We start from the raw sequence: 256,202 nt of genomic DNA, 5'->3' as shown, positions 1-256,202 counted from the left end.
AAACAATGGCCAGTGCAAGCACCAGGAAGTGAGCCACTTTGTAGGGTAATGTCTAGAAAAGTTCACCACTGCAGTGCATTTTGTCAAGATATCTACTGCTGCAGATGCAAATCATTCCCACTCCCACTTCCAATCTCCACCCAAAGCTGAGTCATCACACGCTAGCTTTTGGATTTCTATATAGCACAGTCAGCAAATTTACAGATGAGAAAGTTTTTTTGCTCTTCCAGATCTTGTTGCGGCTCCCACAGTATCTCTTAACCACCATTTCTCAATCACATTGCCAACAGCAGAAACTGCAAACTGGAAGCTCTTTGACTTCTAATTATAGCTTCCCTTCCTCTGCGGACATTACTGAGCTTCATTTTAGATCCTCAGTCTGCTTGCATACACTGTTTTGAAAGTCTGAGAAAATGTGTCTAACACGATACACTATGTTGCCAAAAGTATTTGCTTGGCTGCCTTCACATATGAACTTGAGTGACATCCCATTCTTAATCCATAGGGTTTAATATGATGTTTGCCCACCCTTTGCAGCTACAGTATAACAGCTCCAATTCTTCTGGGAAAGCTTTCTACAAGGTTTAGGAGTGTTTATGGGAATTTGTGAGATCAGACACCGATGTTGATAAGAAGGAAACCCCCTTTTGTCTGATCATTTACTAATAACATTTGTATTTACTTTAATAAATTACACAACAGTGGGGAATAAATTGTCTGTAACTAAATTTAAGGATGTCATTCCTCCGTTATTATCCTTTTCAATGGCATGTGCCAAAACAGTGCAGAGCAGCTACTAAAGTCTGTGCCAAAAGAGGCCGATTAGCTCGTCATTATCTTTACATCCTCACTTTGTATGAGTGGATACTGTGTCTCCTCTGAAAAAGAAAGCTTCGAATCAGAAGAACCTGACTCTGTGGCATGACTCACAACTGCACAGCTTAAAGCAGATAATCTAAAAGCTGGGGAGGAAATGGTATCTCACTAATTTAGAAGATGCTCATTTAGCCTGAAAAAAAGTTGCTATATAAAAAAAAGCCCTCCGTAAAGCTAGGACATCTTATTATTCATCACTGATTGAAGAAAATAAGAACTCTTTGTCAGCACTGTAGCCATGCTGATAAAGAGTCAGAGCTCTGTTGAGCCAAGTATAACCAGTAACGACTTCATGAATTTCTTCATAAATAAAATTTTAACCATTAGAGATAAAATTATTTATAACCATCTCACATCTTTGTATACAGCTGCTTTCAGTACTGCTAATATTTATTTAGACTCTCTCTCTCCAGTTGATCTTTCGGTGTCAAGTTCAGTTGTTACTTCCTCCAAACCATCAACCACCATCTGTTAGATGCCATTCCTATAAGACTGCTCAAAGAAGTCCCACCATTAATTAATGCTTCAATGTGATCAGTCTATCTTTATTAATTGGCTATGTGCCACAGACTTTTAAGGTGGCAATAATCAACCCATTACTTAAAAAGCTAGCACTTGACCCAGCTGCCAATCTCCAACCTTCCTTTTCTCTCAAAGATTCTTGAAAGAGTAGTTGTAAAACAGCTCACTGATCATCTACAGAGGAACGGTTTGTTTGAAGAGTTTCAGTCAGGTTTCAGAATTCATCACAATACAGAAACAGCATTATTAAAAGTTACAAATGATCTTCTTATGGCCTCTGACAGTGGACTCATCTCTGTGTTTGCTTTGCTAGACCTCAGTGCAGCTTTTGATACTGCTGACTATAATATTTTATTACAGAGATTAGAGCATGCCATAGGTATTAAAAGGTTTGGATCATATCTAATAGGCTCCAATTTGTTCATATAAATGGGGAGTCTTCTTCAGACACTAAGGTTAATTATGGAGTTCCACAGCATTCTGTGCTAGGACCAATTCTATTTACATTATACATGCTTCCCTTAGGCAGTATTATTAGAAGGCATAGCATACATTTTCATTGCTATGCAGATGAGACCCAGCTTTTATCTATCCATGAAGACAGATGACTCACATTAATTAAACTGCAGGAATGTCTTAAACACAAAGACCTGGATGACCTCTAATTTCTTGCTTCTAAATTCAGATAAAAATGAGGTTATTGTACTTTTCCCTTAGAAACAAACCTTAGAACCTAACCTAACATTAGGAACATGGTGTCTAAACAGATACTTACTTTGGATGGCATTACCTTGGCTTCCAGTAACACTATGAGAAATCTTGGAGTAATTTTTGCACACATTAAGCAAATATATAGGACTGGGTTCTTTTTGCATTTGTGCAATATTTCTAAAATTAGAAACATCCTGTCTAGGTGTGTTGTTCATTATGATCAAATTGTCTTAAAAGCTCCCTGAAGAGCCTTCAGCTAATCCAAAATGCTGCAGTGAAAGTACTGACAGGAACTAGAAAGAGAGAGCACATTTCACCCATAATGGCTTCATTGGCTCCCTGTTACATCCAGAATTGATTGAATTACATACAAAGCCTTGAATAATCAAGCCCCACTTTATCTTAAAGGCCACTTAGTACCACATCATAACAAGGGGCAGGGGTTGTCACACTACCAGTAGTGACACTGACCCTAGCCAAATGCAAAACTAGAGAAAAAAGTCAGAAAAGTTGAGGAGGGAAAAATGTCAGTGACTTCCAACCTGTAAAACCATTCCTGTTTTGGGGTTGTCTCACTGTTGCCCCTCTAGTGCACCCGCTGTTTATTTCATGAACACCAAAGCAGCTGAAACTGATTAACAATCCCTCTGCTACGTAACTGACCAGCTCAATATCCCAGAAGTTTAACTGACTTGATGCTATACTCTAATTAAAAAGTGACTGCAGGCTTACTTAAAGTTTCTAAAAGTGGAACGGGAGGCAGAGCTTCCAGCTATCAGGCTCTTCTGTGGAACCAGCTCCCAGTCTGGATTCAGGAGACAGACTCCCTCTTTATAATTAAGATTAGGATTCAAACTTTCTTTTTGATAAAGCTTACAGTTATGACTGAATATAGGGCTTAGGATGCTGGGGGACTTCCGATGATGCACTGAGCATTTCTTCTCCACTCACCTCTTGTGTCTCCTTTATATGGCACTGCTGCATGTCATTTACTTTTGCCTTCTACGCATAGTTTGTGTTTTTTCTGGCTCTGTGGGATGTGTCTACCTGTTAAGATCCCCTTGGCATCATAGGAGATCCCCTGATTGTTGGGGCTACTGAAAGTTTGTAAGTTCATTCAAAGTGAAACAGAAACAGTAACAATTATTTTCAGTTTTATTTTGAACATAGCAACACTGTTTTACTTCTGGACTTGAGCAGGTTTACAGCATTTTGGCATTCAGACAGAAAAAATTAAAAACACACTGTACTGACAATTTAACATTCAAAGTCACTCTCCACAGTTCTGCAGAAAGATATAACTGGTAATAAATCACAACAAATGGAAATCAAAGATTTCAGTTATTCACATGTAATGTGTCATGGTAACTACTCCGTATTTACGCAAAACCATCATCAATAGCAATATCTAACATTGCACTTATTGTAATTCGTGCAATTAGTGTAATTAGGTAAACAGGTTTGTTTGAGGAGCTGCACCAAGATCCAGGACAAGCTGAATATAGATCGTTTTGAACTGTGAATCATGCAGAGTTTCTACAGTAGAGTCTAAGATCAAAAATACGGAACAGGAAGTCAGCAGAATAGGTCTACTTTAACTTTTGTGTTCTCGTTATACAATCAGTTGATATGAATTATTATTACATAAGACAGTAAACCACAGTGAATAAAAAGTACAAACTTGCTTTAAACGTAATGACACATTCTGAAACATCAAAACCTCAGTTGAGGATTGCTGTGTGCGTTTCAGTGGTTTCCATCTTGGCTACACAGTGAAAAATGACTGACAACTCACCCATTTTCAGTGGCGCTGTGTGTTGTGGTATTGTTTGGCATTTGTGCATATTAGATTTCTTGTCTTTATGGTAGATGATTTTAGTATTATGTGTGATCAGAGCCTTGAAAAGGCCTGAAAAGGGATGTTCTAATCTATTGGCTGTTTTGCTGTCCAGGAACTGATGACACTGCGGCTTGAAATGTTGCACCACAAATACATGGGTTAAAATAAACATTTGGTAAATTGTGTACTGGCTGATGTTCATATTAGACATGGCCAAAGTTTCAAATATTAGGGTCAGTGATGTACAAGTAATCCCTGAGCCAAAGGCTCAGGCTTCAGACTGCTCTAAATGCTCCAGTTCAGACTATTTTTTCTACTCTTGAATCTTTATTATGTCATTGAGAAAGGATATCCTATGCTCTGGCTGTGAGTACTGAAGCCCCGCCCACCTGCAGTGATTTACATGACTTTGTGTTTGAGAGGGGAACCCAATCAGAGGAAAGTTGCCTCTTAGGATGAGGAACTAAAACAAGCTGTTTCAGAAAGAGAATGGACTGCGGCACTGGACCAGCGCTTTCACAGCCCTGACTGAAAACACTAATGGCTTCAGTGGGTCTATGCACCCACCAAAAAAACAAATGAATTAATAAAATTCAGAATATTGTCTCAGAACTCACAGTAACCACCATCAAAATGTTTGCTTTACACAGCAGCCCAAATGAATGAGGAACCATGAAGTGATAAATATAATGAAAGTAATGACCTCAAGCTGAGATTGATAAATATAGTTTTGCTTTTTTTACTTTTTAGTAAATAAAAAGTGCAGCATATTTCTCTGAACTGTAGTGGGATTTTTTTTTAAATAAGACTGGAAATAGTGATAAGTGATAATACTTCCAATGAGACAGTATAAAGTATAACGTGTCCATGTAAAAGGGGAACTTGTAACATTAAGGATTTGCTCAACAGAACTTGAACATTACAAGCAGTGACCTCTTTGCGGTCTCCCTTACACCATTGTTACACTTTCTACGTCATCAATTTTACCAGCCAGGCTCTCTCAAGACAGCAACTCATCCTCCAATCTGTGTCTCCATACCAACTAGCAAGTGGTATAAAGACACAAGTACATGTGTCTAGCTGTCCATGTGCACATCAACAGGGGAGTGTTTATTCAGATGTGGCCAACAATGTAACTTACCAATCACAGCAGAGCGGCCCTCAAGTTTATCACCAAACATTAGGTGTACCTGTAAGCCAGGGACTCCTAATCTACGAATGTAGCACCTCCCTTCAGTATAATACAGTCATCACTAATACTGCCACGACAGGAGGATATCTGCTGTCAAAACCATCTACAGTGTACATCAATGGCACATTCATAGATCGAGCACTTTGAATTATGCACACCACGTTAGACAGAAACTGGAATATGAGCTGAAATGTCTGCTATGAAGAAAACATAAATGTTTGTTATTCATCATGTAAAAAAATGTTTATGATATACATTCATCATATGATTGATGCACATATGAAAAAGCTTATTATAGTCACTGTTAAGAGTACACACATCTATGTGTGCAGATTGCTCTCAAAGAGGAGAAATCCCTTTATTATTGGACGGAAGAGAGGGTAACACTGTACTTGAAGTTCACTGTAACATAAAATAAAACACTGTGTAGGACTGTACAGATCAGAGCTCATCATGGCAGGAAGTAGCAAGGCACAGAACTGTCCCAAAAAGTGGCTCTGTGATTTATCAAGTATTATGCTGAAAGTCTGTAGTGCAGTTTGTGTTTACAATCTTTAACTTTTGAAAATTGGTGTTGTAATTACATCCATAGCCCCTGTTTACTGTCAGGGTTAAGCGTGATGATAAAAATTGTTTTTTGTTTGTTTTTTTTTCCCTCTAAATGTACTAATTTATCATTAAAACGAGTATGCTGCTAAATGGTGTGAGTCTAACTTTAAAGGTGCTCTCAGACAGTTGCATTCTGCAGAAGTGGAAAATGTTGAGGCTGGCATCAGCCTGTGGTGGACAGGCTCATGGGATCAGTGGGAAAGGCCACAACCGCAACTTCTTGCTGTCTGTAAGTAGCATCATTAGTGTCCTGCTGAAGTGTTCAGTGAGCGTGGTACCTGGCTGCTCACTGGGCCAGAGCCAACACTGCACTGAAGCAGCACACCTGACAGGAAGTCACAGCCCTGTACTTTGCAGGGGGTTCTTTACCCGGCGCCGAACTCTGACTGGAATTTCTTCGTCCTGTTTTTAAAAAAAGAAATAAAAACTTAAACTTTTCATTTTCATCATCATTTTTAATTGTTTGGGGTGCCCAAATAAGCTGGCATATGACAGAGCTTGGTTTAATACACACAGTTTCAGCAGTATCTGCTGTCTCCTCTTCCTCCTCCTCTGTGTGTTCACTGCCAGGGGTGAAGGCCTCATAGTCAGACAGTGCACTTTCCACCGCGTCTTCATCGTAGTCTGTCTGGTACTCATCAGACAGTTCCTCTGGAAGCAGACCAAACCAGAGACAGCATGAGCACCTTTCATTTATCAAACAGCCTTTTACATGAACAGTAGAAAATGATAAGTTAGGTGATGAACTCTTGAAAAAGACCTTTTCATTTTTTTTTTCTCAAATGAGAGTAGCTACTATGGCTATTAATACAAAAGCAAACCGCAATAATCAGATTTCTGCAGTACTGTCAACTAACCATCGATTACAGCATTCTTGATGGGTTCAATTCTCGACACAATCTCTGCCAGGTCAGTGAAGGAGGCGTTTGGGCATGTGACCACCTGAAAGACAGAGCTTATCATTCCAGCTAAGATCAGTTTCACTGGATTCATAATCTCTGCAGTGCTGGACAACCCGACAATAACGACAACAAAATTAGAACCAACTTCAAATCAATTACAAATCAAATACACTGAAAATATGTCAATGTAACTATGAGTAATTTAAAAATAAATCCATAAATAAAATAATACAGAAATTCAAAAATAATATAGTGTATTCAAAATCTGACTTCCTTAAATATATTTGTGTCACTCACTGAAGAACATTAGCAACAAAGACTCGACTTCTAACTTGAAGCAAGAATTTCTAAATACACCGATTTGCCACAAACGTCACTTTTTCTTAAAGCATGCATCAGCAATCCAAAGATATGCAAACCCAAGACCGAACTGCTGATGTGCTCTGCAGGTTAACTGGTGAGTCACTGGCTGATGATGTGAACGTAAGTATGAATGGTTGTCTGTCTCTCGGTGTTAACCCTATGATGGACTATGAAGGGAAATTTGCATGTGTGCTTAGATTAGTGGTAGATTTTCAAATAAGGATGTATAAGTTGTATGATTATGTTATATATAGTAATGTGTAAGTAGATGATAGTTTGCTCACACGCAAGACTTTAACAACAGGACAAAGTGTAGAAGTGCGTGTTGTCTGTTGTTTTGTTCTCTGTTTGTTTACGACTCAAAGCAGAGACACAGGAAACAGGCAGCTGAAGGGGGTTTGGATAAACACAACGCTGGAATGTGACCAGAGGATGGAAACAGAGATAATCCAGCTATTTGTAATTATTTGTGATGGTTAGAAGTGCAGCCAGAAAACGAAAAGGTATTCCTACTTTATAGAACAGGGCCATGGTTAGGTTACAGAGCAAGTTACCTTTGTAGCTGGCCCAGTGAAAACTTGATTACAGCTGAACAATCTAAAATAATAAACTACAAGAAAGTCTTTTTGATATTTGTACTCACATGACCGATTTTCGTCTTATGAAACTCCTCCTGATGTCGGTCCTTAAGCATGCTGTCCACCACACCGCTGCGCTGCCACACATCAAACAGTGTCTTCCCATGCTGGTACCCCACCTCCTACAGCCAGAGAGGCTCACTGTGAGATTGTGGGCCAGCAGATTAAATAAAATAGAATAAAGCATGTAGGAAGAGAGGAGAAGCTCACAGCAATCTCATCAAACTTTCCAAAGTCTAGTGTGCCATAGCGATCGATAGGCGGCCGGATGTACTCGCAGTAGTCACTGTTTTTGACCAGCTCAAGTTGCCGCTCACAGCAGACGTAAGCGAGTCGTGTTTGGATCTCTGCCATGTTCAGGACCTGGAGGGGGTAGCATGTTCATTTTGACAGGGCTGTGATGGTACATCATTTCTCCAAGAAGCGTTTAGCTGGTGACATTTTGCCTACAGTCTACAAGGGCTTCAGCTAAATGGATGCAAACAGTGAGGAGCTTAGTGGTTAAAAGCACCTTGACTTTCTCAGCTAGTGGATTTAACCGCTTCCACAGCAGCCACCAGCCGTTGAGATAATCACCATAGTTGGTCAGATTGGTCTCATCCCGGCTTCCAACATCGATTGCGATCACAACCTTGGCACCCATGGAGCGAGCCACGTCAGCTGCATACCATGACAGAGTGAGAGAAGTACATGCTGTTAACTTGTTTCCTCTTTCAGCTGATAAATATAACCAAAAATATTTTCTCATTTCCATTTCTATTCTTGTTTGTGTATCTGCCAATCACATACACCCACACAGATTCTGATGACAGAATATTAACCAGTGAAAGTCCCCAACGCCAACTCTGCTTTGAGTCATAAATGTCTAACGATGCAGAAAGAATACTTCAAATAAACCTTTTTCCATTTTTCTGACGTAACTACTAGAGTAGCTTTGCATGATTCACAGTTCAAAAGAATCCTTATTTATTCTTATTCATGCACTTGATGCAGCCCCAAAGTGCATCATCTGAAACAGGGATGGGCATTTCAAGCAAAAACACTGTTTAATATTCTGTGGGAAATATCTGACTATTCTTCACTCACCCCACTCTGATCTCATCTTACTGCATAGTTGTGACAGAACTGTAAGATGCTAGCTGATGTGCTAAATGCCTGGTGAAGTTTGCACTGGATCTTATTTTCATTCCTTTGGTTTCGGATCTCTCTCCTGTTTGCACAGTAAGATCGGATCTCACTGCACCACACCCTTTGTCTTCTTATTTTCAGCTCTGCTGATCCGAAGAAAAAGTTGAGCTATTGTCACAGTTTTGATGTTGACGGCGTCTGCTTGACAAAAACTTTAACACTGGCTATAACTAAAGAACCACGTGATCTATAATATTCAAATTCACAACATAGATGCATCTACTAAAAAACTTGGATGAGTTTGAATTTCGGCAACCTTGACCTCAAGCTAAAGATCAGAGGTCAAGTTTTGCATGTAGAGCAGCCTGATGCCTGAGCTTTTAGCTCACAGAGATTACCTGTACATATGCTGACCTCATTAGAAAGCTTGGCTATGCTTAATATGAATATAAATGAAAACACCCAGCATGTTGCTTCCACTACCCTCTCAGTGTGTCTCACCAGGAAGGTTGTTGATGTACCCTCCATCCATGAGCAAGTGTCCGTCTTTGGGATCACAAAGAGGTGGCAGGTAACCTGACAGAGACATGCTGGCCCGGACGTACCGCCACAATGATCCTGAACATGCAGGACAATCATACAGTCACAGGTACACAAAAAAATTGCAATAAATGCAATAAAGAGTGTGAATTGTCTAACACTATACAGAAATTAGTGGTTAGATTAAGTACTGCATCTAAGCTTCACAATATAAAATCTGTGATGGGATTTTAAGACTGGTGCAGGTTAAAAAAAACAAAATAAAGACAAATCTCACAAAGAAATGTCTTTATAATTTTTTATGACTATTTATTTAGTTTTTTCTGTGACTATCTCTCCTCTTTTCCTTTCTCCTTGCATTCTTCTTTGTTTGTTTTCTATCAAATTAGTCAGAATTTAGCAGAATGCTTCTAATATTAACAAAAGAGGAAAAAGAAGGTTTCACACACCGTCAGTATGAACTCTCATAGAGGAAGCTGTGATATCTGTTGTAATGTTGAAATACGGTAACCACAGGTCCTAGCAGTGGAGGGGTGAGAAGCAGCCAAAAAAACCTCATTAGCACAGAAAGGCACATGAGCTGTTGCATTTTAAGAACTGTGCTATGTGCATATGATGCAAGCTGGACATATTTTAACTCACGCACATGTGCAACACATTATTATTAGATTCGATGATGCTCCTGTTTTCAAAACACCCCACAGCTTACCTCTATCTGTTTGTTCTTGAAGACGGAGCTAATGCTGGAGTTAAAGGAGGCTCCAGAGAACATGGAGGTAACTGGGTATGTCAGATCCATGATCTTCTTAAAGTATGAAGTCATATCCTGAAGTTTTAAAAAGGAAGTGAAGAAAAACATGCACCGATTAGTGAGGAACAATTCAGCGTTTCTCTTGGGTCTAAAAAAAATCTGGAAGTGAAACTAGTTTCGGGAGCTGAAACACAAGAAAACACTTTAAAAATATGAGAGCAGGTGTCAGAAGTGTATATGCAAAAGACTGTATCTTCATTTTTTACAGCATAACATCCACACACCATTGCCCACTCATGAGCCCGGACCCTCATTCGACTGATACTCTTCTCCTCAGCGTACAGCGCTCCCATGAAGGAGCCGATGGAGGTGCCGCCCACCATGTCCACAGGGATCCCCACCTCATTCAGCGCCCGCAGGATGCCCACCTGAGAGCAGCCTCTGAAACACATTCATTTACATGATTTCTTTGACTTTTTACAAGTCTCACAGTATTTGCAGGAGTTCTTTAAATGGATAACCCAGCTGCTGCACACAGTGACATGAATGCATGTTTCCAATGAAACTGTGATATAATGTTACAGCAACACATTATTGCTTGTGAGAAAGAGCCTGAAGAAATAGTGCAGCCTTAAGCAATCATATTACATGATGGATAACAATTTAACTGGTGCTGATGAAGACTTGAGGCAGGCTATTTTATGTGTCACTGCAAAATGAAAGTTAAAACCAATGTGGATTTTTTTCAATTTTTTAAATTTGACTTACTGGTTTTACACGTATCTGCTATCACAGCTTTATTATTACATTTTTAAAATCATAGTCTGTATATAAAAGATGGACACAGCGTGAAGTCTGGTTGGGAAGCCCTGTCACTGTTTCACCTTAGTTTTTTTAAAGTGAGGGGTACTGCAAGTTTAATGGCCAACAACTTGTGATTGATTGGTCATAAGCTAATGAGCCAACGCTGGCCTACCTTATTTTGTCATTGAATAAAGACCATAATATATGAGATATATTTCATGTTTTATTCAGTAAGATGTGAGACTAGCAACTGACACCATTAAATAGTACGAAAACAACCAAACAACCGGGTGTCTTTTTGCAGTCAATGAAGTCGCCGCCTACTGGCCACTAGAAAGAATGCAGCTGTGAGGCACTTAAATATCAGCTTCACTTTTCAGAGCCGTCTATGATTAAAATGCTATTAGCTTCTTCTTAGCTAACCTAAACAAGCCATTGGGAAACACAATCAGCCAAACAAATGTATGATATGATAATAGTTTACTCAAATAGATAGTTTTATTTATTTTTATATTTAAAAATAGACTATATGAAGAATATGCACACTAATACTAGCAAAATATCTAGCTTTAGCTAACAGCAGAAACTGCCGACATTATTGATGTTGGTGAAGCTCACAAATGGGATTCTCTGATAATTTGATGTGCATATTTCGCTGATACAAAAATATCAGCATTTAAATATTACTTTCAGATGGTTTTAAATGGAGCCAGAAAGACAGCAATGCTGTCTGGTTTTGGGTGGTAGCAACTTGGATAGCTTAAATATAAAGCTCTAGTAGCAGAGTTGAGTAACCGTATAAATGAATTGGTACACAAGTAATTAAAATTTATATGCATCCTTGCACAGGCCTTTTTTTTTTTTTATCTTGCATCAGTAGCAAGACTGTGTGATTACATTACAAATGTTGTCCCAGAGGTATCTTATAAATGTTCTCACAAAAATCGCCACTTGGCAAAATCAGTTAGCACGTCCTGACTATAGTCAATTAATTTCAACATACAATGTATTTTTTGTCAGGGTGGCAGGAATACACTGCTGTAATAATGTGCAAATCAGTCAGGAAGAAATATTATTTGAAGAAAAATTGTGACAACGGTTCAGTTTAGTTGCCAATATTGACAGATTGGAGGAAAAGTAGCAAATATAACCACAGGTGCTTACATGGATGAAAACAGGAAGGCAGACAGCTAAGGCTCAGACTGCAGCCACAGATTCAATAATAGCTCACATGTAAAAGCATTACTGCTGCAGTCACATGACCATCAAGCGTCTCAGGTCATATCTCAGAGGAATACAGTCCCTACCTTGCCAGAGCTCCAGGATAAGCCAGAGCAGTGAGAAAAGAAACAGATTCATCAAGAAAGAAACAGTTATTATAGGTAATGCACACAACAACAAAAAAAAACAGAAAGAAATTGTGTTGTTTATACAATATAGTCTAATTTTACTGGCATAACGCGTTCAATAAGAGTAACTCTGGTGTAGGATATATTCAGATTCTAATGTAGCAGCAGAAGGCCTAACTAAGGCTCAGACGCCTCCCAAGGCTCATAAGGTAATAGTGCTGGGACAAAATACCGATATGGTAAAATATCCTCCTGTAAGAACGTATCGATACACTACTCACCAAATGTCTATATTTTAAAAAAAAAAGATTATTATGGGACTGGGTGAGCAGGAACCCATCCACTCTGGTTGAGACCAGCGGCTGGCATTAATTTAGACACATTAATTTTTACAAGTTTGTACATAACAAATGTGGCAAAAGTGCAAAATTTCCAGTTAGCTGAACAAAGACTTTTTAGGTGGTTTATCAACACCAGAACAGGAACTTCAACCCAACCAACACAGATTCCTTATATTTGTTATGTTACGTCCATTCGCTTTAATAACTGCACTTAATAATTACACAAAAATATACTGTAAGTTGTATGCTCAAGTACCACAGTTGATTACAGGTGTTGGTCACAGAGGTGTTGTGTGAGTGAATATGTTCTCAAGCAGCAGTCGTACCTCGCGCCCCCTCCCCCTAACACCAGGGCAATGCTGTTTCCAGTCAGGATCCTGGCCAGGCGGGAGAAATCAGAATGACGATCTGGACATTTTTCAAACACACGCTGGTATAACTCCCTCTAAAAAACATCCACAAACACAGAAATTAAATCAGGCATTTGCTAACTGGGTCAGTAGTTAGCAAAGACTCAGTAGTCTGTACCAGCTTGGGTAAACTCCTCCTGGAGAACACTCTGCGGGGGCAACACAGGTGATGGTGTCTGGAGATCCAGCTCCGCATGTTGAGCCACTCTGCAGTGCCTCTGGGTGGTGGACCGTCCTCTCTGTGAAGCAACACGAGTTGCTTCTGAGCTCGGACTGCACTGCCCTCCAACATTCGCTCCAACTACACATGAGAAGAGGAGCAGAGAGCTTTCACTCAGGTTGTTATGGATGTAATTAATCCCATCAGGTCAGACTTCTATCTAAATGTCACCAACAGATGTGGTTTCTACAACTTTAGAAGCGACTGTCTGCTTATCTATGGCAGCTAACATAAATCAGTAAATTAGACAAAACTATGTAACTACTATGTTGATAAAACCTGCCTCCTTGGGATATTTATACACTGCTCAGAATTTCCCTCTCAGTTCTCCTGAAATTCAACACAAACACGCGTCCCGCTTACATCATTAAGTTCATATGCTTGATTTATAACACAAGACAAAAACAGAGCTTCAGAGCAATATTGAGAGAGTTTAGTCACACTCTGTGTAAATGAAAGTGACATCATAAATTTGGCCATATTATTCATACCAGAATCAGATTAAGGTATCAATGTTATTGGAATTGGCTGCGGTGTGGGATACTAATGTCTCCTGCAGCTATAACTCGCATTATTATCAGACTCTAAAAATTGAGCTGGAAGATGCGTGAGTGAATTTGCACTGACCTCACCCACTGTGGGCTCCTGCTCACCCAGTCCCACAATGATGATGCAGTCAGCCTGGCGGATGCAGCGCTGGGTCCAAGGTGTGAGGCTGGGATCAGACTGGTATAGGACAATGCGATGGATGTCTTCCTGCTGGCCAAGCCAACTGGACAGACGGTACTCATGGACGCTTTGAGAGATGAGGTACAAACATGTCACTGAATCAAAGTTAGATCAACCAAAGAAAATATGACTGAAATTATTTTCAACTACAGCCCTATTTATTTCAATTATCTACTTGTCCAGAGCAGCAGAACCCAGTCGCTGCTTTATGATGTCACTGGTCAAGAGTAGAGTGGGACCTGTAGAAAACAGAAAGCAAGTAATGAAAAGATGTTTTAGAAAGCACATGTAAAATTGCTCTTAATGACAGTGTTGAACAAACTGTTCATGTATAGTTCTAGACGGGTATAGGTGCTTCCAAACGAGAAGCCTTTTCTTCACACAAACATTGTTAGTCAGTGCACTGTTTGGACCACTTTGCACCAAGAACAGCCCTCAGGACCTGCCTCAAGTTGTTGAGACTTAACAGTGTGGCCACTATTTTACAGCTTCAAGCTCTCTGGGATATTCAGAATAATCCATACAGTGTATAAGTAATATTGGGATAATGACTGTTATTCCCTTTATCTGTTTTAATGATGTGGCTTATCTGTGTTTATTACTGCTTTAATACTCAAATATTACTACATTTTCACAAAAATCAGTATGACATTTAATTATGATTTTTTTTTAACAAATATAATAAGGTAGTAAATTGTTTTATGCAACCTGTTCAAGAACTGTGTGTGTGTGTGTGTGTGTATACCAACGCCGCAGAGTGCATGCTGTAGCTCCAGAGTAAATGCAGTGAGTGGAACCTCCTCCGACACAGGCAGGATGGCCACAGTGGACAGGTTGGAGGCTGGATTCCCAGCATCCCACTTACTTGTAGGCGTGTGGAGCCCCAAACTATGAGCTGAAAAGTTTCTGCCATTAGATATTTTACATATGCAATTTAGTCTTCTTTATATTGTTTATGGTGTTTCAGTTTCCAGTTGCCAGCTCTCATGCTTCTGGCATGTGACATGAGTTTCTCAGACACACACACACTCCCCAAAATGATGCCAAAGCAAAAAAAAAGCCCAGTTTTCCCTCAGACTTACATACAATTACACACACTTTTAGACTGGAAGTCTTTGCAAATGGGCAAGTCCCCTTCTCCTGAACATTAAAAAGAATGCAGGTGTAAGGAACTTGTGTGCAGGCTTCACTTTTCAGACCTGAAAGCCATCGGAATCTTTTCAATAGTCTATGGTTTACATTTCTAATCCAACTGACAAATTACAGGTAATATCGTGGGTCTTTGGCCACCATATGCTGTCAGAAGAGCTTCAGTTCACCTCTAGAAGTCTCTGGAATGTTTCTCCATCAGTGATCTTTCCCTCATCACAATCAGTCAGGCAGAATAGATCAATTCAGTTCCATCCCAACACACAAAATATATACAAACAAAATAAATAAAAATAAAAGATTACCAGCCAGGGGTCCGGTGACCTGCTGCATGTTTCCGAGGATCTTCTGTCCCAGCAGATGAATCAGCCTAGTGACAACCTGAGGATACCTCCTCTTGATGGAGTTCAGAGCTCCTTCAGGGAGCTTGGCCAGCTCTGAGTCTCTAACAGCATGGACCGTGGTGGCTCGGTTCATGTGCGTCAGGGCCTCAACCTTGTAAAGCCATGAAAGAAATGCTATGGTACAAAATACTTTTCCATGTCTTTTCCTTTTTTTCCTAAAACATTTTCCCAAACTTATACAGGAAGTCATATTTTCAACAACTCACCACACCAATTAGATCCCCACGGCCATATTCCCCAGCGAGCTCCTTTTTTCCATCATCCTTTGCAATGACAGAGCGCAGACGGCCACTGAGGACGATGAAAGTGCTGTCTGACTTGTCTCCCTGTCTAAAAGCAACCAGTAAATCATAAAAGGAAAAAAGAAGTCTTTTAATATAAATCATAAGGATATGTTTTATTCATACATTTATAAGGTCTGATCATAAAGTTCCCACTTCAAAGTCACCACAACTGCTTTTAGTTGCTGTTCTTGGAAGCCCTGTTATGACAACTCGCAGTATTGATATATATCTGTGATTACATCATGGATAATCATGTTCTTCCTCAAAACAAAATTCAGTTCAGTGGTTGCTCTGATTGCAGTGGAGGACATCCAGTGCAAACTGCAGATGGACAAGTTCAGTTCAGTTCAGTTCAGTTCAATTCAGTTCAGTTCAGTTCAGTTCAATTCTATTAATATAGCGCCAAATCACAAACAACAGTCAACTCAATAATATTGTAAGGTAAAGACCCTACAGTAAATTAGTAAGTCTCATATGACCTATAGTATTGCTCTCACTTTACATGCACGATCATGACAGTATGACATGATAGATGTCTTTATGTTCTTTGATCTTCATTCTAGTTCCTCTAACGCCATCACAGTTAACTAAGCTCAAACGTTTTTCCATGGATTAATAAAGTTTACTGAGTGTAACTGTAGTTTATGCTGCTCGCACATCAACTGTTTTAGTAAAAATACCTGTAGACAGCACGGCCAGCCTCCACAGCCATCCAGTCCAGGGCAAAGTCGATCTGCCTAACAAATGGCGACATCCTCTTCACCACAGTGTGAGCTACATTTAGCACCACCCTGGGCTCTTCACGCATAATCCTGCAAAGTTTAAAAAAAACCTCAGGTTTATTCGTATCCTAGTGGTTAAGCTGAGAGAAGCGCAAACAAAATGACTGCTTTTTGCATGTGCTCTGTCATACTCGTAGAAGTGAGCCTTGGATATGGAGAGGTAGGTGCAGTCTCGGTGCGCTCGCACTGTGAAGATGAGGGGCTCCCCTGTGAGGACAGCCAGGTGACCTACCAACTCCCCGGGGTGGGTGACAAAAAGCAGGCTCTCCTCCTCACGATCTATCATACGCTGATAGACATGGAGTACCCCCGAGATGACAAATGCCACGCTAACATCCTGGAAATGAGGTGCAGAAGAAAAAGGAAGACGGTTAATGTAATGGAAACAAACTGAGGATGTTCCACTCATGAGATCATGAGCAATGGTGTGGATCATAACACTTATCATAAAAAAAAAAAGGAGGGGAGAGAACATTCAGTTTAATCAGCTTTGGTTACACTGTCATAATCATAGATAGTATAAAAGTTTCAATTTTAAGATTTGTTATACTGTCTGCTGTCATTAATTACCCACCTTGAATTTTCATTTGAAGCTGGAATCCTAATCTAAATCTAATTAACCTGACAAGGACAAAATGTTGATCACAGTAGATGTTTCACAGGTACTGGCTGACAGATGCATTTTTGTCCACAGATCCACAACTCAGATTTTATTCTGAGCTGATAATAAATCTGCAATATAATCCTTACTCATTATAAAAGTCCTCATGTTACGTACAAGTGGACTTAGTGGTTAATTAGGACTATACAATTTCACTGTATAGTCCGAATTAACACAAGTGACTAAGAAAACAAAATGGTAAAAAAAAAAAAAAAAAAAGTTGTGCAGCAACACTGACATTAACTCCAGGGAGAACTGGAGCCCACCACCAACCATGACCCACATCAACATGCTGGAGCTTCTGCCAGACCACGCCCTTTATGTATCTCGCCAGTTGTGAGGCTGGTTAACAAAATTTGGCCAAAGACAATTTACGAAAGAGCACCGCCACAGCGCACCTTTAAAACCTAAATTTAGTTTAATAAACTTTGGTTACTTCCCTTGAGTCTCACACAAAAACAGTCAAATTTAGGAATGTTACTTTTTTAAAATTACCTTAAAGAGCCTTAAAGAGCTACATAAGAAGAAGAAGGTTTCTTGTCAGTAACATGTTAAACTGACCTGGTCTCCCTGGTGGCCAACAACACATCCAGCTTTGGCCTGGCGAAGATTCACCCTCCCATCCAGCAGATTGGGGTCCTGTGGAAGAACACACAGAGATGACAGTTCACCTTCTAAGTAGTCAAGACTCAAAATTACAAAAACTGTGGGATTTATAAAATGTATCTTTGAATTGCACTATTGCCTAAAAATCAGATCTCTTTATTTGTTTTCAGTTAATGTAGAAATGTATCTTCTTCACTGTAAGCTACCTGTAACTGGATGACCTGCAGCAGGTCCTTTTTAGCAGCTTGGAAAATGGCATTGACTTTATTATGGTAGACACTTCCTCCTCCTGCATCACTGTAATGGTACACAGCAGACGGAGTTTGCTGCACTGTCACACTCTTCTTCAGAATAGACTGAGGAGATAAAGACACAAAACCACACAGCACAATACGTGTGAGAGACACACTCATTCTAATAACCATGTGTGTGCATATATGGTATGATGCATGCGCAGTTGGATGTCCTGTATGCCTGATGTTAAACACACAGATTCAAACCAGCAATTCCCTGAAAGTGTAACAAAGAGAATTCCTATCCAGAGACCTTGACAGGACTATGAGACACCGTCTCCTCTTTGGCAGCTGGAACATATGCACTGCTGAAGTCAGCTGACATTTCCCCTGCAAAAAAAAAAAAAAAAATCAGAGTTATTATTCATTAGGGGTTAGTATCACACCTAAAACATGCTCATAAATGCTACAACATTAGCCAGTAGTTTCTCATTGAACGCAGACTGGTTTAAACCAACTGTGGTTCAGCTACAAGCCAATAGCCTGATAAGATGGATTCTTGTGTGAATAAGATTCCTGGTTCTGCCCTTGTGCCTTCTCCTGGTGGGACATGCCTGAAACACCTCACCTGGGAGGGTTCCAGGAGGCATTCTGGTCAGATGCCCAAACCCCCTCAACTGGCTCCTTTTGATATCCAGTAGTAGTGGCTCTACTCTAAGACCCTCCTGAATTACCAAGCTTCTCACCCTGTCTCTCTCTCTTTCCCACAACAGACCAGATCTACACACCACTGCAGACACAGTGCCAATCTCTCTGCAATCTTCTGCTCCACTGTCCACTCACTTGTGAACAAGAACAAGTTACTAAACCTCCTTCACTTGGGTCAGGACCATGGTCTGTGACCTGGAGGTGCTGATTCTCAGCCCGGCCACTTCACACTCAGTTGTAAACTGCCCTAGTGCGTGCTCGAGGTAACCGCCTGATGAGGCCAGAAGAACCACATCGTATTTATTTGTATTTATATGTGTACAATGATATTGCATGTGCATATACCTGTAACAGTAGATGGGTTGGAGAGAGAGCGAGATCTCTTGGATTTTGATGCAGACATGGACGCGAGGCTGCACTTTTCCACTAAAGCACATCAAAAAACAGACCGCATTACTGGACATTACTGGAAACACATGACTTAAACCTCGTAATGAACATGTGGAGAAAAAGCTGTTATTTCTAACCTGCGTCAGCTTTTTCAGATCCCAGATCATCAGAATGAGACTGCTGCCTACGGAAGCCTTTGTGTGGATGAGTCTCACACAGAACGTTTGCCACAGACACTAAGGAGATAGCCTGGCTCTCCTGTTACACACAGATAAATCAACAAAGTCACCTTTTTATATATAAATATTCTTTAACCTTCTGAGGTTTAAGTCTTCATTGATGATGACAACTAACCTTAAACTTTGCAGCAAAACAAAAATGACTTATTTAGGAAAAGGAAATTAATTGATTTTTATTTAAAAAATATTGTAGTTTGTGATGTGTGTCCGAATGTTGTTTTTTTCCCTCTGATTTTCAAGACACATGAGAACAACTTTTAAAAGCCAAAACCCACATATTTTAATAGGACAGGCTACCTGGAGGGTTCTGTATCTGACCTGCTCTAACCTTAACACCAACCCTGTCTACTCCCAAAATCTAAACCCTTGTAAGACCTCAGAGGGTTCCCTAGGTAACCCTAACCACAACTATATGTTTTGGTGAAAAATAAAGGGTTTCCCTAGATTTGGGAGAACAATGTTCATATTCTGACAGCATGAAGGCTGGGTTAGGGTACTTGTCACCATCAATGATGACTTTTACCTCATGGAATAACACGTGGATCTGAAGAAAACCCTCAAAAACTTAAAAACAATGGCAGAAACAAAGGTAGGGCTCAAAAACAAAAAGTTAACCACTTTCTGAGCTACAAAGTTTCCAGACGGCAACATGACACGAGACACCTGTGAGAGATTATCCAATCAAAAACATTTCTGCACTATTCATGTCACAGATTACAGCCTGGAGCAGTGGCTAGTAAAAGAACAGTACCGGGTTGAAGAGCTCAGTGGTAAGGCCAAGGTAGTTGTGTAAGGCAAGAAAGGTGACTCTCTGGAGCCGCACCATTATGATCTACAGACAGGAAGGAAACATGACAGAGAAAATTCAGTTTTTATGCAATGCAGTGAGGATACATTTTCAACAGCTGGCTGTGCTTTGCTGCATGCTATTCACTGGTGGAGGTCACACATGTAGTGTCTGCAGCCCCGTTAATGAATGAAATGCTTCTTTTTTCCTGTGGACACTTTACCTGAATGACGCGAACCAGAGTTTCTGGATACTTCTCAAACACTGACTGAAATGCCACAGCTGGAAGGCGCAGGACAGTTGAGGGAACTGCAGCTCTCGCAGACACTGTCTTATAAGGTGCTGGGTAGCCCTGAAAAATAGATAATACAGAGCAGTGGGGGTGTTAAATGCTTTATAAAAGTAAGAAAATGCTCATTTAGAAAATGCAAATGCAAAATAATTTTAAAAAAATCCTTAATTAGAGGTATATGATATATGAAGCTGAAGAAGAGGAGGAACTGCACACATACAGTGATGATGTCTAGGATGCTGAGCAAGCTGTGAACACTGTCTCCAGGCAGCACCTCCTTCACTACAGCATCCGTGCCATCCTGCAGTAATAAACACAATCAGAACAACATGAGCAGAAAAACAGCCAAAACAGCAACAACCACTCCAGCATGTGTATTTCCATTCTCAGCTCTGGCAATCAATATTAAAGTGTTGGACATTCTGTGTGCAAATAAATACGACTGCAGCCATAAAGGTAACAATGAGGCTTTGAAATGCAGAGTCAACAAACCATGGTCCCAGTGTGTCTGTCCATTTTATATAGTTTATATCAATAATATACATTCACTGGCCTCTGTGTTAGGAACATCTGTTCAACTGCTTGTTAGATGGCCTGGTCTGAGTATTTCAGAAACCGCTGAACTGCTGGGATTTTCCAGCACAACCATCTCTAGGCTTTACAGGGAACAGTCCAAAAAAAGAGAAAATATCCTGTAACATCGTTCAGCATAACTGGAGGGATGCACAGACCTCTAAGGCAACAGGCTAGGCAACAGAAATCCTTGGACCCATTGTCAGACCCTACGCTGGTGCCATGGTCCAGATCTGGGAGGAGAACCCCTGGGACACCACCCATCGCTGTTCCAATGTTGTCAGGCATGCATACAAGCACACGGGGGCCATACAAACTACCATTACAAGTTGCTACAATGAAATTTCAGCAAAATGAACTAGCCCGCTACATCATTTTTTCACTTTGATTTTTGGGGTGTCTTTGAATTCAGCCCTCTGTAGGTTACTTTTCCTTTCCATTAAACAATGTGGCATCCTTTCATTCCTAAAACATTACCCAGTCCATATCAGTATGGATATCCAGCACGATCTTTTTCTCATTAAGATCTGATTTGTTTGCAAAGTATTCCTTTAATTTTTTTCGAGCCGTGTACAACTGGATCATTCAAGGAAAAATAAATCAGCTTTTTTTTTTTTTTTTGTGGAGTAACTTTTTTACATTTTACCTTATGAACATAATTTTGACTTAAAGGCCCTTCAAACACAGAGGGGTAGGTCAAAATGTTGTACTTTTTAATATTTCAAAATTTAAAATATCTTCTTAAATTTGCCTGATTCTGCAACCAAATCAATTTCATACCCACTCCAAGCGTCACAACACAGGTTTACTGCCAAAAACTAGTTTTCGTTCAGCTATAACTGACTTTGTGCATCAGCATCATGGGATATGTCACAGTTTCAACAACAAAACTGCACCTATTTAATGTGAACAATGTAGAATTAAAAAAAACTGCAGTGGTACTCCTCATCTTGAGGTTTCAAAATGAGACTTCACACCCTCAAAAAGTGCGTTTTGGCTCAACTTTCATGGTCATATCACTACGTGGGATAGGTGGGTGGTCAAAACAAGCTACACAACTGAAAACAATTTAGTAATATAGTTATCTTTTAACACTTCCAAATGCAGCTTATGGCTGTGAAATGTGACATATGAACAACGCCGGTGTTTAAATGTTCTGTGTAATAGTTTGGACTTATCACACTGACCAAACAACTTTATGATCTAAAGAAATTTATTTTAAAATCCTTGAAATTTGAAGGTTCTGGAAGACAGAGAACCTGCTGATGAGTTTAAGTACAAAGTTTTAGAAAATGAAGTGTCTTTGAAATCTTTGGTTTTTTTGGTGTAACAAAATCTTTAATTTTTTTCAGCTCTCAGAGGGCTCCACGACGGCTCTTAGAATTACTAGTCAGTGTCATCCCCTACAAGAATGTGGCAGCCTTACACGCTGGTAAATGATTAAAAAAAACAGTAATATTAGATCAAATTTTAAAAAAGAGTCCAGTAAAAGCCCAGTAAGTCTAGAGTTTGAGGTGTAAACCAATACATGTTCAGTACATCCTGATCCAACTACGTGCACACAACAGCAAACAAAAGAGAGTACCAGTACAACAAAAATGTTTTGATGATTTTTGTGAAGCTGTGAGGGTTCTTACACTCTCGTGGATGCACAGCTCCAGTCGGCCGTCTTGAACCACATAAATGCTGTCATCAGTGTCACCGGGTCGGAAGAGTCCCTCGCCCTGGTGCAGTTGGATCAGCACCATGTGACGACACAGCTCCAAGAAGAGAGGTTTCTCAAAGTGTCCGAGGACCCTGCATGTACACGGCATAGTTACTGCTAGCTGGGATAACCATGCTACATAGTCGGTGTTGAATAGGTGTGATTCTGATTGTGACAGCACAGATGAATCATTACAGTGATCTATCCTTTCTTTCCAGGTTCTCTTTAAGGTTTCCCATAATGCTAGATTTGGTAACACCTGTAATTACTGGTAACAGCAAGTTGGATTTAAAGGTCCAATTATATAGTGTAGAATTGAATTCAATAGAGTAGAATTCACACTCAGAAAGTTCCATGAGGAGCTCAGACATCAGTTCAGAGTGCTTAAAATTCTGCCTTTGCCACCTGAACCCGCAGATCCAGAAAACATGCATGTGTGGGCCCACAGTGGGCAGGTGTGAATGAGCTGTGGGGCTGTGTGGGCAAGGCAAACTCACAGCTTTTCCCAAGCGGGTGTGCCCACACAGACCACCCCAACAGGTGATAAGTGTATTCTGTATAAGTGTTCTGTTATGTACAAAATGAAGGTACCATATGTTATCACATTACTTTTAATGATTTCCATTCAACTTTTTTTTCATTTCTAAGAGATAATATGGTGAATGATGGCTTATAAGACATTTCACATAGAATAAAGAAAAGATGACAAAAATAGGACATTTTTAGCTCTACAAATTACATTACTCTGTGAGTTTGATGCTGCATGAGGAAAGTTATGTTTCGACTGACCTGACATTTTTCAACATGTACAGCACTTCAGAGGGTAAATGGGAGCTCTGCACATCAAACTCAGTGAGGTCAGCCTCCAGCAGGCAGGGAGGAGGCTCCTTGGGCTGCAGGGTGGGGGGCTCCCTACGAATGCGCAGGATCCTAAACCAGACAGACACGTGCATCCAAACCACATTCATCATACAGTTTTTGTTTTGTTTTTGTGTTTCATACTTCAGGTTTTTTTCTTCTACACAGGGACTCACTTGCGAGCTATAGAAAGAACCTTGGTCCTCTTCCTCACTCGCTGCCGCGTGGCTGGGTTTGAGTTAGAAGCAGGAACCGAGGACAGCGTCTGAACCTGCAACAGCAAGAAAGAGAAACATGATGCTTTACAGAAGGCAAACTAAGGCTTTCTGACAATAATATGAATACTAATATAGACAGATACATATGAGCATATCCTGGATAATCCTGGAGGTTATTATATATCCTGGAGGATTATCCAGGATACGCTCATTGGCTATCGACATGTGATGGACAAGTCATTCCCCAATGATTGTGCAGTTCCCTACACAGATCTGCCACCACTCATTCACATTCACTTCTAGGTTTCACATTGGCTACACCTATCTTTTGCACAGTCTATGGTCAGTCCCCATAGACTCCCACGTTAAAATGGCCTAGCTGCTAGCTGAGTCTGAGTCACTGAACTGAACCTCTTGACTGTGTTTGTGCTGCTGGTGCCTTCTGGATTTATCTGGCACATAATATGCCTTGTTGTAAGATACAGGCCTACATCATCATCAGCAAGTTTGTACTTCAGTTTTGGTGGGTGAAATTTAGAAATTTTTGGACTTACAAATGCAACTTGGTAAAAATTCTTGCTAGCATTAGTTGATAACTCAGCACTCTGCAGTCTTGTATAAATACGGTTACTTCTGGTTCCAAAAACTAACACTGCGGTGGCCAAAACTCTAATGGTGAGGCCTCGAAATTTGGAGTCATGAATTGGGTGATGCATGTTTGTCTGCAGGGGCGGCTGTGGCTCAGGAGGCACAGCAAGTCATCTACTAATCGAAAGGTTGGTGGTTCGATCCCAGGCTGCTCCAGTCTGCATACTAAAGTATCTTTGGGGTAGATACTGAACCCCTGAGTTGGTCCTGATGTATTCATTGTTAGACAGAAAGCACTAAGATGTAGTGCTGCCGGGAGACATGGGCCCCTCAAAAGGTGCATCAAGAAGGGACTGACCTTTCTCATTATCTTTCGGCCGTAAAACATCACTTTGTCTCTCTTCCTGAAGCGGTAGTGGGGGACGCCGGCCTCCTCTGAAACAACCACATAGCCTCTGTAAGATCTGTCTGCTATCAGCACAGAGCTGAAAAACTGACTCTGAAATGTAACTATTTATAAAACACTGCTACATCAATAGGAACTAGTCTCAGGGCATCTACAAAATGTCTGCTTACTGTGCCATTTCTGCTGCAGCGCTGTTCTAATTCTGTCTTTTTACCCTTTTTGTTTTAATCAGGGCTGAAGACATTTCTGTTTATCATTACCTTTAATTAAATTAACTTCTGGACAGTTTGTCCAGCACCCTAATTCAAATAAGTCTGTCTCTTGTGTGCACATGGATACACAAAAAGACAAAAAGTACAAATAGTATCTGAGTATATTCATAAAGTTTTAATAAGCTATTATGCAAATATGCATGAATTTGATGTCATCTCTGAAACAAGGACAAATCATTAAAACTACCTGCAGTAATACTTTAACAACAATCATCAGCTGAAACAGTCAAATCAGTTGTAGGCTAGCTAACACTATCACTGTGGGTGCATTTTTGAATTACTTGTTGAACACTGAATATTTTTAGATAGAACGAAGCAGCACGAGCTGCAGAGAGTGCAGAACACTGACTTGACAGTTTGTATCTTCTGTAAAGGAGGAAAACGACAACTCCAATGACAGACACGACCACCACAGCTCCGATCAGCACAGCCGTCCACTGGAAGAAAAACAGCCATCTTCAGTTAAGGAAATGACAGCATACACTCCCCTCTAAAAGTATTGGAACAGTGAAGCCAATTCCTTTATCTGTAGACTGGAAACATTTGGGTTTGACATTAAAAAAATGAATATGAGACAAAAGATCAACAGCTCAGCTTTTATTTCCAGATATTTACATCTGGATTTGATAGACAGTTCAGAAGATAGCACCTTTTGTCTGAAGCCATTATTTTTTCTTGTGAGCAAAAGTATTGGAACATGAGACTGACAGGTGTGTTTTGCTGCCCAGGTGTGTCCTGTTACATTGATTATTCAAACAATAAATAGCGCTGAATGGCTACGCTCAGTTTCAGATTTGTTTTGCCTGTGTAGACTCTGGATTTTCAGTTAGAGGAGTGACCAACATGAACAAAAGCACGGAGGCTTCACCAGAAGATGCAAATCACTAATTAGCGGGAAGAACAGGAAGGCCAGGCTGGAATTTGCCAAGAAATATAGAGACAAGTCTCAGAAATTCTGGGAAAATGTTTTATGGACTGATGAGACAAAGATGAACCTTTACCAAAGTGACGGAAAGGCTAAGGTTTGGAGAAAACAAGGATCTGCTCATGAGCCCAAACATACAAGCTCATATGTTTGCATGGCTTCTTCTGGGATGGGCTCATTAATCTTCAGTGATGATGTCATGCATGATGGCAGCAGTATGATGAAGTCCGAAATCTACAGAAACATTTTGTCTCAGTCTACAGCAGACATAAATGGATTGGCCTCACTGTTCCAATACCTTTGGAGGGGAGTGTAACTAATACAAAAACACTTTCATTTCTAAAAAAGTTAAACCTAAACACATTTTAAAGGTACTCATTGTAAATTGATAAGTTTACAACATTACACCTATAATGTATGTGTTATGTAGAATATATAAGCTTAACTTATAGCACCAAACAATACTTTCAATATTAATTTTTATACACATGATGGAGTAGCAAGGACATATAGCATCCACTCTGCCCTGAGTCTAAGCAGAGAGAAAGAGGAATGACAGCAAGGCAGATGCATCAAAGTCAAATTTATTGTCAACTCTGCAATATGCACAGGACATACACAGAATCTAAATGTCACTTGCCCCTAATCCACCCACCTCCTGGTGTCCAACAAGAATGAATAAAAATAAAATCAAATAGAGAGCTCTAAAAATAAGAGATAGAGATATGATAGCAATTGTGAGGTATTGCAAGATGTGTTAAACCTATATATAATTATTGCTGTGTATAAATATATATATGAGGTGTACAAGCATTCTTGAAGCTGTATTTGGATTTGATGTGGTGTATGAATAGCTTTTCAAAGCACTTCATGATGATTGGGGGGGGGGGGGGGGGTGTCAGTGAAACAGGATGGGGATGCCTACTTTGGTACTGGTATAATGTGGTGGCTCTGAAGCACCACATTATCTGAAGACATCTTTGAGTTCCTCTGCACAGTCTTTCCATGCACGACCAGGTATGTTGTCTGGATCAGCTGCTTTGCAAGTGTTGATCCTGGAGAGAGATTTCTTCACTCTGGCTGGTGACAGGCACAGGACCTGGTGTGGGTGGAGTCTTCTGTACGGGTGTGGTGTTTTTGTCTATTAGCTGAGAGATCTGACACAGGCATGCGACAACGACAGGAAGTGTGTTTGTAGTCAGTGATGGTCTGAATCCCCTGTCACAGACTCCTTGTGTCTCTACTGTCCCTGAAACATGTGATTATCATTCTGGTGACCTGGTGTTTGGCTTTTCTAATACCGTGTGACAGGCTAACCCTGACTACTCCCACACTGGCTGCATCACCAGATTTGAAAGCAGCATTCCCGGACCCAAGTAGCCTGAAAACTTCCCCTGTCAGCCATGGCTTCTGGTTCGCCCATATGGTGATGTCCTGGTGTCTGTCATATTATCAGTACATTTGGAGAAGTAGGCAGTGACGGTCTCTGTGTATTCTTGTAAGCGCCTGCCTGTTTAAACGTGTTCCAGGCTATTGTGTCAAAGCAGTCCTAAGTGTTGTGGTGCCCCCCTCTGGCCATGCATGAACCTTCTTGAGAACAGTTTTGGTGGCTTTCACTTGAGGTCTGTATGCTGGCATTAGCATGACAGTGATGTGGTCAGAGAGGTTAAGGTGAAACTTTGTAGGGTTGTGTAGACCCGGTCCTGTGTATTGTTTCCCCTTGTTGGAAAATCAACATGTTGATGTGTTTTTGGAATCGCAGTCTTAAGGTCTGCATGGCTGAAGTGGAACTGTGGAAGGTATTCTAGTGAATGGGACAGTAAAGTGGGACTGAAGCACCACCAGCTCCAACTTCCAGACAGAAATCATACCCAGTTACAATGAAAAGAAATGATAAAAACAAGAACAATACAAGAGTTGCTTTCCACCTCTGAAGAAGAAGTAAAGGAATCAATGATGTGGCTGAATTTCTAAACTGGTAAAATCAGAGCTGTTTGGCTAATGTTTGCCATGTAGTTGGCTAATGTTAGCTTATAAAGAGGACTAACAGCATAGGGTTTCTGCCAGAACAGGTGGTGGATATCTATACAAAACAATGCCTCATCATTTGATGGAAATTAAAATTATCAACCTACAGAGGGCTTAATTCAAACACACCCCAAAACTCAGTGAAAAAAAATGATGCAGCAGGCTAGTCCACTTTGATGAAAATTCAGTGCAGCAACTCAAAATGGTACTCAGTAATTTGGAAAGCACCCTTGTATCCATGTCTGACAATGCTGGGGCATGCTCCTAATGAGATGATGGATGGTGTCCTGGAGGATCTCCTCCCAGATCTGGACCAGGGCATCACTGAGCTCCTGGAGAGCCTGAGGTGCAATCTGGTGTCATTGGATGGACCAAAACAAGGTGTTCTATGGGATTTAGGTCAGGCTCATTTAGGTGGGGCCCAGTCAGTCAGTCAATTCCTTCATCTTCCTGGAAATGTCTGCATACTCTCACCACATGAGGCCGGGCATTGTTGTGCACCAGGAAGAACCCAGTACCCACTACATCGGTGTAGGATCTGACAATGGGACCAAGGATTTTAACTCGATACCTGATCAGTCAGTCAGCATGCCGTTGCCTAGCCTGTAGAAGAACCTGCATCCCTCCACGGATATGACCATCACTGACGCACCACCAAACCGGTCAAGCTGAACGATGTTAAAGGAAGCAAATCATTCTCCACGGCTTCTCCAGATCCTTTCACGTCTGTCACATGTGCTCAGGGTGAACCTGCTCTCATCTGTGAAAAGCACAGTGCAGCAGTGATTGACCTGCCAATTCTGGTATTCTATGGCAAATGGCAATCAGGCTCCATGGTCCAGGCAGTATGTACAGAACCCACTAGAGGACATCGGGTCCTCAGGCCACACGCACAAAGTCTGGCCTGCTGGAGGTCATTTTGCAGGGCTCTGGCACTGCTCATCCTGTTCCTCCTTGCACATAGGAGCAGATACCGGTCCTGCTGATGGGTTAAGAGCCTTCAACGGCCCTGTCCAGCTCTCCTAGAGTAACTGCCTGCCTCCTGGAATCTCTTCCATGCCCTTGAGACTGTGCTGGGAGACACAGCATACATTCTGGCAATAGCATCTGTTGATGTGCCATCCTGTGCAACCTCTGTATGGTCCAGGTATAACCACATGCTACCAGTAGTGACACTGACCCTAGCCAAATGCAAAACTAGTGAAAAAAAAAAACTGTCAGAAAAGATGAGCAGAGAAATATGTCAGTGGCCTCCACCTTTAAAACCATTCCTGTTTTGGGGGTTGTCTCATTGTTGCCCCTCTAGTGCACCTGTTGCTAATTTCATTAAAAACAAAGCAGTTTGTAGCTTTTGTCTGTTAAAGACTATATTTGTCAGGCCAAAAACTACATTTTCTTATTTCTTTTACTTATTGGAAAACTAATGTTCTGGAAAAAACTTTAGTTAAACTTCTGAACACAATTCTGAATACAATGAGTACCTTTAAAGACAAACAGATATACAAATAACATTATTTTGTTCTGGTGTATTTAAATATACAGTCATAAAGTATTCAGGCACTGTCACTGTTTGCATGCATTTACTATTTCTGAGGTATGCTGTGGTATTTAGAAGCACACATCATTTACATTAGGAACCAGCTTCCAGTGTTTACCATATTGATTTCTGTCCTGTCCTCCACAAACTGCTCCATTGTGGCCTTAAGCCTCTCCAGTGGAACCAGCTTCTGTAACATTAGAGACAATACAAAGGAGATGAGATGCCTCACAGGTGAATGTGAGACAGGCTGTGCTCTCACAGCAGTCATACATAATGGATGTAGCTAGAAAAGTACAGAGTGTGAAGTTTTTTTAAATCAAAATTAACACTGAAACTATCTAATTATTACAACTCGCCCTTCAAGATAGCAATACAAAATATTTTTTAAACATACCTCAAAGAATATAATACTGGGCACACGCAACATCCTGCATGCAGCCTGTGGCAGCTACTCCTATTTATTTATTTTATTCTTGATGTTTTTTTCTCTATTTTATTTTGTTTCCCCCCATTCTTATCTTTTAAGTCTTGCTCTGACCCAAACATGCATTTCCAGGTACTTTTTTCACTGCAGTTCTTGAACAGAGCGGTGAGAGAATAATGATCATCAATATTCAGGACTCACAGTTGTGAGAATACATGGAGAGAGATTGCCAAACTATCTGAGCAGATGTGAGGGTTAAGTGTATAAATAAGTTTAAAATTTTGAGGGATGAATACAGTAAATATCAAAACTGACCATAAAGAGTGGGAACCCAGGAAGGAAAAAAAAGTCACCGCATTTTATTTTTTCTGTTGTAGCATAAAGCACTCAGGCACGACCCCAAGTTACAGCGCCATCAAAAAGTATTTGCCCCCTTCCTGATTTCTTAGGGTTTTAAATATTTGTCATACTTACATGTTTCAGATCAAACAAATTTTAATGTTAGACAATTGGAAAGCAATTCAATTTCACTAGCCACACCCAGGCCTGCAAAAAAACTAAGAAATCTGGAAAGAGGTAAATGCTTTTTCACAGCGCTGTAATTAACACCACACAAGCACGAATGCTGCCAACTGTGCTGGCCACTTACGTAGGCTATGCCATAAGCTATACAAAGATTGCCCGCAGCAGTCTAAATCAGCTGTGAGGGTAGCTGTCGGGTTATAAATGTTAAGGAATTAGCAGAATTTCTTCAGGTCAAAAAGATGTATATTCAGATTAGGGCCAAACACTTGGGGGGAGGGGGGGGGACAGAATTTGATTCAAGCTGTTTATTGAATAACAAGTTCAACAAACACACTAAAGAAAGCAAAAAGGGTGTACACTGTAAGGCCACCAGAGACTGTGGCCTCGCTTCTCCTCCTTTTGTTATATAACTTTCCAAATCTTAGTTTTATATTGTGTCTAACTTTAGACACCAATTGTTTCCCAGTTTGTATTCATATATGTTTTTTTTTTTTTTTTAAAGTTACACAGTTTAAATGTGCTTATTGATGGTTTAACGTTGATCAACGTGTCAGTTTGCAAGATTTTGCTTCCCTGTTACAAAACTTGACACTCGAGTTACATCATTTCTTGGCAGCTTTCTTAGTTCTTTTGGCAGCTCCATAACCTCGCACCATTCATCATCAGCACACTCCTGTTGACAGATCTGCACCTGGCGGCAATTAATAATGCTGCCAGGTGCAACCTAGGGCAGTTTGTGCTGTCAAAATCAGCCGTAAATCTCACTAATTAGGAGGTGTATGTGGTATAAACCCTTTAAATTCTACAAATGACAGGCCACAGAACTGCCAGAGCTTAACCATTAACACAAATGATAAGGTAATAAAATAAAAGGTGCACAGGCACAAAGTATATATAGTGTAGAGTACAATATAAAAGTAGACGAAGTAGTGTAAAGTACAGGGCTCCAGCCCTAAAGTGTTATCTTGAGTATATAAATCAAAATAATGCATCTCAGACTATATGAATCAAATAGTGTGCACTATATTGCTGAAAGTATTTACTCAGCCCCCCAAATAATTTAATTCAGGTGTTCCAATCCCTTCCATGGCCACAGGTGTATAAAATCAAGCACCTAGGCATGCAGACTGCTTATATGAACATTTGTGAAAGAATGGATCGCTCTCAGGAGCTCAGCGAATTCCAGCGTAGTACCATGATAGGATGCCACCTGTGCAACAAGTCCAGTTGTGAAATTTCCTCACTTCTAAATATTCCACAGTCAACTGTCAGTGGGATTATAACAAAGTGGAAGCAATTGGGAACAACAGCAACTCAGCTATGGAGTGGCAAACCATGTAAAATGGCAAAGCGGGGTCAGCAGATGCTGAGGAGTGTAGTGCGCAGAGGTCACCAACTTTCTGCAGAGTCAATCGCTACAGACCTCCAAACTTCACGTGGCCTTCAGAGTAGCTCAAGAACAGCTTCATGGAATAGGTTTCCATGGCCGAGCATCTGCATCCAAGCCTTACATCACCAAGTGCAATGCAAAGCGTCAAATGCAGTGGTGTAAAGCACACTGCTACAGGACTGTAGAGCAGTGGAGACGTGTTCTCTGGAGTGACGAATCACACTTCTCCATTTTAACAATCCAATGGACAAGTTTGACGGTTGCCAGGAGAACAGTACTTGTCTGCCTGCATTGAACCAAGTGTAAAGTTTGGTGGAGGGGGGGGATTATGGTGCGGGGTTGTTTTTCAGGAGTTGGGCTCTGCCTGTTAGTTCCAGTGAAAGGAACTCTTAATGCTTCAGCATATCAAGACATTTTGGACAATTTCATGCTCTCAACTTTGTGGGAACAGTTTGGGGATGGCCCCTTCCTGTTCCAACAGGACTGTGCACAAAACAAGATCCATAAAAATTCCCATAAACACACTCCTAAACCTTGTGGAAAGTCTTCCCAGAAGAGTTGAAGCTGTTCTAGCTGCAAAGGGTGAGCTAACATCATATTAAACCCTCTGGACTAAGAATGGGATGTCACTCAATTTCATGCATGTGAAGCCAAATGAGTGAATACTTTTTGATATAGTTTATATCATTCCAAAAAAAAACAAAAAAACAAAAAAAAAACAAGAAACACAGCAACAACAGAGCAGTAAAATGAACTGGTTCTTCTATAGCACTTTTCTACCTGAGCAATCAAAGCGCTTGTCTTCATTTACCCATCCCCACAAGCACTTTTCGTTACATCTACTGTAGGTGCTTTCTATCCAACATTCACACTGTGATTAACGCATCAGGAGCAACTCTGGGTTCAGTATCTTGCCTAAGGATACTTTAGCGCGCAGACTGGAGCAGCCAGGGACTGAACCACCAACCTTCCAATTAGCAGATGACCTGCTCTACCTCCTGAGCCACAGCCACCCAACTCAAACTAATGAACAAGACCAGTAATATTGTGTGTGTGGAGCTTGACTCTCTGACAGAGGTTTCAGAAAAGAGTGATGTGTCCAACTTAGGCTCAATATTTTTGCACCCTCTCTATCTCATGCTGGAGAGCCACAGGAGCAGGTTCAGCAAAAGACGCCTGCCACCAGGATACACCACAGAACGCCACAGGGAATCCTTCCTACCTGTGGCCATCAAACTTTCTGTGGGTCCATCTGTGGTTTAATCATTACAGCTCCTCCTTATGATACGTGGACTATTTTCACTTGTAATATTTTGTTTATACTGTACATTGTATCGTTTAACTTTGGAATATTTAATTTAATGCTGCAATCTGAGGGCCTTTTTTTTTTTCTTATTTTTTATAGAGAGAAATTACATCTTCTACACCAAACTACAGTAAATCTTTTTGCTCAGGTGCTGCCACCTTGTAGTGAAATTTTTCATTAAAGTAGCAGAGGGATTTCTGCTACTTTAAGGACAAACGACTGTTGTTCAGACACTGAAGCGCAACAAAGGACTTACAGGGTATATACTGCAGAGCTCCTCTTCGTCATTGTCTTCCATGCCTGTTAAAAGAAATCATAGTGCTACACTAAAACAAGGTTCGAAAATTATGCAAAGTCACACATTTCATGTGACTCTTTAATCATTAGTGCTTTGCTCTGACAGCTGATAGAAACGAGGACACAGTGTAGAAATCTGGGTTAAAGGTCAGCTCCTCCTCTCAGTGAGTGTTTGTAAGCAGACACTCTGCACACCTACCGGACTTATATCTATATTTTAAGAAGTCCAAAGCTCGGCCCTGGGGAAAGATAACATTTTCACGCTGTTTACTTAACTTGCTTCTCGCTTATTTACTCGCCATAATGTAAAGGTGAGACACAACACTCTGCAAAACGAGACTGTTTCTAAACGTAAAGTTACAATTCTCATTTTGCATGTCTATGTATAGCTCTGATCCACTATACAAGAAGACAATGGAGTGCAAAAGAAACGCTAAACTAGGTCTGTACTGACAGATTCCCAGGAAAAATGAATAAACACGTCTCCAGCTTACCTTTTTCGACTGAAGTCAAGCAAACAATGTTCCCACACGCCTTTCTTATGTCAAAGTTTTTCCGTTTAACATGCTCCAGTTCTTTGGGAGAAGCGATCTCTAAATGTCCTGTCAGACCTAACAAAATAAAACCTTTCTTAACAAAAAGGTACAGCAGCACCGAAGTGAAACAGACATCTAAAAAAAAATAAATAAAGATGTAGGGTGAAAATCAATAGCTTTTATGATAGAAAGCGTATTCTTAGTTAATCTGGACGCTGACAGAGAAGGTTTAGCTTTTCACATGCTAACTTAACTTTGAAATCTTTATTTTGAAGGGTTAGTCTTTCCTCTAATCATTGGTGTTGTGCCAAAAAATGACCGCCTGCCAAAAAGTGATTTCCGGTTTTTTATTTATTTTTTTATTTATCAGGGTAAAAACTGTCACGGACATTAAAAATGTCTCTTTAAAGACAGCTCTGGCCAAGACGGCTGCTGAAATTACAACACATAAAATCACAGTTCTATAAAGATATCTGAAGCGGCCAAAAAGGACTGGATTGATTATAATGTAGATACAATAACACGGAGTCATAAAGATACATGCAAAACGGGTCATTTCTTTATTTTATATATAAGTCCTTCATAAATCCTGTTGACTACTGTCTGTTTACCCATACAAGCAAAGATACTACACATCAAACACGCATAGAAACATCGGAAATCATCGGAAATCACTTTCCGATGATCACTATTTTTGGCAGAACACCGGCTCTGCGCAGTTTGACGTACCTCCAATCACCGGCAGCAAAACAAGCATCTCGTATTTTGATTGGTAGATGTCGTCCAATCGCTGAGCTTTTTATTGGATAGTGAAGCCGCTTGTTAGCATTGGACCAAACGGTGTGGTCAAGGTGAGGGAAGTCGAGTATTTTATATATGAATTAATATGAATCTAATGATTTCTAAATCTGCGGGTCATCTAAAATTCAAATGATATCTATAATTTTAGTTGAAATCTCATCAGCTCACGAGCAGAATTAAAGGTAGCTGTAACTTAAGTTATCGTCTGCTAGTTAGAAGCTAATCAGTAAAGCAGTTACAGAAACAGCGCTGTAGTTTTCTGAGTGAAGCACATTTACTCTCTGGACAGTTTTACTACATGTGGAACCGCTGAAGAGAAAATGAGAAATGAACGTAATGTTTGTGTATTGATGGATTCGGTGGTACTCATTACTGTGATACACATTATAAGGTTGCTTCGGCTATTTTCTGGGATGTTGAGTATGTAATCTTTATTAAAGTCGACTGACGCGATGTTTGTTTTTCCCCATCTCTTCTCGGTCCTGGATGAAGGCGCTGCAGCAGCATGGGTGTGTTATCCACGTTGATAAGGGGTCTGGTGCGAGGCGCCGACAGGATGTCTGAGTTCACTAGCAAGCGTGGATCAAGGACTCATAACAAAGGTCGGGGCGCCAGGCCCGCTGGACTGAAGCTCCCCAGCACAAAGTTTCTGGCCATTCGGGCCATGATTCCTGAGCTTGTCGTGCCTCCTTTGGACGGATTCAAACTCAGACCTTATGTCTCATACCGTGCCCCGAAAGGATCAGAACCTCCACTCACGGCACAGAGTCTGTTTGATGAGGTGGTAGCTCCTCAGATCAAGAAGGACTTTGAAGCAGGAACTTTCAGCAAAGACCAGCTGGAGAAGTATGGATTTGAGCCCACACAGGAGGGGAAGCTCTTCAAGCTCTATCCAAAGAACTATGTACGTTAATGATGGATTTGCAAAGACTTGCTGACTAATTGGGAACTGAAAGCTGCAAACCAACTGATGTGACCGCCTCCAGGAAAAATCAACTGTTTAGAAAAAGTAATTTTGTCATTTGATGATCTGGATAATAAAACTTAAAGCAAACTCATACTGCAGAACTGTGCATTAATCACTGGAGCCTGACTATTACTGCTAATTCTGATATTGGCTAAATTTCATTAGAATATGGATGTATGTCGCTTTCATGACACCGTCAAGATGTAGCTCAATTCCACCAGGCATTTACCTGTGGAGAGTGCATACAGCTACATGTGCTGTAGACTAATTTGTAACATCATTTAAAATGCCCCCCAATTAAGTTTTTGTAATTGGCTGCATCAAAGTTGATACTCTCATGTTTGCCTAATAAGTTAATTTTAATTCTAATCAAGATCACAAGAAAAGTTTAGGCTGATTATCACACCTCAAAATCACTAACCAAGGTTTTGGTATCTTCACCACTGAGGACCTGCAGCACATCACTGTTGGTTAGGCGTCACCTCTGCTAGCTGGAGTCACTGTACTACCAATCCAAGGAAAACCCCTTTACTGATAGGAATGTGAAGAAACTCAGCGTACCTTTGAATACCAACCAGCTCAGGCACACTGTGTTTAAATAAATGATCATCTTTAAACAAGGTGTGTATATCTTATTCTAACAATTATCCTTACAGTACAATTACTTTTAAAAAAAGAACCAGAATAAAGACTTTGTGTAGGTGAATAGTTGTATTGCTCTTGTAGCTATAGGACATGAGTATGAGGATTATAAACAATTTTTGCTTAAATACAAGTTTATAAAAAAATTGTGTCATTATGAAAATAGAGGGTTTTGCTAATTGCATATAACATGATAAGTCATTCCAAAGTATAGGAATCTTCATGATAAAAACAGTGAATGGAAAAACAGCATAACATGCCCTTGCTGTTGTCAGGCTACACATTTTGATTTCAGTAGTGTCAACATTGCTGTGATTCCTGTAGAGCCTTGTCTGGGGTCCAGTCCCAGCGCCACACATGGAGCATGTGGTCATAGAATGAGCAGCTTGCCAGCAGACAGGACAGTGAGGGAGTGTCCTCATCTGGGTTGAGGGCAGGACCTGGAGTAGGGGTGGTCTGAGGTGCTGTAATTCCCTCTGGGATGTATCGGCCAGCATCGTCCTCCAGGGAAGTGTCAAAGCTGGCAGTGGGAGATTCATACTGAATCCTTAAGTGTCCTCGGCTCTCTGCAGCGCTCTCCTTTGGTTCTGTGGTGGGCGGGGAACAGGGAGCAGGGTCCTCCAGGGACAGCCTGGACCAGTCTGCTCCATATGCCAAGGAGCTGTGGAGGATGTAGGAGGCTGCAAGGGGGCACGCTCCTGCACTGCCCTCTGCACAATGACAAGTAAACAATGAGGGTTATTAAGAAACTCAATTACTCCTGATACAAATGACTATTTGTGCAATATGTCAGGTCTAATGATGTCTCATGTAACATGCAGGACTGTAATGTTAAACTGATTTTGAGAGGGAGCAAGCCTGTGCTTAATTACTCCTTTAAATTGCCAGAGTAATAAGAACCATATTTGTCATGCTTATCGTGCTGTTTACTGAATTTGTATTTAGAACATGTCAGGGTAAGAAAAAGGATGAAAAGCACAAAAGCAAGAGCGCAAAAATATTTCTGCACAAACAAAAGCACTGCACAATCACGCTAAAAAACAAAAACAAAACAAACAGGATATGCCCAAAACATAGAACTGGGCAAAATGTGACTCCTACAAAAGAAAAGAACATTTTTATTGTTCAAAATGAAAGTTAAATTGTGCACCTGGTTGGCAATAATTGTACAGTACAGTGTTTGTGTAATCCACATGCATGACATAAAAGTGCAGTGTATTCAGGATACTAAAGACAAATATGGTAAATCTGGGTAAGTACCACAATTGAGAGGTCTTACTGTAAGGCAGAATGCATGCGAGTAAAAAAAAAATGTGGTAAAGAAACAAAAAAGTTATGCTCAATGTTAAAGTTTTAGTAGAATTTCAAAGTCAAAACAGGCAGATCAATAAGTAAAAATGCATGACAGCATTATGGACCTTGGTCAGCATGTAGCCCTTGTGATAGTGAAGAAGTGTGTGAAGTTTGAATGTCATAGAAGTTATGGCCAAAGTAAAGTTTTTGTGGAACAGATGCTGCTGATGTCATGGCTACGGCAACAGCTTGACTTTTCCCTTGAAAGAGCCGAACTAAAAATTAAACACTGGCCTCTTTTTGCATTTGCTAAGCCTCGTGATTTGGGCCTTCAGGTTCAATCCTGGGTTTTCAGTATTATAAAGGATACTCATTTCTTGCTGGGTTACATCATCGTGGTGAGACCCTAAAATGAGCCCAGTTCTTGGCCCATATGTGGTCCTCACTGCAACCTTATTGCTGGCTTTTTTCCCCTCCCATGTTGGCTGCAAGCAATTTAAAAGCAACTTTATTGCTGATTGCTGATATCCTAAAAAAGAACCAAACCTAAGCCTTGCTACTTCTTGACTATATGTAACATTTGCAGGAGCTGCCAACAGAATAAGACCATGTAAATGTGTTCCACACTACAGGAGGACCTTCACCTCAGCAAAGCATTCATTCATAGTTTAATGTGTAAGTTGTAAAACATAATAATACACAATTATAATTCTGTTCAGATCATCTTGAGCCTAATGGGGACTGTAATTTACAAAATGAATATCATGTTGTACTTAAGATTCAAAAGTAATGACTGACTGACATCTTTTTTAAAGAAAAACAGGCTATGAAAAAGCAAAAAGGTAACCGCTTTGTTGTTTAATTTCTTAAAACAAATGATGAATCAAGGGGTGTATAAAATATCTGGAAATAGTAATGATGGGGTTCATTAAAACCTCACAGAGCTAAGTGAAGCTAAAAGTTGCCAATGATAATTAGACAAGTACTGTCAAAAACAAAGCTGAAACAAGACAGTTCTCTGGAGCTTATCCCAGCTGAAGTGAGCAAGAGGCTGAATGCACCCTGCACAGGTTGCCAGTTCAAAGGGATAACAGAGAGACAATCACCACTGAAACTAACATGCATGTATTTGCAGGCCTAAAGTTAGTTCTTAGTAACCAGGTTAAGTGACCTTTAATAAATGGATGTTAAGAATTCAGATGGAGCATTTCATAGCCTATCACTTATTCAAACCCACCTAAAGCCTGCTGACAGTGAAGGATGTGGAAGTCATTATGCATGCAGGCTGCCAGCAGCAGGTGCTCATGGGTGGGATGCCACTTCAGTCTCCACACTCCACCACCCACTGGAGTCTCACTGAGGGGCTGTCGCATGTTTCGGCCATCCCAGAGCAAAATCTGCTCATCGTAACTGAGGAAGGAGGAGAGAGTGAGAAGACCAACAAATACAACTCTCACACGACACCAGCAGCTAAACATCAAGATATTTACCTGCCTGTAGCCAGAATGTGCTCCCGATGAGGGTTGCTGTGAATACTGCACACGCCCATTGAGTGCCTTTGAAAGAAAATATAACTTTGTTTCTGCACTTTGCCAAAATGGACCATCCACATGAAAGCTGACACAGTATCTGCATTACCTTTTACTGGTGAAAGTAGGGCTGGAGGGACCGATCCTTAGATCCCAGCCTTTCAGTTTGCAGTCATCACCGCCTGGTGAGAAAAAACAACACACACGCGCACACACACACACACACACACACACACACACACACACACACACACACACACACACACACACACACACACACACACACACACACACATACGAACATTTAGATTCATACAGAGGCATCCATACAGGATCAATGTGAGCTCACAAACCAATCATGGAAGACAGAGGCACTGATAGCACATATGGATGTATGATTTATAGTCATGGTAAAAATACATTTGAGACAGCTAAGCTCGGGGCCAAACTGTGTCTTACAAAAGGACAATGAATTCATGGTTCCATCAATTACAGCAAGTTGTCTGGATCCTGAAGCAGCAAAGCAGCCTCAGACCATCACCACCACCACCAGGTTTGTATGATGTTCTTTTTATGTGTTGTGTTAATGGCACTCAACCCTTCAAAAAAGTTCAACTTTTTTCTCATCAGTCTATGAGAATATTATCCCAAAAGTCTTGGGGATGATCAATAAGTTTTTTTGACAAATGTCACCTGTGTTTACACTGATATTCAATCTCTCACTGAAACTGTGTGTGATTCCCACCTGCTTTAAAAAGTCCATCATAGTCCCTGTCCCAAAGAAACCACACCCCAGCAGCCCCAATGACTTCAGGCCCATAGCGCTCACCTCTGTGGTGATGAAGTGTTTTGAGAGACTCATCAAGACATTCATCACCTCCTCACTGCCCACCACCCTCGACCCACTACAGTTTGCATACCGGCCAGACAGATCCACAGATGACGCCATATCCTTCCTCCTCCACAAGACCCTTTCACACATAGACACTGGTAAGGGGAACTATGTGAGAGTGCTGTTTGTAGATTACAGCTCAGCATTCAACACCATAGTTCCCTCCAGGCTGGTCTCTAAGCTGCTGGACCTGGGCCTGGGCCCATCCCTGTGCAGGTGGGTTCACAGCTTCCTGACCAGCAGACCACAGGTGGTACGAGTGGGTCACCTCACCTCATCCTCCCTCACCCTCAACACTGGATCCCCCCAAGGCTGTGTGCTCAGCCCTCTGCTGTACTCACTGTACACCCATGACTGCGAGGCCACATCAGAGTCCAACATCATCATCAAGTTTGCTGACGACACTGCTGTTGTGGGACTAATCTCTCACAATGAGGAGACAGCCTACAGGAGAGAGGTCTCCCGCCTGGAGAACTGGTGCCAGGAGAACCACCTCCTGCTCAACGTCAGCAAAACAAAGGAACTGATCGTGGACTTCAGCAGGAAGCAGCAGAGGGACTACCATCCACTTGTCATCAGTGGTGCTGAGGTGGAAAGAGTGGACACCTTCAAATACCTGGGAGTGACCATCTCACAGGACCTGTCCTGGACTCATCACATTAACATCACTGTGAAGAAGGCCAGACAGCGTCTCTACCTCCTCAGGCGGCTGAGAGACTTCAAGCTCCCACTCAAGGTGCTCAGGAACTTTTACACCTGCACCATCGAGAGCATCATGCGTGGGAGCATCACCACCTGGATGGGAAACTGCACCAAGCAGGACTTCATGGCCCTAAAAAGGGTGGTTCGTTCAGCTGAACGGACCATCAGAACCACCCTCCCCAACCTGCAGGACATTTACACCAAGCAGTGCAGGCTGAGGGCCATGAAGATCCTAAAACAGCCCAGCCACCCCGGACACTCTCTCTTCTCCCTGCTCCCATCAGGCCGGCGTTACCGCTGCCTGAGGGCTAAGACTGAAAGGTTGAAGAAGAGTTTTTACCCACAAGCCATCCGTCTGCTCAACTCTGAGCCCTAACTGGACCATTATTGCACAATGTAAATATTATAATTTATGATCTATAATTCCACGTAAAAGTGTGTATAGTGTATAGTATATAGAGTATAGTGTATAGTGTGAATTACTTTTTTTATTTTTATTCTTCTTATTTATATGTGTGTGTATATATGGTTGCAGGTACAAAATACATTTCACTGTGCATTGTACTGTGTATAACTGTGCATGTGACAAATAAACACTATCTTAAATCTTAAATTTAATAAGGGGACGGGGGCAATTACTTTTTTACATGGGGCAGGTTTGGATAAATTTTCCCCACATGTGCAGAAAACTAAGAAATCAAGAAGGTGAAAAAAGTTTTTCACAGCACTGTAATGTCATGTGCCACGTGTGAGTTTCCTGTTCATACTGCAAACTAATTGCTAATCACAGGATTTTGCAGATATTGTGATTTAATTATTTACAGGGTTCATACACCTTTTCCAGGGTCAAATTCAAGCACTTTAAGCACTTTTAAGGCCCCTTTTCAAGGTTTTCCAGCACATTAACACTGGGATATATATATATTTATGTTATGCTATAAGTCACTTGACAGAAAACAATAACTACTGATAGTTAATTCTGGAAATTTTATTCTCCACATTGTGAGCAAATCCGGTTTAAAACAGCTCTTATGTTGCTGCCTGCCGGGCGCGTAAAGTTTCCTCAGTAGAGCGTGAACCTGCTTTGTTTTTTTCTTGCGTGTGACTTTTGACCTAAATATAATTCCATTCTCGTCTTATCCATAATTGGAATTTAATTAATAATTAATTCCAATTTGCAACCAACACTCATTAAAATGGCGACTCTCTGTCTTCAGGGGAGGGGCGGGGTCACAGACAGACTGACAGGTCGCGTGCAGGCCAGGCCCAGGCCGAGAAAATTTCATTTTAGACTTTCCAACTCATTTTCTTTCTCCATCTCATAAGCAAACTATTCAATCAGATTTTTTTTTTTTAATTAAATTAAAAATAAAACTAAGTTACAATTTCAAGCACTATATCCAAAATTCAAGCACTTTTTTAAACCTTGAAAACACAACATTAAAATCCAAGCATTTTCAAGCACCATACGAACCCTGTATTTAATTTAAGATTCCAGGCACTGATTTCTTCTGTTTACAAGACTTCTACAAAGATGAAAATGTTCATTTTTAAGAGTAACAGGATGAAGTATGAAGTCATATTACCAGAGTACACCAGCTGTGTGTCCCAGTAAGAGAAGGCTGAGATCCAGGCCTCAAAGTCGTGGGCCTTCCACTGCGACAGGGCCGTTAAAGCGCCTTCAGCCAGGGAGAGCACGCTGATGCAGCCTGCAGAGTCACTGCACACCACCCGTACATCACTGCTGCTGACACGACATGGTGAGATCTTAACATGAGCAATACTTATGCAATATGTGACATTAGCTGTTTTATGGAGGTAATAGGGTCTCTAGTAGCTAACCTGTCCATTCTCCCAGTCGACCAGTCTAACGACAGAGCCAGCCGCTCTGCTCCAACCTCCAGACTACACAGAGACTGCAGACTGTGGCTGCCCTCCTACTGGATACACACATTCATGAGTGCACACCACAACATCGACACAATAAATGAATGCATAGTGACAGCTCAAGAACAACAACAACAGTCCTCCTGTAGTGAGATAGGAACTTTCCAGTGAAATATGTATTAAATAAGATAGTTTGGCAAAATACAATTTAAATTTTAAGTACAAGCATAAATATACTGATATCAAAACATTTAATACCACAAAAAGCAGAGCTCAATTAAAGCACTGTCTATACCATATGAAGATGGTGAGGTACAGTCATGTGGTACCTTTACCATCATTTGGCAACTAGTTTATTAAATAGATTTATGACAATCCCCAGATACCATGACTTATACAACCAGCAGCTAAGCTTTTAAGTCAGCAGGTCATTAAATAATGTCATATATAAAGTAGATGCAGGCCAAACAACAAGAAGCCCAAGCCTAAAGGTACTTTCATTTTACAGGTTGACCATATATCCTGTCATGCTTACTCTGAACACTGGACTGAATCTTCAGTTAGCACCTTAAGCTCGTTTTATGCTTGAGCGCAAAGGCAGTCTGTGGGGGGTCACGGACTGCTCGTCTACCTGTAGAGTGTATTTGTTGTCACATGGAAGCAGTGTCAAAAAATGTGATGCAACCGGTCCGTAGGCTATGCTTGCGTGTGCTGTTGTTGGTCCACCAGCCAGCCACGGAGAAAAGCAAAGTTAAGACATACATACAAAGAGCTGGAGGGACACAGTGTTAAAACAATAGCATGTTTCCACTGTAGCTGCTGTCTGTGCTTTTCATGCTGTATTTTTTAATCTTTCTAAATGAGCTGAAACCCGTACACAGATGAACACGTTTGAGGGACCATAAATTATGTTTTAAATCATTCACTAATCCCTACTCTCCCATGCAGGGAGTTATAAGAAGAGTATATACTGAGCAAAATGGAAAACACTTTCAGACAGCCATTTTCTCAAATTCACTGACACAAATATCCTGTAGTTGTTTTTGTTGTGATGCACAGCTCTCTTTCCTTGTTTGTTTTTCCTTCTTTGCATGCTAATGTGCAGAACATGGTGACCATCTGAGGGGTGTACTACAAAATGAATGGCTTAGCGAGCTGTGTTCTGCGCCACAAAAGTGGCTCTTTTTAGCTGGCTAAATCACTGTGGTAACTTATGCTGACCACAGCAGGTTATGTTCCGAGTTTTGGATTAAAATAGTCTAGAAGCACCATGTTTTTGTTTTATTTTCCAGAATGGGGTTAGGTTAATTGGTGATTCTATTTACAGCACATTTTAAGTGTAATATAGACTGGGATTTTAGTTTCTCTCAAGCCACCGAAGGCAAAGAAAGCCTGGCTGTGTTGAACTTAATTCTTAGTACACCCCTGAGTTATACAAACTGACAGACCAAGACTGGGAAACCCTGGGTTGACTTATTGAGTTAAGAACCATCCTTGTGTGACTGCTACACTGAAGTACTGATGTTAGGCTAAGTGATGCCAGAAAAGGCAAAGATATCCTGGGAATACTGGCCTTGGTTCCTAGTACTGGGCACAGATATGTGGCAACAGCATCAGTTACATGTTACTGATTAAGTCACATTCACTGACTTAAGTAGAAGCCTAGTACTGCCATATTTGTTCCACAAACAATGAGCATACACTTCATGTTCAGTGTAGGACAGCTGATTGACTAATTTAAACAGTTACATTAAGCCATACATCTAGAAATATCTAACAAGCAGATAAAACGCTAATGTTGTTCACCAAAAACACAGACAGGGATGCAATTAATGACTACATAAATGGGTTTTATAATTTCTGCATATGCGTGTTTGCTAGGGTCCACGTGAAGTAAATTTCATCCTCAGACTGTGAGCACGAGCTTCCGTGTGGATTTCTGCATGCCTGCCAGTTTTCTGTGACCGTGCGGACTCGTCTGCAGAGGCTTTACAATGCAACAACTATGCATGTGCCCCAAGCAGTGAACCTCAATTAAGTATAACAGGAATAACTACTTGGCTGTGGTGACTCCAGCTGTTTGTGTCTGTTACAGAGTATAATCAAGGCCTTAGTGTGCAGGTTATTGTGCAAAGGGCAGTAATCACTGAATGCAGGCATTAAATTAAACACTGAAATTCATAGACTGTATTTAAAGTAGAACCCTACGATACATCTGTGGGACAAATATATCAGCTGATATTAGCCATTTGTCAATATTGTTGTATGTGCATTTATAACTGTCAATACATCAAAATAAAAAAAAATTAATAAGCATTATAGTTTATTCTTCCTTTGTAAATCAGCTGTTAAACTGCGGCACACTAGTCAAATGGCCAGATGTTGCCAATGGAAACTCTTTTTATGTGAATGTGCTCATACCTAAATCAAAAAACCTTGGGCTAACTTAGCGAGCTGATAACCAGCTTTGTGTGACTGCCAACGTTGGAGTAAGTGAACCCGGATAACGGAAAGATACCCGTGGTATTTGAACTCGCTTCGCGGTACAGGACCCAGATTGTCACAGTCTGAGATTCTTCTGATGCCACATTTCTTACCTGATTGTGAGACAGCGTGTACAGCTGCAGCTCCCCGGTAGCTGCTGCCATTCCCAGCACTGCCCTGTCTGATACAGGCACGTGGCACCTATGAACACGCAGAACAATAAACAAGAGGGAAGTGACAACAGAAGCCACACTGGCCAAATCTGCTTTCTTACCATTTCAAATCTAAAATGGCTGCCGTGTCCATGCGCTGCAGCTCAGTAAGAGGCGGGCACATCAGTCCCTCACGCCGAAATTCAAAAAGGTAGAGACGACCGATCCTGCTCGGGGTGGCATCTTCTTCCCCTCCCTGCAGCATGAGAGCGCAAGTGACACACAGAAGACAACGTGATAACGTGGTCAGCACTCCGGGGCAGCAGTGACAAGGCAGCAATAGTTTTAAAAGATTAGCTGACAAAAATGCAATCAAAACTTATTTCCAGTGTGTTGAAATGAGCTACTGTTGACACCCTGGAATGCTGTGGAGAGAGACTGATTGGTGTGATCTGGTCAGTGTGCCTGTATGGCAAAGTTACATGTGTTTGCTGAAAATGCTATATTCTACACGTTGCTAGCAGCTGTAAACAAACTGAGCACCTCGTTAGTGTCTTATTTAATTACTGGCCAGCATTCTGGCAAAACAAAGCTGATTTAAAAAAAAAAAAAAAAAGCTATCAGGCAGAAAGCCTTGTACTGGATGTATTGAATTTTTTCTCCTTCCATACAAATCTTTGAATAATCAGACCCTGTAATATCTTAAATACCTAAGCTATCAGGCCCCTGTCCAGTGGAACCAGCTCATAGTTTGGATTCAGGAGACAGACACCCTCTCTACTTTTAAGATTAACCTTAAACTTTCATTTTTGATAAAGCTTATACTTATCACAAAAAGTAAGGAAATTTGTATTTGTTCAATTATTTCTTTGTTGTAGCAATGCTTCTTGGCAATAAATCTTATTTCCCCTTAAATGGTGCCACATTTGTAAGGAAAACACATTTGTGGGTTGAGCAGCAGAGTATGTGGGTTGCGCCCATGAAAAACTTGCCAAATCTTCTCTGCCAATGGCAAACAGCTCATTCTGTGACCAACTCAACCACATTGGCTGATTTGTGACAAATGCTTCTGCAGCACGATGGCGTGGCAGTTAGCACTGTTACCTCACAGCTAGAAGGTCTGGGTTCAAATCCACCTTAGCCCGGGCCCTTTCTGGGTGCTCCAGTTTCCTCCCACAGTCCAAAGACATGCAGTTACTGGGGTTAGGTTAATTGTGATTCTAAATTGCCAGTGTGACACCTGGATGAGCATCCACCACTGGAAGAGGGAGCAGTTTAGGTCCAACACATATAAACAAGGTGTGAGCAATATGGAAGTGAACAGCTGCAACCTGTGCCCAGATAGGGGGTACCTGTTAAATCCACTTCGCCACAGACTGTGTTTCAAAATATTACAGCCCCGAGTGTTATGTAGTCATTATTTGACTTACATAGGATTTTGCACCAACTAGGATAAACACAGCATAAAACACTTAAGTTATCCATATTGCACAGTCATTGATAATTAATTAACGCCGGCTGTCAGTAAGCTTTAATTGCACATAACCGATAACGAGCTAACAATCACATTTTCACAAACCAAATAACATAGGGTCACCTGCAGATTCCTGGATTTCGTTCTCTGGTAATCCGGTCTTGTCGCCATCGCTGGAGGTTTTAAGTATTTATGCCACATACTTATTTTATTTCTTACAATCCAAACAGCGCCAAAAACGGATGGACAATGTACACGACACCAAATGGTGCTAACTTTAAATTAAGCAAGGATGTAAACACACGTATATTTGGTAGTAATTAGTATGCAATTAGTATTCTTTTCCTATAGCAGGCTATAGGATGTATTCTCACCCTTTTCTGTATCTGATAGGTTCCGCAGACCAGGATGCTGTGACTGGGTGAAACGGGACACCACTCCACTGTGTCGGCGCTCAGCTCCGTGTCAAACACCTGTAGACTGCGAGTCTTCGACTTCCAAGCCATGACCCACTGCTGTGCATGCCGTTACCCCTCCGGTCCAACTACTACAAATTCAAGAATATATCCTATTACAACTCAGCTGCCAAAACACCAGTAAACTAATGCGTTACACCTTACGCATATTTAGCTAAATTTCATTAACCTAACAAACTGTTTTGGTCGCTAGCTAGCAAGCTATAAATAACTGAATGCAGTCTCACGCAAGGCGAAATTTCACCAGTGAGACGCTTTTAACAGCATACAAGTACTCGTGCTATGTACATAAATGTTTAAAGTCACTTGTACTTTTATTCAATGGTGAATAACCGTAGAATAACTCGTAACCAACAAAACTCACATGTGTGCCAGCCTTGGTACTCGGTGCTTCTCACGTCCTTACGTCATCGCAGAGCGTCACGGTGCGTTCAGGTACCAAAGCAGAAGAATGGTATGGAAAATTCCCTGTATCTGTCCTTTACAGAAAAGTGTGGAACAGGGGCAAGCAAATTAATGACAGAGTCTGAGGAAGTCGGGCACATCGCATTGTTGTGCGGGTTAAGCCTTAGTTTGTAAGATTACAGATGTAGGTTCGGGGGTAGCACGTAGTTCTGTTCCTCGGTTCAGCGTCATTTTTGCTGCATTGGGAACAGTTAAAACGGTGACATCTGCTGGTAAAACGGCGCTATGTTCAGTTTCTATATTAAACGAAATTGACTGAAATTTAAGATCTGAATGTGCTCACATCCAAATAAAGTAACTGTTCCTGTCTTTTACATTTTGTTGAATTACAAAAAGTCACATTGCTTTGACGCAATTCTACTATGGGTCTGCTTTTCGTATTTCCGTAAAATGATGCGTATGACGTAATATGACCAGGTCACGTGACTTTTGGTGTGTGCCGTAACATCTAGCAGATGGTGTTGGGGTGCTCTGCTTCCAGTGTAATAATATCATAATCAGACGAAATGGATTTCAGCGTGAAGAAATTAGCCTCCGGAGCCGGGCTGTTTCTGACGCGAGCCGTCCAGGTAATAAAGTAGCGCCCGAGCTGAAAGTGTTGTAGGGTCGACTGTCGCGTCCTTTCACTTTGGCAGTCAGCTGTTATCAGCGTTACTTATAATTTGGTACAGTCATCTGACTTTGCAGTAAAGCGCTGTGTCGAGCGGAATGCTGTATATTAATAAAATACTCAACTATGCTCTTCTCCTAGTTTAGGCCAGTAGCGCAATTAAACATGGGACCGTCCTAGTGCTGTCTCTGGCAAGCGAACGTAGCTAATATTAATTATTTATAAGGTAAAAGAGGCACGAATATAGCAGAAACGTAAACGTTTGTTCATTTTGTTAAGGGTGACGGGGGAGATGGGACCGGCAGTGATGATCAGGTCGTTAACCGGACTCCTTCATGGCGTCACATTACTTAATGTTACGTATTTACGTGTGTCTTTGCATGTATGGAAAAACTGACTGAGCAGACAGGTGAAGATGTGTTCACATGTGAGAGTGTGTGTTGTGTGTGCCTCAGTTCACAGAGGAGAAGTTGGGCCAGGCAGAGAAGACCGAGTTAGACGCTCACTTTGAGAACCTGATGAGCCGTGCAGACTGCACCAAACTCTGGACTGAGAAAATCTTCAGGCAGACTGAGGTCCTGCTACAGCCCAATCCAAGTATGACATCAACATAGCTATCCTGTTATTACAGGTGGAAAGGATAGTCATGTCTACATACCATTTATCATCAAGCATAACTAGATTGATTCTTTTCTAAAGGTAAAAGGGACATAAGGGGATTATTCAATCCACCTATACACTCACTGTCCACTTTATTAGGTACATATGTAACTGAACATGACAGTTCTGTCATAAATTCTGTGGCCACCGAATGTACAATATACACTCAGAATGGAGCCATATTAATTGCTATGTAGAAAAATTAAATTAGTTCATGTTGCCTAAATAAACAAAAAATGAAGCCAGTAAAACATAGCATGACTTGGCACACTGAAAAATTTAACATCTTTTTGGCATCAGCGATGGCCAGTTTTTCATTGAGTGGCCAAACACAAGCCTCAAGAAGGCCACAGCTTCTGCCAGCAGTTATTTAGACTGTAAGCTGTCACAAGCATCAACATTTGGATTTCCTAACCATTTTAAAAATGAGAAAAACATAAGGTGAGACTCAGCTAATGTAACTTAACACCTGTTATGAAGTTACACTCACAAGAGCCTTAAAAAGGCCTGCAGTATGACTGCAGGTTTTATGTGCTGTTACTGCCATTTTTAAGATTCCAGTCAGACATTGCATATTTTTTAGCTGTGAGTGGCCTTTATTGCACTGTATAATTAGACAGTAATATGCTATATGATAGCATAGGAGTAGTAATACAATCATAGCATGTTTTAACTTTGCGGCAATAGTGTTAGTTTATGACTGCATTCTAAAGCATCCAATAGTGTGTTATTATTATTATTATAGTACATGCAGTGTGTGTCACCCAAATGCACTGTAAGTAAGCAGTTTATTCATGTAGCACTTTTCAGGTTGGTGCCACTCAGCAGAACAAAGTCTTGCATTTCTGCACGTGGATTGTAATGTAAAGCATAAAGAAAATGGGCACCAACAATGGGATGGCTTTCTGCTCAGAAAAGTTAGCTTTGGCTGCTAATGTGGATGAATTGCAGCTTTCCTGCAAAACAGTATCTTAAATAAATAACATCAGTTTTGTCATCCAGTCTTGGGACTGGTTTGACTGATAAATTGCTAGTTTCATGTTAGCTGACATTAAGAAATAACTAACACCGGGCTCATGCAGTGTACATAACTTACAGCCAGCTGGCTGATCTTAGCTCGCTAACTTGATTTATGTGCAGGCAGCTCTGAGCGTTTACTTTCTTTGGGAGAAAAATGATTTTTGGCCATGTTAAAAATGCTTTGAAGTGGAATGTGTCTGCAGCGTTCGTATAGCCATATTACACTTAAAGGGACTGTTGGCTTCATGCTGAGCCAAACCCTTAACTTAGCTCTAATCACAACATATCATTGCCTGTCCTGAGCTATTTGATTAATATTTGAGAACAGGGGGCTCTAACTTGTGACTGTTTGATTCTGCATGCCACAGTTGATCATACTGGTGAGTATTTCGCCGGCCTGCTCTAGAGTACAGAAACCTTTCATGTCTCTGAATTATTAGTATAAAACAGATTAATATTAACAGTAGCAACAGTAGAGACAGTGAGTCAGTGTTTCACAGGATATGAGCAGATTGTCCTGACAAGTGAAGTCACTTTTAAATGCAAAATCTAAGGTTTTTGTATGATTTATATTGATCACCAGCTTTTACAGTGTATTCAAATATATTCAATCATCCACTCTGCACTGTATGTAGATGCATGTCTACATATAGCCTAACAACAAGCAACATATGAGTCTTTACACAAATCATCAAAACCTTGTTAGAGTTGGAGAGTTAAATGCTAACAGTATTTCCTGTTATCAGTATTTCCTCTGTTAAATCACTTCTCTAATAGAAGAGTTTATAATTTACATACAGAGAGTGACAATAGGAACTTCACAGGTGTTGGCCATTGAAGGCTTGTGGAGCTATTTCTAAACTTAGAGATGAGATTGAAATAACGGGAGCATTTGACTCCCCTTATTCTTTCTCATTGGCACCCAGTTCTCCCTATAGTAGCTGTCCATATACTATATTCCTCAAGTCATCTCTTACCAGTTAACAGTTACCTTCATTTCTCCAGCTTTAACAATATTTCATAGTGTGTAGTGATGTGTGTGTTTGTGGGCTATATAAAGTCAAATTTTCTCCACATATGTTGCAGAATGCAGTTTTCTTGATTTACAGTTTTCCACCAGTTAAAAAAAATCAGCTCATAAGCAATGTGCTATTCAAGAAAGCCATGATCAATAACAAGTATTTGAATGTGAATTGATCTGCCGCATCTGTAACAAAGCACATAACCCCCCTCAACCCCCCCAACGAACAGCACCTGAAAGAGAAGAACACACGAACAAACAACAAACACACACTCTTGTTCTGTTGCATGTGCATGCATGTGTGTGTGTGCGCGCGTGCGTGCGTGCGTGCGTGCGTGCGTGCGTGTGTGTGTGTGTGTGTGTGTGTGTAATGAAACCTACTCGAGGGGTCGAATGAAGGTGAGAGTCTGCAACAACAACCCAGAGACGGACAGAGAAAAACTCAGGAAACCCAGGTTGTCCACAGACCCCCAAGAGCACTAAAGACTAGAGACCCCACATACTGATAACTGTGTGCCCACCCCTGAAGGAGGGAGGTCCCAGCTGGAGTTCCTGTGGCCAAAGGGCAACTAGAACTAGAGATAATGGGAGCCGGCTCCGTCAGAGGCTAGTCATCCCAGCACAAGCTGAGGGCGGGACCCCCAGAGCCCCAGGCACCAGATAACCCCTATCCAGAACCACAACCCTTAAGGGAGTGGGCCAACAACCATGGCACAACACCCAGCCATGCACCCTGGAACCACCAAGTGCCCACATCCGGGTGGCCAACAATGACCAGTGGGGAGTAAGCATGTCCCACAGCACAGCCAGACCCATGACCAGCCATAATGCACACATGCACACATGCACACACACACAAGCCAAGCACCCGACTTCAACAGTGTTCAGCCACCCCACCCCCCCCACCCCATGTCTAAGGTGAAGATGAAATTAAGGGGCAGTGAAGAAGTGAGTGGGGCCACCTCAGTAGTCCCACTGCCCAGCTTCTGGGGAACATTGAGTTCAATTCAGTGTCATTCATATAGCACCAATTCACAACAGTAGTTGCCTCAATGTGTTTTATATTGTAAGGTAAAGATCGTACAATGTTAGAAAGAAACCCCAACAATCACACAATCCCCTATGAGCAAAGGCTTGGCGACAGTGTGAAGGAAAAACTCCCTTTTAACAGGAAGAAACCTCCAGCAGAACCAGGTTCAGGGATAGGGGTGAGGGGCAAAGAGAGGGGGGCAGCGAAAGACAGGACAAAAGGCAGACTAAAAGAGAGACAGCCTGAGTTTAATCATTGCTAATGATTAAATACACTAGTGGTGGATAAACACACAGGGAGTGAAAACAGATGAGTGAAGAAGAAGCGCTCAGTGTATTATGGAAAAGCTCCAAGAAGGCTAAGCCTATTGCAGCATTACTAAGGCAGTGTTCGGGCTCACACGATCCAGCCCTGACTCCAAGCTTTATCAAAAAGGAAAGTTTGAAGTATAATCTTAACAGTAGAGAGAGAGAGTGTCTGCCTCTTGAATCCAAACTTGGAGCTAGTTCCGTAGTGGAGGGGGCCTGACATTTGTCAAACCGGACTTTTAATCAAGCCTTCAAATAGACAGCCTCCAGTCGTGCTTATGTGTTTTTTTCAGGTGTACATGCTGTAACAGTGGTCTCTGACTCACTTGTAAATGTTATAATTCATGAGGAAATGACAAGTGGATTTCAATGTTGAAAGAGTGAGTCAGTGAGCATGCAGTACTGTGTAAAAGTCTTGTGCCACCCCTCATTTCTTTTTATTTTGCAAGGAAAATGGGTGTGGAAATTTATTCAAACATGTGCAAACATACATGAAAATACAGTATATAAGGGAAAAGCAGAGTTTCTACAATCTTGAAAGTCAATATTTTGTAAACCACCCTTATTCCACAACACAGTCTAAAGTCTCTCAGCCAAACCTTTTTCCATCAGTTTTCACCAAGCTGTGACAAAGCCTCCACTGTGTTTTACAGATGGCTGTAGACACTTACTGTTGTACCTCTCTCCTGACCTCCTCCATACATATTGATGACAATTTTCTGTCCAGTTGTTGTGATTTGGATTTTTTTTTTTTTTTTTAGCCTTTTGTCCCTGTTTCCCATCCTTAACAATGATTTCTTGACAGATGCATCTCTCAGGCTCAGGACATGGCTTTCAGATACTGTTCACCTCCTGTAGATAGTTTTTGTAGGCCTGACACTTCTTCTTGTGTCCTTCACTTGTCCAGTGTCCTCAAGAGTTTTAAGGACACAGTGCACGCCATGCTGAATTATGCCATATTTTTGGCTAATAGCTCTTTGCAACAACACAGTGATTCCCAAAAATAATATATTATGTCTGTCAAACTCTGTTATTGTTGGTATTTTTGTAGATTCAACTAAGTAAATAGAAACAAATGTGTTTATGCAAGAGGCTGCTAGTCATAAAGTGCCTAAAGATATAATTTAAAATCAGTTCTTTGCTAAGTTGTTTATGTGTAGACACAACACAGTTCATCCCTTGAGTTAGGTGCATTTTTTTATGCTTGAATGATTCATAAATAAGTCACCAGGTTTCTCAGTCAGAACACTTGTCTGGTTTCAAAACACCACAATGGTGAGGGCCAACATGCTCATCTTGTGGTTTCACAATGGGACCTCACTTTTTAATTGATGACGGCACAGTTGCTGTGTCCATTTCTGATGTACAGTCTGTGTGCACAACCCCGTCTGCTGTTAAAGCTTCTTGTTTGCTGTTTGGCTCTGGTCATGTAGAGTTCAGCAGCCTGGGCGTTTCATTTGAGTGAGATGACTGTGTGCACGAGTTTCTGAAAATGACTCACCCAAAGCAGATTGTTATTGTGCTGTAAGAAGAAAACAACAATCGGCTTTGGGTCATCACTATGACTGAGCTCTTGCACATTTAATCAGCAGTTTTTTTTTCAGTATCTAGAGATTCAAGGTGACAACCCAAGTCTAATAGATTACATACAGGTAATTTATGTCTTAATGTTTCTGCTGAGGAGCTTCTAATGTTGGGCTTGTGTCAAACATTTTCATCTATGAAGTTATATTGTGTAAATTTTTCGTACTGACTACATTACAAATAGAGGACAAAATAACAGAAAATTCTTAAAATTCATTGTTAATTCAGTGGCCTGTTTTTTTTTTCTTTTTCATTTCAGTGAAAATGTTACCACTGTCACAAGCAGCATTCATTCACATTGTGCTACCTGTAGCACCTCATGGGGAAAATTTTCTTTGCATTCCCTTGTGGAGATTGCATAATTTACTAAGAAATGCATTCCTAGAGTGCATCCTACACAATGCCAATGCACTATTCCACACTTTTGAAGAAAACGGTCCATATTGACACCAAAATTCTGTAGGCTTTTCCTTCACACATGCACAGCCTCTACCAGGTTTCACGATATTCAACCGGGTAGTTTTTGCATTATCTTGAACATATACAGCAGCACTTGCTTTGGCTAAGGAAATGTACTACATATATGGGTGAATACATCTTGAAGTTAGTTTTTTTTTTCCTTTTTCTTTTTCTTTCATTGGCTACTAAATACATTTACTTAAGTAATTTGCTGAAATAAAGTTATGAGGGTTTTTTTACTCTTTACATTTCATGCAGTTTTAAACTTTTACTTCACCACACTTCAAATTGAATTTGTTTAGCCACAAGGGGAGGCTGAAAAGTGTGAAAATGGACATCTACCATGGGTTACAGGTTATTAAAGATGAATCGTAGTGACTGTTTATCTTGTGAAAGCTCTTCTACAAATTACAAAGTGGACACACTTTGTAATTCTGTCTGTCTGTTCATTATGTGCAGTCTGCAGGGGTTGAAAACACAGGTCATTATTTCTGGGTATAGCTTTAATTTAATTAGCATGAGGTGTAACATTTTCAACTGCTTCTTTGTTTTCCAGCTGTGCCATGAAATAAACTCTTCTTTATTTTTCTCTGCAGGTGCCAGAATTGAGGAGTTTGTCTATGAAAAGCTTGACTGGAAGGTGCCGTCCAGGGTTACTAATGTGGAGCTGCTGGGTCAGTATATGCAGGATGCCTCAAGGGAATTTGGTCCTGAAACTCCATATGGTGAGTATGAATATCCCTAAAAACAAGTTAGTTAAAAATAGAGTGAGGCTATTATTGATTTAATTCTGTATCAGAATCAAACCTGTTTGCTCAGGTTAACAAATGCATTCATACATACATTACTGAAGCAATTACTAAAGCAATGTGAATTAAAATATGCTAGATGTACATATCACTTTTCCCCCATCCTGGTTTCTCTTCATTGACTCCCTGTTAAATCCAGAATTGAATTTAAAATCCTTCTTCTCACATACAAGGCCTTGAAAACTTAGGTCCCATTGTATCTTAAAGATGTAATAGTGCCACACAATCCCAACAGAGCAGTTTGATTTTCTAAAAGTAGAATGAGAGGCAGAGCTTTCAGCATGATACAAGCATGATGTAACTAAATGAAGTCTGTCCTGAGGGAGCAAGAATATACCGCTCTGGAGGAAAGTGAAACCAATAAGGAGAACGTTTTCTCTGTTCTCTCATTGACAAGTATCGATTAATTGCTAGAAGAAAAGGTTTCTCTTCCAGTAGAGATAGTAATAATTATTCTCTGGGTTGTATTTCTCTGTATTTCCTCCATGTAGAACGAAAGAAACTTGTTTATTAAGCATTATTACATAGCTTTCTGTTCTGTGTCACCACGTAGTTCACGTGAAAGCATAATACAGGCACATGTGTCAGGCCAGTAAATCAAATCAAGTCCCTCTGTGGAAATGTGAAGATCAATATTGCTTTGAACAAACTAATCAGCGCTCTGCATTCTGTTGCTGCACCAGTTGTCAGGGACAAGTGCAACAAATGTCACAGGAAATCCAGGTCTCAATAAATCAATATGAGAATCTGATTTATGCAGGAGCATGGCAATCCTGCACCTAACCTGTCATTTAGATGTCCTCCCCAGAGTTTTATAGCATCCTAGAAGGTGTATTGATGTTGCTGTCTGCTGACAGAGATGCTGTCCTCACAGCATCTTTTCCTGAGCTTTGCTGAGTCCTCGCTGTCTTCTTTGGGGTCTGGCAGATGTTTTGTGGTTGGTGATCCAAAGCAATAATTATATTCAGGCCCATGACCTCAAGCATGAGCATTGTGGTGATGTGTCATCCAAAGTGTTTGCTCATTCCTGGAAATAAATAGCTCCCCAGTCCATTTGCATGAGGGGATGGTAATGCCAATGCAGTCGCTCTGGAAGTGTGTGTGGGCTGGGGGAGGTTGGTTGATGTTGAAGCTTGTTTTTCATGGTCAAAGTTGGGTGGAGGTGGAATGCTTTAGCCAAATCTGGCCCTGGATATTGGTCTGATGATGTTGGTCTGTTGTTTTGCTCTGGCTTCTGTGCGCTGGGAGCAGATTGATCCAGGTTTGGGTCTACCTGCTTTGGACACATTGAGACATTTGATTAGAATAATTTTTTTGTCCCTGCCTGTTTCTCTCCACACTTTCTCTCCCTGATTCTTGCCATCTCTAGATTCAGCCCAGTAAGTTGTCACTTACGTAACCCACAATGCTGTTACCTGTACCTGCGTCTGCTGGTGGTGATCAGCCCAAATCAGCGGTGTTTATGGAACTGTTCTCTGAACGGTGGACCCGCTTACCAAACACAGAACAATATCAAGTTTCTATCAAATTATTTGTCCTTAAAAATCTACAACGCAATCAGAAATTCAAATTGTGTCACCTGCCCTCCACTCAGGGTTCTTTATCAATACCCTCATTTATCTGTCTGCTCTCAGTTGTCAGGCACTCATTTCCTCAGTAATTTGCTCAGAGGGAACCACTTGTATATTTTACTTGGATCATATCACACACTTTTTAATATAGAACACTGAGTGTACTTGATACAGTTGCATATCATAATATAGTGTTGGATTTATCATAGTCAGGACTTTTGAACAAAGTGTGTGCGTTTTTTTTCTTTTTGGGAGGATTTCTACTGCACTATAAGCCATAATCATCAAAATTAAAAACAAAATAGGCTTGACCTATTTCACTTTATTTGGAATGAATATAGAATATATGAAAGTTTACATTTTAATATTAAATTACCAAAAAATGAACATTTTTGGATTTTTTTAGATTCAGTGTCATTCAAAACTGAGTTGGTGGCAGCTGCACAAAGCTGCTCAAAATGAGAAAAACAAATACCTCTTCCAGATTCAGTTGAAAGCTTCACATTTCAGTCCTAAACCACAGCTGAAACCTTTTCAAATGTGCTGCCTCACTTCCACACATAGCACATAGTTTTGCAGTTGCTACTTGTTACATTTTTACACATACTAATCTCTCTGTTAGCGTAATCTCAGACAGAACAGGCTGGGGAAAAAAGTAAGTGAACTCTTTATTTAATAGCCTCTAACAACCTCCCTTAGCAGCAGTAACCGCTATCATATGTTTCCTGTAGCTATCTAAGAGACAGGTGCGCTTTGAGCTTATTTTCTTTTATCAGGCAGCTGTTGAAGATCTGAAGCACTGGCCTGACTCATGGTTGACTAAATCCAAGCTCCTGCAATGCTGCTTATTAGTAGCTTATTGTACATATAGACATATAGCATTTTACTGTCTTCTGCTTAAGTTATGAGGTTCACCTTAAATTTTAAACTTAAAAGACTGTGAAACAATAATAAACACTGCAGGAAAGACACAATGAGGTAATATAAATGGCATCACTGTAAACTGTGTTTTGGAGTCAAGTACAAGCCGTTTATTTTTGGCCGATGGCAAAAGTACTAAAGGTGAAACATAATGAACAAAAAACTTTTTGAAATCCAAAGTCGAGGGCTTGGAAACATTCGACCTGGGAAACACAGGATGAAGATTAACACTCTGACAAAGGACAAGGAGGGACAACAACTGTTTATAAACATAGAGTATGACAACTGGGGAGCGGAGACAGCTGGGGAGAATGAGACATAGGTGAACACTGAAGACAAGACACAGGAAGCAAAACTAGAGGCTACACACAAGAAACATTAAATCTCAAGAGGGTGGAACACTGAGGGAGAAAAATACAAAAAGCTATAAACACTAAGCAAAACCTGGAATCTCAGAATATTTAATATAACTAGAAAGCCCAATAAAAACAAATAAAAAAATCCCTCAAACACTGGATAAACTGATCCAGGACCATAACAATCACATTTTGAGCTGGAACTGTAATTGAGGAAATCATATAATTTTGCTAAAACTTGACCTAAACTACAGTTTTAGAGTTGAATCCATTTTATTCTGCTGCCGCCAGATGAAGCTGACGGTGTACATTAACATGTACACATATCACACATCCTGGTCATTAATTATCAATAAATAGTTGTCAAGTTCAAATTTCAAATCTCTCTTCTTCACCAGTGCTATGCTGTGCTTTCAGCATGTTCTGAGTATCTGTGGTGAATGGATCTCATGTGTTTTTTTCAGGGAGCACTTTGATGAAGGTAGGAGAGTGTGAGAAAAGATTAGGAGCAGTAGAGAGGGAGTTCCTCCAGACGTCAGCCCTCAGCTTTCTTACACCTCTCAGGAACTTTCTGGAAGGAGACTGGAGGACCATTTCAGTGAGTCTGGAACACCGCTTCCATTTTATTGCTGTTTGAATCAGATTATCCTTGCAGATAATGCAAGGTCTGAAATGTGAAATATTAAAGTAGCATATTTTTAGTAGTGGGTATCTGAACACCATTGGTTATTATTTACACTAAAAAGAATAGGTATGTTTAGTGGTTACTGTAGGAGTCATAATAACAATATTGATATGATGCAAAGTGCTGGTCCACAATAACCTCTGTATCACAACATAGTGATTCTGTAATACCCAGTATATTGTGAAACAATCATCTATGATGCATCTCAATATCAGTGTCACTAAAGAAGAAAACGTTCTATGAAAAAGAGGGAATTATGAATTTAGTCAAAGTATTGGTATACCTGTGTGTGCATGCATCTGTGTGTGTGTGTGTGTTTTTGTGTCTATCAACTTTATTGTTCAATTTATTAGCGCTTTAATGTATTAGTTCTTTAATATACTTTCCATGCTGTCCGCTCTGTCCGCTTTGTTCACTCCAACATGGCTTAGGGTTAGGGTTTTGTACAGTAAATTGTGGTCCTGGTGGAGAATTTGCATAAGGAAATGTTATATTTTCCAGATGAGTTGGTGAAAGCCTGTTTATTTTTATGATTACTCTTCACAAGCACCACCTCAGAAGTGCAACTGTAAATCCACGCTGTGGGTTATAAAGATGTCGTGTGGGATCTGCAAGCTGGGGTTGGTTGCACTTTCTCTGACTGATATAGTTTACAGAATCATTACAACACATTAGCATTTCCTGACTCAAAATGTAGGATTTCTTACCACTGCCTGTAAACAGCTGCATATGATTTTAAAAAGATGGCAAAAACAGGATGAATGTTTAATGAGCTTCCTGAGATAAAATCACCACTCCTCACCAGTGACTTGTTGGAATGCTGCTGTACATCAGAGCTGTGAGATACTATAAAGCTTGGGCTGCTTGCATTTTTTCCGACTAATGAACTTTAAAAAACAGCCAGCCAATATGTTTAAATACAATTTTTCACTCTTTAAAAACCTCCAGTGAGCAATCAAGTGTTTTCCTTTGAGATGTGACCAGCAGAGGTCAGTATTGTCGTTCTGCTGTTGTTGGACGACAGCGTGTTTTCCTCAGAGGCCAGTGGCCTTGTGTCAGTGATTGAACTATAAGCTTTATCTTTTTTGATTAAAGGATATCAAGAAGGATTTCTGCGCCACTATTGCATATCATTAACTTTTGTCTCGTGTGTTGCTTAGTTTGTGTTTTGTCCTTTTTCATGGTTTCTGTAATCATCTTTTCCGTCTACTCTTTAAGATGAAGGGTGAAGTTTACTTCATGTGAAAGTGTGATTTTCCTTCCTGACCTTGCCTAATGCTTGCTCATAGGGGATCTTCTGATTGTTTGGTTCTCTACTATTGTAGGGTTGTCATGAAAGTTATTAAGTTAGTAATATTGTAAAGTTGCAATGAACTAAAGAGCTCACTGATTGTGTCATTGTATAGAAAGAACGCCGTCTTTTGGAGAATCTTCGCCTGGACCTTGATGCCTGTAAAGCACGAGTGAAGAAGGCAAAAGTGGCTGAAGCAAAGGCCACGGTGAGTTTATAAGTGGCTCACAATCATGTCCCCACATCATTTCCTACAATGATTCTGATGATTAATCTTTGGCAGTGCTGACATTAACCATAATTGTCTATATATTCTTTGCAGTGCGAGGGTGAAGTGAGTATTGAGAACATTTTTAAAGATTTCAGATGCACGCCTTGGGTTGTTTTTCTTGTCATACCTGCTTTGGCTCAATTTAATTTTGTGACATTATTGCAGGCAAAAAACTATTAATAATTAATAATTGGACAAAATAATGCAAAGCAGGGGACTGGAAAAATAACTTTCACCTCAAGTTAAGTTGATACAGAGAAGGCTTGACTATTATACGGTGTGGTGGAAAGTCAAGACGAGTCATGGAACAAATTTTTACAATAGATTGAACTGTCACTAATGATAGTATATATTCTACCAGCTGCCTCTGTAAGAAAGGCAAACTGTGTTTACTGAAAGTACCTCACACAGTGTGATGTACCATTTGGCATCTCAGCTCGGGGCCCATTCTCTTCACGAATTCTATATGTGTAGCTATGATTTGGCTGGATTTTTAATCTTTTGGGTTCTTCACAACAGATGTTGGATTGGCTGTCACAGCAACCTTATCAGGCTGTCCTAAAAGCTCCCTTAAAAGCTTTCAGCTGATCCAAAATGCTGCAGCGAGAGAACTGACAGGGACTAGAAAGAGAGAGAGCATCAACCTTATAGTTAGGGCTGTATCAGGTGACTCTGAACCCTCCCTTAGTTATGCTGCATATACACTAACCAGTTGTCAGCAGGCTGCTGGGGGGGGTTCCCATGATGCACTGAGTATTTCTTTTTAATTCACCTCTTTTTACTCTGTTTATACACCCATCTGCATTTAATCATTAGTTATTATTAATCTTTAGCTCTCTTCCACAGTGTGTCTGTTTGTTCTGTCTCCCTCCCCCCACCCCCAACTGGTCACGGCAGATGGCTGAGCCTCCTTGTGGTTTCAGAATGGTTTTCCGTGACAGTGAGTGCATACACTTGTATTCACTGTCAGAGGAAACAATTCTGATACAGGAAACCACAATCATCAACTCTGTGGTTTGAGGAATGCCAAGTGGGAGGCAGGAAAGTTTCATTCGTAGTTTCAGATAATTGAATCTAATTCTCTTGTGGCTTTGAAGACCCAAACGAACTTGAATCAGACCTAACAGATCCTGGATCATCAGTTGATGCAAAGTATGGAGAATGGGTCCCTGGTTAATGTCTCAGTCAAAAACAAGCAGAATTGAAACGTGAGACTTTTCTTCACAAATTTCTTAACTTAGTGCTCTGTCACTGAAGACCGAGAATACTTTTCAGTGGATGGATATCAATACACAGTATCTGAATCTTGGTTTTGTCCCTATATTCTCTGTTACTGTGCTCCATCTCCTAGAAAAGCATCCATACATATATACAGGGAGATGCAGCATCTGTGCTGTTAGCATGCGTCTCTGTTGCTGCCATCTTGCTCAGGGCATCTGCTTATGTAATTCTGAAGCTCAGGGGGTCTGACCCATTTCTGTATCACACTTTTGTGCTGCTTTTTCATGTGCTAATGACAGAAATGCCAAAAATGAGAGAAGTTGTTCTATGATGTGTTTAACTATAGGTAATCCTTGTTTTAAGCTCGTTTGATGATAGGTGACTTATATAAGGTTAAGATAAAAGGAATAACATTTTAATTAAAGTAATCTATCAGAAAGATTATGACAACTGTATTTGTATCAGCAGACTTGTAATATTCATATTCAAAATTTAATTATAGAACGCTTATAGTTACTATCGATATACACATCTTTAATATGAAAACCAGCACTTTAAGCTTAATTGTCTCATAAACTCAACTGTAGCATTTGGAACAATGCAAACAGCCTTAGATTCACTTGAAAAGTTTAGTAGGTTATGATACTCTTTAAATATGTATAGATCTATGAAGCTATAAACATGTGTGCCTTAGGATGCCCAGCTCTCTCTGAACAATATGGCAGCCACAGTTGATGTATCGTTCAAATGAACAGCACTGACCAGTACAGCATCTGCGTATTATCTGTGACTAGGCATCAGTAAAATGTACCTGCATATTCATAAAGTCTTTATTACAAATATGTGCTCATAATAAGCTGACAACTATACATTGCTGTGAATTCAGACATCTTAAATGTTGCAGCTATAGTGAAAAGGCATTTTGCTGGAAAACTATAAACTCTGGTGCACACAGCCACATTCACAGAGCCTTACTGCAATGGGAGACAGGTCCAGATGCCTCACTGAACACCACGACCATTCTAATTAATGAAATGAAACAAGTAAAAAACATCCTCTGCTATTTTTCCTTTCATTTTATTCCATCATGTGCCTTGATAGCCATTCTTCAATCTTGATTTTGTTTCTCTTTTAAACTGGATAAAATAACTTGTACTTTTATCCTTTGTTTTCAGTCTGGTGATGAACACGTTTGGCAGTATGCATGTTAGCATGTCTAGGAAAAAAAAAAACTAAAATAAATATGATAAAATAAATAAATATAAAACAAATATAAAATATAAATATATGAGAATATGAGTGTCCTATTTACACTGGGATTAGTCAGATCAGTGACTTGAACACATTAGTCACCAGTTTCAGTGGTGGTTGTTTACATTCAGCTTTGTTGCATCACCGCTTTGCACCTTTCTTTTATGACCTCAGACACACCTCAGGTGAAAGTATGTTGACAGATGTTAATCACCAGCCACTTGTACCACCTCTGCAAGTGGCACAAGTTCCCTTTCAAATGAAAACAAATGGCACTACCTTTACTCAACAAGTGGAAGGCAAAGAAATTTAATTTGAAGCTTCAGACTGAGCCCTTTAAAAGTGAACTGAATGAAATGCATTAATTCTGTATAAATTTAAAGTCTATTCATATTTTGGAAAGGCTCAGTAATCAGCCAGTAATAACTGATCTATTCTGTCTTGTCAATAAAAATGTAACTCATGACAATGATGGTTTATTTTTGCTGTGCTTTTTGTTCTTTTTTCTTTAAAAGGACATTAAATGAGCATCAGTTACTCTCTGTTATTTTAAATAACAGACCAGCTGATTTATTTGGTTTGTTTTTAACTGTGTTTTTCATGGCATGGAATTTTTTTTTTTGAGTAGGAGTGCTTTGTTTAAACAACATAAAAAATGAAGTAATTGTACTGTTTCTGTAGACAGCTCCAGATTTTCAGGAAACCAGACCTCGCAACTATGTACTTTCTGCCAGTGCTTCTGCGGTAAGAAGACAATTCTGCTTTACTGAATATGGACAATAAAAATAACACTGACTTGTTCTGCCCATGTTATAACTCAGTACTACATCATTTCCAAGTTCTCATTCCTAGCATTCGTTTCGATGTCTCACTATGGGATGCGCCTCCCTGCGTATTCCTCAGAAGCATTTATCTCATTACGCCAATCCTGATTGGCTGGTGATCGCGATGACCATGTCAGGCGGAGCCACCCACCTTTAAGTAGCTTGCGCTACAACATAGTCATTATTCAAAAACCTCTTCTCGCTTCGGAGCATATCTCAGGAGCAAATAGGCTAGCTAGTTGAACTGTCCACAGACAGGAGTGTCAGCTAACTTCTCCGTCGCCGGGCGCTAGCTGCCTTCTTTTGCTCACCTCTCCCCGTGAGTCTTCACCATAGACCAGGGCGTTTTACCACCTACCCTCCGGTAAGGTGGTTAATTACGGTTTGGCACGCCAGCCAACACCGTTCTCTCTTTTGCTGTCATCATAGTTGGCACCCCAGCTAACGAAGATGAACCCGGCATTCCCTCACACCAGAGGAAGCGGAGACTCCGGGGCTCGACTCTGCGTTTGCGGCAACAAAATCTCGAGCAAAGACACACACCAGGTCTGCTCTTGCTGCCTCGGGCTGGAACATGCCCAGCTTGCGCTCGAAGCCCCCGGTTCATGCGTGCACTGTGCCCGGTTCACCATGAAGAGTCTCCGTCGACGGCTAGCGCGCCAAGCTAGCCTGTCGGGAGCAGATCCTTTCTTGCCCACAGCCGGGACCGCGGCAGATGGTGGTGACAAGGAAGAAATTGCGGAAGCCGAACCGCGCGCTGGCACCAGCTGGGGCTCACAGCTGGACCTAGCCGCGACGGCTCCGCCGTTGGAAGACGTGCTAGAGTTGGATTATGAGGATGATGATGAGGACACCTCAGAGCTCCTCGTATCCGACGATGAGGTGGACGAAGATGAAATTTTCGTTCCCTCCCCTCAGGCTGTCAAGCCTAACACTGCAGCCACCTCCCGGGGCGAGGACAGCGCATCAGCTTCCCCCGCTCCCAGCATGGATTTGCAGAATGTGTGCAAACGCGCTGCTTCCAGGCTGAACATTCCGTGGCCCGACGTCGTAATGGAGACCACCAGATCACGTTACGAGGGGAAGAAATTGCCCCAGGCCACCAGGGCGGCGAAGCAGTTACTCCCAGTCTTCCCGGAGCTGTTGGAAGAGATAGCGGTCTCGTGGAAGGACCGCCCGTTCAGCAGCAGAAGCCCAATACAAGGGGCTTCTTCCTTGGATTTTGAGGGCATGGAGAAGCGCGGCTTACTCCGCATGCCCCCTATGGAACCGTTAGTTGCAGCCCACCTCCATCCGCGGCGAGCAGCGGCATCCTCCAGGAACCCCACACTCCCGTCAAAGGTGGACCGTTTTCAGTCCGTCATGACTGAAAGGGCCTACAAGGCGGCGGCCTTGGCTGCTAGGGCGCTGAATGTCTCCTCCATGCTCGCTGCTTATCAAGCAGAGCTGTGCGAGGATATGACGACTAGGCCCGACCCGAGTGTGTGGGAAGAGATCACTGTGATTACGGACATTTGCCTCCGCGTGCAGCGCTGTGCAGTCCAAGCCACAGGGAAATCTATGGGAATGATGGTGTTGCAGGAACGCGCCAGATGGCTCAACCTGACAGACCTATCAGAGAGGGAAAAGGAGGACATCCTTGACATGCCGATCGTGCCTGACGGCATTTTCGGAACTGCTCTGGCTTCCATGCAGCAGAGATGTGAGGCAAAGAAGAGGGAGGACGAAGCTCTTAAACTTTGCCTCCCTCGGAAAACCGAGCCGATGCCTCCTCCGGCCCCGCGACAGACCTTTGCACAGGCTGTTCCTCGGCCACCCCCTCAGTTCAGAATCCCAAAACGTACGAAGCCCCAGCCGCCCTCCGTACCCCCACCGAGGCAGCAGACGGGGGCAGGCTGGCCACGGAATGGCCCGACAGCGGCTCCGCCAGGACGACCAGCGCAGCCCCTCGATCCTCAGGCCAGGAAGAAGAAGAAGGCAGCCTGACAGGCTGCTCACTTCCCACAGGTGAAGAAGCTGGAAGTTCCCTGTTCACCAGCCCCACCTGCTATGTTCCAGAGTGTGTCGCAGGGGTACCCCCGCCCCATCGACCCCTCGTCGCTGCGCGTTATGCCCCCTCAGAGCGCACACGCACAGGCCACGAGGAAAGGAGACTTTGTTTCGGGAGCAGCAGACCCTGCCCCTCTCCTGAGTCGCAGAAACACACACTCTTGTTATTTAATAAAGCATGTTCCACTGCAGCATCCAGACTTACTGTCGAGGGCGCAGTCAAAACAAGAAAACAGCACAATGGCATTGCTGCCTCGGGAGGGGGCTGCACTTCCCCTCAGGAAGAGTGCCATAACCGACGCTGTGAAAAGTTTAACACCCCGCGCATGCGCAGTGTTAACCTATTGTCACCACGGTACCCCACCGCAAGATGGGCTCCTAACACAAGTTTTAGGGGCCCCCCAAGCGGACGAAACACAAGAAGTTGCCACTTCTCTATCTCGGAGGAGAGAGAGATGGGCGGAGCTCACAACTTCATCCTGGGTACTGAAAACAGTATCACGGGGCTACAGGCTTCAGTTTGCCGTTACTCCCCCTCGTTTCTTGGGCATAATACATTCCCAAGCACGGGGAGAGTCTGCTCGCATTCTACAGGAGGAAATACACTCGCTGTTAGAAAAGAGAGCGATATGTATAGTGCCCCCCGATCAGAGTCGAAGCGGTTTTTACTCCAGGTATTTCCTGGTCCCCAAGCGGGGAGGGCGCGGACTTCGCCCTATCCTGGATTTGCGGGCTCTGAACGAATTTCTCAGAAAATACAAGTTCAGGATGCTGACTCATGCATCTCTGGTACGTTTGGTGCGCCAGGGCGACTGGTTCACTTCTGTCGACCTAAAGGACGCATATTTTCACATTCCCATTTACCCTCCACACAGGAGGTATCTGAGGTTTGCTTTTCGGGGCATCAGTTACGAGTACAGAGTGCTGCCCTTCGGCCTGTCCCTGAGCCCCCGGGTGTTTGTACGCTGCACCGAAGCAGCGAAAGCGCCGCTCAGGCAGCAGGGCATTCGTCTGGCTACATATCTAGACGACTGGCTCCTTCTAGCGCGATCGGAGCAGGAAGCTGCGACACAGACGTGTGTCGTCGTGAAGCATCTAACCGATCTGGGTTTCATAATAAACACAGAAAAGAGTGTGTTGTCTCCGGCACAACATATAATATTTCTGGGTTTATCTCTGGACTCGATCTCCTTCACAGCCAGCCTGTCAGCCGAGAGAGTGAAGGCGTTCAGAGCGTGCCTCGCTCTTTTTCGTCTACACAAACTGGTCCGCTTCAGGTTGTGCCTTCGCCTACTGGGACTGATGGCTTCAGCCATCCTTGTAGTGCGACTCGGCCGGCTGCATATGAGGGATTTTCAGCGCTGGGTAGCTTCACTCAGACTGAGCCCCGTGCGTCATGGCGCGCGGAGAGTTACAGTAACAGTGGATTGCGCAATGGCTTTACGCCGTTGGCGACATCCGGATTTTCTGACTCAGGGGGTACCCATGGGCACTGTTCAGTGTCGGAAAGTGGTCACCACGGACGCGAGCCTGTCCGGTTGGGGCGGTGTCCACGAAGGGCGATCTGTGAGAGGTCTCTGGAGCGGCACTCTCCAACGATCCCACATAAATTGTCTGGAGCTTCTGGCGGTGTTTCTCACCCTCAGGCGCTTTCTCCCGTTCCTACAGGGACATCACGTCCTTGTAAGGACCGACAATACAACGACGGTCGCTTATATCAACCGTCAAGGGGGACTGCATTCACGCCAGTTGCACATACTGGCACGCAGACTGATCCTGTGGAGCAGCAAACGTCTCCTGTCTCTGAGGGCCACGCACATCGCAGGCTCTCTAAATCTGGGAGCGGATCTGCTATCCAGAGGCGCTCCGCTATACGGCGACTGGGCCCTGCATCCGGCCATTGTAGAACAGCTGTGGCTGCGCTACGGCCAGGCTTCAGTGGATCTTTTTGCTTCAGAAGAAAACGCGCAGTGTCCGCGTTTTTTCTCCTTGCGCGATTAGAGCGCGCCTCTCGGTGTGGACGCGCTCGCGCATGTTTGGCCACCCGTGCTCCTGTATGCTTTTCCTCCTCTGGCGTTAATACCTCCCACTCTGTCCAGAGTGAGGGAACATCGCCACACAATGATTCTGATAGCTCCGCTCTGGCCGACAATGCACTGGCTAGCGGAGATATATCAGCTTCTGTGCGGGCAGCCGTGGCAACTCCCGTTGCGCAGGGATATGCTGTCCCAGGCACGGGGGTCGATTTTCCACCCACATCCAGAGCGCCTGGCACTTTGGGCCTGGCCCGTGAGTGGGTTAATCTAAGCATGGCGAATCTTCCCCAGGGGGTGATTAACACTATTCAGAATGCTAGGGCATCCTCCACCAGGTCTCTGTACAACAGTAAGTGGAGGGTGTTTGAGGACTGGTGCCACGAGAAGGGTCACATTCCCTTTCAGTGTCCAGTTGGCCTGATTCTGTCATTCCTACAAGACTTGATTGACAAGCAAAAAGCCTTTTCCACAGTTAAAGTGTACTTGGCTGCCATTGCTGCCTTCCACATGGGGTTTGGTGATAAAACAGTTAGCCAACACCCTTTGGTTTGCCGTTTTATGAAGGGGGCCCGCAGGTTACTCCCTGTCTCCAGGCCACTGGCACCCCCTTGGGATTTGGCGGTGGTTTTGGATGGGCTCTGTTGCCCCCCATTTGAGCCTCTACAGGAGACCGATTTAAAGCATCTGTCCCTGAAGACTGTGTTGCTGCTTGCTTTAGCCTCGGCTAAGCGTGTCAGTGACATTCATGCCCTTTCAGCACACCCTTCTTGCACTCAGTTTGCCCAGGGGCAGGCTAGGGTACTGCTGAAGCCCAACCCGGCATATGTGCCTAAGGTGGTTGGGTCATATGTGCCAATTACCTTGACAGCATTCTCCCCGCCTCCTTTTTCTTCTGATGAAGAACAAAGGTTGCACATGCTGTGTCCTGTTTGTGCTTTGCGTGCTTATTTGGACAGGACTAAGGGTTTCCGAGGAAGTGACCAGCTTTTCATTTCATGGGCAGGTCCTCACAGAGGCAAACCTATCACTAAGCAATGGCTCTCACACTGGATTGTGGAGGCGATTGCGCTGGGGTATTCGAGTCAGGGGCTGCAGGCTCCAGAGGGCCTGCGGGCTCACTCTACTCGTGGTCTGGCGGCATCCTGGGCCCTGTTTAAAGGGGTGTCAATCCAGGACATCTGTGCAGCCGCAAGCTGGTCTTCACCTCTCACTTTCGTCCGGTTCTACAGACTGGATGTCTCTGCTCCAAGTGTAGCCCAAGCAGTACTGAGCTCTGGCTCCTCACTTGGATAGGTGGACTACTTGCTATTTAGCTGGCGGTTGCTTGAGATAAGCTCGTCTGGCAATACGGGAGTCTCCTTTTCCCATAGTGAGACATCGAAACGAATGCTAGGAATGAGAACTTTAGGTTACTTGCGTAACCCCGGTTCTCAGAGTAGCATGAGTGAGATGTCTCACCAGACAGCCCTTCTTGCTGGGGCGAAGCGAGAAGAGGTGCTTATCTTGAATAATGACTATGTTGTAGCGCAAGCTACTTAAAGGTGGGTGGCTCCGCCTGACATGGTCATCGCGATCACCAGCCAATCAGGATTGGCGTAATGAGATAAATGCTTCTGAGGAATACGCAGGGAGGCGCATCCCATAGTGAGACATCTCACTCATGCTACTCTGAGAACCGGGGTTACGCAAGTAACCTAAAGTTTCACTCCTATGACCAATGCATAGGTCACTAACTATTGACCCCCTGGGTGCAGGCAAAAGCATGACTTTCTATTATGACTCTTATTTAGACTTGATGTAATTCGGAAATGTATAAGGTGTATCATTCTGGCCATTTAGTGCAGGTTGTTGTGACGCTGTGCTTTGTTAAAGTTTGATGGGAGGTGTGTCAGTCTGGTAAGATTCTAGTAATCATTATTGTTGGAGACAAAGTTTGCATACCAGACTTCTGAGTCATATCACCATATTATATATTGTTGATGATTGTTGTCATGTCATTGATAAACTTCCCACAGCCCAGAATGATATTGTTCATTACTTCGGTTTAATTCTAGCAGTGAGCTGCACCAAACCACACCTGCTGGGTTTGACTAAAAATCTACAGTATAATGTTGCACCATACCAAACAGTAGTGTCAAAAGACTCTACATCAACAAAGCATTGCTAAGTTAACTCTTGATTGCATATCCAGTTCAGGTTCATGGGGATACTGGAGCCTATCCCAGCTGTCACAGGGCTGGAGACACATTGTGCATCATTCTTGGTGGGGGGTGGGTGGGGGCTCTTTTAGGGATATTACTGTTATATTATAACATAGGGGTCCTGACAGTATCAGAAAAATAATCTAATAGATGTGTTTTTAGTAACAGTTGAACAACTGAATAGAGATACTGACTGGTTTGATTTAGAAATGACCTCAGACACTGGTTCTAGATTACACTGGTGAAGGCACTCTAGGATTTTCTTGTTATAACTTTCATTTTTCTTCTCTTCTTATGTTGCATGTTTTGGCCTATCAGCTCTGGAGTGAGGAAGTGGAGAAAGTAAGTATTAAAATGTTACTTTGCCCATCTGTCTGTCTGGTCTGTAGATTAGAATCTACATGCCTTCAACGAACTAGATCATACCATGTGTTTTCGACAGGCCACACTTGAGAGTGACTCAGAAATAGGTTGGGTGATTAACAGACAATCCGGCCAAAGCTTTGTTTAAAGCAGTGCTTCCTAAAGTCAAGAGTGCTGCGACCCACCTAAAAACCAGAAATTTTCATGGAACTCTCCACCCTGGTTGTCTGCATATAAAATTTTCGTGGCTGGAAGCCTGTCTTCACTCTCATCAAAATACAAGAAAAAGTGATGGATTTCCTTGAAAATTTTATTCAAAAAAACATAAACAACACAGGCTGTTTGCTATAAATTTTTAATTCCGCCTAGTCATATGTAAAGTGATAATGCCAATATGTGACCCAGTTGCCACTGTGACCCAGTTGCCACTGGGACACAAACTTAAGTACAAGAGCAGTAAAATTAAGTCAGAGTAATGAGTAATATCACAATTTAACCACCTCCTGTTACCAGTTTTAATTAGGTTTTATATAAATAAATACATTAATATAGATATGCAACTATGCATACTTGTGAGTACTTTCAAACTGAATTATTAATTAATAACAACAACAACAACAACAATAATAATAATTTATTATTATTATTAACAACAACAACAATAACAACAATAATAATAATAATAATATTATAATATTATTATTATGGCCCACGTGCAGTACCTTTGCAGGCCACAATTTGGGAACCACTGGTTTAGAGCTTATTAAGGCCCTCCTACCACAGACCTCCTGCCTGCGTTTACTCTTTCTTATGCACAAATTATCATACAGTGTACATTCCAGTGATGCAAAAGAACTAACATCACTTTATTCATGAATGCTTATTTGTATAAATGAAGTTGGAGCTTTTGTCTTCTGAGGATTGTAGGATATGAAAATGTTTAAAACTCTTGATTTATGCAACAAATGACAGCCTGTCACATTATTCCTCTAGCATTGTTAAGCTTTTATATCTGTTTCTTCATCTTTTAGTATGCCTATAGATTAAAGTATAAACTTTAGATGGGACCAAGGGTGATGAAGGAAATTTGTCAGTAATGTTGTTCTTATTGTTTCAGGCTGAACATGAACTCCGAGTAGCCCAGACAGAGTTTGATCGCCAAGCAGAGGTCACACGATTGCTTTTGGAGGGGATCAGTAGTACACATGTATGTCAGTCACATCCACAACCACCACTTCTATAAGCATCAGTCACATACAACTATTGAGCCTATAAAAGAAAAGCATGTAGTTCACATGTTGATTTTAATAATCTACAGCACAGTAAGAGAAATCACTCTTCCAAACTTTGTTTATTAGATTTTAAACAAGTTGTACAGCCATATAACTCTCATTACATTGTACACGCAAAGCAGACTGCACAACAGTACTGTCTTTATAACATGAAGGCATAAACAAGACAAGACGAGACGCCTCCACTCACAACAGGATCGCAGAAAAAAATAAATAAGTAAATAAGATAAAATAACCACCACTTCTACAAAACAAGCATGTCAGTATTACCATTTCCATTGCATTATTTCTGTATATATGTGTGTAAAGAAGAAAGAGAAACAAAAAGGGAAGCAGAAGGGACCTCCAGGGGAGAATAAAATTAAGAGAGAAAAAAAGAGTAAATAAATAAATAATAATAACAATGGGAGCTAATCTGGTACAGAGGGAACATTAGTCTGTCTAGCCAGCACTTGCAGTGGGTGCCAAATGAGTGTAAATTGTTCCGAAGAGCCACGCAGTGTCATCCTAATTTTCTCAAGTATAAGAAAATAAAGAATTTCCCTAAGCCAGTTTAAAAAAGAGGAGGGGTTGAGCTGTCTTAGTATTGTAGTATTGTTCTCCTAGCAATAACAGTCATGAAGGCCAGGGAATTTCCCTGAGATATAGTTAAGGGGGCTTTCCAGAAAAGACTCCAAACAAGGCACTTACGGGTCAGCCTTCCTCCCAACCACTCTAGATATGGCAGAAAATATCTCTATCCAAAAGGAATTAAGCTGGGGGCATAGCCAAAACATATGGATAAGGTTTGCAGGGGACTGTTGACATCTGTCACATGTTGAAGAGACAGAACTATAAATTTTAGATAGACGGGATTTGGTATAATAGACACGATGAACCAATTTGCATTGAATAAGACAGTGGCTAGCACAAATTGAGGATTTATGTACTTGTGTCAAAATACTTGACCAGAGCTCATCTGATATATTCTCCCCAATATCCTGTTCCCAAAGGTTCTTAATCAGGTTTAGAGATTTCAGACGTACCGAAGCAATTAAATTATAAAGAATCGAGATAGAACCTTTTAGCCTAGTAGTGGACACGAACAAGGAGTCCAGGTCAGAGTCTACAGGTAGATAAGAAAAAGTGGGGAAATTACTGCAAGTGAAACTGCGAATTTGAAGATATCTAAAAAAGTGGTGTGATGGAATAGCGAATCTGTCTGACATTTGTGCAAAGGTGGCAAAGACATTATCAATGAATAAGTCTTTAAAGGTCCATATGCCTAAATTAGACCAAATCATGAAGGTTTTGTCAACAAGAGAGGGGGAAAAGATATGATTCGCTGTGATCGGTGCATGAGGGGATAGAAGCAGTAGGCCAAAATGGCGCCGGAATTGGGTCCAGATCTTAAGAGACATTTGAACTATTTTGTTTTTTGTATATGCAACATTGGAAGATTGAACTGGTGAATACAACAGGGCCATGAGAGATACTGGTTTAGCAGAATTTGTCTCCATGACTAACTAGGCGGGGGGAGGAGAGGCTTCACAATCAAGCCAAGTTTTAAAAACTCTAATATTGGAGGCCCAATAATAGTACCTAAAATTAGGCAGGGCCATTCCCCCAAGTGATTTAGGACCTTGCAAGTATTGCCTAGACAGCCTTGGAGTCTTCCCTTTCCAAAGAAAGTCAGAAATAAGAGCATCTAACTGCTTAAAGAAAGAATTGATAAGAAAGATTGGGATACACTGAAATAAATACAAAAAACATGGAAGGACATTCATTTTAATGCAGTTGATGCGGGCTACCAAAGACAACCCAAGCAATTACCAACATTCAAAATCTTCTTTTATTTTCAATAGCAGGGGAGAAAAGTTAGCCTCGAAAAGATCTTCAATTTTATGTGTAATTTGAATTCCAAGGTATGTAAGGCTATCATTAGTCCTTTTAAAAGGGAAGACGTGCAGGGGAAGGGATTTGGCTGCTAAACTGATAGGAAACAGCTCACTTTTGCCTAAATTTAGCTTATATCCAGATAACCGGCCAAAGTCTGAGAGCAAGCCCAGAACGATAGGAACAGATGTTTGGAGATCTGAAACATACAAAAGTAAATCATCCGCATAAAGTGAGACTTTACCTTCTCGACCATATCTTTGTATGCCTGCAATGTTTGGATTTGAATGGAGAGCAATAGCAAGTGGTTCAATGGCCATCGCGAATAGAAGAGGACTCAACGGGCACCCCTGTCTTGTTGAGCGAGAGAGGGCAAAATATTTTGACGAGTGTTGTTGGTCCTGACTGATGCCTGTGGGTTAGAATAAAGTAGTTTAATCCTTGATAAAAAAATTGTCACCCAAACCAAATTTTTTAACTACATAAAATAAATATGTCCATTCAACCCGGTCAAATGCCTTTTCAGCTTCGAGAGAGATGAAGGCTTCTTGAGTACTAGTAGATGATGATGAATTATAAATAATATTTAAAAGTCACCTGATATTAAAGAAGGAGTGTCTATTTTGGATGAATCCAGTCTGGTCTGGGAGGATTATAATGGGTAAGACGGCTTCAAGATGTGTAGCAAGAACCTTGGACAGCAGTTTAAAATCTAAAAGGCTTATGGGACGGTAGGATGAGCAAGAAAGAGGATCTTTATCTTTTTTCAAAAGAAGAGAGATAGTGGTGACAGGTAATCAGGTTGTTTATGAAGGAAGACACCTGAAACACTTTAATTAAAAAAGTAAGACATTTAATATATTAAAAAATCAGAAAATTTACACACATGCTTATGTGGGGACTCGGAGGAGACAGCAGGCCTGTGTGTGCGCTCTCTCTCTCTGAGCCCGTGTTCCTGTCTAACCATAACATTTTTATACTGACTGCCGCTTATCTAAACATAAACAATCTCTGGGCACTACAAGTTGACCTTCATCACTCAGTCTTGTTCAAGCTGGTTTTCATGACTCAAATTCCTCAGACTCCTGTATGTCTTCTCTCCTGATGCTTTAATTGTACGTCCTTGTGGCCGAGCCTCAAGATAAGATGCACCGAAGCAGAGAAGTTAGTCTAGTACTTTCTGATCAGTTGCTCTCTTTCTAATGCATTATTTAATTGTTTATTATTTGGTTGATCCACTGTTTATTAATTAATTTACTGGAGTTCACCTTTAAACATTTGTCATTTATTCACTGAGTAAAAAATAATCCCTAACAGTGGCCTGACTAAGAGTCTGGGGCAGAACTCCCCGGGCAAAGGCTTCATTATACATATTTCATAATAATGGTGAAAGTTTATCCCACTCTGAAGGGTATCCATCAGGGCCTGGGCACTTACCTCCCTGGAGAGACTGCATTGCTGCAATAAGTTCCAGTGGCGTAATAGGTTTCCCCAGGTTAGTGGCAGTGGGCTGTTCAATCTTAGGAATCCAAATTAGCAAAGAAATTGTCGAGGTCTGCAATTGAGGGTGAAAATTTGAATGAGTAAAGTGATTTATAGAATTCCTCGAAGGCGAGGGTGATCTGAAGTGGATCTGATGCCATGCCTGTCTGTTTGAATCTGGGGAATTTGTCGTGAAGCCGATGTCCGTCTAAGTTGATGTTCCAGCAATTTGCTGGCTTTATCGCCATGTTCAAAAAATTGTGCATTCGATTGCAGCATGGCTTCCGTAATATGGTGGGTCATGAGTAAATCAAATTCAGACTGCAAAGCTAGGCGTTCCTTATAAATCTTCGGAAAGCTGGAGGTTGCGTACATATTATCAAGCTGTGAAATTTGCTGCCTAAGTTTAAGCAATTTCTCATTCTTGATTTTTTTCTCATAATGAGCATAAGAGATTATTTCTCCCCTGACAAAAGCTTTGAGTGATTCCCAAAGAAGAGCAGCAGAGACCTCTGGGGTTCTGTTAATGGACAGAAAAAAAATCTATCTGCTTTGAAATGTTGTTAATGAAGCTACTCTGTGAGAGAAGATGTGTGTTTAACTGCCATGGAGGCCGTTCAGGCAGTAGCTTGTTTAGATTAATATCCGTTAGAAGAGGAGCGTGATCAGCGATAGCCTTACTCTGGCCTTACTGGAGAAAGAAGAATGGAAGACATGGCCCACCCAGCCCCTCTTCAGTTTTAAGTGCTCCAAATTTCTGAGATGAGTTTCCTGTAAAAAGAAAACTTTTGCTCCTAGTTGATGAAGGTAATGTAGTACCTTGCCACGTTTGACAGGGTTGTTGAGCCCTTTACAGTTGAAACTGGCAAATTGGAGGTCCCCTCCTATTAAAGATGAAGACATAGCACAATGTTAGATAAATTAGAAGTATACCAAGCAATCTGAAAATTTGGCTGACAAATGAGGTGGGTGAAAGAAAAAGCAGAAAAAGGTTGGAGGCACTCTAACACAAAAAACACAACAAACAAAAAGAACGTAGATAACACACTGAACAAATCGCAAAAGCATCTCCCGAAATGGGATGCGCTGGGTAGAAGAGGCCGAACTTGATGCCTGGGCAGAAATGGAGCACTTTAGTATATATTATACAGCAGAGGAGGAGCAGACGACCCAGCCTTTCACAGGATTTCCTTACGTTGCTGGAACATATTGACTGATGACAAAGGGACGGGGAGGTTCCCCGTCTGCAGGTCTGGCACGGAGGGTCCGATGGGCTCGGTCCAGCATCGGTTTGCTGTCCAGGCAAAGCAAGTTCTGCAGAAGAGTAGCCATGAAATCCATCGGGCAGGTGCCTTCAGACCCCTCGGGGATACCGATCACACATACATTGTTCAGTCTAGAGCGCCCTTCTAGATCCTCACATTTTTTTGACAAACTGTCCACCATATCCGTGAGTGAGGAGATCTTCATTTCCAAGGTAATTAACTTGTCACTCTGGTCACTAGCTGAATGCTCAAGGGCCGCAATAGTTTGGTCATGCACCGTGATTTTGGCTTCTAGCGGGGCGAGAGCAGTCATAATTTCTCTCTTCACTGCTTCAGATACTATTTCGTCAAATTTACTCGAACGTATGCCCTCCAGTATAGCCTCCATGCGCTCCAACAGCTGGTCATTAGCATCAGGTTCAGGAGTAGCTTCAGGTTCTGGCGACTGGCGTGATTTACTGCGGCCTACCTTGGAGGGGTCGGATTTTCCCCGGTGCGCCATGGTTCAGAGGGCTTATAAAACTGAGTTGGTAACAGGTGTCCTGTGAAAGTTAACAGTACCTGTCGGTGTCGAAAATTTTTCCAAAAAAATTATGCAAAAAAAAGGATTAAACTGTCACACTCCAGAGGAGCTCATGCAGACACGTCTTACATGCTGACGCTCCTCCCCTTTCCTCAGAGAAATCACTGAATAAAAGTAGATGACAAAAATCCATTGAAATACTTTTCTATACACATTAAACACAAAGTAAACAGTACAGCTGTTTTCACTCATCTACAGATGTTCATAAATTAGATTTGCTCAGACTGCAGACCATCACTGACTCACCACAAAACTAGTCATGCTGATAATAGTGATAATAACGTTCTCCATGGCTTCTACAGACCCTTTCGCATCTGTCACATGTGCTCAGGGTGAACCTGCTCAGGCACAGGGCACCAGTGGTGGACCTGTCAATTCTGGTATTCCATAGCAAATGCCAGCTGGGCTCCACGGTGTTGGGCAGTGAGCACAAGGCATGCACTGATGTGCCATCCTGGAGGAGTTGGACTACCTGTGCAACCTCTGTAGGGTCCAAGTATCATCTCATGCCACCAGTAGTGACACTGACCCTAGCCAAATGCAAAACTAGTGAAAACACACTCAAAAAAGATATGGAGGAAAAAATGTCACCGGCCTCCACCTGTAAAACCATTCCTGTTTTGAGGGTTGTCTAATTTTTGTCCTTCTAGTGCACCTGCTGTTCATTTCATTAACACCAAAGCAGCTGAAACTGATTACCAACCCCCTACTTAACTGTCCAGAACAATATCCCTGAAGTTTAATTCTCCTTTAATTTCCCTTTAATAGCATATATACACTTGTAGTCAGACCTTTATGGGCATGAATGTCATGATAATTTGGGGCTTTCTTTAAACTGTTCCTTTACAGGGTGGAATGATTGTACAACATACATGTTTAATAACTTTAAAAAAGTAATTGGGTGTTTTATTTATTTTGGATTTTCTTTGATCCACACAGGGTCTAAAGCATACATAATGACTCAAATATATACACACACACTTATATCTTTTAATAAGTGGTGCTGAAGGTTCTACAATGTCTTTTAACTTGACAAGGCCAAAGCCTAAATTCTTATTAAGGATCGCGATTGACTACAGCTGGTATTTTCTCTCTGCCATCACAAAATTGATTTATATGACAGCACTCATTGGATTGACCAATACTCAGAACAATAGGAAAGTCCAAGGAACTCAACAGCTGGCTCTAAGGAGGAGAATTGTACAAGTTGTGAAAGTCTCTTGGAGCATTAGTTCTAACATAAGTAAAAGTTATTCTGATGTGTCACCACTTTGCTAAAGTGTGAAAGAAGACCCAAACTGTCACCCTCAGATGAGAGGAAATTGGTTAGGATGTTCAAGATAAACCCAGGAACCACCAAGGCTCAAGCCTGCCATGAAGTGGAAACTGCTGGAGCACCACCATTACTGTCCACAGTGTAGCAAGTTTGACATCACCATGTAGTGAGAGGGTGCCGACAAAAAAAGAAGCCCCTGCTCCAAAATAGACACCTTCAAGCTCGACTGAAATTTGCAGCTGCCCGAATGGACAAACCAAATGCCTTCTGAAGAAAAGTTTTGCGGTCAGACGAAACAAAGATTGAGCTTTTTGACCACAATGACAAGAGGAGTAAAGGGGAGTCAAAACCTAAGAATACTGTATAAGTTGTTAAGGTGGGGGTGGTGGTGGTGCTCTGGGGCTGCTTTGCTGCTTGTGGTACTGGTACATTGCACAAAGTGGATGGAATAATGAAGAAAGAGGACTAACACCCAGTTCTTCACCTCCAACTGAAATCAACAGCAAGACGGTTGAAACTTGGGAACAATTGGGCTTTCCAACAAGAAATTAGTAAAAGCCCAGAATTACCATGACATTCATGCACGTGTCAAGGATATGTAAACTTGTCATCACAACTTCCCACAGTACTTGAAAGCCACTATTATGTAAAATGTCAAAATAACTACTTTTGATCTTTTAGGTACATTTTGCTTTTGTACTTTTAAATAAGTAAACTTTAAAAAAAATTATTTTTTACCCCTTTAAAAAAATCCAGTCATGTTTTTACTGAACTGAACTGAATCAGTGTGCACTCCTTAATGACTGACTGCTTATTCTTATCTTCAGGTGAATCACTTGCGCTGCCTGCATGAATTTGTGGAGGCCCAAGCAGCTTATTATAAGCAGTGTCACCTCCACATGCAGGAACTACAGAAAGAGCTGGGAAGGTGAGAGTCCAGTGGGAGGTGATGTGGGTGGATGGTTTGATTCATTCAGCTTCATGCTCGGTGAGAATTGATAGCCTGTGTCTTTTATTAACCAAACAGGAGGTCATAATTCCAAACACTTCCGTGTACTCATGATAACAATATCGATTATAAAATATACTATCTACGCCTACAGTAAAACAGTTTGTGCAAGTCACGGGGACTTTTGTCTGCATCCTGATGTCTAAGATAAGCAGCTGCGCACAATAACCTTTATCAAGCCATAAAGCTGGCACAGCTCAGGCACCTTAAAGCATTAGTTTGAATTTTTAAAACAAATAAGAGGATTTCCTTTGGACTAAATTTACTTACCTCTTTGCAACATCAGTATGATTTCATATTTTTTTATGTCATTCTGCGCATCTGTTTTGGCAGAAGTTGTACAAAAAGCTAGTCCTTTGGCACTGCTGAGTGTATATTCACAAAAACATAATGGTCTGCACTTTATGCTTGCATAACTAAAAAATAATTTACATTTTTAACATGCATGCAAATAATTTTTTCACTTTGCAGTGTCATATAGTGTATTGCATGTGTTAAATCCAGTTACAGCTGTGTAGGTTTACAAAAAAGAACAGCCAATGTATCACTTGATTTCCAGTTGTTGATACAGCTTTGGGCCATTTTTGTGTTATTTTAGTATGTTTGTGTTCTACATGTTCTGTATATTCAGGCTGTCATTTTTGCCTGTTCCCCCTCAGGCTTCCTAATGCTTTTGCACTGAACTCCACAAACTCCATCACTGCTCCCAGTTTGGTGACAGAAGACAGCAGCAGCCCGGTGGAGACTGACACCCTGAAGATCGAGGAAGTTCAGGCACCAGCTACAGGAACCCGCAAAGCCAGAGTCCTTTATGATTATGATGCAGCTGATTCTAGTGAGCTCTCCATTCTGGCTGATGAGGTGAGGATTCATCATCGGCCTGCAACCAGTAAATGGCTATTGGCCTCTAGTCTCTAATCTCTCAATCTACATTACAGTGGTATGGAAAAGTTGGGCACCCCTGATAATTTTCATGATTTTCCTTTAGAAATCATTTGTTGTTCGGATCAGCAATTTCAGTTAAATATATCATATAGCAGATGAACACAGTGATATTTGAGAAGTGAAATGAAGTTTATAGGATTTACAGAAAGTGTGCAATAATTATTTAAACAAAATTAGGCAGGTGCATGAGTTTGGGCACCTCAACAGAAAAATGACATCAATATTTAGTAGATCCTCCTTTTGCAGAAATAACAGCCTCTAAACGCTTCCTATAGCTTCTAATGAGAGTCTGGATTCTGGTTGAAGATATTTTGGACCATTCTTCTTTACAAAATATCTCCAGTTCAGTCAGTTGATGGACAGCCCGCTTTAAATCACACCACAGATTTTCAATAATATTCAGGTCTGGGGACTGAGATGGCCGTTCCAGAACGTTGTACTTGTTCCTCTGCATGAATGCTTTAGTATATTCTGAGCAGTGTTTAGGTTCGTTGTCTTGTTGAAGTATCCAGCCCCAGCACAACTTCAACTTTGTCACTGATTCTTGAACATTGTTCTCAAGAATCTGCTGATATTGACTGGAATCCATGCAACCCTCAACTTTAATGAGATTCCCAGTACCTGCACTGGCCCCACAGCCCCACAGCATGATGGAACCACCACCAAATTTTACTGTGGGTAGCAAGTGTTTGTCTTGGAATGCTGTGTTCTTTTTCCACCATGCATACCGCCCCTTGTTATGTCCAAATAACTCAGTTTTAGTTTCATCAGTCCACAGCACCTTATTCCAAAATGAAGCTGGCTTTCCAAATGTGCTTTAGCATACCTCAAGCGACTCTGTTTATTGGTGTGCGCAGAAAAGGCTTCTTCTGCATTAATCTCCCATACAGCCTCTCCTTGTGCAAAGTGCGCTGAATAGTTGAACAATGCACAGTGACACCATCTGCAGCAAGATGATGTTGTAGGTCTTTGGAGCTGCTCTGTGGGTTGACTATGACTGTTCTCACCATCCTTCGCCTCTGCCTATCTGAGATTTTTCTTGGCCTGCCACTTTGGGCCTTAACTAGAACTGTTCCTGTGGTCTTCCATTTCCTCACTATGTTCCTCACAGTGGAAACTGACAGCTGAGAGAGCTTTTTTGGATCCTTCCCCTAAACTATGATGTTGAACGATCTTTGTTTTCAGCTCATTTGAGAGTTGTTTTGGGGCTCCCATGTTGCCACTCTTCAAAGAAGATGCAAAAAGGAGAAACAATTGCAACTGGCCACCTTAACCCTTTCTCATAATTGGATTCACCTGTGTATGTAGGTCAAAGGTCAATGAGCTTACAAAACAAATTTTGTGTTCCAATAATTAGTGCTAATGGTATTCAAATCAATAAAACAACAAGAGTACCCAAACTTATGCACCTGCCTAATTTTGTTTGAATACTTATTGCACACTTTCTGTAAATCCTATAAACTTCATTTCACTTCTCAAATATCACTGTGTTCGTCTGCTATATGATATATTTAACTGAAATTACTGATTCGAACAACCAATGATTTCTAAAGGAAAATCATCAAAATTATCAGGGGTGCCCAAAATTTGCATACCACTGTATGAGGCATGAAACTGTATGTTAAAATATATATATACTTATATATAAGTATATACGTTCAAATCCACATACAGTACCAGTCAAAAGTTTGGACACACTTCCCTTTGTCCAAAATTTTGACTGGTACTGTACACATATATGCACATACATTCCCCCACACATGGAAAGTTATAAAAAAAAAAACAAAACATAAAATAAAAATCAACATTCCACAGTAACATCACAACATTCAAAAGCAGAAGCATCCATTATATAAAATATCACCCAACCGAAGCTTGAACTGTTCTAGGATGAATGACTGCAGTTTCTTCCAATTATTCATAAGTGAAATGTCAAAGGTAATTAATTCTTTTGAACAGTTTATGTAATCTATATTACTTTTGTCTTTTAAGTCTTAAAAATGATGATAAATAACACGGTAGTTGATTAAGACTGGCTTTGGAAATAAAACACACACATGATTCATTGGTAAGTAATGGCCACCCTGCCTTCTTGTAGAGGCTACAGTGAGTAGGGGCTTAAGGTTATTGGCAGCTGCATTTATCTGCATTACATCTACATATTCAGGGACAACTAAAAGTGTGTACCGTACAATCTGCAACCTACTGCTACAAGACAGTCACTGCTTATTTCTAAAGGAAAGAAATTACCCTAATTTTCTGCTTCCTCATCAGTTTTAAAAGTTCATTTTTGATCTACCCAGAAAGACTGGAACTTTAAGCACCTCACATACTTCTGTGCCACTCCTGACTTCCTCATACAGGACTACAGTTCCTCTCTTGGCACCTTATCACATGCTTTTCTATTCAAAGACACAGTGCAGCTCCTTCTGACCATCTCTGTAAATCTCCTTCAGCACTCTCACAGCAACTCATGTAATTGGGAAATTACATGAGTTCAGGTGTAGCATCTCCCTTTCAGCTTGGCATAATTTAACAGTTTTTTAATTTATGGGATATATCACAATCTCTGTTGATTTAATCAGTTTTGCAGTAAAATATTTTTTACACAAGAAGTTCAAATATTAGAGAACATTGCTGTGCTTTGTATTTTGAAAATTTTGGGAGGATTTCCACTCACTGTACAGTATTTATTGTTTCACTGTCAACCTGGAACACTGCCTGCTGCCCCCAAAACCTAGCCTGTGTTCACTGTACACCACATTAACATTAACCTTAACAACAGCAAGACAAGAAGAAGAACCCACTTGACATTCATCATGATATGCAAAGATCTGGGTATCAGGTGGAGGACAGAGGAGACGAGGAGGCACAAACTAGAGAAAAAGCCTTAGATATCCTGTGTTTTAGGTCTTGGAGTAAATATATAAAAAATACACAGGAGAGCATCATGAGCAGAAGTAAGTGGCTCACTGTCCTCAAGACAACTCTGGAATTCCATCCATCCATCAATCCATTCGCTTCCGCTTATCCTATTCAGGGTTGCGGGGGGCGCTGGAGCCTATCCCAGCTGTCATAGGGTGAGAGCCTTCATTTCTGGATGCAATTAGGAGTTAAGCCCCTTGTGCATATGAAGGGAGCTGGGAATTGAATCCGGCACTGGTGTGACAGGAACTATGAAAACTAGTTCAAAGAGTCACTAAGTAAAACTGAATGGAACTTCCGGAGCAAATGGAGTAGACGGGTGCGTTAGAGCCTCTCTCCCACCTTAACTTCAAAATATTCCGTTCAAAACTCGTTAATCCGCTCACGGTTTCGATAAAATAATTTATGAACGGGAGGGGAAACATGTCGAGCCATAAAAAATCGACAAAAATGCCTAAAGCTCAGGATAAAAGTGCCCTAGTAGCTAAGGCTACCATGTGCCTGAAACAAGCTAACGACAACGTGGCTAGCTCAGACGCTGAAAGCACTGGAACGAACATGGACTCGGAAGGAATTCTTAAGGCTATCGACGATTTGAAGACTGCCTTAAAGGGGGATAATGCAAAGCTACAACAAAATATCGACCATCTGGGACATGAGATCAACGGTAAGCTGGACAATATCGCCACTGAAGTACAGGGCCTGGCAGAGCGTGTTGATGAGGCGGAGGCCCGCGTTCATCAAGTAGAGACCTGGGCAAAGGAGGCAACGGAGGCGCTGTGCTTCTGCATCGAACAACAGAGGAAAACACAGCTTAAAGTGCTTGATTTAGAGTCCCGTTCCAGAAGAAGCAACGTTCGTGTATTTGGGGTGCCAGAAGGTCAGGAGGGGAACTCCACTACACAGTATATCGAAACGCTTTTGAGAAGCCAGCTACAACTACCGGAGGACCTGGACTTGAAAATACAGCGCGCACATCGCACTCTGACAAGTAAACCCCCACCCGAATCACCACCGAGGGCTATTATTGTCAACTTTCTGGAATTTTCCACAAAGGAAAAGATCTTAAGAGAAGTGTGGAAAAAAGGCAAGATCCAGGTGGGCTCTTCAATTATTCACTTCGACCACGATTATGCACCCGAGATAGTGAAGAAGCGCAGAGAATATAACTCTATCAAGAAAGCGCTCAAAGTGAAAGGCATCCGCTTTCAAACACCGTTTACCAACATAAGGATCCACTGGGAATCAGGAACTCGCACATATTCCAGCGCCCGGGAAGCCTACAACGAGCTGAAGAGACGCGGAATCCAGGCGGAGGAACCGGCGATAGCTGACGGTGTTTCCAGAGCGGAGTGGAAGCTTCGGGAGCTGCTGGGCTGGCAGCCGGTGGATAACAGCGGCGCTGCGGTGGCGCTGAGAGCCAAGAACAAACTACAGGATTTCCAGCGGAGCATGATCGAATGAAAATAGGCAGAACAACATGACATAATGCAGTATTATTTTGACTAGGCTCTGATTTACTACTTCGTGGGAGAGGTCACTGTTTATCTTTTTTCTACGTTGGACTAATAGGATGGACGTGTTTTTTCCCAAAGGCGCTTCTACCGTCCTTTTTGGGCCCTCTCAGTTTGAGAGGTTTAACCCTCGACTTGCCAACGGGGTCAAGAGCGAGAAGAAGGAGCTTCTCCTCACCTTGGAAGTCAGTTTGTTACTGTTTTGTTTTGTTACTGTTCGTGTTTTGGATTCAGGGGCCAAATCAGTCAAGGTATTTATGTACAATACTGTCATATAATTTAAAAATTGCTTCCTTGAATGTAAACGGTTTGAATAGTCCAGTGAAAAGAAAAAGGGTCTTAGCCAAATTGAAGAAAGATGGGATACAAATTGCTCTTTTACAAGAGACACATATGTCTAAACAAGAACATGACAAATTTAAGTCACTTGGTTACTTAAACACGTTTTATAGCTCTTGTAGAAACAGTAGAAAGAGGGGGGTAATCACCCTGATTTCTAATTCACTGAACTTTGAATTGATATCTGAGAAGGGAGATAAAGAGGGCAGATTTGTTATTATAAAGGGGAGAATTGATAATGTTGTGGTCACGATAGTTAATGTATATGTACCGCCAGAGAGCGACAGGACTTTCTTAAAAACGTTCTTTGACATCATTATCTCACTTAGCGAAGGAGTTCTTATTTGTGCTGGAGACTGGAACACAATCCCTAATTTTGCTCTAGATACGACAAGCCATAAGAAACAAAAAACTGGTAGGTCAAAAGACCTAAATATCCTGATCAGGGAGATGGGCCTGTTTGATGTCTGGAGGGGTCTCCATATTAAAGAAAGAGAATTTACCCATTTCTCTTCTACCCACAAAGTCCACTCCAGGATTGACCTGTTTCTGATGAACACCATTGATAGATCTAAAGTGAAGGAATGCTTAATTGGAACATCTGATATTTCAGACCACAATATTATCTATTTGTCCATCTGTCTGACTAGTAGGCCTAAAACAACATTATGGCGCTTAAATATAGGTATTCTTAATAATGAATCCACAACAAAGGAGATTAGAAAAGAAATAACGGAATGTGTAAAAGACAATAATAATGGGCAGGTAAATCCCACCTTAGTTTGGGACACGGTCAAGGCAGTAATGAGAGGGAGACTAATTTCTAGAACTGCTTACCTCAAAAAAATAAAGAGGTTAAAATACGATGAACTGGAAAAAACTCTGAGGAACTTAGAACTAAAACAGCAAATGACTAACAATGGAGAATTTTTAGAACAAATAACAAAAACTAAAAACAAAATAAACGATATGATATTCGAGGAACTTGAGGAAAAATTAAGATTCTGCAAACAAACATTCTACGAATCAGGCCCAAAAGCTACCCGGATCTTAGCCAGACAACTTCGTAAACACCATTTGAAGCATTCGATTACCAAAATTAGAGAACCCTCTGATGGTAATTTAACCTATGACATGGATAAAATACATAAGACCTTTGAAAATTATTTTAAAACGCTATATTCTGCCCCAAGATCAGTTAACATAACTGATATTGATAATTATTTGGCATCTTTGGATCTACCTTCACTAGGTCTAACCCAAAACAAAACTCTAACTGCCCCCATCACACAGGAAGAATTAGATACAGTTATTGGACATTTGAAAAGTAATAAGTGCCCAGGTAGCGATGGGTTCCCAAATGAATGGTACAAGACGTTCAGGAAGGAGCTATCTCCTGTCCTGCTTGAATCTTTGAACTGGACATTGAGCAGAGCTGAGATCCCACCATCTTGGAGAGAGGCTGTAATATCGGTCCTCCCTAAAGAAGGGAAAAATGTTGAATACTGCGAATCATATCGCCCAATCTCAATTCTGAATGTCGACTATAAAATTTTTACATCAATAATTTCTCGGAGAATGGAGTATTATTTGTTAGACCTAATACATGAAGACCAGACGGGATTCATCAAAGGCCGACAAACCCATGACAGCATAAGACGAACATTGCATATATTAGACCAAGCTAAAAAGCAGGGCCTCAGTGCCGCATTAATTAGTTTAGATGCAGAAAAAGCCTTTGATAGGGTCAACTGGACTTTTTTATATAAGGTACTAGAGCGCCTGGGCTTTAATAACCAGTTTATTAGGTGCTTGCGATCACTTTATGATGAACCACGGGCCAGGGTAAAAATCAATGGGCACCTAACAAACAGCTTCCAACTACACAGAGGAACCCGTCAGGGATGTTGTCTAAGCCCATCGCTTTTTGCAATATTCATTGAACCCTTGGCACAGGCCATTAGAGAGGATGATGGGATAAAGGGAGTTAGTTTTGCAAATATAGAACACAAGATTGCCCTCTTTGCAGATGATGTAATCACATACCTCCAAAATCCAGATACAACGCTCCCCAGAGTTATGTCAGCATTAACTGAGTTTGGTCAACTGTCGGGCTACAGTCTAAACATCACAAAAACACAGGTTCTGACAATTAACTACTCACCTAGTAAATTTATAAGAAAGACATATGGACTTAGGTGGGATGCCAAAAAGCTAAAATATTTAGGAGTATTCATTTCTCGAGACTTGGATGAGTTATTTAGTTTGAACTTTGATAATCTTACTGAAAACATACAAAAAGATTTGACAGCCTGGGCAAGGTTATTGTTGGACTTCACAGCTAGAATGGAAATAGTGAGGATGAATCTACTTCCTCGATTTTTATATCTTTTCATGTCATTGCCTACTAGAATATCTAGCGCACAGTTTCATGCCTGGGACAGATTGATCTCCAGATTTATTTGGTCCGGGACCAGACCAAGAGTAAAATTTAAAACACTCCAAATTAATAGGGACCAGGGGGGTCTGGCTCTTCCAAATTTGAGAGAATACTATTACGCATCTCAGATGAGATTCATGGTCTGCTGGTGCTCCTTGGAAATGGAGACTAGATGGAAACAGATTGAACTTAGCCAGGGTGGGGCCCAACCTCAGACACGTCTGGGAGGTAAAATAGTTACAGACAAAAATGGGAATGGTATAGTTGAAGATACGTTGTTAATCTGGAAAGAAGTGGTTGATAGGTACAGATTGGCAGATGTCACTGGACTTCTGATGTGGCCCTCCTGTAACTCAAATTTCCGACCAGGAGAATTAGATTCTTCTTTTTTAGATTGGAAAGATAGAGGGCTTGTGGCTTTGTGCCAGTTTGTAGAAGGTAACACTTTTAAAACATTTGAGCAACTGAAAAGGGATTACAACCTTGAGAATAGAGATTTATTTAAATATTTCCAGGTCAGGCACTTTTACAATTCAAAAATTAAAAAAGGTGTTCCTCCAGAAGGTAATACTATTGTGAACATTTTTGCAAATGCTTATACGCACCTCCCATGCAAAACTGTTTCCAAACTATATAAGGGGTTGCAGAAACATAATGGAAATAACACCTTGAATATTAAGTCTAAATGGGAAAGGGAATTGGGAGTAAAAATTACAGAGGATGCTTGGCTTTCTATGTGTGTGGCACAACAGACGTCTACCAGTTCTAAAAGATGGAGGGAATTTGGATGGAAGTGTTTAATTAGATACTTTATTACACCGCAAATTACTAGTAGATATAGAGGGGAAGAACAGCAATGTTGGAGACAATGTGGATATCGGAACGCCAATCATTCTCATGTATTTTGGTCCTGCCCAAAGTTGGCAGCTTACTGGGATGGAATCTGTCAGACTACTGGGATAATTTTGGGGTATGTCATCCCCAAAGATCCTAGAATTTTTCTGTTGGGGCTGATATCTGGAGAATTGTTTCAAAAAGAGGATGAGTACCTTTTAAAATTCTATCAATTGCTAGCAAAAAAGCAATTACACGATCTTGGCTAAAGACACTCCCCCCCCAGCTGGACCACTGGAGGGACGTCGTGGAGGAGATTCATTCTATGGAAAAACTGACATTTCTTTTACGTATGAAAGGACATTCTTACAATAAACGTTGGTCTAAATGGTTAACATACAAGAGCAAGGAAGCATAACTAGGTGTAATATCTTGTAATGTATATATATACTTAACTAAGAATCAGTGCCCCAAGTTCAGTGTGTGTTGTATGTTTTATTGTAATGAAAAATGTTAAATAAAGAGTATAAAAAAAAAAAAAAAAAAAACTGAATGAATGGCTGTTGCTGAAAAAAAAATGGCAAAATGTTTCCCCCCGTGCCTGTGTGGGTTTTCTTTGGGTACGACAGCTTCCTCCCACACGCTAACCAGCCGCAGCCCTCCTACATCCCTGAATTTGATAAGTGGTTAAGAAAATATTTGGAATTTTTTTTTATTTGCCTCACACTGTGTTAAAAAATATTTGAACATTATAATCAGCTCATCCTACAGATGAACTCCAACTCCAACATCCTGTGCTGTGCATGGAGAAGACAACAGTCCTTCTTATTGACTCGTGGCAGAGGGGGAGGACTATCATGACAAGTTGCAGTTAAAGACAGTGGCGTTAGGGTTCATGTGTAACATCTGAATAAGAGCCTTCTTGGGGAATCAGCTAAATTATTTTGAGGACTGAAATGTCTGAACAGTGAGCCAGCTCAACACTGGAAGGGCCTAGGCTAGATTGTTTTAGCAGCAACTGAACTTTTAAAATACAAACATGGGGATTGTCCAATGCTCCGTGATGCCACTCTGTTACATGTGCTGCAGACAGAATGACGTAAACTCTGTCTGCGTAACAAACTACACGATGATACTGTTTATTAATTAGCCTAATCTTTTCCTTTTTTCTGCATGTGCATAGTGTGCAACATGCAGGTGCTGGTCATAAAATTAGAATTCATGAAAAAGTTGATTTATTTCAGTAATTCCACTCAAAAAGTGAAACTTGTATATTATATTCATTCATTACACACAGACTGATATATTTCAAATGTTTATTTCTTTTAATTTTGATATTAAAACTGACAACTAATGAAAACCCCAATTCAGTATCTCAGAAAGTTAGAATATTACTTAAGACAATACAAAAGAAGGATTTTTAGTTGGCCAACTGAAAGTATGAACATGAAAACTATGAGCATGTACAGCATTCAGTACTTAGTTGGGGCTCCTTTTCCCTGGATTACTGCAGTAATGCAGTGTGGCATGGAGTCAATCAGTCTGTGGCACTGCTCAGGTGTTATGAGAGCCCAGGTTGCTCTGATAGTGGCCTTCAGCTCTTCTGAAATGTTGGGTCTGGCGTATCACAGCTTCCTCTTCACAATAGTCCATAGATTTTCTATGAGGTTAAAGTCAGGCGAGTTTGCTGGCCAGTTAAGAACAGGGATACCATGGTCCTTAAACCAGGTACTGGTAGCTTTGGTGCTGTGTGCAGATGCCACGTCCTGCTGGAAAATGAAATCTGCATCTTCATAAAGTTGGTCAGCAGCAGGAAGCATGAAGTGCTGTAAAACGGCCTGGTAGACGGCTGCGTTGACCTTGGACCTCAGAAAACACAGTGGACCAACACCAGCAGAAGACATGGCACCCCAAACCATCACTGACTGTGGAAACTTTACACTGGACCTCAAGTAATGTGGATTCTGTGCCTCTCCTCTCTTCCTCCAGACTCTGGGACCTTGATATCCAAAGGAAATACAAAATGTACTTTGATCAGAGAACATAACTTTGGAGCACTCAGCAGCAGTCCAGTCCTTTTTGTCTTTAGTCCCGGCGAGACGCTTCTGACGCCGTCTCTTGTTCAAGCGTGACTTGACACAAGGAATGCGACAGCTGAAACCCATGTCTGCATACGTCTGTGCGTGGTGGTTCTTGAAGCACTGACTCCAGCTGCAGTCCACTCTTTGTGAATCTCCCCCACATTTTTGAATGGGTTTTGTTTTACAATCCTCTCCAGGGTGCGGTTATCCCTATTGCTTGTACACTTTTTTCTACCACATCTTTTCCTTCCCTTCGCCTCTTTATTAATGTGCTTGGACACAGAGCTCTGTGAACAGCCAGCCTCTTTAGCAATGACCTTTTGTGTCTTGCTCTCCTTGTGCAAGGTGTCAATGGCCATCTTTTGGACAACTGCCAAGTCAGCAGTCTTCCCCATGATTGTGTAGCCTACAGAACTAGACTGAGAGACCATTTAAAGGCATTTGCAGGTGTTTGGAGTTAATTAGCTGATTAGAGTGTTGCACCAGGTGTCTTCAATATTGAACTTTTCTCCATTTTCTGAGATACTGAATTTGGGGTTTTCATTAGTTGTCAGTTATAATCATAAAAATTAAAAGAAACAAATATTTGAAATATATCACTCTCAGGGCTTTCAAATTATGCCAGCGGCAGGCGCATTTTCCACCTACTCCACCACTCTGCAAGTCTAGTTTTTAATTTTCCTAAAAAAAAATTTTTGTGCCGTCCGCCGTCTCCATTTCCAGCGCCATGTGGACGCATGTTGCAACATTTATGTTCTTTCAATCTGAGCCATTTTATTGGTTCACGACTGCCATGTGACTGCCATGTAACTGCCTTGTAACTATTCATATTGTCTGCTGCTGTCATGGCTTCGGTCTCGGTCATAAGGTGCCTGCTCCTTTGGCATGCCCCCCTGCTACTCCAATACAATTTGAAAGCCCTGAGTCTGTGTGTAATGAATGAATATATATACAAGTTTCATTTTTTGAATGTAATTACTGAAATAAGTCAACTTTTTCATGATATTCAAATTTTATGACAAGCACCTGTATAGATATTAACCTATTAAATGGTGAATATTGGCCAGTACAGTCAGATCTGTCCATTTTGACTTCTGTGTTACAGCTAATCACAGTTTACACAGTGCCTGGAATGGACTCCGACTGGCTGATTGGAGAGAAAGGAAACCAGAAAGGAAAAGTGCCTGTCACATACCTGGAGCTACTCAGTTAGACAACATACACATGTGTGCATGTGCATGTGTGTGACTGGACACACAATGAAGCCACAAAGAATTTCTCACTCTTAACACTAACCTGTAACCGTCAACCCTGAATGCTTCTCAGACAGCAGTGAAAATGGAGACATTGTTACAGTGAATCCAGGAAAATCCTCATTGGGGATGGTAAACATTCCTTTTATTTCTCTTTTTATGATTTTTTTTTTTTTTCTTTTCTTCTGTTGTGCATCCCAAAGATTGAAGCAGGCGTTTCCATGCCTGGATTAAATTATATTGATCTGTTTGATGTATTTATTATATATATTTTAAAAGCGCTTTCATGAATTCACTGCTAAGCTGTGATGCAGAATCAAGTTGTAAAAGTCTAAAATATTGTCTCATGGAGGTTATAGTTGTAAGCTTGCACTGATGAAACAGTTCCATGTCCTTAATTCTTCTTGCTAATGTGTTGATGTGACGTGACTGAAGAAGAAGTGAAATCAAACGGGACTTCCTTACGTTGGATTATTTTTTCGCATCTGTGGGGAGGAGGGAAACCATTCAGACCACTTTTTGGTTTATTTGAAAGCTACAAATGAGAATGAAAGATGTGACTGTTTCCTACTTTTATTGCAGATGTGTTTTGTTCTTCTCTTTTTTTCCCCCCCTCACAGTGGTTACTGTTATTATTTTATTAATAATATAATTTATTGATGGAAGCATTGAATATAATAGTTTACAGTGGTTTACAGTTCTCTCTGGACAGCTGTAAACCACTAAAGTGTTTCAGAGGCTTGTTCGGGAAGACTATTTGCCTTAACTGCTAGTTGAAGTGAATGTAATACCTGTGTTATTTAAAGCAACAATAATTTTGTTGACGCTGGAAGGCAACTTCTGATTATTTGCATTTCCCATATGGGCTGATTTTTTTTGTTTGTTTTTGTTTATTTGTTTGTTATTTGCTTCCTATATCTTTCCACACCACCGCAGCTGCCCCTTTGAACAATATGAACACCTGTTGTGTAAATAAAGGTGAAATTACCACTCCCTTTCTAACTGCCTTAAGCGGATGGGCGGGGACTGCTGAGACCATCTGCTGCACTCCAGAGAATGTGCTCTTCAAGCATCACACAAATGTGTACAGACCTCAAGTTTACCACAGCCAGCACGCAACACTCACTCCCTCACAACTGCCCTTTAGTGTTTTTGTTTTTGGATTTTCAGTGTTTGTCATTAAATGAAATCATTTTCTGTCTTAGTGCTGCACGTGCTACAGCTGGTAGCCCGTCCTGCTGGACATGTATGTGTGTATGTGGATGTAATCAAGTCTAATGTGCCCTTCCACCCTTTCACCCTGCATGCGCACATGCATGCACTGCCTTTGTTTTGTTTTGTTTGTTTTTTTTAAACCCAGCCTGCTGATAAGTTCATATGAAATGAGTGTATTTTACTTGCAGGTCATGTGACACAGATGGAGTTGGTGCCCAAATGTGTGTGTCCTGCTTTCTTCTCTTCTGCTTACTTCACAAGTTTGAGATAACGTTCTGTTCAAAAATGCGTTTTGTTAACTTGTTGGAATTCTGTTGTACTTAATTTTCTTGTTTTCTCTGAATATCTTATTGTCTGTTGAATGAACGAAATGTGTGGATTAATAAAACAGATTGATTTAAATTCCTCTTTTGTAGATACTTTACAGTCAGACCCATAAGACCAACAATGGCACTTCTTCTTTTTTTTGTATTTTAACCTTTGATTTAAAGTGGTGCTCAATGAGTCACACAATTGAAGTGCAGACTTTCAGCTTTAATTCAAGGGATTTTACTTAAGTATTATCTGTCTGGGAATTATAGCCACTTTATACATTTTCAGATGCTCTAAAGTATTAGGGTGTATTTTTAATATTTAGATGAAAATCTTTTGCAGTTATTGACTGCCTGAAGAGTAGAACCCATGGACATTATCAAATACTATGTTGCCTGTCCTGAGATGCTCATGAGTCGCTTTGCAGTATGCTTTGGGTCATTATCCTGCACTGTGAAGCACTGTCTCAGTGTTTTGGGCTAAATTATTTATTTAGCTATACTTTATTTTAATGAAGGTAACAAATTATCTCTCTGATCAGTGTGAGTTTTTCACTACTACTACTACTACTACTACTACTTTATTTATAAAGCACTTTAAAACAACAGCAATTGCAACAAAGTGCTGTACAGATAGAAGTCAAATAAACTAATACACATAACAATGACAACAACGACAATAAGCACCAACACAATAAAACAAATAATAGGAATTAAAAGGAGTCTCAGCATGTATTAAAAGCCAGGGAATAAAAATGTGTCTTAAGAGCAGTTTTAAAAGTCACCAATAAAGGAGCGCTCCTAATATGCAACGGCAAGTTGTTCCATAGTTTAGGAGCAGCAACACTAAAAGCTCTGTCACCCCTGAGCTTCAACTTCGACCTTGGTACCTCTAGGAGCAGGTGATCAGCCGACCTGAGGCAACGAGCTGGGAGATATGGGTTTAATAGCTCACAGAGATAAGATGGGGCAAGACCATGTAAACATTTAAAAACAAATAAGAGAATCTTAAAATGAACTCTAAAATGTACTGGCAACCAGTGTAGTGAAGCCAGAATAGGAGTGATATGCTCTCTCCTTCTGGCCCCCATCAGAAGCCGCGCAGCAGCATTCTGGACGAGCTGAAGGCGCTTAAAGGAGGAGTGACTAATTCCAAGGTAAAGAGCATTACAGTAGTCAAGCCGAGATGTAATGAAGGCATGGATCACTGTTTCAAAATGTGGTTTTGAAAGGATCGGTTTAATCTTTGCCAGTTACCTAAGATGGTAAAAACAGGACTTAACCACTGCCCTGACCTGGGAATCCATTTTAAAGTCGCTATCAATTTTTACACCTAATGATAGTGTACTAACTTGCATCAGCATGTCTTTAGACTTCATATTGAGTGTTCAAATGAAAAGCTATCAAGTGCTCAACACTTGAAATCAACTCAGATCTTTTATGTGCTTAATTTGTCATGGAATAATAAGGAAACAGACCCCACCTGTCCATGAAACTGCCTTTCAGTCAGTTGGCCAGTTATTTTATGAATCTCTGAAAATGGGGCCATTCGGCCTACACTTTATGACTAAAGCAAGGTTAGGATTGTGTATGGGGTCACTGGGGTCAAGGTCATATGGTTAAATCTATTGTTTTTGTTAGATTTCTTCATGCCCACTTCACATCTAGCGAATGGTTTGAAGGATTTAGATAATACCTTGTATGATTATTTTCCATATCAAGACATTATACAGAGATCAGGATTAAAGTGTGATGGGCATATTTTACCACTCTTGTTTTAATTAAAATTTGCTGTAGTGGTGCAAAGACACAAAAGATCTTATTATTGTCCAAATATTTAAAGACTACCTACTTCTTGGAAACCATAATCATGAAAAGTGTGGTGGATCCTGAAACTAATGCAGGACTGTCATTTGGTGCAGTTCCTTTTAATGGCAAGAAATGAAACTATAAAGGAATGAAATTAATCATTGATCCCACAAAAATCATCATGGTCTTACAAAATAATACGGTGATGCTGTAATTCCAGCTCCAGACAGAATTTCTGCCCACTTTTTAAAAATTTTGGCTTTGCGTCTAACATTAAAGCAATGGTGAAGATCTGACTTAAAATTTTAAGCCATATTTGTGACTTTCATACTGTGGCGTATGACTTCATCTTGCCAGGGCTGCAGTGGAAAAAAAGGCTTGGGGGGGCACTGATGGCATTGGAGCAGTTAATGTAGGGACATACTGTTCATCTGTTTTAGGTGCCGTTTACACGAAGCCGTTTTCACTGGAAACGGTGTCGTTTTGATGCGTTTCAGCCTTTCGTTTACACGATGGCGTTTCAGAAACGATCCGCGTTTACACGAGGACATGTGAAACGATGAAAACGATGTAGTTCCCATGCCAGGCCACAAGTTGGCGTTGGTTTTCTCTTTGCAGTTTGTTTACGCAAGACGCGCATGCGTGGAGTGACACAGTAGGTAGTGCGGCAAATTGTTCATTACTTACAAAACGGCCAATGTGAGAGGTTTTGTGTGGACCGATGATGAGGGTGGATCGCTGCTGCACACAACGCTGAATTACAAAACGGTAAAAACACAGGAAAAGCATAAGAAGCACTCGTGAATCCGCGAGTACTGTTTATCAGTTTGCGCGTGCGCGAAAAACTGGCCGTCGCAACCATAGTGCGCATGTGCGAGTCGAGCGTTTTCAAATCACCCCGGTTTCAAGTGTTTACACGAAAACGCAAGCCGGTGCGTTTCTGAAACGCTCCACTCTGGACCCCGTTTCTGAAACACATCGTTTTCACTCTGTTGTCGTGTAAACAGAAGGGCGAAACGCATCAAAACGACACCGTTGTCGTGTAAACGCAAGGCCGAAACGCATCAAAACGACACCGTTTCAAAATGAAAACGGTCTCGTGTAAACGGCACCTCAGAAACGGGGTCCAGAGTGGAGCGTTTCAGAAACGCACCGGCTTGCGTTTTCGTGTAAACACTTGAAACCGGGGTGATTTGAAAACGCTCGAGTCGCACATGCGCACTATGGTTGCGACGGCCAGTTTTTCGCGCACGCGCAAACTGATAAACAGTACTCGCGGATTCACGAGTGCTTCTTATGCTTTTCCTGTGTTTTTACCGTTTTGTAATTCAGCATTGTGTGCAGCAGCGATCCAACCTCATCATCGGTCCACACAAAACCTCTCACATTGGCCGTTTTGTAAGTAATGAACAATTTGCCGCACTACCTACTGTGTCACTCCACGCATGCGCGTCTTGCGTAAACAAACTGCAAAGAGAAAACCAACGCCAACTTGTGGCCTGGCATGGGAACTACATCGTTTTCATCGTTTCACATGTCCTCGTGTAAACGCGGATCGTTTCTGAAACGCCATCGTGTAAACGAAAGGCTGAAACGCATCAAAACGACACCGTTTCCAGTGAAAACGGCTTCGTGTAAACGGCACCTAAAACACATCGTTTTCACTCTGTTGTCATGTAAACAGAAGGGCGAAACGCATCAAAACGACACCGTTGTTGTGTAAACGCAAGGCCGAAACGCATCAAAACGACACCGTTTCAAAATGAAAACGGTCTCGTGTAAACGGCACCTTAGATTTTTTGCCCTGTCCCTTCTTCTTTTGTCCTCCACTTGTCCAGGTACCTCAAATTTTTCTGGACACGATGTCAGGTCATGTTTGTAAATGAGAACTAGTTCTCCAACATTTTACCTGGTAAAATAAAGGTTTTTTTTTTGTTTTGTTTTAAAGTTTTGACTAGTAGTGCTCTCAGAATCACCCTTTTGCAAAAGTACTATTTTATACCTGTCATACTATGTTATCTTTGGCATTTTTGGTAGATTCAACTTGAGAAATGGTAATGAATTTTGCATTTTTGCAACAGGCTGCTAGTATTAAAGTCCCTAAAGACACAATTTAAAATTGGTTCTTTGCTAAGTTGTCTGTTATGTGTAGCCACAACATGGGTTCCATCAACAGGAGTAAACTGCAAACTGCCTCCAGGACAGAAACAACTACATGGCTAACACAACTTTGGCGCTTCGCAAGCATCTGCACAGACAGCATGGTAACGCAAAGCTAGCCAAGAACCCAGAGTGATGTTAAAGCTGAGCAAATATGGATTTGTGTTGATGTGTGCGACTGTAGCCTAAGGTTTATATTGCTAACTGGTAATAATGTGACCGTGTGTTGCTGTGAGAAATACAGAACAGTGGTTTCTGTAGGGTAATAACTCATAAGAGCTGCAACAACAGACCTTAAAATGACAGTTGTCACTTACTGGACTTAGAAAGTCAAAACATGAGATCAACCGGGCTCTCATATGCTAATTCAGCAACATGACTGTTTCATTTCCCTTAGTGTGGACTGTGTCTCATGTACTGTGATGTAATGGTGTACTGAAGTGTATTGAAAGTCTCTTTTTTACACAAGCATTTGAGACCAAAAGCGCAAATCATGATTTTACAGAAATGTTATTTAGGCTTTGACTTCATGATTTTACCATCAGTTTCATGTAGTTCTTTATTCATTTTCTACTCAGGATAGTGACAGTGCTTTTGAATTTTCTTCAGATGTATACAGTTTGCCTGACTATGGTTTGGCGGAGTTCTTCAACTCTTCAGAGATGGTTCTGTAACCTGCTCAACTTTATGAGCATCAAATATAACATGTAAATTTGGATCAGTTTTCTATGTTAAAAAAAATAAAACATCTAATATTTTTGTTTTCATTTTTTGGTTCTCTTTTTCTACTTTTAACATTTGATTATGTTTGAGGGCATTTAGGGAGAAATATAGAAAATTCTATAGGAATCCTAAACTTTCAAGTACCTGTGTGAACTCTTTGGAAAGGGCTGGGCAGATGACTGGATAACTCATCTATCACCATCTAACATGGGCAAGCATTGACCAATCAGCTATCAATAAACCATAAACCACATCAAAGCCCTCAATGAGTAAGAGTTGATTCAAAAGATACCAGAATGCAAGATTGCTACATGGATCATGTAGACTTAGGATAGTTCTGGAAATGCTTACTAGGTAGCTGAAATATATCAGAACTGGGGTTTTCTACAATAAATGTATTGATCTACAATAGTTTTTATACCACAGTGAAGTGCCCCCCCCCCCCCCCCCCCCCCAAGAAAGAACACTCCTGGTAGCAACTATCACAATCACAGCAGGCAGAATACATTTTTTTCAGTGTCCTTTAAAATTCCAACCTTATTTTTCACATGTTGTTCTCCAAACCACACCAAATATAACGCACAGAACACACTTTTACAAATATGTGTACAAATTCCTATAAATAACTCAGTATCAGTTACACATATTAGAAATACCTTGACCAGACTCCCCTACTCTGTCACTTTGGTTTGCCCCAGGCCTCTTAAGCAGGTGATTTTTTGTCATTTTGGTGAAGAATAATCATCTGTTTGGTAATTTGTATTATACTTTGGTCCACACAAGAATGATTTAATGTTTGAACTATTTTTTTTATTTTTAACTTTAAAAATTTGAAAACATTTTGAAAAAAATGCACAAAAGCAGCAACAGAAAAACATAAACACACATAAACACCCAGTTTATGTGTGTGCAAAATGGATGTTGACTGGATGGCATTACCTTGGCCTCCAGTAACACTGTGAGGAATCTTGGAGTTATGTTTGACCAGGATAAATTTGTCATATTAACAAATATGTAAGACTGTATTTTTGCATTTGCGCAATATTTCTAAAATTAGAAACATCCTTTCTCAGAGTGATGCTGAGAACCTAATTCATGCATTTATTACTTCTAGGCTGGACTACTGTAATTCATTATTATCAGGCTGTCCTAAAAGCTCCCTGAAAAGCCTTCAGCTGATCCAAAATGCTGCAGCTAGAGTACTGACAGGGACTAGAAAGAGAGAGCAGATTTCTCCCATATTGGCTTCTCTTCATTGGCTCCCTGTTAACTCAGGAATTGAATTTAAAATCCTTCTCCTCACATACAAGGTCTTAAATAATCAGGCCCCATCTTAAAGACCTTATAGTACCATATCACCCCAATAGGACACTTCGCTCTCAGACTGCTGACTTACTTGTGGTTGCAGAATGGGAGGCAGAGCCTTCAGCTTTCAGGCCCCTCTACAGTGGAACCAGCCCCCAGCTTGGATTTGGGAGACAGACACCCTCTCTATTTTTAAGATTAGGCTTAAAACTTTCCTTCCTTTTTTTTGCATTTCTGGCCACAGCAGCTTTTAATTGATAGTAGAGAGAGACAGGAAACAGGGGAGATACAGGGAAGAGATGCAGGTAAACTGGCAACAGGCCAGGACTCGAACCTGCGCTGCTCGCACTGCGATATATGCGATATATATATATATATATATATATATATATATATATTTATATATATGAACTACCTGGGCACCCAAAACTTTCCTTTTTGATCAAGCTTATAGTTTAGGGCTGGATCAGGTGACCCTGAACCATCCCTTAGTTATGCCGCTATAGGCCTAGGCTGCTGGGGGGTTCGCATAATGCACTGTTTCTTTTTATTCACCTTATTTACTTTGTTTATACTCCACTCTGCATTTAATCATTAATTGTTATTAATCTCTGCCTCTCTTCCACAGCATGTCTTTTGTCCTGTCTCTCTCCCCTCAGCCCAACCGGGCGCGGCAGATGACTGCCCCTCCCTGAGCCTGGTTCTGCTGGAGGTTTCTTCCTGTTTAAAGGGAGTTTTTCCTTTCCACTGTCGCCAAGTGCTTGTTCACAGGGGGTTGTTTTGACTGTTGGGTTTTCTCTGTATTATTGTGGCATCTTTGCCCACAGTACAAAGCACCTTGAGGCGACTGTTTGTTGGGATTTGGGCTATATAAATAAAATTGAATTGAATTGAATCAATGTTCTTCTCCATTCTGATGCTACGTTAGAACTTCAGAAGGTCATTTTGACCAGGTCTGCATACCTAACTACCTAACCAGGTCTGCCATGTGATTGGATGTCAGTGAAGATGATGTAAGAACATCTAGCATATACTTCCTATGAATCTCTATAACTGTGCATTTTGGCTGATTCCAGTACAATTCGATTACTCAGCTTCAAGCATTGCCACCATAAGACACTAGATTGCAATCTGTCTTCTTGAAAATACAGGTACCCCTAAATATATAAATTATATGGCAAAGGATACAATTTTAGTTTGAACATGTTTAGAAAATTCATCTGTTATTGTTACATTATTATTTACCCAAACATTGTTTATAATTATTAAAAGTAAATTACTTTCCTCTTGTTGTAGATGACCTGACTGACCTCTGCCACTATTGTGGGAACCACAATGGTGACACTCACTGGGTCAGTGCTTAAGTTTTATGTGTCCTTTTCAGGTTCTGTTTAAAAGATATGATCATTAAACAAAAAATTAAATATAAAGTGAAAAATGTGACAGAACATGTAAATGCTGAAAATGACTTATTGCTGTTGAAAGGCATGATGGCCTTTTGCAACCATTACTAATTTGTACAGCCATTTTACCATAATATTTGTGTGTCCGTGTTTGTCTAATTCAGATTGGCTATGACACCTGCCCACGGTGGGACCGCAGGAGTTGTGCAAAGAAGCCCCGCAGGAGCAAAAGCAAAAAAATTTGTCATATCAGTAAATGGTTTAGGGTTCCTGGGTTTTCTTCCAGCATTTTTAATTGCTTTTTGCTTTGGATCCTTATATATTTATTTAGAATTTATGTAGTTAGTTACTTATGTTTTTTGATTCTGAATGGGTTTCATTATTGCTCCAAGCTTTTCAGTTAAGCTTTGTTTGATGTTTGCTTGTATGATGAGAAACTGGGACTGTTGTGGAGGGGCAGCTTACATCAGTCCTGCACCAATAAGAAGAAGAAGAAGAAGAAACAGCCTTTATTGTCCCACAGAGGGGAAATTTGGGTGTAACAGCAGCCGCAGTTATTATAAATATAAATAAAGATATAATAATTCACACTATTAAGAAAAGAATATATATAAAATCAACAAACAATATTAACCTTAATACTACTAATAATAATAACACTATATACAATGTGCATGATGTGCCGGACTATTTACAGTATATTATATATTATCCTACATTGTGTAGGCTATTGTGGTTTTTGTTGGGAGCAGTGATGGTTATAAAGTCTTACAGCTGCTGGGAGGAAGGATCTACGGTAACGCTCCTTTGTGCATTTAGGATGCAGCAGTCTGTCACTGAAGGAGCTCTCCAGCTCAGCAACAGTTTCATGCATGGGATGGGAGACCTTGTCCATCAGTGATGTTATTTTGGTCAGAGTCCTTCTGTCTCCCACCACCTGCACTGAGTCGAGAGGACATCCTAGGACAGAGCTGGCTTTCCTGATGAGCTTGTCTATCCTCTTCCTCTCAGCTGTAGACAAGCTGCTGCTCCAACATACTGCTGCATAGAAGATGGCTGATGCCACCACAGAGTCATAGAAGGTCTTCAGGAGTGTCCCCTGCACTCCAAAAGACCTCAGCCTTCTCAGCAGGTAGAGTCTGCTCTGACCCTTCCTGTAGAGCGCATCAGTGTTATGAGTCCAGTCCAGTTTATTGTTTAGGTGAACACCCAGGTACTTATAAGAGTCCACTATCTCAATGTCCACTCCCTGGATGTTCACCGGTGTCCGTGTGGTGGGTCTGCGCCTGCGGAAATCCACCACCAGCTCCTTGGTTTTAGCGGCGTTGATCAGGAGGTGGTTCCGCTGGCACCAGTCCACAAAGTCCTGAGTCCACTGTCTGTACTCTGAGTCATCCTCACCTGTGATGAGGCCAACTATGGCAGAGTCGTCAGAGAACTTCTGCAGATGGCAGCGTGGGGAGTTGATGGAGAAGTCTGCAGTGTAGAGGGTGAAGAGGAACGGTGCCAGCACAGTTCCCTGTGGGGCCCCCGTACTGCAGACCAGCCTGTCAGAGACACAGCCCTGTGTCCTCACGTACTGTGGGCGGTCAGTGAGGTAGTCCAGTATCCACTCGGAGATGTGGTGGTCCACTCCTGACAGTTCCAGCTTGTCTCTCAGAAGTCCTGGCTGGATGGTGTTAAAAGCACTGGAGAAATCAAAGAACATGATCCTCACAGTGCTTCCAGGCTTCTCCAGGTGGGTCAGAGCTCGGTGCAGGAGGTAGATGATGGCGTCATCCACCCCGATGCCAGGCCGGTAGGCGAACTGCAGCGGGTCCAAGCTGAAATTAATTGGCTTTTGGGATAAATCTCTGATCTATGGAGGCACTCAGACATCACAAATAACTGGACCATATCTACTAGCTCAGCAATGCAATATTTTACAACTATTTCACTTTCCTTTTCATGCTCCACTTTTATGAATGAGAATTATGATGTAATGGTGATCTTTTCCAAGCTTAAGAAAAAAATACTGTACAAAATATAGTGGAGTAAAAGCAGGCTACACGAGACGGAACATCAGGAAAGAGGAAGGAGAACACGGGACTATATATAAAAACAGTGGACAAATTACTCAACTGGAAAATGGTGTAATCAGGGTGGGCCCGAGACTGCCAAAGGAGACACAGATAAAGTAAAACTAGACCAAGACACAATAGACATTCTGACATTCAAAGTAAAATAGAGTCAAGAAGACAATAGAAGCAGAGGAATAGGCATTAACAGACAAATAAGACAATGGGAGGAACAGAAGGGAAACACTAAGGGAACTAAAAACACAAGAAGAGGAACTGAAACTAAAACAAAAATCAAAAAATTAAACACTAGGACAGTAAAGCAAACCATCCATCCATCCATCCATTCACTTCCACTTATCCTGTTCAGGGTCGCGGGGACTGGAGCCTATCCCATTCACACCTATGCGCAATTTAGAGTAGCCAATTAACCTAACCCCAGTAAGTGCATGTCTTTGGACTGTGGGAGGAAACCGGAGTACCCGGAGGAAACCCACGCAGACACGGGGAGAACATGCAAACTCCACACAGAGAGACCCAACAACCAAAAAACACCAAGAAGACTAAGAAAAAGAATTCAAATAAGATAATAAGAGCTAAATATCAAAATTAGAATTTCAGTAAATTAAAAACAAGAAATCAAAACCCAACAAAATAAAAACTTTAAGCACTAGAACAGTAATAAAATCCATAGCAAAAACAAAACTCCATCTTGAACAAGAATCCCAAAGTCAAAAACACCAAAGACCTGTGATTATGACACAAATACATGGAGTTAAAACCAAGACATGCAAGGAAAACCAGAAAATTTGTGCCTTGAGGCGACTGTTTGATTTAGCGCTGTATAAATAAACTTGAACTGAATTGCGTAGAGACAAATGTAGACAGGGAGGCACAGAGGACAATGGAAAAACACTGAGTAACACAAGAAGGGAACAAAAGAAAAAAAAACATGAACACCGGCAATCTTGAACTTAAGACACTATGTCAAACTATGGTAATTGTGTAGATCTGAGTTGCCAGTTTAAAGATGTATGTAAAGAATCCACATTTTGGAATTTGCAGCTCCTGTACTGTACATCAACAATTCAGAGTGAGCAATGCACACTCTCACAATGCAGCCTGTCTGTCAGTAATCCATGACATGGTCGACATGTTTACTAGCATTTCCTGTAGATTCCCAGTAACAGTGTGGGGGTGGTGTGGTGAGGCGTGGTGATCAATCACAAGATGTTACCAAATGTGACCCCTGTTTTTCCTTCTTCTTTCTGACTCGAATTGGAACCATGATCTAAAAAAAACTTCTATTGAGTAAAGCGGGAAACTCATCAAGTGATTGTTTACAGAGGCCACAGCAGGGAAGCCATAAAACTGTAGTCTCTCTGCAACCAGAGCCAAGCCAATTTTATTTATAAAGCACTTTAAAAACAGCAAGCACTGCCCAAAGTGCTGAACAAAGAAAACAAGACAACAGTACACAAGGGAAGTGTACATAGGATAAAAGCAACAATAACATACATAGTTTATCATGAATCAAATAATGAAACAGTATAAAATAACTAGGTAAAATTAAATAAAAAATAAATACACAACAACTGAACTTAGTCCTCGGCACATCCAACAGCAGTTTATCAGCTGATCTGAGCGAGCGGGAAGGGGAGTGTAGGTGGAGTTACTCAGAGAGGTACGATGGAGCAGACTTAATTTATCATTAAAGACTTAAAAACAAGTAAAAGAATTTTAAAATGAACTCTAAAATAAACAGGCAACCAGTGCAATGAAGATAAAACAGTAATAATGTGCTCCCTTTTACGTGTTCCGGTCAAAAGCTGTGCGGCGGCATGCCAGAGGAGCCAAACCCCTGCCAGCCATTAGATATAATGCAGGGTTAAACTGCTTCTGGACGGATTTCCCTTTTAAGAGCCAGAAACATTAATCTTTTAGAAAGAGACTAGGGTTTGAGTGCACCTTTGAAAAACAATGTTTAGTTAATTTTATAACCTCCATGGGGTTTTGAATTTGTCAAGTCTTTACTAATTGTTTAATCGCTTTACTGAAGAAGAAACTGCCTGCATTGCTCAGCTGCTCTGTGCTGTTAGACAACTAACTGACAAATATGATGAAGCTTTATGATGCTACAGCAGTCTCCTTCTTATTCTGTGTTGTACACTTCTGTTTCAGGTTTGTTTCTTTTGAATTTATTTTAAAAAATCCTTACCTGTGATTGACAGTGTAAAAAGCACACTCCTAATACTTAGATACTTAGCAATGTTTGGCTCAAATTAGCAATGGCTGCAGACCTGTTTATCTGAACAAGCTTTTGACAAGTGGAGCAACATTTCAAACAACAGTTCTAAAAGATCTTACTTCTTGTACAAGTAATAAACAATGGCTCTGCCTCTCGTTTGTTTCTACATGCACATATGACAGATTTACAGTCTGCTCCCGGAAATATGGCAATTTAATTTTTTACAAGAACTCTTAACATTTAAACTTACACAACACTATACTGTGTATTTTGAGTTGTTGCATATTTCTACATCAACATTAACGTAACAATAATTGCAACACTGAATTCAGTTGCTGACTGCAAAAAAATTACAACAAAAATGTATCTCTTACCCTGATTTCCACAGGAATTAGGAGGGTAAGTAGCAGGTGCCAGGTGCTGCCAACCTAATGAACTTGATTGACTGTCTATAGACAGTTTTTTCTTTACCGATAAAATACTGGAAAGGCAAATTTGTAAAAATAAATGAGAACTTTTTTATGTAGTTGTAGAATAATAACACATGATTTTCACTTGGCACACTTGGATTTGCCTCAAGCCACACCATGGTTACTTAACACGCTGTTTGGGAAAGTAGAGCTGTTTATATATCTTGATCGTGCAGCTATTTGTGAATGAGAGTTTACCACATTCCATTTTAGTTTTGGTCCAAATATGTCAGTGAAGAAAAAAAAGGAATTTGAAAGTAACTGAAGCTGTACATCATGACATTTATTTCCTGAATAACCTGAACACATGCCATGTACATTCCAGACATTGCATTAAATAATTACATTATCCAAACAGGTCTTCCAAAGAACATTTAGCAGGTAACAGAAACCCAGGTACAGGTTTGGAGTCTGTCTATTCATCCTGTACTTAAGAAGAACCCTGGAAATAATAAGGAAGGCATGACTCATGTCAGAATAACTTAAATTATTGTTTAAGTTGTTAAAGACTAAGTGCTGACAAACAAAAAAGGTGATAAGGGTGATTACATCATGCTGTAACCTCCCTGTTAAACAAATACCACAGATACAATATAGATGGCAGTGAAAGTAGCAACAAACATCAGAGAAGATCCTTAGCATTGCATCATGAAAGAGGAGTGCAACAGAATATTTTTGGAGGCGACAGAAACTCTGACTCCCTTCCGGTTTCATTTTTGGTTCGAGTTTTGATGAGACGAGCCGGTTGCAGAACCTGTATTTAAGCTTTGTCAGGACATTGTAAGGAAATCATGACTTATAAAGACAACTTAATTTATCATTTAAATCTTTCATATAAACTTGGAAATAAGCATACAGCTTAAAGATCTAGGAAACGTTCTTCCATGTAAAATGAAGAAGAAAGATTTCAAAGCCTGCTTGGACATTAAAGAAATTATGTAGTCGATTTACTGAAGTCAGCAACTGAAGTCAGTGTTGCAATTATTATCTAAATAACGTATATAAATATGTGAATAGAATTAAATTGCATACATACTACTTGCACGTTGTCTAAAAATCTAAATTTCAATGAACTACTTTGTTTTTTCACGTACATATATTTCTTTCAATACGTAGTTGATAAAACAGCTGCTGCAAATTAACAATACATTACTGCTAATATTACATTAGCTTTAAAACTGAGCCGTGGAATGCAAAATTCTGAGGCTAGATTTGAGCATCTTTCATCTTCATGCAGGCCTACTTGTATTTTGAGGTCATGAATGAAAATAAATTAGATTCATAATATTTATCACATTAACACCTTCAGACAAATGTCCCTGAGTTCTTTCCTTGGACTAAAGATAATCAAGTTTCAGCAGATCTTACTGATACTGGGGAACATGGCATCACATTTTCACATTCTGAGGAATTTTCAGCCCAGAATCACAATTTCAGAACACTTATTTGTTTCAACATCAAAACATGGCTGCAGAAACTCAAACTTCCCATGCCTGTGTTTATTGTGCACAGATTAATTGTACACATGCATGCTTTTGCGTGTGGGCTGTTCCTTGCCCAGCCCACACGCAAAAGCATGCACTGTGCATATTTGACATTGTATAGCCAGGCTTACAACAGGTAATGTGCCAAGTGAAACTTATTCATAAGGATCAGGAATGTGATTTGTATTTTAGTCTGTAATAGTGTCAAAGGCCGAACTCATCAAAACACTGGTAAAGGTCTTTTTCCAGCTGTCCCAGCTGGCTTGTTTCAGTTAAGCATTTACTGTGACATTATAGTTAAAATGACAAACCTGTGATATAATAAAAAAAAAAAAAAAAATAGTGGCGTGAGTCATTGCTAATGTAAATGTTATTTTTATCATGTGTTTAAGACCTGGCATATGACCTCAGAGATCTGAGGACTTTGTGTGTGTGTTTGCAGTAGCTGCAGTCTTCCCTGTGTTCTTGGTCAGAGTGTCTGCTGTTATTATTTTTAGCCCCTCTTCACTGGATTTTGTACTTTGGACTGTTCACTAACTGCTGTTACATGTGTGCTTTCTGCTTAATCTTACCTGCCCGTGGAGCCCCCTTTTAGGGCCGTTTTGTCCAGTTACAATGACAGAGTTACAATGACACTCTTCCATGATTGCTTCTTTGTTTTTTGAGCTAAGCGGGTGTGCGCATGCTGGCTAATTTCTTCTTATAATACCTGAGCTGACAATGCTGATCACAATCCACCATAAAAACTTGATTAACAAGAAAAATATGCATATGATTTACTTTATGGAGATTAGAGATCCTGGAGAAACCACACGTGCTGTGCTTATGTATCCACATCTGAAGAAGTATCCAAAGTATCTGTGTTATAATCCTTAAAAATATGGAGTATTTAGTGTTGAGTTATTTTTCTCTTTTGCACACCTTGTCAATAGACTTCATGCAAAACAAAGTACCTCATTGTACCTTTAAAACAGACTGGGGAGGAGCTCTGTCATCACTATGAAGTTTGTTGTCTCTTGTGAAGTCATACGCTTATGAAGCAAAGTTACAGTGTACACTACTGTTGTGAATCCCCCAGTTGCAGCAGGTTCCCTTGGCTACTTTTAGTCAGAGATTCTCATGTGTTGGGTCAATGCTGATATATTGAATTTCCTCATTAATTACTGCCATTTCTTGATGTCATAGGACAAACCAGCTGGCATTTAAAAATCTGTTTTTATGAAGTCAACGTGGAGCAGTGGGTAGATAGCAGCAGATACTAAGCTGGTATTGAGATGTATAAAATGTATGTAGTCTTGGCTTATGTGGATTGTCAGTGACCACATTTGCAGAAGTAGAGAAGGAAAAAAAAATCAAATAGTTTTTTTTTACATTAAAATTTATAGAAATTAGGTGATTTGATACCAAGAAGAAAATAAAATATTAAAGAAAACTTTTGAAAAAAGAGGACCTTTTTTGATCATTTGCAGCTCCTTGTTTTTATTCTTGGAGTCCTACAAGAGTTGCTTTGCATGATTCACAGTTTAAAATAATCCTTATTTATCTTAAAATGTTTGTCTGAGCTGTTTTAGCTCATCTCCTTTAAAGCAGCTTTCTTTTGAAAGGCTGTCTCTTGCAAACAGAAAGTCTCAGTAGGGTACATTTGCACAAATGACATTCACTGTTGCCTGTTCTGATAAACTATTTCCATAATCAAGTCATCATTTGACTCCTTAAAAAAATGTAAAATCCACAGCTTCAGGTCCTATCTGTATCTGGTGAGTTCCTCAGCCTTCTATGATACTAAATTGAATTGAATATTTTTTTTGTTGTTCGCTATTTAGCATTCTCACATTACAGTCATTAAAAGACATCATCACTTAGGCAAACCGTAAAGCCCTGATGATTCAGGGGTCTGAGGTCTAAAACATATAGTTGTTGGTGCACTCACAGAGATTGGCTTCCTCTTTAAGGTTTCTCAATTCTGATTTTAAAGAATTCACTTTGTTCTGAATAAAGGACCTTTATAAATATTGTGTTTTGTCTTCAGGTCATTTGGCCAGACACCACACTTCTTCATCATTATGTTTGTAATGCTTGTTGATGTGAAAACTGTTACATTAACATGTCAGCTCAGCACTTTCAAACTTGGATCCTTTTCTATATTTTGATTTTGGAAATACATGAAAGGACTTGTTTACATGTGGTGAAAGAAACGAGGAAATACAGTTGGGCAGCACTAAAGCGACTTGAATTCTGTTCATGCAGGACATTATATCCCCAGTCACCTTCTTGTGTAGTAGGCCAAGCTACTTTTTATAATAGTACCAAGAAAAGAACTGGAAAATACTTTTTAAACTGTACCAAAAAGATGGCAAGCTATTTAGAATTTAGGTCTGACACTTTACCTCCACAGTCAGTATTTAAATGACCCCTCTACCTTTTGAAAATGATGTTCCAGTAGTCACCTGTAAAATTTCCTTTGTCAGATCAGGCACTGAGATTCTCGACATGGTCGGGATATAAAGTGGCTGATGAGAAGGAGCACTCGATCTCTAATATCAGTGATCATGACACGTGTGAATCAGCCTCAGCTTCATCGTTGTCTTGCTGTAGAGTGCAAGAACATGTTCCCATGCCACAGAGGAGCCATGATGTACTAAACTGCTGATTTCCTTCGGGAGCGCGTTAACCAGTAAACTTAAAGCAGCTGGAAAAACTCCACAGTGTATTGATTAAGCAGTGGCTTGCACTTCCCTTAGAGTGCACCAATTAATTATACAAATACACTGTGACAACTTTAGCATTTGTTGTAGTTTATATATTTTTCTCTTGACACTGGCCCTATTTCTCTTTCACTGAATGTTATCGTCAAGGTTGAAGTGATTTTGGGTTCCCTTCTTTGTGTTGTAACATAGCATACTGCATGCAATTTCATGTCATGAACCTTCTCTGACCTTTCATGTGTTATTCTAGACTGTAAGATAGTTGTTTTTAGAAATAATGAGCGAAATATGCAGTGGCATCTATTAATACTTCCTTTTCTTTTGGCTCCAGGAATACGTTTAAATTTGGTAGACTTTTGCAACATTTTTCACTAAGCACATTTATTTTTACCTTAATCACTATGAACAGCTGAATATGTACAATTTTTAGCTTGTGAAGAAACCTCCGGCAGAACCAGGCACAGGGAGGGGCAGCCATCTGCTGCAACTGGTTGGGGATGAGGGGAGGAGACCGGACAAAAGACACACTGTGGAAGAGAAACACAGATTAATAATAATTTATATGCAGAGTGGTGCATAAACACATAAAGAGTCAAAAGAAGTGAGTGAAGAAGACTAAGGAACTAAGGAATGGTTTGGTGTCACCTTATCTAGCCCTAACTATAAGATTTATCAAAAAAGAAAGAGGGTGTCTGTCTCATGAATCAGAACTGGGAGCTGGTTCCGCAGAAGGGGCGCCTGAAAGCTGAAGGCTCTGCCTCCACTTCTACTCTTAAGTATCCGAGGAACCACAAGTAAGCCAGCAGTCTGAGAGCGAAGTGCTCTGTTGGGGTGATACGGTACCATGAGGTCTTTAAGATAAGATGGTGTCTGATTATTCAAGGCCTTGTATCTTATTAAGAAGGATTTTAAATTCAATTCCTGAGTTAACAGGGAGCCAATGAAGAGAAGCCGATATGGGAGAAATCTGCTCTCTCTTTCTAGTCCCTGTCAGTACTCTAGCTGCAGCAGGCTTTTCAGGGAGCTTTTAGGACAGCCTGATAATAATGAGCAATAATCTAGCCTAGAAACAATAAATGCATGAATTAGCTTCTCAGCATCACTCTGAGACAGGATGTTTCTAATTTTAGAAATAATGCAACAAATGGGCAAACAATAAGGGCAAATGCAACAGCAGTCCGACATATTTGTTTAATACATGCATTGAAGGGCATATCCTGGTCAAAGATGACTCCAAGATTTCTTCATAGTGTTACTGAAGGCCAAATTGATGCCATTCAGAGTAAGTGTGTGGACATTGTGTTTCTAAGAATATTTTGTTTTGTTTTGTTTTGTTTTTAGTGCTTTTGTGTTTCTTTACTTCTAGTTTTTGATTCCTTGAATTCCTTGATGATTTGACAGTGTTAGTTCCCTTTCATGTCTAGTCTGTTTGAGTCTTGTTTCTGTGTTTTATCCTTAGCCTCTCTTGTGTGAAGTCAGCCTTCTCTCATGTTTGTTTACCTTTCTGTCTTTGGTAAAGTTTTTAATGTTGGAGTCTGTGTCTCTGTTAGTCACTTCCTGTCTTTTTTGATGCTCTCTGGTATCTTGTGCTTTGTGTTTAGTTCTACTTCCCTTGTCTCTTCTTCAGGGATTAATCCCAGCTGTGCTCCCACTTGTTGTCTTGCCGGGCATTACCTCTTGTGTATATATTGCGTCATTTCTCTGTGTTCTTTGTTGTGTCGTCCCCTCATGGTTGTGTGTTATTTTGTTTTATGTTGGCCTGGAGTTTCTTGGTGTTTGGATTATTTTTGCTCTGGTTCTTACAGTTCAGAAGCTATGGGGTACATAAAACCCCTTTACTGCATAGGAACAGTAGGACCCTTTCTAATCTTCAAAATGATATATATATTTACCTAGGTTTAATAGTTAGTGCTAAGGGGTACATTCATATAGATTGTACCTGTAGGGACAGAAATGGACTTTTACTGCATTTTTCTGAGAATGTAGTATTTGCTTTGGTTTTCTTCTTTGTTTTTCCATTCTTCTTTTTCCTGATACAGGTGGTACGAGTGGGTCACCTCACCTCATCCTCCCTCACCCTCAACACTGGATCCCCCCAAGGCTGTGTGCTCAGCCCTCTGCTGTACTCACTGTACACCCATGACTGCGAGGCCACGTCAGAGTCCAACGTCATCATCAAGTTTGCTGACGACACTGCTGTTGTGGGACTAATCTCTCACAATGAGGAGACAGCCTACAGGAGAGAGGTCTCCCGCCTGGAGAACTGGTGCCAGGAGAACCACCTCCTGCTCAACGTCAGCAAAACAAAGGAACTGATCGTGGACTTCAGCAGGAAGCAGCAGAGGGACTACCATCCACTTGTCATCAGTGGTGCTGAGGTGGAAAGAGTGGACACCTTCAAATACCTGGGAGTGACCATCTCACAGGACCTGTCCTGGACTCATCACATAAACATCACTGTGAAGAAGGCCAGACAGCGTCTCTACCTCCTCAGGCGGCTGAGAGACTTCAAGCTCCCACTCAAGGTGCTCAGGAACTTTTACACCTGCACCATCGAGAGCATCATGCGTGGGAGCATCACCACCTGGATGGGAAACTGCACCAAGCAGGACTTCATGGCCCTAAAAAGGGTGGTTCGTTCAGCTGAACGGACCATCAGAACCACCCTCCCCAACCTGCAGGACATTTACACCAAGCAGTGCAGGCTGAGGGCCATGAAGATCCTAAAACAGCCCAGCCACCCCGGACACTCTCTCTTCTCCCTGCTCCCATCAGGCCGGCGTTACCGCTGCCTGAGGGCTAAGACTGAAAGGTTGAAGAAGAGTTTTTACCCACAAGCCATCCGTCTGCTCAACTCTGAGCCCTAACTGGACCATTATTGCACAGTGTAAATATTATAATTTAAAAAGTGTGTATAGTGTATAGTATATAGAGTATAGTGTATAGTGTGAATTACTTTTTTTTTAATTTTTATTCTTCTTATTTATATGTGTGTGTATATAAGGTTGCAGGTACAAAATACATTTCACTGTGCATTGTACTGTGTATAACTGTGCATGTGACAAATAAACACTATCTTATCTATCTTATCTTATCTTATCTTATTTTCTGGAAATCAGAAGAGAAGAAGAAGAAGAAACATCCTTTATTGTCCCACAGAGGGGAAATTTGGGTGTAACAGCAGCCGCAGTTATTATAAATATAAATATAATAATTTACACTAATGAGAAAATATATATATATATATATATATATATATATATATATATATATATATATATATATATATATATATATATATATATATATATATATATATATATATATATATAAAAAATCAACAAACAAGATTAACCTTAAATCAGATAGCATTAATTAATCAAAACCATGTGATTTTTATAAAAATAACCAATTACTCTTTTGTGAATGTGGCCAAAAATATGCACAAAAAACAAGCAATCATTCCCATATGGAATGTGAACATTAAATTATATAAATTGTAGTTTTCTTGTTAAATTTTCTTAATGCTGTAATCTGTGTAATCGATGAAGTTGTTAATATATTTCCTCAATGGTTAAAAAAAAAGAAAAGAAAAAAGGTTTGTTTACATTTCAGTTCATGGACCAAGATAATGAATTGTGTTTCCAAAAAAAGAGTCACATGAAAAGTAATTTAACCACCATCTCCTACGTCAAAGTCATAAGACATGATTTTGAATGCGGTATGACATAAATGCACCACTTCCACCTTTTCTGCTGAGTGCTGTAATTATTTTCACAGCTCTGCAGTTTTTTTTTATACAACTGCTAACATGTATTTCTCAATAATGAAAATCCCCTTAAACCTTAATGTATTACAAATTCACCAGTAACTACACTACAGTCTCTGCATCAGCTTTGTCAGGTGCTTCCTGCATCTTTCTATTATGTGCAAAGTGTCCTTTAGTGCTGATGCTCTGAGGCTCTTTATGTGGCTAAAACAGCCACTGAGATATAATGGCCACATTTAACAGCCATGATGCAAACTTCAAGTAAGTGAAGTTGGATGGGTGGTGGTGCCATAATTTCTAGAGATAGCAACGAGGACTCCCTTGTTCACATTCCCTTGGAAACCTTGTGCTCTGCACATTATTTTCTTCAAAACAGTAACCCTGCTCTCTGACAAATGAGTTGGGAGTGACCAGTTACTCCCACCTGTGCCACCTTGGTTCTTGAGTTTCTAAGGAAAATGATCTAATGTTGCATATCTGTGAGGTGAAACCATGTATAAACTCTTGTTTTTAGTATCTAGTGGTTCCCCCTTGTGCAGTAACATTTGCACATGCTGATAAGCCACACACATCAATTTGGAGGAATTTTAGCCCGTTCTGGTGCTAAGAAGAGAAGATGTTCAGCTTTGGGAAGTGCTCACTTCAGTTTGACCTGGTCATTCCATAATATCTTTCATCAGAGATTCAGTTCACAAGCAGTTGTTCTCAAGATGTTTATATAATTCAGAATAAATGGCTTCATCCATAAGTGGCAAGCCAAAAATAACTCCATCAGTATGTTTCACAGATGAGCTAAGAACGAAGCATTTTCATTTTTGAAAACACAACACTTCTTATTTAAACAACGAGTTCCTTTTTGGTCTCATTCACCGTGACAACATTTTTCACACAGTGTTCTGTCATCCATGTGAACCACAAAATAGCAACAGTGTTGTTTTTGGAGAGCAGTACTTTCTCCTTTTAGCCCTGCCATGCACACCACGCTGTTTGTACTCCTGATAACTGAACTTGTATAGAAGATTAGCAGCTGCATTTAGTTCATTTGGGACTTCCCAGACTCTTAGAATGTCTTTGTTGATTGACCATTCCCAGAAAGCACAAATGAATTTCTTCCATAATGTTCTGTCAACTTTCCAACCTAATAAGCATCAGCGGCACTTTTAAGTTCTCAGAAATGTCCTCTGGTCTTCCTTCATTTCATCAAAGACATATTGTTGGACTGTGATACATCAACATTCTTTAAATAGCAGCAAAGTGGCCACTCGCATCTGATTGCCACGCAGTCAGCTGGAACACCTTTTGATTTCACCTTCAAAATTACTGCTAATCCGAGATCATTACATACATTTTTTTCAGTATGCAACACTAAACCATTTTCCTAATTTTGAGTTTATTAAATGTATATACATGGATGGCAGAACGCTGTCATATTCACAAATTATTTCTGTGCAATTGTATTAGACAGATATTGTCACCATGTTCATCAGTGAAACCCAGGTGTCAAATTCACTTTCACTAAAGCCCACAGTGGGACTTCAGAATCAGAATTTTGAAAGAAAGCTAACCAGCTCACCATATCCTCTTTCACAAGCTTGAATTTCTTAGTTCCTGCTAGTGTGGAACCTTTAGTAAAATCAAATATATCCTGATGCAAAAGCAAAACTTTCATCACTAATATAATTACAACACTAATTATTCTCTAACAGAGATGGTTTGTGTCTTGCCAAATTTGATATTGCATGCTTCCACATCAACTTTCATTTCATTTCTATTAACTTATTACTTGGAGAGTTTCACCTGTTAGCTGGGTGTGTCTATGAGGTCTTGAGAAGGCAGAAGAGAATGAGACAGACTGAATCCACAGAAATGTAGCAAATTTTCCTAAATGCTCAGAACAACTTACCAGCAAAGTTCCTTGAAAACCTGTTAGCGTGCACAGAGGAGAACTGGCACAGAAAGGTCTCAAACCATTTTTTTCCTCATTCCTGCACTTTAGATAAGATAAGATAAGATAGTGTTTATTTGTCACATGCACAGTTATACACAGTACAATGCACAGTGAAATGTATTTTGTACCTGCAACCTTATATACACACACATATAAATAAGAAGAATAAAAATAAAAAAAAGTAATTCACACTATACACTATACTCTATATACTATACACTATACACACTTTTTAAATTATAATATTTACACTGTGCAATAATGGTCCAGTTAGGGCTCAGAGTTGAGCAGACGGATGGCTTGTGGGTAAAAACTCTTCTTCAACCTTTCAGTCTTAGCCCTCAGGCAGCGGTAACGCCGGCCTGATGGGAGCAGGGAGAAGAGAGAGTGTCCGGGGTGGCTGGGCTGTTTTAGGATCTTCATGGCCCTCAGCCTGCACTGCTTGGTGTAAATGTCCTGCAGGTTGGGGAGGGTGGTTCTGATGGTCCGTTCAGCTGAACGAACCACCCTTTTTAGGGCCATGAAGTCCTGCTTGGTGCAGTTTCCCATCCAGGTGGTGATGCTCCCACGCATGATGCTCTCAATGGTGCAGGTGTAAAAGTTCCTGAGCACCTTGAGTGGGAGCTTGAAGTCTCTCAGCCGCCTGAGGAGGTAGAGACGCTGTCTGGCCTTCTTCACAGTGATGTTTATGTGATGAGTCCAGGACAGGTCCTGTGAGATGGTCACTCCCAGGTATTTGAAGGTGTCCACTCTTTCCACCTCAGCACCACTGATGACAAGTGGATGGTAGTCCCTCTGCTGCTTCCTGCTGAAGTCCACGATCAGTTCCTTTGTTTTGCTGACGTTGAGCAGGAGGTGGTTCTCCTGGCACCAGTTCTCCAGGCGGGAGACCTCTCTCCTGTAGGCTGTCTCCTCATTGTGAGAGATTAGTCCCACAACAGCAGTGTCGTCAGCAAACTTGATGATGACGTTGGACTCTGACGTGGCCTCGCAGTCATGGGTGTACAGTGAGTACAGCAGAGGGCTGAGCACACAGCCTTGGGGGGATCCAGTGTTGAGGGTGAGGGAGGATGAGGTGAGGTGACCCACTCGTACCACCTGTGGTCTGCTGGTCAGGAAGCTGTGAACCCACCTGCACAGGGATGGGCCCAGGCCCAGGTCCAGCAGCTTAGAGACCAGCCTGGAGGGAACTATGGTGTTGAATGCTGAGCTGTAATCTACAAACAGCACTCTCACAGAGTTCCCCTTACCAGTGTCTATGTGTGAAAGGGTCTTGTGGAGGAGGAAGGATATGGCGTCATCTGTGGATCTGTCTGGCCGGTATGCAAACTGTAGTGGGTCGAGGGTGGTGGGCAGTGAGGAGGTGATGAATGTCTTGATGAGTCTCTCAAAACACTTCATCACCACAGAGGTGAGTGCTATGGGCCTGAAGTCATTGGGGCTGCTGGGGTGTGGTTTCTTTGGGACAGGGACTATGATGGACTTTTTAAAGCAGGTGGGAATCACACACAGTTTCAGTGAGAGGTTGAATATCACTGTAAACACAGGTGCCAGCTGGTCAGCGCAGGTCTTAAGGACACGTCCACTAATACCGTCTGGTCCAGCCGCTTTCCTGGTGTTTACACGTCTAAACGCCCTCCTCACGTCGCGCTCCGTCACAGTGAGTGTCTCCACCCCTCCGGCCGGGAGCGCAGCAGGCTGTCGGCTTCCCGACTCAAAGCGCGCAAAGAAGATGTTGAGTTCATCAGCCAGAGAAGCGTCGGCACTCACCGGGTGTGTGTGTGGTGCTTTGTAGTCCGTGATGGTGCGTAGTCCCTGCCACAGTCCCCTGGGGTCAGACTGTTGTAGTTGCTGTTCCAGTCTGCGGCCGTAGCGATGTTTAGCCTCTTTCACCGCTCTGCGGACGTTGTATGATGCAACCTTGTAGTCCTCCATGTTCCCAGAGGCGAGGCCGGAGTTGTAGGCAACGGTGCGGGACCTCAGGGCGTCGCGGACAGATTTATCCACCCACGGCTTCTGGTTGGGAAAAGTCCTGATGGTCCTCCTAAGTGAAGTGTCTTCAACAACTTTCCCAATAAATCCCACAACAGTTTCCGTAAACTCCTCGATGTCTCCGCCCGCGCTGCTGCGAAACATGTCCCAGTCGGTTGAATCCCACGCATCCTGCAGAGCGGCCTCTGTTTGATCAGACCACCGTGTCACTTCTCTCACAGCAGGGGGTTCCTGCCTGAGCCGTTGTTTGTATTTCGGCATGAGAAGTACAGAGGTGTGGTCAGACTTCCCAAAAGGCGGAAGAGGCTTTGCTTTGTAGCCATCTTTGAATGGAGAGTAGCAGTGGTCTAGGGTCCTCTCTCCTCTGGTGGGGCAGTCGATGTGTTGAATCAATTCCGGTATCAGCTTTTTCAAGTTTGCACTGTTAAAGTCCCCGGCTACGATGAGAGCCGCATCACGCTGGTTAGCCTGATAGGTGGAAATAGCCTCATGTAGCTCGGATAGTGCAGTGTTTGTGTCCGCCTGAGGTGGAATATAGACGGCGCTGAAGATGACCGAAGTAAACTCGCGGGGCAGGTAGTGGGGACGGCATTTCAGGGTTAGGAGCTGAAATGCCGTCCCCACTACCTGCCCCGCGAGTAGTGGGGACTCGCGGGGCTTTACATGAAGTTCATCAAAAAATATTATTTTAGAAAGCATCCTCAATTTAGCACCTTGTACAATACAGTGCACATTGTATTCTGTTTAGATATGCAAAAAGTTATTTTGTGTCCAAATGCAAATAATGGAATTGACTGTACTTCAGTATTTGTAGCTCTCATAAACTGTATTTCCAAGTGAAAGAACTGTAACACTAGTAATTACACAGAAATGAAATACAAGCCTATTAATATACAGCATTTGTAATATTTAAAATGGCAAAATACTGCAAAAATATTAATATCATTGCAAAAATATAATATCATATTGCTTCATTTTTTTTTAAATTTAGGTTATTTTCATTATGTAAAGAAGTGCTTCTTTCTTTTTGAAATGGAATCTTTATTTATGCCAAAAACATAACTAAAATGACTTTTTATGTTACTGAGTAATGTTACCAGTCTTCTGAAACAATGGTTAGTTTAGAAATGTGTACAAACTGTTTTCCAGACATTAATCATTACAAAGAAGTCTATCAATGTGAAAGCCTACATCAGAAAAAAAGGAATAAAAAATACAAATAAACATTAAAACCCCTCAAGAAATTGTGTATAGTGCTGTCTGTAAGAATTTCCTGCTGAGAAAAGCTAGATTTGCCAAATCTGTGGAATATTGATATCAGAACAGCAGAGCAATTGTGGCAAGCTCATGGTTACAATAAATGCCAGGCAGACTTTCTCATTTAAACCAGACAAGTAGATTTTAAAGCTGTTACTGCCCTAAAATGTGCCTCTATGCAAGACTGACTGTGCATGCAAGATAGACCAGCATGTTTCTGTCATAGCTGAGAGCATCACATGCATCCAGAGTTTTGCTGCAACATTGAAACTATGACAGTGAGAGCCAGGTTTCAGCACAAGAATGTGTGGGGTGACAAAGGAATGTGTGTGGAGGTTTCTAGATTTAAAGACTATGCTATGCATGTGGAGGTACCAGAATATGTTTGATGTTTTAAAAAATATCAAAGCATTCCTGGAAGCAAAAGGTTGTGTGTGAAGGTAGAAGGATGTCAATAGAATGTAAAAAATGTAGAAAGGAAATATGACATAAATCAGAGGTTAAGTCTTAGTTATGTAAGGGGAGTTTTGCAGGAAGTACTGGAATCTTTTTTTCTACAAATTTAAGTTAAAACCATGGAATACTACAGAAGAAAAAAAAAAAAAACACTGACCAAAATCCAAGAATGCTGCTCTAGTCTGGAAATCCGGTTTAGATAAGGTGAAGCAAAGCAGTCTAACCAAGCAAAATCTGGATACTGTGTTTGTTGGCTTCAGTCTTGCTTATTTTCACCAAGACAATGTCAAAACGCACTCCGTAAATATTCCTTTTCTTTTTTAAAAGCTCTGCTTTTGAACAAAGGACAGGACATGCAACAAAATGAGACATGGAGACAAACACTAACAAGATTAAAAACAAGAAAAAATCTGATAAAAATGATAATTGCTAACTGTGTACGCTAACTGTGCCTTCCACGACCTTTGGGCACCAGGGATGACTCGGGATGAAGCACCCTTTAAGGAGCACCGATAGGTTAAAAAAGTATTTAAGAGAAAAGAAAGAAAAGCAAGAACAAAAACCCTCACTTGTTTGGTATGATAATAGTTTTAAGAGTAGTAATAACAGTGGCTGCAGCAGGAGTTAAAGTGGTTGGGAAGGATGCAGAATGTCATTGGTATTTTTAGTTATCGAGTAATTAAATTGGATATACAGGTTAATGCATATTACTATTAAATAAGTTAATATTTCGTGTGCTGCAACCTGGTGTTGTCTCCAGTGAGGGCATCAAGATATTTGCTAATAAGAAGACATCCCATGGCGCACTTACATTTTCAAGGTATCTTTTTTTTCTTCTCACGTCTGTGATGCGTTCATGGTGCAGATGTAAAGTTGGGGTTGCGATATTTAAGTATCTAGCCAGCTACAGAAGAGGAGTGAGCATAAATGTAGTAACATTTTTGATGTGCCAGGTAACCAGCTCCACAAATATCAGCACAAACACAAACTATTTCTGTGTAGTTTGTCACAAAATGTGTCTGTGAGCTAAATGTACAGTTGTTGTATTTCCCAAGGAGAGGGGGAAAAATGTGTGACATTGACAGATGGAGAAAAATGTAAGAAAGATTAGAAAGGAGAGGAAATTTTTGTAAAGATAATTACTCAGGATCTGAAATTTTATAAAAAGCTACATTCGACTGCTCCCTTGCCACAGCTAATTTTTTGGCAGAGTTTTACATGGGACACCGTCCTGATGCAACCCCAAAGAAGATCTGTGTCTCGGACTGGAATTAAACCATCAATCTTTTGCTTGACAAGTAAATGTGTTCTATTCTATTCTATTCTATTCTAAATTGTCCTTCCTGCATCTAGGACTCATCCACTGAAAACATTATGAAACATAAAAAACAAATGAAATGCTATATCAATTAAGGAAAACATTTCTCTTTAAACTATGGCATATACAATATTCCAGCTTTGCACATTGTTGGCAATTTTATGACTCCATGAGGTCATTACCTGGAAAGGTTTCTAGTTAACATTTAAGTATTATGGTGCTGTTAACAGCTAGAGCCACAGAGACCAAAAGTGTGGGTCTATGGAGCCTGACTCCTTTGATTCAAGCGGTACTTTGAGGAACTGCAGTAAAAACAAAAAATGACATATTCTGATAGTCTAGGGTTAGAGTTAGAACTAGAAAGTTAACACTGGTTAGGATTACAACAACTCTGAATATGCTATTGGAAATCATGCATCCTCTGGTCTCCAGTTAAAAGGCAACAAAACTACTGCTTGTGCACTGATGCAGTTAAACTTCAAATAACTACTGTTTGCCTCAATAATAGTGTTGCTTAGTACTGCGATATCCCAACTTCATGAGCTCATCAACTGGAAAGGTTTTTATCAGAGTACACACATTAATCACTTCAGTAGAAGTACAGATACTTGTGGTAAAAGTTAAAATGCTTATTCATGTTCTTTACTCAAGTAAAAGTGAAAATGTACAGGCTCTGAAATGTATTCAAAGTATAAAAGTCAAATGTAGCACTTTGTATGCAACGGAATCTCATGTGATATTAATATTGTAATAATACAAGGGAATCCAAATTTTATTTCAACTTCAGTTCTAATTGTAATGAATGTACTCATAATTACATCTGTTATGTAGAACACAAGCAGAGAAAAACAATGAGAATAAAATAAATAATAAAACAAAAAAACAAACAACCAAGCAAACAAAAAACCCTACCTTTATTAGTTGTTGCCTGCTTTGCAGACTGGTGACTTTCCCTAAACAGTAAATTGAGTATAGTCAGTGGTTAAAGTGGGATTTGGCTGGTGGGGGAACCTTATACAGTGGCTTGCAAAAGTATTCATACCCCTTGAACTTTTCCATATTTTGTCACATTACAACCACAAACATAAATATATTTCACTGGAATTTAATGTGAAAGACCAACACAAAGTGGTATACAATTGTGAAGTGGAAAGAAAATTATACATGATTCAAAACATTTTTTACAAATAAAAAACTGAAAAGTGCGGTGTGCAAAAGTATTCAGCCCCCTTTTGTCTGAGTGCAACCAATTGCATTCAAAAGTTTCCTGATGACTGCTAATGACTAGAAAGAGTCCACCTGTGTGTAATCTAATCTCAGTACAAATACAGCTGCTCTATGATGGCCTCAGAGGTTGGCTAAGAGAATATTGGGGAGTAAACAGCATCATGAAGTCCAAAGAACACAGCAGACAGGTCAGGAATAAGGTTGTGGAGAAGTTTAAAGCAGGCTTAGGCTATAAAAAGTTTTCCCAAGCTTTGAACATCTCACAGAGCACTGTTCAATCCATCATCCGGAAAGAGTATGGCACAACTGTAAACCTACCAAGACAAGGCCGTCCACCTAAACTTACAGGCCGAACAAGGAGAGCACTGATGCATCTCTGATCAGTGCTCTCCTTGAGCAGCTGTATTTGTACTGAGATTAGATTACACACAGGTGGACTCTTTCTAGTCATTAGCAGTCATCAGGAAACTTCTGAATGCAATTGGTTGCACTCAGACAAAAGGGGGCTGAATACTTTTGCACACCGCACTTTTCAGTTTTTTATTTGTAAAAAATGTTTTGAATCATGTATAATTTTCTTTCCACTTCACAATTGTATACCACTTTGTGTTGGTCTTTCACATTAAATTCCAGTGAAATATATTTATGTTTGTGGTTGTAATGTGACAAAATATGGAAAAGTTCAAGGGGTATGAATACTTTTGCAAGCCACAGTATTAAAACTGGTTCTGGTGGTGTGGTGTAGTGTAGGGGAAAGAATCACTTATAAATAGGTAGATTTTGTGTACAGACTTTGATCAGCTAAGCTGTGCTCTTTGTAGATTGTAGATTTTACACGCACTGCTGTGGCTAATTTCCCAGACAGTATAAAGGTGGAATTCAGTGAATTAATCTAATCATCATGATCACTTTACATGCAAATCTGCTGTCCTTGATGTGACCCAGGTGTTTCTCAAACTGTGGGGCGCAGGGTCATGACAGGTGGAGTGCGAACGACCTGGGAGAAAAAACATGCGGAACAATTGTTGAACATTGTATTACATCTCACGGTGGAACAAGGAAACGTTTGCAGGTACGGCAGTACAGCGACTGGCGAAACTCTCCTCCATTGCTGCTTAATGATGATGAAATTTATTAAGGGTATGAAGCTATACAAACTGGCTTGGCCCTGCGTGAAAAATTAATTTCCCATAATGAATAACCTGGTTGTGTCACCCTTAGCAGCAAGAACTGCAATTAATCATTTATGATAACTGGAATCTTCCACATCACTGTGGAGGAATTTGGTCCCACTCTTTTTCAAAATTGTTAAAATTCAGCCATATTGGAGGGTTTTCAAGAATGAATGGTGTGTTTGCCAAAGCATGTCAGTAGGATTAGAGTCCAAAATTTTAACTAGGTCACTCCAAAACTTTCATTTTCTTTTTCTTTTTCAGCCATTCACAGGTGGACTTACAGGTGGAGTGACTGGTGTGTTTCATATCCTGGTCCTGCTGCATTATCCAAGTGTGCTTGAGCTTCAGGGCGCAACCTGATGACCGGACATTCCCCTTCACGATTTTCTGGTAGAGAGCAGAATTCATGGCTCCATCAGTTATGATGTCATCATGGTCCTGAATTAGCGAGGCAGCCCCAGACCTCCACACTACCACCACGTTTGACTGTTGGTGTGATCTTTTACGAAATGCTGTTTATTTTTTTGCCAGATGTGACGAGACTCAAACCTTCCAAAAAGTTCAGGTTTTGTCCACAGCAACATAATTCATTACATCTTATCACACCGATCATAAAAGCTTTGTAATTTACTACTATATTTTTGTCCAGTATGCTGGCAAATGTCTCATTATTCGAAGATTTGTTTAGAACGTAACAACTGTCTCACTCAAAAACACATTAAAAAAAAAGACAATTCTTTAACTTTCTGGTGGTAAAGGGACAGTGAATCACTTATCTTACCAAACTGCCCCTGTGTAAAGATTAATGTTTCTGAATATCTTGAGAAAATCTTCACAACAAAGCTCTGTCTGCAGTCCAGTTAGGTGGAGCTCAATAAGAGAAAGAACATTACAAGTGATTCATTGCGATGACTAAATGGTCATGCCTTGCCAATAATCCACAGGAACAGTGCCCCAAGGAAATTTTCTTACAGAAATATTATGGCTGTAACCAGGATAGTGAACCTCAGGGACAGGTGTTTGTATTAACAGCAACAGGTTGTGTTACTGAGGTATGTTAAATAAGATACTTCCTTTTAACAAAGAATCAATCCTTCAAAAGCAAAGATAATGAAGTTAAAACAATAAATCTAGTTTCTCTTACTCATGCTTTTCCTTCCCTTCAACACAAAGGCAAGGTCGGCATTTTGGAACCTTTCACTCACAGAAACCCTCATTCTTTATTTGTAGAGCCAAACACCTCCCACAAACTGGGCTTGTAATCTTGGACGTCAAACATATGAGGAAATGTGTCAGGTCAGAAACTGAAACAATGAAATTTGTAGTCATTAGCAAAAGAAGGAAATCATGTCTCGCTATCAAAGTTTTCTTTTTTTGTGTGAGTTTTATTTTTTTTTTAGAATATCTCTCCAAGCCACAAACAAATATAAAAGTTCACAAATTATATAAATTCTTTCATTGTAAGAAATGCTGATTTACATAGCACCAGCTGAAGAGTACAGAATTCCCTGCAAGCAATGAATTAAATAATTAAATACAAAAACACATTTCTAAGCTTGTTAAATAGGTCTAAGCACACAACAGCACCTCATAGGCTAAAAATATAACAAAGTAAAAGGTTTCATATATGTTTTCATGTTTACAGTGACGGTCAAAAAGAGAAAAAAAAAAAGGTAAATTCAACCACACATAAATACAATGGTATAAAGTTTTTTTTGTAATCCATCACCAGCTCTACACCTGAGTCATCTCTGTAGCATCACCCCACATTGCACGCACTTTATTTATAGTTGTATTACACATCAGTGAACTAAGTCTATGGCTTGGACAAATTCTCCTACTTGTCAGTACACGCAGTACACGCTGCTGTGCTAAATGTTATGACATTTACAAACATTATGTCAAAGCACAATAAAAAGTGTGGCCACAAAATACTTTTATCACCACATATTTAGGCGTTATTACCTGATAAAACCATCACAGGTTTAGAAATCTTATCATGGCTGCAGGACTGGGCTTGGTTTATGTGTAATGGTCTACTTGTAACTCTGCAAGTCTCCACTACTCTTAACACTTGCCAAATCAGCCCCACTGAGCAGGCTGTTACAATGCAATGCAATAAGGTGTTATCTAATTTATTGTAACGCTGGACACTAAGTAACCAGTGTTACATTTAAACAGAACCTGCTTGTGGGATTCAAATTTAAATTGTACAACAGTAAAAGTTGCAGTCATCTGAATTTACAACTGTTCAGCTGATCTTTCTGCTCCATTTGGTTTCCTGTGCCTTTAAAATTCCTTTCACTCACAAAACCTTTCACCACCATATTTGGCCAATCATCTTTCTGCTGCATTCCTTTGATATAATCTCAGCTGCTACTCTTGACATTAATGCAGTCTTGTCATTCACACTTTGCATTCAGTACTTCAGTTTAACCTCCCATGACTTTAGCAAGATGCAATCCCAATATCCACTTAGCGACTCTGACTTTCAGGCTCATAGCCTCTAACCCTACCCAAGACAAAAGAACTTTATTTTTTAAGTATAAAGCTTATTGTATTATAAAACATGGACACAGCTATGATTGGTTTTGTAAATCTTGTTTTAAAGTCTCATGTTTAGCCTTTTGGCCAAACAGCAATTCATGCTATTCACTCCCAGGTACAGCTGAAATTAACAGCCTCCAATTCAGCCAAAGTGGCCTAATAAAGTGTAACTTTTAAGTTTTGATATAATTTAAACGAGTGAGTTACATAAAAATTAAGGTGGAAATTAGCTCCAAAGACCAAAACTATTTTTGCAAATTGCTCTGAAAGAGCTTTTTAATATTTTAAGTTTGGCACTTTAACATGGGAATCTATGGGGATTGGCTCACTTTCGAGGGCAGCCCCTAGTTGCCAAGTCCTTGTTAGCTGTGACTGAAAAAAAAAAAATACAGTCCATAAGTGTGTATGCGACTAGAAATCACTGGCAGATTTACTCTCTACTGAACATTTCTGAGCAGTGCCTCTATTCACCACATTCCAGCATATAATTCACCCTTGGTCATCTCTAACATTTGCTTTTAGACTATGGTTTTAGGTGATCTGAACCAAACTCCACAAGTAAACAAGAAATATTGATATGTAATAACAATTTGTTTGGTTTTTATTTTGTTCTTGTCCTGAAACACTTAAAAAGGGGCTATCACCAGCAATCAGCAATGGCAAAACACATGTTTATTCTAAACATATAAAAGAAGTAGTAGGTTATATTTGATGAGCTGTGGAGTTTATAAAGTCCAGTGGTGTTAAGGAAATATATTTTTTAAAATAGTAAACCACTGTTTAGGAGTCAGTATGTCAATGTGAGCTGTAGTTAATGAGTTAAAAACGATGCAAAGATAAATTAAACCTGCTCTTGTAGCTTCTTCAGTAGCTTCTCACTGCTGTAAATCAATCAGTAGCTGCATACGTTTCATGATCAGAAAGCGTAAAAAGGGGAACCATTAACCTACACTGGTTTCCTGGATAAGATGCTAAAACCAACCTCAAGGTCAGATTTGGGCAATCCCGAGTGTGTGAGCAAGATATTAGTGAGACAAAAACACAGCGCCAAAGAACACCTCATATTCTCTCTTGGTAATATATTCTGGATATGATGAAGTCACATGTAGTCTGTCTTTTGCTTTCAGGAAAAACAAGCCAGCTGTATAGAGGGATTTACTCCAGCCGTCTGTGCTGCAGCTCACTGTGTGGCTTGATGACAGGAGATTCATATCCTTCCCGTATTCTTCTTTAACATGTGACACCGTGTTCATCAGTTTTATCGTACGGCCAGGACATTCCATCTGATACGTGATCTGCAGAAAGACACTGTACAGGCCGTTTCTGGGCACCACAAGATCCCCATTGGAGTAGTTGAAGCCTCCGTGACAGTAAGCAATGCCAATGTCATGTGCCCATTGGAGGTACTTCCCATTAGTGTTGTTCCCTGTAGGAGCTAAAAAGCAAAAAAAAAAAAAAAAAAAGGCAAAACTGGGGTCATTTATGTTTCTGCTCGTCCATCATTTCCAGATAACTACAAGCTTAATTGAAGCTGAGAACATTCTGAAGCACAGGAAGAAATGAATATGTACAAAATGTGTTCAAGTTCCTGTCTTGTACAACTTCTTCTGTTTGATTGCCAATCAAACAGCAAACATGACTGAAAAGTTCCAACACAACGCTGCCCTAACACAAGTTTGTCATCTGATTAATTTGCATAATGCGTAGAAAAGACTTTTTAAAGTCATTTACAAATAATTTAAGAACCTTTAGTGATAAACTTCATACAAAGTGTTAACAATAAGAAAAAAACAAACTTAAAATCAGCATAACACTCTCCCACCCACACAAACATTTCTTTTGTACAGCTTAGTATAGTTTGTATAGTTGGTATAATTACTGTTTTGTTAGTATTTGTATAATTTATACAGCTACCTCCATTGTTTGCATTCTACCCCATTGTCTCTATTTATTGTGCATGCTAAGCTGCCAAATGCCTTACTTCCCTTTCAGGATCAATAAAGTATCTATCTCACACACAGACAGACACACACCTGCATCTCTTATGTTTTACCTGTTAGCATGGCACTTGGAATCTTGGGATTTTCATGTCTTGCAGTTTCTGGTTTGATGCCTACAACAGAGATTGAAAAAGTGTTATTTGAACCGCAGTGCCATTTTCCTGTTTTATCTTTATGCCAACATAGTCTTGACTCTATTTACCTGACAGGCTGGCAGGGGGCATCGTTGGCTGTAAGGAAACAAACACAGTCTCAGCAGCAACAGTGATGTAAGAAATGAAGGTAACAAGGCAAAATAAGTTTTCAGTAAATGCAGAAGAATTTGTACATTAAAACTGTGCAGTGTTTACTATGTAATGAAAAGCTTCTCTGTTGCAATTCTGTACCAATTCTATACAATTTCTTAAATGCCTGTTAAATTCAGGGTTCGCAATTTCTAACTATTAAGTAGATTATATGCTACTCAAAAAATGTAAATCTGATGATACAATTACGAAATTGATCACTGATTTGAGACCTATGGCGTCCTGGTGCCATGTGCACGAATGAACATACTTATGCTACAACATGGTGTTCATTACAGACAAACTGTAGTTTGCGCAGAAGTCCAATAACAGAGTACCACTCAGGTTCAGACTGGGCAGGCCGTTCCTCCTAATCCCCCCTAATCCCCCCCACCACCACGTTGTTGCCCACGTCAGTCCCCCAGCAGAACAATGAAGACCCCAGTGACTCATGCGTACACTGAACTGTAGAGTGGTGCATAGGTACAAATGACAGCCATTCCCTGAAGGTTCGAGGTTCAAGGTTTATTTATTGTCACGCTATTGTAGATACAATTCTGGTGCACTCGGGGATGAAGCGCTGAACTTGTGTAAAAGCAAAAGTGCAGGGAAGCAAACGTCTCGTGCACCGGGAGAAACCCCTAACATGTAGGTAACGAACCAGTGGAATACAAGTATACCCAGTTGAGGAGAAATTGGAAGCAGGTTTCAGGATTTAGCACACAGAAAGGAGATCAACATTAATGTCAAACTTTGTTGGATGCGTCATAGAATCTAGGATGCAGATTGACAGAAATGCTGTGACCTCATTTGTTTCGAGGAACATTTGGTGTTAAGAACCACTCGACTGCCGGTCAGTGTAGCTGACAAAACTAACTCTTTGTTGCCATGTTTTTCTGAAACAGCTTTTATTTTGGAGTTCATACCTCCAGTATTCAAGACAGGGCAGTGGCAGAGGGCACCCGCTCCTAGGCAACGAAACTAACACAAGTGCGTCGTTAGCTTCTTCCTGTCGCTTACGCACTAAATTAGTTTTCCAAGCGGCGCTTTAAAACTCCTCTTTCACGCCAGTTTGTTGCAGCTATGATCTATGTGGAGATAACTTATTGTAAAGGTACGTTTTGTGAACTTGCACACCAAAGAGCGGCTGCGCTGGGCGCGGTAACAACACTGGCGCACGTGTACTCTGTTTTCCTGGCGTTTTGCGCAAGTGTGGAGCCCGCGCGCGTGCTTGGCTTCAAAGTGCGTACGACTCAGAAACGTCGACCCAATTCGCACAAGTTTTTATTAAGGCTGCAATAGCTTAGCAAACGCTGCAAGAGGAAATAAACTTTGACACAGCTGGCTGAGGAAAATCAAAACAGTAGAGCATGGCGTCGAAACATGAACCGATGATTTAAAGGCGTATGACGTAGCTGTGCTAAACTTTGTAGTAGTAGTAGTAGTAGTAGTATTAAAACATGAATTCTCCAGCAGCAGCAGCTATTGACGGAAAGCCTGGAGAGTATTTGGGTATATGCGGTAAGAAGGGAAATGTTACCTGGCTGTCCGGTGGCACATGTTGCCTTCCAAGTAAAACCGTGAGTAGTAAAGGCAGAGCTCCAGCGAGCACCAGGACCAGTGCCACAGCTAAAATCTTTGCCATTCGCTTGTATCGCGTCTCGCTCCGTCGCAGTAGCTGAACATAGGTGTTCTTATTCTGAAGCACTGCCTCCGCTCCTCCTTCGTAGCTCCATCTGTCTTCCTCCATGCCTCTGCTTTGCTATTCCTGGATTAGCTGCTGGCTCCCATCCTCCATCTCCATTTATTAGGTGTCGCCCACGTTGTTGAAAGTCTCGGTTTAAACGAGTTTCACAGAGTATCGAGAGTGAAACACGAACTTCCTCTTTTTGAGGGCTGGTTTTCACGGACAGCGTGAAATAGTTTGGTCACTTTGATTGAAACAGGACCAAAGCTTGAAAGTTCTGAGAGATTATTATTTTGTCAAAGCACAAATATAATAAATCACCCTTTTCAGACCACGCAGTGAAAGACAGCCCCGGTCCCGCCTGTCATGTGGACACATGGACAATGTTTTTGAATGAACCTCAGCAAACTTCTGGCTGTTATCTCGCCCTGTGTGCAGATAATTTGCATACTAGCTATAAACACAGCCGCTTAGTCAAGACATAATAATTTTTAGTAGTAGACTGCAGTAGAGTGGAATAGGGTTACACATTTTCTTATGAGTTTTCCAAAGAACTGCCAGATGGCTCAAGCTGGTGAAGAGTCAGTCTCAAAATATTAAGTTATGCATTGTAGCAAATGCATTACTAGTCAAAATAAACAACACCCTGTATAACAAACAAAAGATGTGATAAAGGAGAGCACTGACATGCTCTAAAATTTGGGGGAATTTGCTGGGATGTGAATCTAAGAATCATCTTGGAGGAAGATTGGTGGAATGCAAGTATTTCTACAAACTGCAAATAAATGAGAAAAATGAAAATGCATCCTTTTAAGCAAATCAAGTTGAAAGATGACTGCAGATGACAAGAACTTTTATGTTTAGCTTGCACAAACTGCACTGGTCCGCCTCAAACTGAAAAATCCTGCTTAACAGTTGAACCTGAAACCTCTCCCTGATATACACTGCAGTTCAACTTACGTGGGTGAGTTTCATAATGTTAAAACTGCCATTTGTTAAAGCGCTATCAAAAATGTAATCAAGCAATTCCTGACAACCATCAAATGCAGTTTGGTCACAAGGTACCTAGTATTTTTCCTTATTCATTTGCAGTTTGTACAAACACTTGCACTCAACCCATCCCCCAACATCATTCTTACATTTACCAGATGTGCAAAATTCCCCCAAAGTGCTACCTAAAAAAAAAGTAAAATAAGCAAGTATTGCTGCAGCATTAGTTGCTTACATAGACAATTCAGACCACTATGGAAATAGAAATTGCTACTATATTATAAAGGAAGGTAAGTGTTGTAGATTGCTGTTATCAGTAGTTTAATAGTAAGGTGACAATGTCAAGCAGCCTGCAGTTGAAAAAGACAAAAGTTGAGAGGGTATGTCAATTGTTAGCAGCAGTCAGCCTGCAGTAATTTGGACATTAGTTACCCAAAAACTGTGTACATGAAACAATAAATCATTCGAGTTCCTCTTCGATCACATTTATAACTGTTGCTTCCCTTGATTGTTCTGGTGAGCGATAAATGTTACGTTTCACATTCATCTTCAACAGGAATGTTTCTCTGCAGTCACCTTTAACTTAACAAACAGAATTTTTGCAACATCACAGTCAATATATAAAGCTCATCACTGTCCAGTAATATTACCTGGAATTTCCCATACAGTTCAGATTATGCAATGTAGCATATTAAGCAACTGAAAGTTGTTGAACAAACACTCCAAAAAAGAAACTGTTGTGTACGTCATGGAAAAAAATGCACAATTTGGAAACCAGAAAATTAAGCAATTTATATACACAGACTAATGACATTATTTATCAAGCGGAAGAAATCATAATGTTAAAATATAAAGTATTGATAATGTCATCAAATACCCTTAATAATTTCCTTTTATCACACATAATCTTTTGTGTTTATTATACAGGATATAAACTGGATGTTTTAATGTTTGCAATTTGCACACTGGAATATGAAAGGCTTCACAAAATCCTGCTTGTATGTAAATCACATGTAAAATGCAGTGTAAGTTTTAAGTGGACATTATATGAATATTCATAGATTTATGTGCTTTTGGAATGAAATGTATATTTTTTAATGTCTCAGGATGGGACTGTTAAAATGTGATTATAAAGAGATGTGCGACAGACAGACAACAGTTAAACCCATTTTTATTTGAGAGTTGGGCACTGACTGTGAGGTATTATTTACACTGTTTTGTTTTTTTATTCCTTGTTATGTTTTCTGGGTGCATTTGAGTTCTGTAGCTGCATGTATGGCAAAGTCCACTGAGAATAAGAAATCAAAATACAAAAAGCTGCAGGCTGACCGCAACATCACACTCTGGGGAGTGAAAGGTTGGGTGCTTGTTGAGTGACAGTGTACACACAATATTCTACCTGTACAATAATAGTGCTACTATTCACATTCATCTGTACAATAATAATATTTACAGTGATCACATTAGGGAAAGAGCCAGTACCTGAGGAGTTGGTTTCATAATTAGCTTTACTCATTCACCATGGCAAAAAGAAGCACGCCCAACCAATGGTAGCTTTATTAACACAGAAAACATGGGGTCCTGTCCAGGATCAGGTGGGAAGTGCATAAATATTACAGCAACCCACTGTCTGAGATGATGCAATTTGATTGTAAGCGAGAACAGGAAGTTTTTTAAAACTCTCTTATCATCTGAGTCACAGTACTCACCCTCTCCAAGAATGTGAAGCATTTCCAAATGGTTTGTTAAACTTTTGCTGAGGTAGACAGCAAAGTTTAGGTAAGATTACAAGATTATGGCATTTTACGCAATCTGAGCACATGTCACTACATCACCATAGTGCCAAAAAGAGGCAGTTTGTAAATAGCAGTTGCAGTTTCTTTAAAAAGAAACACTCCTCTTAAATGGTTCAGGTGAGCTGGCACACTAACAAAAGAGAGGAAGCTATAAACACAAGATGAGGTCACCAAAAATTCTTGTGCCAGCAGACTTTGCCTTGCCCAGCAACTCTCGTTCTCTCTCTCCAAAACACACCAACTATACATGAAAACAAAGTACCATTTGACAGCATATAAGATAAAACACCATGAATAAAACACATCATACATGTGCAGCATTTCTCCCAAGGATGAAACGTTAACCAATAAATAAGAACAGAATACAAATTCATTAAATAACAATCATCGTCTCCGATTGAGATCACTGTACCGAGTGATCCAGTTATAACTTAAACAGTCACGAGTTCATTTAAAAACTATCTGAAATGTTAGGCTCCTGGAAGTCCTCTGACTGGTGTCAGGATCATTGTTTCAGCCAACAGGTGCATAGTTCACCAGTCTCTCATTAGGCTTCATTAATCTGCACAACAGTGCCCTCTGCAGGAAAGACTCAAACTGGTTTCTTTGGACCCCGTTTCACTGAGCACCCATTCCACCCAAAATCATATGAAAAAGTGGAAACTATGTGTCTCTTTGCTTTGATCGCTCTGTCAGGTTGCCAGGTGCTGTGAATGCTGCAGATTAGCAGTGTAATGACAAGCAGTCAAACATGAAGGAGCTTTGGATTTGGTGCTTTCCAGCAGCTTTGTGTCATCTGTAAATCTAGGTGTCTGCTTTGAGGACAGATGAAGCACTAGGCCTTGTAGCAGTTTCCCTGCGTGGTGAGTGCCAGCTGGCCATTGGGAGCTACCTCATTAGCCTCATCTTCCAGTAGGCCTGACACATCAGCGTTGGGGATGCTGTCATGGTAGCTACTAAAGCTGATGTTGTCCTCTTTTAGTTCGATGGTCCAGAAGGGGGCATTGAGCTTGCGGTTCTGGTACTCCCGGTAGGTGTATACACCTCCCACAAAGCCCAGCAGCAGTAAAACCACCAGAATGATGACAGCCAGGATGATGATGTTGAACTGGGTCCAGGTAACCTCTGTCAGGGCTGCTGTGGTGTTGTCAGTGGGGCTGCTCAGACTGGTCAGCAGTGCCTGGGTGGTGGAGGTGGTGCTCGGCATGGTGCTGGTGTTGCTGCTTGATGTGGAGGCTGGGATCCCTCCTGCTGTGGGAGATGTTAAAGTGGTGCTGGTGGTTGCTGTGGTGGATGAGGATGTACTGGGTATGGGGGCCTTTGCTGTAGCTGCTGGTGAGGGAATAAGTCGGGGTGCTGGGGAGAGAAAATAAAGTATGTAATAATTTTTAAATTAATTTTCTAACTTTGTAAAAACAATAGCACACCTTTTTCTGCTAATTTTCAGCTCTTTATTTTTATTCCTTGACACTTCAAAATAACCCTTGTTTATCTTATAGTGGGCCATGGTGTAATAATATGTTCAACCCAGTAATTTTGGCCTTACTCAGTCGGGTGCAATTATGTGTTCGGGCATCCCCTATGAAGCCGGGAGCACAGAACTGGCACTGTGGCCCAGTGGTGCTGTTGATGCAGCGGAGGCAGCGACCGGTGTCTGGGTGACAGAGCTGGGCGGGGCCCTGGGGGTCTGCATTCCCACTGCAGTCACATGGAACACAAACCCCAGCTGATTTGTAGAAACCAGCGCTGCATTCGTCACAGTGTGGTCCGCTGTACCGGGGAAGGCATTGGTCACATGCTGGAGAGCCCCTTGGATCTGCACAGGAACAGAGAGAGATGCACATCAGCTGCTGATCACTGCTGTTGATGCATGGCTTTCAAGTACACAAGCATAATCTGAGCTTTGTTTACTTCCAAGATTCCTCATGTTAAATATGAGCAGTTTGATTTCTGACACATTTATGCTGGATTCCACTTACTGCAGAGACAAAAATAATGTTAAACACATATCTAAAAATCCACATCAAAATGTCCTGTTTAGTCTCAGCCTTGATCAGTATATCACAAACATCCATCCATCCATCTTGTTCTGCTTATTCAATTCAGGGCTGGCTCCTATCCCAGCGGTCAGAGGGCAAGAGACGGGGTTACACCCTGTCATCAGTCTGTCACAGACATCACAAACAGAGCTCGTGAACAGAGGTTCTAAAAACTAGCTGCAATGATAACTGAAGCATCATGTCTGAGTTTTTTAAGAAGAACCCTCTGATCATGTATGATCTTGAGCAGAATTCGACAACCACAAATGAAGCAGCTACTGCTGGGCCACTAGGTGGCTCAAGATGACAGCATATGGATGTCAGAGAACAGTGTTCTGTCAAGTCGCCAGAGGAGGGTGTGATTTTCCCTCTTTGCAGTTCAGTTAAAAACACAGTGCTCATGCTCCAACCAGGCCCCGTACTGTGTAATACTTTGAAAGGTTTCCAGATTTGTAGGGGTTTTGTAACGCTGGGTCACACAGGCTACACAAACATTATGTCTACATGGGTATCAAAGAGAAAAAGACAAGACAACAATGCTTTCATTCAGTGAATTTAAATACAATATGACTGAAATGTTTCAGTCTTTATAAGTTAGCAAATTTGGCATAAATGATGAGATATGAGAGTGGCCGGTCAAACAGCACCACTGTCACTGAAGCATCACCTGAAGGAATCTGTTTCTGGAAACCACCAGCAAAGTTTCACACCCACAGAACCACTTTATAGGGGAGTCTATTTGTCATCTGTATACTGTGTAAAGACCACATGGCACAGCAAGATGAGCAGCTTAAACACCTCAGATTAATAAGATCTATAAATGTAGTGAATTTTCTTAAAGCTTGGCTTTAGTTTGAATTTAACCAGAATTGATCTACGTGATCACTGTTCATCAGCAACAAGTGTGTGTAAAATGTCAGCTTTCTCCTGCAGCCTTCAGCAGCTGGAAATATGACACCACAACACCTTCCGCATGTCAAACAGAGACTGCTGTATCGCAGCGCACTTCCCTCAGCAGTGATGTTTCCCCAAGAGGAAAGATCTCACTAAGCAGCGTGTTATTTACATTGGACATGTGTGAGAGATTTCCTTTAAATGCCTCTGCCGAGTGCAAAGCTTTGATTTACAGTGATATAGATCTATGTTATATTTAATACTGTGAAGTAAACGTGGTGGTAGCTTTGCTAATCATTTCCACAAACTGAGCTTTCATGACTACTTGAGCTTGATCCTTAAAGAAATTGAATGTCTTGCTTTGTGCATCCAATCAAATACTTTCTCTTTATGATATAAGGTATACTGATAAATCACAGTGTAGAAATGTACTTATCTGATGCCAGAATTGATTATAATTCTTACCATTCAAATGCTCTTCTGTAATAAGAATGAATTTTTAGACTCCCATTACAAGTAATGTTATTTTAAGCTCAGTATGTGTTACACTGCATGAAGAGCTGTTGTAATGTCTGGCATTTAAAGTGTTACTCTGTGTCTGCAGGAGGAGGACTTTTGCTAGATCATCATTTGCTGATTTAAGACTGTGTGTAGATTCTCTCTTCTTCTTTTGTTACATTTTTAACTAATGATGAGTTTCAAGCCTATACAACAACCAACCACAACATTATAGCCACTGACATAACATTGATCACATTGTTACAATGAGAAGAACTACATCCATTGTCATGTTGATGTTCCCTTTGCCATTTTCACACACACCAACTGCACAACCTCTCGACATTAAACGTCTTTTAACCTGCTAGTTCCCTAGTACAATACCTGTGAGAATAGCACAGGTCTCCATCTCTGCAGAATTCACAGCGAGCCTAGTTTTGTTCATCCTGTGGTCTCCTCCCCATGAGGCACACCCAGAATAAACAAAGCATCTTAATTGGCTCCCTTCAAAACAAAGGAGCAGCTGTTCTTCTTTTCAGCTCGTGCTTGGTCACCAGAATAACTCCGGCCTCTCATAATTTTGCTCAGATAAGGCTAACTCAAGTTATGGAATTGTATCATAAAAATAGCCATAAAGTTAGACAACCAACTCAAACCTAAGGCTCGTGTTAGCACTGCAACAACCAGTGACACCTGCTCAACACCTCGTCAACACCCAAACCAAATAAAAACAAACAGGAAAACATGGCTTATAATTTGTGTCTTGCCAACACTATTATAGCAATGAGCAGTACTGGGTGTAGGGCATTCCAAATTTAATTTTTCACCAACAACATTACTGTACTTAAGTCAGTAATTACATTACAGTTGTAACTATGTCATTACTTTCATTACAAAGGTTTTTCAGTTATCTCCAAGCAGGGTGGACAGACAGAAAAAAGAAAAATAATACTTGCATTGATTTCAGCTCATGAGTCAGGAGGAGGAACATGGTGAGGCGGTCTACAGCTTTTGAGGAGTGGAGAGATATGGACATTACTTTTATTTTTACTGGACGAAAAGACGGCTCGTTGCAATCATCTGCACAAATAGCATCCTAACGCAAAGCTAGCCGAGAACCCAGCATGATGTTAAATCAGCTTTGCAGCTCTCTTGATGACATTTCCAAGTAAACTAATTCTTTCAGAAAGACAAACATTTTCTTCCAGGGCAAACTGAACTGAATACTTAGATTACTGAAACTCACTCTGCCATTTTTTCTTCTTTGACAAAAAGAAGGTGAATTAAAATAAACTGTTTTGTGCAGCTGATGAATGTTGGGTTATAGTCACAGTCACGGTCCATCTTTGAGAAATCAGCCCCTGGTACTAAAACCTGTTCTGCTCTGGAACAGTGGTGCTACTAAATTAAGTAGTCCACTTTGCACCATTATCTAGAGGATGTTATCAGCAATAAACACAGGACTGTAAGATTACACACACACACACACACGCACACACCCCAAAATGGTGGATTATATTATTTACCTGATAGTGTTTAGCATCATATTGCAAACATTTACTTTAATCCAAAGGGTTACATAAGCCAGTAATGGATATTGCACAATCTAGATAAAAAGTTTGCAATGTGAACACTATGACAAACAGTCCCATTGTTTCCCCTTTTTAAACTGAAGAGGCTGGAGTTCCATTTTACTATGTTCTCTGGTTCCCAGATACCTTTTCTCATCAATGCAGTGCTGGTGTCCAAAGTAGAGCAGGTTCCAAGTATTTTTAACAAATAAAGCCTGGTTTCTGGCACAGCACCACAGAACGTGTGGTCCCAACGTTAGAACCACTGATGTCAGTGGCTTCAACTAATGTCAGTGATGCTGTGATTTTCTTTCCACAGAATTTACCCCAAGTTCTGTACTACTCAACATTCTGCTCTGAAACCTGTTGAAAAGTGTACATTTCAACTTGTTGGTGGTGGAAAATAGGTAAATGAGATCCATTTGTTAGGTTCTTAAAATGTATTTTATTTTTTGGTCCTGAGTCAGGCTTGGGAACCAGAAGCGATCTGATTCTGCAGTGGGATCAATGTCACTGATACCTGAGCTCCTAAGCCTTACTGTAAGGGGAGGATTTATATGATGTACAGTATCAGTCAAAAGTTTGGACACACTCGTGTGTCCAAACCTTTGGCTGGTATGTTATGTAACTGGAGGAAACTGAATAGGAAAACTGGGCCACAGCGCAGTGGGTGAAGGCACATAATTTGGCTATGAGAAGTTAAAGTAGATACACCACTCTTATAAATAATGTGTGTGTGACACTGCAGCACAGGAGACCATTCGCTCTCCAGTTCTCGGTGTTGAATGATTTAAGCACAGATAACTGCCTTCCAGTGGCCTAGATGTTGGTCTCCATCTACTGTAGTCACATGGTTCCAGCACAACTAAGCAGGCTGCTTCTGCTAAGCTTAATTTAACCTCTGCTGGGGGTTCAAAGGCAGTCACCTGCTGAGTTATATAACCAAGAGGAAAGAGAGTCCTGAAATGTTCACTTACCCTTTGTCTTCCTTTTTGCAGTCTCTCTCTCTCTCTCTCTCTCACACACACACACACACACACACACACACACAGGCTTGGTACTGTTAGGCAGGTGCGCACCATCGGACATGCACACTTATACAAGATGATTTAAACAAATGAATTAAAATATTTGATGAAACTTAGGATCAACTGAAAGACCCCGGCCATTCTATGCTGCTGGGTAAAGACAATCATACATGGATGATTTAATATGTGTGACCCACATTCTGAACTGATGCAATGCTCCATTTCACCTCTTTGAGTGTCATATTCATTTACTGCAACAGGCCACATCAGCACATTTAAGAAGCATCTGCCCCTCACAGTGGAGCCATGATACGGCATTGTGGCATCTTCTTATTTGTCACTGTTGCTTGGGCAACCTATACTGGGAGGTTGCTTCTCTTTCCCACTATAGTGTTGGGTCTGCAAGATCCTCGACAGCCATGCACTGTTAACATGAGAGCACCTCTCCCTGTCAACCATCCTGAGCATATTTCTAATAATTTCATCTCTTCATGGTGTCTAAACAGAGGACGTGATGATGCCCATCCCCCCTGCTCCATTATGTTGCTGCCTGACTGGCGCAGAAATGGCCCAGCTGTGAACATGCTGTCCCAGCTCCTCTCAGTCTGGTTTATGTCCCTTCCCCTCCCTCCCACATTTTGCAACCTCTGCTGCGGCCTCTGGCAGCGGCAAACATAACCTGACAGTCTAAGTGCATTTATACATGGCTGTTGCCATGCACGCCGCCACCAATAGTGGCGGAGGGTATATCAGGATGTAGCAAAGCTGTCTACAATTGCTCCAAAAAGGGGGGAAGGGCAAGGTGAGAGAAGATGAAAAGCAACCCAGTGATGTAATGCTGAACGCAAACCTCCACAGACAGTTTGCAGAAAGGGTTTCAGTGCAGTTTAACAAGGATAAGCTGTGACGTTTGAAGCAGGCAGACTAACCCTAAGAGACTGAGCACACACAGCACATGCAGCACAGCTCCTGGTCATACTGTAATTAAGGTCTTGCAAATTGAGGTAATCTGTTTTTAAGTGATTATCCTGCTACCACAAATGAACCTCGTGAGACAACATTTTAATGCATTTATCCATCACCTACAGCTTTTATACCTATTTATCCATTATTTTCGATTTAAATGTAAACTTTTTCTTTTAGCAATTTATTACTTTAAGTCATTGACTTTTGATCAGCTACTTTTAGCTAACACTAAAATTTGCAGCTGTGTGTTTCAACCATTAATCTAAGCAGACTAACCATTTCAATCACACTTTATCGGTTACTTTTTGCTAGCTGTCCAGACTTCAGAGATTTTTGTTTTTTTCATTACCCCACCTCATCTTTCCACAAACTGCCTGGAAGTTAATGATGATGATGATGATGATGATAATGTAACCTTTGAAACCTTATACTGTGTATGTGCGTATGTATACAAAGTATACATACGCACATACACAGTATAAGCGTATGTATACAAAGTATGAGATAATTTCTTTCCTCACTGATCCTTATATGTTTTCACTATTGTTTCTGTCTTTTTAATGGCAGCGCCTCTAGAAGGGGGGCAGCATGGCCACAGTTCACCTATCTCCCCATGTTTGTTTGTTTTGTCTTCTTGGATGGGTGTTCTGTTAACTGTAATTTCCCCATTGTGGGATCAATAAAGTATCATCATCATCATCATCATCATCAAGCCATGCAAAATTGTTCCTTCATACTATGGAAATTGTCCAAGGTACAGGCCCTCAGAGTACACAGTACAATCAAGAATGTTGCATTATTTTTTACAAACCAATTCCAAAATTCCACCAACTTAATATCTATGATGTAGCACAATAGAAACAAGCATTAATATCCTGGATGCTTGATCTGTTTTTTAATAATTCACTGGTGAAAATTTGAAGGTACTTTTTGGGTAAAGAGTCATATCTGGTCAAAAAAAGTTTATATATATATAAATGTTATAATAAAGTGATTTCCAAACCAAATGTTACCAAATGTCACATTTCTGATTTAACTTTCACAAGGAAATTAAACTGTGATAACAGTGAATGAGTGAGCAGTATAAATACATATAATATGTACAAAGCTGTGGCTAATCAAAAAAGACAACATGAATTATTATCAAAATAAGTGGAGCGCACTTTCATTTCCATTCACTGAAAGAAAAATTATTATGTTTTACAAGATTTCTTTAAATTGGAAGAATTTTAACAGGTTATTCTACGGCTCTGAACATGAACATACTGTGAAGCAGACACGTTGGTAAGGAGCGGAATTCTTCAGGCATATAAATGTAGATGATGTCTAAAGCTTGTGTGCTCTTACTAAAAACTACTGAGTTAATCAGTTTGTACTTCAGAGATTAGTTTTAGCCAACACCAAGCACCACCTTACACAGAAAGTCATTTCACACACAGCTGGCAGGACCTTTAGGTGTATGGATGTTTCTCACCAAGACTGTGAGAAACATTACGCCTGATAAATTTTACTGTTATGACGCAGTGATGGCAGGTAGTAACATGAATTCAAGAAACCATCCCACTTCACACAACACAGGGCGATCGTGCGCTGATATGGAAAACATTTTCTTGTCACGCAATATAGTGTTTTAGTACTTCAAATACTGTTGCTGCCTAGATGCTTCTCTTCACAGCTTGTTAAGCTGCTGCATTGCAATGAAATTTAAGGGAAAAATTAGATAGTCTGAGAATATTACAGGGACTGTAGTTCAACTCAGATGTCAACCCCACAGAGACCTCTGGCTGGGTTGTGCAAGTAGGGCAGCAGCAGCCTGAAGTGAAAGAAGTGGGATCAATATGGAAGGAACAGTGCTGATCGTTGTCTGGAAACAAACATCAAAAGGACTCTGCTTTACAGTTCCAGATCGTTGGAAGATTATTCATGAAAGCAGATGATTATTCTGAAAATGATCAGAAAGACTTAAAGCAAATAATTGATACTTCATTTCCAAAAAAGTTGTTTTTTTGCAAGTCATTTAAATCCCACATTTTTGAATTTGATGCCAGCAAAATTTGAGAAAAGTTTTTAAGAAATGTTCTAATGGGGAAAGGTGTCATAATGCTAAATTTAAAATACATTTAAAATAATAAATACACATAGCTCAAATAATTAGGCTAATTAGTAACATGATGCAATGAACTTACAGTCTCGCTGCCTTTGAAATGACGGGTCAGCGAGCACTCGTATTCAGTTGCCATCTTCATAGCAACTTTGATGATAAAACAGCAATAAGACAGTTGGTCTGCTATCAGTCTGCTTTCAGTTTGCAACTGAATGGCATAAAGTTGGTAATTACATGTAATCTTTTTGTGACAATACATGATTAACTGGGATAAATCATTGAAAGTTGCTAATCTGTTGCCACCTACCTACACAGAAAGTCCAGCCAGAACCTCATTGATTTAAAACAGAAATTCCTCCACAGTTTGTGACGTAGTTGCTACAGGATGGCGTTGTAACAGCAAAATAACACAGGTGCTCCTTGCTTTTGTAAAGGAATATATCCATAATGCAACCAGTTGGCAAACAGCTGAGTTGAGTTCCCATACTGCAAAGAGACATGCTGCAAAGGAATTGCACGCATTGCAGACTGACAGATTGATTGCAACATATATGCAATCTGTCTGCATTTATAAATTAGAGAGCAGTTATTTGTAAACCTTCACCAATCTGTCTGAGACTGATTGCAGTCTGTCCAAGTTGGCAGTCAGGTTGCCTCCCATTAGGTAACCTGTGCCTAATGGGAGCACAGTAGGTCGCATTAGCAACTTGCAATTGGTTGTCAAATGCAAAAAAAAAAAAAAAAAGTAATGAAATCACCAAGCACTAATTTTTACTTGTCACAAGGAGTTTGACTCATGGTCCCGGGCCGTCTGCCCAGCGTTTTGTGTTTAGTTCTGTTTTCACTAAGTTTTGTTGTTTCCTAGTTTGCTTTGGTTTTCATTGTTCTTAGTTCTGGCTTTATCATTTGTGGTTTTCTTGTTCCTTTGTCCCTGTCTCCCCTGCGTCTGTGTTCTTGTGTCTGTTTTGTCCTTATGGCTTACCCCTGACCTTCTGTGTTTTCATATTGAGTTTTATTCCCAGTGTTGTGACTAGTCTGCATTTCTGTCCCATGTCTGAGTCTCGTTGTCTGTTTCCCTGTGCCGTGTTCCCGGTTTAGTTTTCTGTGTGCCACTTCCGCGTGTCAAGTCTGCGTATACCTTGTTTAGTCACTTCCTGTTTTGACAGTCTTGTGTTCCCTGTGCTTTGTGTTTAGTTTTGATTCCCCTGTGTTATTAGTTTCATTTGCTTCACCTGCTGTTTCCTCTTGCACTGATTACCTGATGTGGATTTAAGCCCTCAGTTTTCATCTGTTCTTTGTCATGTTGTCATCATTGCGCCCAATACTGTGTGGCTCCTGACCAGTCCCAGTGTAGGTTCGTTGTTGTCTTTTGTTTCAATACCCAAATAAACCACTTTAAGTTCACCCTCTGCCTGAGTCCTGCATTTTGGGTCTAACCCCTCCAGCCACACAGCCCGACATGACGGTGATCTTTTTACTCTAGTGTCACTGAGAAATCACACAAACAAATCTGTGTTGGAAATCATGCACTACATGATTTTCCCTTAAGATGGAAATCATGTAGTTCAGTGAACACAGTTCTAGCAGGCAAAGAAAATAAAATAAGTTCCAGCAACAGTTCCAAGGACCATTCACCAAGTTATCATCAATTCCCAGCATCTATGATGTACTGAACGTACTGAACACTGAACCACTCTGGTGGTTGCCAGATGGTCGCTGACTGGTCTCTCGGCCTGTGACTGGGCCCTAATTTATATATATATATATATATATATATATATATATATATATATATATATATATATATATATATATATATATATATATATATATATATATTTTATGACACATATGCCAACAACAAACACAAGGTGTGTATGCAGTGCTGTGATATGTGACATTATATGTGCTTTGCTTTTTAGGTTATCCAACTTTTTCCTGCTGGATTCTTGCCCACATAGTTTTTCTCATGTCAGCTTTTTTCTTTTTCATCCCATCTCCCTTTGACTGCATTTCTCTTTTTACTTTGGATAACCAGCCAGCAGCAGATGTCATACAGAGTTATTTCCAGTGCAGCTCTAACACAACTTGAAGGTGGAAAATGCTTTCTAAGACATCTTCACTGTCAGGATTTTATGTCAGAAATCCCAGGATTAATGGTTTATATAAAGCCAGTCAAGCCAAATCTGCCTAATCACTGCAACAAGCCATTGGGTGAGAGCTGAATGCCTGGTGTGTGAACAACTACTGACCGGTGTGACAGGTGCCAGAGGAGGTGGAGTTGGAGCAGGGACACGGCACACAGGCTTCGGTCAGTGCAGCTCTGGGGCTGCGGTAAAAACCAGGCTTGCAGTCTTCACAGTTGGCTCCCTGGGTGTTGCCTTCGCAGTTCAGACACACTCCTGGAGGACAGAGCAAAGGTCACATGATTAGCTGTTATTCTTTCTTGATCTGCTTATGACAGAAAATGAGAGTAGTTTGTTATATAACAGTATATTCCAACACTATTTAAAAAAAGAATCAAAGAAGAACTTTACTGAGCCCAGAGGGAAATTCACATATCTGACATAGCTCATCTGCTATTTGTATGAGAATTTAAAAAGCCTGATGGCTGTGGGTATAAATGATTTTCTATATCTCTCTGTTTTACAACAGAGAGAGAGGAGTCACCTAGTACTGATGTTTTTTGTTCCATAAAAATGTTATAAGGTGGGTGATCAGAGTTGTTCAGGATGGCGTCTAACATCTTTAGCGTGCATTTTTTCACCACCTCTCCCAGTGTGTCCAGTCTGGCTCCAATTGCAGAGCCAGTTTTCATCCAGTCAGGTGGGAGGAGAGAGAAACATGACAGAAGTCTCCTGAAATTGTTAAAAGTGCCTCTGGATGTTTAGTCTGTATCCTAGAAACAGTTTAATGGAGAACTTCCCATGGAACTTCGGCTGTTGTGGTATACTTCCTGAGTCTTCACCCAGCTCATCACTTCTGTTGGGCAGAGGGCTGACATTCCCCATGATGACCGTTGGCAGAAAGGGCTTATATCTCCACTTCCAAGCCTTCACCAGCACAGCAACTGCGAAAACACCTCTTTATCTCAGCTGGAATAGGGGTGTATCTTCCAGATTTGCTCCATTTCAGTGAAAAAAGCTCTTCTTTTGAGTAAAATCTTCTCCCCACAGAATTATTCATCAGTACTTGAAAAAATAAATAAATAAAAATACAACAAAAATAAAACTGAATAAAGATTAGAGCAACCAGACTTTGCTGCTACCAGTTTATGCCCGACTCTCAAAGACCCTTGAAATAAAAAATGAACACAGAATAATACTAACTGATGTATTGTATTTGGCTTTTTATAAATAAACAATAACTACTAGTGCAGCACAGTGAATTTGGCTTTGTTGACACACATAGCAGTAAAGTGAATTTCTTTGGGTTTTATATATATATATATATATATATATATATATATATATATATATATATATATATATATATATATATATATATATATATATATATATATATATATATATATTATATTTTTTCTTACATAATCTCCAACCATTAACTATTGTTATAGGAACCAAATTTGATTTTATAGCTGAAAATTGTTTATTGTTGTCCTTTCATATTATCATTTCAAATAGCACTATCTTGGGGCTTGCCCACTTATCCACATTCTAGAACATATAAAATATGTGTGATGACAAAGAAAAAACAACAATGAGCCCACTCAAGACAATGTTTGCAATTCCACCAAATGTGCAACAGCGAGTTCCAGAAGTGGTTTTCCTCATAGCTCCCCTCAAAATAGTGCCGGTTTGATTTCTGGTGGAAGCTGCACCAAGTTTCACAGAGCAGATGAATGACACACAAATGGGATTGGCAATCCTGTCAGTTTTCAAAATAAGGGCAGCCTAAAAGCCTGTGTGATTTGAAGCTCTGCATAGAATGGAAAAATGGGATGAGGGTCACCGGCCATTTGGTCTGGCTATTAAAGCTAAGTGGCTTACTGCAGTTTATGGAAGAGTTCCAAATAATATAAAGTAATAGTGAAATAATGGCTTTAGTTAAAAAGGTTTAAAATAATATAATGTACTACACTGCAAATCAGTCACCTTGCACTACATGCAGGCAGCCCTGAGAACAATGCTTTTAGAATGCTCTGAACATGTTAATAGGAATGGTTGTGACTGTAATGTGTCTTTAACTTTTGTGCTACCATACTTGGGAATCATTCAGTGAAAGCAATGGTTTAGGCTGAGGTATGTTGAGGTTATATTACAGTCAAAGGCAACACCCTGGGCTGTTACATAATTTCTACATACCACCCCTGGAATGAGTAACTCCTTATATGTAATCCTATTATATTCACAAGGCTTGCAATATTTCCAAATCAGTCCAGTGGATAGCAGGGTGAACAGGAGAGCAGTAGAAAGTACAGGTACAGGGGAATGTGACGGGTTTTTGGGGGGGGGGGGGGGGGGGGGGGGTTCAGCCCTGTGAAGTGCCTGCAGGCCTCCTCTTAGGCTACTGGGTAAGAGACAGACATTGCTCACATGTAGAACTGAAAAATAAAATTTTTTTCCCAAAAAGGAAACATTTCAGCAGCAGAAAAAAACAATAAATCAAACAGCTTTATAGATTACATGCAGACTTTTTTTTCAGAAACTGCTAACATCTGAAAACAGTCTGTAAATCACTTGTTGGAAACATGTTCAATTAGACACCTGATCGTCCTTCTTCCATACCATGCAAGAAGTTGGCTAATTTGGACTTTTTGCATGAACTTAATTTAGCATGACTGCATATTTCCCTTCCCTCCTCACAACCTACCTTTTGTTTCAGAGCTTCATTTAAAAAAAGTCCCAGATTAAAGACACCGTCATTCTTGCTGCGGCGATATCACTGCTGCTGAGTTAGGTTCGGTATGTTTTTGAGCTGTTTTGCCTCTATGATCTCTAAAAAAGGTTACGTAGGTGTGATTCAAACTGCCTGCAGCCTGATGCTATATCTTTGCATAGCTGTGGTTTCAGCCATGAGTGGTGAAATGCAGGCATCACCGCACAGAGGTTACATTACGGGTCAAAGACAAACATAGAAAAGTGGTTTACTAACAAAGAGTGGCTATTCAAATAGTGCCAGCTTTAACACAACTTTTGACAAATGTTTTATGCTATGTTCTTTTTTAAGTAAAGGGACACTGAGTTAAAAACAGCATTTATTCTGTTAAATTAACGCAGAATAGAATTTGAAGGTATGGTTTTTAAGGTTGAGAGCGAATTCTAGTGAAAAATGTTCTTATTGAAAATCTTCATTTATCTCTGCGTCGGATATGTTTACAATTGAAAACAATGAGTTGGCTGAGCTGCCTATCCTGTTGAAAATGATAATGCATCCCTGTTGTGTTTGTCTAACAGACAGTGGTTTGGGATACTGCCTAATTTGCATTTGCGCAAGGAGTTCCTGTGTGAGCAGCCCTAGGGAGAGGCCAGGGTCAGTCTTTAAAGGGAGCTGTCAAACCTGAGCTACGGTAATCCACAGCACTGTGAACACTGAGCCCAAGTGAAGGCTGCAGAGCTCCATCTGCCCCTGCATTATAATGAAAAGACATATGGAGTATAAAACTGCTACACACACCCCCTCTGCAGTTCCTCCTTTTCGGGGTTGTCACTAGCCAGTGATTTCTAATTCTCAAAGCCTGACTGGTGGGAGGTGAGGAACGCACAAAGGGGGATAAATGCACTTTCAAGAACACACAAACCAGACTGGAGACTACACCCTAGTGTTTAACTTGCTTCTCTAGTTGCTGAGACCAACGGGGAAAGCTGCTTTACCTTTTTCTCTTTGTGGTTCTACAGTAAATATTTACTTTGAGGAACTGGAGGGTCTGTGTGCTGCCAAAGAGTCGTTAAACTCAGCAGACTATTTTCAGGGTACACTACACAAATTCAACATTTGAATTTATAGGGCTTTTTATGAGTATTTAATCAGCAAAGACTGGACCCTCAGGCGCTGCCTTTCTTATACAATGTCCATTTGCAAAGAGAGTGCATGGTGAAAAAGGGGCGGATACAGCAGCGTCTTTCATTTGAGGCGTGTTGTCATTGTCAGGGGTTTAGAAAGAAAGCCCAAAGGCTTTCTGGGTTTTCACTGCTGCAGATTTTATTCCAATAGTGTATTTATGAAGTAATATACAAGTGAATATCAGTTCCAGGTTGTCTGTCATTATTATTATTATTAACAGTCATTATTAGTATTGGTATCACCCATGAAGAAAAAACAAAAACATATTGGACAACACTTGAATATTATGTAATTGTAATGGAGCTATTATTGTTAATGCATTCAACTTGTCAGCAGCATGTTAATGAGTTAGCTTTTCCATAGGAGGCTTATTTTTTATTACTTTATTTATATAGTATTGGTTAATATAAATAACATAAAGTAAGTTATTAAAGTGATCAGAATTTTGAGTGAAAGCTTACCAGCCAAATGAAATAAGGAAAGTACCTATAAATCATATTTAGTTGCAATCAGTTTGTCTAAATACACAAAATTCCTGATTTTGCAATCAGATTGTGTGGATATGGATGCAGGATTTTCTGTCTACAAGGCAAAAACTAAACCACTGCGGCTGTTACAGCTGACTCAGACAATCCTGAATAATAAAAAGGTAGGTTTGGTTTGAGTGATAATGAAAATACAATCACTTCATTTGTCCTCAGTTGACTCACCAGACTGCGGATGGCAGTAGTTGGTGTGGTTGTTACACTGGCAGGGCCGACAGCCAGAGCTGCTGAAGTGGAAGAAACCCGGGTGGCACTCATCACACTTGGGTCCATACACTCCTGATTTGCACACGCATATCCCTGAGCTGTGGGGACAGAACAGAAGACAAAAATCAATACCCCAGTGGACAGAATACATTTGCAGAAAGCATTTTAATGGAACACAACACCATGCTGGCAATGTCAGTGAAGCTCTGTGTGTGTGTGTGTGTGTGTGTGTGTGTGTGTGTGTGTGTGTGTGTGTGTGTGTGTGTGTGTGTGTGTGTGTGTGTGTGTGTGTGTGTGTGTGTTTTGAACTGCAGTCCGCACACCTGATGTTCAGACTGTGCTGACATTTATTTTATAATGTGGTATTAAGGTTTTAACAGTTAGCTGCCCTCTACATCCAGTGACCTACAGCAATTAGGTCACTTAGCTGGTTAGCAGACCTCCCAGAATGCACTGTTTTTGAGTGTGGTACTGAAAACATAGCTACTCATGAGAAAAGCACTGATTTCAGGTCCTGTACACAAACTAACTAAGTAACAGAGCAGTCTCAACAGCCATCTAAGGACTGACTCTGGCACGTTATAGTTATATGTCAAATGAAAAATTATTTAAACCACAGACTATATTGTATAAATATGGATGATGCATCAATACCGTCCTCCACTGTAAAATTAAAAAAAAAAAAAAAAAAGGATCCAAAATATCATGGAAATGGCTGCCTGTGCAGTCGTGATCTGGACAGATGTACAACATGAGGTCTTTCCTTTTGTTTCATCTTTAAGCACAGGTCCCTTAAACTTCATGTAGCTCAGAAACATTAAATTACAACCCAAAGCTGGACATGTGGTCACACAGACTTATGAGAGGGTACTCAGACTGGGGGCAGATGGTCGCTTCTACACATGTTAAAGAGCAGACTGTCTTTGTCTCGGTTGGTATAGAGGTTGAAATTTTTAAACAGCTCTCTGTTTAAAAATATTAACAGCAGATATATCAGAGGTTTTAAAGAATATTGTGATCTTTAACAGCCTAATACATGCTGTATCTGTCAGGTTATGAAACCCAAGCCTGAGCAGAGGCTTTTATTGGCTTCATGTGCTTTACATAACTGAGAATGATTGCTTTCAACTGAGAAAATCTCATTGGTTAATGTGTTCAAGAATCCTCCTGCAAACTTAAATCCAATTACATTTGAGCTCTTCAGCAAAAATATACTCACAACTGAGTTATTTCACTTGTTAATGTGTCTTTCATGGATCAGATCTGTGCTCTCATCCTGTGTGACTGTTAAAAATAGTAAATGCTCATTAATACATGAGGGAAGTGGGAGAGATTTTATTTTCCTCTCTGATCCAACTCACACGGAAGGTAATTTCCTTGTAAGAGTACAAAGCTAAATCAAGCCCGATCAGCACTTAAAGCTAGACAATGGACTCAGAAATGTAATCTGGGGACAATGACTTCAAAACAATTGAAACAAATCAGGAGTGACTCAAAGCACTTTCCATGAGTGTGTGCGTGGGTCTTCACACACACAAGGCTTTGTTAAAACAACTGCACTTAATGCAAATGAAGAGGCCCACGGCGATGCTCAGTGAGGCGTGGGCACTGCTGAAGACAAGGCTGGGAGATCAACAGTCCTCGTTCCTCCAGCCACAACACACACACACACACACACACACACACACACACACACACACACACACACACACACACACACACACACACACACGGCACTAACAAAAAATATCAGCATGCTGCATCATGACCCTAATACAAGGAAGTGAAAGAGATAATGTCCAGCTGCCACTGAAGAAAAAAGATAAAGAAAAGATAATCTGTTCATCGCAAAATTAAAGAAAATGTAAAGAAATTCATTTTGCCTTTAGCCCAATTAACTTCATTTTATCTACATTAATTTTTTTTTCTTCCTGCCTGCTACCATCATCAGCTTATTGTATACATTTCTCTTTAAAAGTATAAGGCACACTATATGTAGTTAAAGTTTTGCTTATGTCACCCCCCCCCCCCCCCCCCCAGCACACACACATTTTCTTTTTATATTTAAGTAAAATCAATGCAACACTTAAAGTAAGTATCAAATAAAGTATCATTAAGTGGACCTTATTTTCTCTCATATTGGATGTTCTTATTGAAAAATAGCCAAAGTCTTAAATAATGAGGTCAGTGTGTGTACAAGTACATTTTCACAAAGTTTTTTCTACTCTTGGTTCTGTATGAGGTCAGTGAGAGTGGATATCTAATATGGTCGTTTTAGGAACACAGCTCTGTGAACACAGAAGCCCCGCCCACGAGTTGTTTGCATCTTGTTTGTGAGAGACAGCCAATCAGAAGAAATCTGGGTCTAAAGCTGGGGGGAAAGGCACTAAAGCTGCTTGTTTCATGTAGTTAAAAAAAATACAGCACTGATTGAGCTATAATTTCATATTTTATTAATGTCTCATTACAGAGCATTGATGTGATGAAAACGACAACCTCTGGGAGTGGTCCTTGCCCTCTTTGCCATTGCTGTGCAACTGATGTGAATCTCTTCAGCACTGATGGCCTATGGCTGATTTATTGCACTGCATAATTAGAGTTATTTAGCCAAAGTTTCAGTTTTAAAAGGTCTTCATCAGACTGTGGACTGTGAAGCACGTAGCCCATGAAAGAAAAAGAAAGTCTTCACTTCTTTTGTGTGTGGGTGCGCACCAAAGCCCAACAAGCACACTGCCAGGTTGTGCCAAACAGGTGGAGCTTCTACACCGTTAATATTGAGCACACCAAACACACATGCCACCTATCCTAACCTGAATCGAAGGTTTGAGTGACAAGCAAACAAATTGCCATATGCACCAACAATAGACAAGTCTAAACACATGAAGTGGCAAGGCTGAACTCACTTACTGTACTGTGTCTCTGCCAAAAGCTCCCACTGTGCGAAACAGACAGGATGATTGCACACAGTGTGTTGAGCGTCTAAATATACAATTTACCTCAGTAAGAAGCATCTACATACACACAAGTATTATGTCACAATTTGAATACACTACGTCCTTGTAATTCATGAAGAAAAGCAATGAAGAAAATGTTAATAGCAAAAGTATTTATTATCAGACAGGCGATTCTGGTTTAGGGTACTTATATGTGACAAATCAAACAGCTCATTATTTTATTCTTTATATTCTGAACTTTTCTTTGACAAACAATTAACCTTTTCCCTCAGAAAAGCCCTAATTTCTAATGTTCTATCACCGAACACTAACAGTCACTCCTCACGGCATCTGCTGGAGATTGAGAGCACAGTGAAAGCTGGCTTTTTATACAGCTTGGAGCCTGCCAGTAAGGCCAGATGGCCCACTGGCTTTGATTCCTCTACTTTTGTTTGTACAAAATACAACCTTTAACCTCTGGCTACTCATACCTGTATATTCTCTAATCAGAGGAATGAAGAGGAAGAACAAATAAGAGAAAGACATCTCAGATACACCACGACACAGCATGCGGCTGCCTGAAATGAATACCAAAACATCTAAACAGGATGTTTAGAATAGCCAGCTGTAATGTAACAAATACTACAAGGGACAGAAGCTGGAAAATCATCTAACATGGTGTATTTTTCCTTTAAAGTGCCACCATGTTTTCTGCTCCAGCTGGCTGGCAGTCACACACTGACCTGTAGCAATGCAACACAATCTGTCATCAGTTTCTAGTGAGCCTTCCTCTATGAGCAGCTCGAAATAAAGACTCATTTATTAAGGGCTGTGCTGTCTAATGTGCAAATCCACCAGGCCCATGGCTGGAAAAGCAGACGATGATTTGAGCACTCTCAATCATACCATAAAACTGCTACCCTGATCTCCATGCTAATATGGTAGCAACTCATCAATCATGCAGTAAAACGTACCCTGCATATCCTCCTTTCTGACTCCAACGGGACCATAAATTACAAAATGAGCTTCGTGTTGTATTTGAGTAAGTCCATTCACTTGTCATGACTGTAGTCAATGCAAGTCTTGTGATCAGAGTCCCTCCTGTTGGCCATAGAAAGAATGGAGGTTATTTTACTTTTTTTTTTTGTAGTTTGCATGTCAAGTGTCATTCTTGATGGCAGGCACAAACTTCCTCTGCAGGATACCAGTGTTGCACAAATATAAAATGTCTAGAATGATAATCAGCCATCTGCCATTTACCTGCTCTTTGCTGGTGGGGCTGTGCTGCTCTCTTTATCTTTAAAATACCTCAAAGGCAGTAAATAAAGAATTTTCACTTAGTTGGAAATAAAAAACATTTTAACAGAAAATCTGCAACGCCAAAATTTAAGACTTCATGTGAAAAGTAGAATCTTCTAGTCTCTGAAAGTCTGTTTATTTAGCATGGGGCTACAATAAAACCCAACCTTATCCCCAGATGGGTCCCTACTAACCTGCTAGATGTTGAGAGATTAACAGAAGTCGATTCAGTTTGTCAGTTCTGTCAATTAATAAAAAAAGAAGGAGAATCTAGTTAAGATATTTTACTGCTGGGTGGCTGTAGCTCAGTAGGTAGAGCAGGTCACCTACTGATCGGAAGGTCAGCGGTTCGATTCCTGGCTACTCCAGGCTACATGCCACTGTATCCTTGGGCAAGACACTTAACCCCAAGTTGCTCTCCGACCGTTCTGTCGGAGTATGAATGTGTGTGAATGTTAGTTAATTAAAAAGCACTTAGCTTAGTAAAAATATGGAAGTGCTTGTATGAATGGGAGTGCATGGGTAAATGTAAAAACGTGTTGTATGAGCGCTTTGAGTGCTCTGACTGAGTAGAAAAGCGCTATATAAGAACTAGTCCATTTACCATATTACAATCCTTGTGATTATCTATTAAGTGCTAAAACTTTCCTTAGGTGTACCAACATTTTAGCATGCAGGAAAAAGCCTGCTAGATTCATATCTTTATATTTGGATCATGATCATGCTAGAATATTCCTCTGCTACAAACTGGAAGTCTTCCCATCAGCCAGTGTTTCGCATTTCCACTGATTCCTAGCCAGATCTTTTAATTGCTCTAACAACCGTCTTGTGGATTCATGGTGTGGGTTTAACAAAAAAAAGAAGAACCAAATATTAGGAAATACTCCTAAATTTTATCATTATGTTCATGCAGTTAGAATAATAGGAAACCACAGGTATACTCATTTTGGTTACAATGATCACAGGTTTTTACTTTATGGTCTGTATTTTCTTCATAATCTTTCTAAAGTGGTTACTCAGGAGACAAGAACAGCCTTTTAACTGCAGCTGAGAGGTGAGCCATTTTTTAATGATTTAATGCAGAAGTGGTATTTCACAGGTGTGTAGCCCTTCTGCTCGTCTACTGTGCATTCATGTTGCTACTTTTCTCTTGTCCATCTCTTTATGTACAAACACACAGCATACCAAGTATTTTGGTATAAAAACCTACATATTTACTTAATTTAACCAAGTATTTTGCACCTTAAACACATTTGTAATAAACTGTCTCAAAATCAGTTCAGAATCCACCAAGCTATAATTATTTAAATTTTAGACTGAGATACTGTACATGTGCTTGAAGCCCTTTGCTTCCCCTCACCAATATATGACCTATAGGACCCCATAGCTTTGGACTAAGCCTTGATTGTTTAGGTTGTGTCTCAATGCCCCTGCTTGTGAGATTATGAAGACCCTTTCTTACTCTTCTGTGCCTGGAAGGAGGGGTTTGTTATTGTTTTGATGTACTTTCATGGCCCTGTGCTGGCCAAGCCGCTCTGCATCAGATCTGCATGTTAAGTAGGTCAGTATAACATGGGTGACAAAGCTTAACCCCATTCTGCTGCTGCCGCGCCAGTGCTGCCCCATTGGCAGCTGCTGTGCAAGCATCCTCTCTGTAACGGGGAAACTGCAAGTTCAATCACCCACGAGGTTTAGTAAAAATAAACAAGCAGGTTTAGTTGCTCTTAGACAGCTCTCCCCTTCGCTGCCTTAGCTCATGCCTGCATCTGACAAGAGGGTAGAAACATTCTAAGGAGTCCAGGATGGAATCTCCAACAATTTAGATTGTTTGTTTTCATTATACAGTGGATAAGCGAAATGGAGTGTGGTCAAACAATAAATATGGTGTACATTATACAGTCAAAGGTTAGAGATATTTTGTTTAAACAAACATAAGTCACAGGGCACTGAAATATTCCGCTGAAACCCTACAGTAATGCTTAGAATGAGAAGTTCTTCATAATGACATAGTCAGAATTTTGCAAAATACACTGGTTTAACTTCTTAACCAGTCACATGTCAAGGATGCCATTTTGTGTGACATGTGGGAGTTTTTGTGTTAAAAGTTCAGCAAAGTGAAGGATTCTAGATATGCAAGCAACGAGATGTGCTTGCATGCAATCCTTCAAAAAACAAACAAACAAAAAAAAACTAGCATCCTGTAGCCTGATGATGCTATGTGCAGGTAGAATGCTGATTAACTGAAATGAGTACTGGAATGGGAAACGACAGCGTGTGGACATGTTTAACTATTTTTAACACATGGGTTCAAGAAGAGTAGCCCACACTACTGGCTGGTCCGCACATTTTTGACACTGCCCCCAGGGGGTACTACAAACATGCCACGTGCTTCACTTTCTAATGTGCTGATATCAGTCAACAGGGCCAACATTGAACAATGCTGATATTCAGTTGTTAAATTCAGTTTAACTTCTCTACATCCTCATTTTGCACAGCGTAAGACCAAGGGGAAAACGCTTAGGACAAAACATCCTTCCAACAATTCAAACTGGAACAAACTAATATGTAGCAGAGCTACATGATTACAAAAAAACAAAACAAAAACATGAAACAGTTACTTTTTTTATGTAATGTCCTCCCATTTTTCTAGCACTTTTCAAGTCTTACTGACCACTCAACGTTCTTTAGACTGTCACATTTAACCACATATTCATAAAGCACTTTATTCTATACATTCTAGCAGTAAGTCTAACTCACACCCATACCAAAATTTAAAATCTCTAATTAACCCAACATGCACGTCTTTGGACACTGGGAGGAAACCCACAAAATGTTTTTACTTATAAAATTTTGATCATTAGAGGAAAAAAATATTCATAACCATCTTTTATGTACAGTTACGTTTAACACTACTGTTATTTATTTAGACTCTTTCTCCCTGATTTATCTTTCTGAGTTATTTCAGTAGTTACTTCCTCCAAACCATTAACGTGTCTATTAGACCCCATTCCTACAAGACTGCTCAACGAAGTCCTACGATATTAAATTTAATCCTATCTCCATTAACGGGCTACGTACCACAGAGAGGATTCTGAATTCATCACAGCACACAAACAGCATTAGTGAAGGTTACAAATGATCCTCCTGTGGCCTCTGACAGTGCTCACTTACCTCTGTGCTCAGTGCAGTGCTCAATACTTTTGACCATAACATGGTACTATGGTTGCAACTCTTAAACACACACCACCAACTTGTTGCCTGGCATGCAAACTATAGCGCTTTCAACATCTCTTGCAGTTCTGTGTGAATGACGATCATTTTTAAAACGCTGCTGTCTGTACACGTTACTGTACATGTTGTTTTAAAAACAAAAGCAGAAAAACTATTTGTTTCCAGCAGACCATTCTCATGTAAACAGGGCCTTAATCTCTGGCCTTTTTTTGTTTTCCACAGAATGCCTTTTGTCCTGTTTCCCTCCCCTCATCCCCAACCGGTGGCGGCAGATGGCTGTCCGTCCCTGAGCCTGGTTCTGCTGGAAGTTTCTTCCTATTAAAAGGGGTTTTTTTTCCCTCCCCACTGTCACCAGGTGTTGTTGGGGTTTTCTCTGTATTACTGTAGGGTCTTTACCTTAAAATATAAAGCACCTTGGGTGCCTGGGTGGCTTAGTGGTGAAGCCAGTGACCACATACATATGCCACGTTGTGGTGCGGGCGGCGCGGGTTTGAGTCCCGGCCTGTTGCCAACCTCCCCGTGTGTCTTCCCCTGTATCTTTCCCCCATTTCCTGTCTCTCTCCACTGCTGATAAAAAAAGTAAATAAATATAAAGCACCTTGAGGGAGCTGATGTTGTGACTTGGCACTATATAAATAAAATTGAATTGCACTGTAAATTAAGCTTTTTGTGTTGTAAATTAAGTGCACCCCATCTCTTTCCTTTACAGCAGTGCCCCCCACCCCCCTTTAAAGTCCAAACTCAGTGTAGTTTAGCTTATGCTAAGACGATAGGTTGTGAGCCTATGATCAACAAGATCTACACAGAGGAAGTAAAAGTCATAAAAGGTTTTGAAAGGTAAATCAGCAGAAGACCATCAAGGGAAGCAGCTGCTCTTTTCTTTGGATTTCCAAGGGTTTCTCATACCAGTCGCTTTCTGCAGTGGCCTGAGGTTTTGGTTGGTGTCAGCACTCCTAGGCTCTCTGTGTAGCTACTGAGCAGGTCAGCCAAGGCACACAGACCTGCTGTTGCCTGGGTCTCTTATTGCTACACAAACATCCTGCAGTGGAGCTGCAGGTCAGCAGGGACCAGCAGCTGCCCTTGTGAGGGGGGTTTATAGTTAAACACACCTGCCTGGGCACTAACTACACAATATGAACTGGTTTATATTCTGTGAGCATTTCTACTAAATAACCCTGTGTTCTGCCCCACAACCATCATGTTCCCCTATTTATTTATTGGTTTTTCATTTGATTTAGGCTATATTCAAAGGTCAAAGGAATCCCATATAAAACCACAAAGTCTGAATAAAAAAAGTGTTTTTGTTAAGAAATAACCGTGTTAAATAATTCAATTATAATTATCCAAAATAATCATGACTATGGTTTCCGCCATAATCCAGGTTTTAGCTTGTTACTTTGTAAATTCACCTCAAATGTATTAAAGAGCGAGCTGGGTTTTGTTGACAGTTGGGTGAGCTCAAACATTGCAATTTAAAAGTCTAGCAACCCTCCTGTGAAAAGAGGAGAATTTAAAAGATGTGTCATGCTGTCGGGACAGCTTCGAGTTAAAAAAAAAAAGTTCAGTGTTAACTGCATCTTCAACCACAGTCTCTCACTTTTAGATCTATTTATAGAAGAGGTAAAAGTGAGAAAACTCGGAGTTGCGGAAAAGAATTAAAGACAAATGTTCAATATTGAAGACTGTGTATATCCAGTTAGTATATACAGTACCAGTCAAAAGTTTGGACACAGTCATAAGTAGGGCTGCATAAAACGATTATTTTAGTAATCGAGTATTCTATCGATTATTCCAGCGATTAATCGAGTAATCGGATAAGAAATACTTTTTTTATTAACAGTTTATCTGCATATTTTAACTTCCGTACTGCAGTTTCTCGCCATGTGAACAAACAGCGGTGAATGGAGCAGCTACAAAGTTCTCTTTTCTTCACCTTAACACTTGCTGATCAGGTGCTTGATGAAGGACCTCCAGCTGTTTCACAGATTTAATGGTGGTTACTAAAAGAAAAAGCTGCTGTTTTGGACGCTGGAAAAACGTTTCCTTTTTCACTACTTGAGCTCACCGTCACAGCTTCGCCTCTTTGCGCTTGCGCAGTTAAAACCGCTGCCTGCTATGAGTGTTTTGAAAAACTAGCCATGGCGCATGTGTGAGTAATGTTGTAATGCTTTGTATTCACAAGCATTCTCGAAAATTATTTTCTACTGCAGTTCTATATTTAGTCACTAATAAGGGATTAAAGTATAAAAAATATTTTGAAGGAGCCCCTCGGTCCTGGGGGGCGGGCCTTCCGGTACCGAACCATCGCTAGTGCTAATGGCCCGCGCTCTAGCAAACCAGTTCTGGTAGCTACAGCTGAAGTAAAGACAAAAATAGCAGCTGAAATTGTCAGCGAGCACAACACACACAGACACACAGAGAGCAGTGGAGGCGTGGAAATGCATGTCAGCGACAGTTGCCACCCGTCCCGTAAAGTACGGAACACGGCATGTTACGGAGCCGTATTCCACAGAGTCCCGTAACATACGGGGTTCTGTATTTTACGAGACAGGTGGCAACTCTAGTGATGATCCACTCTGTGTTAAATGAAATCCATCGCAGCGACAGAGAGCTTTTTAGAATGTGTGCTTGTGTATACGTGAGTGATTCACACTCCAGTCCAGTAGGTGGCGGTAATGCAGTTCTATGTTGGTTTGCCAGCCCCCAATAAACCCACAAAAAAAACGTCAGCACTAATGCTGCTAATGCTAGTGAGGAGCGCCGCTTACACCGAGACAGCTGAGCGCTGCAGAGTTTAAACGAAGCATCGACACAGTAAATTTGTGTCGATAAATTTTTAGAATCGATTTAATCGAGTTAATCGATGAATCGTTGCAGCCCTAGTCATAAGTGTGTCCAAACTTTTGACTGGTACTGTAAATATACATTTTTATAGCGATAACTAAAAGATATCTACTGTAGATTAAAAACTAGCTTCATCCCATCTACAGGCACAGATGGGATGATGTTGCGAAGCTTGGACTGCAGGTGTCCTGAGTGTGGCCATCAGTGTGGACTCAGGTGTGTAGGTCTCACCCTGCAGACCTGCAGTCCATTGCTGCTGTCTAAACACAGCAGGATGCTAAAAATCAGCTTATCAATTCCACTTGACCAGGCAGTGACATACACTGAGTCAGCTGCTGGACTGAAAATGGAAGCACTTGCTTTAAATCTGTATACAAGCTCCTGAAACCTGCTTAGAAGGCCATATGTTTGACCTTTGCAGAAACAATATTCTGCCTTTTGGGGTTTTTCTTAAATATTTTATAAGCTTTTGTTGTGCATTCAAAAGGTCTGCAAAGTGCAAAGGGAGTTCAGCCTGCTGCTGAACTGCCTGAAACTTCATGTTGACAGTCAAGGCTTTTCCTCTATTACTTATCAGTGTCACCATGTAACATCTGCATTGCCCTCAAACAAAGAATGAGCAGCTACCTTGATGTCTGCCATTTTTAATTACTCACTAGAGTCACTTTTCCTAACTTTAACCCTAAAAATGTGTCAGCCTTGAGTAGAGCACACCACATGTTCTGCTGTTGGCTGCAAGAGAAAAAAAACGATGTCTTCACACACTCCTGGCATTTGAAAAACTGAAGACCCAGTGGAATACTTTTATTTTGATGGGAATCTCCTTATAAACAGAAAAATTAGTGCCAGCGTTTTAGCTTTGTCATATGCCCTGAGACCCGAGCCAGCTCAAAACTGCAGTGCCGATAGATTAAACTATGCAAACTTAAAGAGGTATGTGAAATCAATAATCACTGTCACCTTTTTATGCTACTGTGCAATCTGAACTTAGCTGGCTATTTTGTTACCATTCCTTGCAAACACATGAAAAAATACATGGTTACAATGGAAGCTCTTTAAAGACAATTTGGCCAGTGTACTCTGGAAAATACAACACTTAATATTGTTCACCACAGAAATATCACCAAATGCCAAGTAAAAACAGATGAACAGCAAAGATGCCTCCAGTGACATGATGCAGAGACAGAAACATCTGCAGCCAAAATCAATAATTCATTACAGATTGTGGTGCCTTTTGACACAGTAATGTTAAAAAAAAAAAAAAAAAAAGCCTTATAGACATTGCCCACAGGGTCTGACCCACATACAGTAGACACTCGTGTTCTGACAGATACAAGTGGTTATTACAGCTCTTTTGCCAAAGACTGGCCTGACCTAACACAGCAAATTGGCTAACAGTGTGCGTCCATTTTACATCACATGATTTGCAGATCCACTGCAGACAAATGCCACAGTATGAGAGAGCAAAAGAGGGGAATCTCATTAAGGCTGTTAAGACCATTAAGGGCACAGTTACAAATGTCACTCGCCTTTAAACAACCACCAACCCTGAAGGAATTCCCAGGGTCAATAACACTTGGATATTTATATGTCCACACGCAACAGCTGATTTAGCTAATATGAACATAAACAGGTTCAGCTAGTTCCTCATTCTGATACAGACTGAAAGATCTTATCATACAGACTGTCATCCAGTACTGTACAGAGCTGAAAACAGCTCAGATATTTTTATTACCAACATTTCCTTGTGTTCCTGAAACAAAAAGGGGGAAAACCCAACCAAAAGGTTATTGTTATAATTGGCATCAACCCAGAATTTTACTATTAGTGAACACCAATATATCTGTCAAACATATTTGTATTTCTTATGCTATATAGCCAATACTTTATAAGCCAATATCAGCTAATAATAATGTCCAGCTGATCAAACTTAAGTTAACATGGTCCTCTTTAATATTGAAGAAGACATATTTTGGTAATTTCCAGCTCCATATTTAGGTTAATCACAGGTCAAATACTTTCTAAAGTATATACTACACTATAGGATAAACTACAGAAGGCAACAAGTGCCACATTTTAGAGGGTACATGCAAACCACATTCCCAAACTCAAAAGTATAATTCAGTTCAATTCGATTTCTATAGCACCAAATCACAGCAACAGTCGCTTCAAGGATATTGTAAGGTAAAGACCCCACAATAACGCAATAATACATTTGGACCACTGTGTTACCTTAGAGTAACAGCTACTGGAGCAACTTTCTAACATAGAGACAGACATTCACACTCACATTTACACCTAGTCAATTTAGAATCACCAATTAGCCTTAATCCCATCCATGTTTTTGGACTGTGAGAGGAACCCAGAGTACCTGAAGAGAACACACGTAGACACAGAAGGAACATGCAAACGCCAGCCAGAAAGGCCCCAGGACCTTCTTGCTGTGAGGTGGCAGTACTAACCACCACACCACTGTGCTGCCCATATATTTGCAATAAGAAATCTAAGACAAAAAAGAGAATGGGCCCACTTCAATGACAGTGGATCTTGGTTAAGTTTGCAAATGTATCTTGTAAATCTGGGTAAATCTGATTTATGGTCACATTTTACGATGAGTTATAGCCAAATATGTTTTGTGAGGTCATTTCTGCTGTTAGCATTGACCCTTTGCTGCCAAAATCTAGTCAGTTCATCCTTGAATTCATGTGAACCTTGAACGGCCTCAAGGTATTTGAAGAGATATTCACACGGACATATGGACTGACCCCTGTTATTGTCAGAGCTACCAGAAACTGCCAGCAGATAAAAGCACATTTTGTAGAAGTCCTGATTTCAAGTAGTGATTGAAGAAGGATATGAGGATTTGAACATCTCTCAAGCACTTTTCGACTGAAACTATGTAACTGTTTACATCACTTTAAAAAAAAAAAAAAAAACATAACTTTTATTTACCAGGAAAATCTCATTGAGATTTGAAATCTCTTTTACAAGGAGTCCTGGCCAAGACTGGGAGCAATATAACAACTGAACAAATGAATGAAACAATATGAAAGTCTTCTTGGAGTAACTGTCAAATGTGCAATGATGTTTAAATGGAAGTTCTAAGACATACAACTCTTTTCTCCAGTGAGGCAAAACGCCACATTATATGAAGTAGTCTTTTTTACAGTCTAACCCAACCCTTAGTTTTGTTATGCATTTGTCACCCATTTATGATCTTTTGTGTTTCCAAACCATGGCTTAAAGTCTTTATATCGGGTATCCAACACACTCAGCACTCCTCCTGTGAGCAGAGGTCGCACCATTATCAGCAGTTCTGGTAAAAGGTGAGTTAATCTACAACCAGAGTTTGTTTGTGCTGAAGTATAGCTGTTTTCCCATTTGATGTACTGACTGGGACTTAGTTAAAGAGCACAGAGGATCATTTCACACTGAAAGCAGCCAGTATGATCTGAGGGTAAATCACAGTCCAAATGAAAAAAGTACTGGAAGGCACTTTAGGCCTCTTTTGATCCAACCCGAATTCCTCTTCCTGACATTAGCTGCTGGTGTCAATTTATAAACTCATTAGTTTGATCAAATGTGACCCTGAGTTTGAGGATACAGAGAGATAGTTATTCTGAACACAGCAAGGCTTGTTGCATGCTTTACTTTCTCCTTCTTAGAGGCTATTAAAGAAAGAGACTGACCTTCCATATGGTGGTTTTTTTTTTAAGTAGATATTCTAGTAAGAAGCTCTTGCACTTTGATTCTAAGGAACAAATGTGGAATTCTGGCATTTAAATTGATGTTTTAGAAAGCTCAAAATAGGCCCTTTTAAGCATCTTCCTAAGCTGTTGTGTCATCTATATTTGGCCAGCTAACCAGACAAGTGCACCAGCAAAAAAAAACAGTGACTCAGAAATGCAGAGAGCATTCTTAAAAAACACTCAGCATGTGTATATAGCATGACATCACAACCAGCAAAAATCTTCCACTTCCACTCAATCAAAATCCCAAACAGAGCCTCACAGAGGAGCATGCTGTCTGAGCTCTGGCTGTGAGCTATATGCTGTCCTGCAGTTACATAATGCTGCTTCACAGCAAAGCTCAGACTTAGTTGCACTTTGGTGTTTTATTATCATTGATGTTATTATTATAAATGAAAACCTCACCAGTTTTTCACTCCTGCTCTGCTAGTGTCAGGAAATGAGCTTAGAAGGCAAGCATCAACAAGCCTGGCACTATAAATCTGTCACTGAGCCCTTGGATTTATGAAACCACAACTGAGGTATAACTAAATGCAGGAGACTGCTAATAAAGGTCACCACTGCTGCCCCTATCACGGTCCTGTCAACCTCTACAGTGCTGTGCAAAAGTCTTGAGTCACCCCTCCTTTCTTTATATGTTGCTTGCTGAAGGTCTTTTTTTTTGGACATTGACTGCTTTTTCGCTCATTTTCACTCCTGTTCATTGTTAGTTAAAACTTAACAGTGTCCTATGAATCATTCAATCATAAAAAAGGCACCTAACTCAAGGCATGAACTAGTGCTGTGCTACACATGACAAAGAACTTGGCAAAGAACCAGTTTTAGGCACTTTCTTACTAGCAGCCTGTCACAAAAACACATAATTTCTTGCCACTTCCCTAGCTGAATCTAAAAATGCCAACAATAACACCATTTGACAGGCATAAAAATAGTACAAACAAGGTGATTCCCAAAGAGCTATTAGCCAAAAACCTGGCATAATTCAGCGTTATACAGTGGTACACACACATGCTTACATATACATTTTAGGTATACGTGTAACGCCTGTCACTCAAATTTGTAAAATTGTTCAAAAACTCCTAAATAGGTTCAAACCTTTTGAATATCACATTATGTCAGTAAGACAGGAGCAAACAATATACTGAGGCATAATGACTTGCATAGGTATCAATTGCTCTGTGACTCTAGTAGAGTTGGGCTGTGAGCTTTCTGCCATCAGTACAGTTGATGGTAAATTATTCCAGACCTTAATTAACATCCTGTAAGTCCAAAAGTTTCAGGAAATGTCACGTCCTGGGCCGTCTGCCCAATTCAATTCAATTCAATTTTATTTATATAGCGCCAAATCACAACAAACTGTCGCCTCAAGGTGCTTTGTATTGTGGGTAAAGACCCTACAATAATACAGAGAAAACCCAACAGTCAAAACGACCCCCTATGAGCAAGCACTTGGCGACAGTGGAAAGGAAAAACTCCCTTTTAACAGGAAGAAACCTCCAGCAGAACCAGGCTCAGGGAGGGGCAGTCATCTGCCGCGACCGGTTGGGCTGAGGGGAGAGAAAGACATGCTGTGGAAGAGAGCCAGAGATTAATATCAATTAATGATTAAATGCAGAGTGGAGTATAAACAAAGTAAATAAGGTGAATGAGAAACAGTGCATTATGTGAACCCCCCAGCAGACTAGGCCTATAGCAGCATAACTAAGGGATGGTTCAGGGTCACCTGATCCAGACCTAACTATAAGCTTGATCATGAAGGAAAGTTTTAAGCCTAATCTTAAAAATAGAGAGGGTGTCTGTCTCCCGAATCCAAGCTGGAAGCTGGTTCCACAGAAGAGGCGCCTGAAAGCTGAAGGCTCTGCCTCCCATTCTACTCTTAAATATCCTAGGAACCACAAGTAAGCCAGCAGTCTGAGAGCGAAGTGCTCTGTTGGGGTGATATGGGACTATGAGGTCTTTGAGATAAGATAAGAAACGCCCAGCGTTTTGTGTTTAATTTTTCCTGAGTTTTAGTCCCCAGTTTGTTTGTCTTGTTCCCTTTGTCCCTGTCTTCCCTGTATCTATGGTCTTGTGTCTGTTTTGCCATCTTATCCTTACTCTGACCTCCTGTGTTGTGACTAGTCTGCATCTGTCCCGGGTCTGTATGCCAGTTCCCCGTGTTTTGTCTGTGTGTTCCTTGGTTAGTCACTTCCTGTTTTATTTTGCCAGTGTGGTTTTCCCTGTGCTTTGTGTTTAGTTTTGCTTCCCCTGTCTTATTAGTTTCATTTGCTTCACCTGCTGTGCCCTGCTGTTTCCTCTTGCCCTGATTACCTATTGTGTATTTAAGCCCTCAGTTTCCTTTGTTCTTTGTCGTGTTGTTGTCAGTGTTCCTGTGCTGTGTGTGTCCCTGCGCCCTGGTTTTGTAATTATTTCTGGCACCTGTCCAGCTCCAGTATTTCTGAGTTTTGATTTCTCCTGTTGTCACAATAAATCCACCATTTTGTTGGGTATATCCCCTAAAATGTTCAAATATTCTATGGTGTATTTTCTATTTTTGCTTCAGTTTTCTGTGGAAAGTTAATGATAGAAATGATAAAATCGCTAGGAGGAAGGTTACAGTTGATGAGATGTCTGCTGGCAGTAAAGCCCATTGTGTTCCATGCCTAAAGGTAACAATGTCCCCTCAGCTTCTTGGCCAGGTGAGTAATTCCTGAACTAATGCTTAAAAATCTTTATATGATTTCTGCTGTTATCACTGTGACTTCAGCATACATGATCAAAGCACAGACTGCAAATATCTCAGCTCATTACTTAATGGGAAAGAAACCTAAAGCAGCAGGCCAGGGGGTCTGAAAGCTGGTTAATCCGGATAATTTACAATACTAAGCTCCTGAATGAGGCTAGGCTAGGCCAGCATGGTTAGCAGAGGCCAGGCTCAGACATCTCAGGAGGAGCGAGTTTGGTGTGTTACTGTGTGAAAGCCCAGAGCCCCGAAATAACCTTCCTGCCTCCACCTTCACCGTCATCCCACAGAGCTCTAGATGCAACATTTCAATCAGCATGAAAAACACATCCTGGACTTGCAACACAGGACTGCACCCATTAGGATTTAGTTCAGGTGATGTAAACCTATACAAGGTGACGTCTTTCTTGGGGCATGACAAAACAAATCCTCCACACGCTGTGGACAATGACTCAAGCTTCTGAAAAGCAGCAGCTTTCCTTTTCATGGTTAGAGGCAGAGAGTACAGCCGCTATTTTTATTGCATTCCCTACCCACACACGCAGCTTTCTCTTCCCAGTCTCAGTTCTTGTGACTGTAGGAAAGCTGTATACAAAAACCATTGTGTGTTCTTTGACTGAATTTGAGGAGTATTCGTGGGGGTAACATTTTCCCATCTTTAGGGAGGCCTGCGGCATGATGGCCTGTATCAATGAGCAGAACCATGATTGTGAATGAACATAATGTCTGAGCACAGCTGATCCCCTGAACATCTCGGCCCCATCTTTAGCAGATAACAAACACTAATTCACAGCAGACAGTCTGTTCAGGCTTGGCGTGCCACAGCAGTTGTGCAGCTAAAGATAGGACTTCTTTAAAATGCTGCAGTCAATTTCCAGGTACATCACAAATCTTCAAGAGGTCTTATTTCGTCCTGAAAATCCACTGTATGCAAAGTTTATACAAAGTATACAGTCAGTCTACATAACAGAAACACCTGAAAGAGTTTATTGAGGCTCAAAATAAATCTCAGCAGCCTCATAAAGAGGATTTGCTTCCAAGTTTGGATCACAGTGACACAATTAGCAATCTTATTTTTCCCCACACTGCAGAGTGCTTTAGTGGGCAGTTGGTCAAACACAGCAGTCAACTTGTCAATTCCTTCATTACTCCATTATTACACACTTTGAGCAGTGTTGGCAGCACATGTAGAAGAGTGGCATCAGAGCTGACCACAGTGCAGAGTCAAGTGGTGTCTTCATTGCAAACTTAACATTGCTGATAAGTTAACAATGATGCCATGATTTTACCTTTGAAATGCTGAGGAAAAAAAAAAAAAAAAAAAGGGGGAACCAGGACAACATTTCATCATCCCCACAATCTGAGATTGGATAACAACAAGTAAACTGAATACCAGAGCAGCTGACCTGAAAGATAAGATCATGGCTAAGAAGGCAAACTGGACCCCTCGACGCCGACTACCAAGACTATGTGAAGTACTCTCTGAAGACCTACTAGAAGATGCGAAATACAGACAATCCCTACCAGTACCATCACTGATGTATAACACAGCAGCAGTGATCCTTGAGATTCTTGGCTATAAGATGAACAGCAATAAGGAGCAGTACCCTCCATGGAAACAACAACTAGAGGCTAAGATCAAGGCAGCACAGAGGGAAGTTAGCCAGCTCTCAGAGTTGCAGAAGGGTGGGATGAAGAAGAAGGCAATGCCTAAGAAGTACGACAGGTTGTCCATACCTGAGGCCTTAGAGACTGCCAAGGAAAGACTCACAGCCTTGGCTGGCCGCCTGAAGAGGTATACCAGAGAGATAGAAGCCAGGAAAATAAACCGGATGTTCTCTACCGAACCATCCAAGGTATACTCTCAGTGGCAGGGGAACAATATGAGAACAGCACCCCCACCAAGGCTGGAGACGGAGCAATACTGGAAGAGCATATGGGAGAAGGGTGTGTCACACAATGCCAGTGCTCAGTGGCTAGTGGATCTAAGAGCAGATCACAGCAACCTTCCTGAACAGGCCCCAGTAACCATCACAGTGGCGGACATCCAAGAAAGAGTCTCACATATGAAGAGCTAGACAGCACCAGGCCCTGAAATGATTCACACCTACTGGCTAAAGAAGCTAACTGCACTCCACAAGTGCCTGGCAGCACAAATGAACCAGCTGCTAGAGGCTAAGACACACCCAGAATGGCTGACTGAGGGCCGGAGGGTCCTGATCCCCAAAGACCCCCAGAAGCGACCAGTCCCATCCAACTACCAGCCCATAACCTGCCTCAGTACAACATGAAAACTCCTGTCAGGCATCATAGCAGCTAAGATAAGTAGGCATGTGGCACAATACATGAGTGAGGCCCAGAAAGGGATAGGCAGAGAGATCAGGGGAAAAAAACACCAGCTACTAGTAGATAGAGCAGTCACTCGAGACTGTAAGACCCGACTGACCAACCTGTGCACCACCTGGATTGACTACAAGAAAGCCTACGACTCAATGCCGCACACATGGATCGTGGAATGCCTAGAACTGTATAAGATCAGCAGGACCCTAAGAGCCTTCATCAAGAACTCAATGGGTATGTGGAGAACAACACTAGAGGCCAACTCCAAGCCCATTGCACAAGTCAACACCAAGTGTGGGATTTACCAAGGAGATGCCCTGTCCCCACTGCTGTTCTGCATAGGCCTGAATCCCCTCAGCCAGATCATCAACAAGACTGGCTACGGATACCGACTATGGAATGGAGCAAATATCAGCCACCTCCTGTACATGGATGACATCAAGCTGTATGCTAAGAGTGAATGAGATATTGATTCACTGATCCATACCACCAGGATCTACAGCAATGACATCCGAATGTCATTTGGACTGGAGAAGTGTAGTCGGATGGTAACTAAAAGAGGAAAAGTAGTCAGAACTGAGGGGATTACACTACCAGAAGGCAACGCTGCAAACATTGAGGACACCTACAAGTACCTTGGAATCCCACAGGCAAATGGGAACCATGAAGAGGCCGCTAGGAAAGCTGCAACCTCCAAGTACCTGCAGAGAGTAAGGCAAGTCCTGAAGAGTCAGCTGAATGGGAAGAACAAGATCCGGGCTATCGACACCTATGCCCTGCCAGTTGTCAGATACCCTGCTGGGATGATAGGCTGGCCAAAGGAGGAGATGGAAGCCACTGATGTTAAGACAAGAAAGCTTCTTACCATGCATGGAGGGTTTTACCACAAATCCAGCACCCTGAGACTCTATGCTAAGCGGAAGGAAGGTGGCCGAGGACTAGCGAGTGTCAGAACCACTGTCCTAGATGAAACAACGAAGATCCATGAATACATCAGGAAGATGGCCACAAAGGATCATGTGCTTAGTGAGTACCTCAGGTAGCAGAAACCCGAGAAAGAAGAGGACAAAGAACAGGAACCATCATGGAAGGACAGGCCTCTGCACAGCATGTACCACCGGCAGATAGAAGAAATGGCTGACATAGAGAAATCCTACCAATGGCTGGACAAGGCTGGACTGACAGACAGCACAGAGGCACTAATCATGGCAGCACAAGAGCAAGCTCTGAGTACAAGATCAATAGAGGCTGAGTGTACCACACCAGGCAAGACCCCAGGTGCAGGTTGTGCAGAGATGCCCCTGAGACAATCCAGCACATAACAGCAGGGTGCAAGATGCTAGCAGGCAGGGCATACATGGAACGCCATAACCAAGTGGTCGGCATAGTATACAAGAACATCTGTGCCGAGTATGACCTGGAAGTCCCGAGGTCAAACCCCCAAGGGTGGTTTAGAACAACAGAGCTAAGATCCTGTGGGACTTCCAGATAAAGACAGACAAACTTGTAGTGGCTAACCAGCCGGACATCGTAGTGGTGGACAAACAAAGGAAGAAAGTCGTGGTGATAGACGTTGCAATACCAAGTGACGGGAACATCAAGAAGAAGGAACACAAGAAGCTCGACAAATACCAAGGCCTCAGAGAGGAGCTGGAAAGGATGTGGAAGATGAAGGTAACAGTGGTCCCTGTGGTGATTGGAACACTTGGGGCAGTGACCCCCAAACTGGGAGAGTGGCTCTAGCAGATTCCTGGAACAGCATCCGAGATCTCTGTCCAGAAGAGCGCAATACTGGGAACAGCTTAGATACTGCGCAGGACCCTCAAGCTCCCAGGCCTCTGGTAGAGGACCCGAGATTGGAGGGCAAAATAGACTGCCCGTAGGGGCGTTCTGGGATTTCTTTTTTTTTTTTTTTTAACATATAAGTAAATAAGGTGATCTGTTAATTACTTCCTAAAATGTATTGGCATCAGCCCCAAAAATCCCCAGTCACTCAGATTTTAGTTAGAATCTCCACCTCAAATCTATTGTTGTGTTACAACTAAACATAGGCACAAGCTTATGGCACTCAGTTAAGTCTTTAATACTTTTAATGTTTCATAGCAACAGAAAGAGCACACCACTGAGCCAATGGTGGACTCCCATCTGAAACTCATTAACTAATTTTTAAAAAAAATGACTAAAAATACTGATAAGATGAAATCTTATCTATGTAACAGATTTCTCTTGTCTGGTGTATAAAACCTTAAAATTATTATATACTGAATTGCAAGTGTTGATGATTTGATTCACTCTCATCACTTATTGCCAGACAGATTGAATGGTTAGATGCAAGTATAAAGTTGTCAGCAAATACATATGAGAATCATATCTTACTATAAGCAACAGTCTAAAACTAGGCAAAATACAGGAGTTTGCAAAAGTTGGCATTCTTTTCATTTGCCTCCAGGTAGGCCAACGTTCTTGTAATTTTTTTTAAAGTGGTCTTGACCATAGGCTGTTTTTTCCACTCAGTTTCAGTCCAGTGCTTGTACCAGACCATTTTCAGAGGTTTCTCTTTCTCTCTAATTTTTTTTTTGTTAAGCCACTTAGCACTGACGCATGAATCACTCAAGCATAAAAAAAGGACCCTAACTCAAGGGATGAACCAACTGCTGTGTCTGCACGTTGAAGACAACTTAGCAAAGAACCAGTTTTACATTGTACCTTTAGGCACTTTGTTGCTATCAGACTGTTGCAAAAACACATCATTTGTTTCCATTTATTTTGCTGAATCTACAAAAAAATGCCAAAGATAACACAGACAGGCACAAAGCAATATTTTTTGTACCAACAAGGTGATTCCCAAAGAGTTATTAGCCAAAAACTTGATCAACAGCATCTAACATTTCCATTCTTAAGGAAGGGAAACAAGGTGAATAGGCTGAGGTTATTACATAAGAACTGGACTGAAAATCAGTGGCAACAGGTCTGATGGAGTGATGAATCCAAATGTGAAATTTTTTGGTTCAAATCATCAATATGTAACAGAAAAGGTGAGGAGAGACATACAACAGTGAGTCTATAGCCATCTGTAAAACACAGTAGGGGCTCTGTCATGGTTTGGGGCTGCATTTCAGCTGGTGAGAATCTTGTCCAAACGGATGGAATTACGAAAGCAGAAAGACCCATCAGATTTTGATCCATCATGCAATACCATCTGGAAAGCATCTGATTGGCAAAAGCTTCATTTTTCAGCTTGACAACAATCCCAAACACACTGCCAATGCAGTAAAAGGGTACATGCACTGAAAAAAAACACACAATGAAACACTATTAGTCATCAACTGGTCTCCCCAGAGCCCAGACCTCAACATTATTGAAGCAGTGTGGGATTATCTTGACAGAGAATGGAACAAAAGGCAGCCAACATCCAAATAAAAACATTGAATGTCCTTCAGGATTCCTGGAGAACTATTCTTAAAGAAATTAAAAGAAAGCTGCCTAAGAGAGCGTAAGTTATGTTGTTTAATAAAAGTGGTCATACCAAATACTGACTTTCAAGCTTGTTAGAACTCTACGAACTCTGTTTTTGCCTTGTGTACTATATTACCATTTATGTCTGCCCTATTTCCCATTTTCCTAGCAAAATACAAAGAAATGACTCATTTTGCTCAGTACTGTAATATTTTCAAAAAGGCTCACCCTACACAAAATACAAAGTCATTGTATTGCACTCAACGCACTTTCTACTACAAACCTTATTCATCCATTCTCCCACATTCATACAATGCTTCCACTCGATGCCTTTTAAGCACTTGATCCAATATTGATGCATACACTCACACACCAATGGACACATCGGGGGCAACTTGATACTTTGACACAAACTGGAAGAGCCAGGAATCAAACCACTAACCTTCCAGTTAGTAAATACAGCAACCTCTGCCCCTGCCTGAAAATGAAGTTTTGGTTATGGAGACAGCAAAAAAAATGTACTTACTAATAAATCTGACTTTTTTGTTTTTTGGACAATTTGAGGACTGTGAAACAAAACAACAACAACACATCGTCTGGCAAAGCATTCTATGCCAAATCCATTGATGTAGTTGCCCATTTACACATACAGCAGTCAAGGAGCCTTGTTTCAGACCAAAATAACTTCAGAGTTGACTCTCTCTGTTTTGGTCTCCACCAAGAGAACAAAAAAACAACAATTAACATCATCTTTAGCTGATAAATGCTTAAGCAACTAGTGATGTTGTTCTGGGCAATAAAAATATCTGTCTATTTCTGCTGCTCACTTTTGATCCAGGCAGTAAAGCTGAGAGCTGTACAACCAAAACAATGAACTGAAAGATGCTAAAATGCAGCCTCACCTGTGTGACACAGTAAAACTGGTTTCAAATTACCAGCCCCTCTTACATCACATACAGTTATTTGAGACAGTTGATATGAGCATTTTATACCACAGTTAGGCAGAAAAACAGTAAAGCTTATCTCATTTATTACTGAGACATAGCACAGAAGACAGTCACATCTCTGCAGTTGTGTTGACACAACAAACAAATTGACTTTTCTGCCAGAGGCTGCCCTTGAGGGCAAACAGAGAAAGCAGCCTTACCTGTCACAAAGGGGGTGCACTGCACCGAAGGAGTCGCAGGAACAGGGCAGGCAGCCACTGGTGCCATTGGTGAAGTACTCCTCCTCACAGTCCTCACACTGCAGACCAGTGTAGCCCATCACACATGAACACTGCCCCGTGCTCTTGTCACAGTCGTCGGGATCCAAAATCCCCTCAAAACCACTGCTGCAGTTACAAAGGATCTCTGAGTGAGGGGAGGATGGGGTGAAAAGGGAAAGACAAAGAATGACTGAATAATGTATGAAAGGTAACAGCAGTAAAATACATATCAGGTGCATATTGGTATTGACCACACTTAATAAAATGATAGCCACTACAAGTCCACTATTGCACTAACTCATTTTGTGTTGTTTGAATATTTGAAAAGCTATGGCAAACATCCACAATTGCAGTCACATGTAAGTGTGTCGAACATTGGTTTTCGAAACTTTTTGTCATGCCCATTCAACTTTTTTTTACTCTGGTCATCCAGCTTCACCCTGCTAGTTCTATACTTGTCCTTTTTACTCCCTGTTTGTTTAGGTCTAGCAACAAAATGACTTTGATAGGATTAAGTTAAAAAAAACCAAAAAAAAACCATTGCGGTTTGAGTTAAAATACATCCCTTCACTGCGTTACCCACATCTGACACGGCAAACATTCCCATCTGCAACAAGCTTCTTTGCCATTTCCTTGTTTACCACAGTTATGTGTCCCACAACAGTAGCAAACACCAGCAGATTATATTTGCCTGCTGTACCATGCCATTAACTTTAGATACTGAGGGGTCAATGAAAGTCTATGGGACTACGCCACACACTGAAAGATGACACGGTGGGGTATCCATTGTGTTACAATGTGAAACTTCAGGGTCCTGACCAAGGAGCAGTGAGCTGGAAACAGCTAACTTGGCTCTGCCTAAAGGTCACAAAATCTGTCCATTAACTTTCCAAGTAACACATTACAGCTCACCTTTTTATACATATAAAAGCCAAAGAATAAATGCATCAATTAGCACTCAATTAATCAGTCCCACCATAGTCTTTACCAATTCCCTCCATACCATCCACGAATTAACTTGCTACCATCCACCAGGTCATCAGCAGGCTGTTTAGAGTCAGGGTTAGGGTTGGGTTTTGTTTTGGTCACACGCAAAATAAAAAAATAAAGACTAAAAGACGTTACCTTTGAAATGAAGTCTCATACATTCATTTTGGCTTAACAGTTTTTCTGTTAAAAGCTTTTTCTATTTGGGTGATCCAAACAGGTAAAAATGCTATAAAAGGAGCATTAACTAAACCTACACTAAAGTTTAAAAGTAAACTCTGAGTTGATTAACGCAACTTTTAGTTTCCCATTCACAACAATTTCCACAACAGCTGATCAGAGTGTGTTCAGTCAACTCTGAGCATGTCCACCTTGAGTTAAACACATGCATGAATAGAGAAAGCAGAGCCTCAATTTTAATTCAGTGGACCAAGGAATATGAACATGTGTCAGTCCTACGGTGATAAAGTAAATAAACAGGAGGAAGAGGAGTCAGATTTCAATCAGCTTGTGCCATTCTGTCGTCGTCATAGAAAGTCCAAAAGTTTGATATACCCAACTTGAATTTTCATTAGATGAAGCTGCAATTCTAATTTTACATTTGATTATTAAATCTAATTATGTAACAAAATGCAGGAGACAGAAACTGAACTCAAAATATGGAGAAACAGATCACACACAGTTTACTCATGGAACTGTGGTATTAGTTACACAGATAGCAAAAGACTTTAGGCGACGCTGGCCTCGAGACAGTTTTTTATTGAATAAAAACTGGTTTTGCAACAGTTTATGACCATTTTCTTGTTTCAATAACTATTCAGTATAAATTGCATCTACTGATGGAATATACCAACCTCACTATTTTACTGAAAATTTTATTACTTCTGCCATTACTGGATAAAAATACTTCATGAGATTTACAGAAAAACTCAGCTTTAATGTTCCCCAGTTTAACCACTTCTAATCTGATCTAATCTCAGCCTTCACTCTCTTACAGCCACAGCAGAGATGGTTTACTGAGTTACTGTTAACAGTAAGGGTTCAGTAACAGTAAAAAAATAAATAAATAATTCAGGGCGGCTTTCCAAGTGTTTAACAAACACTTGGAAAGCAAAAATGGTATTAGAAATATCTAACCTTTTATAGAGTTTAAATATTTCAGTATAGTTTTGGCAGGATGAGCTGGTTTAAATAAGGAACATAGATCATGTCAGGAAAAATTAAGCCATTATAAATGGATGAACTGGGAAATGACCAGAGCTGAACGGGATCTGGGCCTGATCCAGTCCAAATCCGTGATCCTTATCCAATGTGGATCTGTCCTGCTGTGCAAGTGGACTCGGACATGGTTTGGTGAGTTGTTACGGAGCCTATGATAGCTTTGGGCTGATCCGGTTCTGGGTGAACCCACTGAGGCTGATTTAGGTGCTTTTCAGTGGAAAATATGATAAAGGTTAAGGCTCTGAATTCCAGACTCTGTACCTTTCAAATGTTGTTTGACATCATTTAATGACCAAATCGCAATCTGTGAACAAATTTCAACATGAAATGTTCAGATCACTGCAGCTGCATTTACAACTCACTTTAAAATATATTTAGTTCCCTTTTAGAGCCTTTAAAGTTATTGCAGCCTCATTGTCACTCAAATTTTCACATTATCGCCAAGATCCCAACTGTGACAGCCATTTTTCCATTAGTGTGACCATTTACAACATGACAAATGATTGATTCTTAATCAGTCTGTGTCTAAAGCATAGAGATCATTTTTAATTAAACAGTGATTGCTACAGTAAGGTATTGTAAATGTTTGCAGCTGCATTACTGTCCACAGAATCAGAGTTAGAAAGATGGAGACTGTAGATTTTATTCTGAGCTGATAAGAAATCTGCGACGTATTTGTCGTCTCCATCCTTATATACTGACTACTGAGTGATTGAAAAAGCGCTCATGATAAGGACAAAACAGTAATGTACTGATGTCTAACTGGGATTTCAGAGTTTGCAAAAATGCAAACTTCTGTATGATAATAACTTTATGAAGGAGGAAAGAAATCGGGGTGTCGTGCAGTTGGTTCAGGTGCAGCAGGAGGGGAAGAGTCCGAGAGAAACTCAGAGTTTATTAAAGAAAACCCGCCAGTGAGCAGATTTAGTTCACAGAGTCTGTTACTGCGGTGACTGACTTTTTGAGTTTAAGTTAACTCTCTTTCTGGAACAGAAACCCTGGTGTCTCCCTCATCTCAGGATTAATGATCTCTGAGTCATTAAACTGCTTCCTGATACAGGCCCCTGTTGGCTGTTAAGAAGTTGAGTCCATAAATCCAAAAGAAGACCTGGATCTGGATAAGTTTGTCTTGATGTTCAAGATAACATCACATGGTATCTCAGCTGTTCTTATCTCAATTTACCACCAGCTGGTAAAAATGTTAATGCAAATCAATCCATAACAACAGACTGACAAACCAAATCAATCACACAACCTCCATGCAAGTGATTATGATGATAAAGTTTACAGACAGAAGACGATAAAATCCATTGTGTTCCATGCCTAAAGGTAGCAATGCCGCCTCAGCATCTTGGCTGGATGAATAATTCCTAAGCACCTGAACTTTAAAGCCTTTTTTATAATTGATTATGTTTTCATTGTCAGTGCAGCATTGCTACAACAGTGAACACAGCTAATGGGACCAGTGGAAAGTGTGATGCACTGTGTTTTGGAAAAAGCGATGTCATTAGTCTAGCAAATGTAATAAAGCTTTACACAGACACCTGCCTTACGCGCGTCTTAAACTTAAACTTGCTCTGCTCAGTAGTAGGAGGGAAATTTAGTTTGAAAGTGGACAAAATGTGAGCAAGCCTAGAAACAAAGACACTAGAAGCTGCCCTGGCTTCCACCATAAATCACTTTAAGCTGTCTAGTCTATCCACAGCCCTCTAGCGGGAGCTGCCCACTACATTGTGCTAAAGGAGTACAGAGAGTTGTTAATTCTCTTTGCTCAACCAGATTTCTCAAAGGCAACCTTTTCATTCCTCAGCCGCTTCTCTAACCGCAAATATATTGTTTTTTTTTTTTAAAGCAAGATTCACTTATGCTTTAAAAAAAAAAAAAAAGATTCTCATCTCTCGTAGACTCAGTCTAAAATAAAGATGATAAACTAAGTGTGCAACTGTGCTGCATATGAAGGGGTTCTGCAGAGGATGTAATGACAGACATGTGGATGAACCCATAGAGTGCAGAGTGCCAATCTATTATTCATCTGATCTCAGGCTAGGTGTGGCGACTGAAGGCTCGACTGTTTGTCTCCATTCTGTGCTCAGCAGTGAGACAAAGAAAACAGACAAATAAGAGAGCAGGAGCAGCATGTTTTTATATGCGGTGTGCGCATAATACCTCAGCTAGCAATAAGAGAGGAAAGGACAGCTGAATTTTAATGCATTCCTGCTCAGGCGTCCTACTCAGATTATACTCCTCTTCCACTGCTGCTTGGAGTTTTATGTAACTAATAAAGGCCTGTGGTTACGCAAGCTTGTTGAATACACAGTCAGGGCCTTTGCTACAGCAATGCCCGCTAAAGAACTGTCGACCCTGATCAAGCCTGAAAATGTGTGAGATCCAGCGAATGCACATCACCTCTAGCACACACACACAAAGTTCATTCTTAAAACCCAGTTTTCTCTAGGTGTGGGATGATTCTGTGAAGCCACAGCGACAGGTTTGATTTAGATCGGGCTGGATCCGTGTCCAATGAGGAAGAGAAAGAGAAGAGGAACCAAGGTTCATTTTTCTCCTATTTGACTCGCTGTGAAGGCTTGTGACAGCATGGCTGCTGGTATTTAGCCACAGGCAGCGAAAGACTGTTCAACGGGAAAGAAAAAAGAAACTACCTTGTGTCTTGCCTCACGACGGTGAAAATCACTGTGCTTTCAGCTTTTTTTGGAAAATCAAAACACATTATCTTTCATGAATTACTGAGAGATATTTCAAAGTAAAACTGTGGAAAAACAACACACGGTATCGGTCTGTAAGGCCTCTGCCCTGCGAGAGAATGTACAGAGGTACCTGAGCGAGGCGTTAACCCAAATGATGCGATGATATAGTGTGAGTGGCCTTTACGCTACAAGAACAGAGAGTGCTGAAGCTTTTGAAGATAATCTAAATAAGGCCAGCTGAAGTTTTCATTTGTGACCTCATATGTACGACAAAGTGCAGCAAATGACTTCAAAGGAAAAATGGCTAAAAATGCCACCACCAAGCTCTGCAGCACTAACACAAAAAGGATCCAGGTAAACTGGTTGCAGTTTGGTGAATCTACTGCTTTTCAATTGGATTTTAAAGTGCATCTGCTGTGATCACTTCCTGCTCCATTTTTTTTTTTTTTTTGTCTGTGCACTGTACTGGAGTATAAATCACAGTTAAAAAATAATCTTTATTTATCTTATACAGGGCTTGGGCGCAGCAGAACCTCAATTAATCCACTCTCTGAAAGCCGCTTTAGCTCTCTTCCTGCACTCTTTAAGCTAATTTTTTTCTGATTGGCTGTCCATCATAAACAGAAGGTCTGAACAGCAGATGGGTGGGGTTTCTGTGCTACCAACCAAAGTTCCAAATTTTAACTTTGTTTGTTACTTATATAGTCCTAAATGTTTGAATAGTTCTTCCTCAACATTAAAGTGCACTTATTCTTGTTTCTAGTTCCATGCTTCATGTTTTGACTCTAGTAGTTTTGCATGATTTAAGGTTAAAAATCATTCTTATTTAACATATACTAGGCCCTGGCTCACAGTTCATTCTTTAACTGAAGCAAGCTGTTTAGTTTCATTTGCTTTAAGCCATCTTTCTTCTGATTGGCTGTTCCTCATAAACAAAAGGTTTATGAGGCTTTCGTACTCACAGCCAGAGCTGTGGCAGATGACCATATGAGGAATATTACAGAGCGAAGAGTAGAAAAATCTGTGAGTGTTTAGAGCGGTCTGAAGCCTGAGCTTTTGGCTCACAAGGATTACTTGTACATACACTGACCTCATTATTTGAAACATCACTCATGTTTAATATGAGCATCCAGCATTGAAACAGTGTACATATGACAGAAAAGGAGGTAAAGCAAAAATGGTCCAGTTCAGAAATACAAAATTACCACCTCAGATAGAGATGCCAGCCAGCAGACTAACACCCCAGACATTCTGTTTTACATACACATTATAAAAAGAAAAAGAAACTGGAAAAATCTATACATTTTTTTGCAAACAATTGATTAGTCATTAGAATTTTTTCTTGTTCATATGCCATTTTACTGGCCAACTTATCTGTATGTGTACATACAAGCTTGGCCATAACATTAAAACCACTGTTAGGTGGCTTGGATAATGTTGACGTCGATGTTATTTTGACATAGGCCACCCACCAGAACACTGTTGCGGACCAAGCAGACCCCCGTGCCTCCATCCCCCTGTGGCAACAGCCTGATTGTGGCAGCCTCTTGGCTTGAGGAACAAGACTAAGACTCCAGGGTGTTTACACGGCCTCTAAATTCTCACAGGATCCCCTGCTAACATGCTGGTGCCTGACAACACAGAACACCTCCAAAAATTCCATTTCCACGCCCTAACAGGTCAGAGCTAAGGAATCCATGCACTATTAGGCAGGTGTTGTGGCTATTCTGTGTTAATCTCCAGCATAAAACTTAGCTCCAATGCTATGATTTAACCTCTTAACATCCAAAAAAAAAAAAAAAAATCCACCAGTTCACCAGTGATCCACTTAATGGCAGGGTTAGATTGTATTTTAGATAAATGCTGCTTTCAGAAACTCGACGATGTTGCCTTTCAAATCAGGTCTCTTACATGCATTTTAGCATTACAGCTCTTGTGTTGTAATATTTCCATTTGGGTATATCAAATTGGTGAAAATTCCCTGTAAGAGGGGGTGTGACCAAAGTGTGACCCTAAACAGCCACTGGCAACCTGGTAAATGTTCTTTAAAAATATCCCACTACACATCTGTGCATCTGTGATAGGTCATCTACTAGGAGATCAATCAGAACTCAAGTCTGACTTGTGTCCTCCCAAACCTGTCAAATCTGGAGACTTCCCAGTAGCCATTTATGGCTGCAGCACACCATGACCAGCTTTCTTAATCCTCTAGCATCACTGGGATGAATGCTAACAATCAGGTAGGACACAGTGAGGAGAACAAAGGGGTCAATGTAAAAAAAAAACATGACTGATTAAACCCCCTGGTGTGAGGGGCCAATATCAGTCAAATACAGTAGCCTGTACACATAGGTTCGGGGTGTGTGTTCATTTGTGGAAGATTTTTGTGTGTGTGTGTGGAAGGGGGGGGGGGGTACATAATGCTACAACCAGAACACAGTGTAGCCTAGGGATATCCAGGATGGGGGTTTTGTATAGGGAATAGACAGTGTTGGCAAAGAAAACATGAAAGCATTTTTTTGGGCAAGACACTCCATCTCCTAAAGGTGAATTTTGGACATTTGTGTGCTATTGTGATAACTGGGAAAACAACACATGGATGCCGAGATGTGTGTGAGGTGTGAGAGAAGGAGGAGGAGGGCAGACTCCCCCACTGTCATTGCTCATTCATGGCTTTGCCTGCCTAGCCATTTTGCTTGGATGGCCTTGTTCTGAATATGCCAAGCAAACAACAATGGAGAGGATGAAGCAGCTATGTGAGCAGCCTATTCCCTGTCAGCTGCAAACATGGCTGCTCTGACCCTACAGGAGCAAGGCTTTGGATTGATTCTCTGTGACTGGAGAAACTGAGTGAACAACAACAGGATCACACACCCCCTCAAAGCCCCCACCCCTCCAACCCCCCAGCACTGTAATCTATGTCAACCTCATCCTATAGTAATAATTTTTTTAAAAGACCTCTAAATTAGCACACAGACACAGCTGTGCATGGGGAGCATTTAGGATCTGGCTTATTTTGAAGGGGCACTGTGCAATCTGAGGCGTCTGCCCATTGTTGCAATCTGGTTCATTCGGTGGCTGCGTCAAACCCACAGTGCGACCATCCAAGCCTACGCCACACACTGATGTGACTGTGCTACAGAAACGTATCATGTGAAAAGGCCGTGCTTCGTATTACTTACCTTGGCTGCTCTCTATTGAGGTAACAGATGTGCCGATATTATCCGCAGCCCAGGCGTCATTGGCCGTGCGCTGGGAAACCATGGACACCATGGTCTGCAGCATTTTCTCCGGAGCAAAGAGTGATGCTTGCGAGTCTGCGGACCGCTTGCGCACGCCGGTTCGTCTGGAAAACGATCCTGTTGTTTGTTCTTTAGTGTCTGGGATTATTCCAGCATCAGGGGCGTGAAGGGTGCTGGTGGTGGTGGGTTTCGGGTCCGTGGTTGCCGATTTGGAGGTGGCCGTGGTGGTGGATGGGCCAGCTGAAACAATAGCCGGCAACGGTGCGAGTCCGGCTGAAGGCCAGAGAGGGAACCAGCTCTCGGGTAAAGTACGAAGCATGTCGGTGTGGAAGGTATCCCAGGTATCGGAGGCTGAGCCGGCTTTCCCGGAGATAGACGACGCATCGTAGGTACCGATGCGGGGTGCAGCTTCAGAAAACCCACTATATACATACAAAATAAATAGCAAAAGCAGAGATATGTACATCATTAAGGGCGTTAACGTCATATTCAGTCTCAGCTCTCCATGTAAGCCCCAGTAATGGTCTCTCTCAGACCGTTCCCTGAATGGAGGTGTACTCCACCGTTGATGTCTCCCGGCGGCGTACACTGCTGTTTGTTGCCCTATGAACCACCGTCAACACTTCACCTGCGCTGCAACCTAGCGCGAACAGCCCAGATCGACGTGCTGACGAGCCAATGGTAGCCCCGGAAGACTGTCCCTGGGGCGCTCGAGCGCCCGTTGATTGGATAGTCCCTTTTTACATTCCAGACAGTAAGTTGTAAATTATCAAGCGTCTCAGCTGCTCCGAAAATTATAACCAGTTTTCATTCATAAAGTGGACCGCACTGGGAAGCATTTTTGTATATTTTGTAAAAAATAATGTGGCTTATGTAAGTTTATTTTTTTGTCACTTAAAAACACCTCAGTATGCGCCCCCTTATGTAGGGAAATTTACAATGGTGTCTTGATTTAGAAGTCACATTATGTTGTGTAAAATGTAATAACCTTGTAATAACTGTGTTTATGCTTAATAATACAGTTGACATTCTTAACTGTTATAACATTTACTAGCGTCGTTAAACCTACCCTGGAGATACTCTTTCTGAAAGGCAACCCCAATCTTCGGCTTACTCAAAAGCTGTAAAAAGCAGAACAATAAAACACTTGATGACATAAAGGTGACTTGGACATAAGGTTGAACGGGGCATTACAGCTATGCATGGTCTATTTTCTCGCCTGACATGCGGAAATGAACGCGTTTTTGCTGTTTTACAGTCCAAATTAAATTTCCTCAACGATGACACGACATGAACGGCACAGGTGAGGCAGGTATCAAACAGGAAGCTGACTGTAGAAAGCCCAGGCTGAAATGTACTGAATATAACATTTGGGAAAGCGATGTACTACTGCAACAAAACCAGTAACAAATGAAATATAATTTTTGTTTTTAGTTTGTCCTTTTCACCCAAAACGGGACAACTGGTTGTGAAGAAATGCAATGCACTGAATCTTTCTGCTGCCAGCTGCCATCACTGATGGTCACCTGTTACCTGCCAAAGTTGGGGTTTCTTTCTAATACTGTAGGGTCTTTTTCCCTGACGATGTAAAGCGCATTGAGGTGTCTGCTGTTGTGAATTTGCATTAGATAAAACTGAATCTTCTCCGCTAAGTATTTGGCAAGTTTTTAATGGGCACAACCCACATACTCAACTCTGCTGTTCAACCCACAAATGCATTCTCCTTTAAAAAAAAAAAAAAAGGCACATTTTAAGGGGAACTAACAGGCTTTCCAACGATATAAGATTAAAATCCAAGACGCTACAAGCAATAATCGACCAAATACAAATTTCCTTACTTTTTGTGGTGTAAGACTATTGCACATCAGTGCATTTACTGAGTACTAATTACAGAAAAACACAGTTCTGACTCTCTATTCTTCACATATTCCAGCTGTCTGCTCCACACTTCAGGATCTATCTGGTCTACTCTGAATCCCTGCTCACTCTCTGAGGGCTCTGCTCAAGTATAGGATCAAATAAGCGACTGATACTGTCGTTTGAATTGGAGGACTTGTTGGTTTGATGTATGCTGTCTTTTACGTTGCAGTTAGTTACCACAATGAATTCATTAACTCTTTAAACGAGGAAAAATGAATAGCATTTCATAGTTTTCTGTGTCCTTTCTCTGTTGTTACTGCTGTTATATGTTCATAAAAGTGGATAAACTTTGAAAAACTCAGGGAATTGAATCTGAGGGTCCGTTGAAACAGCCTCACTCCAATTTCCTCCTGTGAATCGTGTGGTTCCTGTGCTGAGAGTGAATTGGGAGACAGAAAAAGAAAGAAAATGTTAGACACACAGGTGTCGGCTTGGACCACTAGAGATGAGGTGTAGTTTTCTTTTGAACTTGCTTGTATTGCCCAGTAAGAGCGGCAGTCTTGCCAACAGGATACCCAGCAACTCCCACCTGAAAGGTACAGTACAGTACAAAAAAACAACAAAGAAAACAGCTTTACACTTTACACTAATATCACCTTCATTCCACAGCATACCTATAGATAATATCTTCAGTATTACACTAATGTTGAATTTATGGCAAGAAAGTTAAACAGCAAAAATTTAAGAAAAGCTGCCCCACTCGCCTTTTATTTACTGTGTTGTCTCATGTTTGTTAGATGGTGCAGGCTTGAAGAATTCAAATGTTTATTTATATGCTGTTTCAACGGCTACCAAAGCTCTCCTCTGAAGCTCTTCTGCTTGCCGTTCTAGATTTAATGTGCCCATTCAAACTCGAGGTGGATGCCAGTGCTGTGGGGGATGATGCAGGGCTCCTGCTGGAAGATAAGCGTGGCATTTACCATCCAATTGGTTACTTCTCAAAAAATAAATAAACAAATAAAAGAAACACCAACCACACTACAGTACAATTTAAAAAGAGACCCTGGCCTTAATACCGGTATTGCAACATTTTGAGGTTTGCCTTGGCCCCAGCTCCAACCATTGTGTTTTCTGACCACAATCCTCTTATGTTTTTGCCTCAAATTGTTGGCAGAAAAGCAGCCAGTATCTCATGTGCTGGTCTTTGCTACTCCAAAATTTCCAACTTGGAAATTTGCTATAATAAAGGCTTAGAAAACATCACAGGTGATGCTCTGTCCTGATCATGAATCAAATATTTCTTTTAGGAGAGCTATGTTTGATTTTTGGGTGGGGTGGGGGGGGGTTGTTATGACCCATCATCATGTGCCATGTTTGCTTATATTTTTGGTTCCTCCCTATTAGAGTGTGTTTGCTAGTGTGCAGCTCTTTCTCCTCCACCCAAGGTGTTTGTGTGTGTGTGTGTGTGTGTGTGTGTGTGTGTGTGTGTGTGGGGGGGGGGGGGGGGGGGGGGGGGATGAGATGACAGGTGGAGACTGCTGATTGGATGGTTTTAAGAAGTTCCTGGGTGTGTATCAGATGACTGGATGGACAGAAGCCTCTTTACCTCCAGGTCAGAGCCCCCCCCCCCGCCTTACTTTTTCTGCACCTAAAACAGTGACAGCTGTTTGTTAGTACCTTTGAGTGTTTGTACGGGAACCCTGAGTAGAAGCTTGGAATTAATTTGGTAGACCTGAGTTGCACTCCTGAAATCTTTGTTGTTAGATGAGACGACTTTGTAAATAGTCTTTGTAACTAGAGAGACAACTAAAAGCTTGTGTTTGTTGTTTTGGCATTGCTTAGCTGCTAAGCAAATAAAGTGCTGTTTATTATCCACAGTGCTACTTTGCTGCTGGCCTCTTCCTGGGAGTGGTAGAAGTGAGAATCACACCTCACGTTATGTTGACCTTGCCCCTATGCTGAAGACGTTTCACATTGCATAACTACGCTTTGAGTTTCAATATATAAGGTGAGGGTATGCTATTGCGTATGCCTTAGTTTTCTGCAGCCAGTGTATAATCATTAGTCTCTGGAGCTTGAAAAGGGCGACTGGACTTATTTTAAGTTTCTTGAAGACGTTTAATCGCTCATCCGAAAGGCTTCTTCTGTGCGTTAGGATTAATTTATTGCCCCCTTGTGGCCTCATGGCGCAACAAGAAGTCAAACTATTACAAAGGCTCTCATTTGCCATATTCATAAATAGCAAAAAAAGCACTGTGTGCATACTGTGAGCAATACAAATGATCTGCACCAAGAAAAAGTATATAATAAAAAAAATAATAACAATTAAATAAACATGGAACTATTTATGCAATTATTACAGTTATTTAGGCATGGCTGCTTGGCCATGGAAATGCATGCCATGAAGCTCCCAGTTTTTGAGCTGATGTTAGTGCTAGAGGAGGTTTGGAACTTTACAGTTAATGAATTAGCACAGCGTAGGTGATGTTTACACACTGTGCCTCAGCAACCTGTTAAGCCACTTTGTGACTGAGTTGACGTGGTTCCTAAATCCTTCCATTCATCCATCCATTCACTTCTGCTTATCCTGTTCAAGGTTGGGGGGGCTGGAGTTGTGGCATCCTATTATAATACCACTCTTTAATTCAGTGAGATCTTCTTTCATGAATAAGAATAAATTTATTGATCCCAAAGGGAAATCCATGTCTGGCATAACTCATCTGCTATTTGTTTTAGAATTTAAAAGCCTGATGGCTGTGCGTACGAGGAGACTTCCATTACTGATGTTTTAGGGTTTTTTTTGTTCCATAAAAATGTTATAAAGTGGGTGATCAGAGTTGTCCAGAGTTGTCCTTCTGTGGTGGTAACTTATATGCCAAGTGGTGGTAAGACACACACACACACACACACACACACACACACACACACACACACACACACACACACACACACACACACACACACACACACACACGCACACACACATAGAATAGAATAGAATAGAATGCCTTTATTGTCATTATACAGGATGTACAATGAGATTGGATATATATATATATATATATATATATATATATATATATATATATATATATATATATATATATATATATATATATATAACATATATCATAACGAAATACAATTTCTCTTGCAGTACATATTTATTAAAATAACAAGTTTGTTTGTTTTTTTAAACTAAAGGATCTGTGAGGGGGCGTAAACACAGAATTCATCGTTCCACCATGGAAAGCTGTCTTGGAATAACCGATGAAGGTGTTTTTTTTTTGTTGTTGTTGTTGTTTGTTTGATTTTCCTCGGCCAATATGGGAATGTTAATGCAGTAATAGTTCAAAGTAACAGAGTCGTATATGCGGTCATATTTCGGTTTCTGTTTGTGAACAATTTGAAATAAAGTTAGAGAAAAAGTGTTCCAGGAAGTGACGTATATAACTCGCTGAGTATAATGGCGCCTCTAGATTTAGATAAATATGCAGAGATCGCAAAACAGTGTAAATACCTCCCAGAAAACGACCTTAAGGTAAATGGGACTTTCTTGACGTTTTCGCCTGTTGTGAGCAGATACTGGTGGCGCAGTCTAGCTGCTGCTGTCTGTTGGAAGAGCTAAATTAGCTTCAGCTAGCTAGTGATGCTAGCCTGTTGATTTCACCATTTTAGTCAGTAAAAAATGATGGCGCTTAGCTGTTGCAGCAGAATAAAAGTTAAACTGGCCTGGCAGATGTTAATGAAGCACGAACGACAGTGTCCTGAGGGAATGTTATTTTTCTGAAGGGACCACATATCAACAGTGAGGCGGTGCTGCTAGCTGCTGTCATTCGGTCTGACCGCTGCCTGTAACTGTACCTCCAGAGACTCACAGGGCTCCCTCTAGCTAGCGCGTCGTGGGTTTGTGTTTTTGGATAACGCATAACACTCTAACTTCAAGAACTTTAAAAGCAGTCGTAGTGACCAAGAGTACTATTTTAGATCCTTTAAAGCTCACTTAAATTTATATAGTAACAAGCTGTGACAGGTTCATCTCCTCCTGCAGGTTATTCACCTAACAAGGGGCAGCTGACTCTGGCTCCCAGCATTTGTAAACTATCGGTGTTGTTTTTGCCCTCCGAGAGACAGCAAGTGATGATACATAATATTCAAAGGAACTGAGGTGTATGGATGCGGTCACAGCTCCAGTCGCTTTATAGTTGGTGACAGTCCCTGTGAAAACACGAGTCTTGCCCAGAGTTGATCTGTTCAGTGGTCTATGAAAGAAAACTAATTAGTGTGCACTTAAAATGAATGTGAAAATTTGAAGAAAACAGTCTTTCAGTTACTGTCAACATCACTGGTTGGCTACAATGAGTTTTTTAAGCGACCTGTCAACCTTCCAACCTTTAGGTTATATACAGACCTTATCTGTACCCAGTACCCATGCTTCATGAATATGCTAACTGCAACAGTCTTGGCACCTTTCACTCAGCATCTTGCTGCTGTGCAGATTCCCAACCTTTTTGTATTTATGTCATGCCCTGCACAAGCCTGCTAGATGAGCATTTAAATGATTCATTACTTTCAGGAGCAGGCCAGCAGTGAGTAAAGGTTATGTGTATTCCACATACAGCAACACAGACTGCCTTTGTTTGGCTAGTGTTTGTTGCTTGGTGAGGGTTCCTGTTACATGCTTGGGTTTAGGCAAAAATGTCAGGACTGGAGCCAGTCAGTAACAGATCACAGGTGGTTCTCTGCCACATAAGAAAATAACGTGTCATTCCTGTTGCCAATATGGAAGATAGCCTTCCAATAGTTACTGTCCAAATGGAAGATATGCTTGGATTTGTTGTTTGCAGGGTACTAATTCTGAATCCTGGAAAAAAAAAAAAAAACATAGTGGCAACTCTTGGATTTGGATTGGACTTGGATTGTAAATGCAATCCAAGTCAGCAAAAAGCTGGAACAGAGTTTGCTGACATGTTTATGTCAGCAAAAGCAGGAGTCTTGAACTGTGGCTCTGAAGTAGCTCTTTTGCCCATCTTCAGTGGCTCCCTATCACTTTGGCCAAAAAAAAAGAAAAAAAATAGATGAATTCAAAATTTATCCTCATAATTTTGCTGATTCTCAATTGTGGTGGTGTCTAGTGTGGATGTCTACATATAAATGGCTTAACTTTGTTATGTATTCTAAATCCAAAAAATCTAAAATCTAAAGCTGTTGAGGAAAATTGAGAATTGTGTGTGCACAGATTTGTTTGCTTTCTCCACCAGCTCTGCAGGACTTCAGTCAAAATCAAATTGAAACTTTATTATTTTTCATTTCCTTGTGCTGTTTTCAAAGCTATTAAGCTGCCAGTTGTTTGAGCTATTTTCAAAGTAGGATCCTTTTAAATGTGATAACTATCCACAAACAGGAAGGACTCAAAGTGCTTTATAATTGGTCTGTTTCAGAAAAGGACTAAACATGCTATACAGTACTGTGTAAAAGCCTGAAGAAGACAGCTTAGCATAGAAGACAACTTTGCAAAGAACCAAGTTTAAAATATATCTTTATGCACTCTGTTACTAGCAGCCTGTTGCAAAAATAAATCTTGGCATGGTGTGCAGTGTGCCTTTTAAAAAAACTGAGGAAACTGGACAAATGTGCCAGCCCTACAAAACTAATTTCAGCAGATGAACAGTATCTGAAAGTCATGTCCTTAGGAAATGGGGGGAAAAAATCCAGCAAAGACCTGAGAGATGCATTTGGTCACCTTCCTTTTTCCGTATGAACGATTCCAAACACTATCCCGCTGGGATAGAACATGTACAGTAGAACACTATCAATCGTTGATTGGTCTCCCCAGATCCCAGATTCAACATTATTGAAGCACCGTGGATCATCTAGACACAGAACAGAACAAAAGGCAGCCAACAATCAAGGAAGAGTTTTGAAATATCCTTCAAGAAGCCTGGAGAACTCTTCCTGAAGACTACTTAAAGAAATTACTAGAAAACCTGCCTAAGAAAGTTCAGGCTGTGTTGAAGAACAAACCAAAAATAAATAAATAAATAAATCAAATGTTGACTTACAGGCTCTTAAAATTTGTAAAAATTCTATTTTTGCCTAAAATACTATATTTCAATATATGTTTACACATGTTTCAAGAAATGGCTCCACCTATTCCCCATTTTCCTAGTAAAAAATAAAGAATTGAGGGGTGGCACAAGATTTTTGTTTACAGTTACTATCAAAAAAAATTATTGAAACTGCACAGCATTTGGGTAATTGTTCAGATTTCATTGTATCTTTGCTACCTGGGGTTTACTTCACAGTTTAAGCCTGATTTATGTTTGTCAAAGTAATTCAATCTAATCTAATCTTTTGGCCCTTTATGTTCCCACAAGCTTAAGACATTGAAGATTCATACTTCTGCTATAAAATTGGTCTTATTTATAAATACTGAATGGCTAAACCTTTATGTTTTATGTCTGTTATGCTGTGATCTGTCTAGAGATTATGTGACTATGTGTGTGATCTTCTGCTGGAGGAGTCCAATGTGCAGCCCGTTTCTACTCCTGTAACAGTGTGTGGGGACATACATGGACAGGTAAAAATGGTGTCTCTAAACACTCTGTTTCTAAGCAACACGTGTACCCTGACTGTTATCATATTGTTCATCTTCTTAATGTTGGTCTGTCCTGTAAATAAATGAATGAATAAATACCTAAGTGTTTATGTCTTTGTGTTGTAGTTTTATGATCTTTGTGAACTCTTCCGAACTGGTGGCCAGGTTCCAGACACAAATTACATCTTCATGGTTAGTTCTCAAGTTAATAGAAGGAAGCAAACTTTTAGAAGCAGCATTCTTAATTGATTCTGTTTAACAGGTGTGATGGGACAGTGTCTTTCATAAACCCCTGTCATCTGTAGGGCGACTTTGTTGACCGAGGGTATTACAGCTTGGAGACGTTCACCTACCTGCTAGTGCTGAAAGCCAAATGGCCTGACCGCATCACTCTTCTACGTGGAAACCATGAGAGCAGGCAGATCACCCAAGTTTATGGCTTTTATGGTGAGATTTGATTCACTTTTTTCTTTGATGAATTGGATTGTATTTGTATTGTATTGAAACCTAGAAATAACAGATTGTGTCTGAATAAAAACAAAACAAACAAAAAAAAAACCAACCAGACATAAAACAAAAGAAATAACTTGTAAAGCTGAAGGATGCTTTTCATTATATTTTGGGTATAGATAGAATGTACAGTACTGTGAAAAAGGATTTTCCCCTTTCCTGATTTCTTATTTTTTTGCATATTTGTCACATTCGAATAACAAATATTACAATATTACATTTGTTTGATCTGAAACAAAGATAACCAGAGTAAATACAAAATGCAGTTTTTAAATGATGATTTTATTTATTAGGGCAAAAAAGCTATCCAGACCTACCTGGCCCAATGTGGAAAATGTAATTTTCCCAAAGAAGTCCTGAATTAACTGTGATTAACGGTAGCGCCGGTCTCTGGCTGCATGACCGGAGCTGCTTGTCTCTGGATGAGTGATCTGGAAAGATCATTTTGTTGTCTGCCTTGTGTGCACAATGACAGTTAGTTGAATCTAACATCTAACATTTTCACTAGCCACAAACAGGCCTGATTACTGCTAGACCTGTTGATTCAAGATAGCACTTAAATTGAACCTGTCTGACAAAGTCAAGTAGGATAAAAGCTCTAAAAAACAAACAAAAACAAACACATCATACCACAATCTAAATAAACTCCAGAACGAATGAGAAACAAAGTCATTGTCATCTGTCAGTCTTACCTTGATATTCAGCTGCTATTTGTAATTCACCACTGCACCTTAAGACTGTTTCAAGTTGTTGCTGGTATAGTAGAACGCTGCTATACCTGCTTTTTAGTTTTAGTTTAATGTATTGTCTATTTTTACTTATCCTAGTTTCCATCCATCTGTCCATCCATCCATCCATTCATTCTCTTCTGCTTATCCTGTTCAGGGTCGTGGGGGGGCTGGAGTCTATCCCAGCTGACATAGGGAGAGAGGCAGGATACACCCTGTACAGGGCGCATCTAGTAGGACAGCTATCCATTTATTATTTATTTTTCTGTACTTATTTAAATTGTATTTTATTTATCACTATACTGTAGTATATTACTACTATAATCCTATGTTTGACCTATACTGAGACCTGAGAAACTATATTTCGTTCACACGTCTCATAGTATGAAAGCTCGGTCTGAGTCTGGAATGGGTTACAAAGTAATTTCTAAGGCCTCCAGCAAACCATAGTTACAGCCATTATCCAGAAATTGCAAAAACAGTGGTGAACCTTCCCAGGAGTATCCAGCCTGTCAAAATTATTCCAAGCACGCATTAATGATCCACCCAGGAGGTCTCAAAAGAACCCAAAACAACATCTTAAGAACTGCAGGCCGAAAATAGGAAAGTTCCAAGGCAAAACTCACTGCTGACCAAAAAGAACACACAGAATTGTCTCATATTTGATAAAAACATCTTGAGGATCCTCAAGATTTTTGGGAAAATATTCTGGCTGTTCACGGTGGAAACCCCTCCAGTGTTGCTGAATTCAAGCAATTCTGCAAAGACGAGTGGGCCAAAGTTCCTCCACAGTGATGTGAAAGACTCATTGCCAGTTATCACAAATGCTTGATTGCAATTCTTGCTTGTAAGTGCAGCCCAACCAATTACTGTTTCTTTTTTTTTTTTTTCACTCGGGGCCAGGTAGGTTTGGATTGATTTTTTTTTTCTCTTAATAAATGAAATCATCACTTAAAAACTGTTAAGTCAGGTTATCTTTGTCGAATATCATAATTTGATCTGAAACATGTAAGTGTGACAAACAAGCAAAACCAACAGAAAAATGAGATCAAAAAAGAAATCAGGCAGAGGGCAAATCGTTTTTCAAGGCACTGGGGAAATTTCTTCAACGAGATCAAAATGACTTTGTATTGAATGCGTTAATGAGTTGGCCTTTTTTTATTAATATGTAATGAAAAATTGAAAATTTTGTTTTATTTGTATCTGAGTAGCTTGAGGTGACGGTTTCAAATTAACACTATATAAATAAAAGTGACTTGAATAAGTTCAGCAGATTTATCTGCTCACCATATTAGTGACGATCTGCGCACCTGCAGACTTTGTTGTCATTCATCTCACTTTTTTACTCTTATAGATGAGTGCCAGACTAAGTATGGGAATGCAAATGCCTGGCGTTATTGCACCAAAGTCTTCGACATGTTAACCGTTGCAGCTGTGAGTATTGAAATATTAAATATACTTTGTACTGGTTATGAGATTTGTCCAGATACATGACAGCTGCTCATATTTTGAAAGAATTATGCATATAAAAGTGACAGCTCTCTAGAAGTGAAGCTAAAATATCTTCATCAGCAGCTGGCACATGGGCCAAGCGAAACTGATGTGCACCAGCAGATCCGTGCATGCATGTGCTCTTTGTGAAATTAAGGCTTATACACTTTCTTAAAAAAATTATTAAACAATAAGTTCTTTGTGACACATAAACAACAGAGCAAAATAGTCAAGTGCCTCTTCAGTGAGCCTCCTATCCTGCAACTCCATCTTGGACTGCAACTGGCACCTATCTAACTAATGATATGACATGTTGTAATGTATAGACCATCCAAGAAGTTTGTGCTAAAGTTTTGGTGAGTGAAAGTCTAGAGTTTTATTAGTCTGTTACATAACACTAATAAGTAGATATTTTGAGCTGTGAGCTACACAGTTAGAAAGCATCTAGCCACTTTCTAACTGGTGGAACGGGCTTTTCCAGCCAAGCTTAGTTTCAAAATTCTGTGTCCAAAACCAGTGAGTGATGTCACGGTACTGATTGTAATTTGGCCGTAGGTGTGACTGTGACATAAAGTGCTGTATTAATGAGTGTGAATGAGGTATATGTCATGAAATTCTGTGTGAAGGACAACATTTAGTGGACCCAAATGCAGCGTTCTTGGAATAAACCAGAAGGAGACAAAAAAATTTATAAAGGAAATGGGGAGGGGCCGCAAAAAGCAGAAATTACAGTTCACCTGGCCGTGAGGCAAAGCAAAGAGACAGTTCTGGGATTCAGCCTGGGGGCCATGCATAGCAGAATAACAATTGAAGGGATAAAGCAATTCTTCCGGAGGGTGCCGTGGTGACCAACAGTATGGGCAAATTCCCAATAGAAGGCAAGTAGGGAGCCAATAGTGCAGGTGGAGCTTGTCAGATGGTCGAGGAGGTGAAGGAGGGGATTGATGATGATGACAAGGACCCTCTTGTGGCCTGACAGAAGCTGGTGGTGAAGGAGAAGATGGGAGTTCTCACAAGGTTGGACGAGGCCAGCAGCAGGGAAGACGGGACCCGTCTGGATGCTTGGCTTGTAGACACCTTTGGTGTCATTTAGTAAAACTAAATGCAAAGTACCATAGATGACAGACTATCAAAATGAACAGGGAGCAACTAAACAGGGAAAGACACGGAGATGAAGACTTGACAACAAAGTGCAATGGAACACTAGGGAAGCTAGGTTAAACTGAAACACACAAGGAAGTAAATGCAAACCAAAAAACTGAACCAAGGATACAAAAACTCAAAATAGTGGGTCAAAGACTATGAGAAAACATGAGACGGGAAGGGATGGTTATAACCAACTGAACTTCCAAAATAAGAGCAAATGGATGGTGGCTGTTTTTGAAACTGGTAAAAATATAATGAAAGAAATGTTAAAATGAGTTGTCAGAATGGCACATAAGTAATGTTGACTAATGCTTTGTGCGAATGTTTTTCTTGTCTAATGGTGTCCCTTTCCTGATTAATCTGATAAATCTTAGAAATTAATGCATTTTGATTGTTTTTGGTTCAGTTTTAAGTTCACTTTTATTTATTTTGTGTCAATTTACAGCAACAGGGTTCTCAAAGTGTTTATTTTAAACGGTTCTCCTCATCACTGGCACTGTGTCACTTTGCTGTTATTAACCAAGAAACTGATCTTTTTTTCAATAGACTTAGATATAATTCATTTCTTCTTGCATGCCATTCCAGTGGGTCCTGTGCTCTCTGAAAATGACCCATTTCTAAGCAACAAGGTTGACGATCTTATAACTTTTGAGTTCTTTTACATCTATGTTATATTTGATGTCTGTGTTAACTTTTTCCACTATTGCCTTCTGAGTAATTACTTTCTGTAGACACACACCATTCCTCTTGTCACTCTTAAGACACTCCATGCAAATTGCATTCTGTCATCCATCTGTCACACATGGTTGATCTCCTGCACTATGTCAAAACTGGAAGTTGAATTTGATTTGGGGAATTTGGATGAAGTCACAGAGAGGAGTAGAAATCTTGCTTCAGCATAATGGAGCACCTATATGCCATGTAGCACAGGATCCCACACAGATTCCTGGCTCACAAAAGTTAATGTGTGCTTGTGTGCAAAGAGTGTATCTGTGATTCCTAACGATTTGTTTTGTGTTGTTTTCTTCCAGCTGATGGACGAGCAAATCCTGTGCGTCCATGGAGGCCTGTCTCCAGACATAAAGACCCTAGACCAAATTCGAACCATTGAGCGGAACCAGGAAATCCCCCACAAAGGAGCATTTTGTGATTTGGTGTGGTCAGACCCTGAAGATGTGGACACCTGGGCCATCAGCCCCAGAGGAGCTGGTTGGCTTTTTGGGGCCAAGGTCACAAATGAGGTTGGTTTCTTGATATTTGTGTATTAAAGGCGCTGTTAACATTAAAATGGGTTTTTAGAGTGTTTTCAGGTGTAAAAATAAAAGCTGTAAAAATATGCACTTGCTTAGTACTGGCATTACTGTAGCCCACTGACAACTAAACAATTTCCCAGCTGTATAAACAAATTAGTTTAATCCATGTGCTACATTTGCCCATAGTCTCCCCCCCCCCCCAAATTATCATGCTGATAACATGGAGATGGGGAGACTCCACTGAGAAGAACAGTGAGGAGTCTCACTCGCTGTTTGAGCCAAACTTAGTGTTTCTCTAATGTGTTCTTGCTTTAGTAAATTGGGTAAGTGGCACTGATGAGGTTACTGACTCAGTGACTGATGGCCATGACATCACTCTAAGGTGTATTGGTGATAATCACAACACACGTTATACACACTGTTTCCAAAGATAGGAAGGTAACAGTGAAAGGAATTTGAATAGGACAGACTGGTTTACTACACTTATATCAACCACAACAACCCCATCTACAAAAGCTCTGCTTAGCCTGATATCACAAACCTCATAATCACAGAGCTGTGTTTTACAGACACTTCAACCAATCATTTTTACTGTGTTTGCTGTGAACTGTGAAAATGGCCTTTTGAAGCTGCAGCAGTGTTATGTCCTGTTGTGTTCTGGTGGTCAGCAGAGGGACACTATAGTGGGAATTGCATCATTGTCCGGGGACCGTAGCTGGATTAACATGTACTCCTGTATTTGAAGTACTCATACAGCTGTCAGAGTGCCAGAGACACTTTAAATTAAACTTGATATGAATTATGTAGCCTACTTTAATAAGTTAACATGAATGGATGGATATCAGTTGAACAGCTGAAGTGAAGCTGTGTTTACCTTTTATCTATTCTTTCAAGCTGTTTCATGTGTGTTTAAAAAAACAAAACAGTTTATAGTAACATTAGGTTAAAAAGATATATTAAGCAGCTTAATGGCTTGTATAAATGTGTAGCTTTTTGCGTTGTGAATTTCTCCAAACTGAATTGGTTCTTGGCAGCAGCAAAAAGATTATAGTAGCCTTGTTTTGGGGTTTTAACGGTTTCATTTCCTCTTCCTTTTCTTCTGTTCTTTCTTTCTAAAAACTGCAGTTTGTCCACATCAACAACCTCAGGCTGATCTGCAGGGCTCATCAACTTGTCCACGAAGGGTACAAGTTCATGTTTGACGAGAAGCTGGTGACCGTGTGGTCAGCTCCCAACTACTGCTATCGCTGTGGCAACATTGCCTCCATCATGGTCTTCAAAGATGCTAACACAAGAGAGCCAAAGCTCTTCAGAGCAGTGCCTGACTCTGAAAGAGTCATCCCGCCCCGAACAACAACACCTTATTTCCTGTAAGCGGGTTAAAGCTCAAACACACAGCCATTTGTGCGTTGCACAATGCTGACTGGGACAGTGGTATCAGCACTTGAGAACCCATATACATTTAGTACATTTAGAGTATCTAGAGTGCATTTTTGGTGCCAACTGTCAATTGCTACTCCCACTTTGTGCATTTAATGCCATTATTCTGCAGCTTAAATCATTACAGCAAAGGTGGCTTGCTGAGCTGCGTTGTACTGCTATTGTATTAGAGGAAGGATGGAAGTCAGCTGACCCCTGTCAAATGTTCATATTTATAAATCAACATGAAAGTTCACTGCTGGGCAAACTGCGCATGCAGTGTTCGAAAGACTCTTCTATTTTATTTTCTTATGTATTACAGCTGCGTGTAAGAGGAAAAAGCACTGCACAAAAGGAAATGTTGCATCTAGTATAACATATTTCAAGATGTACACACCTCGTGATCTGTAAAATGAATAAATATGTAAACCTCAGAGTTCATGTGTGAAATAAAATGTATTCTTTCCCATTTTGTTGGAAATATTAGTATTGTTAAACCTATGGTACCCAAAAGATTCTCTGTAACTTTCCACAATTTACTCTTGTAATTATAATTTTTGTGTGTTGAATTTAAATAAAGAAATATAAAAAAAATTCTAGTTAAAAATTGATGCTTGGGTGAGGGGTCAAAAATAACTCCAGGCTTCATCATAATACTTGTGAGGTTCGAACTTGTGGTGCTGCAATGCTAGGGCTGCCAAACACTTCACTTTATGGAATGTTATTCATTCATGGAAAGAAGAACCTAAAGGTTAGATACCAGGTCACAGTTCAACATATACTGGATGGACTCAGAGCATGAACAAATTAATGTGTCATTTTGACAGACAGGGTTGTAAAAATTCTATCATAATTTTATCCATTTGAAGTTTCATGCTTTTAAATGATAATGACACCAACTTGATCAGAAAGGTAATAAACAGAAGAGGTTTTTGTTTTTCTGAAGGCATGACAGAAAAGATAAAACAGTTTATGCTCCTGATGCCAACACGTGGTTTTTCTTTTCTGCTTTATAGCAGATGCACTACAATGACCGGTACTTTAATAGCACCTTTCCACTCAGTTTGAGCAGCCAAAGCACTTTCTACTACATGTCACAGTCACACAGCACTTTTATCCAACATTCACACACTGATGGATGCATTACAGGCAACACAGGGTTCAAGATGGTTAGAGGTCAAGTTAAAAGACATTGTAGAACCCTCCACACCACTTATTAAATGATTAAGTTAAGTGTATGTGAATATTTGAGCCTGTATGTGTACTGATCCTGTGTGAATTAGAGAAAATACAAAATAAATTCAAACTTGTGCCCCCCATTTAAATATATATGCTGTACAATCACCCCACTCCAAAGACATTACAAGCAAGTTTTAAATTTCCACTTCAAGAAAAGTCACCCGATGAGCAGTCTTTACCTTTGACTCATTTTTCATCATCCTCTCCTGTCCTGCCTTTCTTCATCTGAGTGTCACATATTAATGTTTTTTCTTTCCCTGGAATATACACCAACTATGTGACAAACTGCCCAGAAATAGTTTGTGTGTTTACTGATAAATGTTGAGCTGTTTGAAAAGTTGCATTTAAAATGACCTGCCACTTAAAAAAAAAATTGCTTACTTTGTGCTTGCTTCTTTTCTGTAGCGCTAGCTGCATGCTGAAGTACTGCAATACTGATACTGAAGGAAAAAGGGAGGTTTTGAGGGTGTAAATGGGACTGTGGGTGTCATTATTTTGTTATTGCTAAGCAAGTATCTCCATGCTGTCAGCTAGAAGCAATGCCAGACTTTTCTGGCACAGCTTCACCTGCTTCCAAGGTGTATTGAGAAGAGCAAAAGTGTAAAGAGGCTGAAGCTTGAGCAATACTTGTAGTATGAAGAGCAACTTTATTGCTTTATCAATGCATTCTGGGCTGTAGACTTTATCAGGGTCATCAAAAAATATATTGCAGGCAGCACTTTAAATAGTACATGTGTTTGAGTAGAAAAATGTTTGTGGGAGAAAAAAAATTAAAAGAGCCTCATATTTATATCCATCAAATGTGTAGAAAAATTTGTAGTGGAAAATATTCACCCTGTCATATACAGCTAGCAAACATAAACAATTGAAAGTAATATTTTGCTAAATAAATGTATTAACAATTAAAGAATGAATTTGAAGAATGTGAAAATGGAGAATCTACAGAATCTACTCGGTGATTATGACCGTAACTTTGTATATAGCATGTTCATATAGAGCCTCTAACTGTTGCTGCTGTTTTTTACATATAGGTTTGCGTTTTTCTATCCTTCATATTTATATTTTAATTGAGTTTCTGGAACAAAACCGCTGGTAATCATGTATTCTGATTGTGATTGCTTATCGTGCCTATAGAGAGCGCTACATTTCCCCACCTCTCACTTTTTCTATCCAATCAGCAGAGGCGTAGTCGTGACGTTTTCAGTCATCTGGCGTTGGGGTGATTACGTGTAAAGTCTCTTGGAACATCTTTGGTGTAGCTCACTGACTAGCAATAGTTAGCATGCCAATTGAAACAGCGAGTTTATAGCTCATATTGGGGACTGCCGTTCTTTGAATGTTTGCAGAGGGAAAACATACAGTCATTTAACACCCGGAGTGATTTTTAATCGAAGTTAAAATGGTAAGAGAAGGCGACTCCAGTGTACGAGCAGTCAGCTAACATCACCCGGTGGTAATGTTAACTCTTATTGTTATGGTTGGAAGAGCTAGCTGGTTAGCTGCCTGTCAGAATAGGCTCTGAAAGCATAATTGTATTTCCCCCAATTTGTTGATCCCCACTTTGTTTTTGCAGCAATTTGCGACTAAACTCGTTCTTATTTTAGCTGTTAGTTTGAGTTTGGTAGGATACTGTGGAGCCAGGCCAAGAGAACAGATTTAGTTAGGAACTCTAGAGTCCGGGACAGGTGATTTGATAAATAACTATAAGATTTCACGGTTTTCTGTAAGATAAGCCCGTGTCTATTAATGACACAAACGTTTAAAGGGCTAGTGCACTTACAGCAGGAACTACACAGAAAGCTGTTGTCTCCTCAGAGTGTTGGAGCCATGCCGGCTTCTTTGCCCTGTCTGATGGACAAACAGGCTAAAAGTAAAAGTTTGTAAAATAATATCTAGGCAAACCTACCACATGATGCCAAAAACTGTGGATCTTGTTCTGGACTCATTACAGCAATGTACTCAAGCTTACTTCCTAAAAATGCATGCAGTCCCCATCTTAAACACCTACAATCCAAATAACAAACATGACCTATCCTCCTCTGTTATGTGCACATTCATCCTGTTGAACACTAAGCTTGTTCATGGATTTTTGATAACTGTCTCTTTTCTTTTTGTAGATGTAGCAGAATGGAAGTACTATTAGGAGCCTCTTTGAAGTGGTACTGCATAAGGACGTGGTGCTGTTTGAGCCAACAGAGCAAGGAACCTTAAACTCCATGCACCGGGTGAAGCTGCATACTTTCCAGAATCTGAATTGCACTCAAAAAGAGAAACTGAAAGAAGAATATGTTTGCCAAACTGAAAAAGAAAATTGCTGAGGAGGCGGCCACAGCACCTCGGACTGGTGTTCGCATACCCCGCACCATCAGCAAGGAATCCATCACTTCAGTGGGAGCAGATTCAGGGGATGACTTTGTAAGTTCTTTGGAATTTTCACTGTTTAGTAAGATAAAGTTTATTTAGGAGAATGAAACTTAAAAACTATCAGGAGACCTCATGTTAGAACTGCAGTGGAAAGCATTAAGAAAACAAAAATAATAAACACAAAAAAGAAGGTCCTGGGTTTTAATCCAGTCTGGGACCTATCTGTGGAGTCTGCATAAGTCCACACACGCATGAGTCTGGATTCTCTCTGGGTACTCCGGCTTCCTCTCACAGTCCAGAGACGTGTGGGGTTAGGTTACTGGCGATTCTGAATTGACCATAGAGCATGTGAGTGTGAATGGTTGTCTGTCTCTCTGTGTTAGCCTTGCGACAGACTGGTAACCTGTCCAGGTTGTACCCTTGCTCTCGTCCTCTGATAGCTGGCATAGACTAGCCCTGGTACTGGCCTTGTTCTTTCGCTTTGATGTGACAAGAAACGTTTGTTTCTGTGTGGCTCATTCAGTAACCATTTGAGTAGAAAAGCCAACATGTTTACAAAATAAATATTACTTCAACCTGCTCCCAGATCCTTGGTATCCTGGTTTGCATTAAATATTAGAAGACTATTAACAGAGGAGTTAATAGTCTTCTAACAGAGTTACTGACCACATCAGTAATGAAGGGAAATGCATTTAACCTTCTCTTGCTTTCTGCTTGTGGAATGAGATTTTTCTTCCCAGTTTTCTCACTTTGATTCTCATGCTTATCTTTTGGCTTCATATTGTCTTTCACTTTTTTTTTTCTGCCTTTTTTTGCTGTTCTATAGTAGTGCATTGAAAAGAATACATTCTAGTAGTAGACTTGCTTGTATTTTTGTAAAATGTCATTGTTTTGAACCTCTGCCTTTTGTTGATTTTCTTGTTTTTTGTGGTCATTTATTTCACACTTACCTCTTTTCAGGTTAGATTCAGCTGGTCTTATCTAATTCTCTTGTGGTTTTCAAGAACTGAACATTAGTCTGACCAGGATCACCCAGTTGATCTGTTATTTTATAAGCTGTTTACTGAGGACAGGCTCAAGGACTGCAGAATGTGGTATGGCATTGTCTTGCATAAATAAGCAAGGCCTTCCCTGAAAAAAGACATCCAGTATTAATGGTGCCTTCACAGATGTCTAAGATTGCTGTGCCATGTGCACTAATTGGCACTTTGGTAATTAAGATATCCCTAACATGGCATAGCAGCCTTCATAAGAAAATTGATGCATCTGAATGAAATATCTTGGAGCTTTTTCAGTCATATATAGTCATTTTTAGTAGCTCTAATCTATTTTTGGCCTGACATGTTTTTTTTTTTTTGTTTTGTTTACTTTAAAGAGGACAGATCTGAGAATTGGATCCTCAGATCGTGTTAAGTTCACACAACGCTTGTGATATGTTTGCAGATGCTTTGTGTTTTCTCCATACAAGGCAGTGCTGAAATATGAAGACAAGTAACCTCTGTAAGAGCTTCTCTGGCATCTCCTGTAAAGGCTGTGGTCCCATTGCATTTTTTTAACCTCTCTCTGGCTGGATAAAAGCCTTTTAGCACCTTTGTCCATCTCTGTCAGTAGATAAAGATGTAATCAGTATTTCATCTCTCTTCTGAGTGATGCTCACATAAGAATAAATTGAATTGATTATTTAAGCTTGTTAATCAAATCCATCTTGGTGTTAAAGCTCTGTTATTGGTTTTAACAGGAGGGTCTCATCTCTCACAGAGCAAGCTGGACTCCTGAGGCTCAGTTACACTTGGCTAAATAATTTAGTGATGTGGCTTTACAGCCAGCTGATCCGTGACATTGTGTTTTTGGGATGTAGTATAATACTAAGGGCAACAGTGGCCTTTAGACTCTGGAATACTCTTCCTCTTCCTCTGATATCTGTGGACTTGGTGGTCTCATTTAAAAATCAGTCAAACTCATAGTTTTTGTTTTTAGCACTTTGTGATATCTATCTTGAATGGTGCTTTTATAAGTAACATTTTACTTTACTTTTACTGTACACATGAACACAAAGGCAGTATCATGAATTCCTCTTGAAATGCACTCTGTTGGATTTCTTTTAATTTGTTACCTGTCTGATAAAGAAGAAAAGCAGGGAGTGATTTCATTGGAGAAGCTGAAACCGTAAAATATTTTGGACTTTTTCTTTATAAATGACTGAAAAGATTGGTACATCAGAATATTTGTGCAGAATAATAATTTTCTATTATTAGTCTAACCAATGAATTGGCCAGTTGCAGCTCTATAATGCTTTGTGTGTCATCTGTCTGTCTTTAGGCATCTGATGGCAGCAGCTCCAGGGATGACCTGCCCGCCCAGCTTCTCAGAAGAAATGATCAGATCCGGAAGCTGGAGGCCAAACTATCAGGTAGGACACGTAAGACCAAGGTTATGCAGCTGAAGTGTTGCAGTCTACAGCTTTCAGGAGAGATTAGAACAGAGTTACATTTAAACCCAAATGCACCCTGTACCAGTAATGCAGAAGGCTATAAGCAATATAGCCTACCTCTTAGGTATCCAAGAGTTGGGTACCTAACTCTCGGATAATCTGATAAAATCTAAATGATTTCAGTTTTATCTCACATAAGTTAGAAATGGTTGAGTTAAAGATGTAATTGTAGTGTTGATAATTATTATGCACTGCATAAGTTTACCTTAGCATTATAAATTATCTGTAAAAGTTTTTAAAAATCATTTAAAAGACACACATGATGAATAAAGGCATTTGAGCATTAGATGCATGACACAGGATTTTCAGTTTGACCAGGAGACACCACGGACCAAAAAGAGAATTATCTAGACAAACATATATTTAACTGGACTCTTTATGGTCTCTGTAATGAGTGTTCATGTCTGTGAGCCTCACAGCAGTAAAGTATATTGACTCAGTAAAAAGTCTATGCTTAATCCCATTTTAGTGAGCTAGCAAACAGGTTTGAGTAGCAGGTGGGTGGGGCTGCTGTGTGCCTGAGAGCTTGTTAAGTATATCGCCTCTCTGTGGCATCATACTAAGACTAGAAAAAACTGTCTGAAATTGAGTGTGTGAAGCCTGAGCTTTTCGCTCACAGGGATTCTGTGGTGACCTTAACATTTGACTTACATGACAAAAGATAAGGAAGAGCCTAATAGCCTCCTCTAAAGCAGGACAGGTGATTTCTCTGCCCTACATGCTGCAGCATAAAATTTCTTGTTAATGTCTCAGCATGAATATTATTGTTACCATTTAACTGAGTTGTTTTTCTGTTTTAAATACAGTGGGGAAAATAAGTATTTGATATACTTAAAAAAAAAAAAAATCCGGAAAACCACATTTTGTGATTTTTAAATAATTTGCATTTTATTGCATGAAATAAGTATTTCATGAGCTACCAGGGGCTCCATGCAAGATCTCACCTCGTAGGGTAAGGATGATTCTGAGAAAGGTCAGGAATCAGCCCAGAACTACACGGGGGGACCTGCTTAATGACCTGAAGAGAGGTGGGACTATGGTCTCAAAGATGACCGTTAGTAGCACACTATGCTGTCATGGATTAAAACCCTGCAGGGCATGCAAGGTCCCCCTACTCACGCCAGCAAATTTGATGTTCGCCAATGACCATCTAGATGATCCAGAGGAGGCATGGGAGAAGGTCATGTGGTCAGATGAGACCAAAATAGAGCTTTTTGGTGTCAACTCCACTCGCCGTGTTTGGGGGAAGGAGGATGAGTACAACCCCAAGAACACCATCCCAACCATCAAGCACGAGGATGGAAACATTATACTTTGGGGTGCTTTTCTGCAAACAGGATGACTGCACCGTATTGAAGGGAGGATGGATGGGACCATGTATTGTGACATTTTGGCCAATAACCTCCTTCCCTCAGTAAGAGCATTGAAGATGGGTTGTGGCTGGGTCTTCCAGCATGAGTGGCTCGATAAGAATCATTTCAAAGTCCTGGACTGGCCTAGCCAGTCTCCAGACCTCAACCCGATAGAAAATCTTTGGAGGGAGCTGAAACCTAATGTTGCCCAGCGACAGCCACAAAAATGAAAGATCTGGAGAATATCTGTGTGGGCCAGAAGTCAAGTCAAAAACTACAGGAAACATCTGACCTCTGTAATTGCAAATAAAGGTTTCTGTACCAAATATTAAGTTCTGTTTTTCTATTGTGAAATAATTATTTCATGCAAATTAATTATTTAAAAATCATACAATGTGATTTTCTGATTGTCTTTTACAGTTGAAGTGTATCTACGATAAAAATGACAGACCTCTCCATTCTTTGTAGGTGGGGAAAATTGCAAAATCGGCAATGTATCAAATACTTATTTTCCCCACTGTAACTATTTTTAGCTTCAGGGTGATTTTTCTTTCCTCTCTTCTCAGTATTAGGGCATCTCTTTCCTTTGCGTAGCTTTAATGACTTAAAACCCCCCTGAAAGGTTAAAGGTGGCACATTCTCACGCAGCCTTTAAACAAGTATGGTTTTCTCAGTTAAGAAAATCATTAGTATTTTACCTTCCATTATTTCTCAACCATGTTTTCCCTTTTGTTTTCCCCTCTCCTTCTGTTCACCTCCTCTCCTGCTTCTCTCTTGACTGTCATCTGCCTCTTCCTCCTTCTTTGTGTTTGTGTGGGTGTGTTTGGGTGTGTGTGTGTGTACTGTTGATACCCCAACCCATCACCCTACCTCCCAACACTAGACTACGCTGAGCAGCTACGAATTATGCAGAAGACCAAGGAGAAGCTTGAAATTGCATTAGAAAGGCATCAGGATTGTACGTACCTCTACTCTCCTCCCAATTAGCTTCCTTTCTGTCTCCTGTCTGTCAGCTGTACTAATCATTACCTGGCACATCATCACTTCCTCTCATGGAGATAGTTTTGGATTCCAGATGCTAATATCATGGGCTTTAGAGACTTGCTTTAGAAGCGCTTTTTTCTTTTAATTTCAAATTCCTTTTGCTTGCTTAAAAAAAACAAAACAACCCAAACTGGTTTATCCACTAATTAAAATATTTGACAAGAAATGTCAGAACCCCACCTCAGTGTCCAGTGTGTCTTGTCCAAGACAAGATGAATGTGTTTTTGTCTCAGTAGTAAGTGAATAATTGAGCAACACATTTCACAATAGAATTTTGTTTAGAGAGGAGGCTTCAGGAGTTTGGTCTGGGTGTAGCTGTGTAGCTTTTGGCAGATGCTGGAGCAAAGAGAGCTGTTGTACCTGATGTAATACAATCATGGCTAAATGTATCAGAATATGCCAATTTTGATATGTTCACACTCAAAGCCACAAGCAATAAACACAAACATTGGAAGAACCTAATACAAACAAGCTAGCTTACCATTTTTACCTGTTATTACATGAAGTTTAAACTTCACTTTTTGGTCGTCCATTTCAACAAACTGTGGCCATGCGGTCAGTTTCTTTAACTCAGTAAACACTGTTTTCAAATTACTGAGTCTGTCCCAGTCTGTCCCAGTTTCAGATTCTGTCTGCACCAGGGAAGTCTTTTATTTTCCAAGTAATATGGGACAAACACATGTAATCTGCTGGCTTGTGTGAATCTTTTGCTTTGAGTAAACTCCAACTTCACCATCCTGGGCTGCAGCCATTCATTTTATTCCTTGTTCTGCTCCGCAGCCTTAATGAGCTTGGTGTAGCAGCACATGAACCAATTTTCCACCTGCTGCAGGTTCTAGGTAGAGTGACCGTCATGTTCGCAGCAGAACAAAGAACTACTGACCCCAGCTTCTGTCCAAGATGGTAGACTTGGAATATGCTCCACAGTGGCAGGTAGTTGAATGATACTGAGGACCACCATAACAACAACATGGCCACCGATGAGTTGATATGGAAAAATATGAGATGGGAAGCAATGGAGTTGGCTTGCGGCAACTAAACATTCAGAGAGCAAAGTGATTTGAGAGCAGAGTGATTGTCCAAAGACAGATGATGCAAATCAAAACAAAATTTAGCACAAAAAAGTAATTAAATTTCTGTTTGGGGTTATTTTGTTATTTTGTGGGTTGAGCAGCAGAGTTGAGTATGTGGGTTACGCCCATGAAAAACTTCTCTGCCAGTGCCAAACAGCTTATTGGTTCTTGTTTGGTGTTGTTTATTGGATTGGATGATTGCTGGTTGATGAATGGGATGCCATCCCACAGTAGTGTGTGACCAAGCTGGTGACCATCGTGAGGAGGAGATGCCAGACTGTTGTGGCTGTGTATGGTTCTTCCACATGCTATTTCCATTATCCAATCCAAACAAGGGTCAATAGCAGAATAAGCTGTTTGGCGCTGGCAGAGAAGATTTGGCAGATTTTTTTCATGGACACAACCCACATACTCAACTCTGCTGCTCAGCCTACAAATGTGTTTTCTTTACTCAAACAGGCTTTCCAACAATATAAGGTTTATTGCCAAGAAGCATTGTTACAACAAGAAATAAGTGACCAAACACAAATTTTCTTACTTTATGTGCTAAGTTTAGGAGGTTGGGAAAGATTTGAAAACACCAGGATGTCTGTTCTTCCTCACAAATTAATGGATTAGTCATGAGAGACTAGTGATGTCAAACTTTCCTCCTTGTGAAAGTAACACTGGCACTTGTGTGACAAATGAGGAATTAGATGAGACCTTACTGGGCCATCCAGTCAGCAACAGCCCTAATGTCTTGGAGTGAATTTTTGATAACATATTTAACTCCTAAGAGGATAACCATTTTTCATGTTAGGCACTCCAATGCCAAACGGCTCAAAATATCAACTTTTCTCTCAGTTCTCCAAAAACTTCTTGATTTAAAACCCCACAACTGTCTCTCTGGCACCCCTCCCTGCTTACTTCATAGTTTTATCTTGTAGTAATGTAGATAGAATTGCTGCTCTAAGAATAGTTTGTCTTGTCTTCTATCTTGTACTATTGTATTATTGTGAGTTGTATTGTACTCTGCAGTTTCTAGGGGCTTTTAGTCTAGATTGCTTCATGTCTTCAGGATGGATTTGTTTTCTTCTGCACAGCTATTGTGATAGTAGCTTTACTATCTTTCTGTTTCTGTCAGTTGCCATGCATTGCTTTTCTCTGCCTGTTTTTGTTTCTGGGATGAACACACTTATTAAACCGACTCGCAACTTTTCACAGCTACTAACGGTGCCACTATCTGTTCTATTTAACATTTATGTTCTCTTTGGTTGCGTACAAACTTTTCTGTGTGCTTTCCATCTTTCCCTTTCTTTTTTCTGTCTCACTTTCACTACTCAGCATCGATAAAAAAACTTCAGGAACAGAATGACTCTCATCAGGCCAGCAGAGCCAAAAATGGCAGAGGGGATGGCTTTAGCGTTAGAAAAGAAAGATCAGGTAAGGATACATTCTGTCTCACTTATTGTATAGTGCTGATTTATTCTATATTCTTTTAACATTTTCTATTCTTCCCTTTCAGGAGTGGATGGACAAAATGGCCAGTTTAGAGAAAGTAAGTTTAATCTCTTGTAAAACGTGTAGAACAAGGACAAACAACTTGTAAGAATTGAAGATCTTAAAATAATTGTCCATGTCAAACGTGGAAGGATTATAGACTGTATATAAAACAGGGGCTTGGTTTCCAGGTTTTAAAAGTGAAGCCAGTACAGGAGTACCTTAAGCCTGCACTCTTTCTCATGGCCAGCAGGGGCAACTTCTCATCTCAAATAGGAAAAAGAATTCTAGTTGTATAGAAGTCCATGGGAAAATGGGCCTTAGCTCCTTTCCCCTTTGACCTGAGTAAACTAACCCGTCCTTGATGAATTTATGGGCTTAATTGCTAGTTTCAAGTGATACTGAAGACAACAGGATGCTAATTTTGTCCCCATCAGTGTTCAAAAGGATATTAAAGTGGAGAAGGCTTTAGGGTTTTTATTGACAAGTCACTATTGTATGTGCAGTGTTCACTGGTTTCCTTGTTAGATCTGCCCTATGAGCACAAACCTAGTATCAAGAAACTGAGATGGAGACAGTGAAAACTCCATGGTTGTGACCTATATCATCAAACAAGGGAGAGTGAGGTCCCCAGGCTGCATACACTGGCACACAGACTGATAGTCTGGAGCATTGTTCAACTGTGAGAGCAACTCATGTAAGGGGAATTTTGAACTTCTGGGTGGATCTTTATCCAGTTGAACTGACTATACACAGACTGGAGACTTCACCCTAAGGCAATGAAGCAGGTGTGGCTCTGGTTTGGTCAGGTGATTGTGGATGTTCATGCATCATGCTCAGTGCCCTGTATTTTTCTCCCTGCACAGTCAAAGAGGACTGAGGTAGTGGATGTGCTGGCTCACGAGTCACTGAGGACACTCCTTTTTGCATATCCTCCAGTGGCCCTAATTCCTTTAACTTTGGCCAGAGTGAAGGAAAGAGGTCCCTCTGTCATCTAGGCAGCCCCATACTGGCCAGGAAAGCAGTGGCTGATGGATTTTTTATTTTTTTTATTTTTTAAAGCTGCTCTGCGGCTATTCACTCAATATTCCATCCCACCTAGAGAGGCTAGCTTATGGGCCTGGCCCGTGAGTGGTTCAACATGCGCATAAGTGGCATGTGCTTGAAAACTGGTGCTTAGAATCATAGACCAGCCCATTTCAGTGCTTCGTGGCAATGATTCTGTCATTGTAGGGGTGGCTGTAGCTCAGGAAGTAGAGCACGTCACCTACTGATTGGAAGGTCGGCGGTTTGATTCCTGGCTGCTCCGGGCTGTATGCCAAAGTATCCTTGGGCAAGATACTGAACCCAAGTTGCTCTTTGACGCAAGCGTCGGAGTATGAATGTGTGTGACTTTTAGACAGTAAGCACGTAAATTAGTTACTCATGGAAGTGCTTGTATGAATGGGTAAATGTGTTGTATAAGTGCTTTGAGTGCTCAGAGTAGAAAAGTGTTATATAAGAACTAGTCCATTTAGTATTTCTTCAGTATTTCTTTTGCTGATTGAAAAGAGTAAGGCCTTCTTCACCTTCAAGGTGTACATAAGGTCATAGGCACATGTCTTATAGAACAGCCTGCCCTTTATCCATCCCCTTTCATGTCTGAGGAGCAACAGCGGTTGCTTATCTTGTGTCCAGTCCATGAACTGCAGATTTACATGGACAGGACTCAGGGTTTTGGACAGGGTGACCAGGTATTTGTGTCCTCGGCTAAACCACACATATAAGAGAGCCTGTGTCTAAACGGTGTCTTTTACACTGGATAGCAGGAGCTATTACCCTTGCTTATCCTAGTAGGGCTCTTCAGCCTCCTGCTGGTCTGTGGGCACATTCTAACAGGGGCCTGGCAGCCTCATGAGCTCTCTTTAAGGGCGTTTCCATCCAAGAGGTGTGCATAGCTGCTCGCTGGGCCTTGCCCCACACAAGTTTTTACGAGTTAGACGTTAGAGTTCCTAAGTTTGTGCATTCAGTCCATAGTGCAGGTTCTTCTTAGGTGGAAGCGCCACCCCTGTGAAATGCTGTTGGGGACAGTTGCCTTAACAGGCATGTCATGGCAGTCTGGGAGTGAATATATCTTCCATAATGAGATGTGAAACAAATGCTATGAAAGAAAACCTAAGGTTATGAATATAACCCCAGTTCTCTGATTAGCATGCGTGAGTGTCTTACCAGACCACCCTCCTTGCTGTGAAAGCGAGGAAGAGGTGCACTTGTTTTGAATGACACCTGACTCTGTATCAGCCTATTATGTAGGTGGGCCCTAGCCCATCCTGCCTTGAGTGTTGCTTAGCCAGCCTATAGGGGCTGGTGTAATGGTATTTGAGCTTCTGATGAAGTCACACAGGAGGTGTTCCGCATAGTGAGATACTCACTCATGCTAATCAGAGAGCTCGGGTCATATCCATAACCTCAAGATTCTTGCCACCTGAATAAATCCAATAAATGGTGCATGTGAACAACGGCATGTTTACAACAATAGTGTGTTTGTTTAGGAGAAGGCTGCCCTCTCAGCTCGGCTAGAGGAGATGAAGGAACAGAGCTTAGCACTCTTTCAAAAAGGGACGACCTGGATGAACTGGAGGGCTTTCAGCAGCAGGAGCTTGCTAAAGTTAAACACATGGTGCGTACATGTGGAGTGCCAGCTTCTTCCTAACATTTTGCGATTAAGGAAAAAGAATTGTAGTCAATTATTTTCCTTTGGTTTGAAAGTAGTGCATTCTTTGTACCTCTGTGCAGGACTGGAAAGTCTGTACCTGTGTTTGAAAGCACGTTTTGGTGTAGTATGATGATTGGATTTTGTTTATCAGTTGCTGAGGAAGGAGGAACTGCTGAGCCAGCGGGAGCAGGAGCTTCAGCAAAAGGAGGCTGAAATTCAGTCAGCAAAAACGAGGACTGTCTGAAGACTCGTGGGAAACTCCAGACTCTGGAACAGGAGCATGAGGAGAGCTGCAGACTCAACTCAGAGCTGGAGATAGAGCGGTAAGGAAAAATCTTTTTTTTGTTTTTTTTGGGTTTTTTTTGGCTTTGCAGAGGGAGTTACAAATTAACATTAAGAATTTCAACATTCAGTCACTTGCTCTAGAATTGAGCTTGGATTGTTGTTGGACTGTGACTTTTCCGAATGAACACTATAATTGAAAGAGCATTTTATTGGATCCATGCAGAGAAGAGCTGCTGCTGCTCAGAGAGGAGGCCGACAAGAAGATCAGCGAGCTGGAGGGACGATGCCAGGAGCTGCAGTCAGTCATCCAGCAGGTCTCTGAAGACTTCCAGAAGGTCAGCGCTGAGCACAGACTGGACATCCTGTCACTCTACAACACTGCTCATTCACTGATTGATTGTTAACTTTGTTGTTTTTCAGTCACAGAATATGGTTTCAACTTTAGAGAAGTCCTTCCATGAATTACAGACTGAACATGATGCTCTGAAGTTGCAACTGCAAAAGGTCAGAACATGAAGAATAATAAAAATACAATGCCCTGCAGCTAAAGATTGACAATCTGCATCTAATTGGGCTTAAATAAAATTGTCTACATTGTCAGGCCCTCTGCATTTTGTTTCATACCTCTCCTAATATGATTCTATTCATTTTTTCCCCTCAATTATTCCACAGTGAAAAAGCAAAAGAGCACTGTTTTTTATTACTTCTCAAGACATGATTAGGAATGATTAGGATTAGGAAAGGTACACACTTATCTTTATAAGGTGTCAGAGTTGATGGTGAAAATGAAACCATGAAGCCAAGAAGCGATTGTCTGCAGACGTTTGTGAAAGGATTGTAAAATCTGCAGACAGATAGAAAAAAACATTCTACTACCGTACCTTGCATGTCCTCAGCAGGACAGTAGGCTCTTGTCATCCTCGAAGTGTTGGAACCAGCAATAGTTTTTCCTGTATCTGTTCGCCTAGCCAAAAGAATAGTAAATTCCTTTGTGAAGATGGGAGAACAGTGTTAGCATATCAGTCTGCCAGTCAGACCTTACAGTGGAGAAACCAGATAGAAGCCATTCTTTGCTCAAAGTGACAGGGCAGTTCGCTCAAAGGCACCTGAAGTTTCTCTATGAGAGGCAAAATCTTCTGGCCTGATGAAAGAAAGGTTCAACTGTTTGGCGAACAATTCCCAACAGTATGTGTGGCATAAACCTGAGCATGATTGCTGATACCCATTTGTAAAGTCAAACATAGTAGTGACCACATGATGCAGTGGGGTTGTATATCTGTCACACAAACTAGGAGGGCATAGGGATGACTCTGGGAAACCTCTGAAGATTCCAAGAAGATTTCCGGCTGTTTATTGCTGCTAAAGATACTTTGACAAATTATTTTATTTTTAACAAAATTCACAAAACACTCAAAAACCTGTTCTTCTTTTTGCAGCATACATGATTGAAGGAAAAAAAAATCTAGTCCTCTTTAACATGAGTCTGAAAGAACAACAATGTGGAAGGAAGACTCAGTGTGTTAGTTTTTGTTGTCAGAAAACATAAATGGATCACATTACAGATTGTTCCAGATGTTTCAAATGCCATTTCAGTATTGGGGGAAAAAACCCACAAATAAGCCTGGTTTTAAAATAAAGTCTTAAAGTTTTTGTTTTCAAGGATGTGCTTATTCACTGTCTGTCTTCAGGCTGCCGTGACGGAAGAGGACAAGGAGCGCTTGTTGGTGGACCTTCAGAAGAAAGTAACATCCTTGGAGAGACGGCTGCAGGGGAACCTGAGCCAGGATGAGCACCTACAGGAGCTTCTGCAGGAGGTTAAGAACACACACCCCAGGTTTAAGTTTAGGACAGTAATGGCTGAGTGTTTAGCTGTTTTTTTTTTTTTTTTTTTATTTTATTTATTTATTTTTTTAATTTTCTTTCAGAATGAACTCATGGTAGATGAGTTTGGTATGGTTCTCAATTGATATACTCACTTTTGGAGAGGAGTCCAGTCTGTTGTGTTTTATTGGCCCACAGATAATGATCATGGAATGTCTTTATAGTCGGACATCATAATAATCTTTAAGAAAAGAAGGAGAAGCAGAAACACCTATTTATTATTTTTGTTTATCTTTTCAGAAGTCCAGCTTAGAGCAAAGTCTGGAAGAGGTGCGAGCAGAGCTGCTGGCTGTCAGGACAAACCATGCTGAGACTGTCAGCTCTCTGGAGGCACAGGTAAAACAGCACATTGATATAAGGTAGAGAATATTATATGGGGCCAATCTGCAAACCTCATAGATGTAATGTCTGGTAGTGAATTAAGAACAGTGCCTGATGAGGTAGTCAGTGTGTATTAGTTTATAGGGTGTAAGCTGTATAAAGTGTTAACCACTGATCAGTTCACACGAACAAAAACATTGAGATAAAAAAGTAAATGGAGACAAAAGTTGAAGCTGTAGGCCATTAATCAGATTACATTATTAAAATAGATGTAGGCTTTAATTTCTTTTTGAATGTGACCTAAATTTATATTTCTGTTTTTTAATAATTAACATCACTATTTTTGTTTTGAGCTAAAAAGCTCAATGTTAGCGATTTTAGCTTTGTGTGAGTTTTTCTTGCTTTTTGTTTTCCTGCTTTGGTTATTAAGTTACTGAGTACCAGTCGAAAGATGGGACATTTTATGTGATCACCCATGGCATCGGGCAGCATCCATTGAAGTGTCTGCTCAATAACTTGAATCGTTCAGCTTACACTTACCAAACTTTGTTTTTGTTAAGTATTTTTCATGTCCACTTCATATCTTACAAATGGTTTGAAGGATTTGATGAAACCTTGCACGATTATTCTCCACATCAAGACATTATGCAGAGATGAACTCCTGGAGGCACAGGGTTAATACAGTGCGACTGGCGTATTTTGCCCTGCTAGGCGGTGCTCCTGTTTTCTGTTACTTTCATTTGGATTGCCAACCACTCTTTTAATTTGTTGTATCTTAATTTTAATCTGAAATGTTCACTATGCGCTTTATACAGCATGTCTCCTTCACCCATTCACGCACACATTCATAAAAGCACTTTCTATGTCCAAAAGCTTTCTATCTAACATTCACACACACACAGTCACACTCTGATGAATGCATTGGAAGCAACTTGGGGTTCAGTATCTTGCCAGGCATACTTTGGCATGCAGACTGAAGCAGCCTGGGGTCAAGCCACCAACCCTCTGCCTGCTAAGCTACAGCCACCCCAACAGACGCTGAACAGACTGTTATTTAAAAAAAATAAATCAATTCTAAATGTGTGACCTCTAAATTTTTGTTACTGTAGGTATCCAGGATGAGCTCTGCTATTACTGAGCTGCAGACTCTTCTGCGACACAAAGATGACTCTCCAGGGCCTACAGAGAGAGAACAGACACACAAGTAGCTGTGAGACACGAGACACCCTGCTCTAAGAAATTATACATGAGGAAACGCACTTCTAGTTGCTTGATTGATGGGCTGCCCAAGGATTCTAAGCTGAGATTGGAAAGTCACATTGTTTTTGATGATAAAGCGTCATGGAACATTCATTCATATCATATTGATTGCATTTCTGTTTCAGATCGCTAATCTGGAGCAGCAGGTGCTAGAGAGTAGTGAGAGGCTGAGCAGTGCAGAGCAGCAGATCACAGAGAAACAGCAGCCACATGGATAACTGGTGAGCATCACTTGCAGTCAGAGCACATAATAAGCTTTTTCCCCAACAGAAATAAGCCTGATCTTTCCTGTTGTGGCTGACAGAGAAAATAATTTAATGTTGAACCTACACGATAACTTTTGGTTGAAAGATCTTTCAAGCCAGAATCCCCTGCCAGTATACCTGTCAGGAAAAGAGAACAGTTGGGTCACAAACTTTAAGCATTTAGATTGATCATTGTTGGTTAGTTTTGAGTAAGAAAACTTCAAGTGATCTTGCACTTCTCGATTTTTTGTAACTTGGTGCGTTTGTGTTGCTGCAGCTGTGTTGAAGACACGAGTGTACAAATGTGTTGGTTTTTACTGCTGTTTTTAATGTATATCAATACAGAAGCTCAGAGATTACAGGTGATACAGAGGGAGATGTTGCAACAGTTGGAAAAGATGAGACTTTGTAAAAAAAAAAAAAAAAAAAAAAAAAAAACCTGACAATTTCTTTGCTTCCGGTTTCGACAACTTCATCTCGTATACCAGCACTGAAGTGGAGGTTTTGTCTCTAGTTGCGACACCTATCGTTCAGGAGAATACTGCAGCGGCTACCTGGACCATAGTGGGGAGCATAAATGAATGTGGCTGTGTGATGATGTTACTGGGGTGCGTGAAGCGACTAACATGGCCAGTATATTGGGGTCTTAATGTGTGGCTTTTGTCTTTCATGATATTGTTCTGATATTAGGAAAACAGTATCACTTACAAAGAAGTAAAATATTTAAAGCAAACTTTAAACTCTTTTTATCTCGACATATATTGTTAACATTGTACCGTCTGTTGAAAATATATTGTCAGCTTCTGGCCTCCTGCAGTCGCATGCATAATAATTTGTGTAATCTGTTTTAATTCCGCACCTATTTGTAACACACAGAGAAATCAAAAACACAGTAAACTGTTATTAAAGACTGACATTTGTGTGTGCTCAATTATTTGTTTTTTTTGCTAAAACATGGACTTTTAGTGTGGTTAGAGTGAAGGTAAAGAATTTTAAATGTATGTCTAAACATGCTTTTTCCTGTGTTTTCAGCAGGGAGAGTGGAGTGCAGAGAAAGCCTTTCTGGATCAGCAGGTGTCTTTGTTAGGCAGCAGAGTCAGGAGAAGCAAGCCGGCTGGAGGACTGCATCGCCTCTTTACAGAAAGACAAACAGACACTACAGAGCAGGCTGGTATGTTCTCGTTTCAGTTCTCTTTATTTGATTGGACTGATTTTTATGCAATATTATAACAACACATTCACTCAGGGTTGAATATGTTGTTAAAAACACTGTGGCACACATGGGTCTCCAAAGCTTTCTAAAGTAGGCAGCCCAGTACAGCCATGACAAAAATGGATGTAGCATTTCTGTGCTTCATTTTACTGAATCATGTTTAGCAGGATTGCAGCAGAGAATCTTCAGAATAGCTCATCACTCACTGCTGTGTGGCTGTCATTTGCTCTCATTTTGACTGTGTGACAGTAGAGTTTTCACTCTGGTCTGAAAAACAGGATGAGACACTATTGGCATCTGACATTTTGTCCTTAAACTTGTATAGTGAATATGATGTTTTCCATATGGAATTTCCAAAATAGAGCCTTTGGCCCAAAGGATTAATGAGTATTGTTATGGGGTGTGCGTGCGCGTGTGGTGTTGTGTGCGCTCATGTACATGACTGGTAGGCTGATCTGGACAAGCAGATGGATGAGGCGGACTCCCTTCTGAAGCAGCGAACAGAAGAACTGGAGCAGTGCAGGGTAAAGACCACAACACACTGTTAATTTTTTCAGGATACATACATATATTTAATTTAAACAAAAAAAATAACCAAAATGAAAACCACTGGAACCAAAAGCTGAACAACTGAAAAAGTTCACTCCAGAAAAAAAAGGGCAACTGTAACAAAGAATCCAAAAACCAACAACAACAAAAATCTACAGCAACAACTGTTTCAGCTCATTTGTTAGCTCCACATCCTTTCCTAATGGAAGGGTTAACATCATTTGTCTTTTTAACTGAGTAATATGATTGATGTTTTATTTATTTATTTTTACAGTGCTATTAGGTTTTAGAATTTAATTTAACTTTATTTTTTTATTATAATTATCATCTTCTGGATGTAGACATAGTTTATTTATTTGTGACATCATGCAGATTTTAATCATATATTAATAATGCAGCTTTTCAACTTGGTCAGAGTATAAAGAAAACTTAAAAAATGTATTTTACTTTATGGGCTATTGAAGAAAGCGGAGTGTAGCCCTCATTCTTGGCCTGTGTGTGTTTTCCCAGGCGGAGCTGAATAGCCGGCAGACGGTGAGCACGGAAATCGCCAAAGCTCTGGAAGAAACCAGGCGACAGAAGGAGGGGCTGCAAACACAGGTCTGTGGATAAACCACAGCCTGCAGTGTTCAGAAACAGGAAGTCAATAGCTAAAAAAGGGCTCCTGCAGCTAATGTAGTAACTCCTTTTGGACTTTACCTGTACATCACTGGACCTTACCTTTGTGTGTATTGTTTAATGAAAAGTGTTTGCCTGTGCTTGATGTCAGGTTGCAGAGCTGAGCACAGCTCTACAGAGCTCACAGCAGGAAGTGTCCACTGTCACTGAGAAGCTGGCACTCAGAGAGGATGACATCAAAACACTCCAGAATGGTACACACGTGCACTGTGAATCCTTTAAAAGATGTTACTGTGCTTTTAATACCCAGAATAGATTAAAGCTCCAACGCTACTTGAGTATGTAGAACAGCCTTATTGTTTGACTGTCACGTTTTGGCTTGTGGGTGTTCTTCACGGTGGTCGGGACCACAAACATATTAACTAAACATATTAGCTAAATATAAAGTTGCTGGATCTTTACCTCCTCAGACTTTGAAAGTGGGTAACAAGAACAAAACAGAAATCTCTGCTGTTTCTGCTGATCACAAGTTAAAGCCTGTGGTTCTCAAACTGTAGAGTGCTGCTCACTGGTGGGGCATGAACAGCCAGTTAAAAAATACAGTGTAAAAATAAAAAAGATGAACTGAGTTAAAACTAAGTCTATTGGATTCTTTTTTTTTTTTTTTAAAGCAGCTTGCACACATGTAACATGAAGATAGGTATTAGATATTAATTCTACCATTTTATTCAAATGGTACGATTGAAAGAATCCTGTGAAAATAAGAAAGTGGTTTTGGCCAATTTTGGTCCACTCCCTGCTCTAGAACCTTTGTCTCAAAAATGATGTGTTTGTGTTGCAGAGGTGCAGAGTCGACAGGCGTCCCTGGTCGAGGTGCAGGAGGAGGCTGAGCGTCTGAGAGCCCAGCTGGAGCAGATGGAGCTGACAAAAACTCCCAATTCACCAGCCTTAAGGAAGAGCTGCTGGGCCAGACTCAGCAGTTAGATAGCTGCCAAGCTCGGGTCAGCACCTACACACTCTCACACTTGTATGGAAGTAGTGCACAGTGAACATGTTCAAAGCTGTGTTTTATGAAGTGGGTGGTTGGTGTCACTGGTGTGGCGGTATTAGGTTTTCGTGCGTTCATACATCCATTCTCATGAATTCAGAATTTCTTCTTAAGCTGGAACAGTTTAAGTACTTAATGTACACTGAATAATAGTCCGTGTGTGGACTGTCCAGATCTCATACCTGGAGGTGGAGGTGGAAACCCTGACTGAACAGCTTCACAGTCACAGTGTGGTGTGTGAGGAGGAGCAGAATGGCAGTGTGACTGTGGACGACCTGGATCACCTCCAGAAAGTCAACAGAGAGCTGGAGCAGCAGCTCAGTGACAAGAACAGGGTCAGCCACTTTATTTATTTATTTTTTTTATAATTCATATTTGATTGTTTCTTATAGCTTTTAATGAAATAGTAATATCAGCTCCAGGTAGATGTTCTTGAGATATATCCATAAAAGCAGGTACACCCATCTCCACACATAAAACTCCACTGATACCTTTTGCAGACCATAAAGCAGTTGCAGCAGAGACTGGCAGAGCTGAAGAGACTCTGCAGAAAGAACTGGTAAGAGAGTGAATCTCAATATGGTGTTAGTGGAGCAGCATGTCTACCTGCAGAAGATGGATCTGTCTTGTTTCTTGTAACTAGACAAAAAAAAAAATATTCTGGAGGAGCATCTTTCCTTTTTCTTCTCCTGTTCAGGTTTATTGTCATGCTGAATTTGCTATAAATGTAAATTCAGTTATAGCTATAGGTGTTTGAATGATATTTGTTGCTTCCATGTCTGACAAGTGAAACCAATGAGGAAGTGCCTCTTTTTGAAGGCCAGCAGGGAGCAACCCCTCTAATCTCTATTTTTTTTTTTTTACAGTAAACACAATTCACTTTTCCCATCAGTGCTTTTGGGCAAGCTTTTGATATGATCAGATTTAAGGTGCCTTAGTAAGTGTGCTCCCTCTTTGCTGCTTGCAGCTGTATTTATTTATTTACTGTAGCTTTAAAACATATTTTTTCCCAAGTGTAAAAAAACTGTATCTGTCATGGACTGGGCTATACTGAATTGTGCAGAGGCTAATATTCTGCCAGCTTACTGAGTGTAAATATAGATGAATGTGACACTGTATGTGCCCTTCTCTCTTCGTACGCTGTAGAAATTAAAACCTGAGTCAGAAGCTGAGGGGAAAGAAAAGCCACCAGAAAACAGAGCAGACAAACCAGAGAGAGTGTCTCCAGACCCTGCACCTGCGCCCACCCCGAGCCCCCCGACCTCCAACACCACAGTGACCAACACCTCCGACCTCAACGATTCACGAGAATCAACTTTGAGTATCTCAAGCATGTCGTCCTCAAGTTCATGTCCTCCAGAGAGGCTGAGGTATCTACATTATGTGGCTCTGCATAATCTGGCTTGTGTTGACTGCATGACAGAGCCTGATCTATGGTCCACACTCAGACTGAAGGTGTGCTCTTGTTTTGCTCTGATCAGGCGTATCAGCTCCTACGAGCTGTATCTGTGCTGCTGAACTTCACTCGTGAGGAAAGAGGACATGCTGAAGGCAACTCTGGAGTACAAGGTTGGTGTAATTCAGAGTTCTTCTAAAGGGATAGAACCCAAAACAAACATTCAAAAAGCAAATCAAATAACAAATGGAAAATATATAAAACTATAAAAAAAAAAAAAAAGTGTGTCCAAACTTTTGACTGGTACTGTATGAAGTTTGTGGTGGTTACTGTGGTTTGCCTTGTAGAGCAGACCAGCCTCTTGACACAGCCAAATTCAACAAATGTTTATTATAATGCCTTCACCTGTAACTGTAAATGCTACGTGCCACACTCACTTGCACATTGCAGAATTGCAGTGATAGTGAACAGTTCTGATAATGAACTGGTGAAATTCTCAGCCTGGTGCAGCACCAGGTGATCAGCCCCTGGCTAAAACACTGCTTCTTATTCTCTCTGACAGTAGCCTCATCTCTGTGCTTGGCTTGCTAGACCTCAGTGCAGCATTCAATATTTTGACCATAATATTTTATTACAGAGATTAGAGCATGCTATAGGTATTAAAGCTGCAGTGGTTTGAATCATATTTATCTAACAGACTGCAGCTTGTTCATGTAAATGGGAGTCTTCTTTCACACAATAAGGTTAATTATGGAGTTCCACAGGGTTCTGTGCTAGGACCAATATTTACATTATAAATTATTATTGGATGGCATGGCAGACATTTTCATGCTAAGCAGATGATATTTGGCTTTATTTATTCATGGGAGCCAGATGACACACATCAGTACTACAGGAATATCTTAGAGACATAAAGACTGGATGACCTCTGATTTCCTGCTTCTAAATTAGATAAAACTGAGGTTATTGTACTCGGCCCTACAATCTTAGAAACATGGTGTCAACCAGATACTTACTCTGAGGGCATTACCTGAAAAACTAGTCAGCGTTTATTACTTCTAGTTTGGATTATGGTACTCAGTACTATCAGGTTGTCCTAAAAGCTCCCTGAAAAACCTTCAGTTGATCCAAAATGCTGCAGTAAGAGCACTGACAGGGGATTGGAAAGTGAGAGCATATTTCTCCCATATTGGTTTCTCTTCATTGGCTTTAGAATCTTTTTCCTCACATAGAATCAGGTCCTATCTTATCTTAAAGACCTCATAGTATCATATCACCAATAGAGCACTTCGCTCTCAGGCTCGTGGCTCACTTGTGGTTCCTAGGATACTTAGAGTAGAATGGGAGGCAGAGCCTTCAGCTTTCAGGCCCCTCTTCTGTGGAACCAGCTCCCAGCTTGGATTCAGGAGACAGACACCCTCTCTTTTTTTAAGATTAAGCTTAAAATTTTCCTTTTTGATTAAGCTTGTAGTTGGGGCTGGCTCAGTTGACCTTGAACCATCCCTTATCACTGCAATAGGCCTAGGCTGCTGGATGCACCGAGTGTTTCTTTTCATTCACTTCCTTTTGCTCTGCTTATACACCTGCATTTAATCATTAGTTATTATTAATCTCTGGCTCTCTTCCACAGTGTGTCTTTTGTCCTGTCTCCCTCCCCTCACCCCCAACCAGTCACAGCAGATGGCTGCCTCTCCCTGAGCCTGGTTCTGCTGGAGGTTTCTCTTCCTGTTAAAAGGGAGTTTTTCCTGCCCGCTTGTCACCAAGTGGGGTTTTTCTGTATTATTGTAGGGTCTTTACCTTACAATATAAAGCACCTTGAGGTGACTGTTGTTGTTATTTGGTGCTATATAAATGAAATTGAATTGAATGATTGCTATGTCATTTGTGTTCTAGATGTCCTGGTTTGGATCGAAGCCTTCTCCAAAGGGAATAATCCGACCTTCAATCTCAGGCAGTTCAACTCATTGGAGCTGATTGAGCAGCAGAAAGAGCTGAAGTGATGGACAGAACGAAAAGAGACCACATCTGAAGGGAAACAGTCCTTCCTGCGTAGCTTCCCATCACTGAGCAGGATTCAAGCTTTAAACTTTGACCAGCTTCACAGTTTTTTCTATGGCTCTGTGGGAGGGTCTGTTGGGGGCTGCACATTATTATTTAGGGATGAAGTCTTACTCATAATCAGTTGGTGATTTTTAAAATGACATTTTTGATCAAGCAACCTAATTCTTCTTCAATCATAGGACACTAATCTGATGTTTCTTATCAGCCAAAAGTGAGCTACCATACAAGAAAAGAAACATCAGAAAGAAGCAACACATTGATGTAATTGTTATTTTTAGGGACCGGCTCATTTCTGTCCTTTGGTTGGAACAAACATCAGCGTGACTTAATGTGACCCTCTTCACTGGACAGATTATAGCTTTTGGTTGCTGAAGGATCCTTTAGCTTGTTGGTTATCACTTTATTTTAAATCACAGAGGGCTTATTTAATGAAAATGTGTCACTTTACTAACTTGTACAGAAAACTGAAGCTGCCTTGGCTTTAGTATTAATGAGAGTTTATTTAATAGAATATAAATTGTTCACACTGGTGTCAAAGGACCAAAATTGTCTACATTAGCCATTCCTAAACTCAAGAATACCACAGCCCATTTAGGAATCTGAAAATGATCTGTGGCCCACACAAACCTTTGATTTCATCTTTGGTCCCTGAGTATAGTTAATCACTGGAGTACTTTGTATCACTTCTTTTTGATTAGTGGATTAATTTTGCTTTTCTGGGGATTCACTTATTGATGTTGATCTTCCATTAACTGCTTTTCTTTTGGTGATGACGTATTTGGTCAATTACAATTTCCCAGCAATCAAGAGAAATAAAACGGATCCAGATCAAAAATTGGTGATTCAATAAAGAATCACTCTAGTTTTGAATTCATCATTTTTATGGTGACCATTTTAATGGTTTAATGACCTCCCATGGTCCAGCTCCAGTACCCACTTTGCTGACTAAGGGGCTGTAGCCCACATGTTGGGAATCACTGATCTACAATCAAGGGAATCCTAGCTGGAATTAATGTCCAATAGGACCACCATAATCCAGAAATTTCCTAAGTGACAATGCTGACATTTCTCCAACCACAATAAATAGTGAAATGTAGTCTCTTACTTTGTCCCAAATGTCTTTGTATTGTATTGGAAAAGATATTTAAGTTCAACTGAGGTTGGGATGCGCTATCATGTAATACCAATATGTGCCACAGTGTGGTGCAGTGAATCAGTTTAACCTTTATTTAACAGGCAAAAGAACACATTCTTATTTGCAATGGCAGCCTGGGAAAGGACAAAGGAAAAGGAGGAATGTGGGATAGGGCTAAAAGGAAACAAACAGTTAAAAGAACGACGGACACATCTAAAAGCCTTTCAGCACACCCAGTAGTAAAGTGTTACACCTTTTGATAAATTTACAGTCACAAAAAGTGCACACAAAATCCTGCTGAATTAGGCAGATGGTGATAACCACAAATCAACTCCAATATCTCCCCCCTCTCCCAAGCACCACCTCATTCAGTCCTTGAACACCAGTGTGATCGATATGGCCTGTATATTAATGCAACTGGAGCAGTTGTCAGAAGTTTACATACATGCATCATGGGGCTAAATGTCATGGTAATTTTGAGCTTTTTAATGATTTCATATCTTTGAACTTTTTTTTTTGGGCCTTTATTTGATAGTGTTTGCAGTGGAGAAAGACAGGAGAAGACGCGTAGTAAATGCGACTAGGTCGGGACTTGAACCTGCACTGTCTGCACCGCCGCACGGCATATGTGGTCGCCCACTCAACCGCGAGGCACCCGGGCAGTGCGGGGGGGGGGTCCAAGGAAGTCATTGAAGATCTAAGAAGGAGAATTGTAGCTTTAACCAAGATGTGAAGATGCTTTGCAGCTGTTTCTAAAACAACTGCAGATTCCAATATCATCAGTTCAGACAACTGTACATAAGTACAGGTTATTCAGATGTGTCACCACTTTGCCAAGGTCTGGAAGAAGATCCAACATGCATTAAGTTCTGAGGCTGTTTTGCTTCCAGTGGCGCTGGTACATTGCACAAAGTGGGTGGAATAATGGAGGAGGAGGGCTGCCTCCAAATTCATCAACTTCACCTCAGGTCAACAGCTAGATTAGTTGAAACTTGAACACAATTGGGTGTTCCAATGGACAGTGATCCCAAACATACTACTGAGAACTGGTTTTGGAATGGATAAGGCAGGCTAACATAATCCCCGACCTCAAATCTTGAAAATTTGTGGACTAAACTTAATGCCAGGAAACCAACCAACCAATTTTAATGAACTCTACCAATTCTGCTAAGAAGAGTGGTCAGAAATCCAGCCAGAAGCTTGTTGATGGCTACCAAAAGCCTCTAGTCATGGTGCGACTTGCTAAGAGACATTTAATCAAATATTAGTGGAGGTGTATGTATAGTTTTGACCCTGTGTGGATTAGAAAAAATCCTAAATAATTTCAAACTTGTGCCACCTAATTCTTGTTTTTTAAAGTTACCAAAGATGTGTGCTGTATAATCATTTCACCCTGGACAAAGAAATCATTAAGAGCCCCACATTATGGTAACATTCACGCCCATGATGAGCGTATGTAAACGTCTGACCACAACTGTATGTGAAAAAATAAGTAAATGCTCTGTAAATTACTGAAGGACATGTTCTGCCTTCACCTGCCTTTGCTAATGTAAATCAAAGTACATTCCACTTGGCTGTTTATATATAGAAATCTGTACATACTGTATGCATTGAGAACTTTATAAAACAGTGGATGTTAACGGTTTGATGTGATCAATTTGTAGTATTTATCATCATCATAAACCTGAGCCCATTCAGGTTTCTGCCTGAGCTTTTCACACTGCTCATCACTATCTCTAGTCCTGAGTATGATGTCAGTCATATCATGTGATTTGAAATTTTATCTGTTGAGTTTGTATATAGGGAAGCAAGAGGATATCTTTGAATGCAGATTTATTGTCATGTTTTATTAAAGAAAGGTAGCAGACTGATTGTAGTCGCTGACACTCCATCAGCTTATATACTGTCTCTATGAGAATTGAAGAAACAGTGAATGCACTTTTGAACCTCATTGATTTTGTTGTGTTAAACACTGAAAAAGTTTTGCTTTTTTGCTTTTTATGACGGCTGCCACCAAATTCTGTGACCATTTTATTCTGTGACTCTGGGAGGCACTGCTGGTACCATGTAACTAACGCAAGCTTTCTAATGTTGTAAGTTTGGCATTTTAAAATGGACTCAGCCTCAAGTGGCCACTAGAGGAACTGCAATTTTTTTTTTTTTTTTTTTTTTTTTTTTTTTTAATACACACAATGGATTGAACATTCAACCCTTTAGGGGTTTTTCCCCGCCCTTTTAAGGCTAAAAAAAAAACATTAGCAAATGCATACAGATTAGAAATCTGTGCGCACAATAATCAAGGATGGGCTCACAATTTGCTCTTTTTTCATCAGCTGAAACAGGCTGGACGCCAACGTTTCCAACTGTAAGCGAAGAAATATAAATTCAGTTCAGTGTATCTGTTCAAAATATTGTTTCTTCACATCATAAATGCTTAGTTGTCACATTAGCTAAATGCTGTAGTTGACTGTAGACTGCTACTGCTTGTGATTAGGAAAAAAAAACTTTGACACATCAACCAAAGCATTTCAGAGGATTTTCCACATTATCTGACCATGTTTAACAAAAAAACCTGTCACTGCTCTTTAGTTGGTCTGTATTTTACCACGTGTAAATAATATGACCGCCCCTGCTCAGGTCCAGGTTGTGACTGCAGGTGTGACTGTTTTTGCGTTATACTGGAGAAGGGCAGATAAGCTTTGGTACTTGTGTCAGTTTTTTTTTTTTTTTTTTTTAATTCAAAGCAACAGCTGAGTGACACATTCTTATAGCTGATATAAATGATCAAGTAGCTTAGAGCTGTCTGAGGTCAACTTGGTTTGAAAAACAGCACCTCCTAGAGCTACAGGATTTGGTGTTAGACCTACTACAATGTTTTTCCCTTTTTCCTACATTTAATAAATAATCCCCAAATCATGCCCTTCATTTGTTACAAATTCTGCACCCCCTTGGCTGGAAAACCAGTTTTACTTTATTTTTCCCACTGCTTTTGATATTAATGTGGCAATGTAATTCTAATATATAAAATCAACTACTTTTCTAAATGTTCCATTTCTGGAGGCCAGTATTTGCAAAATGAAAATAATAAAGTTGTACAGTTTTCTTTGATTGGCTTCAATTGGTCTGGGAATATATATAAAAGTTTCTTCTCTTTTGATCTGTCTGTGCCTTTTTTACTTCCACTTTGTGGCGAGCGTTCTGGTGTCCTCCACGCCGCGGTGGCGCTGTTTGCACGTTGACAAAATAAAACGACGAAGAGGAAAAAAACTCCGGAAGCTGTTTTTTGTGAGCACGCGGTGCGTCCGGCCTTTCCGACGGAGCAGTGAAAAGGAACATGGTGGGGTAGTGAACACTCTTCGACTAAATTCGAAATTTTCGCCTTTAAGGGCCACAGAAACCCATTTGCTTCGTGCTATATGCATTCATAAGCTTCTTGGGTGCTTGTTAGTATATGTGTTGATAGGCAGGCTGCTACCAGAGTAGAATAAAATGATATATTACGGTGTGCTGGTACCGACCAGCGCCGCTCTGCTCAGCTGCTAACTTAAAGCTATTGGGAAAAATATCCCCTACTGCTGTGTAGATTTAACAGAGAAGGGGGAACTGCTAATGTGTTATTGTAAGTACTGATGGCAAATAGCGTGAATGTTTTGTCTGAATAATATGAATATGTAAGTACTGACCCGCTAACATTAGCTCAACTGGTGCTGGGAATGTTAGCCGAGCTGATGGCGTGTTTGATGCCCACGTAGCGCTCTCTTTAAAAGTGTTTGTCCTGCTGTGATTCAGGCCAAAATTAAGGCAAGAGATCTGCGGGGCAAGAAGAAGGAGGAGCTGCTAAAGCAGCTGGACGACCTGAAGAATGAACTGTCCCAGCTCCGTGTGGCCAAGGTTACCGGTGGAGCTGCGTCCAAGCTCTCCAAGATGTGAGTACCGCATGTAAATGATCCAGTACTAAAGCATAGTTTCCCCCCGGTGGACCACACCGACCCAGATGTGACTTTACTGTCCCCGGCCGTGTGGTCTTGGCATATTGCAGATACCTGTACAGAGGCAGGGAGAAATGGGGCATCACTCTTTTACCGTCTGATGGCCTTTCAATAAATAGTTCCCACAACAGCTCGAATGTAATTTAATTAGAACTAATTTGGCTTTGCTTCACTGGGGTAATGCAGGTTCCACACAGCTGCCACTTAAAGAAGTACAGGAAAGTAATGGTGTTGAGTCAGTGAGAGTCAAGCATGTTCACACTTGGCACACTATGGAACAGTTGTTTAGGGGATATTTTTCTTTGCAGTGATTCAGTCCATTTAAACAGAAATGAGTGTGTAATTTTAAACAGATACATATAAACATGGCTACACTTGAACAAAATGCAACTTGTCTGATTTGCTGACCATGTTTTAAGATGCAACATTCAGATGAACATGCCCATTGGAAATGGTTGGAACAGGAACCGCGACTGAGAGCAAAAGTTGACAAATGTAGAAATTATATACTCAAAGAGTATGTTCTTTAAAGACCTGTTTTGGTGACACAGATTTGTCTTTAATCCACAATTTTTTTTTTTTCTTTAATATTGACAGTTCTAAAATCAGTTGATGTTTCTGTCTCTCGTGGCACAGAGTTCCTGATGTGTGGACCTGTGACTGTGAAAGACTGTGTTTTAGTTAATCCTCCCTTGTAGTGGTACCTCAGCTGCTGTGTGTCAAAGTAATGTGGCTATATTTGGGGCAATGGATTCTCAGAGCTTAGTAAGGTATTAATTTTCTGATTTTCACAGTAGTGCTGTTGTAGGTTTTATTCTCCTGATTTGGTGGTGTGTGATAGTCATTGCAGGTTTGTATTGCTAGGGGACCTTTTTATAGGTTAAACAAAAATATTAAAACTGTTTAAATTGGTCCTGGCTTGGACACTTTCCCTATGTGTGCCTTTACATTTGAATTAACAAATATATAAAATCACCTGCTTCTTCTTAATGATCTGTGGATTTTGTTAGAATCTGGTTGCCACAGCTGACTTTGCTGTTCATTCTTCACAGCCGTGTTGTTCGCAAGTCCATCGCCAGAGTCTTGACTGTAATTAACCAGACACAGAAGGAGAACCTGAGGAAGTTCTACAAGGTGAGGACCACCAGCTGTTCCTGTGTTAAACACACACACACCCCTCCTTGGGGGACTCTGCTGCTTTGGTTCTTTGGGCTGAGCTGTTTGTTGTCCAGATTTTGCTGATGCATCATAGCTGTGCAACAAAAGCCTGAGGCCTGAGATGACCTCAGTGTTTTACTGATGACTGTGTATACACTGACTGCTAGAATTCAGTTTTTAGATTTAACTGCTCTTTTTGCCTGTAAAATTGTCACTGAATTCAATTAATTGAATCCTTCTGTTAGAACAATGTGGAAAAAAATGAGGGTCATGTTTCCACCTGCTCTTTGTTAAATTTATAACTATTTTCATCAACTCAGCTTCCTGAGTTGCCTAATTAGAGCAGAAGTCATGATCATTATACTATTATTTAGCTGACTTTAGAAACGTATCCATTAATTAGTGTGTGTGTGTGTGTGTGTGTTGTGTGTGTGTGTGTGTGTGTGTCAAAGATGTAATCATTACATTATGTGTAAGGCAACACTGGATGCATTTGAATATTATATCTCCTAACTCTGTGACACAAGATGTTGCAAATGAACAAATGAATAAATAAATTTACTAAATTGGTGTTTTAAAAGTTAAGTAAGTTAAAAAGTGGTATTGGGACCAAGAAAAATATCAAATTAACATTCAATATTAGTAGACAAACATTTGAGCTTTTATAGCTTTTTTTGTGTACGTTTGTGTGTAAAGGGAAAAGGGCTCTGCTGTGTTTAGAATCCAACACAAAATGAGAGCATCATTGGGAAAATTAAATGCGTAATTATTTGCTTGAAGCCAGCCTGCACAGGCTGCAACAAAACTTGTGGTGTACGTACCTGTTTTGAGAGTCGCCAGATTAGCATTTACGTCCCTCTTTATTCACTGTTATGTTGTAAGATTGCAGTCAGTGTGAACACAGTGAATGACTGACGCTCTTGCTTTTTCATTTCATGTTGTCTCCTGAGCTTGCTGCATACTAACACTTATTTGAGGCACCTACTGTTCAATAATCTTGTAATGGGAGTAACACTGGGCAAGAATAAAACTGTTTCATTTGAACCCTCAAGACAAAACATTTCTCTCCCTAAAATGTGACACATCAGTCTTTGCAGATTGACCTTTTGATTGCAGTTTGAGGTTTTTCAGCTTGACTGAAACATCTTTTTTTTTTTTATCAGGGCAAGAAGTACAAGCCCCTGGATCTGAGGCCCAAGAAGACCAGAGCTCTGCGCCGCCGGCTTAACAAGCATGAAGAGAGCCTGCGCACCAAGAAACAGCAGAAGAAAGACCTCCTCTACTCAGTCCGCAAATATGCTGTCAAAGCTTAGAGGCTTTTTCTAGTAACAAAATAAAATCTGTGGAAAATAGTGGTTGTTGTGTAGTGTTTCTCCACAAACATTGTGCCAAGTATACAGTCATACTTAAACCAGGCCTTTTTTTTCTGTTTTGTAATACGTTAAACTTTGTTGATTTCAGGGGTGTGTGCGTTCTCTGGAGTGTCTTGGTTACAGTCACGGATAATTTGTAATGTTTTATTTGGCCTGCCCCTTAGAACTAAATGTAGGGCTCTGCTTTTGATTTCAGCAGTGGAACCATCAGTGTGCTGTGGAACTCGGATCATAGGCTTTTTCTTGAACTATGCTAGCCCCTTAGCATTTCAAAGGAATTAGAAAGTGGACTTATCTGTTGTTAAATGAGAAACATCTCCGTTGTTGCTTTGCACCAGATCTCAGTGTAGTTTCTGGACACCTGAAAGTTAAATCATTCCACTATGGACAGATACTGTTAGCATTTGGGTATGAAAGAACGAGCCCGCTAATGCAACCAGTAAATTTAAGATCATTAAAAAGCACCATCATCTGAACGGACACATTAGAAAATGTTTGCATTTTGATCTGTCACATGCTAGCTCCCTGAATTGCTAACTCACTTATACCAAGGTGTTGAACTATCACAGGTACATTGAATCTGCTGTCAGTAAGGTCCCTTTATCCCCATGGAGCAGCTGAGGGAAATTACGTCATGTTTCACTTAAATGAATGGCAATTCAAAGGATGTTTGGGTTTCCTTGACAAACTAATGAGCTGTGTATAGCCACATCACCGCTAGAGGGCAGCACACTTCCTCATTCATGACTCCAAATAAGCCACTAAGGCCTGGTGTTTGTACTTTGACATCTGGTGATGTAGGAGGAGAGCAGAAATAGAGTACTGGACTGTTATTTTCATGCATGAAAGAACAAGACCAGTCACACACTGTCAGTGGTAACAGTGAAAGCAGATATCAACACGCTGTCAGGAGAGGTTAAGTTGAAACAAAAATATCTAGTCTTATGTCAGGTGTATGTCATGGTAATTACACACAGGCATATATATATATACATATGCACTCATAAACCACTTCTTCAGGTACACCTTGCTAGTACAAGTTTGGACCCCCTTTTGCCTTCAGATCTTCCTTCATTTTTCATGGCACAGATTCAACCAGGTGCTGTAAACATTCCTCAGAGATTTTGCTCCATATTGACATAATCACACGGTTGCTGTAGATTTGTCAGTTCCTCATTCAAATTCCTTTTGACCACATCCCAAAGGTGCTCTGTTGGACTGAGCTCTGGTGTCTGGAGGCCACTGGAGTACAGCGTTTTTTCCAATCTTCTATTGTGATATTTTGATTAGTTTGTGCTAAATAGCCTGATTTCCTGGTTCTTAGCTGACAGTAGTGGCTCCCAGTGTGGTCTTCTGCTGCTGTAGCCCATCTGTGTGATGTGTTTTCATGATGTTCTGCATACCTTGGTTGTAACGAGTGGTTGATTGGTTGTTGCCTTCTCCTCCTCCCCTCCTCCTCCTCCTCCTCTTCTCCTCTCTCCTCTGACCTCAACAAGGCATTCCCACCCAGAGAACTGCCAGTCACTGCACCTTTTCTTTTTTTTTTTTGGACCATTACCCGTAAACCCTGATGGTTGAGATGGTTGTGTGGGGGAAAATCCCAGTACATTAGCAGTTTCTGATGACCAGCCCGTCTGGCATCAACGACCATGCCACATTCAGCCACTTAAATCACCTTCCTCATTCTGATGCTCAGTTTGAACTTCAGTAGGTCATCTTGTTCATGTCTGCATGATATTTGTGTTAACAAGCAGTTCACCTGGCATAATTAGTAAAGTATCTGTTTAGTGTTTTCATGTGAACAGAGATATTTTTCAAAGTGAACTTGGAAAAATCCCTGTTTCAAAAAAAATGGACGTAGCCTCAACGAGCCTCCAAGATAGAGGTCACACTCCTATGTAAAACAATGCACAGAAAAACAAAAACACTAAACTACAGTGGCCAGGGCTGTAACATGGGCTGCCCAAAAAAACTGAATGACTTAAGTGTGCTGTGAACTTATGAACAGGCTTGATGTGTCGAAAGCACTGTGGAAACTATGGATGACGAGGTATTAGCATCTGCTCAACATCAGGTCTAATCACATCAAAAGTGGCCCAGTGATGGTGGTGGGCCAAAATAACACAAGTGCTAATTAGCGCATAACTGGAAATCTCAATGTTGCCTATGACAGGAATATTTCCGAACAGGAGCTGGTACATGAAGCTTTGGGATATAGATGTAGATTTCTCTGTCTATAAATTACTCAGCAAGCAGTGCCTCTCAATATATGAATTTAAAGTCGTTACATGACCACACACTTTTTTGGAGAAGCATAATAATTCCTGCCACACACAAAAATACATGCACTATAAGTAGATTAGCAGTAGAAAAGCATCTTGATATCAGACTGAATTGGTATAGAATTGATGCAAAAGGCAAAAACTGGGGCATAAAAATGTACCCAAAGTGTCTGACACACCTTCACAGGTCCAATGAAGAGTGTCTAGTGTCTGCACAATGATAGGCAGATGGTTTTACCCTCATAAAATCTACCAGGGCAACAACAGCTCATTTAGGGTTAGGACAAGTGTTGGGTTTCAGTTTAGTCGAGTTAGATTAACATTTACCCCTATATATAGAATTCCCAGCTGTATGGCATACTCAGATGGTATTATAACAGAAGGTCAAATGCTTGTAACACTTGATTTGAAAGATAACATCATATAGTTTATGAAACCATGTTAAATGCAACCGATCCCTCCCCTCAAGTGGTTTGCCAGTGACCTGGTGGATGTTGGAAGAGACTGAAGCGGTTAAATTTGATGATGGGATTGTGCAGTGCTTCCATTGGGACACCAGGATTGCCTGTGTATTCTTGTGTTTGTGGCAACACTAATCTGAGCTTACTGAGCCTTTGGAATGCAAGGAATGGTAATCACCTATATTCTAATTACTTTTCTACCCTCACCCTACTGTCAGCTACACTTTAGGTACCTCACGGCACATAACTCACCACTGTCCTCTTCTGTGGCTCACACTGTCAATATGATCCCTCAGACTGTCTTCCTCACACTATCTGTTTGTTTTGGCCTGTTTTCCTCGATTGCTTCCCTTCGTGGGAGCTCCGCTCACAAGGCAGGGTGCTTCAACGTCAACAGCTGCAAATGTATCATGAAGGACGGCAGCGGAGTTATAAACCTGAAAGCTACGGGAGATGCAGACGGTTTCCTGGGTCGTTTGAAGCCTCTGAAAACAGACAGCGTGGTCCCGGTCGACAAAGAGATCCTCCTGTCCTTCAGCCCCTGCCAGCATTTCTCCCTGCCAGATGACCTGACAGGAAGTGACTGCACCAATGTTGCAGCGTGCCTCATTGTCAGGTAGAGCAGACAAGACACACTGCTGACACATGGCCTACATCTAGGGGTTATAATGACCATGTAGATTTATGTCAACTTTTTCTGCCTTTCCCTGAACACTGGAAATCAAATGTATTCTTAAAGGAACTGCAGCATTCAGCTGCATAAGGCCACACCTGCTCCTCTTCATGTCTCTCTTTCTGTAATTGAGTAGGCTGTGAACCTGACCTTTGAGCAGTTCTCACCAGACTGTTTTAATGTCTGGTAAACATTTTGATAAACTCCAATGGTTTCCACTGTGGGTACAGGCTTCCTTTGTGCATTGTGTGTGGGTCACAATATACAAAAAATTTACCACAGGAAATTTTGTGCTTTAGACACCTCATTTCATTTCCTTCCCTCTGATAAATTTCAATGCACCTTTTTTTCCCTTCTTTCTTTTTCTGCATTCACTTATGCCAGAAATCTCTTTATTTATGTAAAGGAAACACAAAAATCAGGCAGTGGCCCGCAGCTTGATGTGTTTTCAGACTTTCCAAGAAAAATGTTTAATGTTAGACATCCTGGGAGTCTGGAGCCTATCCCAACTGCCATGGGGCAAGAGGCAGCGTACACCCTGGACAGGTCACCAGGCTGTTGCAGGGAGAGGCAGACAACCAGTCACACTCACTGTATTTCACCCACGCAGACATGGGGAAAACATGCAAGCACCACACAGAAAGGCCCCGGCCAGATGGTGGATTTGACCACTGTGCTACCCTGCTGCCCCACTGGCTAACACATAGAATATTATCTCTTAGAATTATGTATCATTTTCAAAAAACATGCAGTATTTTTTTAGTCAGTATTATCCTTGTGGACACGTTCATGATTTACTCTTCTGTGCTGGTTGTGTTTTCATCATTCCAGAAATGATTATAAATGAGTTGACAATTTAGTCTAACATCAGGCTGTTTTTGTGTCTTTTGGTTAAGGAAGTAATCTGCTTAGATTCACATGTTCACCTGTTCACATACTGTAAATACATTTTAATTTTTAAAAACCTTTTTAATGCTTTTAATAGCTTGAATAAACTTGAAAAACTGTGCTCATTACATCCTCCTCTTACTTATTCCTCACTGCTGGAGTCTTTATTTCTACACTAAGGAATTCATCTGTTACAAACATATGTGCTCAAAATATTGGGGGGAATGTGTCTCCCACCTGAAATCTACACCATGTCACCACTCGAGGCTGTGTAGCTGCTGACTGAGGTCACAACACTGTGTGTGCTGTTTGGGAGTGAAAATGGCCGATTGCTGAAAAACCATCACCATTAGAGGAATTCCCCGACTTTCAAAAAGAACCTCTATTTCTTTCAGATTCTCACCGAGGGGATGAACATACAGTACTGTGCAAAAGTCTTGACTCACCCCTTATTTCATTAGACTTTCTTGTAATTTTAAAAAATGGTCTTGAGCAATAGTTCTCTAAGCATGGACATAGTTTGCTTTTTCACTCAGTCTGATAATCCAAGAACTGCAGTGAAAATCAGTAGCAACGGGTCTTATAGAGTGATGAATCCAAATGTGAGATTTTGGGTTCAAATCATCATCAATGTGTATGGAGGAGGTCAGGAGAGAGTGTCTACAGCCATCTGTAAAATGTGGTGGCGGCTGCTTTTCAGCCACCAGTATTGGGGACCTTGTCAAAATCGATGAAGTATCATCAGATTTTCATAGGGTTAAAGGATCCAACTGGTAACAGCTTAACTTTTCAGCATGACAATGATCCCAAACACACTGCCAGTGCAGGAAAAGCATACCCGGATAGAAAAACACACAATGGAAAACCATCAGTCATGGATTGGCCTCCCCAGAGCCTGGACATTAACAGTGTTGAAGCAGTGTGGGATCTTCTTGACACAGAATGGAACAAAAGGCAGCCAACATTCAAAGAAGAGCATCTGAACATCCTTCAAGAAGCCTGGAGAACCATTCCTGAAGACTACTTAAAGAGTCAAGAAAGCTGCCTCAGAGAGTTCAGGCTGTGTTGAGGTATAAAGGTGGTCATACCAAATATTGACTTTCAAGCTTGTTAGAATTGTACCAACTCTGTTTTTGCCTCATATGCTGTATTTCCATGTGTGTTTGCTGGTTTCAATAAACTGCCTATTTCCCATTTTCCTAGCAACATATAAAGAATTAAGGAAGGTTCAATACTTGTGGCTGGTGGTCACTACAAACCCTCGGTTCTGATAGGATGTTTCCTCTTTGATGAGAGAGGCATTCTTTAGTCAGTTTTACTGAATCCAGCAAAGTCTACAATAATAATAAGTCTCCAATAATTCTAACAACCTGTTTCCACTTGAAGCCAAATAGATGTCTTTGGTAATTTGTGGTAAGGATTTTTTTCCCCATGAATTTGTCAGGTTAGGGTTAAGTCTTCCAGTCCGTTGCCTCTGAGTGGTATCAAAGCACTGGCTTTGTTCAGCGGTGGAAGGATTCAGATCTGTTGCATGGGTAAATGTAGCATCACTCCACGGGTAAAATGAGAAGTAGCTCAAGGTACTGACAGTGACAGGTAAAAGTAGTTCTTCAACTGTTTGTCATATTACATGTCAGTCAGTGAGGTAAGGTTAGTTAATACTGTATTGTCGCATTAATATGTAAGCACTATTTTATTGTTGTAGCAGCTCAAGGTGGAGCTTGTTTTAAAATGATTGGTTGCTTTCCTCCCCCTCTTCCTCTTCCATGGGCAGGCTGCCTGTTCATCTGAGCAGCTCCTCCATGTATAAAAACTGTTGTAACTCTGTTGCTGAAACTCTACAAATATGTCTTCTAATAGTCCTCTGTGGCAGATTTTGACATGTTAATTATTTTATATGTGATGACTTAATAACCTAATGCTAACATAGCTTAGCAATAAGATACATAATCTATTTTGACACACAGATGTATAAAACTACTAACTGTTCAAATTGTACACCGGTGTACTCAATCATTTGCCTAGATATGCCAAAACCTTTGCAAACACTAAAAAAAAAAAAAATCCCATGAAATGCTCTGAAATTCTGTTCACAGCTTCAACTGTTATTCAGAAAAAAAACAAAAACAACCCTTACACAAAATGAGTGAAGCAGAATTCAAGGTAAATGAAAGTAAGCTACTTAATATCCAAAAAAATGGTTATTAAATATGATGTTAATTTGAGCAAATAAGAGTCCTTTTTTAATTTTGTCAGACCTCTTGAGGCACTTCTTCTTGCTTCTCTATAAAAACTAAGTAGGTGCTCACAGTACACTGGCCACCAGGGGGCGAACCTAACACACAAAGTGAACATGAACCCTTTGGTTTTTTTTAAACTAAAAATTTATTTGTTAGTGTTAAAAACAGCCTCAAAGTAGAGTGCAGATGCCTATAATTGAAAATTGCGCCCCCCCCCCCCCCCCCCCCCCCCAAAAAAAAAAATCTGGGAACGACAGTTTATAAAAAAAGATTGTGTAAAGTTTTTCTGCTTTACACATGGCAGGTGACTCAATCAAACATCCCTCTGTTTTTGTTCTGTGAACAGGCTCAGTGGACACATCATCCAGTATAACAACTATGGAAGCCATGAAGGGAATGAGTTCCACTATAATGACACACTAAAGCTGCTGTCTGTCTCCTACTTTGGTGGGCCAACACACTTACCTAACACGTATAGACATTTGTCATTGTGCTGCTATGATCTGAAAATCCCTTGTCTTCTTCTTCTCATTCTGTCTCAGCTCATGACAAGCGCCCAATGACAGTAGTGCATTATCACTGTAATCCAAATCAGTCCACGTCTGCCATTCAAGAGCTGAGCCTGAGCAAGGGGGAGCCCCTGCAGATCTGGGTGGAGAGCCTCTGTGCTTGTCCAAATGCCTGCGCCATGGGGGATCTGGGTCTAGGCACCATCTTCCTTATCATTCTCTCCCTCAGTGCAGCTGCATACTTCCTCTTTGGTAATGTTTTGCATCTAATAAGTAAAAGTTAACATAGCATGAAGGGTTCTGTTACACACATATAGGGGGATCCTAGTGTTCATTACTCAGCAGGGGTATGAAAGTATTGCTTGTAGTTGGGGGTGCAGCTGTCATAGGGTGCCCTGTCGTATATACAGGGCAATTTAGAATCACTAATTAACCTAACCTCACTACCTGCATGTCTTTGGCCTGTGGGAGGAAACTGGAGTAAACCCACACAGACTGGCCAAGGTGGATTCATCGCAGCAGATGACTGCCCCTCCCTGAGTCTGGTTCTGCCGGAGGTTTGTTACTGTTAAAAGGGAGTTTTTCCTTCCCACTGTCACCAAATGCTTGCTCATAGGGGGTCGTTTTGACTGTTGGGTTTTCTCTGTATTATTGTAGGGTCTTTACCCACAATATAAAGCGCCTTGAGGGGACTCTGTGTTGTGATTTGGTACTATACAAATAAAATTGAATTGAACTGAATTCAAACCTAGGACCTTTTTACTGTAGGCAGTGCTAATCACTACACTACTGTGCTGCACACTCATTTGCTATTTCTGTGAAATTTTTTATTTGAAAGGGACAATTTATAGTTTCTAAGAAAGGCATTATGAGGAATCAGAGTGGATGTGGTCTGTTTTTTCTGTCGTATATACAGTACCAGTGTCCAAAAGTTTCACTGGTACTGTATATATAAACAGTTTGGATGTAGATAGTCATAGTAAACATAGCAAACTTTACAATAATTATGTTACTATATATCAAAGTAATCCCTGTGAGTGAAAAGCTCAGGCTTTAAACTGCTCTAAATACTCATCAGTCAGATTTTTCTGCTTTTATGTCCCGACCCACCTGTTGTTCAGACAGTTCATAAGGGGCTACCGTCTCCCCTCTGCTGACAGGCTCCTGTGCACTGAGACCCTTTTGGAGCAGCAGTGGGGCCCAGATCTCTCCAGAACACAGTGTGTGGTGTGTGAGCTGCTACCTGTGTGCTGACAGAAGGCCAGCAAGAAGACACTATACAGATGTGACACATTGTGGACAGGACAGTGAACACTGCAGCATGCCACAGTCCGGTTCCATTCTACAGAGTGCTTAAAATAAATTGATATCAGTCAGCTGTAAATGAGAAAAATCACGTCTTGTACCTATAAGACGAGTCAATCCATATAGATTTTTTAAACTTTAATGAAAGACACTTTATTACTAACAGTCAGCAGAAACAAGCGTGCAGGTAGCAATGACATACCATTATCTTTTAAAGGAAAAACTTGATGTTCTAAGTTTTTTTTTCTATAACAACAAATAAAGGAAAAAGGAACTCCATCAGTTTTATGCTGCTGCTGGAGTAATTGGAAATTTGGGACAGCTGGTCAATCAAATAGTTTTCATAAATACTTATCTGACAGTGCTGGCTGAACCTGCAAATTTTCAACTTGCTTGTTTTAATGAATCGTACAACCCGGCAGGATCTCCATCATCAAGGTTTTCTTTGCTAACCTGCTTTGTGTGTTTTAAAAGGTGTGATGCAAATGTAGTTATTACAAAGTTATTGAAGTTAGGGGTGTGACTGCAATGATTGACTGGTGGTGCTGCACACAAAGCTGTAGTTGACAGTGTTGGTGTTGGTGCCATTTGGATAATTTGGTTTATTTCTAGAGGGATTGCAAACAGAAAAACCTTAAAAATCACACATTGTTATTATGGATATATAAATTAAATAAATGAGTTATTTGTTTCATACCAAGCAGTAAAGGTCTTTAACAAGACAAAACAATACACAAATTGTTTTTTTCTATTTATCAATGGATTTTTAGTTATTGCAACACAAAATGCATATAATCAGTTACACTGAATAATCATAATTCCTAAAACTGGTGAAAGAAAATAATGAAAAAACAACATAAAGTTCAACAAAAAAGTCCAACGTTTGCACATTTGAACTGGTTGATCAACTCATCAGAGGAATTCTGCGTACTCTGTGGTTTCTATATCCGATAAAATACTAAATAAATGCATTTCTTTGCTCAGCCTTTTCATTCTCAAACCCTCTGTGTGTCACATTCTACATCTTTTCTTTCCTCTCCTGTGTGGCCCCGTCTCATCTCTGCAGCTGTCCTTTATCCAAGTTTATTTTGAAAACATACACCTGCTCCACTAAAAGTAATTTGTATTGCACTGGCATGTCAGTTGTCCACAGACATCTCATAAGTTTGACATTTTCTCAAGTGGCCCCGCAGTACATAAACACTTATTCTCCAGTGGTCATTGGGCCCTCACAGCAGAGACTTGATAGTTATATTCTGGGAAGAAGCTACACTATATCATTAAGGAGCCTGTGCTCTTAAGCAGTGTGTGTGTGTGTGTGTGTGTGTGTGTGTGTGTGTTTTTCTGTCCTGGTCATGTGGAGGTTATTTAGAGGTAAATTGGCTCAGCCTGTTATCTCCTGTCATCAGAGAGTGTCTGTGCTGTGGATTGTAAAGTCCTGGATTAGGCTCGTCTCCACTGGTGCGTGAAGGGTTGGTTAGTTTGGTGTTCTTGAGCTCTAGTCTCCTCCAATGAATTCCTGCAAGGAAACATAATGCGGAGAATACATTTCCACATTTTATACACAGTACCAGTCAAAAGTTTGGACACACTCAACCATTTATATGAACGCGTGAGAGAGAGAGAATGTGTGTGTGTGTGTGTGTGTGTGTGTGTGTGTGTGTGTGTGTGTGTGTGTGTGTGTGCGTGCGTGCGTGCGTGCGTGCGTGCGTGTGTGTGTGAATATTATTGGCTCAAGACAAAAGCAAGCAAAAGCTGGGAGGTATTCTCCATATTTTGACAAAAGTATTCACTCGTCTGCCTTCACACACATACAGCATGAAGTTGAGTGATATTCTTAATCCATAGGGTTTAATATGATGTCGGCCCACCCTTTGCAGCTATAACAGCTGTCAGCTCTTCTGGGAGGGCCTTCCACAAAGATTAGGAGTGTGTTTATGGGAATTTTTGACCATTCTTCCAGAAGCACATTTGTGAGGTCTGACACTGATGTTGGATGAGAAGGCCTGGTTCACAGTATCTGCTCTAATTTATCAAGGCATTCATGGCAGATGGAAAAATGTGTTTCACCATTCCAGAGAACACGTCTCCACTACTCTAGTGTCCAATGTTGGCATGCTTTACACCACTGCATCCAACACTTTGCATTGCACTTGGTGATGTAAGGCTTGGATGCAGCTGCTCAGCCATGGAAACCCATTCCATGAAGCTCTCTACGCACTGTTCACGAGCTAATCTGAAGGTCACATGAAGTTTGAAGGTCTGTAGCGATTAACTCTGCAGAAAGTTGGTGACCTCTGTGCACTCTGCTCCTCAGCATCTGCTGACCGCACCCTGTGATTTTAAGTGGCCTACCACTTCATGGCTGAGCTGCTGTCATTCCCAGTCGCTTCCACTTGTTATAATGCCACTAACAGTTGACTGTGGAGTAGTGAGGAAATTTCACGGCTGGACTTGTTGCACAGGTGGAATTCTATCACGATACCACTCTGGAATTCACTAAGCTTCTTAGAGCAGCCTATTCTTTCACAAATGTTTGTCGAAGCAGTCTGCATGCCGAGGTGCTTGGTTTATGGATATGTATTCAAATGAATGGGTAAGTGTGTCCAAACCGTTGACTGGTACTGCATATATATAATTAAAGGAACACTTAGCATCAGGCCTACAGAGATAGCTACTCTTCAAGGTGGAGGATTACAACTCTGAACACTTCTATTACCACTGGGACTACTTTGGACTTAAACTTATACATCTGCTCCAATTGTTCCTTCAGCCCCTGGTACTACTCTATTTTCTCATGCTCCTTCCTGATGTTACTGTCCACTGTGGCTGTCACATCTATCACAACTGTGGTCTTCTGCTCCTTGTCAACCACTTCTATATCTAGTTGGTTGGCCTCCAGCCACTTGTCTGTTTGGAATATGAGGTCCCACAGGATCTTGGCCCTGTTGTTTTCAACCATCTTTGGTGATGTCTGCCATCAGGAGTTGGGGACTTCCATATGGGTCACAGATGTTTTTGAAGTTGTCCATGATAGTTCCTCTTCCTGTTCCTCGTCAGAGTCTCTCTTCAACTGGCTGAGGGACTCTTGCAGCAGCTCATCTTGGGAGGTCATCTTCCTGATGTATTTGCAGATACTCTGTGTTTCCTTGATTCGTGGCTCGGGCACTTACTAATCATTGCCCTCACTCTTTCCATTGCTCAAAGAGCCTCAGGGTGCTGGACTTTGCATGGAGACCTCTGTGCATTATGAGAAGTTTTCATGCCTTGACATCAGTTTCATCTATCTCCTCCTGTGGCCAGCTCATTATTCTAGCTGGGTATCTGATGGCCCGTAGGGCTTATGCATTGATGGCTTGGATCTTGTTCCTGCATATACCAATTGTTTGAAAGACAGTAATGTTGACACTATACTATCCAGCTGTACACTATCCAAACTGGAAGAGTGGCTCCAGCAGATTCCAGGCACAACATCAGAGGTCTCTGTTGAGAAGAGGGTAGGCCTAGGAACAGCTAAGATACTGCACAGAACTCTCAAACTCCCAGGCCCCTAGTAGAGGACCCGAGTTGAGTAACACACACATACAGGGTGTGTACACTGACTCACTACACCATCTTGTGTTACAAATTCATATTACACAAAGAGTACAGCTCTGTCCTAGTTGAATTACAGTTGACATCTCCTCAACACTGGTGTTTTGTCCATCCATCCATCCATCCATCCATCCATCCATCCATCCATCCATCCATCCATCCATCCATCCATCCATCCATCCATCCATCCATCCATCCACTTAAGCTTAATAAAACCGTTAATGAAAGCTCTGAAAAACATACATATAGTGATAAACACCCTCTCCCAGTGAATCCTTGGGTCTCCCTCTGTCACTACATTGGTATTTCACAGAGCTTTTCACAAAACATTCTATGACGTCATCCTTTTTTTCATTCTTTGTTGCACTGAATGATTCCATTGATATAACAAATCCCATTTGGACCCAGTGGGCATGACTGTATATGCTTTGCAGTTGCTCTAATTGCTTGGGAAAATAGTTTTTGTCTCCCGACCCTTGTACTGACATTACTTCTGAGATCTGTTTGGGAGCTCTGCTCCATGTTTTGGAAAGGAAAGTGAAAACTACAGATTTTTATCCAAGAAAAAGCTCATGAAAGCGATGCAGATAACGTCTTTCCTATGACTCACAACAACCTCTGTACTCGTAACACCACCCACAGCTCATACCTTACCTCCTGTCTCTTCGTATCCAGTGATGAAGGGAGATATAGATGGAGCTCTGAAACCTTTGTGGAAGTAGGGAGCCTGTATTGAGATGGCCTCTCATTGTTGCAGGGGGTTATGGGAGTTTCTGTGTAGAGTATGTGTTTCAAAGAGTTATCAGTCAAAGACATGCAGCTTTGAACTTGGTCACATCTACAATGCAGATGTCATTTACTGCTTGGATGGGCTGATAGATTGGGCATGACTACATCTGAACAGCTGTGTCCGCTTATCACTAGAGGATATACAACAGGCAATTACCCAAACTGCAGCAAAAACAGCCATTAATCCAAATATACCAAAGCCAGTTGAATAATAGACAAAGAATGCAAAACAGAGAAACTTTCATGTCAGTTGGCAATGAAATTGGATTATTTGCTTAAGTCACCACAAACATCTGTTCCTGCCCAAAGCCAGAAGAATTCATACATGCATGTTGTCTGGATATGATTATAGAAATTTACACTGCAGATGGAAGCTGTTGTGCTTGTGTGCATGTGTGTTGATCAAAAAGCGCTTTCAAGTGGTTAGCAGTGTGAATAAACAGCAGCTTTAGCCTGCATTATTCAAAATACACATGAGTTCCAGACAGATTTAGACAATAAAGATTATATTGTCCTTTTATCAAATCCACAAATAGGATTAGGTTTTAGTTTCATCAGTGAAAATGTGGTATTTCTCAAAACTAAACATCAAAGACCTTTCTTAAATAATTATACATACTTCCAGTTTTGAATGGCATCTGCCTCTCACTTCAAAGAGTGTTAACTAGGTTTAGGGATGAGTTTACTAAATAATCACAATTTTAGAAACTTGAAGTTACATTTTAAATTATTCATTTTGATATTATAGATTTCTGTTAAAAGAATTTAAATATGATTGTTCCAAATAAATTTTTATAAAACATTTTTTAAAAAAGGACTGGATATAAACTGACCCCAAACCCTACACCTAACCCACAATTTGGCAAACCCACATTGAATAATTATTGTAGGGTCTTTACCTTACAATATAAAGTGCTTTGAGGCAACTGAGATTTGGTGCTATATAAATAAAATTGAATTGAACTGAATTGTAACAAACACATGTGAAGCCAAAATGCATGCAAGAGCTTGAGCTGAAAAGTAACATCTTCTATTTTCTGAATAGAAGGCTAATGCTACAGGCTCATTGGAGACTGCTGTACTACGATAATTACTGCAACAGCGTGAAATAAACTTGCAATCGTAATGGCTTTGAAATTTTGAAATACTTCAAAGGCAGGGACCAAGTCTGACCAGTTGCTGTCTTCAAAGCAACTTTGTTGCATCAAGATGGCAATAAAACAGCAAAAACACAGAATCAGGTTGCTATCAGAGTGTTACTGAATGGAGTCAAGTTGGCAATTAGATGCAATCTGATTTTAATAATATGGTGATCAACTGCGACAAATCGGTGAAATTTTTCAAATCTGTTCCTTTCTGCAAACACAGAAATTAATTCTGAGCATGACTGCAGTCAGTTCAAGTCAGACTGTGACTGCTTCCTTCCATCCATCCATCCGTCCATCCATCCATCCATCCATCCATCCGTCCATCCATCTTCTTACCCACTTATCTAATCTAATCTAATCTAATCTAATCTAATCTAATCTAATCTAATCTAATCTAATCTAATCTAATCTAATATAATATAATATAATAAATGACATTTTTTGAACAAAATGTTTTGTGCCATTTGCCAATTATTAGTACTAAGCAAATGCAAAATGTAACAAAATGCCTGCTGTGAAGTGTAAAATGAAAAGGGATTGCTTAGTCAGTGGTTACATTGACATAAACACTGGACATGCTATTTGATTCATTCACCTGTTTTTTCATGAACTGGGTCTTTGCTGTGGCTCACAATGGGAGCTCCACTTTGTGGGGTCATCTCATGTCTGATCCCAGTCTTGGACCTTGATGCCGGTTTTGCTTTGCTTTCCAGCCTTACCCTGAGACTGCTCAACGGCTTCCCATCTTCTCCCCCTGTACTCTGTGGCATCATCCTTCCACTGCTGGGCCTCTGCAGGAGGGGACAGCAGTACCCCTGCACTGTGACAGGAATTTATCAAATGAATGCTCTTCATATATAGTATTATATAAAGAATTTAGCACGACAAACAGGAATAGAATCTTTGCTTGTGTATACAAGAATAACATGATACCACGAGAGATGACGGCACAGCAGCCTGTTTCCCAGTTTCCCAGTGCATCACACTGACTTTACCAGCTCTCTTCACATCACTGTGCATCCAAGTGCCATCCCGCACTCAGGCAAATTGTGTGTGATACACAGGAAGATAGACTTTTAAACTCAAGTACCTTGAGAGCTTCTAATATCAAGTTTGACATAAATGTTATGTTTACCAAAAGTGCTGCATAAAGATTACAGTTGCTCATTTTAGAGCATCAGCAGAAGGTCATGAAATGTCATGACATAAAATGAAATTAAGTCAAATAAAAAGACATGACAAAACACTGCAGCATAAAGTGACATTAGATAATATGAGATGATCTAACAAATACCACCACCACCCCAACATGAAAAAGATATGGAACGCCATGTCACAGGAACATTTGTCACTCCACTGGAACTGGTCTGTGTAACACTGATTGACACCATCTAGTCACCTTGCAGGCCCAACGGCTCAGAGTCTCTGGAGGAAAGCCATGCACCAGTAGAGGTCCTCAGTCTTGGTGGAAGCAGGTTGAGCCCTGTACTCCCTTGAAATGGTTTGGACTGAAAGATCCTTCTCTGCTCACTGTGGTCATTCATGTTTTCACCTGCACCACACTCCTGTCATTCATCACACATCCAACATATTTAACTGCAAAGACAGATAGCACACAGTCACTATACTATAAGGGCAGTGAGCATCAAACAAACTGTATCTTTATTGAGTTTGTTTGGCTTTTTTAGTAGAAACACAAGACATGAAGCACTTTTACAGACCTTTGTACAATTCTCCTTAGATCGTCACATGATTACAATTCATAAATGGGTGTTCTCTATTTTTCTGTGTGGCACTGAAATATGGAATTGATGTGTTACATAAAGAAAACTACTTCAAAGTATCTATTCAGAATCTGCATTGAATTTATAGTTATGTAGCTGAAACATTCCTAAAGAAAAATCTGCATCCATGATTTACATATTACAACATAATGTGTCAGCCACATGGCCTGGCCTGAATATTTCTTACTCTGCATTCAGGAAGTCTGTAGGCTCCATGTAGGGCCTGGGAAGTCTGTACCACATTAATTAAAGTTCTTAAATAATTCTTCCAAAGTGTCTCAGCTCTGCGAAAAGTCATGACCAAATAAAGAACCTCTTTATTTTGGTTTCCTGTGTACACTAAACTCAACCAAATGGTTTTTGTTTGTTTGTTTGTTTGGTGGTGGGTACTAGTAATGAAATTAAAGCTGCACATCACAGTTTTATTATTGCCCCATCTGCAGATGATTTTCGCAGTTATTCAAATTGCAAAATCCCTGCAAAAATGTAAACATTTCCCAAATGCAGCTCATGGTAAACCTCTGATGTTTTTGGGTTCACTGACTGACTGATTGTAGAAACAAACAAGGTTGTAATATTTAATTCTTAGATTAAAAAACCACACCTAAATGTTTGTTAGAAAATCCACCAGATGCATAAACACACAAAAATTTGATGTGATACCAAAAAAAAAACCAAAAAAAAAAAAAAACAACATCATGAATTAGTGAAGAAGAAAATAGTATGCATTCTTTCAAACAGGCACGAGGGTAACTGGACAACAAAACAAGCGGATTGTTGGTGAATGATAATGTATTAATTTTATCTGTGTCCGATTTCTTATGCATTTTAGTTAGTGTGGCAGGTAATCAGAGATTTGTTGCAAAGAGATATCTGTGTTTCTACTAGAGTCAGGCTACAGCCAGCCAAGACTCATGACTGAGAGGAGCTGAAATAAAAACACACTGAGGAGTGTGCATCACCTCAGGGTCAACCCACAACCTCTGGGATAAAAATAGTGCTAAATTAGACCAACCAGAGATATCCTCTGGTTGTCTTTGTAAACAGATATCTTCATATGAATATTAAGACTGGGCAAGCAAGAGACAAGATTATTGGTACTACAAGCCTTCTGGTTTCCCTTTGTGGTCTGTTTGTAGTCTGAATTCCTCTGACCAGTCAATTTTGAACAGGCTTTGGATGCATTCAAGTAAACAGAGCAAAGAGGTACAGTACTATATGTGTTGAATTGCAGTCTCAAAAACAGTTACTGTTCTTTGGCACCTTTTAAATTAAACATATCTGTTTTCCACTGTTCCAGTTTTTTTTTTTTTTTTTTTTTAAAGTCCTGAATTCCTAAAGAACCAAACCAAAACAAAAAGTAGCAGTAGGTGTAGTGGACACTTTCCGTTATTTTTTACCTTCAGTTTCACTTTAGTTCTCTGCATGTTATGACTTCACACTTCTCCAAGACCAACAACAGCACAAAAATGAGCAGCCCACAGACCGGTTGTTTATGAACCGGCCTCTGGGTGACAGTAAAAAGCTGCAACAGTCTGCAAAGTTGTCTGTAAGCTCTGCACAGGGCCACAGCACAGCCATGTTTGAGCCATAAGTGTGTACTCACACTATAGGTAATATGTACCATGCCCAAGCATCTTTGACCTCTAAAGTCCAGCTTCTTAGACTAGTGTGATCACTGCATGCTGTGCCCCTAGCCAGCTTGAAAAGGTGTCTCAGTGGCATGGCACAATCTCCTCAGGTCCTCATTTACAGCACCCATCCCACTGTTCTTGTGTGAAATCAGCAACTTCCTCTATTATTGTGTACTTTGTCTGAAGCACAGTGGCCCATATCCTTCTTTTCTTAATTATTTGATCCATCTGTGTGACTTACAGTGGCTTGCAAAAGCATTCCATATTTTGTCACATTACAACCACAAACATTAATATATTTCACTGGAATTTAATGTGAAAGACCAGCACAAAGTGGTATACAATTGTGAAGTGGAAAGAAAATTATGATTCAAAACATTTTTTACAAATAAAAACCTGAAAAGTGCGGTGTGCAAAAAGTATTCCGCCCCCCTGAGTCAATACTTTGTGGAACCACCTTTTGCTGCAATTACAGCTGCAAGTCTTTTAGGGTATGTCTCCACCAGCTTTGCACATCTAGTGACTGAAATTTTTGCCCATTCTTCTTTGCAAAACAGCTCAAGCTCAGTCAGATTAGATGGAGAGCGTTTGTGAACGGCAGTTTTCAGATCTTGCCACAAATTCTCGATTGGGTTTAGGTCTGGACTTTGACTGGGCCGTTCTAACACATGAATATGTTTTGTTTTAAACCATTCCATTGTAGCCCTGGCTTTGTGTTTAGGGTCGTTGTCCTGCTGGAAGGTGAACCTCCTCCCCAGTCTCAAGTCTTTTGCTGACTCCAACAGGTTTTCTTCCAAGATTGCCCTGTATTTGGCTCCATCCATCTTCCCATCAACTCTGACCAACTTCCCTGTCCCTGCTGAAGAGAAGCAGTCCCAGAGCATGATGCTGCCACCACCATATTTGACAGTGGGGATGGTGTGTTCAGAGTGATGTGCAGTGTTAATTCTTCGCCACACATAGCGTTTTGCATTTTGACCAAAAAGTTCAATTTTGGTCTCATCTGACCAAAGCACCTTGTTCCACATGTTTGCTGTGTCCCCAACATGGCTTCTGGCAAACTGCAAACGGGACTTTTTATGGTTTTCTTTCAACAATGGCTTTCTTCTTGCCACTCTTCCATAAAGACCACATTTGTGCAGTGCACAACTAATAGTTGTCCTGTGGACAGATTCCCCCACCTGAGCTGTGGATCTCTGCATTTCATCCAGAGTCACCATGGGCCTCTTGGCTGCATCTCTGTTCAGTGCTCTCCTTGTTCGGCCTGTAAGTTTAGGTGGACGGCCTTGTCTTGGTAGGTTTACAGTTGTGCCATACTCTTTCCGGATGATGGATTGAACAGTGCTCTGTGAGATGTTCAAAGCTTGGGAAATCTTTTTATAGCCTAAGCCTGCTTTAAACTTCTCCACAACCTTATTCCTGACCTGTCTGCTGTGTTCTTTGGACTTCATGAATCTGTTTACTCCCCAATATTCTCTTAACCAACCTCTGAGGCCGTCACGGAGCAGCTGTATTTGTACTGAGATTAGATTACACACAGGTGGACTCTTTCTAGTCATTAGCAGTCATCAGGCAACTTCTGAATGCAATTGGTTGCACTCAGAGAAAAGGGGGCTGAATACTTTTGCACACCACACTTTTCAGTTTTTTATTTGTAAAAAATGTTTTGAATCATGTATAATTTTCTTTCCACTTCACAATTGTATACCACTTTGTGTTGGTCTTTCACATTAAATTCCAGTGAAATATATTAATGTTTGTGGTTGTAATGTGACAAAATATGGAAAAGTTGAAGGGGTATGAACACTTTTGCAAGCCACTGTACTTTTCTTCTTTAGGCTGCTCCCTTTAGGGGCCACCACAGTGGATCATTTGCCTTGATGTCACCCTATCCCTAGCAGCCTTCTCTGCAACACTAGCTCTCTGCATGTCCACCATCACTACATTCATGAATCTTCTCTGTGGTCTTTCCCTCCTGCCTGGCAGCTCCATATTCAGCATTATTTGTACGGTATTTTTACTATCCCTCTTCTGCACATGTCCTTGCCTCTCTAACTTTGTCTCCAAACAGTTCAACCTGAGTTGTCCCTCTGATATACTCCTAACTAATCTTGTCCATTCCGGTCACTCCCAGTGAAAATCTGAACATCTTCAACTCTGCCACCTCCAGTTCGGCCCCCTGTATTTTTGTCAGTGCCACCAACTCCAAATCAAACTATTCAAACTGTGTGACCCACTCACCTAAGGAAATTATGCTTCCTTTGGGACAATTTTTCCTTTCCATTTAAAGTGCCTTCTGTACATGCTGTTTATGTTGCTTGTACTGCAGACACAAGGCTCAGCTATCTTAGGCTGCAAAAATGCCAAGCTGGTGAAGCTTTTTGATCCTAAGATGAAATTTCCCATGGATTTTACAAGCACATGTTTCTCTTTATGAGGCACTAGATTTTAATAATCTAGAAGGGTTTTAGTCTGCAGAAATGAGCCCTGGACAGTGTGTGCTGTGAATGCCGACTGAGAAAAGTTGCATGAAGTCCACTATGTTAATCAAAGCGCTCTTCCAGAATATTTGTCTTTTCCTGCTGGCATTACTGACAGTTGAATTGTCATCCTGTGGGGTGTACCATGAAGCGAGATTAATGGCTCAGCAAGCTGTGTCGAGCATAAAGTCAGAGTTTTCTGTCACAAAAGTGTATCTCTTTTCATCTGCCTAAATCACTGTGGTAACTTATGCTAAATAACCTGGCCAGGAGCAGGTTATGTTCTGAATTTCAGTTTAAAATCAACTCGAAGTGCCACATTTTAGCGTCTTCATTTTTTGAAAGCATGTTTTAGATGCTTAATATAGACTCTCTGCTGGGGGAATAAGTTTGATATGTGCAAGTTGTCAAGCCGTACCTTACTAAAACCACTGATTGAAGCACAAATTGTGTGCCACATTGTCACAAGAATGTGCATATATTCATTGGTGATGCAGAAAATGTGTAATGTGCTGATGGGTCTGCTTGATACTGCTGGAACTGCAGCTACTAGAACACAGAACACACACCAAGAATAGCTGTTCAATCAGTAAAATTAAATTCACTTTGATGTGCTGACAAACTACAGTGGTTTCCACATCTCCTTTATTAGGCATTGGGAGAGTAACATTTAATGTTTAAATGTGTCCAGTTTAAAATTTTAGAGGACAAATAAGTGGATATCACCTCAGAAATAAACAACACCACAGAGAGCGCACTCAAAGACAAAATAATTGACCTGAATTAAAATGTTTGTTTTACTGCTCTTTGCATTAAATCATCAGTTTAATGATTTTCTGCAGCATTGATTTCATGTCTTATCTGCAATAGTGTTGCATTTATAAATTTTTCTTTTCTTTAAAATTTTTGATTCACAGTTTATCATCATCATCTGATGATGATGTCTCTGATTGGAGTAGGCAGCACTCCGAAGAGTCACATGACGCTAGAAACATCTCTTTTTATGTGAATGCTCACAGAGCCTGAAGCAGAAAGTCCGGCTTAACAGAGAAAGCTGATAACCACCATCATGATACCCATTATCTCTGACTGCAGTTTAAGGCTTTGGTGAGCCAGCTACTGCAAAGAAAGCCTGGCTGTGTTGAAATCCCTTTGTAGTGCACCCCTCTGTTGAGGAAGTAATTATTATGGATATAAAATGTTCACATTCTATTATCAAGAGATTAGAAATTAAATCTAAGGACTTGGACAAAATAGAGCCAGAACCATGTCAGTAATTAAAAACACTGCACATGAGTGAAAAGCAGTGCACTTGCTCTAGATTACAGGTATATTAATACATCAAAAATGTATTTGGGGTGGCTGCGGCTCAGGAGGTAGAGCAGGTCACCTACTGATCAGAAGGTTGGCAGTTTGATTCCTGGTTGCTCCAGACTGCATGCCAAAATATCCTTGGGCAAGATACTGAACCCCAAGTTGCTCTTCGACACAAGTGTTGGAGTGTGAATGTTAGATAATAAAAGCACTAAGCTTAGTTAATCATGGAAGTGCTTGTATGAATGGGTGTGAATGGGGTAAATGTAAACATGTTGTATAAGCGCTTTGAGTGCTCAGACAGAGTGCTATATAAGAACTAGTCCATTTACCATTTGTAATATATTAATATTAAAAATTTAAATTGATCAAACATGCAAGTCAAATGTATGCCATATTGATACAGAAGAGTTAACAGAAGAAAAACCAGAAAACAGTTTTTGGAAGAAGGACCCAAGCTCATTTTAAAGCAATCTATAATGTCTGCAAAAAAAAAAAAAAGTTTAAAATACTACAAGTTTTGACTCTGTGTAAAATGTTACCTGCCCCTCCCTCAGCCGGGTTCAGCCAAAGGTCTCTTCCTGTTCTTCTTCACCACTGTCCCCAAGTACTCACTGGTAGCATATAGTCTGATTGTTTAGGTCCTGTCTCTGCTGCTGTTAACTGACACTGTATAGATAAAGTACAATTATCTGGCCAGCAGTAGATGGACTGACCTGTGTATTTTTACCAAACAGAATTTGTTAGTGTCAGCACAGTATTTGATTAACTGGCTGACTGGGGAATAATCATTCGTATAGTCTAAGAAGACCTGACAGATGCTTCCTTCTAACCTGGGACACTTCTGCCCAGCGGTTCACACAGGTTCTTTAATAGCCTCATGGATTTTAAATAAAAACAGAAGGCATGCACCTCTGGAACGGATTTGGCCGTTTGGTTTCACTAGCAGGGTTATCTACATCATTTTAACGAGAAGCATGTGTGTGTGGTTAGGGTTACAGTTCATTACACTGCCTTTCAGCAACTTTCTAACGCTGATAAAAGTTCTGCTCTTACCTGCTCTCATTCAAGTCTTTCAGCGGCTCTCCCTGAGGAATCGTATAGCGCAGTGCTGAATGAAATCCCATTTTGTAATGTTCCTCTGAGTATGGATCCACACCCAAACACTGATTTTAGCAGCAGGCCTGTTACTGTAGAGCCATTCCACTGTTGCTAAGGAGCCGTGAGCTCACTCTGTGGGTTTGTTTGTGGTTGCGGGGGTGTCATGGTTTTCTCCTGTCATAGTTACGAGCCTTGGTTTGTGGGTTACAATGGCATTATAGCTGATACAGTCGCTTTCTGGTTACCATGTTAAAAGTCTAAAGCTCAACAATGGCCTGAAAACAGCTGATGGAGTTTGGATGATCACACCCAGCAGGTTCATGATTTGACCTGTGGTGTTTTTCCTCCTTTCCACTGGGTTAATTGGTGGGAACAGTGCTGCTGGAACATGGCTGCAGTACTGAAATGCCTGTTAGTCTTGTGCCAGGAGAACTGTGGTTCAAGTTGTTAAAGTGTGAAATCCAAACCAAGTGTTGTAAACTATCCCAAAAGAGTTTATGGGTAATGTAGACATAACATAAAAATCTGAAATGATGCTCATTTTCTTTTCCTACAATTTATTTGACACAAACACATGAAATCAGATTGACTTTGGGTGAAATTTCTGCAGATACAAAATGATTTTTTTTAATGAGCCTTACAGGCTCGAGTTAGAACTTGTAATGTGATATTTACAAATAATTCCAGAGTTTGCAGATGTAAGAGCTTCATAATTTAATGAAATGTAAGATTTCCCTTAAATATTTCCTTATTTTCTGTCATATACTCTTACATATGCTACATATACTGTTACTGCTGTGGATGTTCATATTAAACATGGCTAAAACTTACAAATAATGAGCTTAGTATATGCACAAGTAATCTCCAATTTCAGAGTACTCTAATTGCTCAGTTTCAGATTATTTTTCTTTTTCTTTTCTTCACTCTGTATGATGTCATAGAGTAGGGATATCCCTAATTTGGTCATCTCAGGCACACAGCTCTGGCTGTGAGCATATGAACCTGCCTCCTGATCAAACCTTCTGTTAATGAGGGATAGCCAATCAGAAGAAAATATAGCTTAAAGGGAGCAGGAAGGGAACTAAAGCATTTTGTTTTAGAGAGAGGATAAACTGAGGTGCTTCACCAAGTTTTTGATGATTTATATTAGTTTATTGTTTTGTTTTGTTTTTCTGCTTTTTTTTTTAAACATTGAGACTGAATAAAACTTGTGTGCAAATGACATCAGTAGGTCATGGTCTTGGTGCCATGGCAAATTTTGATCATTCGGCATGAAATTTTAGTTGTCTGTCATTCACATACAAATTATCCAGTGTAGTTAAAACTTCTCAAGTGTGATAAGGGCCTGCCTCCGAACACAACAGTATGGTAATATGTAATGGTAGTCATAGCACCTCATAGTGGGAACAGTAATGTCAGGATTTATACATTGATGCACTACTCGTTGCAGGTTGACTACATCTGTGGTCTGTATAAACTTCAGAACTTGATGATGCTTAATTGAAAATTGTGAGTTTTCCTTTAATGGCATGGTGATTCACCGTGAAACAGGAAGTGGTGGTTGAGGGGCTTGGAAAGCTGAAAAAGTCATGAAATTATGTACGCATCTCTGTCATGATGCAGGCTTTCGTGTACTATGGCTTTGATCACTGAATGGCTCAACAGCACCACCTACAAAATTTCAAACTTCTCTTGGAGCCATAGACAAAACCAAACAGGAAGTCAGCCATTTTTAAGTTAAGGTGTGATTTTGACGACATTTTTTATTTTTGCTATATTCACGCCTTACACTTTAACAAACTCCTCCTAGGGATTTCATCAGATCAACATGATCTTTGATGAGTTCAATCTAAAGATGCTGGTGATGTTAAATTGTGAAGCTTTTGAGTTTTCTAAGGGTGTGTTCATACTGGCATACTAAAATTTGATCATTCGCCACAGGAAACCAAATTGTCTCTAATATACGTTGTCCAATCTGCCCCAAACGTCTGGCATGTAGAGTCTGGAGAAATCTGTGTGCCAGTATTAGGTCCCAACCATAGCACCACATAATGGGAACAGGAAATCAGCAGTAAGTTGGTAATCATCATCCCATGAGCATGAATTTTTCATTGGTGGGTCCACGCTTATATACAGCAATGTGAGGCGGCACTCACCAACACCACGTATTGGGCACAGATAATGTTCTGTAGATGAATGACAGAACACCCGAGTAACCTCCTGGAGTTAAATCATCCACATGATCATGTGACACTCCTCACTATGACAACGCACAAACCAGCACACAGCTTGACTGCAGCACAGCTTAATGTGCGAGGGCCCTCTCGTCACTTCGTGCAGCTTTAATTATAATTTATTTTTCTCTTCTTTCTTTGATTTAAGAGACAAAATACACAATAACTGCACTATTAATTGCCTCCAAAAGTGAAAATTCATATTTCAGTTTCATTTTCTTCTTGTTTGGCTTTATTTGAGTGCAGAGAGAAGAGTAAGGGGGTAGACATGCAAATATGCCTCACTGGGTACTGAACTGGATGTGTTATGGTTCTGGTTATGGTGGCAGGCACCTTAAATGCCTTACTGACTGACTTTAAGATAACATGGATCTCACTTTGAATTGGATTTTTGCTACAATTTTATAAGTCAGTAAAAAGGAAAAATCTGTCTCATGAAAAAGCAATAATTGCAATAGTATATTATACAGTCTAGGTTCTAGATAAGCCACCATCTTGCTTCTGAAAATCAAATCTCCACAGCCAATTTAGCTGTCACAAGGACTCCTGTGAAGCAGTGGCAAAGCCTCTAGGAGTGAAATTTGTATACTCACTGATCTGTGTACTCTCCTGCAGACAGCAACATGTCAATGTCATGAACCTGGGGTGTTATCAGCCAAGGCAATAATTCAAAAGGTAAGCTACTAAAATTAAAAAGCCATGCGTGAGAAGTTAGCTCAACATTACTCGGTGGATTTAGGGTGCTTTTATCACCACGTCATACTGATTTAACCCAGAAGGAGGGCAGGTGGAAAAGGAATTCATTCAGTCTGCATTGCATCTGTCTTCACTTTCACCTTTGCTTGGGACTGGATACAGCAGAGGAGAGTTTGGGGTGGATGTCAGTTTTAATTTGCATACCGATTACATCAGCAGGACTGAGCTTTTTGATGGCATCCAGGTGATATCTGGCAAAGAACATAGAAGCTGAGCTGACAAAACAGCCTCCTAAATTCACAAGCTGGTTTTATGTTCTGACCTCTATTAATCCAGGGACAAATGAGCAGGAGTCTTTCTGTGTGTGTGTCTGCATGTGTGTGTGTGTGAGTGTGTGCATGTGTATCTGCTGCAGGAGCTGCTTTGTGTTAGTCCAGTTTTTTCTCTGTCAGAGACTCACTGCCATAATGTGTGTCCATATTTTCAGTTCAATTTTAGCCTCCAAGAAAATAGATGCCCTCACGACTGCTGGGTCATAGTCCACATGAATAGTTGCAGACCATAATAATCTTTGGAGTTGCTCAAAAGTCCTCTCAGATAGCACAGGAACTTGTCTGCATAAGGTAGTAGCAGACACTGTTGACTGGTTGTTTACGCCAATGTTTTTCTCACATTAAACAACCAAATACAAACCTGCAACCACAGACAAGTTTATATGGTTTTTGTTGATTGTGGTTTCCCTGCAGCTCTTGTTAGATAAGCATTTTTTAAAAAATGCATGGATGGACAGATGATTGTGGTTTTAAAGAATACTATCATGTGCCAGTGCTACCCCTCAGCCTCCTGGCAGTAGAATCTTTAGTTGGCATGAATCTCCTGAAAGTACAAGTTCTAGAGCACATATTTACCAGGCCTCTGGAGAACTAAAGGGGATGTATGAATTAAAGTGTATGAGCCTTCCAAATGGCTAAGTAAGAACCAGGAATATGAAATGCTAAAATAATAATAAATATGAATCACTGAGAATACTGTCACTTTCTGTGACTTGCATTAATATAGTAAGAACTAGCTAATCTAAAACTTGACCTCTGACATTGACACTGCCAAGGTCAGAGGTCAGGCTTACCAACATTTGAACTCATCCAAAAATTTTAGTAGACACGTTTATGGTATGAATTTCAACATCGTAGGTCATACCATTTTGGAGTTATTGTGTTCACAAGATTTTCATAAAACTTGACCTCTGACCTTGACATTTTGGGGTCAAGGCCACGGAAACGCAAACTCGTCCAACATTTTTAGTAGATGTATCTATGGTTTGAATTTGAAAAACCTACCGTGCTGGGTGTAGCCTAGCTAAGCTAAGTACAGGGACACAGGGATGTTTCCTCTCCCGCCAACGAACCTGATTAGGGATTAATTGCTCCACGTGTTGGGTGGAGCCCAGATAAGATAAATACAGGGACACGGGGACAATACAGCCTCACTGTACATCATGGCATGACGAGCACAGCACTTTGACACAAGATAATTGTTCTACATTGACTTGGCCTGTCCCAAATGCACATTTTTCGTGAGACTGGGGCATCACGGTGTCCAGGCTCTGATCAGGAAGCACCAGGAGATGGGCTCCATGGAGGACCGCGACCGAACCAGGCGTCTACAGAAGCTAAATGCTTCCAATGACCAACACATCAAGCTAATGTCCCTCTGGGTCAGAAAGCTAACCAGCAACGCCATTGCAGGGATTCTGCACCAAACCCACGACCTGCAGGTATACCCGTCCACTGCGCAGAGGTCCCTGGCCAGAGGAAAGCTTCATGGGCGAGTGGCTGCACTAAAGCTGTTCTTCAGGCCCCCGAACCAGACCAGGAGGTGTCAGTTCACGGAGAGGCACAGCAAATGGCAGCCAGAACAGTGGCAACAGGTCCTGTGGACGGATGAGTCCAAATTTGAGATTTTCAGCATGCAGAGACGACAATTTGTGCGCAAGAAGGTCGGCAAGCATTACTGTGACCAGTGCCTGCACCCAGCTTTTAAGCATGGGGGTGGCTCGATTCAGGTCTGGGAGTGCATCTCCGCACATGGCCCTGGGGACCTTGTGAGGATTGATGGGGTTTTGAATGCAGAGAAGTACCGCCAGATCCTGATTCACCATGCAATTCCATTGGGCAGGCACCTGATCGGGGACGGATTCATCCCACAGGGCCTCAGGCTCGGCCATCACTTGGTTCCATGGCTGCCACTGGACATCCTCCACAGAAGAGGGGGGACAGACACTCTCCACTCACTTACCCAGGGCAGACACTCAGGAGCCCCCAGCCAGAAGCCCGGAGCTCTGAGGCAGACCTCTACCTCCAGCAGGTCCCGGGAACCCACACTTAAGCACCTCAATCACTGACTTAGCAAATCCACAGCAACACAAGCTTCGTGTCCCTGGTATCCTAACCAAGCTTTGAGCCCCTGGTATTCTAACAAAGCTTCATACCCCTGTTATGCTAAGCTGCCTTCGTGCCCCTGGTACCCTGGATGGGACTTAGTCGCTGTGTGCGCCCCGTCTCATGCCTCTGGTATCCCAGGCTGCCTCTGTGCACCTGGTACCCTAAAAGCGCTGCTGTGGATGCAATGGCCTACATCTTTCACGCAGTACTGTAGGTCACATCATTCTCGAGTTATTGCATTTACAAAGCTGAAACCTGAACTCACGTATGAAAAAAATTGCAAACTACAAAGACCAGATTGCCATAAGGCATATTTATTCAAGATGGCGCCGGTGAGGTCAGCAGCCGTCGTACCTGCTCCTACGCTTTGTTTGTATATATTAGGTTTAGCTCTAATTTTGGACTTTATAATTCCGCCTGCTCTGTGTCATATCACGTATGACAGACAGACTCTTTTTAATATCAGAATACAGCACTCTGGCTGTATTCTGACACCTTTTTCTCCCGACCCGACTTGGCCTCAGGAGATCCTGCGTTTCCAGTGGGCCAGCTCAAACAAAGGACGGCGCGGAGCCCCCAGGTCACGGACAAGGCCCCGAGGGAAAAGAGCCGGCATAAGAGAGAGGCTGAGGCGCAGAGCGCACCAAACGCCACTGCCGAGCATCCTGTTGGCTAATGTCCAGTCACTGGATAACAAGCTGGACGAACTCAGGGCCAGGATACAGTTTCAGAGGGACATAAGGGACTGCAACATCATCTGTCTCACGGAGACATGGCTGACCCCCCTCATACCGGACCACGCCGTATAGCCGTTGGAGTTCTTCAGTGTTCATCGCACGGACAGAACGAGTGAGTCTGGAAAATCAAGAGGAGGAGGTGTGTGCCTAATGATTAATAACAACTGGTGTGACAGTAGGAATGTTGTCCCTCTGAAACAATCATGTTCACCTAACCTGGAGCTCCTAACCCTGAAATGCCGTCCCCACTACCTGCCCCGCGAGTTCACTTCGGTCATCTTCAGCGCCGTCTATATTCCACCTCAGGCGGACACAAACACTGCACTATCCGAGCTACATGAGGCTATTTCCACCTATCAGGCTAACCAGCGTGATGCGGCTCTCATCGTAGCCGGGGACTTTAACAGTGCAAACTTGAAAAAGCTGATACCGGAATTGATTCAACACATCGACTGCCCCACCAGAGGAGAGAGGACCCTAGACCACTGCTACTCTGCATTCAAAGATGGCTACAAAGCAAAGCCTCTTCCGCCTTTTGGGAAGTCTGACCACACCTCTGTCCTTCTCATGCCGAAATACAAACAACGGCTCAGGCAGGAACCCCCTGCTGTGAGAGAAGTGACACGGTGGTCTGATCAAACAGAGGCCGCTCTGCAGGGTGCGTTGGATTCAACCGACTGGAACATGTTTCGCAGCAGCGCGGGCGGAGACATCGAGGAGTTTACGGAAACGGTTGTGGGATTTATTGGGAAAGTTGTTGAAGACACTTCACTTAGGAGGACCATCAGGACTTTTCCCAACCAGAAGCCGTGGGTGGATAAATCTGTCCGCGACGCCCTGAGGTCCCGCACCGTTGCCTACAACTCCGGCCTCGCCTCTGGGAACATGGAGGACTACAAGGTTGCATCATACAACGTCCGCAGAGCGGTGAAAGAGGCTAAACATCGCTACGGCCGCAGACTGGAACAGCAACTACAACAGTCTGACTCCAGGGGACT

General features: G+C 40.7%; 9 protein-coding genes across 18 annotated transcripts; 5 read left to right on the top strand and 4 right to left on the bottom strand.

Moving 5' to 3' along the window:
- Positions 1–5,794: 5,794 nt before the first annotated feature.
- Positions 5,795–34,115, bottom strand: pnpla7b (patatin-like phospholipase domain containing 7b). 3 transcript variants are annotated; one of them, XM_030723741.1, is made up of 35 exons: positions 34,010–34,115; positions 33,475–33,518; positions 29,689–29,760; positions 25,430–25,517; positions 24,761–24,837; positions 23,773–23,867; positions 23,528–23,668; positions 22,671–22,830; positions 20,681–20,761; positions 20,392–20,520; positions 20,133–20,213; positions 19,280–19,400; positions 19,098–19,178; positions 18,358–18,434; positions 18,018–18,167; positions 17,767–17,844; positions 16,676–16,881; positions 16,443–16,574; positions 15,685–15,808; positions 15,380–15,569; positions 14,671–14,820; positions 14,101–14,164; positions 13,824–13,992; positions 13,095–13,277; positions 12,893–13,011; positions 10,357–10,513; positions 10,031–10,147; positions 9,771–9,840; positions 9,283–9,399; positions 8,165–8,313; positions 7,864–8,016; positions 7,659–7,775; positions 6,608–6,692; positions 6,265–6,401; positions 5,795–6,152 (listed from the first exon to the last, which is right to left on the bottom strand). In XM_030723741.1, the coding sequence occupies exons 2-35, from the start codon at positions 33,514–33,516 to the stop codon at positions 6,087–6,089; spliced, it is 3,978 nt and encodes a 1,325-aa protein (XP_030579601.1). In that variant the 5' UTR covers positions 33,517–33,518; positions 34,010–34,115; the 3' UTR covers positions 5,795–6,086. The 3 variants fall into 3 exon arrangements, with proteins under 3 accessions (XP_030579601.1, XP_030579602.1, XP_030579604.1); XM_030723742.1 differs by lacking the exons at positions 5,795–6,152; positions 6,265–6,401; positions 6,608–6,692; positions 7,659–7,775; positions 7,864–8,016 and adding an exon at positions 8,740–8,927 and having other exon boundaries at positions 8,206–8,313; XM_030723744.1 differs by lacking the exons at positions 5,795–6,152; positions 6,265–6,401; positions 6,608–6,692; positions 7,659–7,775; positions 7,864–8,016 and adding an exon at positions 8,740–8,924 and having other exon boundaries at positions 8,206–8,313.
- On the top strand, positions 33,803–36,413 carry mrpl41 (mitochondrial ribosomal protein L41). 3 transcript variants are annotated; one of them, XM_030723748.1, is made up of 2 exons: positions 33,803–33,826; positions 35,345–36,413. In XM_030723748.1, exon 2 carries the CDS (start codon positions 35,358–35,360, stop codon positions 35,763–35,765), a length of 408 nt encoding a protein of 135 aa, XP_030579608.1. In that variant the 5' UTR covers positions 33,803–33,826; positions 35,345–35,357; the 3' UTR covers positions 35,766–36,413. The 3 variants fall into 3 exon arrangements, with proteins under 3 accessions (XP_030579608.1, XP_030579606.1, XP_030579607.1); XM_030723746.1 differs by lacking the exon at positions 33,803–33,826 and adding an exon at positions 34,829–34,902 and having other exon boundaries at positions 35,345–36,412; XM_030723747.1 differs by lacking the exon at positions 33,803–33,826 and adding an exon at positions 34,907–35,034.
- A 2-nt stretch (positions 36,414–36,415) lies between these two features.
- dph7 (diphthamide biosynthesis 7) lies at positions 36,416–47,831 on the bottom strand. The gene is made up of 10 exons (XM_030723745.1): positions 47,715–47,831; positions 47,249–47,421; positions 45,523–45,656; positions 45,362–45,449; positions 42,720–42,814; positions 42,464–42,621; positions 39,393–39,465; positions 39,245–39,310; positions 38,992–39,164; positions 36,416–37,171 (listed from the first exon to the last, which is right to left on the bottom strand). Exons 2-10 carry the CDS (start codon positions 47,378–47,380, stop codon positions 36,762–36,764), a joined length of 1,329 nt encoding a protein of 442 aa, XP_030579605.1. The 5' UTR covers positions 47,381–47,421; positions 47,715–47,831; the 3' UTR covers positions 36,416–36,761.
- Positions 47,832–48,248: 417 nt separating this feature from the next.
- LOC115776176 (endophilin-B2-like) lies at positions 48,249–93,086 on the top strand. Of its 4 annotated transcripts, XM_030723756.1 has the most exons (13): positions 48,249–48,384; positions 48,881–49,022; positions 50,474–50,485; positions 55,104–55,232; positions 58,629–58,762; positions 60,256–60,348; positions 60,463–60,474; positions 63,565–63,627; positions 70,312–70,335; positions 71,474–71,563; positions 78,957–79,057; positions 79,798–79,999; positions 91,322–93,086. In XM_030723756.1, exons 1-13 carry the CDS (start codon positions 48,322–48,324, stop codon positions 91,427–91,429), a joined length of 1,173 nt encoding a protein of 390 aa, XP_030579616.1. In that variant the 5' UTR covers positions 48,249–48,321; the 3' UTR covers positions 91,430–93,086. The 4 variants fall into 4 exon arrangements, with proteins under 4 accessions (XP_030579616.1, XP_030579617.1, XP_030579618.1 ...); XM_030723757.1 differs by lacking the exon at positions 50,474–50,485; XM_030723758.1 differs by lacking the exon at positions 60,463–60,474.
- A 30,809-nt stretch (positions 93,087–123,895) lies between these two features.
- On the bottom strand, positions 123,896–129,253 carry LOC115776215 (lymphotoxin-alpha-like). Its single transcript, XM_030723821.1, has 4 exons — positions 128,873–129,253; positions 127,251–127,278; positions 127,102–127,161; positions 123,896–126,483 (listed from the first exon to the last, which is right to left on the bottom strand). Exons 1-4 carry the CDS (start codon positions 129,080–129,082, stop codon positions 126,074–126,076), a joined length of 708 nt encoding a protein of 235 aa, XP_030579681.1. The 5' UTR covers positions 129,083–129,253; the 3' UTR covers positions 123,896–126,073.
- Positions 129,254–131,163: 1,910 nt separating this feature from the next.
- si:ch211-158d24.2 (multiple epidermal growth factor-like domains protein 9) lies at positions 131,164–180,241 on the bottom strand. 2 transcript variants are annotated; one of them, XM_030723818.1, is made up of 7 exons: positions 179,561–180,241; positions 171,406–171,610; positions 147,643–147,782; positions 143,158–143,307; positions 133,352–133,621; positions 133,096–133,161; positions 131,164–133,062 (listed from the first exon to the last, which is right to left on the bottom strand). In XM_030723818.1, exons 1-7 carry the CDS (start codon positions 180,105–180,107, stop codon positions 132,641–132,643), a joined length of 1,800 nt encoding a protein of 599 aa, XP_030579678.1. In that variant the 5' UTR covers positions 180,108–180,241; the 3' UTR covers positions 131,164–132,640. The 2 variants fall into 2 exon arrangements, with proteins under 2 accessions (XP_030579678.1, XP_030579677.1); XM_030723817.1 differs by having other exon boundaries at positions 131,164–133,161.
- A 42-nt stretch (positions 180,242–180,283) lies between these two features.
- On the top strand, positions 180,284–195,185 carry LOC115776214 (serine/threonine-protein phosphatase 6 catalytic subunit). Of its 2 annotated transcripts, none has more exons than XM_030723820.1 (7): positions 180,284–180,374; positions 187,965–188,060; positions 188,205–188,270; positions 188,384–188,525; positions 190,671–190,750; positions 192,985–193,194; positions 194,332–195,185. In XM_030723820.1, exons 3-7 carry the CDS (start codon positions 188,268–188,270, stop codon positions 194,578–194,580), a joined length of 684 nt encoding a protein of 227 aa, XP_030579680.1. In that variant the 5' UTR covers positions 180,284–180,374; positions 187,965–188,060; positions 188,205–188,267; the 3' UTR covers positions 194,581–195,185. The 2 variants fall into 2 exon arrangements, with proteins under 2 accessions (XP_030579680.1, XP_030579679.1); XM_030723819.1 differs by lacking the exon at positions 180,284–180,374 and adding an exon at positions 184,891–185,021.
- Positions 195,186–197,101: 1,916 nt separating this feature from the next.
- Positions 197,102–222,242, top strand: LOC115776210 (golgin subfamily A member 1). The gene is given in 34 exon segments (XM_030723809.1): positions 197,102–197,266; positions 197,982–198,279; positions 200,548–200,638; positions 202,955–203,029; positions 205,512–205,564; positions 205,566–205,610; positions 205,693–205,725; positions 208,199–208,256; positions 208,259–208,326; positions 208,514–208,591; positions 208,594–208,685; positions 208,871–208,982; positions 209,068–209,151; positions 210,336–210,461; positions 210,769–210,864; positions 211,959–212,016; positions 212,019–212,053; positions 212,235–212,330; positions 213,387–213,438; positions 213,441–213,458; positions 213,461–213,525; positions 214,017–214,091; positions 214,627–214,716; positions 214,886–214,988; positions 215,576–215,653; positions 215,656–215,735; positions 215,956–216,117; positions 216,283–216,319; positions 216,322–216,341; positions 216,929–217,091; positions 217,094–217,152; positions 217,264–217,317; positions 217,319–217,351; positions 219,072–222,242. Coding segments are annotated over 33 exon segments (2,499 nt in total). The 5' UTR covers positions 197,102–197,266; positions 197,982–198,150; the 3' UTR covers positions 219,153–222,242.
- A 1,351-nt stretch (positions 222,243–223,593) lies between these two features.
- On the top strand, positions 223,594–226,873 carry rpl35 (ribosomal protein L35). The gene is made up of 4 exons (XM_030723777.1): positions 223,594–223,711; positions 224,164–224,300; positions 225,416–225,497; positions 226,685–226,873. Exons 1-4 carry the CDS (start codon positions 223,709–223,711, stop codon positions 226,832–226,834), a joined length of 372 nt encoding a protein of 123 aa, XP_030579637.1. The 5' UTR covers positions 223,594–223,708; the 3' UTR covers positions 226,835–226,873.
- The last annotated feature ends 29,329 nt before the right edge of the window (positions 226,874–256,202 follow it).

Source organism: Archocentrus centrarchus, unplaced genomic scaffold (genome assembly GCF_007364275.1).
Source record: "Archocentrus centrarchus isolate MPI-CPG fArcCen1 unplaced genomic scaffold, fArcCen1 scaffold_27_ctg1, whole genome shotgun sequence".
In the NCBI taxonomy this organism is placed as follows: domain Eukaryota; kingdom Metazoa; phylum Chordata; class Actinopteri; order Cichliformes; family Cichlidae; genus Archocentrus; species Archocentrus centrarchus.
Note: the sequence above shows the minus strand (reverse complement) of the source record. Positions and strands in the feature narration are given on the sequence as shown.

Coding starts and splice junctions, on each gene's coding strand:
- LOC115776215 (XM_030723821.1), bottom strand. CDS start 129,082: ATGGAGGAAGACAGATGGAGCTACGAAGGAGGAGCGGAGGCAGTGCTT. Junction 127,162..127,250: donor GCCCCCTGCCAGCCTGTCAG/GTAAATAGAGTC, acceptor TCTCTGTTGTAG/GCATCAAACCAGAAACTGCA. Junction 126,484..127,101: donor TCCAAGTGCCATGCTAACAG/GTAAAACATAAG, acceptor TTTGCTTTTTAG/CTCCTACAGGGAACAACACT.
- pnpla7b (XM_030723741.1), bottom strand. CDS start 33,516: ATGGAAGACAATGACGAAGAGGAGCTCTGCAGTATATACCCT. Junction 14,165..14,670: donor GCATGCACTCTGCGGCGTTG/GTATACACACAC, acceptor TGTTTTCTACAG/GTCCCACTCTACTCTTGACC. Junction 13,993..14,100: donor GGTTCTGCTGCTCTGGACAA/GTAGATAATTGA, acceptor CATCTCTCAAAG/CGTCCATGAGTACCGTCTGT.
- dph7 (XM_030723745.1), bottom strand. CDS start 47,380: ATGGCTTGGAAGTCGAAGACTCGCAGTCTACAGGTGTTTGACACGGAG. Junction 42,622..42,719: donor TCGACTGGGAGAATGGACAG/GTTAGCTACTAG, acceptor TCGTGTCAGCAG/CAGTGATGTACGGGTGGTGT. Junction 37,172..38,991: donor TCACTGTCAGCAGGCTTTAG/GTGGGTTTGAAT, acceptor GTCATTGTGCAG/AGGGCAGTGCAGGAGCGTGC.
- si:ch211-158d24.2 (XM_030723817.1), bottom strand. CDS start 180,107: ATGACGTTAACGCCCTTAATGATGTACATATCTCTGCTTTTGCTATTT. Junction 171,611..179,560: donor CTCAATAGAGAGCAGCCAAG/GTAAGTAATACG, acceptor CCCCTCACTCAG/AGATCCTTTGTAACTGCAGC. Junction 143,308..147,642: donor CTACTGCCATCCGCAGTCTG/GTGAGTCAACTG, acceptor TCTGTCCTCCAG/GAGTGTGTCTGAACTGCGAA.
- LOC115776214 (XM_030723819.1), top strand. CDS start 184,947: ATGGCGCCTCTAGATTTAGATAAATATGCAGAGATCGCAAAACAGTGT. Junction 185,022..187,964: donor TCCCAGAAAACGACCTTAAG/GTAAATGGGACT, acceptor TGATCTGTCTAG/AGATTATGTGACTATGTGTG. Junction 188,526..190,670: donor CCAAGTTTATGGCTTTTATG/GTGAGATTTGAT, acceptor TTACTCTTATAG/ATGAGTGCCAGACTAAGTAT.
- rpl35 (XM_030723777.1), top strand. Junction 224,301..225,415: donor GCGTCCAAGCTCTCCAAGAT/GTGAGTACCGCA, acceptor CATTCTTCACAG/CCGTGTTGTTCGCAAGTCCA. Junction 225,498..226,684: donor ACCTGAGGAAGTTCTACAAG/GTGAGGACCACC, acceptor TTTTTTTATCAG/GGCAAGAAGTACAAGCCCCT.
- mrpl41 (XM_030723748.1), top strand. CDS start 35,358: ATGGGTGTGTTATCCACGTTGATAAGGGGTCTGGTGCGAGGCGCCGAC.
- LOC115776176 (XM_030723756.1), top strand. CDS start 48,322: ATGGATTTCAGCGTGAAGAAATTAGCCTCCGGAGCCGGGCTGTTTCTG. Junction 48,385..48,880: donor TTCTGACGCGAGCCGTCCAG/GTAATAAAGTAG, acceptor TGTGTGCCTCAG/TTCACAGAGGAGAAGTTGGG. Junction 79,058..79,797: donor CTACAGAAAGAGCTGGGAAG/GTGAGAGTCCAG, acceptor GTTCCCCCTCAG/GCTTCCTAATGCTTTTGCAC.